At 50.6% G+C, this 224,422-nt stretch overlaps 10 protein-coding genes, 2 long non-coding RNA genes and 3 other non-coding genes across 33 annotated transcripts; 8 read left to right on the top strand and 7 right to left on the bottom strand.

Annotated features, from left to right (window-relative positions):
- Positions 1-15,489: 15,489 nt before the first annotated feature.
- On the bottom strand, positions 15,490-25,498 carry Cygb (cytoglobin). Of its 2 annotated transcripts, XM_021663793.2 has the most exons (4): positions 24,553-24,844; positions 19,600-19,831; positions 19,100-19,263; positions 15,490-16,884 (listed from the first exon to the last, which is right to left on the bottom strand). In XM_021663793.2, the coding sequence occupies exons 1-4, from the start codon at positions 24,693-24,695 to the stop codon at positions 16,851-16,853; spliced, it is 573 nt and encodes a 190-aa protein (XP_021519468.1). In that variant the 5' UTR covers positions 24,696-24,844; the 3' UTR covers positions 15,490-16,850. The 2 variants fall into 2 exon arrangements, with proteins under 2 accessions (XP_021519468.1, XP_060242322.1); XM_060386339.1 differs by lacking the exon at positions 15,490-16,884 and having other exon boundaries at positions 19,096-19,263; positions 24,553-25,498.
- On the top strand, positions 24,983-35,586 carry Prcd (photoreceptor disc component). Of its 2 annotated transcripts, XR_009592721.1 has the most exons (6): positions 24,983-25,096; positions 27,450-27,626; positions 27,888-27,956; positions 29,398-29,461; positions 29,792-29,884; positions 34,297-35,586. XR_009592721.1 is itself a non-coding variant. In XM_021663794.2 (5 exons), exons 2-4 carry the CDS (start codon positions 27,553-27,555, stop codon positions 29,417-29,419), a joined length of 165 nt encoding a protein of 54 aa, XP_021519469.2. In that variant the 5' UTR covers positions 24,983-25,096; positions 27,450-27,552; the 3' UTR covers positions 29,420-29,461; positions 34,297-35,586. The 2 variants fall into 2 exon arrangements, 1 of the variants encoding a protein (XP_021519469.2); XM_021663794.2 differs by lacking the exon at positions 29,792-29,884.
- A 5,822-nt stretch (positions 35,587-41,408) lies between these two features.
- Positions 41,409-46,078, top strand: LOC110566011 (uncharacterized). Of its 2 annotated transcripts, XR_002477429.2 has the most exons (7): positions 41,409-41,423; positions 41,503-42,221; positions 42,659-42,846; positions 43,128-43,202; positions 44,548-44,655; positions 44,828-44,925; positions 45,861-46,078. It is a non-coding gene; the product is annotated as an uncharacterized LOC110566011 (long non-coding RNA). The 2 variants fall into 2 exon arrangements; XR_002477428.2 differs by lacking the exon at positions 44,828-44,925.
- LOC132655632 (small nucleolar RNA R38) lies at positions 42,980-43,057 on the top strand. Its single transcript, XR_009593422.1, has one exon. It is a non-coding gene; the product is annotated as a small nucleolar RNA R38 (small nucleolar RNA).
- Positions 44,376-44,457, top strand: LOC132655633 (small nucleolar RNA R38). The gene has a single exon (XR_009593423.1). It is a non-coding gene; the product is annotated as a small nucleolar RNA R38 (small nucleolar RNA).
- LOC132655635 (small nucleolar RNA R38) lies at positions 44,908-44,985 on the top strand. Its single transcript, XR_009593424.1, has one exon. It is a non-coding gene; the product is annotated as a small nucleolar RNA R38 (small nucleolar RNA).
- Positions 46,079-46,879: 801 nt separating the features above from the next.
- Positions 46,880-65,000, bottom strand: St6galnac2 (ST6 N-acetylgalactosaminide alpha-2,6-sialyltransferase 2). The gene is made up of 9 exons (XM_021663797.2): positions 64,763-65,000; positions 60,349-60,409; positions 55,915-56,089; positions 55,188-55,356; positions 54,591-54,729; positions 52,229-52,332; positions 50,356-50,439; positions 48,709-48,808; positions 46,880-47,864 (listed from the first exon to the last, which is right to left on the bottom strand). Exons 1-9 carry the CDS (start codon positions 64,882-64,884, stop codon positions 47,697-47,699), a joined length of 1,122 nt encoding a protein of 373 aa, XP_021519472.1. The 5' UTR covers positions 64,885-65,000; the 3' UTR covers positions 46,880-47,696.
- Positions 50,440-52,222, bottom strand: LOC132655090 (putative uncharacterized protein DDB_G0290521). Its single transcript, XM_060386338.1, has one exon. It carries the CDS (start codon positions 51,301-51,303, stop codon positions 50,440-50,442), a length of 864 nt encoding a protein of 287 aa, XP_060242321.1. The 5' UTR covers positions 51,304-52,222.
- On the top strand, positions 64,996-71,884 carry LOC132655091 (uncharacterized). The gene is made up of 3 exons (XR_009592720.1): positions 64,996-66,417; positions 67,017-67,124; positions 70,433-71,884. It is a non-coding gene; the product is annotated as an uncharacterized LOC132655091 (long non-coding RNA).
- A 15,345-nt stretch (positions 71,885-87,229) lies between these two features.
- St6galnac1 (ST6 N-acetylgalactosaminide alpha-2,6-sialyltransferase 1) lies at positions 87,230-111,126 on the bottom strand. Its single transcript, XM_060386337.1, has 9 exons — positions 110,941-111,126; positions 95,227-95,785; positions 94,316-94,484; positions 94,050-94,221; positions 93,769-93,907; positions 93,419-93,522; positions 93,134-93,223; positions 92,810-92,909; positions 87,230-92,644 (listed from the first exon to the last, which is right to left on the bottom strand). Exons 1-9 carry the CDS (start codon positions 111,108-111,110, stop codon positions 92,453-92,455), a joined length of 1,695 nt encoding a protein of 564 aa, XP_060242320.1. The 5' UTR covers positions 111,111-111,126; the 3' UTR covers positions 87,230-92,452.
- Positions 111,127-130,315: 19,189 nt separating this feature from the next.
- Mxra7 (matrix remodeling associated 7) lies at positions 130,316-155,955 on the bottom strand. 3 transcript variants are annotated; one of them, XM_060386335.1, is made up of 5 exons: positions 155,624-155,955; positions 145,042-145,105; positions 141,347-141,440; positions 140,200-140,279; positions 135,954-137,212 (listed from the first exon to the last, which is right to left on the bottom strand). In XM_060386335.1, the coding sequence occupies exons 1-4, from the start codon at positions 155,885-155,887 to the stop codon at positions 140,246-140,248; spliced, it is 456 nt and encodes a 151-aa protein (XP_060242318.1). In that variant the 5' UTR covers positions 155,888-155,955; the 3' UTR covers positions 135,954-137,212; positions 140,200-140,245. The 3 variants fall into 3 exon arrangements, with proteins under 3 accessions (XP_060242317.1, XP_060242318.1, XP_060242319.1); XM_060386334.1 differs by lacking the exons at positions 135,954-137,212; positions 140,200-140,279 and adding an exon at positions 130,316-133,879; XM_060386336.1 differs by lacking the exon at positions 140,200-140,279 and having other exon boundaries at positions 155,624-155,952.
- A 7,582-nt stretch (positions 155,956-163,537) lies between these two features.
- On the bottom strand, positions 163,538-169,396 carry Jmjd6 (jumonji domain containing 6, arginine demethylase and lysine hydroxylase). Of its 5 annotated transcripts, none has more exons than XM_021627740.2 (7): positions 169,017-169,396; positions 168,244-168,632; positions 166,903-167,189; positions 166,261-166,358; positions 165,653-165,741; positions 164,783-164,921; positions 163,538-163,877 (listed from the first exon to the last, which is right to left on the bottom strand). In XM_021627740.2, the coding sequence occupies exons 1-7, from the start codon at positions 169,143-169,145 to the stop codon at positions 163,746-163,748; spliced, it is 1,263 nt and encodes a 420-aa protein (XP_021483415.1). In that variant the 5' UTR covers positions 169,146-169,396; the 3' UTR covers positions 163,538-163,745. The 5 variants fall into 5 exon arrangements, 4 of the variants coding, with proteins under 4 accessions (XP_021483415.1, XP_060242314.1, XP_021483416.1 ...); XM_060386331.1 differs by having other exon boundaries at positions 164,699-164,921; positions 169,017-169,294; XR_009592716.1 differs by having other exon boundaries at positions 163,831-163,877; positions 165,653-165,746; positions 166,223-166,358; positions 169,017-169,294.
- Positions 169,397-169,484: 88 nt separating this feature from the next.
- Mettl23 (methyltransferase 23, arginine) lies at positions 169,485-176,574 on the top strand. The gene is made up of 5 exons (XM_021627744.2): positions 169,485-169,732; positions 175,118-175,222; positions 175,762-175,999; positions 176,078-176,162; positions 176,245-176,574. The coding sequence occupies exons 1-5, from the start codon at positions 169,649-169,651 to the stop codon at positions 176,408-176,410; spliced, it is 678 nt and encodes a 225-aa protein (XP_021483419.1). The 5' UTR covers positions 169,485-169,648; the 3' UTR covers positions 176,411-176,574.
- Positions 176,575-176,771: 197 nt separating this feature from the next.
- On the bottom strand, positions 176,772-179,926 carry Srsf2 (serine and arginine rich splicing factor 2). Of its 5 annotated transcripts, XR_009592719.1 has the most exons (5): positions 179,360-179,926; positions 178,811-179,121; positions 178,436-178,539; positions 177,706-177,810; positions 176,772-177,204 (listed from the first exon to the last, which is right to left on the bottom strand). XR_009592719.1 is itself a non-coding variant. In XM_021627734.2 (3 exons), exons 1-2 carry the CDS (start codon positions 179,719-179,721, stop codon positions 178,818-178,820), a joined length of 666 nt encoding a protein of 221 aa, XP_021483409.1. In that variant the 5' UTR covers positions 179,722-179,926; the 3' UTR covers positions 176,772-178,539; positions 178,811-178,817. The 5 variants fall into 5 exon arrangements, 1 of the variants encoding a protein (XP_021483409.1); XR_009592718.1 differs by having other exon boundaries at positions 177,706-178,539; XR_009592717.1 differs by lacking the exon at positions 178,436-178,539 and having other exon boundaries at positions 179,360-179,925.
- A 162-nt stretch (positions 179,927-180,088) lies between these two features.
- On the top strand, positions 180,089-203,620 carry Mfsd11 (major facilitator superfamily domain containing 11). Of its 6 annotated transcripts, XM_060386325.1 has the most exons (14): positions 180,089-180,613; positions 180,859-181,035; positions 181,529-181,584; positions 185,388-185,495; positions 186,192-186,271; positions 186,380-186,476; positions 188,010-188,068; positions 188,567-188,711; positions 191,597-191,637; positions 193,264-193,329; positions 196,868-196,993; positions 200,092-200,266; positions 201,915-202,050; positions 202,361-203,620. In XM_060386325.1, exons 2-14 carry the CDS (start codon positions 180,940-180,942, stop codon positions 202,523-202,525), a joined length of 1,350 nt encoding a protein of 449 aa, XP_060242308.1. In that variant the 5' UTR covers positions 180,089-180,613; positions 180,859-180,939; the 3' UTR covers positions 202,526-203,620. The 6 variants fall into 6 exon arrangements, with proteins under 6 accessions (XP_060242308.1, XP_060242309.1, XP_060242312.1 ...); XM_060386329.1 differs by lacking the exons at positions 180,089-180,613; positions 180,859-181,035 and having other exon boundaries at positions 181,568-181,584; positions 186,217-186,271; XM_060386326.1 differs by lacking the exons at positions 180,089-180,613; positions 186,380-186,476; positions 188,010-188,068 and having other exon boundaries at positions 180,620-181,035.
- Positions 203,621-224,422: the final 20,802 nt, after the last annotated feature.

The following is a 224,422-nucleotide window of genomic DNA, read 5'->3' as shown; positions in this document are numbered from 1 at the left end:
GCCCCCAGGGGTTCTCTACCCCAGACACAGCTCCCTGTAGCATTCACATGCTTTCTTATCTGACACATCGCAGCCTAGACGGTAGGGTTTCTCCCGTGATCCAAGTCTATGCCATGTATAGCAGCTTTGTGCCAAGTACAAGAAATCTCAGGACTGTGATGATGGCTCCCTTCAGTGTCCCCACCACAGCCACGCCCAGGCTGAGTATGTCCACAGGTTACCATCAGAATCCTCACCTCATAATCCCCTACTGTACAGCTGGAGAAACTGAGGCAAGTCTACTTAAGCGACTCCCACCCTACTGAGCGCTCCCACAGACCCGAGTCTGCTGGCCTCAGGATTTTGCCTCCTGACCCTTGTGTTTGGAATCACCTGTCCTTCTGGTGAACCATAGTACCTACCATCTCACACCCTACCAGAACTCACTAGGCTTGAACCACTATGCGGGGGGGAGGGGGGAGGACGGGACAGGACAGCGAAGCTGAAACTGCCTTCCAGCAGCTTCTGAACCCCAAATGTTCGCATCTGGGTTCCTGAATAAATCTGGCGGTACCCAGCAACTCTTTGTAGCTCCCCGAAGATGAGGAGATAGGTCTCCCTTGTGCTTGTCTGCTGCCTGGGGAGGCCAGGGAGACTTTAGGGCAGTCCCGGAAAAGCCTTCATGCTTCCCATCAACAGAGCAGGCGTGGCTGGCTCCTCTTGTGAGGTTGCCTGTGTGCCAAGAGCTGCCTGGCCTGGCAGCGTCCCTGTCCCAGGGCCATGCTGGCCGCTGAGGTCAGCCAGCACTCGAGAGTGCTGAGTCCTGCCACTCCTCCCCTAGCCTGTCTGAGCTGGATAGGAAACTAGGAGCTGCTCCCAACTCTGCAGATGGTGAGGTCACTTTGGAAATCCCCTCGGGCAATGGGGTAATACCTAGGCAGGATCCCATGAGTTCCAAGGGACATGGGGAGTTGAGGTTGGGGTGAGCTGCTTCAAGAACACACAGCACCCATAGGCTGTGTGAGGGACCCAGGCCTAGAAGACATCACCAAGTCTCCTGAACACAAGCATGCACACTTGTGGCCCCTTGACTTCTTCCTGCTGTCATCTGGTACCTACATGAGACACAGCTTATACAAGTAATGTTGCTCGAGCGATGGCTGCTCTTCCAGAGGACACAGGCTGATTCCCAGCACCTATGTGGCAGCTCACAACCCTCTGTGACTCCAGGGGAGCCAATACCTTCAGCCAGCATCAAGCACACACATGCTGCACAGATGTACATGCAGGCAAAACACCCCAGACACAAACATGTAGGCACTGTCCAGACCTCGGGTCACAGGAAAAACATCTGTGCACCCAGAGCAGGGCTGAGACCCCAGTGGCCCTTCCGCACTTGTCTGCAGAACCACCTGTTCTTTCAGGAGTCTCCTCCTGGGCAGCAGAGTGTGTATACAAGGGGTAGGGGGCGGGTCGCTGACCAGAATGAGCAGCGAAGCCGGAGTCACAGGTTTGGGGTAGGTGGCTTCTGGGTGTTTATGCCTTCAGAGGCACCTGGGGAGGAACACCACAGTGTATATCCAGTTGAAAAGCTCTGGTCTCTGGTCGATTTTGGGGCCTCACACAGCCCAGACTGGCCTTGAACTTACTCTGTTGCCGAGGGTGACAAACTCCGGTTCTCCCGACACTACCTGCCAACTCTGGGATTTCAAAGCTCATACCACCAGTTCTGGCTGCATATCAGGCATTTATGGTAAAAAGACCAAAATCAACCAACCAGCTTGAGACACCACACACACACACACACACACACACACACACACCTCCCTTCTCACCTCACCAAGGATCCCAAGTAAGAAGTCCAAAACCAGACAGGACAGGGGGAGATGGAAATGTTAGTTGCTGGAAGAGTGGACCTGGTTGCCTCTTCTGGCCCTGCCCTACCCAGCCAGCAACACTCCCACCTCCATTCCCAGAGAGCCAGGAGTGTAGCCCAGGAGCCCAACTCAGCGGTTTGGTCAGGCCTTGGGGACTCTGTCGACGGAAGCCCCTTTAACAGCCATCATCCCTCACCATCACTCAGCAACACTACAAGAGAGCCTGGGCCCACCCTGGCCAGGATTCCCGCCACCACAGGGGCAGTCCACCCTGTTGGAAGGAAAGAGAGGGAAGCCGCGGGGAATCAGGAGACCCGTTATTCCCTGGATGTTATTTTCCCAGTGTAAATAACTCGAAGAGTTAGTTCTGTGTTCAGAAGGAAAATTCCAGTTGGTCACATGGCATTCCCCCATCCTTGAGGCCTCAGCTTGCCCAGCTTCGGGGAACTCTGTGGGAAGATCTTTGTCCTGCCCTTCCTCCACCCCAGGGCCAGGTGGGCTCTGGGTTACCCTGGCTCACCCTGCATTTGCCCTGTGTGTGAAGCCACCTTGGGCGAAGCACACAGGCCTGTGCTGCTGTGAGAGGCCCCTGTTCCCGGCATCTCTTCCACAGGGCCAGGGGCCAGCAGGTAAAAGATAGACTCAGGGCACCAACACAGGACACTTGCCTGGGCAAAACCTGCCCTCACACCTTAGCTCCCATCTTATTTAGATTCATCCTGGTTCTTCCCACAGGCCCTGGAGAAACTGAGGCATGGATAGGAACTCACAAGATGTACCGTAATGGGCGGGGTTACAGCATAGCTTCTCAGTATTGACTTTTGGGGGGTCCAGTTCTGTGCTGTGGAACTGACTAACAGTAGGGGCCTCCTCGGCCTCCTCCACAAACATGCTAGTAACAGACATCTGCTTCCTTCCCAGAGGGACAGCCAAAGGTCTCCAGGCATTGCCAACTACCCTGAGCACTGCTTCTCCCTGGCCCATAGCCACAACAGCACGACACAGATGCTGGGGACAGCATCCCACCAGCCGGAACCCCCAACCTAGCCGGTTGAGAAACCACAGCCACTCCACATGCGGGGCAATGACCCAGATCCACCTCACCTTTGCTCTCTAAGGTCCACCCCACAGATTGATTCCCTCGCTCCGTGTTTCCTGGAGCTGGTTCAAGGCATGGACCTAGGTTCCCTTCTGCCTGGGGTGGGGGTAGAGACCTGGGCCCTACAGGCCCTACAGCTTGCTAACCTCTAACCCAATGCAGAAACATCAGCTAGGGGCCCAACTCCCCAAGCCCCTCGGTCTGTAAGGCGGGACTCCTCACGATTTCTGAGCTCCGGTCCACTCTGGCGGTGTGAGCCTCCGCCAGGCCCCATCCCTGCACCTGTTCCCACCTCGGCGAGGCTCCACGCACAAACTCCAGCCCCGGCGCTCTGGGAGTTCACGCGGGAGAAGGGGGCTAGAGCCTTAAGAAAGTCTAAAAGGGATTTCTGGGTGGAAGGCAGAGCCGCACGCCCCAACGCTTGGCAGTGCCTTCTCTTCCTCCCTGGGCTTTTAAACTTCTACGTAGACCACGCGCCTAGACTCCTGGTGACCGTGTCCCGGGGAACCCCTTAGGCGTCCTGATCCCGGCAGAGGCCAAGGACCTCCGGGTGGGATCCAGCGGCCCCGCGGGAACAGTGTGAGTCCAGCCTCGGCCTCCAGGGCGCTCCCCGGGGCGCTCCGCTCCCCACCCTCCCCGCGGCCGTCCCGGGCGGCCCCGTGACTCCCTAGACACCCGCGGCCTAGCGGACCGGAGCTCTGCCGCGCCCAGCGCCCGGTGCTCACCTCTCGGAGGCCCCACGTCCCGGGAAGCTGCCGCGAGCGGAGCGGGCAGCGGCGGGGCGGTGGCTCCACCGAGGCTGGGTGCCCGCGCTCCGCCCCTTCCCTACCTGCGCGAGGGCGCAGGGGCAGGGCCTGGGGTGGGCGGGGCCTGGTAAAGGCGGGATTTCTTGCTTGTGGGCGGTACCTCAGAGGGGCGTGGTCGGCCCGCTGCTTCTGCCTCTCTCAGGCTCTGGCTGCTCCTCCACTCAGGGGTACACATAAGCACTTGTCTCCCACACAGATCTCGGGTTGGATCCCCAGCAACACATGCACACACGCACATACAGAGAACAACCCCACAAAACCCGCCCAGTCTCCCCTTCTCTTCCTCATGCAACCTCTGGCTCCTTCGACTCTTAAATTTCAGCTTGCTTCCTTTGCAGCTGCGCCTCCCTCCTCTGCGAAGCCTTGATCCTCTCTAGCGGCTGTCCTTCCTTTCTCCATTAGAATGACCTCTCCTCAGCCCTGGCGTGCCCTCTCGGCCAGACCGGATCTTGCTGGAAGCTGGGTCTTGTTCCCCTAAGCGCCCCAGCACAAAACACAGCAGAGCAGCCGCAAAGGGGACTGAGGTGGGCAGAGGAGTACTGTGCTTGGTGCCCCCGGCGGGCGGCTGGTTCTCAGGACTCCCCCTTAGGACAAAGTGGGCATTGCTCTGCAGCCAAAGGCACAGGCCTCCTGCTGGGGCTGAAAGCTGGTTCACACAGGAGCCTGCAGCAAACGAAGAGAAAGGCCCTCCGCGTCTCAGTTGGTGGTCAGCGGGTGGCCCAGGGTCAGGCCTTAGGCACTCCAGCCTAGTCATGACTGACCAAGTAGTAACACCTGCCAGGCCCTCTGGCTTCCTTTATTGACCGTTAACAAGACATAACCATAAACGATTCAAGCTAACAGGATATCCTCAGGAGCTGGGGGTTCAAATCCTGACCTGACATTGACTATCTCTGTGGCCTTGGACAAATCCCCAAGCCTCCTGGGCCTCAGCTTCCCCCTCTCTGAGTGGGGGCAGTAACAGGAAGCCCCTGTGGGACATGTGGCTCCACCTAGCAGCTGCTGTTATTTTTGCTATTATTAGTACTGTTGAGGGCAGGACCTCCGATTCTGAGCCGAAGGCTCTTGCCCGCAACCTACAGCTCTAGCCACGCTGGGCTCATGGGAGCTGGGCTGTGCTTTCTTGTCTCCCTCCTGGACCCAGAAGCCCCTCCCTTAACTCTGCCCTGGGAGGTGGCATCTTGCGTTGCTCTTACCCTCTTCCGGGTAGGGTACCACTCTTCACCTTCACACCCCTGGCCCCGTGCTAAGGTCAAGATTTATGACACCCCATCCAGCAACACTCCTACGCTCTCGCCTAGAAGCGTGCACGGGACCTGCCCAGCTCCTAAACAAGAGCGGCAGCAGGAGAAGGGCACGGGGTTTCCCTCAACAGGCTCCAGGGGCCTGGCTTGCCTCCCGTTCGGGATTTGATGTGGAAACTTGTGGCGGGAAGGGAATGGCATAGGGGCGTCTGGAGTCCCTGTCCTCAGCCCCAGCGCCAACGACCTCAGTTTTTCTCTCTGGAGGCCTGGCCGGAGAAGCAGGGTTTGGAGCGACTCACTCCAAACAGGAGGGCAGCGGTGCGGGTTTCAGAGTTGAGGCAGGGCTCTGGCCTCTCGCATTGCTCTTAACCACTTTAGTGTATGTCACAAACTTGGGTTCGGTAGAGACTGAAGAAACAGAAAGGGGAAGTCTGTCGTGGCAGAGTGAATCGACACCAGCGAGGCAGAGACAAGCGGATTTCTGGGAGTTTAAGGCCAGCCTGGTCTACACAGAGAAACCTGGTCTCAAACACCCCCAAACAAAAATACAAAGAAACCAAAAACCAAACAACCAAGTAAAACAGAACAAAACACCTCCAAACCCAAAACAATCAGGCAAAAACTAACAACAGCAGAAGAACAAGAAGAAGAAGAGGAGAAGGAGGAGAAAGAGAAAGGGCCTTCTTGACTCTGGGCTCTGGCTGACTGCTCTTTGGCTGCTCTGGGCTGTCATGTCAGCCTGGCCCAGGGGGTCACAGTGGCCTATGCCCAGATCTGCTCCAATCACCTGGGAACGCAGCTCATTGCTCTGGATATCACCGCTGGTCTCACTTCCTGCTCCCTGAGTTTCCTCCTGGCTGGATCCTGTCACAGCTGCAGAGTGTATGGAGCAGGAATGAAGGGAGACACATACACACACACACACACACACACACACACGCACGCACGCACGCACGCGCACGCACGCACACACACGCACGCACACACACATCCGTCCTGCGACCAGACCACTCTTGCCAGCCGCCTGTTTTGTTGTATTTGCTTCCTCGAATTTTAGAATTTGGAGCAGGAGGAATAAGTCAGTCAGAAGCATTTGCTGCTGTTGCAGAGACCTGGGCTCAGTCCCTAACACCCACATGGGGACTAGCAGGCACCTGAGACGCTAGTTCCCGGAGCTCTGATGCCCTTATCTCACCTCCACAAGCAGGCACACGATACGTGCATACATGCAGGCAAAATGCACACAAAAATAAATAAAACAAAACTGTGTGTTTATATGCACTTACCCAGGTTTATGTGCACCACACGCTTGGAAAAGAGCACCAGAGCCTTGGGAGCTTGGGTGACTTCCTATTAGCCAGGGTGGCAAATCTCTCCTCCCTGTACCCAGCCATGGAAAGGCATGGCTGCAGCAAAGGCAGAGAATAACCCCCAACCTGAGAGTTGTTTCTTCAAAGCAAATTCGGGGAGCATTTACTGGGCACTCAGCCCATCCTGGGGATCCATGCAGAGGACAGTGAAAGAGCCAGCCCTGGGGGGGTTAGGGGCATGTGAGTTCTGTGATGTGATGTGAGTACCGTTCTGTGTGTCCCATGCTGGGAAGGAGCATCAGGCAGAGGGAGGCACTGGTGGACGAGGGGACCATCAGCTGCCTCTTGATGCTGCTCCAGGGCTGAGCTGGGCCATGTCCTCACCACGGCTGGAAGCTAGGCCCCTGGCCTCACTACTGAATGGCCAAGGACAAGGATATGCGTGGCGATGCTTCACTGAGAATCCTGGCATGCTGCCCAGCCCTGGAGGTGCAGAGGGATCACGGACTCAGCTGCAGTAAGCCACCTGTCCTGCCTGGCGTGGGAGAGTGAGAAGCAGGTTGGGTGTAAGCTGTGCTACAGCTTACACAGTGCAGCTGTTAAAAGCAATGAGGCAACTCTGGGTGCCGATAAGCTATCTTCAAAATGTGCCAATTGGAGAAACAAAGAGCAGGGTACAGATGCTATGATCCATAACTTAAAAAAATAAAATAAAAAAAGACAAGACAAGACAAGACAAGAAAAGAAAAGAAAAGAAAAGAAAAGAAAAGAAAAGAAAAGAAAAGAAAAGAAAAAGAAATAAATAGTATCTTGCTCTGTAGAAGAGACTGGCCTCGAGTTTATTTGGTTCTTTTTCTTGTCTTTCAACAGTGTCTCATCATGAAGCCCTAGCTGGCCTGGAACTTGCTATGGAGACCAGTTTGGCCCCAAACTCACGGAGATTCACCTGCCTCAGCCTCCTGCGAGCTGGGATTAAAGGCTGTGTCACACGAACAGGCTTTTTAAAGGTTGCATTATTTTAATTTCGTATGTATGAGTGTTTTGCCTGAATGTATGCCTATCCACCACGTGCCTGCCGGGGCCTGCAGAGGCCGGAAGAGAGGGAGCATTGAAGTCCGTGCAACTGGACTTACAGACAGTTGGGAGCTGTCATGTGGGTGCTGGGACTAGAACCCAGGTCCTCTGAAAGAGCAGCCGGTGCTCTTCACTGCTGAGCCCTCTCTCTAGGCCCCTGGAAAGGGGTTTCTTGTACCTTCTACCTAAGCCTTCCAGGTGCGGGGTGACAGAGAGCCACCATGCCTGGCTAAAATCTATGTATCTTCGTTGGGGTGTGTTTTGTCTGATGTATGCATTTGTATGCATAGCCCCAACTCAACCCTCGGCAGAGACCTATGCCCTGCACACCTTCAGACTTCTCTCAAGACTTGCCTTGGAACTCTGAAATGGGCAAGAGCCCAAGCCATTGCTCATGCCTGTAATCCCAGCACTCAGAGAAGCAGAGGCAGACGGATCCCTGTGAGTTCAAGGCCAGCCTGGTCTACAGAGTGAGTTCCAGGACAGCCAGGACTCTACAGAGAAACCCTGTCTCGAAAGAATGAGAACAAACAAAAAGCAGCTCTGCAAAGATTTGGATGAAAGGATCTTGAAAGCAATTTGACAGCAACCCTTGACGGACGGCTCTGATTACTGTAAGCTGAGATGCTGTGCGTGTGAATGTATGTGTGCCTGCACGCTTGCGTGCATGGCTGTGAGTGTGTGCGTGCGTGTAAGCTGAGGACGATCTCGGCTGTTGTTTCTCAGGCTTTGCCCACTTACTTTGAGACACGGTCCCTCAGTGGCCTGGGACTCACCAGTTAGGCTAGGCTGGGTGGCCAGTGAGCCCCAGAGAGACACCTGTCTCCGCTTTCCCACTGCTGGGGTTACAAATGTGCGCTGTCATGACTGGCTTTTATTTATTTATTTTTATTTTTATTTTTTTAATGTGGTCCGTGTTTAGGTTGGGAGAGATTCAGGGTTGAGGAGCAGTCTGGGGGCAGGGTCCCGGGTCGGGGCCAGGTCCTTTCCGGTCATCGTGGTGAACAATTTTTGTGCTTCACAAGGTCCTTCTGGCAGAGCTCGGGACACACTGGTTTGTGTGAAGGTGGAGAACCATGGGAGGGTTCTAGGGTTCTAGACAAGAGTCTAGGGGGAGAGGAAGGACCCCAGCAGGATGCAAGAAGGATGGTAAAGATGTCCCCTCTCCTCATAGTGAGTGTGGCTGACACAGTCTCAGGTACACTCTGGAAAATCAGGCTGGAGTGGAACCCGGGGAAGTTAAACTCCAGAGGAAAGGGGAAAAAAAAAAAAAAGCAAGGTCTTTGGGCAACAGCAGGGGTATTAATAGTGCAGAGTCTCCACCTAGTGGCCATATCCAGTACTGCATGGAGGAATCCCCAGGTCCCCCTAGACAGAAAACCTCCCGCTGCCACCTCAAGGTTAAAGGTATAAAGAGGGCACGGGCTAACTCCTGAGAGGCTGGCTCAGTGAGATGAAAAACCTCTGTAACTCTGAACGTTTCCTTGAAAGAACAGTGGCTGGGAAGGGCGTCCCTGCCCCTGCGCGGACCTGCCTGCCGCTACGGGTGAGGGAAGAGGAACATCAGTCAGTAAGCTGACAGATGAGGCCAGGATCCTGGGATTCTGAGAAGCTTTTCATCTCCCGCTGCACGGCGCCTTCCTCCTTGAAAATGACTTTGTGCTCCGCCGTTGGTTCCCTCCCCGTAGCACGCTCCTTGCTTATGCTGTTGGCGCATAAGCAAGAAATCTCAGCTTACAGTAATCAGAGCAAAACGAGAGAGAGGAGAGATCCTCCTCCCAGCCAAGGCACAGTCTTCGAGAATGGTTACACTGTCAAGTCTCTCACCCCTCCCCTACACCCGCACCCCAGGCAACACGCTCCTTAGAGCCCCTTCCCACCTCCTTGGAGGCAGCAATCCCACCCCGGCCTGAGCGAACAGCTTTGCGGACACAAACGCTCAGGTGTACTCATCTCTCTCCACTGCCGGCTTGTAATATTCAGCAAATTACCTGGCCCTGGGGTGGTGAGCCTGCCTGAAAAGACACTTTACCCAGAAGCCATCAGCTATCAGGTGCAACAACTGAAAACCATCAAGCTATACGCCTTTAATCCCAGCACTCAGGAGGCAGGTGGATCTCTGTGAGTTCAAGGCCAGCCTGGTCTACAGATCAAGTTCCAAGACAGCCAGGGTTAGCTACACAGAGAAACCCTAAACTCTGCCTCCACACCCCCCTACACACACACTCACACACACACACACACACACACACAGAGTTTGTGGTCCAGTCCATTGCGGGAGCAGGAGCATGAGGCGTCCTCAGTCAGGAAGCGGAGGGCAGCGCTGGTGCTCAGCTCCCTCTCTCCTTTCTCTGAGGCTGAGGACCCCCAGCTGCTGACAGTGCCACCTGGGACAAAGCAAGCACCTGCCGGATGAGATTTCCTGCCTATAGCAGAAAGCTGACCAAGGGTGACTAAGATACGTTACAGTCATGAAATGCCACGCACACATGCAGGAGAAACTCAAGGTAGAGAGCCACGGACACAGCTTGAGACTTTACATTTTTTCTTTGATATTGTAATTACTGTGTGTGCCCCACAGGACACGGCTACACGGTGCCAAAGGACAACGTGTGAATGTCCATTCCTCTCTTCCATGGTGCGGGCCCCAGGAATGGAACTCGGCTCCTCTAAATCAGTGGTTACTGACCTGTGGGTCGTGATCCCTTTAGGGGTGGAGCAACCCTTTTCCAGGGGTCACATAACAGATTATTTACCTTACAGTTCACAGCAGCAGCAGCAGAATTACAGTTATGAGGTAGCAACAAAAATAATGTTATGGTTGGGGTCACCATGACACGAGGACCTGGAACTACACAGTGAGTTCAGCACAGGTCACAAACTGAAAAAACAGGGGTGGGGGAGAGATGGCTCAGTGGTTAAGAGGCTGGCTGCTATCCCAGAGGTGCTGAGTTCAATTCCCAGCACCCAGGTGGTGCCTCACAGCCATCTATAGTGAGATCTGGTGCCCTCTTCTGGCCTGCATACACGCAGATAGAGCACTCAGCCTTTAAATAAAACAAACGTGGCCCTGGGTTCCATCCCCAGCACTTCACGAGCAGAGTGTGGCGATGAGAAAAACAGTCTTTTCCATGGTTTGTCCCCAGCCGTTCTCGCGGGTGAAACGAGCCAGCTCAAGGCTTATTGGGGGCAGCTCTCAGGTGGGTTCACCAGTCCTAAGGAACAGGACCAGGAAAGTTGCCGTGCAGAGGGAGAGAGAAGGGGGAGGAGAGGGGGAGAGAGAGGAAGAGAGAGAGAGGAAGCAACCCAAAATGTCTGTATCATATAAAGAAGAGCCTCGGGGGCAAGGGAAGCCCAGGCCCTGGGCTGGGAAGTTCAGGTGGGGACTGAGGGATGCTGGGAGAACCTGAAGGCCAGGTGTGTTCCTCAGCTGCCTGTTCAGGGTCCGAATCCCAACAGTGTGAACGAGAAAGATGCCAGAGTCTTGGACATTGAAATACGTGGTGCCCTCGTGGTGGCACTGTTTTGGTGGATCTAGGAGGTGTGGCCTTGCTGGAGGGGTGTGTCACTGGGGGTGTACTTTGAAGTTTCAAAGCCTGGTGCAATTAAAGGCTAGTTTACTGTGTTTCTAAATTGTGGTTTAAGATATGAGCTCGAGCACGCCTGTAATCCCAGCACTAGGAGAAGCAGAGGCAGGAGGATCTCTGTGAGCCCCAGGCCAGCCTGGTCTAGAAAGCCAGTCTAGGACAGACAGCTAAGGCTACATAGAGAAACCCTGTCTCGAAAACAAACAAACAAAACCAACAACAAAAAGGAGGTTCTGTGAACCTCCCCCACCTCATGAAACTCTCGTGTACATGTCTGTGTGCCGGACCTCCACGTCAGGCATTCCTAAGACTCACCTTTTTCACGCCGTTCCCACCGTGCTGATAATTGACCAGCCAAGCAGCAGACTGTGAGACCAAGCGATGGCCTGTGGGGTGACACAGTCACTACCCTGCCTTAGGCAGGACCTTGACCTTGGGCCTCCCAGTATTTACATGCACCCAGTACTTGGTAACTTGTATCAATGGCCACGTGAGCAGGGTACCCAGTGTTGTTTCACTATGGACTTCCCTTGCCACCTGCCCCACTCTGTACCCCTCTCTGATCAGAGATGCCTTCTCATTGCTGCAGACTGTCTCCTGACCCTGTGCATTCCTGGGCTCATCTCTGCTGTGTGCTCTCTCTCCGGCACCCTTTCAAGCAGGCTCATCCTCCAAGCAGCCTGAGGACCTGCTCCACCTGCCGTCTGTCCCCAACGCAGCAGGCTCAATGCACTGACAGCTGGCCACGTCCTGCTGCTTCATGGCTTCTGTCCTCTCCCTGGTCCTCCTTTTCCCTCACGTACCCACACCTCTGACTGGGGGCTCTCCTGGTTGATCATATCCAGTCCCGAGCTGAGAGCCCACTCGTGGTGCCTCTGAGATGCTGGCAGTTGGCGTATCCTGGCTGCCGTGTGCTTAACTCACAACAGAACTCTTCTGGCCATTCCTCTCGGAGAACAGTGACTCTGCAATCACCTCTCCACCCCTCCACCCTCTCCACCCCCACCCCGTGCCTCATCCCATCAGGCAATCATGTTGGATCAGCTTTAAGTTCAATCTCACTGGCTGTGGTGGTGCACACCAGTAGGATTTGCTGAAGGAGGCGGAGGCAGGAGGGTCATGAGTTCGAGGCCAGCCTGGGTTACACAAGGAGAAAGAAAAGATAATCACTCTTGGATGTGCTATCTCTGTCTCTTGCCATCCCTATTGCTACCCTCTATCTAAACATTGAGCTTCTCTGCCGTGTATTTGGGAGCCTGATCATATGACCTCTTAGAAGCAAGCTCCCCTTGTGCCAAAACTGATGCATGGGATCAAGGGTTGTTGGTTTGCTTTTTGTGTTGGGTTTTTGTTTTGTTTTGTTTTGTTTTGTTTTGTTTTGTTTTGAGATAGGCTTTATCTGTGTAGCTGTGGCTGTCCTGGAACTCGTTCTGTAGACCAGGCTGGCCTCGAACTCATAGAGATCCTCCTGCATCTGCCTCCCAAGCGCTGGGATTACAGTCGTGAGCCACCGACACCTAAGCACCAAGGGTGCTGAGGGGTAGTTTCTCCCAAGATGTGGCCACCTCAGTATTCAGTTGGGCTTGTTCCTGCAACACCCAAAGAAGCACTTTCACAGAAAGGAGGTCAGGGAAGGTTCTGGGGAGGAGAGCAGAGCACCATTTCCCTTGCTGAGGAGATGGGGATTGTTGCCCTGTGGTGGGAGGACAGTCAGACAGAGGCTGGGGACAGCGGAACTGTGACGAACAGTGACCGCAGTAGGACGGGTCAGGTAGAGATCTCCATGGCTGAGGAGACCCTCCGTGGTTAGGCGCAATTGCCATTCTTGCAAAGAACCACAGTTTGGTTCCCAGCACTCGCATGGCGGGTGGCAACGGTCTGTAACTCCAGCTCCCGAGGTGCCCAGGTCAGGCTCTTCCGCCGTCCGAGGGCACTGCGTGGAACAATAGGAGCTGGCCGCCTGTCGCTATTGGCGTTAGTGACTTGGCAGGGCTATTGTTCTCCATAGGAGCGCAAGCGCTTGCCTCCCCTCCTCTTGTTTCTTTCGCTGCGTGTACATGAAGGTCAGAGGGTAACTCTGGCTGGCCTGGAACTCAAGGTTGGCTTTGAACTCAGGATTCTCCTGCCTCAGTTTCCCAAGTCTGCGGGGGTTATAGACGCTGATTATCTGATGCCAACACCTTCATTCGTTAACTTTTTTCCGTTTGGTAACTGCGGGGAAGATATTTCCTGTAGTCTAGGCAGGCAAGCTTGCGTTTGGCTCAGGTTTCCGCAAGGCTGCGAACCCTTGGCTGTGATGTGCCGCCGGGATGCTGGCGGGCTGGAGCCGGTTGCTTTCTTGGGCGAAGTTCCCGCTGCAGCCAGCAGGGGTCACTGTGCGGCTGTACTGCTGGCCTCTTTGTAAGGAAAGAGGCCTCGGTCGGTCTCCACGCAACGTACCCCCCTCCACTTGCCCACACCCCATGGCTCTCAGCTTGAGCTCACCAGGGGGAGCTGACCCAGTTGCTGCGCTTCTCACTGGGAAGGCTGCCTGCGCGCGGAGCACAGAACAAAAGCCCGGCTTTGCCCCTGCCCCTGGCCTAAAGCCCCCGGCCTAAAACCCGGAGTCACCAGCATTCTGCCTTTTCCTTCAGCAACCCCAGTGGGTTGGGGGGTGTGTGTGAGGGCAATGGCTCACATCCTTTCTAGAAGGTAGGTATTGGGGAGAGTCCTTCTCAATGGCTGGTTCCAGAATGGTTCCAGGCTTCACCTACCCTCTTCTCAAGACCGCTGTGAGGGAGGTTGTCTTCTCAGGAATGACCCCGCAACATGACCCTCCAACATGACCCACCAGCCACCAGCCACTCGCTGGACCAATCCCCGGGAGCAGGAGGCTCAGGGGATCCCTGCCTTTCCTTGTTGCCACGGTGTACCCTTCTTCCTGTCACCCCAACTTCTCTCGAGGGTTTCCCCGTTCAGCAGCTCAGTCTGTCCTCCCACTCCTGGTTCTGAGAGTCCAGCCAGCCAGCCAGCACCGTTCCCGCCATGCTCCTCCTCCCTGCCTTGCAAGACAGACTTTTGCTTAATGGGATTAATGCTTTTCTTTTTGAGACGGTGTCTTGCTGTGTGAGTTCAGGCTGGTCTCCAACTCTCCGTCCTCCTTCCTTAGCTTTGAGAGCACCCCCACAGCAGGGGTCTTATTTCATATCCAGGCTCTGAGGGCCTTCAGCATCCTGCCCAGAGTCACACAGCAGCACTGACTGAGGCCACCGGTCTGGCACACTCCCTCTCTGGAAAGGCCTGGCCTGCGCTGCCCTCTCCGGCACCCCGCATCCTCCTTCAGTGCTCAGCCAGCTCTTGGCCCGTGTACTTGTCTTGCTTTCGAAGACTGCTGTTTATTTATTCTTCAGATTTCCAGCGAGCGTTCTGCTGTGCCAGGCCCAGAAGGTGAAGGAAGGCGCGGCCTACATTCAAGGGCACAGGCTGGGAGACAATCCTCCCCCCACCCCGTGTCAGTGTCAGCTGAGTCCTCCCAGACAGCCTGAAGCCCTCCCAAGGGGCAGAAGCTGCTTCCTGTTTCTCCTGTACCCTCCTCCCTGTGGTGACCTCCTTGATCCCTCCTCAGGGACTTAATGCTGCTGCTGTGGCCATTGCCATGGGGGATGGACAGGCCTGCCTCAGCAGGGCTTGGGAAGAGGTTCTGGGGTGAGAGCTCAGGGTTGGAGGCTGATTCCTGCAGTCCCCAAGGGCTGGTCCCTGAAGCATCAGGACCTGCATTCAGCATCGCGCTCGTGGGATGTCCAGTGTGCAGGCCTAGGAGGTCGAGGTTTAGCTTCTGGCTGTGTGACTAGTGCAAACAGGCCATGGCAACTAGAAAAGACACACACACACACACACACTTTTTGAGGCAGGAGCTCACCATGTAACCCAGGCTGTCCTCCTGCCTCAGCCTGCTGCTTGCTGGGAAGAAAGATGTGTGCTCCCAAGCCCAGCTCTGACAGCGCTCCCTCCATTCTGCACAGACCCTGTCCTTGCCAGAACAAAATCCAAAAGCCACTGCCTCCCCTCCCCACGCCCCCCCCCCCCCCCCCCGTGGTGGTGCTGGAGATTAAACCTAGAGCCCAGTGACTGCCAGGCCAGCGCTCTCTCAGTGAGCAGAAGCCCCCAGCCTTCTTTGTTCATTATTTTGAGACAGGGTCTTGCTAAGTTGACCAGGCTGGTCCCCACCCCAACCCCCGTGTCTCAACCTCCTGAGATAGCGCTACCACCAGGTAGGTCCAGCTTCTCAGAATTTCTCAGACCCATTCCATGTTCGGACAAAGCCCAGCTCCTGGCTTCTTTCTTAGCTGGCTGAGCAATCTTCAGGTCCACCCCAGACAGTGCTCCAGGAGCAGCACGAGGGAAGGGTACCCTGGATAGAACTTTTTTTTTTTTTCCATGAAAATGCTCTTAACTAGAACTGCTGAGGGGAGGGAGAGGTGAAGGCAGGCCGTGGGGTGGGGGTGGGAGGTTGGAAGATGGAACAGACACCAGATACAGGAAGAACAGACCTTTTTAATGGCACAGCTGGGTCTGGTTACAAACATCAGAAACTACAAAAAGACAGGCGGTTACAGGAAGGCTGCGTGGGGATGGGACCGGAGGAGATGCAGGCTCAGTAGCCGCAGCAGCGAGACATCCTTCAGGACAGTACAAGGGGTACACACGGGGTCCCCAGCAATGTTAAAGAGACTAGGTGGAGAGGACTGGCCAGTGGCCAGGAGGAGGAGGGAGAGAGCCCTGGGTCTCCGCCCAGGGGTGTGAGGTGGCCCCTGGCCCTGGGGCCTGTCTGCTGCCTGAAGTGAGCAGGTGAGGCTGACATTCCAGGACTCTTCACTGAGGCTGCCCCTCACCCTCCCTAACCCACCAACCCACGAGTACACTGGCTGACACCCCACTGGGATCTTCTGAACTCTTGGTATGCCCTGGTCTTTGCCCTTCGTAGGGCAAGTCCGCTAAACCCTTGGGGAGAGAAGGGAAGGGAAGGGGAGGGCAAGGGAGGGCTGAGGAGCCAGATCTTCATGGGTTTTTGTTGTTGTTTGTTTGAGATAGGGTCTTCCTGTGTAGCCCCAGCTAGCCTGAAACTCACCTCCACAGAGACCAGGTGTAGACCACCTGACCTCACTCTCCTTCCTCCGCCTCCCACGCTCTGAGATCACAGGCATGCTCCAGTACATCTGGCAAACCAGCTTTTCTCTTTTTGGGGTTGGGGTGCATGAATACAGAGCACTGAGCTGCGGGGGCAAGCTGAGTCGCCCCAACTCTCCCAGCAGGCTCCGCCCTCTTGTGTTGTTCTGGGACTTCTCCCTGCTCCCTGTAGAGCAGCCCAGAAGCGCGACCAGGACCCTTCCTGGCCTCCCACAGCTGGGCCTGCAGGTACACGCGATAGATATGTACGTGTGTGTATATATATTTATATAGAGATCATATATAGAATATATCTGTGTATACGGTAGACCTGTGTGCGTGACACTCTAGAGATGGTAAGGAGAACCTGCATGCTGGCGGGCAGAACGATGCGGGCTGGTTCCTTTCCCAGGTGACCCATTGGCTGGCCCTTGCTTTCCACCGGCCACTTGCCGGGTCTCTCTCTAACAGTAAGTAGAAAAGCCAAGAAGAGTGTGCCCTCTGCTGTGGGGCAGAAGGATCCCCACGCTAAGTTCAGCATCCGGGTAGCCAGCCCCACCTCCCAGCAGCCTGGGGGACCACGGCCACGATGAAGGCCTCCTTTCGGGAAGTCGAGTCCGGGGATTCCTCCAGCTTCCTTGGCGCCCAGAAATGGAAGGTCAAGGAGTATCTTCAGAACTCAGCCTTCTGCCCAAAGTGCTGCCAGGGACGGGGGAGCTGGGAGGGGGCCTACGGCCCTGAAGAGGGGAGCGTGGTCGGTGGGCTGTGGATGAGAGAGGAGATGAAGGTAACAGGTGACGGGGGTCAGTGGTGGAGGGCAGATGGGGCGCCTGGGGTGCCGGGAGAGGGGAGTGGGGGGGTCACGAGCTGGGGGCACTGCCTGCCAAGATGGCCAACACTCTGCTAGACAGCCTCCCACAACCTCCATCCCTGCTGTGCTACCTCATGCCAGTCAGGTGGCCCACGAGGGCCCTGGACCTGTCCCTCCAAAACGCGGCTTACCCGCTGAGAACAGAAGCATTTTACACACTCCAAGACACCACACAAAAGTGAACTTGTTTCTCTTCATTTGGAAAATGAGATGTGCTGTTTGTCCTGGCAGGGCCAGGACTCGCTGGCTTCCATGAAGCCGGGAAAGTTCTTTGAGCTAACTCACTGGCTGCCACATCCCCCTGCCCCAGCGCCCCTCCACCCACGAAGAGTGACACACCCTGAGACAGAGACAGTTCAATAAACAGTGCTGTCTGGCTCACTGCGTCTCCCTGATAAGGGAAGCTGGACGGGCCCTTCTAGAAGTAGGCCCTGAGACACCACCCCACCCTGTGGGGCAAGGGGGGGGGTCCTGCCATAGGTTGGGTCCTTCAGACCCATGACCCCAGGATACCAGAGATGGGGACAGAGGCTGTCAGGGGATGAGGTGACAGTCCCACGGTGGGACAGCTGTGGAAGCCCACGGTGAGGGGCGGTGGCTCAGCCCTGGGATGTCTTGGTGCCTCATCACCCACCCCCATTCAGCCCACTAGGACCAAAGGAGGAACAGATGAAGTTTGGGGTTTGGCTAGCACTAAGTCCCTGGGGTCCCGCTGGGGCAGGAGCGGGAGGGCTCGGTCCATGTGTTTCTGATTCACTGGGCCTCGCTGGCCAGCTCTTCCCCCTAGGCCCAGTAAAAAGCTCTTTTCTCCAAAAGCAGGAAGTCTTGTGTCCGGGCTGTAAACAAACTCATCTTGGGCTGCAGAGCCTGCCTGGGGAGGGGAGCTGGGGGGAGGGTGAGCCCCTCCCAGGTTCCGCCCTGATCTCTCCCTGACAGCTGGAGGTGACCCCAGTTTTCCAGCCAGGCCAATGCCCTCCTCTGGCAGGTAAAACTCTCGGGTCTGAGGCAGTCCAGGTCCAGCTGTTCACATCTGGAGCTGACCTGGCTGCAGCTACCGATTCCTGAGAACTCTGTTCCGCTCTCCTGGGGAGCTGCTGATGGTGGGGGGTGGGGGACACACAACATGACTGGTTGGTCGGTGGCAGGAAGGGCAGGAGGCCCGGCCTCCCCTGGCCCTTAGGGACCTCCTCTGCAGAGCTGGGTGGAGAGGCCCATAAGCAGGAGGTGGCACGGGGGTGGGGGTGGGGGCTCCGAAGAGCCCGAGGAGACATTGCCTTTTCCATGGGAAACTGCTGGGAATGTTTCTCTACAACAAGCCGCTGGCTGACCCCTGGTTCCTGTTCCCGCCTCCGCTCCTCTTCTTCCTACTTCAGCCCTGCCTCTCCCCTTCCATTCAGCTCCCAGAGTTAGCTGCCTCTTGGGGGTCTCGGGGGGTCTGAGTGTTCCCAGCTGCCACATCCAAAGGCCAGCCCTTGCTGGTGCTCCCAGCCAGCAGGAGTCACCGAGTCTGGCCACCCTGTTGGAGCCTAGAAGTGGGAGCTGTCTTCTGGTCAGACTGGAAGTAAACATCCCTAGTTCTTGACCATGGGAGTGACACCCATGTAGGTCCCTTGTGGGCCTGGGCATGTGCGTGTGTCCTCGTGACCCCCCTGGCTCCAGCTCTGTTAGGGCAGAGGCTGGCTGGAAGCACTCGCTGGTCACTGTGAGATGAGGAACAGGCCTACAGGACTGGTACCGGGGAGGAAGGGTGGAGCTGGCCCACCCTGCTCTGAGCCGGAGGAGCCATCGCCTGCCAGGAGAGCATCATAGCCTTGGGTGATCCGAGCCCTCCCTGCTCCAGGCGAGGAGAAGCACTGCCCAGACAAAGCTACTTGGAGTCCACAGCTCTGTGCAGCCAAGGGCAGGGGCTGGACAGGAGCTGGCCTCAAGAGAGAAGGGTGCTGTCTCACAGGGGGCCTTTGTGTTGAGCCTCCTCTTAAATGTGTCTGACTCCCGTGTCTGCGTGTCTGAAGAGTTCCTGCCACGGCAGTCAGTCAGATGGAAAGCCTCGGGGACAAGAGAGGACACAGCAGGGAGGCTGCCCAGCCCACCCGCACCCCCTCCTCACGTGGTGGTGTTGGGGACCTGCTGTACCCAGCCCACTTCCTTGTAGGCAGCGGTCACATGGCTGTAGATGAGACCACGCAGCTTGGCCCAGGCTCTCTGCGTCTCAGGAGGGAAGTCATTGGCAAACTCCTCGGCGATCACCTCCAGAATGACCCCAGAGAGAATCTGGGGGCAAAGGAGGGAAGGAGGGTAAACGCCTGGGCACCCCTGCCTCCCACAGTCCCCAGGATCCCTGCTCCCCCGTACTGGCCTGTGCGGGCACACACTAATGGCCTGCTGTTGCTGGAGGCCACGCTCTCAGGACAAGGACTGCACTGCTCCCACCTTCCTCTCCTCCTGCCTTGCTGCCCTTCCTGCCACAGCCTCTCCAGGGGGAACCGGCTGGCAGCGTGGTGGCCAACTCTGCTACTCAGGGTGCCCTCTCAGAGCCACAGGCTGCAGGGAGCTGTGGCCCAGCGGCCTGCGGGCTCTGGCCAAGAGCAAACAGAAGGACATACACACCTTGAAGTACACGGGTTCCACTTTGTGCTTGAGGGCGTGGGCCTTGCCAACCAGGGCGAGCACTGAGGACACCTTGTCGGGGTCATGAAGGTTTTCCACGACAGTGTTGAGGGCTCCCATGACCCGACAGGCATGCTTCCGCAGCTGGGGGCTCCTCTCCATCTCCAAGGGATCCTCCATATGTCTAAACTGGCTGAAGTACTGCTTGGCTGAAGGGAAGTTCACAAAGAACCTGGGAGGAGGAAGGAGGTGGGCACTGAAGCAGGGGTCTGCCTCCAGGTCCCTCTGGAGTGGCCAAGATAGAGGAGGGGCTGGAGAGGTAGTCACATCGGTCATAGCTGAAAGCTCTCACACAGAGCGACTGTCCTTCAGCCACGAGCTCTCCCTCTAGCCAGGTCCTGCGGGGACTAACTGCTGAGCCTGTTCAGCCTGGCAGCCACTTGTGCCAGGCCGCCGTCTGCCTTGCCTCTCGTGTGCCTTCTGAGCCTACACCCCACTGAGGCCTGCTCTGCTCACCGAGAGGGAGAGGCTTCTAGAGGCCTGGGACAGCTGCTTTCGTTCTTAAAGACTCATCGTGTTGCCCACGATGGCCCTGAACGCCTGGGCTCAAGCCGCCCTGCCTCTGCCTCCCACGCTGCCCTCCCTCTCTTCTTCCTCTTCTTTTTTGAGACAAGCTCTTGCCAAGCCCAGCTGGCTGGCCTGGATCTCTGTGACGACCAGGCTCCTGCCTGAGCGCTGGGGTTACACACATGCCCTGCCTTGCCTATCCTGCCCCGTACACAGCTTCTTATTTAGCTGCTCTCTCGGTCCTGGGCTTTGAACCCAGGTCCTGATGGTTCCCATGCAAGCACCCATTCTTTATCTCCTCTAAGCCTCAGCTTCCTTATCCACAAAGTGGGCATCGGCCATCTTATCCCACAGGGGCTGGGGGTATAAGGAGAACCCGCATGCCACCAGCACGGTGTCCACAACACGTGTTGTTCATTCTTGGAAGAAAGTGAGAGCCCTCCTTGTGGATGGAGCCACCTGTCTGTGCGCACACAGCCAGGGACGAGATAAGCAAGAGAAACCCTTCTCTCCCCGCTCAGTCTCTTCCCTCCTTGATGCCCCTCAGCAAATACTGACCGGCTGTTCTGACTTAAACAACTGACTTCCCCGTTGTGGTACGCTTTGTAATTACTTATTGAGCTTGTACCGTCCTCTGCCTCTCAAAGGATGGGATTTAAGGCATGGCCCACCACACCCAAAAAGTCCCTTGCAGGGGAATTTGAACTTTTCTAACCGTGGCCCTTCCCTTCCCTAGTTTATCTAAGTTTGTTTAACTTCCCCAGCCTTCTTTCATTACATCATCCTCCTGCTCAAAAACAGCCATTGGCTCCGTAGCTTTGCACCCAAGTTAGATGCTCCAGACTTCTTATGAACTGTCCCCCTGCCCACTTCTCCAGCGCCATGTCTACACTGCCTCTTCCCAGAATCCTCTCTGTCCCAGCCCAACAGCCACACTTGGGCCAGTCTTCCATCCCATCGTGTGGGATGCCTGACACATTCCCGGAGTCAGACCTGCTGCTCCCTGGCCACCCAGGGTGACTGTCCCACTGGGCAGTTTTCTCTGCTACCCGTTCAGTCTCTTGGACTAGACCCCTGCATGGAGCAGGGGTCTCACAAATGCTCAGACCCATCACCCAGCCTAGCCCCCCACCAGCTAGAACTCAGTGAGAAACATTTCAATAATTTAGTGGTTCTTGAGAAAGTGTGTAAAGGGTCCTGACCTGTGTCCTTGTGTATCATTCTCCCCTGCGGCATCAGAGGAAGCTCACAGCTTGTGGCTCAGGCCTGAGAGCCTGATGTGAGGACAATGGACACAGAACATCCGGCTGGCCAGGCCTTCTGGGGACATAGCTGCTTCTGGCAGAAAGGTTCTGACAGTGGCCAGGGCACTGTCCATGACTGGGGACCCCCTTGGATGCTGAATGTGACCTTGGACACTTTAGGAGCCCTCCTCCTGTCTGTGAAGGTTTGACAGAAGCTTTGCCCCTGGCTTCTCCAGATGAGCGTGGGTGTAGACCAAGGTGGCAGTGAGCCTGAGAACACACAGGACTTCTCTGGAAGCTTTGTGATGAGGGACAAATGGGAAAAGATGCCTCAGGGACCGGGGAGACAAGCTAGTGGGTAAAATTGCTCAGAGTGCAAACCCGGCAACCAAGTTTGATCCCCAGATTACATTAAAAACAAAAACAAAAACAGGGTGCTATGGCACATCAGGAACCCCATCACTTCTAGGCAGCGAGAGAGGGTCCCCAGGAGACAGCGCAGTGGCAGAAACAAGAGGCTCTTCCTCCACAAGGGGAAAGGAGAGAGAGGACAGACTCAGGACAGTCATCCTTTGACTTCCACGAGAATCCTGTGACACACAAACATTCCCCAGCCCCTACACAAAGTAACAAGCACCCCAGGTTCTAAGGCTTCTATGATTGCAATAAAATAATCATTTTTTTTTGGGGGGGGATGGTATGTTGCCATTTGCAAGGGACCTCTTACGGTATTTAGCCGCCACAGTCTAGAAGCTCTCATGTCCTTTCCCCAAGGAGGGCACCCCAGGGAGCAGCCAGTGAGCATTCACTATCCAAGCATCACTTTGCTCCCTCCCCATCTTGAGGATCAGAAACTGGCTGGTCCCCAAGGCTGCCCAACAGGCAAGAACTGGTCCTGAGCACAGGTGACTCTCTGGCCCCAGCACAGTAGCACTGTGTGTATCCCTGAAGGAGGCCTTGAGCTCTGCTGTCATCCCTGCTTCTCCCCAACCTGGGTTTCCTCCCACCCCTCCCTGGCTGGCTTGAGCTGCCAGGGAGAAGCCTCAGCAGCCAGTCTCAGGGAGTTTCTCAGCTCCTAGAGGCATCCGGGCTTCCAAGAGCCTGAAATAGGCCTGTCTGCGTGTGAGGGGGAAGGTGTCAGCATTACAACCAGGCGGGAGGTGCTCCCTTCTCAGCTTTCTTCCTGACAGGAGTGGAGGCCTGGGGTCTGCCCCAGACCCTAAGGCAGCTAGCTCGGCTACCTCCTCCTTCACTGTGCCATGTATCTGCCAGGGACTGCTGCTGGTACCCAGCCTCCTCTTCGGCCCCTACCCTGCAGGCAGAGTGGGTGGTGGGGACTGAGAGGGTGGTCAGAGGACCTGGTCCTATGGACGACATGAGTTTTGTTACAGGGAAGCTGTGAGAAGCTAAGGGTCTTGGCCTTTCCCTTTTCCACTGGCCGGGCCTGGGGCAGGCAGGGGGCAGCAGAGGAGTCGGTCGTGCCACAGGGAGTGGCCGATAGAGTATGGGCCGAGGTTGGTCAAGTGGCTCCGTGGAGTCAGGTGAAGTGTGGTATTGGGCGGCTCAGCCAGGCAGATCTGATTGCTATATCGGGTCTTCTCAAGTTCACCACTGGCCTTTGAGCAGAGTCTATCAGTAAATATCTCAGCCAGCCGTGCCTGATCCCCTGGTGTCAGAGGTGTACGGAAGAAGAAAGGGCTCACAGGATACAGAGTGAGCCCTACTCTCAGCTCCTGTCCTTCCTCTGCCCCCCCCCCCATTCCTGGGGAAGCAACTCACTGATGAATAGCCAGGCCTACACAGCATCTCCAGGTCCTGCAGGCCTTGCCTTGTTCCCACATGTGCACTGTGGGCCCGGGGGGGGTATGGCACAGGGCTGAAAGCAGCCCTCTGGGGATGCAGACTGGCGCATCTGCGACTCTGTTCCCCACTGCGCGCTTGGGTGTGTGTGCCCACACTGCCAATCTGTGTCTCCAAGTGTCTGCAGCTTGAGCATCCCAGCGGCCCTGCTTGGTTCCCGCCACACCGGGCAGGGTGGCCCGGGACTAGCTGCCCCTTCCTCTTCCTCAGCAACCCTCCCCTAACTCCTTCAAACTGCTTCTGCTCTCTTCCCTCAAAACCTATTTCTGAGTTGGAATCCAGGCTTATCAGCAGGGAGCCGAGCAGGTCTCAGGCTTGCAGGAGGCAGAGGCAGAGAGGCCAGAGAAGGGATGGAGAACAGAAAACAGACACGCATGGGCGGTCCTGGCCCCCAGGTCTCACCCATCTTCACCCGCGCTGCCCTGCTCTGTCCTAGATTTGACAGGCCCCCTCCCCCACCCCTCTCTTCCAAGAACTGGGGCTGACGGTGAGTGTGGCGGTTCTGCCTGCCTGTACCCCTGGGTCCAATGGGTGTAGGAAGAGTCTAGATTTGATTTGTAGCTGGAGTCAGTCTCTGGCTTGCGGGGCTTGGAGACATCACCCGCACAGGTGTGTAACTACAGGTCACATAGGGTGGGAGGTCCTCAGAGACACTGCGCCAGACTCTCTACTTCTTACCGGACTGGAGGGTCCAGAGAGCAGCCCTGTCTCCTGAAAGCCACCCCCCCCCCAAAGAAAACAAACAAACCAAAAACTCGACCAGGATTTCCTCCCAGGAGCCTGCTGGCTCACCTGTATCACCTGCAGCTAGCACGTGCTGGCCTCACTTTTGAGGCGGAGAGGGGCAGCTGGGCAGCCAGCCCTCTTAACCTTTACCCCCTGCTCTCCGCTGTGTTCTTCCCAAGGGCCCAGCTGGACAGCGCGTGCTGTTTCCCTCTTTAAACCCCTTCCCGGCTGAACCTCGGTTTCTCTGCCTGTCTCTAACACGGGGAGACCCACCGGTCCCTTCTGAGGTCCGCTCAGATACCCCAGGATACAGCTGAGTTGGCTCACGACTGGGATTGGGCGAGTTCCTGGGCCAGGGAGACTAAGTGAGCCCCACTCCCCGAGCCAGGAATCAGCTAAGGTTTCCATCGCTCCAAAAAGCACCCCCGCCACCGTGACCCGTCCCCAATCGCTGGAGAGGTGGCGCCGGAGCTCTCAGCGGGCCGAGCCCGCCTCTCCCCGCAGCCGCTGTCACCCTCCCCGTCCTGGGCCCCGCCAAGCCGGGAGCGACACCTACCTCACCAGGATGGCCACCCCCACGTCCTCGCAGTTGGCATACAGCCGGGCCCACGTAGCCTGCACCGCCTTCCTCTCCGCCTCGGACAGCTCCTCGCTCCTCTCCCTGCGCTCTATCTCCATGTCGCCTGGCACTTTCTCCATGAGCAGCTCCGAGCCCGGCGCGGCTTCGCTGGGCGGCGGGCGCGGGGAGTCGAGGCCGGTGCGTGCGAGGCGAGCGGGCGGGCGCGGAGTAGAGCGCCGGAGGGAGGGAGCGTGTGTGTGTGTGTGTGTGTGTGTCTGTGCGCGCCGGGTGTGTATGCGCGCGTGTGTGCAGGGTATATGTGCAGGGGGCGGGGGACTGCGAGCTGGGGGCGGGGATGTGGTCTGCTGGGGGTGGGGGAGGGATGTTTGAAAAAAATGAATCCGCTCCAAAACCCCAGTCCTGTTTCGGGGAGGCAGTTCTGGCAAGGTGAAGGTTAGGCGGGATCGGGGCGTCAAGGCTGGCGTCTGCCCGCCTGACCACCCACCGGCTAGCGAGGCCACCGCGGTTCCCGCTGGGAGAGGTAGGTGTGGCCAATGTGCAGAAGGGGCTGGGAGGATCAGGGGGTCACGCGGCGCTGGGTAGCGCGGGCCGCACCGGAGTGCGCCCGGGTCGGTGGGAGCTAGGGGTGCCGGGTGCCAGCTCTCCGTGCGCAGTGCCTGGACCTGAGTGTGTGTGTGTGTGTGTACCCTCCACGCGGTGGGGAACTGACTCACAGTCAAACACACCCAGGGCATCGCCACTGGTCGCCTGCTGGGGAGGACGAACCTCCTAACAAATCTGGGCTTCCCCTGTAGAGCCGCCACTCCTGAGTCTGAAACTGGGCACAGGCACCAGTCTCAGACCCGGGAACCCCAAGTTCTGGCAGGTTTAGGGCTATGCGTAGTCTCTCTTCCCATCTGCCGTTCCTCCTGGCTCTCTCCGAACTTGAACACATGTCCAGTCTGGGGAGCCAGAGCCCCGTGCCCCCCTTTCCTCCTCACCAGTGCCACCCCATGCCGGCAAGCAGGAAGTAAGTCCTGAGAGGCGAATTAATGACAGGCAGGTAAGAAGCAGACGCTGTCCTGAGTTCTAGCCTTGGCCTTGGTGGAGTGATGTTTCATAGAGAGGCGGTTGGCAGTCAGGTGTGACAGGCAGGCTCTGGGAGCCAGAAGTCCAGAGTAAGGCACGGACAGTGGAGACAGCTGTCACCCTCAAGGATTCGATTTGAGAAGCAGAAGGCAAATCCTTCCTCTCCGTAGACTGCTCAGGGAGAGTTAGGACTGGGACAGAGGGGGAGCCTTGCAGTCTGGAGAGACCCAGAAACTCCATCCTGCCAGCAGTGGCTCAGGCCTGGCCATAGGCAGCAGGAACCCTGAGACCACAGAGGGCCTTAGGTCCTGACCCAGAAAGGTGAGGTGTCTCTGGTTCTCCCCTGCTGAAGATGGGGCCCTGACGCCTCCGGAGGTGTCTCTGAGGCTCCCTGTTCAGGATGGGGAGTGCTGTCGCCCAGGAGGAGCTTTGGTTCCTGCTCATTTATAATCTTTAAAGGTATTGCCCCCCTCCCCAAACCTTGATGAGCGGAGTTCTATCCCAGGGATGCACATGGTAGAAGGGAGGAACTGACCCCTGAAAGTTGTTCTTTGACCCCCCCACAAATAATAACAAAGATTAAAAAATCAAAATCTAACAGGTGAGATGAGACGTCACTGTTCAGTCACGGTAGGGCAACAAGGACCTTTCTGGGGCCAGCAGGGCCCTTCCTGGAGCTCAGTGTTGGGGCACCGAACGGGATTCCTGGGCAGGAGGCACTGCCTCCCATCTTGGTTAGGGAAGGAAAACGGTCTTGAAAAGGACAGTGGGGTTCAGGTCCCAGCATCACTCAGCTCTTGTCCCAGTCCTGCTCCACTCACTCCTGCTCTGCTCCCCGAGGCTCAGGCAGCTAACAGGAGGTCCAGCTGGGATGTACAAAGAATATTTCTATTCATCTTCCCCTCCAATTGTCATACCTCATAAGAATGTATTGGCACAGGAGGCTAGCACATAATTGATTAAGCTTATAATTTATATCTAAATTATATAAGAGAGTTATATAAGATAGAATTTATAGTTCCATCCGTGAGTGCACACCTCAATTCTGCCTTTTCCTGAAAAGGGGGTGTAAGGAGGAAAATTTAGAGGGAGCGCGGGAGCCAGTTCACAGACACACTCTCCGCTCCTGGTCTTTCTGGTTCCATCCTCTGTTCCCTTCTCTCTGCTGTGACAGTGCAGCTCCTCTGCCTCAGCCCGTCGCTGGAGAGTGTTGCATGCTTTCATGTCAGCAGCCCAGCAGAGCTGGCTGAGGGCCCATCCTTCTCCATTACCTCCTGGCTCACTCTTTCTCTCCTGTATGGGAGGCTGAACTCAGAGCCCTGGAGAGTGCTCTGCCCCTGAGCTATCTCTGCACACCCCTTTGAGGGACTCTCATTAGGTTTCCCCGGAGCTGGCCTCCTCCAGTTCTCTCTGTAGCTCAGCCAGGCTTTGAACTCGAGGTGACCCTCCCCTCCCCAGTGGCTTACAGGTCTTTGTCACTGGGCCAGGCCCCACAGATCCTCTTTGAAGCTATCCTTGATGCTTGCAATTCCCCAGGTGCTCAGCAGGTACCTTTCACACTGTATGGAAGTAAGTCACTTAACTTGATTGTGCTACCTGCCTTGAAGCCCAGGTAGTAGTGAATGTTCTGGCAGGACACTCTGGGCAGGTGCTCAGGGCCACTGTGCGTGTCCCTGAAGGAGGATGGCTTACTCTGCGATAGAGGGGAGATCTTGGGCCTGGTGAGTTTAATCTCTTTACAAGGTCAGGTCTGCTGACTCCACTAATCAGCTTGAACCTCCTAATCTGTCCCCGGGAACTTTCAGGAAACACGGCTGTGGCTTGTGAGAGGTGGCCGGGCAGTGCGGCCCCTCGCCTGCAGCCGCCTTCTGCAGAGTTGGTCTTCGGTGGGGATGGGGCAGCTGAGCCATGTGCACCACTCTCTTCCTGCTCAGCTTGGCCATGCTGTGGCGCCGCAGATTTACCAACAACCGGGTGGAACCGTGAGAGACTGATGGGCTGTGGACTGGGGGCTTCGGGTGGGAGGAGCGACCAGGGGGAGTTACAGCCGAGCTTAGGGTGAGCAGGCCTGATCTGGGAGGCCCTCAAAGGACACCCTGATGGGGTCACTCTCAGAGCAGGTGGTGCTGGGTTCGAGCAGCCAGCCCCATTACTCCTGTGCTGCTGAACCGTGGCAAGTGGGTGGGACGGATGCTGAGGCTGAGCCCTGCCTACAGGTTCTCTTGCCTGCTTTCCCCTCCCAGGGAGCCCAGCACAGTGGATGGGGCAGTTGTGGGGAGCAGCTCCGACACTGACTGTCAATCTTCTGGCAGGTGAGTCGAGAGGAAGTGTGAGTGTGTGTGAGTGTGTGTGTGTGTGTGTGTGTGTGTCTGTGTGGTGCGTGGGTCCAGTGTTCTAGCCTTCTCCATAGTCAGTCCTTGTGTGGTGGGCAGGTGAGGTTGCTTTGCTTCTGGGATGTGAGTGTGGGGCAGTCCGCAGGAGGACCTTCTGTTGAGGAAGCCGGGAGCAGAGGGAGGAGGCAGAGGCCACTCTGGGTCAATGCGCTGCTCTCCGTCCTTGGTCCTCCCTCCTCCTTCCTCTGCCACCGACGGGCTCTGCAGCTCCGTTGCCTGAGCCTCCAGCAGGATTCGCTGTCCAGTCCCCAATAGAAGGCTCAGGAGGAGCATGACATCATCAGCACTGAGCACCATTGGCTGGGCAGCCCCTGCGGGCAGGACGCTGTCTCCAGTGGCCAGAAAGTTAACTCTTCCCTGGGTTGAAGCCATGTGGCCTTTGGGGCGGTGAAGTTGTGCATTCTTCCAGATTTTTCCTTCCCTGGTTTATCAGTCTTTTTTTTTCTTCCTTTTTTTAAATAATAAGGGGCCTCCATGCCCTCAAAACACTAAAACAGTAAACCAACGGCTATTTAGTACCTTTGTATAAGACATTATGCCCATGCTCTCCCTAGCATGGGCAACATCTCAAGATAACTCTCACTCCTAGTGAAAACAAAGGGCAAAAAAGATCTCCTGGGATTCAGGGCCCACCGAGATCCGGGTCCTTACCAACTTGTGCTCAGTCAGTATGGAAGGGCAAACACATCCACCCTACAGGCGGAGTTGCTGAGAGAGGCTGCGAGGCTGCCAAAGGGCAGCGGAAGGTGACTGCTGGTCTGTCCAGCCGCACTCCTGGACGAGCAGCTGACGGGAGCCTGATGCCTCCCTAGGCCTTTCTCTCTTCTTTCTTTTTTGGTTGTTTGTTTTGAGACAAGGTTTCACCACGTTGCCCTAGTTGGCCTGGAGCTTGCTGTGTGAAACAGGCTGGCTTCAAACTCAGAGATCTGCCTGCGCCTGCCTCCTGAGTGCTGAGCTTAAAGACGGCTACCACTCCCAGCTCCCAGGCTTTTGTTATACAATAATTCTCGGTAACCATCCGTGTTATTTCCCGGACATGGCTGTGTATAATCACTTGGTAATGGCTGAGGAGACTGAGCAACAGGAAGATTTGAACGGGGAACCATCTGACTTCCAAGTAGCTATCTCATCTGGGCAGGCCCGGCATGGTGTGGCCTGGCCAGCAGGAAGCACTTACCTCTTAACTCCTTAGCACCCAGGTACCTGACAACAAGGAGCCAGTTACTGATGGAGGCTGCCACAGGGCTGGCTGGGGTGGCATGGGGTCAGTGGCTACGTGGGAGTAGGAAGAGGAGGAGAGCCCCAGACATGACAAGTTTAACCCTTCCAACTTCTGATTCCTGTGCTTCCTTCTGTTCAGAGAGAGAGGACCTGTGAAGTAGGCCTCCACTTCTTCAGGCAGCTCGGCTCTGTGACCCAGCCAGGTAAAGGCAGTACCAGGAGCCCTGGAGGGCAGGGGGCAGAGCAGCGGTCCAGCCACGTGGGACAAGGGAGTCAACCTTCAGCTCTCATGGTGGAGGTTGAGAGAGTCTGGGTTGATTTCAGGACACTGGGCAAGGGCCGGTTTGACAAGAATCCAGTGTGGCCCTGAGACTTTTCTGGGTTTGGGGGTGGGGCGGCAGCTGAGCTGTGTCCAAGGGGCAACGTCCAGGTTCTGAGGGAGAGGCTGCAGTCTGGGATGGGCCACCCTAAAGGACACATCCCACCTCTGGGCCTAGGAGAGGGCCCTGAACTGTTTTGGCTTTCTGTTCTACCTGGAGTCCTCGTTCAACCCCTATCCTGGGAGGATGCTGTGGGGGCTGGAAGCAATGGCAGGAGGGAGAATGGGAGAAGCAGCCACGGAGAAGGTAGGCTCTTCCCCCACAGCCCTAGGTCTTCTCCTAGACAGGCCAAGACTCTGGGGCTCCTGGGCAATGCTAGCACTGGCAGGAAGGACACGGGTGCTTGAGCTTTCCAGGTTCCCATTCCTAAGTTCCTGCTGAGGGCTGCCAAGCTGGAGAAGGCACAGAGAGAGAGAGACATTCCAGCCCCTCCCCCCAGGTTAACTGGAGGGAACCCCAGCATCCCAGGCAAGGGCCAGGTGCAAGCAGAGGAGCAGAACGAAGGATAAATGAGAGCTTGCACTCAGTCATCAAGGGTCCTGCCAGTCATTCTCTAATCCAATCCTTACCATAACCGGAAGACCATAGTCCTGGTATGCGTGGCACTCATGGAGAGAGGCCCATTACCACACTATCAGGTGGGGGGATCCAAGCTTACCCCCTAGTCGACTTTGCTGCTGCTCGGCCTGGCCATCTGTCAGCTCAGGCGCTAGTCTGTTAAACCCCTGTGGTCCAGGACTGGGCTGTGTCACTTTGCTGCAGTGATACTCATTCCTGGGGCATCTGCCTCTTCTCAGGCCCTAGAACTCACTCTGTCATTGGCTGCTCTTCTGAAATTATCAGTAAGGGAGGCCAGCTGCGTATGGGGCATGTCTGCCTGAAGCTGGATGGGAGCAGACACCAGCTTGAGCTCCGAATGTGCTTTGTGTCTGTGTGTGCGTGCATGCACGTGTGTGTGTGTGTGTGTGTGTGCGCACGCTCTAAATGGACACTGGCATGCGGGGAAAGCATGGCACCTGTTTTTGTCACTGTGCTGACTGCTCAGTAACTCGGCGGCCGCCTTCCTTGCCCCCAGCTGCTCTGCCATTTCTCTCTTTACTGTCCTGCCTGATCCAGAGCAGAGATAAAAAAGCACATTTCCGCTCCTACTCCCCCATCCAGGCTTAGCCTGCAGGCAGCTGCTCCCGACTGTCTGGGAGCCATTCATCTTCAAAAGTGCCCTCACCCATGCGCCTCCCTTCCCCATCCAGCTCCTCACTGCCAGCCCAGCAGTGATGCCTCTGTCTGGCCAGCCTCTGCCCTTGACTTTCAGGCGGCAGGAGACAAGTCCCCTAGACAGCAGGATCCCAGCGCTGCTCCGCTTCAGTGGAGGGAGAAAAGGGGGTCAGTGCAGCAGCTGAGGGACCCGGTGCTGGGGTGTTGGTGGGGGGGCTGCAGGGAACCTGCCTTGGGTACGCACACAGGCTGTTCTGTAGGAGATGCTAAAGTGGGGCAGGAGGTGTGCATGGGGGGGGGCACACACTAGGGGAAAGAACCTGCCAGAGTGCCCTGACTCAGGCCACGAGCCCATGGCCACCTGTCTCAGCTCCTGCCAGCCTGTCTTCCCCCTGGGAGGCAGGAGTTGTCCTACTGACAGGACTGTGAGGCTGGTGGCCAGAGGGCACTGTTCCTAGGAACTCCGTCTGTGTTCTCTGATCCCAGCTTTGCGTTCGTTCTCTAATCTAGTCACCGTGTTCCTGTCACTTCACCCTTGTCTCTGCTCGTTCTGCCGTCTCCAAGTTGCCTGCCTCCTTTCCAGTGATCCAAGAAATTGTCAGGCCAAGGTCACAGAGTGGTACCAGGGCTGGCTCCTGGCCCAGACCCGATTCTGACAGGGCAGCACCTTTCTGCAGCTCTGTTCCTTGAGCCTCCTCTAAGGATCCCTTCCAGATGAAGGGCAGACAGGGGATGGGGAGGGGCTTGCTGGCGGGGAGTGTGGGTGTGGGGTGGGGGCTGGGGGGGCGGGATGCAGGATGAGACTCCCTGGGACCCGGCAGCTGGGATGCCATGTGGGCTGGGAGGGAGGGCTCCTTTCCCTCTGGGGAGCAGGCTGGCTTTGGTGGGAGCAGACTGTGTTTACACCTTGCCCGTACACCCTGCCCACGCTCGGCTTATTCCCAGGGCCTCTCCCACCCCAGCCTCTCTGTGCAGTCTGCACATTTGCAGCTCTCTTTGCTGTAGAGTCCCTTCCCTCACAGGGGAGACTCCTACTGCCCATGCGCCCTCCCCTCGGCCTGGAACTCCTCTTCAGGAGGCTCCCAGCACCCAGGTGCCTTCCCTCAGCCCACTAGCTCCCATCACACAGGTCAAGGGAGGGGCTTTAAAGTATGAAGCGTTGTCAGTTAGTTCCTGGCCATGACCAGGTTCTCCCAGAGGCCAAATTCTTCCCTTTCCCATTTCCTTAGAAATAGCTGCAGTTTGGAAACAGGGACAGGGATATCCAGATGCTTGGTAGGCAGAAAGCTAAGTACAGTAGGAGAGACAGAGCCGAGATGAAGAGATGGTTTTGTTTCCTTGCCTACAAGACAGGTAGTTGTGCGAGGGTTAGATGATTCGTGCAGTGGCTAGCTCACTAGTGAGTGCTGCAGCGCTTCCAGCCTGTGGGTGTGAACTGTGTCCAGCTGTGACAGCTCTTTCCTCCTCACCCCAGGGCACTTCCTCTCCTCTCTCCACATACATCACAGGCTGTGATGGGCAAGTGAGAAGAGGCCAGAGGGCAGGGGAGGTGGAGAGGTGGCTGAGAGCACCCATCCAGGGCCTCTCTGTGTGCAGACAGCTGTCTCAGCCCGGACAGCTTCCTGTGACAGGCTTTGCTTTCCAAGCCAACCTCAGCTACCCAAGACAGGAGTCGGTTGCCCTGCTACCTTCCCTCCTGTGTCTGAATGCTAATCTCCCTACTGCTGACAGCCTGAGTGACAGGGAAAAGGCTGCTCTGAGCTACAGGGTGGCCAAGGGCAGCAGCCTGAGCAGGAAGTGCTGCTGTCTGCTGCTTCTGTGGCTGACACTCAGGACGGCTGCCAGTCTCTCCTGGAGTCTGGAACATGACCAGAGAACAAATGAGACGGTGTGGGGGAGCAAGGTAGTGGCTCTAGCCGCTTTAGCAGCTGTTGCTATACCATGCTAGCCTGTGCCACCTTAAAGCGAACCCACCCATCCCAAATGTGTAGCGTGTGCATGAATAAGGAGCAGTCCTGAGATGGGAATATGGCAGGCGCGCTGGCTGGTACTAGACTAAGTGGGACCTGGGACCAACTGAGGCAGGCGAGAGGAGAACTGAGTGGAGTACCTCACTCTCCTGGCCTGTTTTCGTGCTGTGCTCTTTGCAGGGTTTTGGGCTGTTCGGGAGCTGTGTCCTTGTGCTGGAGGAGAGTGCTATTTCTTTGTGAGCCAGAAAATAAGAATGTCAGGGTGGCCATTCGGCAGCTTACAGTAACAGAATGCTAATGACACTAATAATACTATTAATGATTGCTAATATGGATCAAACACTTATTATATGCTAGGCACTGAGCCCAGTGTCTTATTTATAAGCATGGTCTCATTGATGAGGCAGGGACTGCTGTTATCCTCATTACCCAATAAGGAAAGCGAAGTTCACAGAGTGTGTTCAAGGTCACAGCTGGCAGTCAAGCTAGAACCTGTGTCTGGGAATATGATGCCAAAGCTTATGATAGAGAGGTCCTGAAGCTGGAGATGGGGGCTTAAAAAAAAAAAAATCAGCGTGTGACCTACAAGGATACAGGGCCTGGCTGTGGACCTGCCGGCCACATCTGTCTATGCAGCTGCGTCAGGGCTGCCCAAGAGATCCCTGCTGCTTTCTCTTCAAGCACATGCCAATCAAAGGCAGGCCAGACCCTGGGATCTGAAAGGCTAGTCCTTGCTTGCCTGCTGGGGAGAGCAAGGAGAGTCTGCCTCCTTAGGATCCAGCAGTGCCCCTGAGACAGGAAGTGCTGGCCCCTGGCAGGGATGACAGACAGCAAGGCCATTGCTTATGATCACTGTCACTTGCCACTCTGTTGCCTCCTTCAACCAGGGTCAGGACTCTGGGGAAGGAGTGACAGTCAGCTGCCCAGTTGCAGAGGAGGAGGGCTGAGGAAGGTGAGAGCTTTAAAGGCTTGTTTGCCCGCCAGGAAAAGAGGGAGGGGTGTGGAGTGCAAGAAGGTAGCTTCAAGGACCCGCTAGTTAAATTGGGACCACAGACCCTTTCTGTGAAGGGTATCCTGTGCCCCTGGTAGGGAGTTAAGACCACGGTGTGGCTATGAAAATTCAAACAGAGAAAAAAAGATTTAATGATAGGCTGAGCTTACGAGCCAGAGTCAAAGTGCCATTTTCATTCCTATCTTAGCGCGCGCGCCCACACACACACACACACACACACACACACACACACAATCACGTGCACAGTGTGGGCAAAAACCACATGAAAACGTCAGCGTGTGTTCACCTGTTTATTTACAAGCGTGCGGTGGGTGCCAGGATACACAGATCACAAGTGTTGAGGGAGTGATATAGCAACGTCAGCCACCTTCCCTGCCCTGCTGCTTAAGGCCCTGGGAAGACGCTGGTGAGGAAAGATGCTAGCTCAGCTCTGCTGACTCAGATGGCTTTTTGTTCTCTAGACCTCAGTTTCCCCACTCAGTAAACATGGTGAATCTGCACGGCCTGGTGCTGAGATGTGAAGATCTCATGACCTCCCCAGGAAGGGAAGCAGCTGGAGGAGCTCCAGGGCGGCTTAGACTATCTCCACCGAGAGAGACTCCGATGGACTGCGGCCGAGGGTGCTGACAAAGATGTGCCCACGTGACAAACACTTATGGAGTGCCTGTGTGCCACAGTGCAAAACCAGATTCAGAGCACCTGTCAAATCCAACCAGAAACTGGACAAGACATAAGAAGCAGGCATGACAGTGGAGGGCACACAAGACGGTGACCCTGTGACTGTCTCAGCCTCTGCTCAGAATCAATCTCTCGTCAGGAAGGAAAACCAGAGCAGGTGAGGAGACAGTGTGACACTCATGGTGACATGCAGAAACAGAGGCAGCAATGGCAATTCAACAGGGGGCAGAACACACAGAAGGAAAACCAACTGCACTTGAACAAAAGTAAACGTACACACTTGTGAGGACTGGGTGGGAACACTGGCCAAACAAATGGCCTGGGTGTGGCTCCGGGGTCGAGTGCTGGACGGGCAGTACAAAACTCTAGGTTCAGTCCTCAGCCCCCACCCCAACCCCTGACAAACAAACACCCAAACAAGCTGGGTACTGTGGTGTACTTGCAAGGCAGAAGCAGGGGGATCCCTGTGAGTTTGAGGGTAGCCTGGTCTACATAGCAAGCTCCAGGCCAGCCAGGGCTACATAGTAGGAACCTGTCTCAAAAAACAAGACAAAACAAGCATCTAAGAAAGACCTCTATCTGGAATAGAGATGGCTCAGAGGTGAAGAGCATTTGCTGCTCTTGCAGAGGACCAGGGTTCGGGTCCCAGCACTTACATGGTGTCTCACAACAGTCTGTAACTCCAATTTCAAGGGATCTGACACCCTCTTCTGGACTTGGAAGGTTCCCACATGCATGTGGGCACAAAGCTCATACCCACACATAGAGAAATAAATCAATTTAAAGAGTAGAATGAAGAACTTTCACAATTCAGGGGCTGGACATCTGGCTCAACAGTTGAGCTGCTTTTCCAGGAGACTAGAATTCTGTTCCCAGTACCCCAAGGCAGCTTACAACTACCTGTAGCCAGTTTCAAGGATGTGACTTCCTCTTCTGGCCTCTAGGCACTGAACTAACAATGTGCATAACCAACCCCACATACACAAAGAAAATCTTTCTCTCTCTTTTTTAAAGACTCATTTATTTTATGTACATGAGTGCTCTATGCGCATGTGCGCCTGTGGGCCAGAAGAGAGCATCAGATCACATGATAGATGCGTGTGAGCCGCCGTGTAGTTGCTGGGAATTGAACTCAAGACCTCTAAAAGAAGAGCCCGTGTTCTTAACCACTGAGCCGTATCCCTAGCTCTAATAAAATATTTTAAGAACTTTCACAGATCCTGGTGAGGTGGCGGACACCTTCAATCCCAGCACTTGGGAGGCAGAGGCAGGTGGATCTCTCTGAGTTCCAGGCCAGTCTTGATCTACAAAGAGAGTCCAGGACAGCCAGGGCTCTGTTACAAAAAGAAACCCTGTCTCGAAAAAACAAAACAAAAAAGAAACTTTTACAGTTCAACAATTTACACAATTTGTAAAAGGGAAAGGGAAAGGTTTTAATAACCATTCTACCCCCAAAACTCTATGAGTATGGCCAATAAGCTCAAAACCAGCAGGTGAGCTGCACCACACGCCTGTCGCCAGGGGAACTTGAAATCTTGCACTGTAACCTCTTGGGAAGTTAGTGCAGTAGTGTCTTATAAAGTAACTCCAGAACAAGGAAAACTTACATCCCCAAAAAGGTTTTACAAAAGGGCTGACAGCGACTTTGCTAGTAACAGCTCCACACTGAAGATAACCCAGATATCTATCACAGTTGTCCGTGGGTAAACTGAGCTATGTTTGTACACTCAAAAACAAAGAGAAAATGAGGCATTTACCTAAAGGACAACATAGGACAATTAAGAAAGCAGACACAGGCGAGGATCCTGTCTGTGGTCACATTTATGAAATGCTAGGACTAGACTAATTGATAGTGACAGAGTGCAGAGCAGGACCAGTCTCAGGCCACGGCTGGACACGGGAACTGACTGTAAAAGATAAAGAGAGCCCTGTGGGTTCTCAGGGTAGCAAAAAAGGTTTTGAATCTCGATTGGGTTTGTGCTTCTGTGCATGTGTTTGCTTACTGGACTCTTAACGGTACATCTTGCATATTTTATTCTGTGTATTTTATACCTCAATAAAGATGACTTTCATAGTTAAAAGCGAAACAAGAACAAAGACCTAATCATTATTTTCTCACACTGCAGGAAAAAAAAAAAAACAAAAACAAATGTGGCAGCAGTCTCTAATCCAAGACACCAGAGGAGCTGATTGCAAATGCAAAGCCAGGGTGTGTGGCTTTAGTGAGATCCCGTCCCCTGCCCCCAAAAAGGGGAGGAGACATTTGCCTCGAATGCATGTCCTCTGGGTTCAGTGCCCAATAATGGAAGGGAAGGGAGAAAGGGAGAAAATGATACAAAGCGGAGTGGGGCTATGGAGATGGCTCAGCAGTCAGAAGGGCGTGTTGCTCTTGCAGAGGACCTAGGCTCAGTACCCCCACCCCGAGGCTCACATCCATCTGTAACTCCAGCTCTAGGGGATCTGACGCTCCTTGACCTCATAGGCACCTGCGCACACACACACATAAATAAAGTAAACATGAAAAAAAACAAGTGAGCACAGGTGGTGGTGGTGCGCGCCTTTAATCCCAGCACAGAGGCTGGATCTCTGTGAGTTTGAGGCTAGCCTGGTCTACAGAGAGAGTTCCAGGACAGCCAGGACTACACAGAGAAACCCTGTCTCAAAAAAACCAAACCAAACCAAATCAGTGGGAAAATGAGTGTGAGAAGAAATATGTGTCGAGGGCTCCCCTTTGCGGTGTACTTACTCTGCCTAGCACTGTGTCAATGTTTTCCATACGGTCTTAAAGCAATCCGTGAGATTTAAATTGTGGCCCTCCTCCCTCACTGTAAAGATGAGGGAGGCTATAGCGATGCACATCTTTGATCCCAGCACTTGGGGGCCGGGCAGAAGCAGGCAGAGCTCTGTGAGTTCTAGGCCAGCCTGGTCTACACTGTGAGTCCTGGGACAAGCAGAGCTATACGGTGAGACCCTGTCTCAAAAACAACAATCAGAGGTAGGACAGACAGGTGGAGCAGCCTATCCAAAGTTGTTCAGTCTAGGCTCAGGTGAGCTGGGGTTTCCCTCCAGCCTGGTCCAGGCACAGAGCACATGCCAAAACACCTGCCACAATAAAGGTGCCACGGAACCCTGGGGGCTGCAGCACAGCAGCCAAGGACACGCGGAGGAGGTGTTTAAGAGGAGCTGGAATCTGCCAGGCAAAGAAGAGGACGAGGGGAAGGGAGGTCAAAGCAAAGGGAACAAGACACCAAAAGCAGCTTACGCAACATTGAGAAGGCAGGGATTTCCGGGAATGGGAGACACGTCCAGGAAGCAGCAGATGAGGTCCAGACGATACCGCATATTCTTCAAACTTGTTTATTTTTAAAAATCCATTTTTAAGCGGCAATTTTATTAGAGGAAATGGTTTTGTAGATATGGTGGGTGAAGGCATGGCTTTTTTTCCTGTGTGTATGTTTTGTTTTTGTTTTTTGACACAGAATCTCACTGTATAGTTCTGGCTGGCCTAGAACTCACTATGTAGACCAGGCTGGCCCTGAACTCGGAGAGACCCACCTGCCTCTGCCTCTGCTTCTTGAGAAAGAGTAAACGTGAAAGTGTATCTCTAAAGCAACGAGAGATGAAAACAGAGGGTTTCGGGCCTGGCTATCTCAAGCAGTTCACTGGCAGCCTCAAGAACTCCTTCTTTCCAGTCTACCTTTGGAGGCATCGGCTCTTGCTTGGAAGGGAGCCTCACAGATTGCAGACAGCTGCAGCAAGCCCAAGCAGCACGTTTCTACAAAGACCCAGAGCCAGCAGAGAGGCTGTTGTTTTTAGATGCAAGAATTCCCAAACTTGGCTGGAATTGTATTGCAGACAAGATGGAGGTAGAGCAGCTTCCAAGGAGGCCACCAAACAAGCCTGCACACAGACACGCTTCCTGTGAGATCACTGGTGCAGCTGCTCCACCGTCCGCAGCCCGCTCCTTCCAGGCACCACCAACCCTCCTTCATGATCTTACCAATAAAACAAAGATCCCCTTGGGGATTAAGAAGGGAACTTTGATACTGCAAGTACTGCTTTCCTATGACGGCTTTCAGACCACATCTTTCAGCAACTGCCCCAGCACGGCAGGTCAACAGACTAAATGTTCCCTGTGCAGTCTTGAGGTTGGGCCTCTCACAGCACTGGGGGCGGGGGGTGGGGTGGAGTGGGGGTGCGGGTGATATTCAGCTGGTCCATTTCCCACACTTAGCACTGGACTGCGGTGCCTCACAGGATGACAGGAGACCCCACAGAATCCCACTGTGTGTAGGGCTCAGCCGCACTCAGCACTGTCAGCAGCAAGGAGTGCAAATGAGCTCACAGCCACATTAGCACTTCATTTGGAGCAGCTCTGTACTTGGCTGCTCACTCAGGAGTTCTCACACAGCCTTTGAAGCTTCTGCCTGCCTACACACTTGTCCTCACGTGTGTTCCGGGCACAAGGCCTCTGGAGTTTGCTCCAGCCTGTTGGCCAATGCCTGACTGCTGGTGGCACCCCCACTGATTGTGTGCCTCTGGCTCTTCCAGATGTACAGCTGAGCTGTGCGGGAGAAACTGTCACACAGAGACCTACAGGCAGCGCCACGAGCTAGGAATAGTGGTCCCTCTGCACAGTGGGTAGCAATTAGCCTGGGGCTCCGAGACAGCTAGATTCCCAAAGCCTTACAGTCTTGTAGGAAGTGGTTCCCTAACCCGCTCATTCTCACTCTGCCACCACGTGGCTCAACCAACAGAGCAGGTGCTCAGCATTCTTCCATCAACTTTTTTTTTTTTTTTTAATTAGTCTCCAACCACTTCTGTAAAGGCAGGAACACTGCAGCTGGGGAGATGGTTCAGCTGGCGAAGCTGCACAAACAGCACACATAAACTCAGATCCCCAGAACTCACATAAGCTAGGGGTAGGGGTGAGAGAAACGGCTCAGTGGTTGAGAGCATTTGTTCTTCTAGAGGACCCGGGTCCTATTCTCAGAAACCAAATGGCACCTTACAGCTGTAACTCCAGTTCTGGGGGTAATCTGATATCCTCTTTTGGCCTCTGTGGGCACCAGACACACACATGGTGCACAGACATGTATGCAGGCACCCCCCCAACACACACACACAACACACACAACACTCACACACACAGTAAGTAAATAAACAAAACAGAAGAAGAAGGTGGGCACAGTGGTTTGTGCCTGTAATCCCAGCTCTGGGAAAGTGGACACAGGGGGAATCCCAGGGGCTCACTGGCCAGTCAGTCTAGCTTGTGTATTACAAGCTCTAGACCTACTGAGAGACTCTGACTCAAAAAGTAAGGTGGAGGCTGGAGAGATGGCTCAGAGGTTAAGAGCACTGGCTGTTCTTCTAAAGGTCCTGACTTCAGTTCCCAGCAAACCACATGGTGGCTCATAACCGTCTATTGTGAGATCTGGTGCCCCTCTTCTGGTGCATAGGCAGAATGCTGTATAAAAAAATAAATCTTAAAAAAAAAAAAGGTGGAGCTTGAGAAAGGGACCCAAAAAGAGACCCAAAGTTGACCTCTGACCTCTGCATGTGCTTGCATACTCCATGTGTATCTGCATACATGTTCACACACATACATATGTTTTTTAAAGATACAAAAAGCTTCCTCTGTTTTTCATTTCCCCCGAAAAGTTGTTACATACTAGATCAACTCACTCACTGTATGTAGCAACTCAGTGATAAAAGTGTCAACTCCACAACCAAGTCTAACTTGACTTTAAACAGTACCTCATCTCTCAACATGCGTTTCTTCATCTCCCAAATGGGATAACCACAGGGCTTCATCGAGCATAGGATTAAAGGACCTGATATAGTGAACAGACACCTAGAGAACCCCATAAAGTATTAACTCTGTCATTATTCTGGCTGCAGAAGGTCACGTGGCCACAAGTTTCACAAACAGCTTTGGGCAAATTCTTCAGAATTCCCTCTGCAAGTCTCAAATGAAAGAACTTCTCGTGCTGGGAGAAAATGCATTCTTCCTTTGAGTGTTAAACAAAATAATCTGTCTTCAAGGGCAAGACAGAAAATTCAAGGACCTACGTTCTTGCTGAATAAATTAATGATTATTTCCTTGGAACATTCTGTGAAAAGAGACAGCCAAACACTAAACCCTGCACTGTGAGGAAATAAAGAAGAAAATATTAAGAGACATCCCCTTGCTCCCAAAGCAGTCACGATCAAATGAAAGAAGATGAATACACGCAAATGTGGTCATTAAGAATATGTATCAGCAGCAGATTTGCACATTAAAAAAATGATAACAGGCTAAATGGTGCAGGGTCCCATTCTAGCAGAATGCTGTGAGGGTTATAAATACGAGGCTCTTGGTCTTGCAAATTTAAATTCATTTCTAAAAAGGTGTTTAAATTCTGGCCCTGCCCTGCCATTTTCCCCTATTCAAAAATGAAGCCAAGATAGAAACGGAAAAACGGCACAGAAACGAGACAGGATAGAATGGCATGGGAAATCTTGGGAACAAGAGAAGGGAACGGAGTCTCTCATTAAGGAATATAGTCAAGCCTCTTGCCAACAGCGAAGCAAGGACTCTGCACTTAAGGCCCTTTCTTCCTTCCCAGATAGAAAACTACACTTTTCTGCGACTCTCACCAGAGACCAACCATATTTACCAGGGGAGGATACAAACTCCCCCCTCTCCCCTTCCCGCCCCATGCAGGCCCTACTGGCTTTTGGACGCCAAGTCTAGCCAGAGCTCTGGAACCACCACACTTCGCTCATTTACCAAGAAAGCAAGAAAGTGGGGAGGAGGCTGTCTCCCAGCAACCTCCGAGATGTAACTCAGGAGCTATTAAAACGGTGCGCATGGCTAAGGCAAAGGCAACTAATTGCAACTCTCACTCGAGCCCATTCCCACACTGAGGTATGTCGTTCTTTCTGAGTGCCTCTCTTTCTCCTAGTCCTCCCTCTGAATACCTCTATTAAAACTATTTTATCTCCAGCTTACACTGGCTAGTCCTGAAATTCTTCTCAGCACGGAAGCCCGGAACCTCGGTCGAGGTCCCTGAGGGATTGGGGTAACGCTTCGGGCTTCAGGAGGCTATAACGTGAAGCTGTGTCTCTGCTCGCTCACCGCGGTTTTCCCGACAACCCCAGGAGAAGAGTGCCCCCAGCACGCCTGGACCCCTGGGCCCCGACGGTCGCCTCTGCGGCCCTCGAGCGCCCCCTGCAGCCCGCACCCGCTCCCATCCTAAAAGCAGCGGACAATGCCTTGAGGACCTCCCTGGGCTCCACTCTCCACACCAGACAAAAGCTGCGGAGCATTCATAACAAGCCTCGGTTTCCTCATCAGTCCAGCACCCTCGAACATGCTCTGCCCCCCCAGCCTCAGCCAGGGACCGCCCATGTTCTTCACAGACCCAGCTTCCCACCAAGGACCCTCTGCTGCCCCCGCTGGCTGCCACTATCTTACCCCCTTCTCTTCACTCAGGCAAAGGAGACGACTGACGCTTGTCCACGGTGGTTTTAGAACTACATTTCCCATGAGGCCTCAAGACAGCGAGAGTTCCGGCGAGATGGGGGGGGGGGGTGGGAAACTGCGCGCAAGCGCAACCTCGTCCTTTCCGAGCTTGTGCCGCGTGTTATGGCTGCTTCGGTCTGTGGTGCACACTCACTGAAAAGCCTAGGGGTTTCGGTGTTGGTAAGCTGTGGAAAAGGGAAGGTGAGGTTCTACTTCTACCGTCGACATGGTCGCTCCGGAGGTGAAGTGGCGACCGTAAGCCCCTTTCCTTTGCTATTAAAGGCCTTAGGTCTGGTATAGGAAAATGCTTTCCAGACTGCGAGGGATTTTATGTGAAATCCCTCGGGGTTGAAGCCCGTTTTGGCTTCTAACGCCTATCTCTGTGGGGCCAGGGCTTTCAACCTGGGCAGCCGTCTGCCTCACAACCAGCCATGTGCGGAACACGCAGCCCAGCGGCTTTGGGGTGTCCATTGAGGGTGGTGGTCCCTATCCCAGAGCCTTCACCCGTGAGTACGTGTGTCCCCTAGTAGTGCCTTGACCTTGTGTAAGGACTGCAAGTTGGAACAAAGGGGATTTCAAAGTAAAAATCCATAGTTTTAACATGGCATGCTTTTTTTTTTTTTTTCCTTTCCCCGAAGGCATTACATTGGCACATGTGGGGACACGCTGCAGGTTCGTCCCGGAAGTAATGGCCGGATCCCCAGAGTAAACGGTCCTGGTGTGGTTCACCACGGGAGAAGGTATAGGTAGATGGTGGGCATCCCTCATGACACTTCATTCTGAAGTTCAGCTAGAAGAATGCGTGTTGAACCCTGAGCACATTTAGGTAAGAGTTCTACCCAGAGCCCAGAAGACCGGTCTGTGCCAGTGTAATTTGGGCCACCCATGTCATTCTCAAATGACCAGGGATGAAAGGAATCGGAGTTTGGGTTGGCTGGGATTTAGGAATTTGTGATTGGTTGAGCTGAGGATGATTTCAAGTTATCCCTGTCTGAAATGACATCTTTTGTGAAGAGTCGTGGTTTACTGAGGCTCAACTTTTAAGACCTATTTTGAGGTTAAACACGTTAAGGTTGCATCTGTTAAAATGAAGTGTGTTGTCTTTAGTCTTTTCAGAGTGGAGCTGTTGGCTCCTGGAGACGACCGTTGTGGCGCATGGAGCCTCCATGATGACTCTGCATGGTAAGAGCCTCTTCACAGAAATGCAGGGGCTGTGGGTGTTGCGGGCTTGACTGTCCAGATGAGGGGAAGTCTCTGCTCTCCCAGGCTGTATTTACCATGTGGGAATACAGAATCGTTCCTTGCTGTGCTGCCAAGTAAACTGAAGCTTAGGGGATTCTGCTCAAAGTTACATGAGCAACTGCTGCCTTCGAGGGGGCATCTATCCAATCGAGCTGGGTGAGTGTCCTTCAAGGCACAGGACGGCCATTCTAAGGACATGTTGCACCCAAAACATCAGAGGTAGAGCTGCATTTTATACAGTGTTTATTGTTGTTTGGGGCCCATTCTAGATTAAAGATGTGGGCCTACCACCTGATTGGCACAGAGCCTTGTGTCTTTCCTAAAGCAGAATTGGTGGTTTCCAAACCTGGATGTATCTCAGGACACTTAAAAAGCTAAAATTACCTATTTCCTGGGTCCACCTCTGCCGGTGGATGAGAACAGTTTGGGGTGGCAAGCAGAAACAGCTCACTGGGGGATCCGTTCTACTTTGAGCTTAGGGGTCCTCTTACAGCAAGGTTGGCTTTTGTTTTTGTCTCTTTTTTTGACATGGTGTGTGTGTGTGGTCCTACCCGCCCTAGACTTTGTAGACCAGACCTTGAACTCACAGCTATCTACCTGCCTATCCCTGAGTGCCGGGGTTAAAGGAGTGTCCCACACACCCAGCCAGCACCGCCTATTTTTTAAGTGGCTCTTGGGATAGATTTTTTTTTTTTTTAACAGAAAACGTGCTTGCTTTTGTACATGTAGGTGGGGGAAGGAGGAACTGCTTTGTGTAACATATGAGGTGTGATAGATGCAGTCCTTCAACTGGCTCACTGAAGTAGTGGGTGACATGCCATTTCAGGCATTCTGTTGAGTCTAGAAAGACTTGTCAGATACTCTGGCTATAAGATGCTGCTGGGTGTGACATTTTTCACCCCAGAGTCTTACCATGTAACCTAGGTTGTCCTTGAATCTGTTATGTAGCACAGGTTGGCTGCCTTGGCTTCCTGTAACTCCAGTTCTAGGGGATCCCACGCCTCTTCTGGTCTCTACAGGCACCAAACATGGTGCACCCATGTACATACAGTCAAAACAGACAGAAAAAGAACTTTAAATTTCTATGCACAAAGGCCGGCCATGTTGTGGGAGCTGAGTCCATGATGATGTAAAGTTATCCCTGTCTGAAGGCCAAGAGGCCTTTCTGTGTGGATTGTGGATGTCTGAAACTCAGTCTCCCCAGCTTGCCAGACAGGCCCCAGGAGTGACTTTTAAGTGAATTGGTTTGTTTAGAGTTAACCTTGTGTGTGTCCCTTATCACCAGGTACGGGCTGAGCCCCGGTTTCTGGGCCTGAGAAGGATGTTGTGGAAAACCACAGGACCCCAGAATGATACAAGCAAGCGAAAGAGCTTCCCACATAGCTGGTGCAAGGTGAGGTAGCTCCCTTGTGACAAATGAAGCAATTGCTCTCCTCTCTGTAAGCCTTGCTCCCTTTTCAATCTGAGATGAGTCTTAACTGTAGAGACCCAGCTCGCCTGTGACTTGCTGTGTAGACGTGCTTAACCACAAACGAGTTTGAGGTCAACCTGAATCTGCCTTCCAGGTGCGGAGATTAAAGGCATGCATCACCATTCGTGGCCCTTCATGATTTTTATGTTCCTGTTTTGTGTTCAAAAGAAGCTCGTAAGCCTATGATGGATGGTTAGTTATCCCTGTCTGAGATTTTCAACTGAGGGAAAATAACTCTGTTCTGAGGCTTAGGGGCGTGGCTCCATGTTCGGAGAAATTCAAGCTTTATAAGGGATCAAGTTGAATAGACTCCATAGAGAGTTGTGCCAGCCTTCCAAAGCTGGAGGTCTAGTTGCCCTGTTAATCCTCCCCCGCCTGGGGTGCTCTGGTGGCAGAGCCCCTGAGTAGGCTGAAATGGGAGTGAAAGGGTGCTTGTCGCATATTTCTAGAAAATTAATGCTCTTTTGAAGGAGACAGGAATGTAAGGCTTGTGCCAGCTTATGCCATGAGAAGGCTTAATGACTCTATCCTTGCTTCTGCAGCAGTCCTGATATTTAGGAAAGAAGGTGCCATGACCCTGGCAGCCTCCTCACTACAGCTTAGGTCCTGTCTGAATGTCATGGCTGCTTGGTAGGCACCAGAGAAGCCAGAGAGAAACAAGTGGGGGTGGGGTGGACTCGACTCTGTCTTCAATAATGCCTGTTTTGGGGTCTAGCTTAAAGTATGTCCGTTGTCCTTTTCTGGGGAAACGGAGGTGTGCACAAGGCTTACACTGAGGGGGAGTCACATTTTTGTCTCATCACTAAAGCAGCTGCATTTGGGGTGAGATCTACCGAGCACAAGCTGCCCACTCCTGAGTGGACTCCAAGGTTTAGGTCCTCAGAGAGTTGGTTGAATATAAATATTCCTGGTGCTTCATGAGAATCCTTTTCTGGCCATTTACCAGGAACTTCTCTTTCCTTAAAGTTCTCATCCTGCGTTGGAACTTTGATAGTGCCTGCCTGTGTGCAGTGCATATAATGCCCGGTAAATGACAGTGGTGGGAATTCTAACACTGAATCCTAAATAGTTCAGTTTTAAATCACTTAGCTGTCTGTTTCCTTCAAATTAATATTTTTTGTTTCCAGCCAGAGAGAACCTGCTGCCGCTCTCCCAGAGAGAGAGCAGGACAAAGTCAACTGTCTCCATTCACCTTGGGAGGCCTTTGGCAGCTGGTGAAGGCGCCCAGGCAGGAGGCACTGGGGAGGTGGTGCTCAGCCTGGAACACAGTTCCCAAAGTGGATTTCCTGGGAAGTTGATTGGCTTTGTGTTGTGAAGTACAAATAAAGTTTATAAACTTTCAGTACCTGTGGATGCAGAGAATCAGATGTTTTGTGTTGACTTTGCTGCTTACCACTGCCTGATACCTCACAAATGCAGGAGTGATGGGTTGGAGAGATGACTGTTGAGTATGGGGCTGCTCTTCTAGAACACCCAGGTTTAATTTCCAGTACCTACCCGGTGGCTCACAGCCACCTGTAACCCTAGTCCTAAGGAATCTGTACTCTTTCTGGCCATTATGGGTACCGGGCGTGTAAGTGATGCATAGGCCAATACAGGAAAACACCCGTTTTCTGCTAATGTGTGCACATGGATGGGGTCAGAGGGTGCAAGGGAGGTGTGGGAGTTTAGTACCCTCCTGTCAGCTGTGTGAGGTCCTGGAAGAACTGACAGGACTCAGTTTACCCTTGTTGTAACTCCTGCTTTTGGGGCAACAGGAAGAGGCTGTAGTTTCCATGGTAACTAAGCCCCAGGCTGGGTCTCAAACTATTAGCAGGCCTGTCTCAGCCTGGGATTAAGGTAGGAGCCACCATGGCCACTCTATTGGATTTGCTTGTTTTTTGAGACCAGCTCTGGGTGGCTGGCCATGCTGCTCTCCTCCCAAGTGCTGGGAATACCACCACTCCCAGCTGTCTTGAGGTTTCCTTTTAAGTTAAGGTTAGTAGCTATCCCTGTCATTTTTCCCAAACCACGGAACTAAAGGTCAGTCCTCAGCCTTGGGGTGTCTGGCCAGCAGTCCCTAGAGCTACCCATTCCCCAACCCCAGCCTTATGCGGTTTTAGGGACTGTATGATGGTTGGATGAGACTGGAAATGGCTCATGAAACTAAAGTGCCTCAGTTGGTGTTTATTGAAGCTATGATGTGAGGGTGAGGGTCCATCACTCAGTAATCCTGTTGGTGACGAGAAATACATCTCCAGTAGGACTTCTCTCAGTGGTGGTACCTCCCATGATTCGGTACTCGGCGCTTACAACCCGCGTCTCGGTGCATGTGCCTGCTAGGTAGTCTCTGTCCTGAGCGCCACCACACTCCTTCCCTCTAGACTAAGTCTTCTCCTTTATCAACACACAAAAGGCAAAATGGTCATCCATCACTTACCCTATTATCTAGCCTCAAATTACACTCTGCCTCTGGTTCTAGCCCTCTATCCCGAGGCAGAGGTGTTGTCAGAAAGCTTAAGGTGTCCTCACAGGTTGAATGGCTTGGCATGTGGGAACTGACATGCCACTGGTTTCAGCTGGGGGTGGGCCTCTGCTTCGTCTTGCTTACGGGATAGCCCTGAGTACTTGAATTAATGTCTAGTTGCTCAGGACCAGGTGCTGGCTTTCAAATACTTAGCTCTGAGACATACCTGCCTCTTTGCTAGTGAAGATCATTGTCTCATTTTGTGGGTGTTAAAAGTTCAATTTTAAAACAAATCCTGCAAAGCAGCCTGCCCTCCCTTGGCCAAGACCCAGAAGGCTTTTCTTGAGTCAAGACGGTCCCATGCATTGTGAACGGGCTCTGGTGATGTGATGGCCATGGGTCTTGGTCTCAGTGCCCACTGGTGGGAAGTAGAGGACCAAGGGGAGTGTTGCCTTTTCCAAAGGTTGAAAGGTCAGAAAAAGTGCTTTTGAAGCAAAGAACTCTGGTACTTTCGGTGTCAACGCTGGTACAGCCAAAGGATGCCGGCGTTGTGCAAATCCCGCCAGAGCGCGGCTTCCAGGGACAGATCGTGGTTTGCGTAGAATATCAGTGGTTTCTTTTCTCGGTCGAAATAGTGGTCTGAGTATTTCTGGTAGTTGCTTGTGATGAATCCATAGGCACTGACCTGGGCAAGGACAGTCACAGCGTTTGTTTACTTGAAATAGTGTGCCGTCCCCAAACAGGTTCCCTTGTAGAGATGGAGGAAGCAGATACACACTTCAACATGGGCACTGTGCCCTTTGAACACATTCTCGAAGATGAGCCTTAAGCCCATCCAACAGAAGGGGAGGTTAGTAATTACAGATGCCCCTGTTCGGGCGGTGGGGCAGAGGTGGGTTTGCACCTGAGTGTGACTCAGACATCATCAAGTTCAAGGCTGGAGGCAATCACCCAGGACTACAGTGACTGCGCTTGAGAAAGACCTGCATTGGACTGGTGAAGTATACAGGGCCAGGGTGGTGGCTAACTGCCATCCCTCAAGCCTTTAGAGGGAATCACAGCCTGATTAAGGACTGAACCTAGGGTCTCATGCTTCCTTCATCTGCATTCCATACCGTGCCCTTGAAAACTGGGCCTCCCTCCGCCCCCTTTCACATCACCAGGCAGACCCTACTTTAACCACAGTTTGTTTTGTTTTGTTTTGTTTTGGGGAGGGGGCTGGAAGGCTGACCCATGCCAGCTCTAGGATGTCCCCAGCCAGTTCTGAGATTTTTGCTTTCAGAAAGCTGTTTGGCCAATTGCACCTTAAATACCACATACAAAAAGGGAAGCAGGGCAGGAGGATGTGGGAGCTGAAGCAAGGCTGACCCAGAACCGACCCTCCTGGATAACAAACAGGCTCTCCTGCCCCTGAGGATCTGGGGCTGAGTTCCGCTTGTCACTGGGCGGCTAGCCTTGGGCCACACTGAGTTCTGCTGACAGCCACGCTCTGCGGCCCTGGCTCCTCTAGGAGAAGACCGATTACCTACCTGGTCACAGGTGTGCAAGGCTGTCAGCAGCATGAGCGCTCCTGTGCTAGGCATATACATGTCTCCAAAGCGTGTGTTAATCATCTTGGATTTCAGAAATCTGGAAAGATATCAGAAACCGTTGAAACCTGAGAAGGGGCTAGTGAGAGCTCAGTTTGTAAAGCCTCGTCACACAAGCCTTATGACCCAGTTTGGCTCCCATGGGGTCATAACCCATGGGGTGGGAGGCAGACAGCTGAACCCCAGGTGCTCAAAGGTCAGCTAGCCCAGCCAACAGAACAAGCAACAAGACAGAGACTATAGGGTGACACAGTGGCTGTGCCCTAATCTCCATGTGTTCCTGTTTGCATGCAAACAAAGTGTTTGTTTGTTTGTTTGGTTGGTTAGTTTTTGGACACTTGGTTTCTCTGTCGGCTGCCCTGGGCCCACCTGCCTCTGCCCCCTGGAGTGCTGGGATTAAAGGTGTGGGCCACCCACACCCAGCCCTCCCCACAAATATTTAAATAAAGACCTGAGAAAGTGTTGAATGCCTGTTTGATGGTTGCAACTTTACTCCTCCCCCTCCCCCAGACTGGCAAAGTTCAGAAACTGGCCCTTCTTCTACTCTTTAGGGAAAATGCAGGTGTGAGGATTTTGGGATGAAATGGACACCTTATAGGGGTTGAGGTGCTCCCCTTTCTCCCATCTACAACTGCCATCTTTCACCCTGAGATCTTCAATGCTTGGGTACATATTGTTTCCTCTTTATTTAACCTGAGAGAGAAGTTTCTCTCCCCCACACAACCTGACCAGCAGGAATCACAGATGAGCAGGGAGCTCACTCAGATCCCAGCTCTGGGTTCACTGTTGTGACAGTGTCTGCAGGTCCTGACCTCAGACCTGGATTCAGGTCTAAGCTTCCCTGGGCAGGTCACACAGGCTCACAGGACTTGCACTGCCTCCATCCACTCACCGCTTTAACCACGTTCTGTTGGGATGTTGGCCTTTGTGGTGTGCCATGGGTGTCTCAGCTATAGGGTGCCTAGCACTGGGCATCACCACGGGACCTGGGCACTGAAGGATGTTTGGCAGCTCCTTGCCCTCTACCTACTAATGTTATGCCCCCCATTACAACCAAAATATGTGCTTGCAGAGCCAAATACCCACCCTATAGTCCCTCATTATTGCAAACTACTAACAGGAGGAAAGGGTTGGGAGGAGGGAGCACTGAGGGATGGTCAGGCTGACCACTCCCCTTGGTTCTCAGTGGCTTTTGATGGGCTGGGTTTTAGAGCTCAAAATGATGACAGTAGACTTTTAGCCCCCAACACCACTGTGTGCCTTCTGGCTTTGTGAAGGTTCCTTGGGTTCCGTTTCTTATTGTGTTGAACCACCTCATCACCTCCATTAAGGTAGTAAGAACAGTAAGTAAAATCACAGAAGCATTTAGTACACTTGGACACACGGCACTCAGTAGGGTGCTGTCCCGGTGTATAGTGAAGGAGGCCCATCAGGAAGGTACTCTAACCCGGGGGCCAGGTCTTTTCACCCCTTGAGAAAAATCTACCTCTCATCCATCAGGGCTACCTGGGCCCCGAACCCCTGAAAAAAGGGAAAGGAGGGGATGTGGGTCCTCCCGTCTCCCACCCCACCCCCATTCCCCATTACCTCTCTGTCAGGTAGCGGATGAAGTCTGGATGCAGGAGTTTGAATTTCCTGGCAGAGGTTTCTGGTCCGAAATAGATGTGAGGCCTAGGTCCCACGATAGAAGTGGACAGAGCGTCCAGCACCATCGTATTGAAAGGAGAGCGAAGGGAGGGTTAAGCGCCTGTGGTAGCGGTAGGGCCGGGGCTGGGAGTAGAAGCGGGAGAACGGGGTATAGAAGGTGGCTGGCAGCACCGACGGCACCACGTGCGGCTTCCCCTTCAGCAGGACCTCCGTCGGTGGAGTGTAGGAGAGGGAGGACGGCGGGATGAACAGGGACGGAGGGGTGGGGAAGGAGCAGTGCACCTGGGGAACGTGAGGGGGCGGTGGCAGGAGGGGGAAGTAGATGGAGTCAGGGGGCGGGGGTGGGGGCTGCCTGGTTTCCTGGGCCTGGCATGGAAAGGGGCAGGGAAAGCACCGATTGTAAGGAAGAGGTGCTGTAGGGGGCTGGAAATAGGGGGTCTCTTTCATGAAACGTGGCACATAGGGGGCAATGTAGGAGGGGATGGCCCGGGGCCCGATGTAGGAGGCCGAGTTGACAGGGCTGTGGGAAGGGGACTTGGAGGGTGTCAGGGAAGGGTTTCGAGAGAGGGATTTTAATCCAGTCTGGGAGGGAGATTTGGAGGCTGGAGGAGTAGGGACTTGAGTAGACCCTCGCGGCACATGTTGAATATGAGGACTTGGAGATTGGGAGGAAGCCCGGGAGGACGGCTGAGAGGGCACTGGGGTGGGGTTATGAGATGTTTGGCGGGTGGGAGTCCCCCCTCGGGTGGGGGAAGGGGAGGGGGAGGGGGCGGCGCCTCCAGAGCTCGGGAGGGGCTGCTGGTTGTTTGAATTGTCAGCGTGGTTAGACCGGGACTGGGATGGGGACTGGGTTGGGGATGGATTAGGGGTGTGGGAGGGGGAGCTCATTGGTGTTAGGGAGGCTTATGTCCACCCAAAGCCTCTGAGGCAGTTCCCCCCAAGAGCCCATTCCCAGCATGTCACAGAACCCACCCTCTCGGCTCTCATGACGCCAGGGAGCAATTGTTAGGTAATCAGGGTGGGGGTGGGGCACCCAGCCCAGCCTGGTGTCTATCATTTCACCCATAAAGAGCCCCCTACCCCGTAGCTGCTCCAAAGAGGGGGTCACATGTCCCAAGAGCCATGAGAGGGGTTTGGTCTTCTGGCCACAGTAGTAGCCTAGGTGTCTAAGGCACAACACACTGAGAAAGCTCAGGCTAGGGCAGAGTCCTGGGAAGGTCTCCTACCTGCCAGGCTCAGTGACAGGGACACTAAACCCAGCTCTTCATTTCCAGAGTGGTGTAGAAAATGGGCCAGCTGCCCTCACTCTCACCCTCCCACCCCTGCCTGCCTGTCCTCTAGCAGGACAGTTGGGACAGCAGCTTAGAGTTGAGGGGGCCAGGTCTTTTCACCCCTTGAGAAAAATCTACCTCTCATCCATCAGGGCTACCTGGGCCCCGAACCCCTGAAAAAATGGGAGCCCTGACAAATCTGCCCTTAGCTTTAACTTCAGGCTTGGCTATCTGAGCTTGGCCTCATTCCCTCTCCATTCACTAGACAGTGTTCTGTGAGTCCTGTGGCCCAACCCACCCAAGGGTTCTCAGAAATGGCAGCCATTGTCAGCCAGGTTACAATCCCCAGGGCTAAATTATACTGAATATTTAGAGATTAATGAATTTTGGAGAGAGAGTTTTCCCTTCATACAACTCACGCCATAGCCAGGGCTAACGGACCCTAAGCCAGCTGCTCTATCTAACCATGGATCCTAGGAACAAGGGGAGAGGCTCACTGTGCTCCCAGCCCCCAGAGGCTTACACTCCAGTCAGCGGCTCACCTGTCCCCTTGATCGGGACCTTCTGGAACACTCACACCCAGAATGGCAGATCTCAGCATCAGGTATTCTCGGACGCTTGAGGGGACGAGGATGTAGCGCAGGTCCTGTCAGGGTGGCAGACAGGGCTGCCTTCAGCTCCCGAGGAAACGGTCCCTCCACCTTATCTCACCACCCACGCTTGCGAGGGTTTCCTTACTAGGCTGCATCCCCCCTGGGAGGAACCTGGGCGGTTTCAGTGTAGGCTCACAGACCTCTGATAGCCCTCCCTGTAAGAGGTGAATGGCATGATCGCCCTTCCCTTGAGGATTGGCTGGACTTTTGTGACTAGTGCATAGGAGCTTCTTTGTGTTTGTGTTTTCTTTTTAACACAGTTTCAGCTGGGCATGGTGGCACTTGCCTGTAATTCCAGCACTCAGGGAGGCAGAGGTAGGTGGATCTCTGTGGGTTCCAGGCAAGTCTGGTCTACAAAGCAAGTCCAGGACAGCCAAGGCTACACATAGAAACTCTGTCTCAACAGAACAAGACAAATGAAAAAGAGAATGTCATGTAGTTTAGTCTAGTCTCCAAACTCCCAAGACAGCCAAGGAACTTCTGGTACCTCTGCCTTCTGAGCCTCCTGCTAGACTCTAAAACTAGAAACTAGATGGACTGGAGAGATAGCCCAGTGGTAAAGAACACTTGCTCTTCTTCAAGAAACCTGGATTTGGTTCTCAGCACCCACATGGTGGCTCATAACCACCCATAACACCAACACCCTCTCTGGCCTCTGTGAGCACCAAGCATGGACATGGTGCACAGACATACATGCAGGCAAAACCCACACAAAATCTTGCAGACTGGGCCATAAAAGGTGTGTGGCTTCCCTGCTCTCCCTGGATTGCTCTGTCTGGGGAAAGTGAATGAACACGCCATGAGGACTCCTGAGGGATCGCCAGAAGGGCCCAAGTGAACAAGACCATGGCCATCCTGACCCCAGCCCTACTCCTGCCCTCAGAAGACAGCAGCCCACCGCCTGAGCGATAAGCACTTGCTAAGCCACTCCCAAATTCCTGACACACTGACTTGATGAGATTAGATAAAGGCTTGCCATTGCAAGTGGGGTGACGGACTGCCACAGAGGCTCTATGGCCACATCTTGTTCTCTCGAGAACTGACAGCTTCCACAGTGGAGACTCAGCGCCTAGACACTATGCCGAGGACACTCCTGAATGTCCTGATCAGAGGCAGAAGCTTCTTAAAACATGGCCCATCCCCTTCTAGACCCATAGAATCCCTCACCCTGCCTGTGAGATCAAGGCAGAACGTGAGTGTGGAGGGAAGGGCCAGGGGAGAGGACACCAAGGACGTCTTCTCACTAGCTGTGACCCAGGCATGAGACTCAGTCTCTCTGAACCTCAGTTCAAGAGGTCACACATTATTCTCTGGGTGAGTAGTGTGAGGAAATGGAAACTTCTCCAGGGGGCCTAGATTTGGGTAATTCTATCTTAATGTCTTGGACACTTTCCCAAACATCTTGGCATTCCCCCCATCCCCCATCTCCCAAGACAGTCTCACTGTATACCTCTGGCTGACCAGAGGTATACAGCGCTCTGTAGACCAGGCTGGCCTCAAAGATCGGCCTGCCCCTGTCTCCCAAATGCTGGGACCAAAGGTGGTGTGTACCACCACCATGCCTGGTAACCTCTCAGTAGCCCTTAGCTCTGGCACCTGAAAACAGATATGATGATCCCACACGGAGCAACTGTGACACTTGCCATGCCCTGTAGCACTCTGGGAACAGAGGAGGTACCCAATATGCCCTTGCACTGTGCACAGATAAGGGAACTGGGGTAAGCACTTGAGGTTTGAACCTGGGGCCTTCTGCTGACTTGCTGCATGGAAGGACACTGGGCTTCAGTCTCCTCCCCAGTGAAGTGGGGTTCACAGGGTGCCCATCTATATTCAGTAACTATTAACCCTTCCCCTTCCATGCTTGAGAGGCAGCCCTGAGCCAACAGAAAGAATGGGGCAATGTTCAGCAGATCTGTCTTTTGCTCTAATGTCTGCCTCAGCTGGCCAAAATCTTTCTGTTTTGTCTCACTGAGACAGGGCCACTCTATATGTAGCCCTGGCTATTCCTGGAACTCACCATGTAGATCAGGATGGCCTCGAACTCACAGAGATCTGCCTGCCTCTGCCTTGCGAGTGCTGGGATTGAACGAGGGTGCCTTTGGCCAACTGGAAGGTAGCCAAGACCCTAATACTACCTATCTGTCCACTAGACTGAGAGTCTGTGAACCCCAAGGCCTTCCCCATGGAAGGGAGCCCCTAAAAAGACAGCACCCACTGTCAACCATCATGGTTCACCCCCTGCTGGCCTCACCTGCCCTTGTGGTACAGAGGTGAACCCCAGGTTGGAGTAGGAGATGAGAGAATTCTTCATGGTGTTCACGGTGAACCCGTAGAAGGAGATCTTGGTGCCCACGTCGCGTTCAAAGCCTTTGATCACTGCTCCATTGAGCCTGGCGCCGGCAGGAGCCTCTTAGCGTCTCTGTGGCAGCACCAGGCTGTCTGGCTAACTTCCATCCCCATGGCTCTGCCTCACTTGTCCCCATCCTTCTCATCTGTATCCTTCCCCCACCCATGAGAATATCTGTTTGGGGTCTAGCCTGAGCCTCACTTCTTGGGTCCTCAAGGGATGCTCTCTGAAGGGGTAATCCAGGCCTAGGGACCCTCCCAGGCTCCTCATCACTGGGCAGCTGCACTCTGTATTTAGCGTTGGCCCAGTCTTGGTCTCAGGCAGTGGTTCTCAGCCTTACTAACACTTCGACCCTTTAATACAACGCCTCATGCTGTGATGACACCCCCAGCCATAAAATTATTTTCATTGCTACTTCATAACTGCAATTTTGTTGCCCTGGCCTCAGGGCTAGCAGAATGCCAGCTGCCCACCCAGTTCCCTGGCCCCTGTCCTCATTACCTGAACACATAGTCATGGGCATCGATTTTCTGACCCTGACGGGACCCGTTCAGAATGCCTCCATTACCCACCACAGCACAGCGAATGCAGCTCAGAGGTCGTTCCCTGGAGGCACCAAACAGCCCTGCGCTCTCCGGATTGCTCAGAAGTCTCAGGGTAGAGACAATGGCTGTGGGTGCGGACAAGGGGGAGCCATGAGGATCTGGCTGTTGTCAGGCATTCCCCAGACTGTCTAGCTTGGGACCTATGTTATGCAGGCCATCCTAGGGTGGGGGAGAATGGGAGTATCGGGGTGGAGAGAAAAGGATAGGGGGAACTTAGGTGGCCTGAATATCTAGAAGAAATTATTCTCTAAGACTGGGTACACTCCAGAAGAAAAGAATTCAAGGCATGGGGTGAGTCTGACTGAGGTGGTGTGTGCCACAAATAGCCACGCTGGTGGTGTGGAAGGCCCTTAAACTTGTGATGTCAGACCACCATTAAATACTGGACATCTGCCATGCCAGGGCGAACCCAAAACAGTGAGAGGCACCGAGCGAGGAAATCTCAGCTTTGTCCTGGGTGCTCGGATGAAGGGGGAGAGAGAGTCAGGAGTCACAGAAGAGCCCCTGAGGGTCTCCACAGATGCTGTGGAGGCAGCCAGGGCTGGTACACAGTAGGGCCAACAGGGGAGAGGAGGGGCCAGCCGAGGCAGAAGGCAGGAGAGAGGCAGCGGGTAGCAGGTTACTTTGGCGGGAGAGCCCCTGCCATCCGTAGGGGGCGTTGTGCTGGCTCAGATTGTTCCAGAGCCCTTGGGTGAAGAGGCCTTCCCACAGCAGCACTGGAGTGGAGAGATCAAACAGGCACCGGAAACGGTTGTTCTTCTGAATGGCCAGGGGAAGTGGGTGTTGGCAAAGGCGGCTCTGGGAATGAGAAGGGGAGAGGGCTAAGCCCACAAGGTGGGGGTGAGGGGTGTGTCTCCCCTGGAGCCTACAGACCCCACAGAATTCAGAAGACTGAGCTTCCCTTACTCCTCTGGAAGGGGGCATCCCTGGAACCTTTGGCTGAGCCAGCCTGTGCTCCAGCAGCCTCACAAGATCAGGGACATTTCTGGATTGAGCCTGTCCAGCCCTTCCTTGCCCAGAGGCCATATGTCCGTGTTTCAGTGGCTGTGGTTTCACCTCCCGCTTGGGAAAACTTTGGGTACTTTGTAAGCAGTGAGTGGGGCCTGTGTCTTCCGTGGATTCAAGCCCAGGACTTAGAGTCTGTCAGCCTGACCCAATCCTACCTCCCAGCATCGGTTTCCACTGAGAACCTTAAAATGACCCTGTGATGTTTTGGACCTGATGTGCCTTTCAGGTAGCTTTATCTCCAGCTCATGGAGAGCATTTGGATCACGAGAGCTCTTCCCTTTATCAGTTAACCCTTAGGATGGATTCATAATTTAATGGCGTCCCAGCATGGTGATGCACACCTTTAATTCTAGCATTCCCGAGGCAGAGATAGCACGATCTCTGTGAGTTCAAGGCCAGCCTGGCCCAAATACAGAGTTCTAGGACAGCCAGGGCTACACAAAGAGACTCAAAACACCAAAACTACTACTTGTCAGTTCACAAGCCAAGGTACTAGCCAGCTCCTGGGTTGCCTACAACCTGATGTCATCACCTGCTGCCTGCAGCCAGCTGTGTGCCACAGGAGCTTGAACTGAGCACCAGATGAAAAGGGCCAACCAGGCTGGAGGGATGGCGCAGTGGTTAAGAGTACTGTCTGCTCCTCCTAAAATGAACCCGGGTTCAAGTCCCAGCAACCACATGGCAGCTCATAACTGTCTGTAACTCCAGTTTCAAAGGATCCGACACTTTCACACTAATGCACATGAAACAAAGAAAAAATATTAAAAAAAGAACCAACTGGTTACTGCACCACACTCTCTCTGCCTCAGTTTCTCTCCCCTGTGCCTGAGGCACCTCCCTTCCCTGTCTCTCACTCTCTCTGTCACTCTACCTCTGTACAAATCTCTTCATACCAGTTCTGTTGTGTGTGGCATTTTAAAATATATTATCACACTACTGCTATTGCTACCAGTACAAATTTGATTGCATTGATTGATTGATTGATTGATTGATTGAAAGAGGGTAGAAATGGTGCAATGAGCCTCGCTGGAGGAAGTTGGTCATTGCAACATGTTTTGTTTGTTTTTTTTTTTGGTGGGGGGGGGCTATACCTTGTCCCAGGGTGCCCTTGTGTTTTCTCACGCTGCTTACAGGCTGCCAGGATGTAAATGACTCTGTTTTACCATCTGCTGTCTCCCATGATGCCATGAAACCATGAGCCAACATAACTTCTCTTCCTTTGAAATTGTTTTCTCATGTGTTTGTCACAAAGCATCGACCTTGCTTGGAAATAAGGTGTTTGTGAATATCATCAGAATGAGGTCTTATGGGCTTAGGCTACCTTTAAACACAGCTAGCCCTAAATACCAGCCTTCTGATAATGGGACAATGTGAAAAACAGAGGCCATGAAGTAGATAGATGTGGAGGATGGGGTGATACCAAGCCAAGCTGAAAACAGAAGATGAGGGGGCTTCCTAGAGCTTCGGGGTAAATATGGCCCCTGATATGATGCTGGTCCTTTAGCATTCAGAACCAGTGGAGAGTGCATGTCTGTGTTTATGCCTGAGAGAGCAGCTGTCTCACAGACAGCCAGAGGCGTCAGATCCCCCGAGAGCTGCGGCTCTAGGAGGTTATGAGTGAGCTGCCTGATATGGGAGCTGCAGACCAAACTTGGGACCTTCACAAAAGCAGACCACGCTCTTAGCCCCAACCTCTGTCGTTTCGAGTCACCTAGTCGGTGCCCTGAATTCTGGGGGCCTCAGGAACAGGACTGCACTTAGGGCCCTTCTAGGACAGTGAGGTTGTTAGCAGGCCCCATTCCAATCTATTGCTTTCCCACAGTGCTGAGTCTCACACAGCCTTGGTGTGGGGGTGGGGTGGGGCTCTGTTACTTCTGAATAAGCTTCTTTGTCAAGCCGTTGATCAAAGGACAGAGAAGGAAATGGCTGTACAGTGGTTTCTGCTATCACGCAACATATGAGCATCCCACACTATGCAAAAATGATGCAATCCAAACCACAGGGCATGTGGGGAGATGGAGTGAGTGGGATAACACTCAAGAACGTTGTTGATGGTTCATTAAATCAAAGACAGATGCGGATGACATGCAGTCAGACAGCCAAGAAAAAATTTGACTTTGGCCTAAACTATGGCACCTCTCCTTGGAAAGACCGGAGGTTTGCTGGTGGACAATGGTGTCTGAAGAGTTAGCAGTCAGTAAGGGACAGCAAAACGGCAGAAAGAGGTTGGCTGCAATCAGACAGGAAGCTGTAAGAGCAGGTGTGAGTGGGTGAGCCCATGGTACAGGTAGTATGGACGTTTCTGTAGAGTCCTGCATGGTTCAGTTCAGTTGGATGCACCTGACTCTTCAATATTTCCTTAAGATAAATGAGGCATGTTCCAGGTCGGATGACATCTCTTTTGTTCTAAGCCATAAGCAAATCCCTCTTTCTGGTCCAAAGTGTGGGAATCCAACGGGCCTTGCTGCTTGTAGGACCACACTTCCATCAGTTACTCCCACAATCAAAGACTCTGGGTCTGCCTGCCCTCCTTTCTCTGGTCTCTGGGTATCTAATATGTTAAGATGGGATTCCCCCCACTATGGAACACCTGGCTACACGTGTGCCCAAAAGTCAGAGCAATGCCTGTTTTAAACCAGCTGGGATGATGTGCCAACTAGCCCCAAGGAGAAAACCTGTTGGAAACTTAAAAATGGCCTGACCCAAGCTCTCAAGATGTTTATAGCTCCTCCAGCTGTTAATCATGTGGCCACGACCTGTTCCACACCTCATCACCTACCCAGAACCACTTGTTCCATCTCTGAGTGACTAGGCTATCACTAAATTCTTGAACACAGGGATATCTCCGCCCCCTCCCCCCGAGTCCCTAAAACCTCACGAAACATGTCCAAGTCTGGTCTCTTAGGTACCAAAGTCAATGCTGAAGCCTGTATTAATACACAAAAGACACAAACTGCCCAGTTCAACCAGTATGAGGAGCTGGGGTGGCAGGGAAAGCTGCATACCACCCAGCGTGTGTCCAGGGCCGGGGTCAGATCAGGGCTCCCAGCCCAGTGGCACCGATTACTGCCGAGCTGGCCTGGGCAAGGCACTCACTGCTCCGTGCCTCAGTTTGCCCCTCTGGAATAGCTCTCTTTACCATTTACTTAAAATTCAAAAGCAAAGTGCTATCTAAGATTATGGACCAGAGTCTTAAAGGTCTAAGGCCCTCGAGGCAAACACGGGGCATTCCCCAGAGCTTGTGATTTCAGTGAGTAGGTGAACTGAGACTTATCAGAACTAGATTTTGGAGGAATAGAGCAAAGAAGCCATTCAACACAAAGATACACTTTTAAGGGGCCGAAGAGATGGCTGGATGGTTAAGAGAGCATATTGCTCTGTAGAGGACCCGGGTTCCATTCCCTGTACCCACATTGGGTGGCCCATACCCGTCTGTAATTCCACTTCTGGAGGATCCTATGCTTTTTAGGTACCTGCGCACACATGGCGCAGTACATGCACACAAGCAAACACATACATACTACTAATAATAAATATTAAAACAAATTATATTAACTTTAAAAAAAGAGACAATTTAAAGGTGCTGGAAAGATGTCTCAGTGATGAGAAGCACATACTACTCTTGCAGAAGACCTGAGTTCAATTCCCAGAACCCACAACTGCCTGTAATTCCAGCTCTGGGGGGTTCTACTGCCTGTATCCTCTGTGGTACCGGTACTCAAACACACACACACACACACACACACACACACACAAACACATACACACACATTCAGACACACAGTTCAAATAAGGACACAATCTTGAGGCTCCCAAGAACTTTCCAGCTGGCTACACCCTGGAGGCATTTATCTATCTACCATTTTCTGCTGGGATACAGGAAACGCTAGTGGCCAGATCTAAGATTCCTGGAGAGGATGGATGTTTTACCTCGATGCTGGTGGAGGTCCAAACAGATTAGACCCAGAAGCCTCAAGAATGTTTCTGTTTTCTTCTCTCCTCCTAGCTAGACCATGCTCAAAGCGCCCCAGAGCGGTGGACCACTGTACCTTTCTGTTTTCGGAATTCGATGCCTTGGGTTCAAAGAATGTTCGAGGTGACGTGACGCTCCTGGTGGGAAAGGCAGACATAAAGGGGGGTCCTACTAGCACTCAGAAGCTTCCAGGCTGGCTTCCTCAGCTCCGAGGCTGACAAAATGCCAGGGCCCCAGACGTTTAGTCCTCTGATCCTGATTCTGCACCCTCTTTAGATGTACAGATTCAGCTAGCATCATTACTCAGTCTGTAGCATTATTAGATGTACCAGGACTCAGTCACCTTCTGCCCGAAACCATGTCGCGTCTCTCAGCAACGGGCAGAAATGCGGAGCTTATAGGGGTGGTTAAAATATGAAAATATAAAACAGGAAAGATGGACAGTCCCTGGAACTGTGACTGCCTGAGAGGTCTCCTGCCAAAGCCCTAAGAGTTCAAGGCCACCCTCTACTACATAGGTTTGAAGCCAGGCTGGGGATGGTGACACAGAAGCAAACAGCGACAGCAGAAGCCTGAGGCACAGGAGGGTTTACATGCGGCCGTCTCTCGTCAGCTGTCCACTGAGTCTCGGTTTCAGGCTCTGCCCAACAGTACTTGGATCACCTGATTTGTTGGAAGGAGCCCAAGAGAACAGCTAACTTAGCCCACAGGAAGAGACCTTCTAAATGTCAGCCATTGTCCCTCAGGGAAAAAAGGAAGGGAGCTGGTGCCTCTTTATCAGTCTCTTCTAAAGCGAGGTGAGAGGTGCTCACCATTCCCAGGCACTACAAGGCCCCAGGACAGGGGGAAAGGATGGAGAAGGCCCATTCCAAGGGTGGTGGCCATGTCCCAGCAGCATCGGGGAGGCCAGGGGTGCGGAGAGCCTGTAGTTCTGCCTGGGAGGTCCTGAGCTCACTGGGCCAGTTCTGAGTTTGTAATCTGTGCGGCCCTTTTCCCCAGCTTTCCAGTAAGAACCCGAAGGGATGATCGTTTCCCCTCCTCCACTAGCCAGATGTCCAGCCCTATAATCCTGTAGCTCCTCCCTCCTCTGAGGAGCTGAGACCCTATGTACTCAGCCGGGGCTACCTGGAAGGAGCCTGGCAAGCATCTACACCCAGCCCGTCCTGAGGTTCTGATAGCCCCCAATCTCCCCTCTCCACCCCATCTCAGCCGATCCTGAGGTTCTGATAGCCCCCAAGCTCCACTCTCTCCACCCCATCCCCACCCTCTGGTAACTGTCAGGCAGTGGGCCTTGTGAACTCAAAGAGGAACTGTGGGCCCACAGACTTGGGGCAGTGACTGGAACAGGGTGAGGATAGATAATGGGGACTCTCCTGAATTTTGGCCCTCACCCCAAGCCTAATGGGACTTCCTCCCAGCTTCCTTGGGTTTGGTGACTTCACTGGTCACCCTCTCAGGAATCCACGGAATCCACCTTCTTCCTGTTACCCAGGCCTCTCTTAAAGGGAGTTAAGCACCCATACCCCTCTGTGAAGACTCTGAAGCCTGAGAAACAAGCACAAAACGTACATTTTTGTAAAACTAAAGGCATTCTTCAGGTGTGGTGGCACCTGCTATAATTCTAGCACTCTAGAGGCAGAGGCAGGGGCAGGAGGATTATGAGTTCAAGGCCATCCTCAGCTATTTAGCGTGTTCGAAGCTAGTTTGAGTTTTATGAGCTACTATCTCAAAACAAAGCAACAAAGTAAATGTAGATATACTCAGCTTAATTAAAACAAAACAAGACTGTCTAATGTGTGTATGTGTGTTGTGAATGCGTTCCTTTATCTGTGTGAAAGGGCAGGGGCAGTGCGGAGCACTCGTGGAGGTCATAGGGGGCATTGCAGCATCCAGGGCGGATGTAAGAACCTGATGATGGGGGAGGGGTTGTGAAACACTGTCTTCAGGGCATGACATGGCCATTGCAATCATGAACTCAAAAGAGCTGCAGTTAGCTGCCTGCCTCCTCTGTCAGCAGTCCCTGGTAGGCAGGGGCAGAGCTCTTGGAACCCTCCTCTCCCTTCGGGAAGGATTACTGAACGGATGGATTCTGGGGATGGGAAGGCCGTGGCTATTGTCATCAGTTGTGTGCCCACTGGTGAGCCCACCAGGCTCCAAAGGACAGTTCCACACTCATGCTCACACAGACCCTGGGTTAAACTCAGGAGTTTATGAAACAAAGCAAAAAGGCAAGGGGCCTCACTAGAGGGTTCGGAGAAAGGGCTGCTGGTGGGACTGGGCCGGAGACAAGAGAGGGTGGAGGGTGGGGTGAAAGTCATTAGAATCTATCATATACAAGTATGGAATTTTCTGTCTTTCTTTCTTTTCTTCCCCCCTTGGTTATTCGAGACAGGGTTTCTCTGTGTAGCCCTGGCTGTCCTGGAACTCACTCTAGACAAAGCTGGCCTGGAACTCAGAGATCCCCTACCTCTGCCTCCAAAGAGCTGGGATTAAAGGCATGCACCACCACTGCCCAGATGACATACAGAATTTTCAAAGAATAAATTTAATTTAAAAATATTGGCTATAAAAAGTAACTTAAAAAAAAATTCGCAGGCAGGAGAATCTTTTGGAATCAGAGAGTCTTGTGGCGAGATGACCAGGTCCCCCTAAGGTGCAATAGGGACCCCCTGGGCTCTGCAGGCCCAACCACTCTCCCGCCTGGCTATCTCTTGGCGCCGGTCACAGGAAGGATGCTCAGCTTCCGGCTATTCTCAGAAAGCCACCTGCCCTGCTGGGCTACCTACCCACCTTCTACAGCCAGGCTAAGTTCTAACATACCTCTTCTCCCCCATGGTCTGGTTTGACTGCAGCAAATGCCAACAAAACAAGGAAAAGGACAGGCTCTTGGTTCATACCAGATTTTGTCAGGTTTTTGTTGTTGTTGTTTTACATTTAGTATTGGGGACGGAACCCCAAGACTTCACGCATGAAAGGCAAACACTCTACCAACCGAGCTACACGCCCAGCCAAGTGTCAGACTTTGTGAGGAAGAGAGGGTTCCTGAGAGAGGAAAAGCTTTGGCCACACTGCACTGGGGAGGGACCTCTAGGCCTTCGACCCTACACAGAGAGTTACCATCACCTAGGAACTGCTGAGAGCTGGAGAGTGGGTCCTCCACAGCAAAGAGCCCACCAACGGCTTATCCAAACCAAACGGCCAGCCCCAAAACATACATACAAGGAACATGATACAGACTGAGCAGGCTCTGTTTAGAAATGTAAATGTCTCTCTGTGTGTGTGTGTATATATATGTATATATAATGTAACAACAATTAAGAAAAAAGAGGTAGGTCAGCAATTTAAAAAAGCAAAGAGGAACATATGGAAGATTTTAGAGGGAGGAAAGGGAAGGAGAAATGATGTAATTATATTATGATCTCAAAAATAAAAGAAATAATAAAAATATTTTTTAAAAAGGAAGAGCTTAGTCGGGCACTTCAGATGCAGGTCTTTAATCCCAGCTCTCCGGAGGCAGAGGCAGGGGGATCTCTGTGAGTTTGAGGCCAGCCTGATTTACAAAGAGAGTTCCAGGACAGCCAGCTCTACACAGAGAAACCCTGTGGAGAGAGAGCGAGAGAGCAAGAGAGAGAGAGAGAGAGAGAGAGAGAGAGAGAGGGAGGGAGGGAGGAAGTGCTTTGTTGAGGTGTAATCTAGGTGAAGACATGTTAAACTCACTGCAGGCTGTTGCCAGCTAAGGGGACTGGACTCAATTGTTTGCAGGCAACTTTCATGTTACTTTTGCAAATGAGGTGTGTCCTTTAGCTAGACACTAGATACCCATTTTTTTTGCAGAAGCAAAAGCTAGCTAGGAGGAGAAAGGGTAGTTGCTGAGGTCTCTGAAAGTTGCTGTATGGGCTCTTCTGGCCCCCTCCAGGCCCAGATCTTGCTATAGCTTGGCTTACCTCCCTGAAACAAAGCTAAACCCTCTGGAGGCTCCTTCAGTAGGTGGAAGCCTCAAATAGGCCCTGAATTGGCGTCTGTGCAGGTGCACACAGAGCTCACCTTTCTCAAGAGCAGGCCCAGATGAAGCTTATCAAATTAACCACTTAAACAAATAATAGACCCAAATAAAAGGGAGCCAGATGTAGGTAGGCCTGAGTGCAGAGCCCAGAGTGAGCGGAGCAGAGGACTGGTCACCTCCTGCCTGAAGAGTAGAAGAAAGTTGAAAAGCAGGGAACTTGGGTCCCTACCCCAAAAGGAGATCCGGTAAAAGTGGCAACAGGGAGCTTCCAATTAGGCCTGGATAAAATTGATCAAAGACATCAGGGTCGCCAGTGTGCTCCAGGGACAGGGATGTGGCGTGGTGGTGGGACACGCAAATGCAGGTACTCGCGGCAGAATGAGATTAAAAAGTGCGTCCCTGCGACGCCAGGGCGTCCGCGGGCAGCGGGAGAGCTGCGTGCGTGCGCCCTCCCCGCGCCTTGGGCGCAGCACCCCGCAGCGCTTACCTGGCGGGGGCCCAGGTCTTCCGGGACCGCTGCCCCGCCGAGGAGTACAGCAGGAGGAGGATCCCGGAGCCGGTGGCAACCAACAGCAACATCCGGAAGAGCCAGCGGCGCGGGAGGTCCATGCGAGCCCGCCCGGGGTGCGCCCCGTCTGCCGCCCTGCACTCTGAGCTCCTGGGCGGAGAGGCCGGTCCCTCTGGGGCGCGCGCAGGCTGCCGCCCTGCCCTGCCCCGCCCTGCCCACCGCGAGCCGCCGCGGCGCCTCCGACTCCTGCAGCCGCCCCTGTGTCCCCGCCAGCTCCGAGGCCGCTGCAGCTCCAGAGACTGAGCGTCTGTCGGGCCGTCCCCCGAAAAGCCGATGTGCAGCTACTAATGGCTGCTGCCGCGGGCGCCGTTTCGGGGCTGTCCCCCCCCCGGGATCTTCGATGGCCGTCACACCGGACGCCGCTCTCCAGCGAGAGCCACACCCCGGACGCACCTATTCCGGAGTTGGACAGGGATGTTCAGTTCGCACCGTCCAGGGCTAGCATGTGCGGTGAAGGCCGGGAAGGGCGCTGAGAGACGAGGTCGCCTGCTGCGCTGGCTGAGTACTGTGCGCTTAGGGACGCCCACCCCAGGTTTCTGGAAGTCAGAAGCCGGTGGATGGCAGCTGGGAAGCAACCTGGCCGGCTCCCCTCACTAGGACCATGGGTTTGATGGGGCAGGCCTAGTTTCCTTCGGAAGGATTGAAGGAAGGCCCGTAGCTCAGATTTGGTGTTCGAGGTGGAGGGGTCAGGTAGGGGCCGGCTGCGGTGGGGTGCCCTGTGGAGCATAGGCTGTCCTCCCTTTATTTGGTGACTACCCGTTGAGATGGAGGGCGTCATGTAGGGAGCCCCGTCTTCTTCAACTTTCCACCCACAGTTCCTCCCTTCCTGGGGATGCTCTCCTCCTCTGTGGGAGACCTCCATTGGTGTTAATGGTCCAGGTCCACCATTTTCAGCATCCCACAGCGACTCTTCTCCAGACCAAAGTGTCCTGTCCATCCCCTAGGCGCCTTGCTCCCCCCACCAGTCTCTCCCAACACCTCAGGTTTCTCAGGAGCTTCCTTTACTCTCTAACTTGGGTCCTCGGGTCATAATCTGTGCTACTGTCTCTTCAGCTGCTGTTCTGCTGTCCAGTGGCCCTAGAACATCACACTAAGTCTTCTCTTTCTTCTGACAGTCTTTTGAGAAAGGAAGGTCACCAAGCGTGAGCGTCGGGCCTGGGGTTGTACTTCAAGTCCATGCTTGCTCAACATCTAAATGAAGCCCTGTGTAGTTCAGTCCCCAGCACTGCATAAATTAGCTGTGGGGATACACACCTTTACTCTTGGCGGGAAAGACTAGAGGATTAGAAATTCGATGTCCTTGCCTACTCAGAGAGTTCAAGGCCAGCCTGATGGCTACTGTTAGCTGTCAGCCGGATACAATGGGAAGAGAGTTGCAAGTGGAGATTGTCTAGTTCAGGTTGGCGTTTTCCTTTTCTTTTCTCAATTGGGGCAAAGCCTCCTCATAGAGCCCTGGCTTGCTTGTACTTGTGCAGGCCAGCCTGACCTTGATGAGGCGTGCCGCAGTTCAGGCTCTTCACTGTGCATATGACTACTGCCTTCAGGTTCCTCGGCTTCCCTGGATTGGAAGCAAGGTGAATGAACAGTTTCTTCCTTGACATTACTCTTGTCAGGGTACTTTATTATAGCAAAGACATGAAACTAAGATACCCTGTGTCAAAAACAAGCCAATAAAGACCAAAAAAGACTGATGTGGTGGTGCACACTTTTGATCTCAGTGCTGGAAGGCAGAGGCAGGCAGCTCTCTGTGAGTTTGAGGCCAGCTTGGTCTGTATAGGGAGTTCCAGGACAGCCAGGACTATTCAGATAGACCCTGTCTCAAAAACAAAATTACAAAACTGTTTGAACTTGCATGCCCCTAACTACTGTCAGAACTAGGAAGACCCTGAGGAGTTTCCCTCTTATCTGCTGACAGTTTAGCCTGGCACAGATTCAAGACTCTTGCCAGGAAGACACAAACTCCTGGGTCAGACAGTGTCATTTTGACCAAGTGAGCAACACTGGCCTCATGCTGGGCAGCTTCTCATCCGGCAAGCTCACAGGGATTAGGCAGAGATGTGAAGATGAGTGCAGGACAGCCAAAGCACTCTACAGAAGGAAGCAGACTGTTGAATTGATGGGACGGCTGCATTTGCCAGACAGACATCGCTTTATTATCTTCTCCTCTCAATAGGACAAGATGCGCCCCCTGCTTCAGAGGAAGGCCCCACCTTTATCTTCTGTGGTTGTTTACTTGACAAGACAGTTTGGAACAGAAGGGTGAACGCATCTGTCCTCAAAGGTGCTGACTAAGGGTTAACAATTGTCTTCCCACACGTTCCTGCCCACGCCTGTGGCCTGTGTTTCTCCAGGCTCTGAAATCCAGCCTCCTCCCTGCATGCTCTCCCACTATTCAGGCCTGTCTTTAGCACCCTATCCCAGTGGAGTCCTGATCCCCGTTTATAAGCACTGCCCACAGGCTGCTGCGGCGGCTCAGTGAGTAAAGGGGCGTGCTGCCAAGTTTCACAACCTCAGTTCCATACCTGTGGCCTGCAGAGAGGAAGGAGAGAAAGAGCACTCTAGTCACCGCACGCATGTAGACACACACACATGCACACGTGTGCACTCATACACTAAATGTGATGATAATGATAATAGTGACGATAATGATGACACTGTGTCCTAGGAGGTAAAAAGCCAAACAATGCGTGCTGTTGAGCTGGCTCTTGTTAGCGACCCCCTTTCAGTTTCATCCCAGTCTGTTCTGTGTCCTCCTGTCATGGAAGCTGTCTCCCGTGGCTGTAGTGCCACCCAGACTGTATCACTGTTCCTAGTGGGACACAAAATCTCTGGGTCCCATCCAGACACACCTGCTTCTGAATTTTAGCTCTGAGCCTCTCATAATATCTGCTTGGAATTTTTTTTTTCCCTTGTGATTTTAACAGCCAGCGCCTTGGTGGCCACTGAGGCTGTGTCCAGCCCTGTTCTGCCACTGCTCGGCTTCAAAGGAGGCACCTTGGGGACCCGAGGTCCTGCTGCTGCTGCTGCTTTGGTTTTTGAGGAGTTTCCCTGGGCAGCCCTGGGACAGCCTTGGCTGTTCTGGAACTCACTCTGTACTCCAGGTTAGCCTTGAACTCAGAGATCTGCCTGCCTTTACCTCCTAAGTGCTTGGATTAAAGGTGTGTGCCACCAGAACTCTTTATTATTATTATTATTATTATTATTATTATTATTATTATTTTGGTTTTTTGAGACAGGGTTTCTCTGTTTAGGCTTGGCTATCCTGGACTTGCTTTGTAGACCAGGCTGGCTTTGAACTCCGCCTGCCTCTGCCTCCCTGAGTGCTGGAATTACAGGTGTGCACCACTGCATCTGGTTGAGTTTTGGTTTTTCAAACCACAGCCAATTTACAATTTTTTTAAAAGGTATTTTGATTACAAATTTAAAAAGAATCAATTGAGAATCAATTGAAGTGATCAGTGAATGAAGGCAAATGGCACCATAGCCATAGAATGGAATATTATGCAGCCTTACAAGGAAAGTCTGGGGCTAGAGAGATGCTCAGAGGCTAGAGTATGCATTGCTTTTCCAGAAGACCTTAGTTCCCATCACCCACATGGGGCAGCTCAAAGGTGCCTGTTAATGCAGCTACAGAGCCCACATACTCGCATGCACATACCCACACACAGATGCCCATACTCAAACATAAATCTTTTTTTGTTTGTTTGTTTGTTTTTGTTTTTTCCAGCCTGGCCTTGAACTCAGAGATTGGTCTGCTTCTGTCTCCCTAGGGCTGGGATTAAAGGCATGTGCCACCTATGCCTGACTTAAAAAACACATCCTCAAGAATAAAACATGGGGTGCTGAAGAAATGGCTCAATACGTGCTGCTCTTGCAGAAGACTGAGGTTCTGTCCCCAGAACCCACACCAGGCAGCTCATAATATACTGTAGCTCCAGTTCCAGAGGCTCGGACACCTTCTTTTAGCCCCAGAGGGCACTGCATGAATGCAATGCCCATGCAACGAAGCAGACACATGCAACATACACATAAATAAAAACTGCACACACACACACCCGAGCACACGTGCTCAAGGAAAGCCTGACTCTACAATACGGATGACACTGGGTTAAGAGAAATAAGCCAGTCACAAAGAGCTCATCACTGTGTGGAAGATATACTAGATTTATGTTCTGTGTATTTTGCCACATTTTTTTTTTCAAATGTGTGCGAGTGGAGCTGGTGTGATGGCTTAGAGATTAAGAGCACTGGCTGCTCTTGCAGAGGATCTGAGTTTGATTCCCAGCACCCTCATGGCAGTTAATAATCCAGTTCCAGGGGACCCAGTGTGCTCTGCTGGCCTCTGGGCACTGCATGCATGTGGTGCACAGATCGGCGCAGTCAGTCAAAACACTGGTACACATACGGCAAAAAATAAAGCCTCAGAAATATAAAAATAAACAAAACGTGTTATGTGAAAAAAAGACAGAGAATTGATGTCCCCAGGGCTTCAGGCCTGTTTGTCCCAAGTATCAACCAGTTTCCAACAAGACAGTTTAAACGCTAAGGACTTGCCTTACAGGGTTTTGACTTCTTTAAATATTTATTATTTCGTGTATGTGAGCATTTTGCCTGCGTGTACATCCATGCAGCCTATGCATGCCTGGGGCTGATGAGGAGTGAGAAGGAGGGGTCAGACTGCCGGGAACTGTCCTGACTGCTGGCTGTGAGCCTCCGTGTGGGCACTGAACTCAGTTCCCTGCAGGAGCAACAGGTGCTCTTAACTAAGCCATCTCTCCTGCCCTCTTAAAGCATTTAAATCAAACTTCTGCTCACAAAAATTCTTAGGAAGAAGCTGCAGCTTTGAACGAAACTTCTGCAAGTCTAGTTAACTGACTGGATTTTGGAGATTTGGAATGTTACAGGATCAGAGCCAGACTATCTTGGGTAGAGGCACACCGACACTGAGATATGTCCAGCCATGTCCCGGCCTTACTGCCTAGCATAACTGCGGACATTTGTTTTTTAAGTCTCCGTTTCGATCATAAAGGTGATCAGGCAGGCAGAGCCTGAGAACTTGGATAGCCTTTACTTACAATTTGATACTTGTTGAATGTTCTGCTTGAACTAATGATATATATTCTACTTAAACAAAACCACAATACCCTGCTGTGTTTCTTTCTCCTGGGTCCGTGGGGACCAGGAAAGTCCCCAAGCTGCTTCCCTTCCCGTGTCCTAGCCAATCAGTTTAAAATGCTTTGCTGACTTCCCCTTGCTTCCTACACCTGGTTATCTGGTTATGGGTTTTCTTATAAAAAGCCTGCCTTAGAAACAGACCAGCGTTAGAGTTTGGTCAGTCTTTGTTCAGTGTTCAATAAGCTTTCATCATTCTGAGTCTGGTGTCCGAGTGGTCAGTGTGGGCTAGCCTTGATCCCCAACACTTGGACCAATTTTAGTTTTGTCCTGTCCCCCACCTTCACTGTCACCCCTAGCGCGCTCCTGAAACTGGCCTTCTGACTTAGAACTTCCCTATGTCTAACATAATGTCTTTGTGACCATTAAGTAAATCATTTGGAATGTATAAACAAAACCTCTGTCTCCCGTTTACAGCCGGCTAAGATAGTGTGTGAGTCCTCCGCTTTGCTGTGGCCGCCCGCTGATGACCTGATGTCTCCACCGATGCCTTTGAAAGCACCTTGATTGGGGACTTGCTTTGTTCTGTTACTACAAAAACTTCATGAAACTGCCTCCACGTTAAAACACCGATTTTGGGGTGCCAAATGTTCCTGGGCCAATGTCACTCATACTTGACTCCAAAACAAACTCTTTTATCCCCTTGAGACAGCTGCCTGGTCACGCGCAGCAGCGCTCCTAACTACGGTATGTGTGGTTAGCCCTCACCCGCTTTCCCCACGGGGACATCTTGAGAAACCACAACGTGTACTCCAAGAAGATAAAGACCGTTTCCTGGCTACCAGCACACCCCATGTTGCCCTTTTACAGCCACGCCCTCCTTCCTTTGTCCTGTCCCCACCTCCCACCTCCACTTCCAGCTACCACGAATCTTTGTTTCTATAATTCTGTCGTTTCAAGAATGCATCCATTCACCAGCTTTTAAAAACCTTGAGGAATCACTTTACTTATTTTGTGGAGGTCAGAGGACAACTTGGAGGAGCCCTTTTCTCTCCTTCCACCATGTGAGCCCCGAGGGTGGGACCAGGGGCCTTTCCTTGCTGAGCCATCTCATTGTCCTCTCATTCAATATTTGTGACCCTCCCTCCCTCCTTAGTATCGTTCTGTGGAGACTTGTTTAAGTTATATGCACCAACAGCACATTTTTATTGGGAAGTGTTTTTTCTTTGTTATTTTTAGTTGAGAGTTTTATTGTTGCTTCTGTAGGGACGGGGGCCTCAGAGTATTCAGGGATGACCTTGAACTTCTGGGCTAGTCTTGATCCCCAACACTTGGACCAATTTTAGTTTTGTCCTGTCCCCCACCTTCACTGTCACCCCTAGCGAGCTCCTGAAACTGGCCTTCTGACTTAGAACTTCCCTATGTCTAACATAATGTCTTTGTGACCATTAAGTAAATCATTTGGAATGTATAAACAAAACCTCTGTCTCCCATTTACAGCCGGCTAAGATAGTGTGTGAGGCCTCCGCTTTGCTGTGGACACAAAGCGCCCACACCTGGGTTCTGTGGTGCTGGGGACCCAGCCCTCCCTGCGTGCTGGGCAGCACTCTTCCGGCTGACTTGCATCCTTGGCCCTGCTGTGGCTTTTTCACGCCCTGTGATTCTTGCGAGTAGCTAATGGCACGGAACGGAACGCTGTTCCCTGTGTCTGCTTCCCATCTCTTTATCTTCCGTGGGGAACTACTTCTTGTGAAGGTTCTGAGGCCGTCTCTTTCTTCTTGTGTTGAGTTCTGCACGCATTCTGTACACCAGCAGTCTGATGAATTGTCAGATGTGTGGATGGCCATTATATTCTCCCTGTCTGTGACTTGACTTTCTGTTCTTCTAGCAAACCCTTTCCAGAATAAAATAAAATCCATGTTGCCAATTTTTCTTGTATAGATTTTATTTAGGGATCAAGTCTAAAACTCTCTGGTTAGTCTTGGGTCTCAGATAATTTCTACTTTTTTCCTTCTTGTTTTTTTTTTAATGTCATTTTATTACGTGTGAATGCAGTTGCGTGCACATGCCACAATGTGGCTATGGAAACCAGAGGACAACTTGCAGGGTCAGTGTTGGCCTCCCTGCTCAGATGGAAGCGTATCCTGGAGCCTGGAAGCCCAGGAACCACACAGCTCTGTGTGAGATGTATCCCAAGGGAAGGGTATTCTGAGAACACAGGAGACCAGGAACCACACAGCTCTGAGAGGAGGCCTCCTCAGCAGAGGTGTTGCAGCTTCCCAGGGAAGGTATACCCAGCTGAGCTGAGAAGCTCAGAAAGCCTCAACCCTGCTCCTTCTTCACGTCTTTTCTTCTTGTCTTCTTCTGATGAGAGAGTCACATCAGATAGCAAATCTCACAAAACAGATTTATTGGAGGGGTGAATTCAGGGGAGGAGAAATGGATGCATGAGCTGCCAACTTCGCTCTCCGGAGATGACAACAGGGAACTGAGCAGACACAGTCTTTATATAGGATTTCTTAGGGGGTGGAGCATTCTAGGGCAGAGGTTTCTAGGGTGAAGATTGGTGCAATTTCAAGTCCTGAGCCTGGGGGAGCTCAGGGATTGGTGGGTTTTCCTGCTCAGGGACTGGTGGGATCTTGTTCAGATTTTTCTTTTTTTTTTTACTTAAAATTAGCATAATCTGGAAGGGTGCTACTGATGGGCTGCAGATGACCTTTGTGACTGTAACAGAGTCTGGAAACCACATTAAGATAGGGAGGTCTGTGGGAGAGGCCTGGCTGCTGGAGCTCCTCAGGTCTCTGATGGGGTTGAAGACTACTTATATTCTCACAATTAAGCTTAAGTTGTTTAGGCTCTAAGAAAGTGTTTTAAGGCTTTATTTATAGGTTGATATATGGAACCTATAAATGATAATAAAAAAAACCTAGAAAATGATTTAAGGACAGAACTCTGAACTCACCAACACAGGATATACAGTAGAGTAATTTCTCAAAGGTTGCCAAATACAAATAGACTGAGCATTGTGAATGTAAGTCTCACAGTTATGATAGTTTTCAGAATTGCTGTTATTGTATATAGTTTATTATTGTAAGAGAAAGAGCCTTTATTGGACAAAAACGGGGAGATTTGGTGGGACAGTTTTGTGTAATGTGTATTCAAATGCTGATCTCTGTACCTGAAGATCTGTTTGCAGTCTGGATGTTGGTGTTAAAAATTAAAAATAGATGAGGCAGGGGGACAACCGATATTCTCTTCGAGAGGTTTATTAGGAGGGATATGGAGGATGTGGGTAGCGGGACATGGAGGGGGAAGAGAGGGGGAAAGGGAAAGGGAAAGGGGGAGGCGCCCCAGAGAGAGAGAGAGAAAGTGAGTAAGAGAGAGCAGGGGCAAGAGAGGGACCACGTGTCAGGGTGGGCCCTTTAAGTCGGAAGGTAACCACGCCCTCCAGGTGTGGTCACCTGGCTGGCTGACGACAAACGTCAGGTTGCTGGGCAACTCAGAAGCAGCTTGTGTTCCAAAATACTAACAGTTGGCACTGCCATTTCCATGAAACATCTCCTGCCTCAATGTTGTATAGGCCATGTCAGCATAGTTGGGTCAGAGCAAAACTTGAAACCATGAGCAACTGGAGAAAACCCAGGAAAACATCCCAGGACCCTGGGGTAAGAGGCGATTTTTTGCATCAGATGCCGAGACCGAGCAGCCCCCAAAGCAAAATAAAAACCAGGTCCAGCGGTGGAGCGGCTGTGATCTGAGAGTGAAGGGACATTGGTGGGACCCTGCAACACATCGCTCAACTCTCCATCCAACGAGGAGTTGGTACCTTGGGCATACAAGGAGCTCAGACAGCTTCACAGCAGTAAACTGCAACCAACTTCCCTAAGCGACCAACGACCACCCACCACGCCTCTCGGGGCAATTATGTACCCTCTGAAAAGCTCCCAGAATTCCAAATATCACACAGTCATAGAAATCATCTGCAGCCGGCAAAAGCATGCTTCCACTAGAGCACAAGGCAAGTCATAGTCAGCTGCTGTGGACAGTCGGAAGCAGCCTAAGATCCCCACACCTGGGGATTAAAGCAAAAGCACATTCTTAAATAGTTCTGTGTTTTTTAAAAGAAGCCAAAATCTCAGGATTCTCAAAAATGGCACCTCCTGATAGCATGCTGGGGACACAGGCCTCTGAGGCCCACATCCAAAGCACAGCCACAAGTCTAAGAAGCTGTTAGATAGTTTTAAGGGTAATAGTGTTGTGGTTTTTTGCGGTTTTATTTGTTTGGCTTTGAGAAGGGATTTCATGAGTTCAAGCTGACCTCAAATCCCGGATCCTCCTGCCTTTTCAAGTGCTGAGCATTGTGGCACCCGGCCTGGTCTCATGCAGCACTGTGGATGAACCCAGGGCTTCAGACACACAGACATGCTGGCAAGCACGCTCCCAGCCCAGCTGAGCTCCCAGGCTTCTTCTTCTTATCATTATTACTCAGAATAATAAGTGGATTATTTATGGGTAGTCAAACGAGCCTCAAATTTACAGCAATCCTCCTGCCTCAGCCTCCCAAATGCTGTGATCACAGACAGTGAGCCATGCTAAGCTGCACTGTGACTATTAAAGATTTTTCTAAATGTGTGTTGGTAACTACATTTATTTTAACTACATTTCGTTATTAAAAAGATATCACTGTAACACACTGAAGTCTTTACAGATGGAACAATATGGAAGTAGGATAATGATAAGTAATTTTGTCTCTTAGTGAGGGTTAAAGTGTCGGATAAAGATGAAGCAATGGAGCTATTGTTTGACTCGTTTAATGGCTGAAAGGCCCCTTGTGAAGTTCTCTCTGCTTTTTTTTTTTTTAATGTGCTTGAAGTTTTTCTTTTATCTGCATCTGAAATAACCTCACTAGATATTGTTAGGAATAAAAAGTAATAACTTGAGTTAAAAATATTTCAAAGTGTCTTGGGCCATGGTGGCCACACTTTTAACCCAGCTCTTGAGAGGCAGAGGCAGGCAGGTCTCTGAGTTCAAGGCTAGCCTGGTCTACAGAGCAAGTTCCAGGGCAGCCAGGGCTACACAGGGAAACTCTATCTTGAAAAAACTTTTTCTTTAAAGCATTTATGTAAGGCTGAGGATATGACCCAGCTGTCATGATGAGGCCATGGGTTTCGCCTGCAGTGTGGCATAAATCATGGCACTGCTAGAGCATACACAGGAGTCTGTAATCCTAGCACCTGAGAGGCAGATGCAGGATTAGAGGTTCCAGGCTCGGTGTGGTGGTGCTGGCCTTTGATTCCAGCGCTCCTGAGACTGAAGTGTGGAAGTCTGTGAGTTCAAGGCCAGCCTGGTTTACATGGAGAGTTCCCGGCCTGGCATGGCTACATAGTAAAACCTTGGCGATATTGGTCTAGAGAGTGAGTTTGAGGCAAGATTACAGGGATACTGAGAGTTAAATAAATAAACAGCATCTGTAAACATACAACTCAATTGAGATGGACCGTGGATTCATGGCTTTTTATAAACTGTGAGATCCCCAGCTCTTTGGAGGCAGAGGAAAGAGGACCTCTGTGAGTTCAAAGCCAGCCTGGTCTACACAGAGTTCCAGCTTCATCAGGGCTGCATATTGAGACCCTGTCTCACTGAAATATTTATTTTGTTTTGTCAATTCTAAATGCATAAGTTCATTAAGGTATATAGACTTTAGGTCTGGTTAACTTTAGGTCTGGTGGTGTTTTAATGTGCAAAATTTTCAAAACTAAAGTTTGTAAATTTTTAAATAAGTAAATTGAGACATAAAAAGTTCAGAACTCTAGCTCTGGAACAATCTGTATAAGCAGTTTGCAAAACCATGTTTTTACACAAAGCATTTTTTTGCTTCTCAGTATCTGAAGGGGGCTGAATCTCAGCCAAGTTCCCAATTCTAACTCCACACCAGAAAATGATTCTGTGATTTCCATCAAAGTCCATTTTAGATGATTAATGATTTTATGGGAAAGAAGAAATGATGGAGATGGTGCTGGCGCTGTGTCAGCAATGTCTCAAAAGGTAAATTTACGCCTGGAATTTCTGCTGAGTGGAAACTGCATTTGCAGAAGGAAAACACAGCTGATGGCTGCTCTTTGAATGCAAGCAGGGACATTCTGATCAGCCCGAAAATGGACCAGTGCTTGTGACCCACACATCCGAGCCTGATGCCTTTCGGAACTGGACAAGTATCTTCTTTGTATGTATTTAATTGATGCGTTAATAGGGAGACTTCTTTCAACTTCTTGAAAACAGGCCATTTTGTCAAAAAATAAGCAAGTAATTTTGACAATTGGTAATTTGCCCACTTGTACCACAGAGCAATTGACAACTTTTTGCACAGCTCCAGCAGGACCTGGTGACAAAAGGGAACGAAACTATCAAACTTTCCCACCATTGATCTCAATTCTGCCTCCATAATATTGCTTGTGTCAGAACTTAACTATTTCAAGACTAAATCACGGTGATTTAGCTTTCTTGTGGGCATCTTTTGGTTCTTTGTCCTGTTGTTGGGATGAAATACTGACAAAATCGCCCTAAGAAGGAAATGCTTGTTGCGGCTGCAGACTGAGGTGCCCATCGTGGAGCAGCGGTCATGCCAGCTGGTCACACGGCATCCACAGTCAGGAAGTAGAGAGGTGAATGCCGGTGCTCAGCTTGCTCTCTCCTTTGTTTAGTCTGAAACCCCAGCCCACAAGACTGGGCTGCCCAGTTTGGGATGGCATTTAATTTAACCTACAGGATCTCACACAGACGTGCCCAGAGATGTGTTCATAATTCTAAATTTACCACAGCTGTCTTAGCGACAGTGGCTTTGTTTGCTCACATTTTTTTGTTTTTGTTTTGTTTGTTTGTTTTAATTCACATTTTTTGTTTTTGTTTTTGTTTGTTTGTTTGTTTGTTTTAATTCAAAGGCACAGCCAGGTAAGTAGTTTTAAGACAGCATCTCACACATCCCTGGTTGACCTTGAACTCACTATGTAACTGAGAATGATTTTGAACTCCTGGTCCCCCTGCCTCCAAACTCCCATGTGCTGGAATCACAGTTGTATGTGTGGCTATAATGGTTTGGATTATTTGTTTGCTCTCTCTCTCTCTCTCTGTCTCTGTCGATGTCTCTCTGTGTATGTGTTTTAAGATCCACATTACGCCCATGTGCTGTGTTAGGGACATGGTAGCCAGTTTGAGTTAAATGGATTTAAAAACAAGCACACACCAAGCTAGGTGACTCATGTAACGTAGGTCGTTTAACTCATAGTGGTGGAGAGTCAAGAACCTGGTGATGGCATGCTCAGTTCCGGTAAGGGCCTCCTGGCAGCAGTACCACAGCGGTGGTGAGATGTGTGGGAGAGATGTGCGGGCAACCAGAAGTGCAGAGGGTACCTTGCTTTACTCAGTGCCCTTACTTAAGCTTGTCTGCCCCTGCAAGGCCTGTGTTGGCCTGCTCTCGAGTCTGTGGTAGGTGGATCAACAATTAGAAAAGCAGCATTCCAGGGACAGACATACGGTCCGTATCGTCGGTGATCTGAGAAACGGAGACACTGCAGGATGAATTTAGGCTTCCCAGGAGCAAGGCAGTCAGCCTCTCAAGGACTAAACTATGAACCCATTGCACAGAGCCTTTTCATTGTTACACAAAAGGCACCTTTAGCTAGTCAGTTTCCGAATACCAAAACCTCTCATCTGATCTAGGAGTGGTCTGAAAAGCCCATGACCTAAGCAAACTCTCAGCCCTAGAGACTTCCTGGTTTGCCAGGCTGGTCTTCCCAGAACTCAGTTATGCAAAGGCTCTGTGACTCACTCCTTCAGGAAGGCAGCTCCGTAAACCTCAGGTACCAGTCACTGACTACAAAAAGGCCGCTTCAGAGTCTGCGTGTCATCACTCCAGAATTCAAGCCAGATACAATGGCTCCGCTCAAATTCTGCTAAGCCATATGAAAAACATATTAAAGGGCTGGCACCAGCTCGACAATGCAGGTTCCACCCCCAGAGCTTGTTGTTGGAAGGAGAGAACCGGAGTCCCAGAGTCTCTGACCTTCACATCTTAAGTAAGCAGCTGGCGCTTGCTGGGGACAAGAGCCTCTTTGGGAGTTGCCTGTGAGCTATGCCAGGAGCTGTAAGGGTGCAGCTTCTGTGAGTCTTCACCTGTGCTGGGGCAGAGCTTCCCACTGACTCAGCTTTGACTCACACTCCTGGAATACTGAGGAAAACACAGGGAAATCCCACCCAGTGGAGCTCCATCCGGGGCTCTGGACCTTGGTGAGATCGGGACAAATGAGGTTTAGAAACCTGTATAGATGTCGCTGCGGTTGAATGGAGTCTGCAGGTGGTGGTAGCACTTGGTGCTGAATAAAGGTGTCATTTCAGACAACCCTGGTGACGAGGTGTGGACAGGGGACCGCTTTACTCAGACTGAGTGTTTGGGAGAGAGCTGTCTGGGAGTTGACTGACAAAGAGAACCTTTGGGAAAACCCACTCATGCTGAGCGCTCTCCCAGAATACAAGACCAGGCAAGCTCTTTTCTCTGCTGCTCCTTGCTAGGGACCATCCACAGCCTAAGCACCCAGACAAGTTCTATCTTGCTTTTTACCCAGGGAACCCGGATCTCAGCTGGTGCTGGCCAAGCCCAGCCCACTTGCCTGCCCTTCTGTGTGCTTTACTGTTCCCACAACTGTCACCCTACAATGCCTTAATTTAGCTTCCTTGGATTACAAAGGATGGAGGCACACGCTAGGAGGCTGATGTAGACCCACAGGGAAGGAGGGTGCTTCCTGGGTGGGTTCCGGCACTGGGAAGCTGGCTTAGTCAATAGAGGGTTTACAGTGCAAGCTTGAGGACCTAAGTCTGGTCCCCGTGGACCTAAGGCAGATCCACGGGGCCTGCTGAGCTAAACTGTTGAGCCTCGGGGCACTGTCTCAAAAAAAAAAAAAAACAAACAAAAAACCAAGATGGATGGTCTCCTAGGGAGAAGCAGGTACACCCTCTGACTTCCACATGCGCACACACGCAGAGAGGGCGGATTTCAAAGCCCAGTTCTCTCAGCATGGTACTGGGTCGGGTAACGCAAGCTGGGCTGACTTAACTTTACTCCCAGTTAATTCTCGAGAACGCAGAAGAGATGGCAGTGCTAGTGTTGTGACAACTGGCACGCGTAAAAACGCCTGTGATGGCTCTAGACCCACAGGAGGTACCGTCAGATCCAACACCAGATCTGGGGGAAGACTGGGCTCCTTGTGGTGAGGGACTCCTTCTGCCTCCTTTGCCAGGCACGGGGCAGGCGCCACCAGTTCTACACAGGCGCACCCAGTGTCCCCAGATGAATTGAGTTAGCGACAAAGATGGCTGCAGGCCTCCCATCCCGGAACAACCACTTCATTGTCCTGTGACTTTGGTTTCCCTCCCAATAAGGAGATATACTTCCTTACCCGCCCTTGACTCTTGAACTGGCTGTGTGATTTTTTTTTTTTTTTTTTGGCCAATAGAATATGCAGAAATGACGTCTTATGACTTCTTGGACCTGGCCGGAAATAGCCCTTCAGATTCTATTTTTCAATTCTTAGGACCCTCTTCCTCCCTGTCAATGGGTTCTGTCTAGCCTGATGAAGGATGGGAGAGGTGGAAGGCAGAAGGTGAGTCACCCAGCTAAGGGCTAGCCTGAGCAGCCAAGACCACTGTAGATTCATCCAGGTTCAGTCTAGCCACTGAAAGCCTGTCGGTACCCACGTCAGAGCAAGAGAAAGCAGATCCAGTGTAAACTGCTGATGTCTACAATTGTGAGCAAGTTTTCCATGTTAAGATTTTGGAAACCCTTCAGGCAGCTTGTTCTTGAGCTCTGTCTATACATGGCTGTTACTCGGATCCTATGGCAGTAGATCCTCTTTCATGGGCTTTGACAGAGTCTTAATATGTTGTATTTGTTATGTGTATGGGTGTCTGCGTGTGTGTCTGTCTCTGTGTGTGTGTCTGCGTGTGTTTACAAAAAGCGTCCTCCTCTATTGAGCTCAACTTTATTTTCTTGAGGCAGGGTCTCTCACTGAACCCAGGGATCCTCCTGAGGATCAGTCCTGAGAATCATAGGTACACCTAGGATCTCACCTGGGGCTGGATTCCAAAGCCAGGTCTCTATGTTTGCATGACAAACACTGACTGAATTACCCTGGAAGTTGTTTTTGTCACCTTCTGAGAATGCAGAGCTACCGGTTGATGCTGCCCCACTAAGGCAGGCAAACATCCAAGCAGAGGAAGGAAAAGCCAGCGGGACACCCAGAGCCCTCAGTCCCTGGTGCGGACTTAGGAGAGAACAGCGTTGACTAAGTAACAATGAATCCTTTCAAGAGAGGATATTAAAGTGTGAACTTCAGGGGCCAGCAAGGTGGCTCCGTGGGCAAAGGTGCTTGCCGCAGGAACCTGATGGGCTGAGTTGGACCCATGTAACTGTAGGAAAGCCCACTCCACAAAAATATTCTGTCTCTCCATGCACATCTGTGCACGAGAGAGCGCTCCCTGAACCAGACTCCTAACCGCAACAATAACATAACATACATTTACAGCATTTACCATTCTAGAACCCAAAATTTTAATCTCATGAATTTTTAACTTAAAAAAAAAAAATCTATCAGGTAATCCTAAGAAGAGTGTGTGATTTTATGAAAAAAATCCCAATATTGGGGTGGGGGCAGGGCGGAATGGAAAGACGTAAATTAGAAAGCAGACAGCATTGTCAGAGACGGGTTCCTAGATGTAGAGTGAGGCAGGAGATGGGGAAAACACATGGTAACTGATCAACGACAAAGGATTTTCACACGAGGCAGAGGCTGCGGATTAGAAGAAAACGCACCGACACCCGATTGTGAAGAAAGGTTGGACCCTATGCGCCGAAGTTTTCCAAAAGAAAATGGTGGCTGAACCTATCTATCGGTGTACACCGTGAGGGGTTGGGAATTACAGCCCTTCTCAGTCAGCAGTCACACCCGATGCTGACAGAGAGCTGCTCAGGAGGAAAGGGTGTCAGGGTCAGTGCCTGGGGGGCTGGGAGAAGGGTTGGGTACTGTATGCAGCTCAGCAGAGGTAAGCACCTCAAAGGTTCGCTTGGTTCTGGGGTCAGCGTGTCTGCAGGCGGGGCTGCTGCAGTCTGAGGTCTAATGATGACCTCTGGCCTCCCTGTTAAGTTCCCCAAACCAGCTCACTCGGTCTTGAGTTAATCATCTCTTGTTCGGCCTCTCTGTGCTGAGCGGATGTGGTGACCACTCTTCATTCCCAACATTCTGGATTTAGAATCACCAGGAGCTGGTCACGGTGGCATACGCCTGTGATCCCAGCACTCCAGGTGGCAGAGGCAGGCAGATCTCCATGAGTTCGAGGCCAGGCTGGTCTACAAAGAGAGTCCAGGACAGCCAGGGCTACACAAAGAAACCCAGTCTCAAAACCCAGCAACAACAACAAACCATAACGATAGAATCACCAGGAAACACACCTCTAGTTGTATCTGTACGGGAGTTTCCAGAAAGGATAGACTGAAGAGGGGAGACCCACTCAAGTGAGGGGCCCCAGGCTCAGTGAAACGAGTGGGGGAGGAGACAAATGTGCTCACCCCTTCTCTGCTTCCTGGTCTTAGGGATTTACAGATTTGTAAATATTCCTTCAGGGCTCAAACAGCGGCGTTTCCTTGGAACATAGATGCGCGTCTTCACATGGTTTGCTTAAAATGTATTTCTGTCACTGTGGTTGAATTCCACAGGGGCTCTGTGCAACTGCTGTAAGCCTTGGTGTGTGTGCCAAACTTGCCAAAATCAACTTCTAAAATTCTTTCCTTCTGGTCTAGGATTTACTTTCAGATCTCCAGAGGGGCATAGACTGTTCCCCAGCGTCCAGTAAAGACACGCACTGGACATACTTGTGTGGATGAGTGTATTAGCTGCTGGGCTCGTGGCTGTGTGGAAATGCCTGGCACACACAGCTAACGAGATGAAGTGCCAGGGCTGGACAAACAGCTCAGCAGCGAACAGCACATGCTGTCCTCTCCAGAGGATCTGAGTGAAGCTTCCACAATCACGTGGGGCTGCTCACATGGCCTGTAATGCCAGCTCCCTGGGATCCAAGGTCTCCTCTGGCCTCTGAGGGCACCACGTGCCGTACCCAGAAAACAAAACAAACAAGCCTGCAAAAGAAAGGTTGCAGGGGCCCGGGGGACGGCTTGGTGGGTAAAGGGATTTGCTCCGAAGCCTGACAGCCTGGGACCCAATCTGTGGGTCCCGCACAGTAGACGGACAGAACTGACTCACGTTGTCCTCTGACCCCCACACACGCAGCACGGCGTTCGCTCTTACCTACCAGAAACGTGCACAAACGCACCATGAGCACTCCATGCACACCCACACACATGCACTTGGCACACATCAATAGTAATAATAATAATGATGATGACTGTTTTAAAATTAAAACTCTACTGAAGATATGGATGTGTTCCTAAAATCTGCTAATCTGCTGTGTAATTTTCTCATCGCTGTGAACCAATGCCTGACAAGACTATTCCTTTCCTTCCTTCTTTTTCTTTCTTTCTTTCTTTCTTTCTTTCTTTCTTTCTTTCTTTCTTTCTTTCTCTCTCTCTCTCTCTCTCTCCCTCCCTCCCTCCTTCCTTCCTTCCTTCCTTCCTTCCTTCCCATGTCTCTACACCCAGCCTCGTGCTCTGAGCTCCGATTCTACTCTAGGTGTCTAAACAGTGTCTCTGTCAGAAGCCTCCAGTCCAGCCTGCCTCAGCAAGCCTTCCTCTTGGACCTGGGAAATCACTTGACAGGGTTCTGTCTGGCCCTTAAGTTCCAGGCACCAACACCCTCTGCAGTTGTCTGCAGCGACACCGACCCTCTGCCTCCGTGGGAGGTGAACTCAGGACTGGTGACCTGGCTTCATCCTTCATACTCCTATGCCTCTGAATGTGTGTGTGTGTGTGTGTGTGTGTGTGTGTATGTTATGTGTACAAAACAGGGCATGTGCGAACACATTCCCTCCTGCCCACGGACTCAGCAAATGGAGAAACTCAGAGTCATGTGTCCTGGATGTGCTGTTTCATGAAAGACCTTGAGGTAACTAATATGAAGGCAGAGACTGGGCAAAGGGCTGGGCTTTAGCCTCTGGGTTCTCAGCTCCCAGCACAACACCTGAGTTTGTGCGCAGCCAGACACCACCACGGACAGCCAGACAACACCACGGCACATTTAGTGTTCGTTATTTGGTTGGTTGGTTGGGCCAGTGTCGTTATGTAGCCCCAGCTGGCCTAGAGCTCACTAAGTAGACCAGGCTGGCCTCAGACTTGCAGTGACCCTACTGCCTGTGCCTCCTGAGTGTTGGAATTAGACCGTAAAGCAGGAAACTGTGTGTGTGTGTGTGTGTGTGTGTGTGTGTGTGTTTACACACGCCATCATGCATGTGTGCAGGTCAGAACATGACTTGTGGTAGTCTTTCCTCTCCTTCGACTATGTGAGCCCCAGAGATTAAACTCAAAGCTTCAGGCTTGGTGGCAAGTGCCTTTGCCCACTGTCTCCCTAGGCCACACGGCAGAAATAAGGAGAGCTGAAAAACGGTGTTTGCACCATTAATGTATTAAATGTAAGGAGCTATAAAAAATGATTATTTTTATAGTATATGACATTATCTCAACTAATCTCAACTATCAAAAAGGCAAAAAGAAAAGTAAAACACAATAATGAAAACTAATCGTGAAGGGCTGTGATCCTCACAGATGTGTGCTGTGCGTATAATGAGGTGGTTGTGTGTATATCGTTTCATTTATCATTTTATATCCAACGAGCAGTCTCGCACAGTCCCCAAGGAGCTGGTTGCTGTCACATCCCCACCGCTCTGTCGGGAAGCCGAGTACACACAGTGTAAGGAACTTGAACTTGTGAAGAAGCACCTGACGGGCGTGCAGACCCACGTGGATGCTGGCATCTCGGAGGATGGTTCTTGTATGTCTGTCATCATCATCACTAATACAACTTTCTCACTTTTAGCTATTTCATCTTGTGCAAAACAGCCTCGACGCCTGTGGAAACAGCTGGCTTTTGAGCACACTTGGAGGGGCTGGCAAACGGCCCAGGCAGTGGGGCATTTTAAGGCAAACCCAAGGACCTGAGTTCAGCCACCAACCAACACCCTCTGAGTGAAGCTGGCTGTGGTGACAAGCTCCTGTGATCCCCGTGGGCGGCGGAGACAGGTGACCCAGGGTTCTCAGGGTGGTGGGTCTGGCCTGATCAATGATTGCAGGCCCATGAGAGGAGCTGTCTCCAAAAGGAGAGTGTGAGTATGATGCCAAGGAGTGACGTCCAAAGACACCCTCTGGCCTCTGCTCTCACGTGTGCACTCAAATAACACGAATCAGACTGGGCTGTAGTGTGTAGGGATTTTGTTTAATTTCTTTCTCTTCCTTCTTTCCTTCCTTTCTTTCTTCCTTTCTCTCTTTCTTTCTTCGTAGGCCTGAATCTGGCTGTTTGTTTTTGTTTGTTTGATTGATTGTTTGGTTTTTATTATTATTTTATATATATGAGCATCTTGCCTATGTGCATGCCTGTGTATCATGTGTGTTCAGAGCCCACAGAGAAAGAGGGCGTCAGGTTCTCCGGAAATAGAGTTACAGACAGTTGTGAGCTGCCAGGTGGGTGCTCAGAATCAAATCTGGGTCCTCTTTACCATGGAACCATCTCTCCATCCTTTGTTTCCGTTTCCTTTTTTTTTTTGGGGTGGGGAGGAGTGTTGTGAGGAAGTTGTTTGGTTGGTTGTTTTTTGGGAGGCGGAGGCAAGAAGATCAGAAATTCAAGGTCATCCTTGGCTCCATAGGAAGTAAGAGGCCAGTTTGGGACACATGAGACCTTATCTCAAACCAAAAGGCTTATCAACATGTATGTTCCCTATGCCTGTGGCAGACACTCAGAGGATGTGTAGTTTCAAGTGTGTGACCCCCCGGGCCCAGTGTCCAAGGCTGCTGTCAGCTGTACCGCCGTCCTCCCCAGCAGAGGGAGCACAGGCTATCTTTTGTCTGTGCCTTACTTTTAGATAAACAGAAGGCAGCTCACAAGCCATCAGCTGAGCCTGGAGTGGGGCTAGCCTATCCTACCCGCCTGTCCCCCACTCCTGCTGGGATGCAGACACACGTGGTGGCGCACAGCCATCTGTAACTCCAGTTCCAGAGGGGTCACCACCCTCTTCCGGCCTGCTACAGGCACCGGGAGCACACATGGTCTACAGGCATACACACAGAAACCTCATACATGCAAAATAAAACAAACAAATCTAAAGAAAAATGTATGTTCAGGCGCCACCTGCTTATGGAGGGCAAACAGGGCCTCTGCTCTCCTGAGGCTGGAGACTCCATGAGGGCCTCTAAGAGCACCAGTGCTCCTTAGCTTCAAAAGGAACACACACACACACACACACACACACACACACATTTGGTTTTTCGAGACAGGGTTTCTCTGTGTAGCCTTGGCTGTCCTGGACTCTCTACTCTGTAGACCAGGCTGGCCTTGAACTCACAGAGATCCACCTGCCTTTGCCAGGATTACAGGCATGGGCCACTGCTGCTCCTGGCTTCAAAAGAAATCTTAAAAACAACAACAACAAAAAAGGTTAGAATTTGTTGCTCTTGTATATAGGTTTTAACCCAATTTTTGTTTTTTCCCCTCCCTTCCTAAAATATTAGTGTGTGTGTGTGTGTGTGTGTGTGTAAGCTCGGGACGATCCACCTTAGATGTTCTGCTATTGTTGTTTTAATATTTAAAAAATGGCCACTTTAAGCTTTCGAGTTCACTGCCCAGACACTTTAAAAAGATGGATTTGTTTGCATATTAGGAGTGCTTGCCTTCAGGTATGTGCACATGAGTGCCTGGTGCCCTCTGAGAGCAGAAGAAGGTGCCGGATCTGCCAGAGCCGGAGTTCTGGCTGGCACCACGTGTACCTGACACACTTAAACACACTCACTCACTCACCCACCCACCCACTCACTCACTCACTCACCAAACCAACGAAAGAAAGGAGGCTTTAGGAAGTAGTTAATAAATCCGGGGAGTAGCTTCTCCCAGAGATAATAGTGTGATCTACAGGACCTAAGAGAGGAGATGGCGCCTAGAGAGGAAGTCCTGGCCCTGGCCTCCCTTGGCTCAGCTATGTAAATGAGGGGCAGCAGAGATAGCAAATCTCAGTCCTGATTGGCTGGCTGCCGGGCCCTGCCCGTCGGGCCCTGATGGCCAAAGAGAACTTTCCGGAGCCTGTTTTCCTTGGCAGCTGAATCAGGAACGTGCCCAGGCGCCGTGCTTATTCCGGGAATACAGAGCAGAGGCAGGAACCCCGCGAGGCTCCGTTCTGAACCTTCGCCCAAGTCAGCCACTCGGGGACCTTCTTGGAAATTCAGCTTTTCTTTCTTCCCTTTTCAGCCTCTATTTATTATTATTTTTATTTATGTATGTGCACGCATGTCTGCCTGAGTATATGGTAAATGAGTCAGATGAGTGTGGGTGCCCGCAGAGGCCAGACCCCATGGAGCCGGGGTAACGGGCCCGTGAGCCCCTGTGGGTGCTGAGATCTGAGGCTGGATCCCTGGGCACGGTAGGCAGTGCTCTTACCCTCTCCGTGCCTCTGCGGCCCCGTGCTCGGCCTTCCTCCAAGCTGGCGGGCACGTTACAGGGGATTTTGGGTGAGATGTAGGTTAGGCAGTGTGGAGATTATGCAGCACGGAGATTACGCACTGTGCTTCTCTAGTGAGGATGTGTAAGTTATAGGTGTATAAGTTATAGGTGTGAAACGGGGACATCTGATTTCTAGGTCCCATCTGCAGGTATTTGTCGATAGTTTTCTTTTTGTGTTTTCGTGCTAGCATCCATTCCTGTGCGGTTTTGTTGAAATCCGCCTCTCGACACCAGTTACTCCAGGTCACGTGGTTGTTGGTGGCCGCGACTCCTTCAGAGTGGCTCCCGCACGGCTGCTGCGGTTTTCCTCTTCCCCTGCTGCTCCCTCTCCTCCTCCTCCCTCTCCCCCTCCCACTCCTATTCCTGACTTCTTGGCTTTGATTTCAAAAGGACTAAGTTGGCCATTGACGTGGCTCAGAGCGCTGAGGCTCTCACCTCCCTAGACCTACGTGGTACCGGGAGAAAGCTGGCTCCCCCAGGTTTTCCTCTCATCTCCACACAGGCACACGCGCACACACGTACATACATTGGGGAGGGCACCAAATAAAGCAACATTAAAAAAAAAAAACACCAATTATTTTATTTTATTTTTCGATTTTTCAAGATAGGGGTTCTCTGTGTGGCCCTGGCTGTCCTGGAAGTCAGAGCGATCCACCGGCCTCTGCCTCCACAGTGCTGGGACTAAAGGCGTGCGCCATCACCACCCAGCTCGCTGGTTTCTTTAAAGGACTAATCTTTACTGGCAAGTTTTGACATGGGTTTACGTTACCTCTTCAGACGGCTCAAACGTATTGAATTTAATCCTTGGAGAACAAAGTGGGAGGACAGGAACACACCCACCAGGACTTCACGTTCTGCTAGCACTGGAGCCTCAGAAACAGCTCAGAATTGGCACAGTCAGCTGAAAGAGCATGGCGGCTTCTTCCAGCCCCAGCCCTCAGGTGGGATTTTGTGCAGCACAGAATCTCAGACAGACTAAATAAATACTTCATGGTTTAAATAACTTCCAGGTACTGCAAGCTTGTCTGTGTTGAACTGACAGAGACACGGCTCACTCTGCCACCCTCAACAGCCTAAGGTCGCTTAGACCAGCGGTTCTCAGCCTGTGGGTCATGGCCCCCTGGCAAACCCCTCTCTCCAAAAATATTTACAATATGATTCATAACGGTAGCAAAATCACAGTCATGAAGTAGCAAGGAAAATGATTTTATGGTTGTGGGTCACCACAGCCATGAGGAACTGTATTAAACTGTATTAAAGGGTCATGGTAGTAGGAAGGTTGAGAACCATTGTCTCAGCCTTTTAAGGACCTTTACTCAGGCCAAACTGGGATTCATGGCTTCAACACTGAAAGGAATCTCTGGACTGCTAGTAGAAGAAATCAGAGTTAGACGTTTTATTAAAGATATTTCAGAGACTGGAGAGCTGGCTCAGTCTGCAGAAGGCCTGAGTTCTGCTCCCAGGGCAAGCATCAGGTGGCTCACAAACACGTGTAACTCCTGATCCAGGGGATCTGACGCCCTCTTCTGGTCGCCCCAGGCACTTGCACTCACACGTGCCCTCCACTTCATAAAAAATACCTATTTCAATATAGGCTTGAGCATGAGGGTAAGGAGAAAGACACAGCCAAGAGTGCGAATGGAGCTCCTTTTAAGGGTCCTGGCGGTGACCATCTCAGGATTCTGGAGGCTTTTTGGAATTTCATGGCTCAGTGGACACCTGGGAACCCCACTCTTCTACCTGTTTCCTTCTCTGATAGCTGAGATTACAGGCTTACCTTGAGAGGCTCTGCATGAATGTATAATCTGATAAACTAGCACTGGAAGCCACTAGGGTTATACAACAGCCTTACTATATGTGCGTTCCTGAGAATGGAGCTTCTGGTGAGATTCTCAGAACACTGTAGGATGGAAAGTTGGTAGTGAGGGAACAGCAGCTCCTAATTGTGCTAAAAACCCTTCTTCTATGCCTCAGTAGGATTCTAAGTGGGGGTCACTTTGTTTGTTTGTTTGTTTGAGACAGGACAGCCCTGGCTGTCCTGGAACTCACTCTGTAGACCCGGCTGGCCTCAAACTCACAGAGATCAGCTTGCCTCTGCTTCCCAAATGCTCGGGTTAATGGTGTCCTCCTCCACTGCCAGGCTAAAGGTCTCCTTTTCTCTTCTTACTCAGCCCAGTTTTTCTTCCTTTCCTTTCCTGCTTCAAGGTGATAGATCTAGATACACAAAACCATATGTCTGTAAATTCATGTGCATACATGAATATACACACATATGAATATACACATGAACACAATCATATGAATATACACACATGAAAATATACACACATATAAATACACACATCTAGAATTCTATCCGTCCTCTATCTAAAGCCATAGTTCATGTTGATGTCACCACTCAACACCATAGTTTTCCAGGGAACACAGGGTCCTTTTGCAGGTCCTTAGTCTCAGAGGTAAAAGAACTTAAAAACAGCCATCTGTTTTTAAGGCACACACCCTTAACCCAGCACTCCAGAGGCAGAGGCAGGTGGATCTCTGTGACTTTGAGGCCATCCTGGTCTACAGAGTGAGTTTCAGGAGATCCAGAGATATACAGAAAGACTCTGTCTCAAGGCAGAAAACAAAGGATTAAAAACTGGATTCAGAAGGAAACTGGAAGTACTTTTTACTTATTAGGGTTTAAGTCCTGCTATCTCCACTTTCTTCCCTTTTATATGGTATTTTAATTTATGTTTAAATGGATAGCTTTTTAATTTAAAAATTATTTACTTTTATTTGTGTGCCTGTTTGTATATGCAGCATGTGTGTTCTGCACTCTCAAAGGGCAAAAGAGGCCATTGGATCCCCAGGAGCTGCAGCTACAGGCAGGTGTGAACACCCAGCATGGTGCTAGGGCCTCTGCAAAAGCTGCAAGAGCTCTTAACGGAAGAGCCAGCTCTCCAACCCCGTGTGTAGCATTTTAGGTCTTAAATAGTCCAGCTGTCCAATGCTTCACTGCATGAATCTGTCTGTCTGTCGTCGGTCTATCCATCTATTTACAGATTGATTCACTGTGCAACATAGTTCTGCTCTGTAGCTCAGGCTGGTCTCAAACTCACAAACTCCTGTCTCAGCCTCCCAACTGTTGGGATTACAGACATGCCACATCAGTCCTTATGTTCACACTTTCTCCGTTTAACTTGGTTGTTTGAGACAAGGTCTCACTATGTAGCTCTGCTGGCCTGTAACTTGTTATGTAGACCAGGCTAGCCTCAAGCTTACAGATGCCTGCCTCTGCCTCAGCACCAAGTAAGCAGGATGAGTTCCCTGACTGCCTGGGATTGCCTGGCTACCCCTCTCTGGACTTTCTGTTTCCTGTCTTTCTGTCACTTCATGGCTCAGGACCGCACTGTTTGAATTAGAAAGTCTTCATGGTATGTATGTCTTAGTAGTGGGCAGATTTGGATTTATCTGATAGTTTTCTCTTTTCAGATTCCTGGCTGTTAGTACCTGTTTATTCGTCTATGGTCAATTTAGTGACAATTTGCAATCTAGGAAAAAAAAATAAAACCTATTTCACTGTTTTTACTAGACTTACACTCTGCATGTAAATTAGTGTGTGTGTGGGGGGAGGGGAGACAGACAGATTTATTGTATTGAGTCATCTTTTCCAGGAACAAAAGACAGTTCTTTACTTGATTGGAGGCTGGAGGTGGGAATTGCATCTCCTAGAACCAGAGTTATAGATGTCCGTAACTTCCAGGTGTGTGCTGAGAATCAAACCCAGGCCTTCTGGAAGAGCATCCAGTGCTCTTAAACACTGAGCCATCTCTCCAGGCCCTGGATAGCAGCCACCTTAGTCGGTGGCTACTATTGCATTGGTATTTAGCATGACCAAAGCAACTTGGGAAAGGAAGGGTTTATACTTGGCTTACACTTCCACACACTACTCATCACTGAAGAAGTCGGGACAGGAACTCAAGCAGGGCAGGAACCTGCAGGCAGGAGCTGATGCAGAGGTCATGGAGGGGTGCCGCTGACTGGCTTGCTCCACAGGACTTGCGCAGGCTGCTTTCTAACAGAACCCCAGAACCACCAGCTCAGGGGTAGCCCCACCCCCAATGGGCTGAGTCCTCCCGCATCAATCACTGATTAAGAAATGCCCTGTAGGCTTCCTTGCAGCCCGATCTTAGGGTTTCTTCAGCTGAGGCTCCCTCTTCTCAGATGACTCTAGCTTAGTCGAGCTGACATGAAGCACCAGCACATTACCAGTACCAAACCTATGAGACGTCCGACCACATCATCTTTGCATGCTGCTTTAAGGTTTTCTGATTCCGTTTGTTTGTTTGTGAGACAGGGCTCTCTGTGCAGCCTTGGCTGTCCTAGAACTTGCTCTGTGAGTAGGCTGACCTTGAACTCAGAGATCTGCCTGCCTCTGCCTCTTGAGCTCTGGGACCAAAGGCGTAAGCCACCACCACCTGGCTGGTTTGGGGATTCTTATGGTGCTAATAGCTCTACTTATTACATAAGGTTTATTTTTATGTTTAAGTTAGGTGTCTATGAGTGCCCCTGTGTGGGTATGTGCATGAGGGCACGTGCCGCCAAGTCCAGAAGAAGGCAATGGGGCCCCTGGGACTGGAGCTATAGGCAGTTGTGGGCTGCCTAACGTAAGTGCTGGGATCCAAACCCAGGTCTTCTGGTGGAGCAGTGTGCTCTTATCCCCTGAGCCATCTCAGTGGCGATGATGATGTTTAAGTTTTTTCCCTTTTAGTAATGGGCTGGAACCTGGGAGTTGTACCTATGGGGCAAGCTTGCACCACTAAACCTGTCTTTTCTAATTCTACGGCCTGCTTCCTCCAGAGGGGATCATGTTCTATGAGGTAGGCAGAGTGAAGCCACAAAACGAGGCTCAGCTAGGCAGAGCTGACTTGGGGCCAGCTTGGGATGTGGGCCCGACTTGGGCGAAGGACCTCCCTGCACCCGTGTTGCTTTCTCTCCTGCTCTGACTGAACGTGGACGCTGTGGTGATGGGCCGTGAAGGGCCGACGCAGCAGCTCGCTCTCCAGACCAGGAAGTGTCACCTTCCAGGGTGGTTGCTGCAGCACCCGGCACCAACACTGCCTGCTAGTCCCAGAGCTGTCCAGAACAGGACACAGGGAAAGGGCGCCTCCTGGGCCGGGCACCTTCAGTCAGCCTCCCTGGCCATCGCGGGGCATCCTGTGTGCCCTGCCTGGCCGCATTTCAGGCTGCCCTCACAGCTGCATCACTTTCGGGAACTTCATCCTGCTCAGGCCTCCACCAGCTTCTTGCTTCGGAGTGCTGGGACGGCCCGATTCTGCAGAAGCCCCGACCCTGCCAAGCACTGCAAAGCAGGAGCCGAGATTCCTCTTCCCATCTCCAAGCGGAGCCAATCCGCGCTCGGGCGCCCAGCTGCCGCCCCTGCCGGCGAAAGCCGCTACTGCAGTATCTGAGCAATTGTAGGCCCTTGGTACCTTTCTGGGCATTGTTTTCAACACTTAGTGTTTTGTTTGTTTGTTTGTTTGTTTTTCATCCCAAAGTCCAAAATCCTGAAGACAGAGTTTGAAAAGTTAAATAAGGTGAACTGAGGACGAAGCATGGGATTTGAGCAAGAAGTTACCGGAGCCCGTAGTGATTTTCCAAAGGACTCCAAACCCTGTCACGGCACAGCTGTTCCTTGAGACTGTCGAAGGGCTCGGAGCAGGTCTGCGTCCCGGGAGCTGGGTAGGGGCATTTGAGGAACCCTTACACCCCGGGCCGGGAGGGAGGGAGGGAGGGGCCCCTGAAGCCTGGCCTCTGGTCAGCTCTCCGCTTTGGTACTTTGTGGGCGCTGGTACAGCCAGATGATACCTTCGTCGTGCAGCTGCTTCCAGACCGTTCTCTCCAACTTGAAGTCATGGTTTATGTAAAAGATGAGCTTTTTCCACGTTTTGTCATAGTAGTGATCGGAGAAGCGCTCGTGGCCCTGGGTGATGAAGCCATAGGCACTCACCTGCGTAAAGATTGGAGCAGGAACTGGGCTGCAGTGGCTGTCTCCTGGGGCTTCCTCTCCTGGCAGTCCGTCCCTTTATCCCGGTCCTGTCCCTTGGAGTCTGGATGCAGGTCCCTTGGGAGCACACGCCCAGTCCCTGTCCCCAGCGGAGGTTTGCAGCCTTACCTTGTCACAGAGATGAAGGGCCGTAAGCAGCAGGAGGGCACCCGTGGTGGGGCGGTATATTCTCCAGTGCACAGTGTCCAGCGCCTTTGACCTCAGAAACCTGTCCGGAATACCCAGATCCCCCAACTGTCAGGAGCCAGGGAGGAGAAGGGCCCCGGCCCCTCTGTGGACTCTCCGGCCCCTCTGTGGACTCTCCGGCCCCTCTGTGGACTCTCCGGCCCCTCTGTGGACTCTCCGGCCCCTCTGTGGACTCTCCGGCCCCTCTGTGGACTCTCCGGCCCCTCTGTGGACTCTCCGGCCCCTCTGTGGACTCTCTACCCTCACCTGTTCTTCATGTAGCGGAGAAAGTCTGGGTGGAGCAGCAAGTATCTATTCAAGTCCAGGGCGTCCCGAAAGGCTTCCTGGGGCCTGTGCCTGTGGCCAGAGATGGATCCCTCAGGCCCCGTTTTCTTCCGGGGCCTTCTGGGGGCCACGTCAGGGTCATGGCATGACCGCTGTCCCTACTCCAGGCGGCACAGAGGCAGACCCACCTTTCTAACCCTCTTGAAATCAGCCACTCACTGCTCAGTCTGGCCTGGGCTTCGGGGGCAGGAGGAGGGAAGTGGGTACCTGAACCAGGAGAGTTTGGTTTTTGCCATGGTCTGATTCAGAAACATCGCTTCCAGCCACTCGTAGTCCCGCGTGCCTTCCAGGAAGTGCAGGTATCGGACGTCCTGCAGACAAGAACAGCAAGCGGTCCAGGAGTTCTGGCGAGGAGGCCGGGCTGGGAGACCGGCTCTGACGCCTGACTGCCCATTGGCGCTCCCGCGGCCTGGGGGGCTGTTCCCGCTGCTCTAGCCCCCCCAATGGACAGAGCTGGTGATGACCCAGGTTCCATCCACACAGACGGCGCTCACGTCTCTCCCCTGTGACTCCCGCTTCCAGAGGCTAAGTGGCCAGGCCTGGTCCTCTGGTCTCACCTTCCCCAGAGGCACGTGCTGGAAACCTTGACGACCCAATGTGAGGATAGACTGGACCAGGGAGAAGGCAGTGAAGCCGTAGAAGGATGTCCGGGTCCCCACATCCCGTTCATATCCTTTAGTAACCGCTCCGCTCAGTCTGTGTAGAAAGATCAAACTAGCTGTGGATGGAGGAAAACGTGTGGAAGCGGGTAGGAGAGGACAAAGCGGGAGGCGCAGGAGCTGTCGACACACCCCATCACCCACGCCTACGGGCGAGGGGCTGGAGAGGGAGAGCATACCGGAAAACGTAGTCGTGGCTGTCGATGTCCTGGCCCACGCGTGAGTCATTCAGGATGCCCCCGTTGCCCACCACGGCACAGGTTATGCACCTGGGCTTCCCGGGGTCGAGGCTGGCCAGGAGCAGCTGCTGATGGGGTACCCGCGGGAATCGGCTCACGACCTTCTGGACCACTGGAACAAAGCAGGGCTCCAGTCAGAGCCCCAGGAGGAGGCAAACTCAAGGCAGGAAGCCGGCGGCCGCCCTCCGCCCCAAGGGAGGACTCACAGGACTGGTTGAGCTCCATGAAGCCGAAGGGTGGCCCGAAGTGCTCTAGGCGGTCCCACTCACTCTGGCTGAAGTGTTCCGAGTCCAGGAAGAGAGTGATGTTGGGCAGAAAGATATTCTGTAGCCATGGTGACTTGGAGGCCCTGACTTTCAAAGAGTCAGGGCATGTCTGTGTGCAGGAGGACACAGGAAGTCAGGCAAGGGAATGGCCCAGCAGAGCCACCAGCCAGGGGCTGGGCTGGGCATTGCATTTTGAAAGCTCCTGCCCCTAATCTGTCTTTCACCCTGGGGCCCAGGGTCTAACTCTCCACTGCCTACCTCGGTCCCAGGAAACGGGCCCCCTCAGCTCCCTAGGCACAGGTGGTGTGTCTGCTGGACTGTTGGGACTAGGATCCTGTTTTTTAATACTGCCCTCCCAGCAGGGGTGAGAAAGATTAGGAGGCAGCATGGGGTCGAGTGCTTGCAGATTTGCCTGAGCCCGGAAGAGAGTGAAGGTTCTAGTGTGGGCTTCCCAAGGACGGCAGTGTCCCTGGGAGTCGGCGGCTGAGCACAAGGTTGTGTCTTCTTGCCTGTTAGTCCCACAACCACAGAATAAAGATTCATGTCCCACACCCAGAGCCAGTCACTCCTCTCTCTCCACAGATTGCCGATCCCCCCACCCCCAGGCTGTCTTCAGGGTTCCCAGGCAAACCCTTTCTCACCCACACCCTTCTGACTTGTCCAGACCTTGATTCTGGACCTGTTTTCTCCTCCCCGACTTTGCTGTCATAGGAAGGAAGAATGGGCCAATAGCAGCGTCAGGCTGAGCACAGAGTGGAGCAAGGTAGAGACTGAAAGCAGAGCCTGGAGGGAGGGGCTGCTTGGGGCTCGGGTGGGGTGTGGAATCATGAGGAAGTGAGGTCCACACTCACCGTCTGCAGGTCTCCCCCATCCGAGCTATATTCTTCCTCAAAATCCCACCGAGGCTCAGACTTGAAGTCAGAGGCCTTCAGCCTTTGGCTTCTTTTTGTGGTGGGGTGTGGAAAAGAAGCACGGGAAGGGGGGGCCTGGGCCGCCTTCTCCCTGGCTGGGACAGCTCCTGTGGCCGGTAAAGAAGCACGGGAAGGGGGGGCCTGGGCCACCTTCTCCCTGGCTGGGACAGCTCCTGTGGCTGGTGGTCTCTTTCTCAGCCCTGTTGGCAGCGCTCCTGTAACTGTCGCTCTTTTGCTGCTCCGTTCTGGAGCAAGCATCTTTGCTGTAGGCTCCGACTTGCTCTGATGCTCCCTTGATGCTGTCCTCATGGTCTCCCTCTTTGCCTCTCCCGATCTGGCTGCCTCTCTGTCCTGACTCTGCAGGCCCAGCCCCTCTCTCCTGACCGAGGTAGTCCCCTTCTCTTGAATGCCGGGTAGTAGTGCCATGATGGGTTGGTGGTGTGCGGCCTTTGGTACCATCTCCTGGGAACGTTTTTCGTTGATCTTTATAGACTGATACCTGAAGACAGAGAACTCTTGATGAAGGCTGGACGGTTTACAAACCGGCCAGATTTGTCACCAGTGGGCTGGGGAGATGGCTCCGTGGATGATAGCGCTTACTCTGCAAACGTGAGCACCTCACGTTTGACTCCTAAGCACGCATGTTAGAGAAACAAAAACACAGCAACACATACAGGCAGACGCACCTGCGGCCCCACCGCTGCCAACCTTTAGCTTCTTTTTCGCTCTCTGCCTCACTTTTTGAGACAGAGTTTCTTACTGAAGCTGAGGCTCACTGACTTGGCGAGACTGTGCGGCCAACCAAGCCCCAGGGATCCTCTGCCTCTCAGCTTCGGGTTACAGGCTGGTGCCTGTGGGTGCTGGGACCTGAATTCACGTCCTCATGTTTGCGCAGCAGTCACTTTACCAACTGAGCCATCTCCCCAGCCTGTTTTTCTACTTTTATGTGAGTCTGTTGAAGGCATCTATGATGGTTTGAATGAGAATGGCCCTTCTAGGCTCGGTCCCTATTTGGTGGAACTGTTTGGGAAGGATTAGGAGGTGTGGCCTTCTAGGAGGTTTGTCCCTGGGGGTGGGTCTTGAGATTTCAAAAGCCCAAGGCTGTCTCTCTGCCTGTAGATCAGGCTCTCCCCACCACATCTGCCTGCCTGCCACCATGCTCCCTGCCATGATGGTAACTGACTAGCCCTCTGAAGCTATAAGCAAACCCCAATTCAATGTTTGCTTCTATAACTGGTCTGGGTCATGGTGTCTCTTCACAGCAATAGAAGACAAATCAAAATTGCACCCTTCCATTATGTAGCTGCTATCGGGCATCCTGTGAGACCTGTTCCCTGACTAGGCTTCTCTAGTCCTGTCTGTTCCCTCCGTTGTTTCCCTCAGCTATGTTCAAGAGACTTGCCGAGGCTGCATGAAGGAAAAAAGGAAGGACATGAAGTGGACAGACAGATCTGGACGTCTGAGCACTTCCCCTCATCTGCTCATGGGACCGGAGGCTCCTTAACCTGTCTGACTCCTGGTTTATCTTACTTATGAGGTGGCCTGCTGCTTTCAATGTCTGAGCAAAGGCCCCCTGGAATTATTCCCCAATGCTGTGCAGAGCATGGGTGCAGACCACAAACTTGGGCTTCAGGAGGTGAAGGCACTGACTGTCAAGCCGACGATCTGAGTTGACTCTCCAGGACCCCTGGGTGGGAGAAGAGAACCAACCAAGCTGCACTCTGACTTCCACATACGCCATTACATTTGTGCCCCTTCTCCCAAAAGAAATCAGTAAACTGGCCAAGAGTGGGGATGCACAACGTTTTAACCCCAGTACACAGCGTTAACCCCAGTACTCAGGAGGCAGACACAGTTGGATCTCCATGACTTCTAGCCTATCCTAGTCCGCAGAGTGAGTTCCAGGACATAGCAAGGCTACACAGAGAAGCCCTTCCTCAAAGTCAATACATGAAAGCTAGATCGCCCTCCCAGCAGTTGAAAGCTCTTGCAGAGAACCCGGGCTCCGTTCCAGCTCTCATATAACCAGCCACAAACAGCAACTGTTCCAGGGCATCCAACACCCTTTTCTGGCTTCAACAGCAGTAGGCACACAGGTGGTACACTTATATACCGGCAGGCAATACAGTCATACTCATAAAAAAATCAAATATATGTAAGTAAAAAATAAATAAGTAAAATGAATGTAATAAAATTTTGGAATTAATTTTTAACAAGTCTTAGTTCTCTTCCCTCTCCCACTCATGCTGTTTTGTTTTGTTTGAGACAGGAAGCCATGCAACCCAGGCTGGCCTCTAACTCCCTCTGCGGCAGAGGGGTCTCCTTCAGGTCCTCATTTTCCTGCCTCCACCTCTCGAGTTCTGGGATTACAGGCCATGCCACTAGATCCAGCCAGGAAGCGGACTTGACCAAAAGTGATTGAGCTATGTACAGAGGACGCAGTCAGCTCGAAGGCATCAACGGGTCCCCGGGGTCACCTGCCATGCACTGGGGACCCACCTGGGGAAGAACTCAGAGCACATTGTCTTCCTGGTGGAACTTAACCAAGCTTTGCATGCTCTGCTCCACTCTCCCTGTGTCTTCTGTCCTCTGTCTCCTGGACTGTTCTGTGAGTGACTGCGTGTGTCCGTCCCTAACAAAGGGCTTCGTCTGTCTTTATTGAACAGCACAGAAAGCGTCACACAGGGAAGAAACGGGATACCTTACAGAAACCTTTAACAGAGTCTTACAAGGGACATCTATAACTCTGGTTCCAGGAGATGCAATTCCCACCTCCAGCCTCCAATCAAGTAAAGAACTGTCTTTTGTTCCTGGAAAAGATGACTCAATACAATAAATCTGTCTGTCTCCCCTCCCCGCCCCACACACACTAATTTACATGCAGAGTGTAAGTCTAGTAAAAACAGTGAAATAGGTTTTTTTTTTTCCTAGATTGCAAATTGTCACTAAATTGACCATAGACGAATAAACAGGTACTAACAGCCAGGAATCTGAAAAAAGAAAACTATCAGATAAATCCAAATCTGCCCACTACTAAGACATACATACCATGAAGACTTTCTAATTCAAACAGTGCGGTCCTGAGCCATGAAGTGACAGAAAGACAGGAAACAGAAAGTCCAGAGAGAGGTAGCCAGGTAATCCCAGGCAGCCAGGGAACTCACCCTGCTTACTTGGTGCTGAGGCAGAGGCAGGCATAGTGAGACCTTGTCTCAAACAACCAAGTTAAACGGAGAAAGTGTGAACATAAGGACTGATGTGGCATGTCTGTAATCCCAACAGTTGGGAGGCTGAGGCAGGAGTTTGTGAGTTTGAGACCAGCCTGAGCTACAGAGCAGAACTATGTTGCACAGTGAATCAATCTGTAAATAGATAGATGGATAGACCGACGACAGACAGACAGATTCATGCAGTGAAGCATTGGACAGCTGGACTATTTAAGACCTAAAATGCTACACACGGGGTTGGAGAGCTGGCTCTTCCGTTAAGAGCTCTTGCAGCTTTTGCAGAGGCCCTAGCACCATGCTGGGTGTTCACACCTGCCTGTAGCTGCAGCTCCTGGGGATCCAATGGCCTCTTTTGCCCTTTGAGAGTGCAGAACACACATGCTGCATATACAAACAGGCACACAAATATACACACAAATAAAAGTAAATAATTTTTAAATTTAAAAACTATCCATTTAAAAATAAAGTAAAATGAAAGGGAAGAAGGCAGAAATAGCAGGACTTAAACCCTAATAAGTAAAATGTTTCTCTAGTTTCCTTCTGAATCTAATTAAAAAATATATATATATATTTATATGAGAGCTTTATCTGCATGTACACATGTACAACAGAACAGAGCATCAGATCCCATTATAGATGGTTGTGAGCTGCCATGTGGTTGCTAGGAATTGAACTCAGGTCCTCTGGAAGAACAGCCAGTGCTCTTAACCGCTGAGCCATCTTTCCAGCCCTTGAATCTAGTTTTAAATTCATTGGGGTTTTTTTGTTTTTTTGTTTGTTTTGTTTTTGTTTTTGTTTTTTGCTTCCTAGACACAGAGTCTGTATATCTCTGGATCTCCTGAAACTCCCTCTGTAGACCAGAATGGCCTCAAAGTCACAGAGATCCACCTGCCTCTGCCTCTGGAGTGCTGGGTTAAGGGTGTGTGCCTTAAAAACAGATGGCTGTTTTTAAGTTCTTTTACCTCTGAGACTAAGAACCTGCAAAAGAGACCCTGCCTGCATCAGACCCAACCTCCAGTATTACAAGTGTCATTCTTTTTTTTTTTTTCAGATTTATTTATTATGTATATACCGTTCTGCCTGCATGTACACCTGCACGCCAGAAGAGGGCACTAGACCTCACTATAGATGGTTGTGAGCCACCTTGTGGTTGCTGGGAATTGAACTCAGGACCTCTGGAAAGAGCAGTCAGTGCTCTTAACCTCTGAGCCATCTCCCCAGCCCACAAGTGTCATTCTTTATCAAGCAATATCCAAGTGTTGTGTTCAACGTTTATGACACACATTCATTTTGTGAGATTGCTTCCAACCTCTGCTTTTATTGCTTTCAGCCAATGATGCATACGTGTTGTTCCCTGGGCCAGGGGCTCCGATGAAGCACATCATTTAGGATTAGAGTTACACAGTAACTCAGGTTGTAAAAGTTGGTTGTATGGGAAACTGTCACAGTGCTCTAGTAAAGGCAGGCTAAACAGGCTGGGTACGCAGCAGGATAACAGTTTGAAGTCTCACCTGATCTCAAGGCGTATGGTTAACTCTGGCTCTGAGTTCTGGGGGAAGTTCCAGTCTCTTAGATGTAAGAGACATTTCCGTAATATTGCCACAAGAGAAAGGTGTCGCTCGCTCAGCGTTCACTAAATGTTGGTTCCATGTGGCGTGTGTGTTCTAAGCACTGCCAGTTTGTTTTCATTTAATCATGGGGGAAAACAATCCTGGGGTCCCAGGCCCCAGGGTTGCCGGGGTCTCCCCAACAGCTGAACAGTTGTAATGAGAGGGTTGTCTGGGTCCAGACACCTCAGGGACAACTTCTCCACCTTGCTGGCGGGATTAAACTAAGTTCACGTTCCCAGGCCCAGGAACCAGCTCCTATCCTGATTGGTGGAAATAACCTGGCACAGATGTTTACGGCTTCATCCTTTAAATGGACTGTACAACGTCCCTTTCGGGTCGCAGGTCAGCTCCTGAGTCTGTTCTTCCGACCTGATGGATCATCTGCATTGCTCTGGGGTTTGAGTTATGCCGCATCCAAGCGGAGCCCTAACATGCGCTGTGGGTGTCAAGAATCCAGATTTTAATAAACTCAGAAACTGGACCTGCACAGTTGGGGGTCTTCGCTGTTAGAGGCAGAAGAAATGCAGGCTGTGAAGCGGGCAGAGAATCTCTGTTAACCTTTCCTCCGGGTCGGCCTTCCCCAGTGCGGGAGGGAGGCCAGCTTTTGGTTACATTGTATGTCCTGCTTCCTAAACTAGGGTTTGGGGAGGCGATTTGTTCTGGTTTTCCAGGGAGGGTATTGTTTGTTCTGACCTTAAAACAGAATAAAGACCTAACTTGTCTTAAGGTTTCTAAGCAGATGGCCTGATAGGAGTGGGGACCCTCGCTGCTTTTCCTGGGTCCTTCTTAATGCATTTGTGTGTGTGTGTGTGTGTATGACTGTTTTAGATTTATTTTTAAATTATGTAATGTCAGTATGTGTATATGTGCACATGAATTCAGGTTCTCACAGAAGTTAAAGCCCCATGTGAGCACCAGAAATCAAACCCAGATCCACTTCGAGACCAACATTCATTCTTAACTGATGAGTCATCTCCCTAGTACGCATATTCATAAGGAGACATACATAAGTATATATTTGTAGATATACATATGCATGCTTTTAAAAAAATGAGGACAGGCTGGCCTCAGACTCACTGTGTAGCCCAGGATGACTCTGAACTCTGATCATCCCGCCTCCATCTCCCAAAAGCTGGGGTGACACGCCCGCACCACTAGGCACAATTTGTGGGGTGCTGGGAATCAGACCCGGGGCTTCACAAATGCTAGGCAAGCACCCTGCCAACTGAGCGACATTGCCCAGCCAGAGGGAGTGGGTCTCCTAGGTCAGAGAGCACACAGTGTGGACATAAGGAGCCCCTCTCTGGAACCTGCCTGCAGACAAGGGCAGCTCAGCGACGCTCGGCAGTCCCCCAGTTACTTGGTGACTCCTTCAAACGCTGTAGGAAGCAATGACCCAGGCTCTGACAAAGTTATTCCCTCTAAGTAAATATACCTATAATTACTAGCTGTGTGTGTGGGTGTATATATGGGTGTTTCCTTATTCTCACGCACAGAATTCAAAGGAGGTTTATTTTAGCAAGTTTTCAGATGCTGGCTGCTCTGCATGTTTAGAGTTCAAGGGGCACTGGCCTTGCACGTGGGCAGGGCTGGCCTTGAGCAGAGGATTTTTCTATAAAGCGAGGATTTTTCTATAAAGCTTCTAGCTCAGAGGGACAGAGCAAAGTCCGTACAGAGAATCCCCTGGCAAAAGCCACAATTTAATTACATGATTCTGGTCGATATGGGGGATGAAGATCCAAGATATTGTGCTCCAAAATAAAGGTTGGGAGTGGGAAGATGGCTCAGTTGGTAATGCTTGCTGCTTAAGCATGAGGACGTGGGTTCAAGCCTCAGCAACTGCAAGAAAGCTTGTTATCCTGAGAGGCAGAGGCTGCAGGATCCCTGCATCACTGGTGCCTCATGCTTCCTTCCTTGGGACACACACCCACTGACTGGCCTTATATAGAAAATGCTGATAGGGGTAGGGGTGGGGAATCCTCATTAACATGGACTCCATGTTCTTTTTAATAAAAGTAATGATTAGAGTTGGAGAGATGGCTCAGCAGGTAAGAATACTGGCTGCTCCTCCGGAGGTCCAGAGTTCAAGTCCCAGCACTCACATGGCCATTCACAACTGTCTGTAACAGCAATTCCAGGGGACCTGGTACCCTCACACAGACATACATGCAGGCAAAACACCAATGCACATAAAATAAGTAAACCTTTGAAAAAATAAAAGTAGAGTCAGGCGTGGTGGAGCAGACCTGTAGTCCCAGCACTCAGGAGGCAGAGGCAGGTGGATCTCTAGGAGTTCCAGGCCAGCCTGGTCTACAAAGTGAGTCCAGGACACCCAGGGCTACACAGAGAAACCCTGTCTCATAAAACAACAAATAAATAAAAATAATAATTATGTCACAACTACCCCTTCTTTATTCTTAACCACACATCACCAAGTAGAACCTAGAGGCAAAGAAAGGATTAAAAAAAAAATAAGAGTAAATAGAAAGGATAAAAAATAGATCCAGTGCCACTTGCCAACAAAGCCACTGGGAGAGATGGTTGTTCTGTTAAAGGTAAGAACTCAGGGCTCCCGTGGTTCCCGCACAGAGTATAAAGGCCCACGGGAACGTCACCTTCTGTGTCTACAGTGAGCGGCCAGCGGCACAGCCCAGCCTCTCCTGGAGCCCTGACTGCCCTCACCATCACCCCGGCCTCTCCTGGGGTGTGTCTGGCCAAGGTCTGTGTGTCGTGGCCCAGCTGGACGCCCCAGTTGTCTTGTGCACTGCTGCGACCCCTCCTCGCCCTCAGCGCTCCTCACCCTTGGCCCCTCTTGTGTCTTTCCTCATCTTCCTGACTTATCCTTGACTTTGAGTATTTCTTGCCTCCGGCACCTACATCATCAGCCTGTAGCATCCAAATCCCTTGTGACCTGCGTGTCCAGAGTCCCTGGCTGTTCAGTGGGTTCCCTCAGACTTCCTCAGGATCGGATGTTCAGGCTCCAGAGCTGTTTTCCTTGGGAGATCCTGGCAGTGTTTGGGTGACTTTATCTGTGATGATTCAATGACTTAACTAACTCTGTCTATCTATCTATTTATCTGGGTTTTTTTCTTTCTTTTTTTTTTTTTTTTTAAGATTTATTTATTATGTATACAGTGTTCTGCCTGCATCTACACCTGCATGCCAGCAGAGGCCACCAGATCCCAGTATAGATGGTTGTGAGCCACCATATGGTTGCTGGGAATTGAACTCAGGACCTTTGGAAGAGCAGCCAGTGCTCTTAACCCCCTGAGCCATCTCTCCAGCCCTCATCTGTTTATTTCTTTACTCACTTATTTATTTCACAAGCTGTTCAACAAATGGTGCTAAAGGCAGGGAAAGGGTGCTAAAGCCAGCCCTCCACAAGCTAGGTAAGAGGACTGGGAGTCTGAGGCTAGCGTGGGCGACAGAGTGGGACTCTGTCTCAAACAAGTCACTAGTGCTGAGAGAACTGGACATTTGTAGGCAGAAGAATAAAAGTTGGTCCCCTATCTCTCCCCATATACAAAAGTCAACCCCAAATGGAACAAAGATCCAATAGCAAAACTTGAAACCATGAGCAACTGGAGAAAACCCAGGAAAACATCCCGGGACCCTGGGGTGAAAGGCGATTTTTTGCATCAGATGCCGAGACCAAGCAGCCCCCAAAGCAAAATAAAAACCAGGTCCAGCGGTGGACTGCTGTGATCTGAGAGTGAAGGGACATTGGTGGGAGCCTGCAACACATCGCTCAACTCTCCACCCAACGAGGAGTTGGTACCCTGGGCATACAAGGAGCTCAGACAGCTTCACAGCAGTAAACCAAACAATCACATTTTAAAGTGGCCTGTGTGGTCTTGCCATACAAGCCTGACAATCTGAATCCTCTCCTCAGACACCAGATGGTGAAAGACAGAGAGCCTGTCCCTGCAAGATGTCCCCTGACGTCCACAGATTTCCCTGCTCTCTCACGCAAAATAAATTAAAAAATTAATGTATATATATAATAAATATATATATAATATATATTTAAATTTTATGTGTATGAGTGTTTACACTGCATGTGTGTGCACCGTTGTGAGCCTGATGCTCAAGGAGGTCAGAAGAGGGCGCCAGATCTGCTCACACTGGAGTGAGAGGTGGTTGTGAGCCAGCATGTGGGTGCTGGGACCCCCACAAGGGTCCTCTAGAAGAACAAGTGCTCTTAACCACTGAGCCAGCCCTCTGGCCCCAGGAAAAAACACAGGCACAGGCAGAGAGAATGGTTTAAAGTAAAATCGAGAGTCGGGACTAGCCACATTGATTGAATCTTTTTCTGCTTTTTCACCGTCACTTTTTTGTTTTATTTCCTTTTGGTTTGATTTGTTTTTTGTTTGTTTTGTTTTGAGACAGGGTCTCACTATGTTGCTCTGGCTCTCCCGGCGCTCACTCTGTGGACCAGGCTGGCCTAAACTCAGAGACCCGAGGGCTGGGATTACAGGCGTGCACCACCTTACCAGGCTCACTATTGTTTTTGAATTGGTCTGTTGAGAACAGGTAGGTGGTGGCTTTTAGGGCTGCCAGGCCTGGCTCTGTCCCTAGCTCTGGTCCCATTGTCTCCTACTCACAGCTATTTTCAACTTGTTTGACTGGTTAATCTCGAATCTGAGAAAACCCTGGGTAAGTGGACCTCGGAGCTCCCTGGGATAGAAAGCCCTATGGAGTCTGGCTCAACCCTGCCCCCGCCCGGGTCTCACGTCAGTCCCAACCGTCGGAAGCTCCAGCTCATGTGTTAATGCCGGCCTCACCCATTCCAGACCTCAGCACTGAGGAAGCTAAGTCAGGAAGATGAGGAGTTCCAGGCCAGCCTGGACTACACAATGAGTTCCAGGCCATCCTGGGCTATGTTCAGATCTGCTTTCAAACAAACAAACAGCACATTGAAGCCATTCCACCCTAATGTACTAATTTGGGCTGGCTCGGCCAGTAAAGGCGCTGACCACCCAAACTGACAAGCTGAGTTTGCTCCCTGGGACCCACAGCATAGGAGAGAACCAAGCCCTTCAAGATGTCCCCTGACCTCTGACCTCTGACCTCCCCATATGCACCATGTGTGCATCCGCCACCCAAGTGAGGTGGGTCTGAACAGGCCATGGCACAGGCACAACGGTAGTCTCTATAGAACCTTCAAAGTCAGTGGCTTAACACCAGCTGCCCCTTCCTTGATGCGGCACTGCCTCAGCCATGGAACCCCTGACAGCATCCCGGGGTGGAGCAGAGGTAGGAGGCTCTCCGGGATTAAATTCTGCAGCCTGCTGGATCAGCAGCCCAAGCTCTGAAATCAGAGGGTTGGAGAAAATCTGCTGGTGTCTTGGCTGGAGAAAAGGCTCAGCAGTGAGGAGCACATTCTGGAAAAGCAGAAGACTGGCACCAGCTTCCCCGGAAGCCGATTGAATCAGAGGTGGTTGTCAGCCACCGTGTGGGCACTGGGAATTGAACCTGGGTCCTCTGGAAGAGTGGCCAGTGCTCTTAAACACGGACCCGTCCCTCCAGCCCCAAAGATCTTGGTCCAGGTTCGCTCAGTCTCCCAAGGGTCTCTGAGAGGACGCTGGCTTGTTGCTTCCTTAGACTGCAATGTCCCCAGTCAACACGCAAACCCTGTTGTCTCCGTGATGTCCCAGCACTCCTCCTACTCGCTGGAACTACCCCACTTTCTTCTGCGATGACCAACCAGCTTGACCTCATCACTAATAATAGCAAATTACTAATAAACACACGAATATTTCCCATTTTTTTTAGCTCTCTTCTGTTAGACTCTACAGCTCTCGAGCGCTCACCAAAGGAGGGAGACTAAGAACGGCACCCGAGGCCCAAATCCCGTTTGTTTAGCAGCGTCCAGGTTGGGCAGGGCCAGCTTTGACCTTTACAGATATCACATCCGTCTTCGTTGGAAAAGGTATGCAAACATCAGTCTTGCACTGTCGTAAAGGTCAAAGTCGCACACAGTTCCGAGTGATGTGTCATCAAAGAGGACATCACCACCTTCACGGTGACCTCCTAAAGCAACGTAAACCCTTCGCAGCTCTCTTTCATCGTTTTACCACTTGTTAAACTATGTGTGTGTGTGTCAGGTAGGTGCATGTGTGGAGACCAGAGGTCAGCCTCTGGTATCTCGCTTAGAAACCTTCTTCTTTGCTTTTTGAGACAGGGTCTCTCATTGGCTTACAGCTTCCTAAGTGGGCTTGGCTGGCCCTTGGCCTGCAGGCATCCCTCTGCCTCTGCCTCCCCAGCACTGGGATGGTGAGCTCTCACCACTGCACCTGGGTTTCACGCTGGGAATCACACTCAGCTCCTCACACGTGCGAGGCATGACTGAGCCTTCTCCCCAGTCCCTTATATGGTTTTCTTTTCTACGATGCGGTGACAGCTGGCCTTGAACCTCCCTGGTGCTTGAGGTCATAGGTGTGCTGCAAGCCACTTGCCTGCTGCTACCTGGTTTTTTGTCGTCTTGTTTTGTTTTACTGATTTTTTTTATTATTTTAATATTAATTACAGTTTATTTATTTTGTATCCTAGCTGTAGTCCCCTCCTTCTTTCCCTCCCAATTCCACCCTCCCTCCCTCATCTCCTCCCTGTCCCTCTCTAAGTCCTCCTCCCTTTCCATCTGGCCTTAGCTTATCAGGTCTCTTCAGGACTGGTTGCAATGTCCTCCTCTGTGGCCTAGCCAGGCTGCGCCTCCCTTGGCAGGGGGTGGGGGGAAAGGAGGTCAAAGAGCCAGCCACTGAGCTCATGTCAGAGACAGTCCCTATTTTACTGATTTTTGCTGCTGCCCTTCTTCTGCCCCTCAGCCTCTGCGGTTAGGAAACCCTCAGGGAATCCTCCTCAAGTTCCTGCCTCCCACTGCTTCTGGCAACATCAGTGTCCACAGTCACTTTCCTGGGACTGTGTGTTCCTCTTCTTGACCCTGATGAGGGAGGTGGGAAATTCCTGTTCCACAGCTGCCTGGGCCATGAAGACCTGGGACAGGACAGAGTGGCCCTGTTGTCTTCCCAGTGTGCTACACAATGAGCGGCTCGTTGACATGAGTCTCTAGACCAGCAATGGGCACCAGTCTAGTCACCACTCTCAGGAGCATGTGGCCTCGGCTGGGTATGGTGGCCTGGAGCCATTCTCCAGCAGGCCCCACCTACCAGAGCTCCTCCAGCAGCCCTGGAGCCCTCCCTCCTCCTCATGTTCTGGGGATGACTCCCACACTGTGACAGCCATTGTGTCTACAGGATGCATACTTGAGAACTGATCAATCAAATGACGTAATAAATAAATCAATTAATTGATCAATCACAAAGGGCTAAAAAATAGCTGTATGAGCCTCTAAGCTCTAATCCTGGTTCTTTGGAAGCAGAGGCAGGCAGTTCTCTGTGAGTCTGAGGCTAGTCTGGTCTACATAGCAAGTTCCAGGACAGCCAGGGTTACACAGACAGACTTTGTCTCAAACAAAGAGTCCCAGCAGCCACAGACACGTCTTCATACTTTAAGAAGGAACCCCATTTGGAATAGGGGTTAAACAAGGGTTAAGTTCCCAAGACTTCCCTAGGTAACATCCTGCTTGGCAAGGTGAGACATGAAGCCCAGGCCAGTCACCCCACCACAGTTACATAACCAGGATAAGTGTACCACAAAGACTGGTCTCTGTCATATTTGTTTTCATTGACACAGAGGCCATTTAGATTATAATTTATCCTTCTCGGGTCTCTGATCACATTGACAGCTAAGCTAACTATAGCTCTGTCAGTTAGGCAACGGCAGGCCTATTATTTCATTAATTAGTTTATTCATTAATTAATGCTACTGGGTCTCTTGTTAAGAAAAGGCAAACAGGTTTACCTTTCTCACAGGCTTCATGTTAAAGGATAAGCTGGTTTCAGATGTAACTTTACTAAAAGAACATACTTTATGAGGACCATTCTCATTAATAACCACTTATGTCTCTGATAACCAATTTTAAAAAATGGTTCAAAGTCCATGCAAGGTCTAAGGATATAAAAACTTAACTAAGTTCTAAGAATCTAAAAAATAATTTAAAATCTATAGGAATAGGAATATTTCAGAGTTCTTTCCCCTTCTGCGCTGTTATTTCCCTGAGATTTTGGGAGTTCAAGATCTGATGGAAAACTGACAGCTAATTATTAGTCACAAGCCCAGGATGTTGGGGTTTCTTTGGTTGTCTTCTAGATGTGACTTGAAGATGCATCTCATCAGGCTTTTCATCTCTGTCCAATCTATATACCTTGCTCTCTGGAAAAAAAAAAAATGCCTTTTTATAGCTTTTGTTTGGGACTCGAAGGCATGAATTTATTCCTGTTGCTTTACAGACACCTGCTAACTCCTTTTCTACAGTTTGAATTTCAATACAATGGTAATGCTTATATAGCTCCTGTGTAAACTACAAGTTTGTTTAAGCTTTAGGGCATCAAAGAGGTCATAAGACTTGGATCCCCCTGTCACAGATCAAATATTATAGATCAGATAAGCACAACTGAGAATAGACTTTCCCCGTTTTAAAGATTCATCCCTTTTCTCCAGTTACCAAGAAATTTAAACTTCTGTCCCTAGTCTACATTTGTCTCAGTAGCACTTGGCTGGCAAACATCACTCAGGGAGCACTGTGGACTGCAACCTGCTGAAAGCTGACAGAGACCAGTCCAGCAGATGTGATTGATCTCTGTCCCTTCAGCTGGGTCAGCCGATCAGATGCTTCTGGGGAAAAAAAAAAAAAAAAAAAGCCCCATCACCCAGCCTGTGGCAAATGTTTTCAGCTTCCTGGGACCCCTGACAGCCGATGTCCCAGTTTTATTTAGAAGTAGTTAGAGGAATACGTCATCCCTGCCCCCTTGACAGGCTGAAATGCTAAGTCAAAAGTAAATTCCCTTTGGATAAAACTTGTTTTTATGCTTCTGAGACATCTTAGCAAAAATAAAAACAAAACCTATTAGATAGAAAGGAACAAAGGAGGCAGGCCAGAATCTCTTTGCTTGGTCCGCTGCGACCCATCTTGCTCACGGCTTTAGCAAGACCACTGGCCCTCCTTTGCCTCATGCTCCTCGTAGGGCCTTGCATTCTCAATGCTTTAGTTAAATGTATTCAGTCAAGAGTTAACCCGGTTGAGTTCATGGTCCTAAGAACCCAGTACAGTACCCTTTCCTCTGAAGCAGATAATCAAGGATTTGAAAAATGTACAAAGACAAGTGGGGAACGTAAGAAGGAACCAAACTGAAGCCATTTTGAACCAAACTCAATTTTGAATAGGATCAAATGAAGTTTAAGTAGCTGACGTCCTGGTTGGCAGAAAGAGACATGCAAGTCTCACCCCACCCCACCCCACCCACACACACAGCTGAATAACCCAACCAATGGAAACAGGATAAGTGTACCACAAAGACGTGCTTCTAAGGAAGCCTCCTATCCCTAAATCATGATTGGTGGGATAACTTGGTACAGATGTTTGTGATATTGGAGCTTAAAAACTAAAATTCTAGCTTATGGGTCACAGTTCAGCTCTAGAGCCTGTTCTGCAGCCCTGAACATCAGTAGCGGCCTGAGCACAACTGATTTTTATCATCTGCTTAAATAACTTACTAAGATGAATGTCTGAAGATGCAGTCAGCTCGTGAGTCTGTGTTGTCCCTGACTGGTCAGTTTTCACTGCCTAATTCTAATAAAGATCTTGCTTTGCTGGACTCCTGTGGCTACTTGGGTTGTTTTGGATTTTCAGATCCTACTAACACCACAAGCAAAAATAAGTATCTTCTAAATGAACTCTCGAAGCTTAGTGAACAAGAGGATGGAGACATGCAGAAGATGTTTTGCATATTTGGGGGGAATGTTGAACCAACTTTTCTTTCCCCCAAGACACAATCTAATGACCACAAAGGAAAGGCAGACAGCTAAAAAGTGTTCCTAAGCCAACATGTGGACCATACTTGTAATCCCAGAACTTGGGAGGTAGAGGCAGGAGGATCAGAAATTCAAAGTCCTCCTCAGCTACATAACCTACAGGCACCCAGCTCTGGTTACGGGATGGAAATGCCTGGGTTTGAATCCCAGCCCTGTGACAGCGCATTGAGTCACTCAGTTTAGCCATCTGTCTTCCTCCTGCTGAGCAGTGAGAAACTGCCCTGAAGGATCAGAACGGAGCCCGGAGCCCAGAGCCCGCCGCATAGAGACGCCGCAGAAGGGCCAGCTGCTGTGACTATGTGAAGGCTGTGCCCAAGTAGTCACCTCTCTGCCCTTTTTCCCCATCTCTCTGAGAGAATGAGTGTATTATTTTCAAATGCTAAGAGTAGTGTGAAACAAACAAAAACAAAAAGCTTTTTCATCAGTCTGGAGAGAGGGTCTCACTGCTGGAAATGTGCTAAGTATTCTGGGAGGACTCACTTGGGGTACAGATTTCCCAGTTCGCCCCGTTCAGGGCGAGAATGTCTCTGAGGTGCAGGAAACACACAGGCTAAGTCTTTGCTTTGGGTCAGTGAGAATACATGTCAGAGCAAGCCACTGCAGCTGCCCTGTCAGCACCAGCCCGTGGGGCTAACTGTGCTGTGTCTGCCCTCTGCAGACTCAGGCCACGAGTTCCCAGCTCCTGCCTGCCTTTCCTCACAAGACTCCTGGTAACCCAGGCACCTTGAATCACATCTCCATCTCTTCAGAGTTCCGCCACTGGCCTTCCTTCTGGGGGTGGGGATACTCTGTAAGACTCCTGGCCTGAGCACCCCATGGGAACTCAGAGGTGGCTCAGAGCTCCCGGGGCCTCCACTCTTCGAGTGACAGACTTGGCATCTTCTTACCTGGAGGGCTTTGTGCTTGGCTCCTTAATAAAAGAGGACAGAAGGAAGAGCATGGTCAACACAGTCAGAAACAGGACAATTTGACACCGGGGATGCAACGGGCCACAGCAGGTCTTCATGGTGACGGGCTGGTCTCTAAAAGCATGTATGGTAAGAGCCAGTCTCTTCATGTAGCAGACACATAGCTTCCTCGGCCAGGTATGAGAGCCAGGGAGCACTGCCCTGTAGCACTACACTTAAGGAAGGGTGGAGCTGGCATGAATTGAAGGAAGAGAAACTCCTATTCAAACAAGGTTTTGTTTTTTTTTTTTTTTTCCTTCAAGTCTGTGAAGCTGTATTCTAAAGAAGTGTATGAGAACACGTGTCCATCATAAACAGCCTAGGCTTTATCTGGCCACTCCTCCCAGCCTCATCCATGGGAGAAGCGGAGGCATCCACCACACTTGGTGCTCACAGGAGGGACCACACACACAGAAACCATCGATCATCAACTTCCTCAGCAACCCTGAAGTTGTGATGGGAACCTCACCAGCAAACAGCACACCCAAGACTTGCTGTCATCCAGGGACCATCGAAGGAGTCACAAAAAAGTGCCCTATAGAGGGTCAGGGAGAAGGCTCAGGGGTTGAGACACACGCTAGCAGAGGACCCAGGTTCAGCTCCCAGCAGCCATATAGTGGCTCACAGCCGTCCGTAACTCCAGCTCCAGGGGATCTGCTGTCCTCTTATGACCTCCATGCCATCCTGCACGCTCTCAAGCTGACACACTCTCAGGTGCACACGCATAACATATGCATATTACATATATAATGTGTGTATACATACATGTATTTAAAGGTGCTTATGGAACCTGCCCCCACAGGATCTGTAAACAATGGAGGAGACAGCCTCTGTGTCCCTGACTGCTGATGAGGGGTCCAGATCAGTCTGGCCCAGAGGTTGTCTTCTCAGCCTCTGCACAGAACGCTCCCAAAAACCATTCATTCTGTTTGATTTTAAAGAAAGAAAGAGGCAGGAGAGCTAGGGAGATGGTTCAGTGAGCAAAACACTTTCCACACAACTGTGAGGACCTGTGTTTGGGATTCCCAGCACCTGTGCAAAGCCAGTCATGGTAGACCTGTCTGCAAACCCAGGGACTCTGTGGCAGAATGGGAGGTGGAGACAGAAGCTCAGAACCTCACAGGCCAGTCAGCCTGGAATGCACTGGGGAGTGGCCTGTTGCAGACAAGGTGGGAGATGCTAACCAATACGGGAGACTGTCTTCAATCTCTCTTTCTCTCTCTCTCTCTCACACAAACAAACATACACACAGCATATACATACACAGCATAGCACAAACACAAACACACACACGAAATGTAACTTTTGGGTAAAACAGAAGTGACACAGAGAGATAAAATCAGATTTTCAGAAAACAGGAGTATTGTGGGTTGTTGATTAAACAATCTTGCCGACCAGTACAAGCACTTGAGATGCCAAAGCTGTCACTTGGAGGGCAGGTTCTGAGGTTTGAAGGGCACATCGCTCACTCCTCACAGCGTCTGTTTCTCCCTAAAGCCCTTGGCCACAGCACGCACCAATGTGTGCCTCAGTGGCCCTCCGCCCTCCCCGGGATGAGAGAGTGCGAGCAGGCGCCTGAGAGGCTGGGGCCTGTAAGACAGCTGCTAGGTTTAAATCCTACCGTGCATGCCCTCGGCTCCTGGCACCAGAACAGGGAAACCCGTCCCTTCCCAGAATTCTCGTGTTGTCTTCTGTTTGTCTCAGTGTGAGCACTTTTAGAAGTACTTTCTAAAATTGCACTTGGAGCTGGGGTGATGCAAGGTTGTAAAGTGTTTGTTCTGCAAGGGTGAAGACCGAGTTAGCTCAATCCTCAAAAGTCACAAGAGGGGAAAAAAAGATGTGGGGGAGTGCCGGGTGCTGGCAAGATGGCTCAGTACTTGCTGTTCAGCCCTGGTGGCCTGAATTTGATCCCCAGGATCCATGTGAAGCTGTCCTCTGCCATGAGCGTCACAGCCCCAATCATAATAGAGTAAATTTAAAGCCAACAAGCAGGGCACGGGGGCACGTGCTTATAATTCTAGCAAAAGGGAGTCAGAGACAGGCAGCTCTCCCGGTACACTGGCCAGCATAGGCCTACTTGGTGGTGTGAGAGCAAAACAGGAATATACCTTGCAAGTTAATGGGAGATCAAAGCAGGAAAAATATAGCTTTCGGGTTAAGGGTTCTGTTTTCCGTTAAGACAGTTAAAAAGTTTCTGCTCTTAGATCTGATTTGTAAAAACTGCTTGTGACCCCATTCACATGGTGTAATCCTTGCCCTGTTCTACTTTACCTTTCTAACAAGTAACAGCTGATTCCCCCATCGAACACCTTATCTCTCCTATAAAAAGAAACTTCAAGAGGCCAGAAGGAGCTGCTCTTACAAATCCTGACTTAGGGTGAGACAGCTGGCTGGCCAGTCCTGGGTGTACCCCAAAATACAGCCTGCTTTAATTGGACAATCGTGGATTTGGTCTGGTAGATTTGGTCTTTCCTCTGAGAGGACAACATAAACTCCATTTTGTCTCCGTTTTAGGACCAGGCCTGACTTAAAAAAAAAAGGAAAGAAAAGAAACTAGGCCATTAGTCACCAACTCCAGACACAAGACCATAAAATCCCTATCCAAGCAACAGCCTGGAGATTACCACAAGAATGAGAAGATTCCTTATCTCAGGATGAAGCATCTGTCCCAAGCAGCCTTATCTTACCTTGTAAACATTCGTGGCACAGGAATGCAGTCCACTGACCACCTGGACACAGCCAGTCAGAAATTGACCCTTGTAGCTTCCCTAGCACCCACCAAGGAGGTTTTAGATTACCTCCCCTAGTTTCCTACAAAAAGGCCTGCGAGCCTTTGTCTGGGTTGCCACTTTTTTTTTAAATAAGTGGCTGACTCCTGCATGCAGGCTTCTTGCTTTCTTTCTTGCCAATTGCATACATGAGTGGTGGTGCCCATGCAGAGCTTTCGGACTTAACACAACAAGAAAATGTGCTTGAAAGTGTGTCACTCTTGGGGCTGGCTCAGCACTTCAGAGCACTTGTTACTCTTGCAGAGGACCAAGGTTTGGGTTTCAGCAGCCATATGCTGGCTCACAACAGTCTGTAACTCCAATTCCAGGGGACCCAGCACCATTTTCTGGCCGGTGAGGGCACCAGGCACATATGTGGTACACACACATACAGGCAAAACACTCATACACATAAAATAATTTAAATTATGTGTCACACTTATGTTGTGAGACATGAAAGTAAGAGTTCATTCTGCTCCAGACTACGCACAGAAAGCAGCCAGTTCAAGAGAGGTGGGCAGAAACTCAAATTAATTCAGAATGGAGAGGCAAAATGATTTTACGAGTTGGGGCAAAACTTTTTTTTTTTTTTCCAAAGAAGGAGGGAAATCAGAGAAGGGAGAATTTTTGTTTGGTCTGTATACACTACCCACTATTTTGATTATAAAATTCCTCACAGGGTAAGGTAAAACCAGCCAACCAGGAGGGCTGTCCTCTACCAGCCTGCCTTTCCACATAGCTATCTAGAGTAAGCAAGCTCGGAGGTCAGCTAATGTCAGGTGTCTCCCTTGATTGTTCTCTACCTTTTACAGTGTTGTTGGTAAACCAGGAGCGATGACACACACCTTTAATCCCAGCCCTCGGGAGGCAGAGGCAGGCGGATCTCTGAGTTCAAGGCCAGTCTGGTCTACAGAGTGAGTTTCAAGACAGGGAAGGCTACACAGAGAAACCCTGTTTCCAAAAACAAACAAACAAACAAACAATTTACTGGTGTGTGATATGTGAATGTGTGTGTTGGTGTGTCCACGTGGGTGTCGGTATGGGCATGCATGTGGATGTCACAGGACATTCCTTGGGTGTCAGCCTTTGCCTTCTGCTCTGGGTCAGGGTCTCTTCGCCACTGGGTAAGCCAGACTCGCTGGCCCACGCTATCTGGAGTCTCCCCTGTCTCTCTCTCCTATCTTCCCATACGGGTGTCCTGGAATACCCTGTCCAACGTTTACATGGGTCCTACGGTCCAAAGTCAGGTTGGCGGGTTCGCACGGCAAGCACGTTACCCTCTAAGCCATCTCCCCAGCTCACCTCCTTCCTTTTTTCGACAGCCTCTCCCGCTGCACCTAGAGCTCACAGGTCAGGCTAGGCTGGCTGGCCAGAGAGCCGCAGGCATCCCCACACACGCACTGGAATTACAAGCTTGCACTATTAGGCCCACCAGACGAGAATAAGTCCACTATCACAATTTTTGAGCCAAAAGCGAAGCAAGCTTTATTAAATACTGACCAGTACGACGGACATTGGTGCCAGGTCTGTACCCGGGAGTCTCAGAGTATGGCACCAAATTACATTAGCCGGGGGCAAACCCCACAAGGTTGTGTACTTTCTGCCTTCACCCATTCTAAGCAGGCATATATCCCGACCTACTTCCTGCCTGCGTATCCCACCTGTGTGAGATCAAGCACATCCTGCGCAGTGGGGGCAATCAGCCTCCTGTACAGAAGAGAAAACACTCGGCATGTTTATCGTACATGAAAAGCCCCAGCATTCCAGGAAATTATCCGTCCTCGGGAAAGAGAACTTACACGTTAGTGTTGTGGATGTAAATATGTTTCTGTTTTGGACCCAGGTGTAGGATGTGGGACTGATTCAGATGGTCCACAGCAGCAGACTATTTGCCTCGTGCAGGCTCTGAGAGGAGCTCTTTGCCAGCTGCAGATAGTTTAAATCTGAGGACTCTGGAGAGAGAACAAATGACAGGGCCCACGGAGGTCACTTCCATTCTGTTTCCCAAAATAAACAGTTCAAATTTATCTTTATGTCAAGATCTTAGGCAGTGGGTTCTTCCAGTCCTCTAGATAGGGAGGCTGTGTTCTGTGGCAGGGCCGGGCCTCAAACTCACAGAGACCCACCGGCCTCTGCCTCCTACGCGAGGGAACTAAAGGTGTGCGCCACGCGCTCAGGGTTGTACTCCCCAGTTATCTCTGATTGGTTAATAAAGAAGCGGAAGAGCCAATAACTGAGCAGAAGAGACCAGCAGGCGGGACTTCCGTTCCTAGTCATGGGGCTCTCAGGTAAAGATGGGGAGGAGAGAGAGAGGAAGAGGGAAGGTACCGAGAGTTCGCCGTGAGGACAGAGATAGTGCAGAAGGCCGAGGCAAGATTCAAATGGCAAATAAAAGGGCACGTGGCTGGGAGGTAGCCAGACCAGCGTAATGGGTTAGACTAGAATATCTGGCCAGTCATAGTGCTTTAACGCTTATTGAATAAACCTAATAGGTCTCTGTGCCAATTGTTTGGGGGCTAGGGCGGGTACTAGAAAGGCCCCTATTAACACCATATTTCAGCGCTGGATATCAAGTCCAGGACCTTGAGCACGCCAGGCAAGTGCTGTGCCCCAGAACTGCCCTCCCCCATCCTCTGTGATTCCGTTCTGCAGGACAGCCACTCCTGACGTTACTGTAACTCGCTGTTGGAGATACCATCTTTTGAACTCTACAGTTTGTTCAATTGAGGTTTTCAACCCAGTGAATTTTTAGCGTGCTTACACAGTTGTGTAATCTTCATCACGTCTACATTTAAAACCCTTTCCAGAAAGACCATTGCGCAGGTGCTGCCTGACTTCCAGTGGGATTATAGCCCAATAAACTGACGGCAAGTTGAAAATACCAGTTCAGAATGCATCTGAGGGGTTGGAGGTGTGGCTCGGTAAAGCGGTTAATGAGCACACAGAGCTCTTCAGCCTCAGCACTGAATAAACTGTGTGAGGGTCCACACCTGTAGTCCCGGTGCTGGGAGAGTTTGAGGTGGCCATCCTAGGCCACATGAGGCTCATGAGACCCTGTCTCACACAACAATTTAACAAACCACTCCTGTGTGATGTATATAGCATCCATTACAATAAAGCAGAATATTCTAAGCCCAGTCATTTTAAGTCGGAGATGGCCTGGGCCTGTTTGTAGATATCTCCTCACAACTGCTTGTAGCTCCAGCTCTGGGGGATCTGGGGGCTTCTTAGGTAAGGTATCCCAGGAAAGGGCTCTTCTCCTTCAAGGGTCAAGGGGACACTGTCCACTGTACTTTTGAGCCTGCCTTAGTCTCTTTTCCTGTTGCTGTGAGAGAACACCAAAGCAATTTAAGTGAGAAAGGTTTCATTACGGCAGGGTCAAGATGGCAGGACCTTGAAGCAACTGGTAGGGTTCCCTCCAGAGTCAAGAGCCGAGAGCCATGAGTGAATTAATACAGGCAGTGCTCAGCTTGCTCTCTTTTTCCTTTGATCCAGAGTCCAACTCACGAAACACATTCAGCACGGGTCTTCTCAGCTCGGTCACTGTAATGGTGTAAGTTTATTATAATCTTGAAAAGAAAAAGAAACAATGTCAAGAAAAAAGGAAAAAAAGATTCATTTATTTTATGTGTGTAAATGTTCTGTTGTGTATCTGTCTGGGCTCCACGTGAGGCAGACAGGGGAGGGGAGGGCACTGTAACTCAGAGTCTCATCCTGACCCAGAAAGCCTCACCACAGAGAAGGAAGGGAAAGAACAACAATTTGCTTAGTGAACCAGCGTGTGCCTCTAGGGAGATGGCAGAGACAGAAGGAAATCTCACCCTTCCAGACAGCCAGGGAGGCACGGCTCATCACAGAGTGCTCACAAAGTGAGCGGCCAGGCCCTTGCCCTAGCAGGATGGACGTCTCTGGAAGGGAGGAGATGAGATCTGGCATGGTGGCTTCTGCCTGTAATCCCAGCACTCAGGTGACAGAGGGATGGACCAGCCAGGCTCCATTCTAGGATTTAAAGCCACCTTGTTGCAAGGTCAAAGTAAGTTCATTCCTGTTTTCTGTAAAATTTGCATTTCACGAGGTCTTGACCTATTTTCTGGGATCTGACAAGTTCCACACCCCATACCCTGATCTCCACCCTGATAATATGCTCTGACAAATAATTTTGAAACATTCTGCCAAAAACATAACCAAAAACCCTTGGGAATCCCCTAGCCTTGCAATTCTGGGGGCTGTATAAGCCCCACTTTTTTATTTTTTAAGTTCAAGGCTACTTTCTCAAACCCTGCTTTTGGGAGAGAGCCCTGTCTGGCAGAAAATAAAGCCTTCTTAATTTGACCAGAGAATCTGGGTAATGGTCTGGTTTGGTGGGATTGACAAGACATGGGAGGATTATCAAGAGTTCATGACCAAGGGTCTTAAGAGATGGCTCAGCCTGTGATGACACTTGTTGCTCTCAGAGAGGACCTGAGATCAGTTCCCTGAGCTCACAGCCATCTGCAATTCAAGTGCTAGGGGATCCGATGCCCTCTTCTTTGTGGCACCAGACATGCACAGCACACATGCGTACAAATGGAGGGGAAAAAAAAAACCCTCATACGCCAAATAAATAAGTCTAAATAAAAAATTAGTAAGGATGCTGATAAGAGAAGCCAAGGGGTGTGAATGTCTCCTGTGTTCTCGCCATGCATGGGCAGGGCAAGCAGAGGTCTAAGAGGGCAGTCCCTATGGCTCAGTGGCAGTTCGTGGTGCCCCATTATCTTCTCTGTGTGAGCACAAAGTTCTACTCTGAAGTCTTTGCTGTGAGACTCATGAATACACACACACATTCACACAAAAAGACACATACACAGAGACATACATGCATGGTCATACACACACATTCCCACACTCTCCCACTCACAGGCATACACACACACACACGCACACACACACACACACACACACACACTCACTCACTCACTCACAGGAGAGACTACATGCATGCAGCGCCATGGCCAGCTCACTCTATGAACTTCTGCTGTGTCTTGCCTGTGATCGCTCTTCTCACCCAGAGTGTCGGGGGACTGCTTAGTGAGACACAGAAAACCAAATTCTGTGGCTTTGTGGGAGGTGCTGCCTTTTTGGTAATCTCTCCCTAGTCCTGGGAAGTAACTTTACTGATTTTATTCACTTTAAGGAAAGCATTACTTTAAATTCAATTTTTTTTTCTTTTTCATTTTTTTTCCCATTATTTTGGTTTTTCAAGACAGGGTTTGTCTGTGTAGCCTTGACGTCCTGGGCTTACTTTGTAGACCAGGCTGGCCTTGAACTCAGAGATCTGCCTGCCTCTGCCTCTTGAGGGCTGAAATTAAAGGCTTGTGCCATCACACTTGGCTTTTTATTGTTTTTGTTTGTTTGTTTTTGAGACAAGTTTCCCTGTGTAGCTATGGCAGTTCTGGAACTCACTTTGTAGACCAGGCTGGCCTGGAACACACAAAGGTGTGCCTGCCTCAGCCTCCCAAGTGCTGGGATAAAGCCTGTGGCCATCACCGCCCAGGTCAATTTACCTTTTTCAACATTATTTTTTAGAACCCAGGATAGAGGCATAGGCTTATAATCCCAGCACAGGTGACCCAGGGAGATCCGAAGTTCAAGCCAGCCTGGGCTACATAGTGAGATCCTGTCTCTAAACTATTGGGGGGGGGGGAGCAGAGGGAGCTAGTGGAAAGAGGAGGAGAAGGGAGGAGGATGAGAAACAATAATCTGGCCTCTAATATGGCCTGCGTTCTATATTCAACAGAGGCGCACACAGTCCTCTGCTGGAGCGGACAGTTGTCACGTCCACCTGCGGAGGGCTGGGGAACGGGCTCAGCTGGTAGGATGCTTGCATGTGAGTGTGATCCCCAGTGCTCATGTGAAGAGTGGGGGACATGGTGGGTGTGTTTGTAATCCCCAGCAGTAGAGGGTAAAGACAGGAGGATCTCTGGGGTTTGCCAGCCAGCCCAGCCTTATCAAGAAACTCTGGGTCCCAGTGAGGAACTTTGCCTCAAAAAACAAGCTTGAGGTTGACCATTGGCCTCTATACAGGGGAGTGTGTACTGGTATACATGCACACACACACTCAAAGGATCTCACTAGGATCCGAGGAGACTCAGAAAAGGGGTAGCCATCTCCCAGTGAGACCTCCTTTCTTCTCTGGCTGCTGCAGACAGGAGGATGCTCTGTATGCCTCTGTGACTGAACAGGAGAGCAATGCAGGACAGCAAAGTGAAAGCAGGGAAGCTGCCTGTCCCATGATGGTTAGTTTGGTGAGTTGGTTAGCATGATAGATTTGGAAACTTGTTGATGCTCACCTCTGCCTCCCTACTGTTGAGACTCAAGGCCACAGTCATCCAGTGCAAAGGAATTGTTTTTACCCAAATCAGAATGACAGGCAGGGCGTAGTGGCTCATGCCTTAATCCCAGCCCTCGGGAGGCAGAGGCAGGTGGATCTCTGTGAGTTCCAGACCAACCTGGTCTACAAAAAGGGACGAGTCCAGGACAGCCAGGACTGTTACACAGAGAAACCCTGTCTTGGAAAAAAAAAAAAAAAAATCAGAACAACAAAGAGTTTTGTTCTGCTTTGTGTTGGCTTCTGTTTCAGGTTTTTCAGCTGGACACTGTGTGCAATGTGTCCTACTTTCATTTCTGCTGCTCTTGTAAAACTCCCTGAAGAAAAGCTCCTTAGAGGAGGCTAGAGAGGCAGCTCAGAGGTTAAGAGCACCGTCGCAGAGGACCTAGACTTGGTTCCCAGAACCCACATGGTGGTTCACAACCACGCATAACTCACATTCCAGAGGGTCTCATGCCCTCTTTTGACTGCCAAGAGTATCAGCTATGCATGTGGTGCACATATTCTCAGGCAAAACACTCCTACACATAAAATAAGACAAACGGATCTAAAACAACAACAACAACAAAAAATGTTTATTTTAGTTCAAACTTCTAGGTTTCAGTACATCGTGGCAGAAAATTCAAGGCAGGATCCTGAGGTCGTGTCTACAGTCAAGAGCAGGGAGAGGATGAATGCATGCTTACTTGCGTTAAGCCTTCTCTCATACTTACACAGCCCAGGATCCCTGGCTAGGGAATGGTGCCGCCCACAGTGGGTGGCATTCAGCGGTCATAGACCATCCTTCATTGAGACTCTCTAGGTGATTTGAGGCCGGGTCACATCGACAGTTAACATTACTTTCTCTCTTTTGCCGCTATAGAAAACCCCATTTGAGTAAACAGGTCTAGGAAAGAAGCAAAGAGACCACACAGTTCCTTTTAGGCTTATTATTTGGAACCATAAACAGTGTGACAGACAGCAGTTGTTACTGCTGTAGCCGCTCAGACTAACAGGGTTTGAAAACAGTGGGAATCAGCACTGCTCTCTATAGTCTTCCATGATCCTTGGGGTGTGGTGGCAGAGTTGGGGAAGCCTGGAAATGCCCTGAGATTGCATAGGGAGAAACACAAAGGGCAGGTCCTGCAGGCCAGCCCAGTGGCTCTGGGCCCTAGTGACAATCACTCTCCAGTGATTGGGAGGTGGACTGTCCGTGGGATCAGGGAAGACAAGGCTGTCCTCTTTGAGTGGGGTTCACAGCCAAGAGGACGCCATATACCTTAGACAGCGGCCACCCTACGATCTTAAATAATTGACAGCCCTTCCTGATGTTACAGAAGCAGCAAGCAATTGCTGAGATGAGACTATGGTAGAGACGCCTGAGTCACGAACATTCCTGTGAGTACAACCCCAACCCATGGCCTATGACCAGCCATCACCTATGCCCTGTAAGTCACTCAGTAAATTCACTGGAATGCTTCCCAGCTCTGTCATCAGTGAATACACGTTCATTGACGTCTCTCTGGGCAAAGACGCACAACAGAGACCAACAGCAACAGACAGAACTTAACCCAGGCCTTGCAAGAGAAAGGAAAGTGCCTTAGACCTAGACCACGCCATCCCACTGTCACCCCTTTACTCAGCAGCCAGAGTGCGTGCCAGCGTGAGCTCTGGGAAGGAGGTAAAGGTGACCCATTCAGATACGGTAGTGGGTTTGAAGCCAAGGTGGACCTGACGCTTCCCAGCCTAAAGGAAGGAGTTTGCCTAAGATACTGTCGAGGGAATGAGGGAATGAGGGGATTGCTTTGGAAAGATGTGAAGCAGCAGCTTGAGAACAGGAGATGCTCCCAGCTGTAAGGGGGAAGGGGCCCAGGAGCACAGACACACCCAGACACCAAGTTGTTGGGGGTTAGTTGCTATGTATCCTGAATACTAATCATTGGCTGCTCAAACAAGAAGACACCTACCCCAAAATGATATTTGCAACTTGGCCTTAAAACGTATTCTTTTTTGACCAGTAAAAAGCCGACACACCTGGACAAAACAAATGGGGTAGGCACGGCTAAGGTTCAAGGGCTTTGGGGTTCAAGAAGGTTCTTGGAAAGAGAGAGAGAGGAAGAGAAGGAGGAAGGAGGAAGACATGATGGGTTAGCCAGAAAGGAACAGTGTGGGCCGGGAGAAAGGGTTCCAAGTGAAAGGGTTAGACTAACTTTGTAACCTGTATTTCTTCTAAAACCTATAGTTTTGAGTTTTAGGTTCAGGTTAAGCTAAAGCCTCTTAGTACCTTTCCAGAGAATGGAGAAATGTGACCCTATCTGTGAGGACAGATTAAAAAAAAAAAAAAAAAAGCGAGCAAGCAATGACCTTCACTCAGCGAAAAGAAGGACCAGACCCTTATCTTCGAGATAGTGTTTCTTAGCAACCAACCAAGATAGCCTCAATCCTTCTTCTGAGTAGCTCCTGACCTCCAGCCAAAAGTCCACAGCCCCAATCTTCAAGGATGGCTAACCACCCCCACCTTCAATGCAGCTGCATCCACACTTGGCAGGATTGGCCAAGCTTGAGCACCTAAGATTAACCAGTTATCTTACTTTATAGCTTCCTCATCCAATCCTAAATTGCCAAAACTGCAACTTCAAATTTCCCGCAATTTTTCTTTTAAAAACCTAAAGCCTTTGTCTCCCGGTGCCACTCTTTGCTGACCGGCAGGGGTGACCCCATTTCGCAATGGTTAAATTAAACCTCTTGCTTTTGCAAAGAGTCATGTGGTCTGTGGGAATTTCTGGGAAGAGCGCGATCTTGAACTCCTGAGCTGTGAGACCCCAGGTCTTATACAAGAATGTTGTGGAAAAGGTTGGCCTGGATGAAGAACATTAGCAAGTTCTCGGGTTTATGAATGGGAGGCAGCCCAATTAGAAATGATTAAGGCAGGTGGAATGAGATGGGGGCTGGGAGATAAAAGATGGCATAGGTGGAATTATGTGCCCAGCCCAAGGTGATATAAGGCAGTTATAAAATCTAACAGGTGCCTGTGTCTTTATTGAATATGAAAGCAGGTTAGATAATACTGCCCAGATAGGTATAGGCTCATAATAAACATTATCAGACCTTACCATTAACAGCTACACCAAGTTCTCAGCACGAAGGAGATCTATTATCCCAGACAGACACAATGCCAGATGGGTCTGCCTCTGGACAGGATAAAGGCAGGTGTTTCTGCAGGACTGCGTTTTTAAGGAGAAAAAAGGCGAATCTGTATTAGAATGGGCTGGTAAGTCCTGATTGGGCTTGGAGGCCAGTGTAGTCAAAATAGGAGTTTTGATTGCTGGACCTCGGAAGTTCAGTCAGGCCCAACCAGGTGGCCAAATAAGGGAACAGACCTTGGGGATAGCTTCAGAAACGTAATCTAACTGTTTAGCAAAGGAGAGGTCAAGGGGAAGGGCAAAACCTGTCCGTGCCTTATTAGCCATGCTTGGGCTCCTTCCCCAGTGAGCTGAGCCATCTCAAACAAAACACTTCAGGCCCAGAGAGATGGCTCACCGGTAAAGACACCTTCTGCCAAGCTTGAACACTCGAATTTGATCCCCAGGACCTTCATGGTAGAGAACTGACTCCTGAAAGGTTGTTTTGTTTTGTTTTGTTTTGTTTTTCTGACTTGCACACACACAAATGATAAAATTAATTAAAACAACTGGAGTGACAGAAAAAACCCAAACCCCCACAGTAACACAAAGCCAACAGAAACAACAAAATAAGTACAGTTAGATTCTTGTTGACTCAATTCTATTGCTCTCCTTCCTTGTTCCTTGTCCCCAGTCATCTTCCTCTCTGACACTGGCTTTATTCTGTAACCTTTGCCTCAGGCAGCCCTGCAGATTACCCCACTACCCACCTGCTGGGTAACAGAAGCCAAGCTGAGGATTGCAGTCAGTCAGTCAGTAGGATACTTGCCCAGCACACATTTGAGGGCTGTTTCCTTTCACCATGTAAATCAAGCATGGCGGTAGCTGCCTGTATGCAGCGCTTCAGAGCTGGAAGCACGAAGATCAGAAGTTCAAGGTCACCAGCAGCTATATAGTGAGTTCGAGGTCATCGTGGACTTAATGAAACTCTATCTTTTTTAATTTTAACTAAAAAAAGCTGGGCAGTGATGGCACACTCCTTTAATCCCAGCACTTGGGGAACAGAGGCAGGAGGATCTCTGAGTTAGAGGCTAGCCTGGTCTACAGAGTGAGTTCCAGGACAGCCAGGGCTGCACAGAGAAACCCTGTCTCGAAAACCAAAAGAAAAAACTCAGAAGGCAAGTGTCCCTGAACACCACAGAGGGGGGGGGGGGACACTTCTTTATCTCTGTCCCAGGCCCTCGGGGGCTGTGACCTCAGAGATGATACAATAGCAGGAATCCAACTCCCGAGTGCTCATCTCTAAGGACCTTGGTTCTATTAAAAATTCACAGAAATAAGAGGAAGGGTCACAAATAGAGAAAGCCACCATTCCTGTGGCCACTGACCCTCTGATCATCCTTCATCCATGCAGCAAGCATGTGTCTGAGAACAGTGACTTCCAGAGCTGAGCAGGCTGGCTGGGCTGCCTGCACAGAAGGAGGCTTTGTGGTTATGTATTTATTGCATAATTGTAAATCAGGTGTTTACCCAGTCACCTCCTGCTTCTAGACACACTTAATACTTCCTGGACATCTTCCTGATGCCGTAACTCTATGCCAGAATTGCCAGTGTTGACAGTAAGTCAAGATGTTAATAAGAAAAAACAAATAGATTTAACACCTAAAGTAAAAGAGAAGTTGTGATTTTAAAGCATGGGTTTGGGCTGGGGAGATGGCTCTGGCAGTAAAGTGCTCCTGGCACGAACAAGAGGTCATGAGTTTGATTTCCGGCACTGAGGCAAAACAAAACAAAACAAAACAAAACAAAACAAAACAAAACAAAAAACCCAGAAAAGAACAGTGTATGCTGTGTGTCTGTGATTACACATTGGGGTGCTGAGATGGGGTTATGCCCAAGCTTGCTGCCCAGCTAGCCTAGCCATACAGACAAGCTCCAGGGTTAGCAAGAGGCCCTGCCTCAAATGATGATGGTGACGATGATGATGATGTGAATGTTAATGGGGGCCAAAGAGAGGGCTCAGTGATGAAAGATGTTTTCTGCTCTTCCACAGGACATGAGTGTCATTCTTAGCACCCACACTGGGCAACTCACAACCATCTCTAACTCTGGCTCCAGGGGCTGATGTCTTCTGGCCTCTGAGGGCATGTGTTTGTGCACACACAAGGGCACACACACAAACACACCACACATATACATAAAAACATGGGTAAAAAAGAAAATTATGTTATATTATTGAGTGAGCCACATCCAGACACATTCAAGTGTATTGGACCCACAGGCTCCCTGGGTTCGCCTTTGTGTTAACATTATAAAGACTGACCCACAAGGAGCAACCTGTACTGGGCCCAGGGCGTCAGTGGCCAGCAGCATGGTTTCGAGGGGTCAGCTCTCACCTCTGAGCACCTTGTCCAGCATTTCCAATGTTAAGAGTCAGGAAAGCCGAGCCCTTTGGAGAAATGGCTCCTGGAAATCTAAAATGGAACACACAGCTGACCACAGGACACTGTTACACCAGAGAGCAAGAAAGCTTTTAAAGATGACACAATTCACAGTCTCACCTCAGCCAGTCTGCTACTCTTTAGGAATGTCATGGTTTCAAAGACAGAGATACTCAATCACTCTAGATTGATATTTTTGTACAAGATTTCTCTGTGCAGCCCTGGCTGTCCTGGAACTAGCTCTGTAGACCAGGCTGGCCTCAAACTGAAAGATCCACCTTCCTGAGTACTGGGATTAAACAGATAATTCAGTGTTTAATCCTGAATTCAGACCCTAAAACAGATTTTGTTTTGTTTTTGTTTTTGTTTTTTCAAGACGGTTTCTCTGTTTAACCTTGGCTGTCCTGGACTTGCTTTGTAGAGAGGGCTGGCCTCGGGTTCACACAGATCCACCTGCCTTTGCCTCCCTGAGTGCTGGGATGACAGGTGTGTGCCACTATGCCAAGTTTAAACAGATTGTTTTTAAATAAAGGACAAATGGCAGCCAATGTATTGTCGTTGATTAAATGATAGAACTGTGTTGTGGAATGACTATTAGTCTCTAGAGAGCTTCTGTACCTCACCTACTAATAATAATCAAGGCAGAGACCTCTTGGATTTACAAAAGCTTTAAAGCACAGTAACTGGGTAGGTATCAGCCCTCTAAGCTACTTTGCTATTTCCCAGCTACATACCACATGTCACTTGCCTTAACTGTTCTTGTCTGGGCTGCTTCTGTTCTGTTAGACCAGCTCTCATGACCACATGCTCATGGTCCCTACTGCCCCATGGCAACTTCCATCTCTCCTCCTGCTAAATCTTCTCCCCCCACCCTCCATGGTCCCTCTGAAACCCCAAGCCCAGGAACCTAAGCTCCACCTACCTCTCTTCTGTCCAGTCACAGGCTTCAGCAACTTTACTAACCAATCAACTTTAAATTAGGTAAAGCAAGGTTTGCACAACAAAGACTGGTGTACATGAGGATGTAGTGGCCGCAACCAGATCTTGGGGACCAGTAATTAGCAGTATACATGGCACCATACCAAACCCCAGTAGAACTGTGTGATATTTGGGGGGTCCAGTGTCTGTTTCCGTGTATTTTGCCATGCATTGGAGCTCCAAGCATAATATTTTAAATTATTTAATATTAGCCGGGTGTGGTGGTGCATGCCTTTAAAAATCTCAGCGGAGGCAGAGGCAGACAGACCTTCATAAATTCGAGGCCAGCCTCATCTACAAAGCCAGGGCTATTATACAGAGAAATCCTGTCTTGAAAAGCTAAAATAATAATAATAATAATAATATTTATAGCAATAAAGACATAAGAGGCGTAAACTAAGGTTTGAAAAAACTGCTAGCAAACTTTATTTTCTGTTTCATGTGAGAGGGTGTCCTTTATTGTTATCATTGGGGCTTTTTTCCCCCTGAGACAGGCTTTCTCTGTGTAGTCCTGGCTGTCCTGGACTCACTCTGTAGACCAGGCTGGCCTCGAACTCACAGAGATCCACCTGCCTCTGCCTCCCCAAGTGCTGGGATTACAGTTCTTCACTGACAATTATTTCAGAGTATTTGTTCTGTTCTGGTGACCCACACAACAAACTACTCACTGGTAAAGTTCTATGTTTGTACCTTCAATCTCTTTTGTGTTGCTATAACAAAGCGCCCAGACTGGAGAGTTTACACACAATAGAAGTTTATTTGGAAGTTCAAGTGTGAGTGTAGATCTAACGCAGATCACTTTGCTGTGTCGTTAATATGGCCAAACACTTAGATGCATGGACGGGAGAGAGAACAGGACCTGCCTTGTCAGGAGTCAGCTCTGGTGATGGCTAACCTATGACCATTGTGTTAACCCGTTACAGAGGCCATGCCCTATGACCTGAACACCTCTCACTGGTTCCACCTCTCAGCCTGTGGCATTGACGTTAAGTGGGTTTTTTTCCTTTCTTCTTCTTCTCTCCCTTCCTGTTTTCTCCTTCTATTTCCCACCTTCTTCATCCTCTTCTTCTGCCTCCCTTCCTCTCTCTGTCTGAGACAGGTCTCATGTAGTCCATGAGGGACCGTACCCCAGGCTGCATTCAGGATGTGGTGAAGGGTGCCCTACTTCCTGATCCTCCTCCTACCCCTCAGCACTGCTGTCATGTGTGTCCACCACTTCACCCAGGAGTGCTGGGCTTGGTGCATGCTGGGAAGCACTCTACCAACTGAGCTACAGCCCAGCACTGTCGAATATTTATAAAGTGTGTGTGTGTGTGAAAAAGAGAGAAAGGAGAGAGAGAGAGAGAGAAAATAAATATGATACAATGCCAAGTACTGAGGTTCTTGGGAATCCTGGGCACTGTTTTTGTAACTTTTCTATGAGTCTAACATTATTTCCAATTTTTGAAACGCTATCAAAGCTATGAGAAATCCACAGAAGCCAGTATAGAAGTAAAAGATCTCCTTTCTTATACAAACTATGGCTTTTTTTTTTTTTTTTTTTTTTTTTTTTGCAAAACCACATAGATAATAAGAGAAAATTATTTACAGAACTTTGGTTAAGATCCCAGCATGCTGACACAGGAAGATGCAGAGGCAGACAGATCTCTGTGAGTTTGAGGATAGCCTGGTCTACGTAGTGAGTTCCAGGCCAGCCAGAGATACACAGTGAGTTTGTCTCAAAACAAACAAAAAGAATTCTGGCTAAGAGCACACTTGGGTAAATCTACTCTTTAGTCCTAAGTGTGTAAAAAATATAGAGAATAGAAGAGGAAGAAAAAGGCATGTCATCAGCCAGATCTTGTTTCTTGGGAGTGGAGAGATGGCTCAGCAGTTAAGAGCACTGGCGGCTCTTAAGAGGACCAGGGTCTATGCCCAACATCCAGCTGCCTGCAACTTCGGCCTCAGGAAATCTGACACCTTCTTCTGGCCTCTGAGGACACTTGCTTGGGCTCTGCCTTTAGCACAGACTCCAAGCTTAGGGGACCCTTGATTCACCTTGCCGAGAGGGTCCAAACCCCGTCTAGAGGTTCTGCGTTACATCACCAGTGTGCATGCAGACAGTATCAATTTACGTCTGAAAGCGTGATTTGTACTCCCGAGTATTCAAAGTTGAGTCCTCTGTGCCCAGCCCGCTTCAATTTCTCTCATCACATCTCTTCTTCCTAGAACAATTTTCTTAATGCTGCCCCTCCTTGTCAGCTGCTTCCTCTCCTGAAACAGAACTGAGAGAGAGCCAGCAGCCGTCTTGCAGGTGACTAGGATCAGTTATTAAAGGGGCTAGATGCCTGAAAGCCTGACACGCCCAAGGCACCATTTCAGAGAGCTCAGCACAAAGCCATGAAAGAACTTAAAAGGATGGAGAAAAACTACTTTTCAAAATCCTTGATTGCCGACCCTGGATGTACTCAGTGCTGCTTTGATAAACCAGGGCGGAAGGGCCAGGGCATAGCGCCAGAGGGCAGGCACAGATGCCGATGAAAAGGTGGGGCATCTGGCCTGGCATCTCGTGAGGGCATGGCTATGCACAGCACTAGCTGGATTTCACAGGCTGGGGGTAATGGGAATGTATGTTGCATTTGGCTGCAGGATCAAGGTCCTGTTTACTTTGGGGAGAACGCTAGTGACGGATGTGCTGTGTAGAGAATGGCTCCAATATCCTGGCATTGGTGTGCATTAAGGCAGTATGGTTTTAAGGGTTTAGAAACTGGTCTTGTGGACACCCCATGGGGTGGGAGGGGTGTCAGACTCTTTCCACCCCAGAGCCACTGGGTGCCGCCCCAACCTTCAGTGCTTCCCTAGTCTCAGTGAATGGATGGGGAAAGCTCCAGCCTCCTGTAGGCAGGAGGGACAGGCTGGAGAGGATGCTGTCAATCAGTGGGACACTTGACCTTGGGCATGGCAGCTTCGGGACTCTCCACTAAGCACACAGAACTGGGATGGTGATGGAGGGCTCAAAGATTGGTGGAAAGCAAGTGGCAGGGTGCGTTTCTCCCGATGTACAAAACGGAGATCAAAGCATAACTGAGATGCATAAATGTCTTTCTTCTTCTTCTTTTTTTTTTTTTCCTTTGGTGGAGGTGCTCACTATATTGCTCTGGCTAGCCTAGAACTAGTTATGTAGATCCGGCTGGCCTCGAACACACAGAGATCCTCCTCCTTCTGCCTCTTGGATGCTGGGATTACAGGTGCGAACTACTAAACGAGTTAAAAATAATATTTAAGGGGCTGGAGAGTCGGCTCAGCAGTTAGGAGAAGGGGGCCTGGGTTTGGTTTCCAGCCCTCACACGGGGGCTCACAGTTCCAGGGAATCTGAGGCCCATGCCCAGTCTCTGTGTACCAGGCAAACACAGGACACACACACACAGGCAAAGCACTCACACACATGAAAGTAAGAGTGAAAAAAAGTTCTTTTTGAAAGATCACATGGAGGGCCATGCAGTGGTGACACACACCCTTAATCTCAGCACTCAGGACACAGAGGCAGGTGAATCTCTGCGTTTGAGGACCCAAGTGCCCTTCTCCACACCCGCACTGGCTGTCACACAGTTGCCCATAACTTCAAGGGACCTGAAGCCTTCGGGCCTCCACAGCCTCCTGCACTCATGTAAACATACGTAATTCAAAACAATAATACTATTTTTATTTATAATTACATTGGGGGGAAAAGCCCGAAGCAATTCATCCTTAATGAAAGTTCGGAGGCTAGGTCTGGTGCGACACATCTTTCCTCCCAGCCCAGGGGCCTGGACTCTCAGCACAGGAAGCCTGGAGCCAGCTAATTCTGCCCAGATGTGAAGGTACACAGCGACTTTAAGGAAAGAAGAGCCTGGAACCGTCCTTCCAAACGAGGGCTTGATAACCAGACATCGGTGCCTTGGACATGGAATTGAACCAATACAAACGTGTCAGTAGTGACAAGCCACTGCTGTTTGTGTGTGTGGGCGCCTAGCCAGGAGCCGGGTTCCAGAGCGAAGAGGCAGACCAGTTCAGTGTGAGTGGCCAAAGGCGTTGAGGCTGATTCCCATGGTTGGACAGAAGCCCAGAGTCCCAGGAGGTTCTCTCAATCGGAAGGACATTCCATTGGGGTTGTTTTCTTCAACCTCTGTGGCTCTGGCCCAGGAACTAGAATTCCTGATGAATGTTCCGTGTGGCCTGCCAAGCGAGCGTCCTCTTTGTTTGCTATCTCCTTCCTGTCCTGGGTTTCTTCATCTTTTTTTTTTTTTTTTAAGATTTATTTATGTGTGTGTGCCACGTGTGCAGGTGCCCACAGAGAACAGACAAAGGCTCCAGACTCCATGCAGAAGGAGTTATAGGCAGTTTTGAGCCACCCAACACGCGTGCTGGCAAGCCAGTTTGGGTCCACTGGACCGGCAGTGTGTGCTCTTAACTACTGAGTCGCCTCTCCCGCCTCATTTTTTTTAAAAATTGCGTTCATTTATTTATTTATTTGGAAATTGTGTGTGTGCATTTGGGGAAGGCACACTCAGCAGTCATGCGGGGGTCAGAGGACAATAGAAAACCATCAGTTCTCTCCTTCCAATGTGTAGGCTGAGCTCAGGTCACCAAGTTTGGAGGCTCATCATCATCATCATCATCATCATCATCATCATCATCATTACTATTTTGGTTTTCTGAGACAAGGTTTCTTTGTGTAGCTCTGGCTGTCCTAGAATTCACTATGTAGACCAGGCTGGCCTCCATCTCTGCCTCCCACAAGCTGGAATTAAAGGTGTATGCCACCATGAATGGCCTCCTTTCTTTTTTTTTTTCTTTTTTAAAAAGTTTTGTTTTCTTTTTCTGTGTGTGCATGTGTAAGCATGAGTATGTATGTGTAAGAGTGTGTGTGCATGCCTTCCTGTTCAAATGGAGTCCCAAAGGGAGCATCTAGTGTCGCCTTGTCATTTTCCCTTATTCCTTTGAGGCAAGGTCTCTCTCTCTGAACCAAGACCCTGCACCTTCTCAGGCAAGCGGGAAGACAGCAAGCCCCAGCAAGCCTGCAGCCTCCACCCCCATCAGAACTGAGGTTACAGTCACAGGCATTTGTAGGACACCCAGCTTGTGACACAGTCGCCGGGATCCAGAGTTCTAGCCTCACAATTGTGAAGCAAGTTGCTCTGTCTGTTACCCTTTTTCCTCTGATGTGTCAGTTATATTCCTCATCCATGTGTCCAAGCAGATGACAAGATGGAAGTCAAGGGAGGAAGGTTTATTCTGCCCACAGTTCAGGGGATCTGTCGGTTACGGTGAGGTCACAGCGGAGGGTGCTGCTGACCAGGCACCATGTCTGCTGCCAGGAAGCGGGGTGGGGGGTGGGGTGGGGGCCGTGTTCAGCGCACTTTGTTGTCCAGCGGGGACTCCAGCCCATGGACCGGTTCCGCCCACATTCAGCGTGGGCCTTCCCTTTTTGGTTAAACCTCTCCGGAAGCAGCCTCCCAGAGGCACCAGGGCTGTGTCTCCTGGGTGACTCCGGGTCTTGCCAAGTTGATGCTCAGCGTGAACCATCACACCTGCCTTATTGCTTGTAAGGGCCCGATGGTAACGGTTTTTCTTCCTCTCAACATTGGTGAGAAGACAGGCCTTTCCTTGTGGTCTGAGCTCTCGGGGTGGAGTGAACGTTCAGTGTTAAAGCTTGCCAGTGACGCCAGGAATGGCTTCATTTCCTCCTTCACCTGAGAATGGCTTCCGAGGCTGCAGATACACTTCTATGAAAGTGGTGCTCACGGAGGCAAGTGGAGAAGGGTCTTGTGCAGGAGCTGGAGTGCCAGGAGGCTGTGAGCGGCCTGACATGGGTGCTGGGAACTGAATGGAGGCCCCGTGGAAGAGCAGCAAGCGCTGCTAACTGCTGAGCCATCTCTCCAGGCGCCTGCACTCACACACACAATCCATACACACACAATTAAAAAATGGCTAAGAAGTTAACTCTGCTCCCCACAGCTTGAGGTGTGTCTCTATGTCAATGTAGTCTTTATTTTAGCAAATAAAAAATAGGTCTTAGGAACTTTCCTACTTACTAGCCAGGTGGTGGCGGTGGCACGTGCCTGGGATCCCTGGAGGCAGAGGCAGGTGGGTCTCTGTCGGTTGGAGGCCAGCCTGGTCTACAGAGTGAGTTCTGGGACCGCCGGGGCTGCACAGAGAAACCCTGTCTGGAAAACCAAACCAAACAAAAACAACAACAAAAAGCACTTCCTGGCAAGTGGGGTGACACTAAGTAGGACTGGGGGCACGAAGGAGCTGCTGTGGTCCCCACCCCCGTCATCGCTGACCTGCCCACCCTGGAACCCCAGGCATTATTCCAGAGGACCTGGGCATTTTCTCGAATGCTTTCTAGTAGTTCTCCTTCTCTAAAGGGGGCTAGCCTCACCAAAGGTATGGATCACATTTTTTTGGGTGGGGCCGGGGAGGGGAGGGCGTCTGGTGCTGGGGATGGACCTCAGGGACCTTGAACTTAGGACACACATGGCTCCACCCCAGGATCCTGCTGTGCGTTTTATTTCTTCTGTCTACAGTGCCCAGCATTGTTCTCCGTGTGTAAACATGCTCACGGCATGGCTGCAATGAGGGTAGGCGTCAGCAATGGCAGCAACTCTACTGAGCCCACTGCTCCGCCTTCGGGTGAGCCCTTCCGTCGGGCTTTGGCCAAACTATTGCTCCCCTACTGCTTGCTTCAGCTGCCGCCCTGTGCTTGCAGAAATACCCCGTGGGCATAATGAAGATTTCGGTGTTACTCAGTAATGTCTATCTCCCCATGTCCTGTTTACACAGCGTGCTTAGGGTGCAAGCTTAGAGTGATGGAACGCCCTCATCGGCTCTCCTGGACCGCCTGCCCCAGCTCTATAGCACAGCTGGACCATCGCCAGCAAGCTGAAGCCAGAGGGGTCAGGGCTTTCCTCCTCTGACCTGATATATACATTGCAGGGACCAAGCCAATCCTTACACAGCACACATTTTGTTTGTTTGTTTGTTTGTTTGTTTCAGAGCCCCTCAGAAGTCCGGGAATCACAACCGCCTGCAGCAGGCCTCTCAGGGTTGTCTGGGCATCCTGGGTCACATCTTGCTGGGCAACAGGCCTACATGTCATAGAGCCGGAGCTGCTCCTGCATGTCGCCCTCGGAGATCTCACCAAACGTCTCCTTGTTGTCCTTCATGAGCTTGAAGATGGCGGCCAGCTGTTCTTTCTGGACTCTGTCGAGAGAGAGGGTGAGAGGAAGAGGGTGCTCCCGGCCCAGCTGGGGGCAATGGGGGCTGGGCAGCCTCCCCGGTGGAGACTCTCCTCTTTGCTAACTGCTTTTGCCTTTCAGCGCAAGACTGTTACAATGCAGATGGTGGTCTGCACTAACACACTCGACCCGGAAACCCAGGTCTCGGGGTTACTGTGCCTCGCTTTCCTGATGGGCCTACAGCTTCCTAATGGGCCTGTAGTTGATCTGCAACTCACTGTGAGGTGCGGAGGAAGAGAGCCCTGTTTCATTAAGTGGTTTGAGGTACTGAGAGGAAAAAAAAAAGGTTAGGAGCAACCTTGGTTTCAAAGGATGAGCCAGAAGCGAAGGAAATGGGGGCACACAGATGCGCAGGCAAGAGTGATGGAACGGGCAGGCTGGAATCGAGCCCCCTGGGTTCTGCCGCCTAGAGGAAGGGGCCCCTCTTCCTCATGTGCACAGGGTGGGTGCGGCCGCAGACGGGCCTCAGTGTTGACATGGTTTCTGCGGCAGCCTTGTGGTTTATGAGGCTCCGGCACACCATCTGACCAAACACAGGGTGACTCCCATAGCAAACATCAAGGGCGGGGCTGAACAGCTGAAGCCAGAACAGTGTGTGGTCCTGTTTGTTCCGCTGCAGCGCCCTGTCAGCACGGCTGGCCGCTGGATCCTGGCTCCGTTCTTGACTCTGAGTTCCTGTCCTTCCATGACACACTACTGCTTTGGGCCTGGAGAGAACTGGAACCACAGTGCAGACTCAGATCTCAGCCAGCGCCCACCCCACCCCCACCCCCGCCCAGGTCATGTCTGCTGCAGCTGTGCTGTAGGTCCATCGTAACCACGCAGCCTTCAGCAAAGCTGCTGGCCACTGGATTGCCTGGAGGATGGTACTGGTGTGCCAGGATCTTAGCCACAGTTTTCATTTTGTAGCCCTGCACTGCCTGGAACTCACTCTGTAGAGCAGGCCGGCCTCGAATTCAGAGATCCACCTCCGCTGCTTCCCAAGTGCTGGGGTTACAGGCGTGCGCCACTGCCCCAGGTTAGGGCTTCTGCTCTTTAAAGGTTTGTTTATGTCTGACTTATACAGCATTCTGCCTGCATTTACGCCGGATCTCACTAGAGATGGCTGTGAGCCACCGTGCGGTTGCTGGGACTGAACTCAGGACCTCAGGAAGAGCAGCCAGTGTTCTTAACCTCTGAGCCATCTCTCCAGCCCAGGTCTTATGTTTTTGACATTCCTTCTAACAGTCTGTAAGTTCTATGCTTCCAACCAGCCCCACATCCTCCATTCAACACACGGTTTTCTGTCTCCAGTGGCATCCAGAAGTTGGAGTACTGACGTCCTAATTCCTACCCTCCTTGGTCTGGGCAAACTAGATCTACAGTCAGCTCTGTAAGGGGACTAGGGGGCAAAGGGGGTGCATTCCATACCCTACTGTGTGTAGAAGGGGTGCGGCGAACAGAGAGGGTGCAGAGAGCTGTGGATGAAACCGCTGTACGATGCACGTTAAACACTGTTCCTTAGTGGACTGTCCATTAAGGGGGCTGTGAGGGCTGTGTGTTTATTGTTATTATTCTGGGGTTTTTCTTTTGGGGGAGGTGTTGAGACAGGGTCTCACTTTGTAGACTCTGCCAGGCTGAAGTTCAGTACGTAAAACCTGCCTCTATGTACTGGGCTCACGGCTGCGTGCTGCCACCACCACCCCATACCCACGGGGCTGTGTCATTTATTTATTTCATCATTTATTTATATTTACACAAATATAAATAAATTCTATGGGAGTTTCACCCACATGTATGTATGTGTACCATGTGTTTGCCTGGTGTCCTCAAGAGGTCAGAGGAGGGAACTGGACCCCCGGAACTAGAGTTATGGGTGGTTGGGAACCACCATTTGGCTGCCAGGCTTGTCCTCCACAAGAGCAAATATTCTTAGCTAAAGAGCCTTCTCTCCAGCCCCAGGCTGTGCATTTTTAATCAGAGTGCGCATGTACTCTGCTGGCACATTAAAGGCGTCAAAATGGGAGTAGGCTTCACAAAGCAAACGGAAGACACGCACAGTAACCAAGGTCCTCGACCTGACGTTTATTGGCTTGAACACGGAGAGCCAAGCCGCCAGCAGTGTGAGGGGCTTGCTGCCCACAAGCCATGCTCAAGCCTCCACACAAGCCTAGCCAGTGATAGCCAGCGGAAGTCACAACTCCTCGGAGGAAATCCCAGCTAGACAGGGACTTCAGTTGCTACTTAGGAAGAAGTGAGTGTGACTGTTGGTCACGTGGCTCTGCGTCAAAGGCCGTGAGTGCTTGCCGGCTGCCGCTTTGCCGCCTGGTCAGCCCTGAGCCCCGGACCCAAATCATTAGGCAGGAGAGAAGGCCGCCAGGAACACACGGTTGAGGAGTCGATGCTGGACACTGTCCAGTTTTCTATTAAATGGAAAGTCTTCTAAAAACTTAGTGCTTTACAAAAAGAAAAAAAAATGTTTTTGCCAACAAGTCTAGGACTTCAGAGTTGTTTGGTAGAAATACTGTCAAATATAAAATTCTGAAAAACTAGCCAGGGACTGGTAGGTGATTATCTGGTGAGGTCCTAAGTCATCTAGAAAAAAACCCTACAAAATGCTCAATCCAGTAGTCTACCGGAAGCTTCTATTGTTATTGCTTCTGCAAGCAGAAGTGGGGACTAGGCGGAGCTGGTAGGAACACTAGTGAAAAGGCCTCTTAGTACCAAGACAGTTGGACCCGAGACTCCTGGGGCGTGGGTGTGGGCAAAAAGGGAGGCCATGTTAAAGCTAGTACCTGGCATGGGTGATTCCTGCCAGAGAGAAAGTGCCCCGCCCCCGTGTGTGTATGGGGGGGGTGGCCCTCTGGAGGCGACATCCCTGACCGCATCAATGGGCTTCACTTCATTTGTCTGTTACTTCTCAAATCTGGAGGTCTGGCTTCAGTGAGAACAAGAGCACAGAGGGATTGTGGGAACGGGCTGGGCATGAAGGAGGGGTGGGGAGCAATCATGACTGGTAAGAAAACCTCAGGGCCTGAGCGGTGCTCTTGGCAGGCTCCCATCCTAGCATAAACACCTCCAAGCGAGACAGAGACAAAGCCAGCCTAGGGGAGCCCCGGGTTGGGGGGGGGGGGAGGGCGAGTCAACAGGTCAGCAGATTTGCAGGCCAACTCTCCCCAGTCCCAAGCTTGCATGGGCTCCTCTGGGGAGAGGGGTCCTTTTTTCTTTTTCTTTTTTGTAATCTCTCAAGCTTTTAGGATGTCAAAAGGAAAGAAAGCCTTCATGAGGAGGCTAAGGACACCTTCATTAGTCTTCAGTTCTGTAAAGAGAAATAGGGAGAAAAAGGTCATGTATCTCGCTCAGTTTACTTTAGAAGCAGCACAAGACAGGAGGGCGGGCACAGGGACGCGAAGGGGGGTGTTTGGAGTTGCAGAGCCCGCGCTAGACCCTGCTGCTTTCTCAGACCAGCAGTTTGCTCCTCATACTTTGCTGTGACAGCCCCCCTGAGTCCCCCAACACACACACACAGCCAGGTGGCTGCCTGCCCCGTCCAGCTCCTGAGAAACAGAGCCGACAGCAATGATTGTGTCAATTCTTGGCTGTGTGGATACACTGATGACATTCCTACTGCCTAAATAATTTTTGCTTCCTTCTGCCTGGGTCTCTGCCTTCCATGAGGGCCCTGCACCTCACCCTGCAAGGTTCCCCAGAAGGGCCGAACCCTGGACACCCTCAGGCAAACGATCTGATTTTGTGACTTTGGCGCCCTCTCCTGGAAGTTTGAGTCAATGCCTACTTTCAGCCATTATTCCTTCAGGAAGGTCCTAACTGCCCTAACATGCCCTAAAAAAACCCTCCTCTTGGGTCCTGTTCATTTCCGTGAGTTAAAGGTTGACAGTCCTTCAGCTGGTCAGCCACAGCACTGAGGGGCCTGGCCTGACTGTCAGCAGAAGCTGGGTTCCACCTTTCCTCTTAAACCAGCAGGTGGGATGTCCTGCCAAGCTGCCAAGCCAGCCAGGGGTCTTGCTCAGGGGGGACTGTCAAAAGTCCGCTAGCCAGTGATCCCAGCCACACTGAGAGGTGGCACCCCCAAGAGATGCTTCAGAGAGAGGCAGGGACAAGCCAATGTGGGGAGCAGGGGGGAGGCGTGCCTCCTAGAGGGACCTCAAAAACGTTAGTGAGCATGGCAGCCGGGACTTAAGCTTCCTTCCCACTTCCCAGGCCCGGGACAGGAGTTTTGTCTGAGCCGATCCAGGAGCAGGAATTCTCAATCGAGATCAGACAACCCACGGGGACATCCAGCTTCCTAACCCCCACTCCCTACGGACCTGTGATCAAGCCTGGGAAAACAGAACAGGGAGCCCCTGCAGAACTGGGTCCTAGGTGCAGCTCTGGTGTCCCAGCTAATCATTCAAGGTGAGGAGGCCACAGCGCAACACTTGCCAGTGAGCAAGGTACAGCAAGAGGCAGTCTGGTAGAGACAGAGCGGACAGGCACCCTGGCGGCCTGAGAGCAGTTTCGTTAGTGTGATGGTAATGTGAATGGGTTTACTATTATTATTATTATTATTATTATTATTACATTCTTATTTGTTTTGCACAGACGTGTGAGCATGTGTTTTGGGGATGTGTGCATGGGGAAGTCAGCGGACAGTTCACACGGGTTGGTTCTCCCCTTCCCTCACATTGGTCTCGGGGCTCAAACTTTAGGTCGTCAGGCTTGGCAGCAGACACCTGCACTGGCCGGCCCTACATTGGTGTTCTTTTTTTAGAGGACAGTTCTAGGGCCATTCCCCAAATTCTGTTGGGTCCAGATCTGTCCCGCAGCTATCTTCTCTCCAAAACCCAGAGACAGACGGGTGAAGCCAAACTGAGCAGCCTCTGCAACCCCAAGCATCGCAGGAGGCGTGGCCGGGGGCGCCCCGCAGGCAGCTCTGGCTGGGGCCACATGCAGGGACCAGGAGGGAGCAAGCAGGCGTCAGGCAGGGCAGGCATGTGAGAGCCACAGGGAGCATGCTGGGTAGGGAAATGGAATGAACGTGAACTCAGGCCCTGCTGGGACCTCCACGGGCCCTCCCTGCACACAGCGAGGACCTCCCTGTACAGGGGAGAAGTCAGGGACTCCCCCTGCCTCACCCCCGGAGCAGTTCCTCGGCACAATCTCCAGCAAGCCAAGGGTCAACATCTGATCGGCCTGGAGACCCCCAGAGACTGGGAGGCGAAGGCCCTCAGGCAGTGGGGAGTCTTTGAAAATGACACAGAAGCAACTCTGCCTTTCCATTTGCTGGCCTCAGCTCCGAACACACGGGACAGTGACAGACCCCAGACTTGGTGCCTAACTGCTCTACTATGGCAGCTCTTCAAGGCCACAATGCATCGACCTAAGTGGATGGAACGAGGTCACAGGGCTGCCAAGGCCCCATCGCCAGGGATGTGCCGCCTTCTCCCTCTCCGGCCAGTGCTGTGGCAGGAGCTGTGGTAACTTCTTAGCTCTGGAGCTGAAGTTCTAAGACAGCCTTGGTCTGCAGCCCAGCTCTGAAGACCAGCATCCCGCCTGCCTGGAGGGCATACAGATGCCCTCAGGGTTTCTGTCCTGCGCTGTACAACCAGCTGCCTCTCCTTGGGGTGAGACAAAGCCACATCAGCCACCTCAGAAGATGTACATACATTCCAGTAGCACTCCAGGCCTCAGAGATGATGGTCCCTGCTTAAGTACACTAGCACCTGGGCTGGAGAGATGGCTCAGAGGTTAAGAGCATTGGCTGCTCTTCCAGAGGTCCCGAGTTCAATTTCCAGCAACCACCTATAATGGCTCACAACCATCTACAACGAGATTTGGTGCCCTCTTCTGGTGCACAAGCATACATGCAGGCAGAACACTGTACACATAATAAGTAAATAAAACTTAAAAAAAAAAAAGCCTGGCGTGGTGGCGCATGCCTGTAATCCCAGCACTCAGGGAAGCAGAGGCAGGCAGAGCTCTGTAAGTTCGAGGCCAGTCTGGTCTACAAAGCAAGCCTAAGATAGCCAGGGTTACACAGAGAAACCCTGGGGGCTGGGGAGGTATAACAGCACCCAAACCAGTTGGCCCCTTAGGTCCTCCAGGGACTTGACTGGCCTCTGGGAACCTTTCCCCTGGGGAAGTTCTTTTTGTGGCTGGAAGTCCTCGTGCACGGGAAGGACAGGCAGGTTCAGATGGGACGAAATGCATTAATTGGTTATGGAGGCGGTGGGGTGGGGGTCGAGACCACTTCATTGGCGCTGGGGACACATTAGCACTGCTAGTCTACGAAACCAACCTCCTTACCACAAGGGTTTGCGAGAACATTTGTGGCCCAGGACTAGGGGGCTTGCTACAGGGAGGTGAGGTCAGAGGTCAGCTCAATCCTGAAATATAAAGGCGGCGAATGTGGTCACCTCGAGGGGCAGTGTCCTCATCCTGGGAGTCGGGGACTTCTTCCCGCCTGTGCCAACACCGGCATCCCCCTGCCCCCAGGGTGAGGAGGCGGCAGCAGCGTCCCGGCAGGAAGACAGGATGTTGCAAGCAGGGCGGCTGTGATGCTAGAGGAATGCGGGTGTCCCTCGAGCAGCCTGGTGAGGTTGGGTGAGCCGTGCCTCCCACGTCAGCCATCTACTCCTTGCTTACGCTGGCGAATTGGGGCTACCCCCCCCCCCCCCGCCCACAGCACCTCTGGGTGCCAGGACTGGGAAAATGGTGCCGTTCTCCATGAGACTTCACTATAATAATGCAAAGGCTCCGCTTACACACTGCTGGGGGCGGGGGTCGCAGGGGCCCACAGTGGGGGCACAGCTGGGCTGGTGCAAACCTCCCCCCCCCGCCTCGTTGTGACCACCTTGGCCATTCCACTGCTTCCAAGCACCACCCACCCACCCACGCAGTCCGGATAAAATGTTGAGGGGAGCCTGGAGACACGCTGGGGCTCCGGTGGGTGAGGGAAGAGCGGCCTGATTCCAGATTCCAGGAAACAGAAGCTGTCCACCTGCCTCAAGCTGTGCGGGGCGGAGCAGACAGAGAATGACACGCACGGAGGGTGTGGGCCCGGGGAGGGAGGCTGAGCCAGATGGATGAGCACCAAGAATCCTGCTCTGTCCTCAAGTGACAAATTGGTTCTGTCGGGGCATGCTACGCATAAGCGAACAGTGAGGCTGCTCCAGGCCATTTTCTAGCGCCTCATTCTTTTTTTTTTTTTCTCCCTCCCTTTTCCCCCCACGTTGGGGAGGCTCCAGGCAGAATACAAGAAATACACTCCCTGGTATGCCCTCTCCTCTGGGCCGCCTGTCCCAGGGGATCTTCTTCCTTTGATTGATGCTGGCTGGATACTACCCAGAAAAAGAAAGACACCCCCCCCCCAACAATAAACCAAGGAAAGAGGGTGGGGCCCGCGCGCAGGAGGCTCGCTCCGCTTGGTCCTTATGCTGGGGTTCCAGCGTACCTCTGTTCTTCCTCCAGCTCTTCTTTGGTCATCATCTTCTTGTACTGGCTTCCCCTCAGCTGCCCAGGGCTGTACTTAAAGGAAAAGGCGGCTCCTGTGGGGACAGTGGATAAGTTGACCGATGACGCAGGAAGCTCAGCAGTATCCCCTTTCCTTGCTTAGTTTTCGTTTGTGTGCGAGTGCGCAGCGTGTGTGTGTGTGTGTGTGTGTGTGTCAGGCAGATCTCTGAGTTTGAGGCCAGCCTGGTCTACAAAGAGAGTTCCAGGACAGCCAGGACTACACAAAAAGAAAAGAATAGAAAGAGAGGCCAACAAGCTACACGCATAGTCCTTGTATCAGCCTGGGTGCGGCCCCAGCTTCAGAGGGGCCACATACACAGCGACACCATCTCGTCACCCCAGACCCACCCTATACTTTCTGTGACCTCCGATGGCTTCTTACATGGGAGACACAGATGGAACAGACATCCAGAGAGAAACCAGGCCCTGTGCTGCTCCATCTTCCAAATGGCATTCTCTCCGCAGGCCAGGCTCAGCCAGCCAAGAGCTGCCTGTGGGTCTTGGAGTCAACAGCAGCAGCTGTTTGCCTGCGAGGCTTCCTCCAGCCACCAAGGCCTCCTCCAACCCCAGCTACGCTGATCAGACCTATAGCAAACACCATTCACATCTCAGGAAGCACATGCCTGCCCGCACTGGGCCCCAGGGACTCAGACCTTCCTTTTCCTCTGCTTGGGACAGACGGGCCCAGTCTATCCATTCCCCTCCCCCAGCTTATCAGCAGTTGAAGGCATACAGCAGGCCCATGGCGGGATGCACAAATGAACAGGCTTGGCGGACTGCCAGTGCCCAAGAGCAGCCTTCCAGTGCCTGCTGACTAGGAGGAGGGCAGATCTGCAGGTCTGACGGGGGAGGGGGAGCAGAGGAGGGCCAGGACATGTGACCCACTGCCCTGGCAGAGGGAGGCAAGAGCTGCAGAGCAACATGGAAAAGCCAAGTATCCCTTAATCCAGCCAGCCTCCCAGGAGACCAAGGATGGCGGGCTGGCTTCTTTCTAACGCCTGTTAAGATACAAAGGCTGCAGTGGCGACAGCCAACCCTGGGATCTCCTCTTCCAGCTGCTGTTCTGGAACTTCCCACTGCCTCTCCGAGAGTCTGAGATACCACCACATCCTCCCACAGCCGGGCAGGCTCCCCACTCACGTCATCAGATACACGGATGCTACCAAGAAGAAAGAAAAGGCTGCTGTGATTAGGATCCTCTCCTGGCTGGAGGAAGAAGGCTCCAGAGATGAACTCAGAACCCAAATATTCTGCACAGGCTGTGCAGCCCCCTCCTCAATCCTCACTTAGGACTGGGATCCTCACCTAGCCAGCTGTCCAAGGCCCCAGGCCTTCCTCCGGAAGCAATCTCTACTCTCTACAAGGATTGCCTTGCTCCCCAAATCGTCCCACAAGCTTTTAGAGGTGCTGTAGTGACCAGAGGACAAACACACAGTAGTGAAGACCCAAGTCAGCAGCTGGTCCTACACAAGGCTGGCTGAGGTGGGAGGGGACTGCCCAGAGGGCCGTTGATGGAGGCACCCGGGAGTTGAGAGGAGGCAGGTCTCTGTGAGTTCCAGGCCAGCCTGGTCCACATCAAATTCCAGGCCAACTGTACTGAGGGGACAGGACGGCAAGGTGACTCTGAGTGAAGGTATAGAGGCTTATGGGTCATCTGGGGTTCACTCTTGAGGTGGTGGTCCTGGGGGGTCTGAAGTAGAGCTGGGCTGTCCTCTGCCTTCTCAGAAACTCTCCGCTCTCCTCTGCAGCCTTCCCCCAACCCCATGACCCCAACCAGGCTAAGCTCTGCCCAGCTCAGCTCATAAGCACAGGAAATTCCACTCTGTCTGGTTTGGGTCATAGGAACCGAGAGTTTTACATGTCCAGGGTGTGGACTGATGAGGCCAGAGATGGAGGAGCTTCCCTGAGCAGCTCCAGTGTGATGCCCAGAGCTGCAGCACTCATGCTGAGGAGGCTTTTGTTCATCCCAAATCCCTGACTATCCTGCATGCCAGGGACCACAGCTGCGGCTCCAGCTTGCAAGCAACCGTCAGGACGGAGCCAGAAGAAGAAATGACAAAACCAATGAACCTCAACATCTGGGTCGCTGTGCTACTGGTTTAGAAAAATAAATGTAAAAAGCTCTGCCAGCCTGGTGCACGTCTGGATTCTGGTTTGTGGGACAGGTCTGATTAGCCTGATGCTTTTCCAGCCCTCCAAGACAGCTGACTGATGCAGGCTTTAACTTAATCACACACGGTGGGCCCAATCCAATTTTGTCAGAGCAGGAGGGCTGGGTGTGAGAGCCCCCGGGAGTGCGTACAGGGTGGGGGATCCTCTTCCAGGCATCACGAATCTTGGGGCAGTCATTTTAGCGACACTAATCAATTAGCCTGGGAGGCTGGGCTGCTTATGCAGGCGGGCTGGCGGGGCTGGGGAGGGTGGGGGGATGGGGGCAGTCTTGCTTCCAGCTGAGACCATTGGCCTTTCTCCCTCTGCCTGGTTATGGGCGGCAGGCCGTGAGTGTTGCGGGCTGTCCAGGGACAGCGGCTCAGAATAGAAGGGGGAACTCAGGAGTAGGCATGGGGTTGGGTGCAAGGCTTGGAATGATGGCCGATGGGTGCTCTCACTTTGTTTGCACCCAGTTTCCACCTCCCTTCTGCACGCTCAAGTCACCAATAGGACCTTGGTATCCATGGCCCAGACTGACTCCCGGGCCACGGTTACTGTTAACCCCTTCCTTGGTGATCTAGGAGTGGACAGCATGGGCCTGAGCAGCCAGGGGCTGACATCCCCACCTGCCACCCCTGCGCCTCGGCAGCTGCAGATGCTGGGCTGACAGAAACCACAGCTCTGCTCACTCTCTGGAGGGCCTAGGGGCTTCTGTGGGCTCCATCACTGCAGGTATCCACAGGAGCCTCAGTTACCCCATTCCTGAACCCCTTGCTTCCCATCACTCCTGCAGTTGGTTTAAAGCTACAGCTGGTCTTGCTTTAAAAAAAATGAAAGAAAGAAAGAAAGGAAGAAAGAAAGAAAGAAAGAAAGAAAGAAAGAAAGAAAGAAAGAAGGAAAAGAAAAAAAGGAAATATCTTTGTGCACTCACTGTACTGATCTAACAAATATTAACATTTTACTGCTTTTTTTTTTTTGTTTTTGTTTTTTGCTCCAGTTTCTTTTTGAAGGATATAAAATGTAACAGATCAGCCATCCATCCATCCATCCATCCAGCCAGCCAGCCAGCCAGCCAGTCTGTCTGTCTGTCTAGAACACATGGGGGCCTCTTGGTTTCATTGGTTCCTGTGGCTCCTTCTCTCCTGTCTGAGCCACCCAGGGCTAAGGAGAGGCAGCCTCCCTCTCCTGCAAGGGCCCCCAACAAAATGTAGCAGAGAGAGCCAACAGAAAGACAGTCATGGCCAGGAGAGGGGAGAAGAGACCCAGCAGCCAGGGAAAGCCAGGGAGCTTTTACCCCTAAGGGGGCCCTGTCCATCCAAAGATACTGATTTTGCAGACAGGAAATGGAGACAAAGGTGGTGTGCAGGAAGGTGAGGGTGAGCACAGCCTTGGTCCGATCATCCCATGGCCCCTCTCACCCGCTTGGTCCCCCAATTCTTAGATCCCGTCTCCCCTACAGTAGCTCGGGGTGGGGGTTCCGCTTACCATCTTCTTCCTCAGGTTCTTCAGTGGGGGGCCCTGTCTCACTGTCTGAGTCTTGCTCTTCATCCTGAGAGACAATGGGAGGGGGCAGGGGTCAGTGCGGCTTAGCTAGCCAAAACATCTCTGAGGTCCAATGTGAGCATGCCTGGCAACCATGGTGAAACCTGGACTCAGGGGTGAGGAGGAGGAGGTGATGGAGGACTCTGCGTACCACAAACCCTCAAGTTTGGCCATTCCCAGGTAATGCCTGTCCAGGCATTTGGGTACCATTTTAAAAAATGATTTATTTATTTATTTTTATTTTATATGCACTGGTGTTTTCCTGCATATGTGTCTGTGAGTGAGGGGGTGTCAGATTCCCCTGGAACTGGAGTTATAGACAGTTGGGGGCCACTATGTGAATGCTGGGAATTGAACCTGGGTTCTCTGGAAGAGCAGCCAGTGCTCTTAACCACTGCGCCATCTCTCCAGCCCCTGGTTACCCTTTTGATAAGTGGTGGAATTCCCACCCTCACCTTAGTAGGCAAAGCCAGGTCCTGAGAAAGCTAGCTGCACTGCGCAGGGCCAAGGCCAGCTCAATGCCTAATTCTTCCGAGTTAGCAGCCTTCCTCGCTCCTTCCAGTGTCATTTTCTGTCTCCAGTCAGCTCAGTGACCATTTACCCAAAATTGGAACTCCATCCCCTTATCCTGGTCTCTCCCACACATGGATTCAATAAACAGATGGCTGGGGAGAGACATCCCGTCCTGGGATGGCCTTGGTGGTGAAAGGGTGACTTCAACCTCAGGAATGTTTGAGGATGAGCGAGACATGTGACCGGCCAGCTATGCTGGACTGGAGGGTGTGGGCAGGGGCCGAGAGGCCCAAGGAAGCCTAGGAGGCCAGTGTGGAAACTTCAGCTTGGAGGGGGAGGGTGTGGGCAGAAATTCGCAGCAGGGGGTGGAGGCAAAGGCTGACACAGGTGTGGGGAGCCCCAAATACCCCAAGAAGCATCCGGCCTCTGCAAGATGAGGCCCCACAACAGAGCAGCACCCACCACTGAGCAGCTTGTAGGTGCAGGCTGTGTAGAGGCCACATTTCCGAGCCCTGGCAAGACTGTGTGCTAGGCAACCAGGCACCTCCCCAGTTTTTTGCACAGCAAAGTATCTTTGCAGTGAAGGGAGGTGAGTGGGTCGAAAAAGGAGACATCCCTTTTGACAGGGGACTCACTCCAAAGGCTCTGTTGTTTAGACTTGGGGACATCTGTCTATCTGGGACTTTTATACAACACTGGAAACTGGGAGAGAGTTAAGTATGTCTTTGCTAAATTCAGTTGGCTAGCACAGCCTCCAGAATGTCCACCAGTCCCAAGTTGCCATGCACGGATACCACACCGGGAATGCAGAGCTGCCTGCACACTCCCACTGTGAAAAGCGTCAGGAGGAATTAAAAGGGAGCTGGGGAGATGGACAAAGCACACAGACCTGAAGAACTGCATTCGGATCCCCAGCAGCCATGAAGAAGAAGGACTTGCTGGTAGTGCTGGGGTTGGGGGGGTAAGGACAGAGCCTTTGACCATCTAGCCAGCCTCGGCAACTCGTGAACTCTGGATTCAGTGAGAGGGCCCCGTCTCAAGAGAGACAGCGGGAGCTGGGCATGGCGTCATGGCCTTGAGTGCCAGTATTCAACAATCAGAAGCAGGAGGATCTCTGTGAGTTCTTGAGCAGCCTGATCTATATAATGAGTTCCAGGTCAGCCAGAGCTACACAGCAAAACTCCATGTTAAAATAAAATAATATAAAATAAAATACAATAAAATAGCCTTCAGGATAGAGTCCTGTGTGTGCGTGTGTGCACATGTGTGTTTCTATGCTCATGTCGGATGTTGTGCTGTCTCACTCTCTGCCTTGTTCCCTTCAGGTAGGGATCTCACCAAACCTGGATCTAGGTTGGCAGACAAAACGCAGCACTGATCCTCCTGTCTCTGACCCCCTCAGGTTGGAGTTATAGGTGCATGCACGCATGTTGCTTTTAAATGGGTGCTGGGGATTCAAACTCACGTCCTCACGCATGCACAGCAAGGGTTCTTATCCACCGAGCTACCTCCCCAGTTCCTAGAATGGGTCACAGTCCTAGGTCTGGTATCCTTATCAGAGAAAACCCAGACGCACACAAGAGGTCACACGCACGCCAAGGAGAGACGCTCCAGGAAAAATGCGCCCTGCCAACACTTTGGTTCTGGACTTCTGACCTCAGAGCTACAAGAAAATAAACTGCTGTCATTTCGGCCCCGGCGCATAGCATTTTACTACAGCGGCCCTGGCAAGCCCATACGTCAGGCTTCCGGTGACAGAAAACCAACCTGGTGAAAACAAAACGCTGTAACACAGGCTGATGTCATCCTGGCTGGTCCCCCAGCAGGCCTGGCTACAGCTCCAAGCCAATCACCTCACAGGCAGTTCCTCTGTTGCTGCCCTCTGCAGTGTACTAAATAAATCTGCTTGCTTTCTAACCAAAACAAAGCTACAGCTAATCACCCCCATTGAGTCTCGGCTCGGGATAACTGAACAGACACTGTTTTAACCGCCTGTATTCGGAGATAATCTTCCCTGGGTAGTTTCTTCCAGGGACAGTGAGAGACAGACAGTCTCCACCTAGCAACGGCACGGACCCAGGCAGACAGCACTGCAGAGGCAGGGTCAGGCAGGCTTCTGGATGATTAGAGCAATGCACTGTGTGTGTGTGTGTGTGTGTTCCATCTTCCACCCCAGGAGATGGATCCTACCCATCTAGATCCATCTAGACAAGATCACAAGATCAGCAGGAACCCCGTGGCTAGCCACCAGAGGTAACCCAGGGTGTTCCGGCTTTACATGGTGACAGCCCCACCAGGCAGGTGGAGCTTAGTCTGGTTCCAACTCCTTTTGTTTTGTTTTGGTTTTTTGAGACAGGGTCTCTCTGTGTAGCCTTGGCTGTCCTGGAACTCTCTCTGTAGACCAGGCTGGCCTGGAACTCAAAGAGATCCTTCTGCCTCTGCCTCTCAAGTGCTGGCATTAAAGGTGTGCATCATCATGCCTGGCTGTCTGGTCCGACCTCTTCAGAGGGTACCCCCTGGAGAAAAAGGCAGAGCAGGTAGGGATGGAGGAGGCTGCCCGCAGGTCTCTCCCCGCTACCAGAATGTTTAGTTTTCATCTTTGCATGATAGGGGGATTGACAGTATGGTGGGAAAGCAGAGCTTGCTTGTGCCAGCCAGTTCAAACCTGGAACCCTTCTCCCCAGAAGGTCCTGAGCACTTAGGTCACTGCCCCGTCTCCAAACAAGGCTTCTGGGAGGACGCCTGGACCCATTCACTACCTCTACACTTGCCGCTGATGAGAAGGCATGCCTCTTAGGGCAAGGAACTGTTCAGAACTGAACCATCCATCTGTCCCAAGCTGGTCCTCACAACCCATCCAGCATTTCTGGGTAACAGCCTGACATTCGTTGCATCACAACCTCAGACAAGACCCCACTTTCCCCCTCACTCCCTGAGAGTTCTCCATTTCCTGCTGGCCCACTCAGGCCTCCCTGAGGCCCAGGGCCCACTCTCCTCTAATCTTGCCTATTTTGGGAGCACTTTAGGCAATCCTTTGAACCACAGTCTCTACTCTTTGTCTGATGTGCGTGATGTCTTGCCTGTGTGTATGTCTGGTCCCATGTGCCTGTCCGGTGCCACAGAGGTCAGAAGAAAACATCGGATCTCCCTGGAACTGAAGTTACAGACAGTTGTGAGTGCCATGTAGATGCTGAGAATCGAACCCAAGTCCTCTAGAAGAGCAGCCAGTGCTCTTAACTAAGGAGCCATCTTAAATTTTTTCTTTGTTTGTTTTTGAGACAGAGTCTCCTGTAGCCCAGGCTAGCCTCCAACTTGGTATGCAGCTGAGGATGACATTAAATTTCCAATACTGCTTTCACCTCCCAAGTGTTTGGATTACAGGCGTGTGGCACCAGTTAGGTATAGCAGTCTTTACAGCCACTCATGGGTCCCTTGACTTCCTCTGTCTGGCCAGAGGACCCCCAGATTACAGGGTCTGACAGCTCTGAGCCATGTTGGACCCTGTATCTATAGGACGGTGAGAGAGCCAAGGCTTCCCTATAAGGAGCAGCTCTCTTTGGCTTCATGCACTGAGCTCCTTGTCAGGCCAAAAGTACTTAGCACTTTGACAGACACCAGAACCCACAGATCAGATGGACAGAACCCAGTGTAAAACATCTGCCAGTTTTGCCAGGTGTGGTGGTGCACACCTTTGATCTTAGCACTCAGGAGGCAGAGGCAGGTGGATCACTGTGAGTTCGAGGCCAGCCTGGTCTACAAAGTGAGATCCAGGACAGCCAGGGCTCTTGTTACACAGAGAAACCCTCTCTGGAAAAACCAAAAAGGTTCCAGTTTCTGCTTGAACACTTGTCACACTAGGAAGCTCACTCCTTTACAGAGCAGTCTAACTCCGGGGGTGGGGCTGGGGCTGGGGCTGGGGCTGCCAGCTAGACCAGGAGCAGGGAGGGAAGATTGCTTACCTCCCACTGAGGTTAGAGACAAGGAGATTGAACCTGCCTTTGGGGAAGAACTAGCAGCAAGTTTTTGTTCTGATTTTTGTGGGTTTTGCACGTTCTTTATTGAAAAAGGCCTCGCAGGTGCCTGCTGTATGATGGACCCATCATAGGAATGGGGAAGGGGTGGTGAGCCTTGTGGGCAAAGGCCTTTTCTCATTCTTGTGTGCAGACATTCCTCTGCACAGACAATGTGCTCAAAAATAAAAGGTGACCTCATGCTGGTTAAGTGCTCTGAGGGGAGCCAAATAGGATGATGCATGGGGAGGGAGGGAGGGAGAGAGAGTGGGAGGAAGGGAGGGAGGAAGGGAGGGAGAGATTTACATCTGCTAACGTGGTCAAGGGCATGGAGGCAGGCTGTGAGCAGGGCCTGTATAGATGCAGAAGCTGGGCACTCCACGCCAGTCAGTCAACACCTAGTCTAGATAAGGGCTTGAGCACCGGGAGGACACCAGTGGCCTCAGTGGGGGCAGGAAGAACTGTGATCAAGGCCCATTAGCCTTAAAGGCTGGAGTCTACCCTGCTGCGCAGGCTTCAAGCAGGAAAGCTGGGATGTAGCTTCCGGGTTATAAAAGTGAAAGGCAGCCTGGGAGGAGCTGGGCAGCCTAGGGCAGCAGGAGCCTGGGAAAAGGTTATCAGGCAGCCTGCAAGAGCACAGCGTGGAAGAGCAGCCAGCAAGACTACAGAGAGCTGCTCCCTCGGGAGTAGGCCCTGGGAGACAGGCAAGAAAACTTGGGGGACAGAGAGAAGAGGGGAGCAAGACAGGCCCGGATTTCAGTAGGGAGCAGTGAGGAGAGGAAAAGTATGGGGAACAGGGAAAACAATGACAGATGACAGACACCTGAGGAAAATGGGTGCCCACAGGAGAGAGGAGAGGGCTTCGTGAATGCATTTGGGTGTCCTTCACTCTCATCAGGGCAATGGAGGCTGCAGTGCTCTGGAAGACAGCAGTGGTGGAGAAGGCCCTACAGCCCTTCGGTTGGTATTACAGACAAGAACCTTTCCAACAGGGAGAGGGACGGGGGAAGGCGAGACCCCAAGCCGGGGAGCATGCTTATCCACATGGCTTGTACGCATTGGGTAAAAGGTTAGCTTATAGTGCAGGGAAGGTGGGGTATGGAGGTGAAGAGAGATGTGTGTATGTGGGGAGCAGACTGAGACAGAGAGATGGACCGACTCGTTGTTCTTCTGGCTTGCACCCACAGCCCTGACCTTTACCCCGTCCAGACATCTAGTCTAAAAAACACCATCCCAGGCCCTAAGCACACAGCCCAGCCAAGGGCACATGTACCAGCTTCGAGCAAACCCACTCACAAGAGAACAGGCAGGACAGGCTCAATCTCACAGATTTGGGCAAAATAAAAGTTAAATAATAATAACAACAGTTTTGGGCAATGCTCCCAGAAGAGGGTTTAAAGACCATCAGGAGCTTCATAAAGCCAGAATGAAGCAAACACACAAAAGGCTGTAAATGTTAGGCTGAGGTCCAGCCGTCTTACTTCAGAATAAACAGAGCTGAGACAGAGACAAAAATCAAGAAGGGACTGATGAAGTCAGACGTGAGAGAGCTGGAGAATGCAGTCCCTCATTTGGGAAGACCAGGCGGGATGGCTTTGAAAAACTGAATGTGACAGAAGGTTGGGCTGTCACTCACTGGCACAGGGCACTTGCCAACCATGTTCTAAGTCCCATCCCGAACACACACACACCAACAACAGGTGGGCTGCTTCTAAAACCTCTTGAGGGCTTTGACCAGAGGATAGGCCAGTTTTGGAATTCCTCAGAGTGGGAGGTGTGAGCGGTTTAGCCCAGAGCGGAGGCTTGCTGGGGGGGGGGGGGGAGGTACTCTCATATTTTGAGATTTATCTCCAGACTCTGAGTACTCAAAAAATAAGAATCTTCCCAGGAAGAAAAACTATTCCAGGAATTCCCCCTATCCATGGTTTGGTGTTCTGCAGTCTCTGGCTTTTTTTTTTTTTTTTTCACCAATTAAGAAACCTTTAGAGGCTGGAGAGATGACTCAGAGGTGAAGAGCACTGGCTGCTCTTAGGGACCAGGGTTCAGTTTTCAGCACCTACGTGGTGTCTCATAACCTATCCTTAACTCTAGTTCTCGGGATCCAATGCCCTCTTCTGACCTCCGAGGGCACTCGGCACACAGATGTGCCCAGACATACATGCAGGCAAAAACATACATTTAAAATAAAAATTTCAAATGTAAAAGGTGCCTTTAATTATTGTTGTTTGTCGGGGCTAGGCACCAGGGTCAGAGGATAACTTGTGGGAATTGGTTTTCTCTTTCCACCTTATAAACCCTAGGTTGTCGGGCCTGGTGGCACACACCTTATAAACCCTAGGTTGTCGGGCCTGGTGGCACACACCTTATAAACCCTAGGTTGTCGGGCCTGGTGGCACACACCTTATAAACCCTAGGTTGTCGGGCCTGGTGGCACACACCTTATAAACCCTAGGTTGTCGGGCCTGGTGGCACACACCTTATAAACCCTAGGTTGTCGGGCCTGGTGGCACACACCTTATAAACCCAGGTTCAATTCTCAGTACCCATGTGGCAGCTCAAAACCCTCTGTAACTCCAGCTCCCCTCTTTTGACCTCTGTAGGCCCCTTTCATGCATATGGCGCATACACACACACACAAAATCACCTTTAGGAAATGGATCTCTAGGGCTGAAGAGACAGGTCAGTGGCGAAAAGCACTGGCTACTTTGTAGAGAATCCAGGGTGGGTTTTTCCAGCGCCCACATGGTGGCTCACAACCCTCAGAAACTCCCATTCTAGGGGTGGGGGGTATCTGCTGCCTTCTCTGGCTTCTGTGCTGTACATACATACAGCCAAAACACTCACACATATAAAAGATTTTCTAAAAACACACTATTTGGTATAGCCTGTAATCTCAACACGTGGGAGGGAGAAGTAGAAGGATCAAGAGTTGAAGACCACATGCCAGGCTGTGGTGGCACATGTCTTTAATCCCAGGACTCAGAAGGCAGAGGCAGGTGGATCTTTGTGAGACCAGCCAGTTTATAGACTGCCAAGGGCTACATGGAGAAGCCCTGTTTAAAAATAAATAAAATAAAATAAATTCTGCCTCCTGGCTTTAAGGAACAGCTTTTGTCTGGACACTGTTGCCTCACAGCTCTCTGTGGGAGCGAGGTGTGCGCATCATGCTTCCTACTGCTGGCCCTGAGTACTCTCCACGGGAGAATGTTATTATTCTAATAAAATACTGCTTTGCTCTCTCAGAGTCTCTGGCTGGAAACTTCTGGGGAGTGGGGAGGAAGATGGAGCAACCTGCTTGACCTCAGGTTGCTCCATTTCACCCCCATTCCCCCGGCCTCTACCCCCATTTCCCCGGTCTGCACCCAGGGCCTCAGTCTATAACTGCCTCTTCCCACCACCTGGTCTCCAGCCTTGAGGGCACCCAGCCTGCATGAGGGAGTGCTGTCCAAATGATCTACAGCAGCAGCTGAAGGCTGCCTCCCTCCCTGGGCTCCAGAGCCTTCTCAATAATCAGCTTTGTGAGTCAGAGGCTGCAGCTGCCCCAGGCTGCCCAGGCTTTACTGGGAAAGAAGCAGACTGGATTAGGAAGGAAGTAGTTAATGGAAAATGAAGAGGGGATTGGGGTGGGGGGGGAGCTGAGTTAAGCCTCCCAAGGGCAGTGGCTTCCATGCTAACAGCAGGTAGGGGGTGGTCCCTGAGCCCGGCTGCAGCCTTTCACTTAGAGACCATGAAAGAGGCCTCCACAGAGGGACCATCCAGCTGCAGCTTCCCATCCCGACCTGAGCTATCTTCCCTGGGGGCATTCTTCCAGCCCCTCCCCAGGCAGCGCGAAGTGCAGGTCACACCAGAGGAAAGCGCTGGGAACACTTGGAAAAGCCTGAGTCTGTTTCTAGACAGTTTCTAAGAAGCTATTTCTAGCACTAAAGCCCACACACTACTGGGAGGCGTGGAGGGGACACAAAGATACCTGTATCTCCCAGAGGGCGCTGCCCACTCGACTTTCAGGGCAGGAGCAGGGGGAACTGGTTAGTGCCACCCATACTCACGGGAGATGCGCCTGACCTCCACATGATGAAACTGCCTTCCTGCGGGGTGGATTCTCTCAGGAAAGCTCAGCTGCCATCTTGAACTCCCTGCATGGTACCTTGTCCTGCAAGGCATCCTGTAATCCTAGGATTCCCCCACCCTCTTTGGGGGATGGTGTCTCATTCTGTAGACCAGCTTGAACTCACAGAAATCTGCCTCCCCTTACTCCCCCTCCCATCTCCCAAGTGCTTAGAACAAAGACTCAGTCACCAGGCTACTCAGCTTAAACCATTGGTTTTGGGAAGCTGAGGGGGGAGGACTGTGAGTTTGACTTGACTACACAGACTTGAGCTCCAGGTCAGCCCACGCTACATGCCAAGAATCTGTCTCAACTAATCAAACCATCCAACCCAGAACCGGAAAAAAAAATCCAAAGTGCCTACCTGGGTAAATTATGTGAAGGGCCCCGTTTCAATACTACCTCTGACCCCATTACAGGACAAGTGCCAAGAAAAGCCTTCTTAAGAAATTGCCCAGCAGGGTGTAATCCCAGCTCTAGGGAGGCAGAGGCAGGAGGATCGTTGTGAGTTCAAGGCCAGCCTGGTCTACAAAGAAAGTCCAGGACAGCCAGGGCTACACAGAGAAACCCTGTCTCAAAAAACCAAAAAGAAATTGCCGTACTCCAAAGGATCAAGATATCCCCCCCCACACACACACACACAAGCAAAAGAAATCTTGGAGTTTTGCATAGAATCTGCTACTGGGCAATAGAAGAACAACCTGAAACAGAGCCAATAGAGACAGCCAATGGCGGCCTGAGAGGAATCCCAAACCCACCTGCCACTCACCGGAGGCCGAAGACCTCCACTCTCCCTGGCTCGAACACAATAGTTCTCCTCACAGCCTTGTTGAGGGCTAGTTAGAAGCCATTCTAATGACACAATTAGTCACCCACTTGTCAAGCAAAGAGCCTGCTAGTAGGGGGTCTGGCAGAGTCAGCACAGAGAAAGGCTGAACCCAGGCTCACTGCCCCTCTCCTGTCCTAGGAGCTGCACTCCTGTGTAAACCACTGTACCCAGCAAGGGACAGAGGAGGCACCGGAGAAAAGCTGACCAGACAGCAGAGCAGCGAGCCCACAGCCTCCACCGTATGGTCCATCCTGCCCTCCCAGCAACGCTAAGGAGAAGAACAAAGTGTGAGAAGCTGACCAGAGCGGGTGGCCTGGCCTGGCGCTGTGAAATCCCAGTCTGCAGAGATGCATCTGAGAGAGAGAGAGAGAGAGAGAGAGAGAGAGAGAGAGAGAGAGAGAGAGAGAGAGAGAGAGAGGTGCCCGGAAGACTGGTCAGTAAATGGCTGGCTCCCAGGAGGTGCGGAAGGTGGTTTTGGGGTATCAGCTGCGATGCAAGAGGGCCACTTCTTGCACCTTTTGTTCCATACAGGCCAGGCTCCCCCGCAACCCAGGGGGTGAGGACTGGGGGTGTCAACCCCTAAGAGCAGTTTGGAAACGACAATAACAAGGTCTCAGTGAGTGCCTTTCCTTTCAGTTCGGTCCTCCCAGCCTCACACAACGCCCACATTGACTCTGGAATCTGGATTTCAAGTTGACCTAAAAGACAGGCAACTTCTCTTCTTCTTCTTGTACACCCCACCCCAAAGTACTGTGTTGTCAAGAGTAAGCTAACTCCAATCCAGACCCTGGAGTAGGCGTGTGTCCGTGGATAATAAGCTCGGGTGGGCAAAAGCGGAGCAAGACGAGGGTGAAGAGCTGAGTGTTAAGAACCGTGGGAGGCCCGGGAGGGCCAGGGCGGGGAAAGAGGGAGCCAGCTCCAGAGCACAGTGCTCGGAGGCACTTTGGGGGAGGATGGAGCGTCCCAGCCGCAGGAACCTTCCTTTCCTGCCGGCCGCTGGCTCGGCCCTTCCTGGGGAGGTCCGGCTAGCAAGATTCTCGGGGACCCCACGGCGACCTTGGTGCATACCTGCCTCCCCTCGGCCGCTGGCTCCTCGGCCTCGGGCTCCCCCGGCTCCGCCACGCGCTCGGGCTGGCACGGCTCTGCGGGTGCGGGCTCCGGGGCGCAGGGCTCGGGAGGCTCAGGCGGCGCGGGAGCCCCGGGGGCCTCAGCCGGGGACGCTCTCTCCTGGGCCGGGGCCGCCCCACGCCGCAGCAGCAGCCAGGCGAGCAGCAGTGCCAGCGCCGTGGCCAGCGCGGGCAGCGCGGCCAGCAGTTCGGCCGGCGCCTCCATCGCGCCGCGGCCGCCGAGTGCCCGCCCGCCGGGACCCCGAGGGAGCCCGCCGCGCCCCGCCACCACACCACGCCCAGGGGCGGAGTCCCGCTCAAGCCACGCCCCTCACACCCTTAAGGTGACTTGGAGTCAGTACCTTGGGAGGCGCTGAAAAGCCCACCCCTCGCTGGCTGACGCCACGGAGCACCATCTCGGCTCAGGCTTGCGGGGTGCGGTAAAGGCTCATTGTTCAGTGTCTTCAGATTGGCTCTATTTCACTCCTGTGCAGAAGTTCATCTTAGAGAGGGTGGTGCAAACCTGTCAATCCAGCATTTGAAAGGCGGATGGGTGCAGGACCACACACACCACATACAAAAATGATCATCTTGGAGTATTGGCGATCCGGGCACTTACGGGGTCGTGTGGCAAGTTTTAGGAGGTTCATGGAAATTGAATACTAATTCTCTCAAAAGAAAATTGAGGAGCCTGGCGTGGTGGCGCACGCCTGTAATCCCAGCACTCAGGGAGGCAGAGCCAGGCCGATCTCCGTGAGTTTGAGGCCAGTCTGGTCCACAAAGTGAGTTCAAGACAGCGAAAGCTACACAGAGAAAGCCTGTCTCAAAAAAAAAAAAAAAAGGAAAAAAAAAAGAAAGAGAGAGAGAAAGAAAAAATGAAAAAAGAAAGAAAGAAAGAAAGGGAAAGGAAAATTAAAGTGGGACATAATGGTCTCACCTTTGACCCCAGATCCCGGCACTCCAGAGGCAGACAGGTCTCTGTGAGTGCATATACAGCCTGGTTTACATAGCAGATTCCAGGCAGTGAAGGCTGCATAGGAGATCATCTCCAAAAGAGACAAGAAAAATCTCTGGTTAAGTGGACTATTGGCAGCTGTGGCCCATAGCTGTGGCTTCACCAGTTTTTGCCAGGAGGTTTTTCATCCTGGCTTCAGCAAGAGGATGGAATGAGGTGAAAAGAAGGGTGTTTTTGTTTTTCCGTATCTTTTCCAGGACTCTGTTGACTAAAGTGTAAAGCACACTGTGATTAACTGTGTATTTTCCCTAACACTCCCTACCCACCTTTCAGTTACTTGGAATAAACACAGGGCAAAGGGTCAGAAACAAAGGACAAAAAAGAAAAAAGAAAAAAAAAAAGTCAGCTGGACTCATTATAACCCCAGCATTCAGAAGACGGAGGCAGAATTAGTTCAAAGCCAGCCTGGGTCACACAGTGAGTTTGGGTCCAGCCTGAGCCTCATGACAGCCTGTCTCAAACAGAAGGAGTTGAGCTTTCCAGCCTGGGGTGGTGGTGCACACCTGTACCGCCATCTCTTTGGAGCGCTCAGTAGGCCAACCTGAGCAATGTCAGCTCACGCACCAATAAAGTGGGGCTCCTACTTTGGCTAGATGCTAGAGCAGATTCTTTTGTTGCTCCTCTGTGGTGCCGGGGAAGGGATCCAAGCACCCTAGCATATCTACATATGCTACTGGACAGAGCAGTTATTTCGCTTGGAAGACACAGCACCATCACAGCTTGTGGGTTCCAGCTGCGACAGGAAGCTCCCTGGCAATAGGAAGGGCTCAGCCCTACAAACACAGTCTCTGGGTTTTAAGAGGGATGTAGATCCTCTTAATGGTAGTCGATGAAAAAAGCTTAACTACAAAGGATTTGTCTCTAGGCTCCTGGCTTTCCTACAGGATGTGTGCAGCCAAATATATATGAGCCTTAATTTAGCCTAACCACTCCTCATACACACACACACACACACACACACACACACACACTCCCATCACAGCATCACAGCCCTGTTTTTACTAACAAGGTTTCATTCAATAGCCCAGGCTGGCTTTGAACTTGTATTGATCCTGTCCAGCGCTGGGACTACAGGATGTATGCTACAAAACCCTCCGAACCCCGATTTCTGTTTCTTAAATTTATTTGAGTGTTTTGCTTTCATGTATGTCTATGCACCACATGCAAGCCTGATACCTGTGGAGGCCAGAAGAGGGTGCTGGATTCCCTAGAATTGGAGTTGAGCCACCATACGGGCACTGGGACCCAAACCCCAGTCCTCTGCAAGAGCAGCAAGTGCTCTTAACCAATGAGCCATGTCTCCAGTTCCCTAGCCCCATTTATTTTTAGCCCAGCATAATTCTAGCATCCAGGAGGCAGAAGTAGGAGGGTCCAAAGTTGAAGGCCATCCTGTCTCAAACAAACAAAAGTATAAAATGTATTTTAGTTTTTTTTTTTTTTTTTTTTTTGAGATAGGGTCTCTGTAGTCCTGGCTGTCAAAATACAATTTATTGTATTTTGAAGAGGTCTGTTCTGGAGCCCTGCATGGCGCCACAGGTTTTTAATCCCAGCACTTGGGAGGCAGAAAAACAGGTAGATCTCTGTGAGTTCGAAGTCAGCCATGGTCTACCTAGCAGGTTTTAGGACAGTCCACAGCTACACAAAAAGACCTTGTGTCAAACAAAACAAAATGTCCATCCTGCTAACTGAGCACATCCTAATGACCTTGATCTTTAAATAAGAAAGGATGAGAAGACACAAGCAGAAAACACTGCAAATCTCAAATCCACTTGCTTTATTCAAAACGATGAACAAGGTTCTTGCAAGAGTTAAAACACCAGGGCAGAGCCACAAGTACTTCAGGGCAGGACACAGACCCCCGGTTTCTTGGTATTCTGATAACAAGAGACTATGGTGCTCAGGGCAGCCTGGTTGCTCTGAGGCATCCAGTTACCATGGAGACAGCAGGCTTGGGCAGGTTCTCCCTGGGGAGATTCCTGGGGGATAAGTGGTTCAAGTTCTTAAACTAAACAATGAGACACAGTTGAGAGTCCCCAAAGAGAGACCCCACATTTGTGATGGAGACAGTGTGAAATGAAATCGGCGTAAGGTCTTGCCAAGGGCACGGGGGTATTAAGAGAAGCCAGGCCCTACCTTGAATTCATCAAAATGCACACGCCCCAGCCCAAACATTTCTGTGGCAAGGTCACGCACACAAGCTAAGGGATCCACAGCTGCCCCTCACGCCTGCCTCCTTCACAGCACCGGTCTACACTGCTACATTCCCTTCCCACCCCTTCTCCTGCCTAAAGCTCAAGGCCTCTACGTATGTGGTGCACGGGCTCAGGCAACTGCTTCAGCGACTCTCCACACACCACTGGGGCGCTCGCTGCTCTTGCTGTCTTTAGGTGTAATGCATTTGGTGGGAGCTGAACTTGATCTCGTCCGAGCTTCCTACCCCACTAGCTTCCCTCGAACAGCAGCAGCCACTGCCCACTGAGCCCCATGGGCAGGCCCCAGGGCTGTCCCTGAGGTGCCTGCAGGCACTAGACATTCTGCTCAGGGCCTGAGTGACTAGGAATCGGGGATTTGCAATCACAGCCAGATAGACAGGTGCTCCCGCTTGCTGGCTTTCTCTGCCAGGGTGAGACCCTAAGCCCACAGGACTGAGACTGCAGAGGCACCTGTGCGGTAGACTGACGGTGAACTGTGAGCGGAGACTTGGGGTTTTCCACTCTGCTCTTTCTCAACGCCTTTGCCCAGAGCCCAGCTCTGGTTTAGGAAGACCAACTTGGCTCAGCTAACAGTCCAGTGTTGCTGAACTCTCTGCTGTTACCATTCTAGCTCATGTCCAGAGAAAGGGAACCTAGTGGGGTGGGAGGGGTTTCTACCTCCTTGTCCTGAGCACTTGGCCACTCCTCTACTCCTCAGCCCCTCTACCTTACCTTTTTTGTATTTGATGTGCCCATAGGACAGTAGCAAGGACAGGGGTGCAGAAGCTCTGGCCCGGCTAGACTAAACCATGCACTTATTTGTAGGGTGGCCAGCTTCCCCTCTGGCCGCTAGGGGAAAACTAGGGGATCTGATTTTCCCATCTGAGATTTCTACACTTCCCAGGCCACTGTCATTTTACTTCATCCTGACCCCTGGTGGCAAAGAGTTCTTCTTTGGTTGCTTGTTTTATTTTATTTCAATTTTTTGAAATTGATCTCATTCAGCCCAGGCTGGGCCTGAACTTGCTATGCAGCTTAGGCTAGCCCTGAACTCCTAATCCCCCTGCTCTGTGGGCCAGGCCACTCTTGAACTGATCCTCCCATTTCAGTTTGGCAATGGCTGCTGTACCGCTGGTACCTTACTCAGTTTTCTGTGTAGCCTTGGCTGTTCTGGACTCGCTTTATAGACCAGGCCAACCTCAAACTCATAGACATCCACCTGCCTCTGCCTCCCGAATGCTAGGATTACACGTGTGAGCCACCACACTGGGCTTCAGCTACTCTAAGATTTATTTTTGCTGGGCAGTGGTGGCAAAGGTCTTTAATCTCAGCACTTGGGAGACAGAGGAAGAGGTAGGCAGTTCTCTGTAAGTTTGAGGCTAGCCTAGTCTACGAGTGAGTTCCAGGACAGCAAGGGCTGGAGAAACTGTCTTGTGTGTGGTGGGGGGGTCTATTTTTATTTTATGTGCATCACTGCTTTACCTGCATGTGTATGTGCACAATGTGTATGCTTGGTGCTTGCAGAGGTCAGAGGCAGGTACTGGATCTCCTAGAGGGTTATGAGCCACCACCCGGATGCTAGGAACCAGATCCCAGTCCTCTGTAAGAGCACGTGCTCTTAACTGCCGAGTGACCCCTCCAGCGCCTGTGTGTGTGTGTGTGTCAGAAGACAACTTAAGGAAATGGGCTCTCTCATTCTACCAGGTTATTAGTCTTGGTGACACCTGTTCTCTCCTGCAGAGACGTCTCAGTGGCCACTTCTTGCTTTAAGCAGGTTGGGAGAGGAGCAGTTGTAAAGGGTGAATGAGGCGTTCCAGTAGCAACACAAGGAGAGGTTTCCTGAAGATGGTGAGAGTGCTCTGCAACACGTAACATAACCTGCACATCATGAGAGATTTAAATTCAGGGTCTCCTCAACCCTCTGGACCAGGAGGCAAGGCTGTTCTAGGACAGTACTCAGCCAAACCAGACGCCACCTCTGCAGAAGGCATCTCAGCCTCCACCAGCCTTGTAGCTGCATTAAGGTCCATATACAGAAGCCTGAGCTAGAAAACCAAGGCTGGCCTCCTGGAGGAAGGCCACACCCTAACTGAACCCTTGGCAGAGACCTGGAGTCCCTTTGTGACCCACATCTTGCGGTCTTCTGACAGGCCCTGCCACAGTTCCAGTGCATCCACAGGGGCTCCCTAGGTCACAGCCAGTCTGACCTGAACCCACAGACCCTAAAAACTGCCAGTTCCATTGCAGAATTTCTTTCCTGCATACATGAGCTGTCCTTGATACACACTGGCCAGATGCATGGAGGACACTGGTCATCAAGTTCCCTACTCATTCATCACATGTAGGAACTGACCTATTAGAACCCGGTCTATTTGCAACTCAAATGTTTTCTGAGATGAAAACACCAGGAACACCTTCCCTGAGGCCCAATCCTATCTTCTACTGTTCCCCCAAAATTTACCCACAGAATTCACAGCCTTCCCTGTGCAGAATGATCCTACCATGGCACCAAGTCGTCAGCAACCGTACAGGGCATGCAGCTCAGACGGGAAAGCAGAACCAGCTTACCCATCATTAGTGCCCGTGTGGGCCAGAGAAAGAAAACCCACCATAGTCAAAGCCAGAGGGTAAGGCAGGAGCAGAAGACTGAGCTGAGGTGGGTAGCAAGCATCAGGTTACACAGGAACCACCCTGGGAGTCTATTCGCTCAGGGATGAGCACAGCCTCCAAAGGGTTCCTAAGCCAGCCAAGGAAAGCACTAGTGTAGTGAGAATTCTAGAATTTTGGTTTCTTAAAAGAACATTAGAAATATTCTGTGAGCTCATGGCCAGCCTGCTCTAAAGCAAGTCCAGGACAGCCAAGGCTACACAGAGAAACCCTATCTCAAAAAACCTAAAAAACAACAAAAATATTATGAATGTGTTTTCATTTTAATCCCAGGTGTGGGGATATGGGGCTGCTTCACAGCACCTGACTGTGATTTGCCTCGTGCTCTGGTGGAGTAAACTGTCTGGTGCAGAAAGTTTCTGCAATTGTGTGACATCTAGAATTCTGGGGACTTTTCAGAAGGTATATAAATGCTAGGGACCCAAGAGGTGGGGTGGGTTGTTGGTTATTTGTTGTTGGTCACAGTTTGTTAAGTAGTTGCGCAGAGAAATAAAAACAAGAAAAAATTAGATGTCCTGACATCAAAGGTCAAACTTGCCCCAAGGAACGTGATGTCCCTAATCAGCAGGAAGTAGTCTAAGGATAATTTCATCCCTTTTCTGACTTGACTTTACTCAGGGATCTCTTTCCTTTCCTCTCTTAGCATGGTGGCAGAGGCCTTTAGTCCCAGCACTTGGGAGGCAGAGGCAGGCAGATCTATGTGAGTTCAGGTCAGCCTGGTCTACAAAGGAGTTCTAGGACATCCAGTGCTTTTTACATAGAGAGACCCTGTGTAAAAACAAAACAGCAAACAATACCCTGTCTCGAAAAACAAACAAACAAACAAACAAACAAAAAAACCGGACAGGGTGGGCATGCTCAGTGGTGCATGGTCTAGTACTTAGGAGGTTGAAGTAGGAGGATCCTGAGTTCAAAGCCAGCATGACTACTTAGTCAGATACTGTCCCAACTGTCCCTACCCCAAACAGGCAACTTCAGACCTTACATTACAGCTTACTATCACTTCCCAAGGATAAATGGGAGGGCACGAAATGACTCACAGAGAGCACATCAAGGTGCAGCTGTGAAAAAGGACAACCAGGGTAGAGAAATGCACACTAGGCCCACAGATCCAACTGAGGAAGACAATGTGATTCTCCCCCACTGAATTCCAGTCACACCAAAGAGGATGTAGAAAAGGAAAAGCCAGAATCCTGGGCTTTTATTATGCAGTCAATGCGTAACTATCATCGTGGTGAGATCAGTGATTAGGGACAAAGGAAGGCAATAGAACTGTCATCTGTACCAGTGAAGCACCAGAATGTCACTCACCATCTCCTACATCCTAAGTTAGAACACTTCTCAGGTACATACAAGAAAGGTAAACACTGGGCCTATCACTCCACACAGGGCAGGTAGGTGCCAGCAGATTTTTTATTTTGGGGTTTAACTTACTGAGATCCAATTTTCTGTCTCTTTGTCTTTATCTCTCTCTCTTTGAGACAGAGTTTCTCTGTGTAGCCCTGGCTGTCCCAGAACTCTGTGTACCAGACTGGCCTTGAACTCCCAAGTATTGGGATTAAAGGTGTGCACCACCCTTATTTGACTTACTTAGATTCAATCTAGTTTAAGAAGAGAAACAAAGGCCAGAATGGTGGCACATGCCTTTAATCCCAGCACTCAGGAGACAGAGGCAGCTCGTTCTCTTGTGAGTTCAAGGTCTACAGAGAGAATTCCAGGACAGCCAGAGCTGTTACAGAGAAACCCTGCTCAAAAAACAAAAATAAAATAAAATAAAAATGAGAAACAGAAAAACAAGTCTGGACAGATGAGTAAGATATTATACAGCAAGTCTGTTCAGCCTTCAGAGTAATTCAGTAATTCCCCTACTGTTCTCTCTTCGCCTCCCAACAGGAGACACACTAGTGAGGCAGCCTCCCCCCAGTAGCCCCCCTCCCCCGCATACCACAGGAAAGGAACACAGGGCAACTCTAGTGTGCCCGAAGGAAAACTGTCCAGGATATAAAATGGAGTCATTTTATTAAATAGGTAAAGGGCTTCATTGGCACCATCCACACAACTTTGCCCTTACAATAAAAGACATGACCATGGAGAAAAAGCCACTGTACCAAATGCTACCAATTCCCATTCTGAATGTCCTTGTTCTGCAGGTTCCAACGGACTGGCCCCAGGGCTGCGAGCACATCCTGACACGCAGCTGCCACCCGAGGTCACCTGGAGGAGCTGCGCTCTTTGCTCACGCAGTCGTCCTGTGAGGTAGTGTCCCCGTTCCCCACCACGCTGCACGTTCTCCTCTTCTTCCGGCGGTGTGTTGTCCCATCACCTTCAGACCCGGATTCACACTGGACAGAGAGGAGAGACACTTCAGGCCGGTGAGACGGCTCACTGGCTGGGTAAGGGCATCTGGGCTCTTGACACTAAGCTTCATAACCTGGCCTCAATCCCTGGGGCTCACATGGAAAGAGAAACGACTCCCTCAAGTCTTTCTCGGCCGTCCACATATGCTACGGTTAACGCTGTGTGCACAGGCACACACATAGTAAGCCAAGGCAAGAGCAGACTCTGTGGGCACTGGAGAGGCAGCACAACTGGCCAAGAGCATTTTTCTGCTCTTCTAAAGGACAAAATTTACTGTGAAATTTGTTACAGAACAATGTTCTTTATAGAGAGATATTTCAGGCCAGAATATTAAAATAGAAAAGACTAAGAAGGTGTGATGGTGCATGCCTCGATTTGGGAGCTAAGGCAGGTGGATTTCTGTGGATGCAAGGCTGAACAGGCTTCCTGCATAACTACAGACTGAGTTCCAGGGAAGCCACAGTCAGAGTGAGACACTCAAAAATACAGAACAAAAAACTTTTAATCCCAGCACTAGGGAGGCAGAGGCAGGCAGATCTCTGTGAGTCTGAGGCTGGCCTGTCACCTTTGAACTAGTGTGAACTAAAGTAGGCCACTGGGTCCATGTTGCCAACCAGGGGGAAATTTTCTAACAAGGGTTGTGGTCAGAACAAAGACTCTAAACCCTGACACTGCTGTGTGCTGGCTATGATCACAAGGCCATTGTGATCACCCGACTCCAGACACCCCAGGCACCTCTGCAACAGGTCAGCTTATACAAATGTGTGCAGCTGTGAAATGGGTGCAGTTATGGAAACAAGCAAACCTGTGGCCCTTGGAGAACGTGAGCGAGGCACCTGCGCTGCACTCCCCGTGGACTGACGGGGCCCCGGGCAGGCACGCGCCTCACCTCTGAGTCTGTGTCTGAGGAGCTTGAGCTGGAGGAGCTGGAAGAGTCACTGGAGCTGTCAGAAGCGATGCCGGTAGATTCCTGGAGGTCAACAGCATCAGCCAGGACAGCCAGCTCAGGGTGCTCCTGCTTCAGGATCCTGAAGGACAAGAGGAACTGTTCTCAGGGAGGCAACAGCTGGTGGCAACACCCAGTCAGAACGACAGACTCAACGTGGAAGCCTCCATTGTTTACGGCACCTGGATGTGCCCAATGTCTTGGCTGGAGGGGCTCCAGGAGACACAACTGGGCAAGGACAGACCACACAGGCCGCCCACGTTCGCTGAAGAAAAACAACACCCTAGTGCCAGAGGCCTGCATGAGCACCAGCCACACATCTCTGCAGGGGGTGGTCCTTGAATTTTTCCCTTGGGAGAAACAGCTTCTTTTCCTACTTTTCTCCCTAAACCTTTTCTGACTGACTTTTTTTTCCTTTTCCTTTTATTTTTTTTTAAAGCCTTTCCTTCCCTCAGCACAGAGCTAGTGAAGGGGGTGGGAGCTGGTTAGATTATACTAGAAAGAGCAGAAATAATTAGGTTTATAAGAAATAAGATGTCACACGAGAGACCACCCCCTCACCTGGAGAGAGAAACCAAGCTGACTAAAAGCAGCAGCCCTCCCCTGCAGCAACCTAACCTGATGTCCACTGTGACCAGCGACAAAGGACCTGCTGTTGCAAAGGCCTCAGAGTGGCCTCTCTGCAGCACACAGCGGCCTATAGGGCAGAGTGAGTAGGCCTCTTGCCCTTGAGTCCAGGGGAACAGAAGCCACCACCCTTGCTGGCCTCTCAGCAGAGGCAGAGCACTGAGCAAGCCAGAATCCCTCTCTTACCCCGAGAGCTGGTCCCTCCAGGTCAGGGTTGGGACACAGTGGCACGGGGTGGCTGGGGGTGGCTTGCACTGCCGCTGCCCGTGCTGTATCTGTTCTGTGGATAAACAGAGGAGCTAAGTCTCCAGGGCAGTTGCCTCACAAGAACTGAAGGTAGTAAGTGCAAATGAATAATGTTTCCGGGTAAAATAAAAACCTCAATGATGGTTTTTGTTGTTGTTGTTGTTGTTTTTTTTTTTTTTTTTTGCTAGTACTATATCTTTAAAAAATAACAAACCAAAAAAAAAAAAAAAATTAAAAAAGTAAGGAAAAGGGAGAAACAGCGTGAAAACAAAATGAGAAACGATCCCAACTGTGACCATGTTTTGACTGATTTTGACCAACATGCAGAGCTGCACCCTGCCACCTGGAGGCTAGCAGACACCCTGACAACTAGCCCTGACCTTGAGCCCTCTCTATCCAGGTTTACAGGCCCCAGCCGGCACCAAACACTTTATTGCAGCAGAGAACTCTCCCCTGTTCATCTCTGGGGAAGGAACTGGAACAGAGCAGAAGAGAAAAAAAGCTTCTCACCTATACCACTTCCTTGATAACTTTGGTCTCCCTCTTACCGTCTTGTGCCACACAACAGGGAAGTTGGTACTACTGGCAAAGTTCTGGGTGATGGCAATGGTGGTGTCAAGATTGAGGACAACATGCCACCATCCCCCTGAAAGCCAACAAATAAAGAATTCAGTAATGATCAGCCCCGCAGACACCTGGTGTCTAACTCAGCAGAGGCAAGCCCTTACTTTTTCCAGTTTATGGCCCCTAAACGGCAGAGCTAAGTGTGTTGACTCCTGTTGACCCAAAGTTGTGACTAATATTGTAAAGCAAAAGTTCTAGGAGGACCCCCAGCCCTTAAACACTCAGTTCTGCAAACTTCATGTGTCCAAGTGTAGCTCTGTCTGCCTGAGATTTTCCAAGTCAGCCCAGCCAGTTCTGCCCTCTAGCAAAAAGCCACAGAAAGCAGGCAGACCCTGGACTACCACTCAGACACAGGCACGTGGGACATGGAGACGCACTCCCTTTGGGCTTAAGACCCTAACCCCACCATCACAGGGTGTGTGTATGTGTGTATGGGCGCGCACACACATGCCCAGCAGACTGAGAGGGACTTTTTGTCTCATCCTATGATTCTACTCCGAAATGACAATTCAGTGCAGTTATGGAATACAGCGAGAGCTGGCAAGTTTCTTCCAGCTCATCTATACCTGGTACAAAGACAGTTTCTCCTGGTTTCTGTAATATCTCCAGGGGCTTGAATTCAGGTGGCCAGGTGGGAAGCTGTGTCCGGGGATAAATAACATTAAACCAGGTAATTGCTTCATCTTGTTGGCTCCCGCCTTCCTCTCGGGTCACCTTGATGAGCTCTCGGGGCGCGCTCGTTGGGAACAGGCACCAGCGCTTGTGGCCCTGAACTAAGGCATTCCAGGCGCTGGTTCCCAGGGGGTCAATGTGAATCCCAGTGCCAGAGCGTGGCGGCCCCATCACAAACCACCTATAGATGTAAACATGAAAACATGAAGTGTAATCTGAAATGTACATGACATAAAAGTCCCCATAATACACTAGCATACACTATACTGTCTTCAGAGACTGTACAACTGCTGGATTACATTAACTGAATTTATATGTGGACTGATTTCTACCCGGAAAAAAAAAAAACAAACCCAGATTTTTAAATTGTTGCTGGACTTTATAAGCTGGACATGGTGGCCCAAGCTTTTAATTCCAGCACCCTAGAGGCAGAAGCTGGTGGATCTGTCCGTACAGGCCAGCCAGAGCTACACAGAAAGACCCCTTCTCAAAAAACCAAAACCAAGCTGGGCATAATTTCAGATATCTTTAATCCTGGCACTTGGAGGCAGGGGTAGGCTGATCTCTGTGAGTTTGAGGCCAGCCTGGCCTACATAATGAGTTACAGGCCAGCCAGGGCTATATACTGAGACTGTCTTAAAAAAGAAAAAAGATAACACACTTGTAAAAATATAAATAAGACTTCCTTTATAAAGCAGTGGTTCCACATTCATGCACATTTGAATGCCCTGGGCTGGGCTGAAGAAATGGCTCCTTTTCGGAACACTGAATCCTCCAGAGATCCAAGGTTCAATTCTCAACACCCACATGGGGATGATGGCTCACAACTATCCATCATTCCAGTTCCCGAGGACCTGATGCCCTCTTCTGACCTCCTCGAACACCAGGCTCAAACTGGCACACATGTATGCAGTTAAAGTGCAGGGAAGATCCCCTCTCTGCTTTCACAAGGTTAGACTGAGTTCTGCTAAAAGGTTTTTGGGACTTTTATTGCTGTTGGTTTGTTTGTTCTTTTTTTTGGGGGGGGGGGGAATTGTGTTTGTGTGTGGTTTTTCCCAGGCAGGGTTTCTTTGTGTAGCCTTGGCTGTTCTGGAACTCCCTCTGTAGAGGAGGATGGCCAGGAACTCACAGAGATCCACCTGCCTCTGCCTCCGGAGGGCTGGGATTAGAGGCGTGCACCACCACGACCCCTGCACTGTTGAAGAATTTTGAACACTTGCTGTTGTATACTTTACCTGTAAGGGGGTCTGCGCTTCTCCCCCGCGTATTGGAAAAGATCATCCGTGAAAAACTTGGGCACCTTGTAGTCTTCCAAAAGTTTCCTTCTTTTGGGGTGTTCACCATAGCTACTATCAAAGATGTAAAGGGGACTGTCATCACGGGTGCTCTCCATGTACTCGATGTAGTATTTCATCTTCATCTTCACTGAGTAGCCGTCATTATCCTCACCACACTTGAACTTCTGGTTCCGGTATTTCCTTTTGAGGCGCTCCAGAGTCCATTTCTCCTGTGCGGACCAGCCCTCTTGAGCATTCAACAGAACCACGGGCTTGTAAGGCCTTTCGTACCGCTCTACAAATTCTTCCACCGACAGCTGTAACGCATCTGCTCTCTCCACGTTATCCTGGGGAGAGGAACAACAAAAAGACCCGTCCCGTTAAAACACAGGAAGAAGTCCGGTGGCGGCTAAAGGTGTCCCACGGGGCCAATTAGCAACGACACACATTAGCAGTGAGCCAGCCTCTGGCTCCTCCAAGGGGGAGGGATGGAGGGAGGGAGGCCCACGTGCGTGAGAGTGAGCACGTCGCACCCACAGACACCCCTTCGAGGGAGGGAGGGGCTCGAAGCTCCCATTAACGAGCGAGCTTTGACAGCCCGGCGGCGGGGCCGTCGACCCAAGGGGTCCAGGGACAAGCGGCCCTCGGGTAGCCGGCACCGGAGGTGGACAGCCGCTGCGTGGGAGGCCCCGCCCGGGGGCCGCGCACTGGGTGTCCCGCGCCCCGCTCACCGGCACGGCCGCCGGGCTCAGCGGGTAGCTCTCGTAGTAGTTGTGCCGCGTCCAGTCAAGCGAGTCCTTGAGCTCGGGCCGCGCACTCCGCTTGGCCTCACGGATGCGTTTCTTGCTCTTGTGGTTCATCCTGAGGGGGTCACCGTCTGGTTCCGCCACGACCTCGACGCGGCTCGCTTCCTGCCACCAAATGCGTCTTCTCCGGCTGGCGCGGCACCGAAACGCCCTTCGCTCCGGCCCGGCGCCTTTAAAGTCGCCTTCCAGAAAATTCACTCCCCAGCGGCCAGCGGAGCTTCGGGTTGGGCGAGCAGCGGCCGTCCTCCCCGCCCCACCGCCTCTTGCGGTCCGCCATTGGCCTCAGCGACGTGCGAGATCCGCCTTCACGCGCGCCGATTGGGCGCCATGTTGAGAAGGTCGCGTCGCTGCCGCCCTGCCCCTCCCTGCGGCGTCCTGCGCAGCACTTCCGGCTGTGCGTCGCTTCCTTGCCGTCCGCTTCCGGCCAGGCCCGCCGCGGCTGCCGCCTGCTTCGGTGTTTCCTTCGGAGAACGTCCCGGCCGGCTGCCCTTCCCGTGTATCTCCCACCGCCCCCTGACCCGGGGTCCCCCGACACCCTTCCGGGCGAGCGCGGCCTTATGTCCGGGGCCCAGCGCTTTCGGTTCCGGGATGAGTCTGGCCCCGGAGCTGACAGGGACGTGCTGGAGGTCCGCGTCCCGCAGGTGCGTGCGGCGGCACACCCACGTGGAAGCACCCTCTGATTGGAGCATAGGGAATGGGGAACCCTCGGTTCTCGGCCTCGTTCGGGAGCATCAGGTTTAGTATGAAGCCCGGTGATGGCTTAAACGTGCTCCAGTGAGACATTTAGGGGACCGTTCCAGGAAAGTGGCTGTCTTGTCTTATGCTAACTTTGAACTTTGAAGCACTTATCAATATATCTTAAACCCCTGCTCACTCACACACACACATCTCTGGCTGTCTGAAGCAGTGCTGGGGTTCGAACCCAAGATCTCATACATATTAGGCAAAAGTTGCGCCACTGAGTCATACTCAACCCCGTAATTCTCACTTGGTGTAAGTTTTGGGACCAGGGATTCCCGTCTCCTAACACCCCAATAAAGTTTTCTGCATTTTCCCAGGCTTGCTCCCCTGAGTCCGTAGCTACCGTAAGCCTTCAATAGTAACTGTTCCAGTAAGGTTTTACAAAGGATTTTCATGTTGTCATGTTAACAGCTGGCCCAGTAGGTTGGGGTTCCTGGCAGTAGCAGTGGGAGCACAAGGTACAACCCTGTAGCAGCCCGCGTTTCTTTCCAGAGACTTCTACCCAAGCGAAGTAGAGATTTTTATCTTGTTTGTTTGAGACAGGGTTTCTCTGTTAACCTGGCCTGTTCTGGAACTCACGCTGTAGACCAGTCTGGCCTCGAACTCAGGGATCAGCGTGCCTCTGCCTCCCTAGTGCTGGGACTAAAGACATCACCCTTTCTACACCCCCAGCCGCCTCTAACACCCATCGGAGCAGAGATTCTTGACTACATACTAGAGAAAAACTTTTCAGGGCAAATCAGTATGAAGCAGACTTGGAGGGTATTAACATTATAACCTGGATTTAAGTTTGGGAGTTAACAGAGACTTAGGAAAAGGACACAAAAGGCATGGGAACAGTCCTTGCAAGTCAGAAAACTTTGAAGTGTTTTAATTGCCATATGCATGAATTTGGCAGCTTCTGCAGTTAAACCATGTAAGGGATTTCTTAAAATCCTTTTAGTTACTAAGACAATAGAGGTGCGTTGCACGGGAGGGATTACAGTGATGGATGCCAAAACCTTATTTCTACAAGAAACTTTAAGGATACTAGGTCCTAAGGGTGTTGACATGTTTATAATCTTGGGAGATTCTCAGAAATTTCCATGTTACAGCTGGAAAAGATGTGAGGTTACATTTAAAGGTCAGACACACTTTGGCCATATGAAGCTTCGGTTTTTGTTTTTGTTGTTTGTTTTTGAGACAGCCTCACTGTGGCTGTGGCTGTCCGGAACTTGATCTGTAGACCAGGCTGGTCTTGAACCCACAGAGACGCATCTATGCTCCTTCCTATGTGCTGGGATTAAGGGTGTGCCACCATGCCTGACTGATTCTTCAATATTTTAACATTCTGGTTTGAAATATCTCTCTATAAGGAATATTGCTCCTCTGTAGACAAACTTCACGTTGAATTTTCTTAGTTGTACTGAAATTTGACCCTTTACCTGATGAGACTTTAGCCAGATTCCAGGATGAGAGCTTTCCCATGTGGTCCTTATTTTTCCTGTCTGTCCTGCCTCAGAAGCTCAGTAAAAGCTTTTGGCCTCAGTTAAAGAGAAAGACAGCATAAGAGGCAGGCCAAAACTCAACTTGTTTCCTGTAGCCTCCAAATGTCTTCATGTCAAAAACTCTAGAATTGCCTTCTAAATTTAGGGAGTAGATACTCTCTATGAATAGATAGTTTTTTTATACAAAAATCTGCGGTTATTGTACTCAGGGTAAAAGTCTCCCGGGCTAGGCCTTTACTCAGGCTGTCCTCAACACTCAGTACATTGTATGGTTGTATGTTATCAGCATGTGTATATATAATATTATGAGTCAGAATATCATGTTTAGGCACTGATACTTATTTTTTGATATGGGATTTCATTATTTAGTGAGTTTCCTAGAACTACCAGAGACCTGCCTACTTTTGTCTTTCTTTCTTTTTTTTTTAACAAGATGGCAATCTTTATTTTAAAGATTTATTTATTTATACATATGAACACTATAATTGCATCAGATCCCATTATAGGTGCTTGTCAGCCACCATGTGGTTGCTGGGAGTTGAACTCAGGACCTCTGGAAGAGCAGACAGTGCTCTTAAGCACTGAGCCATCTCTCCAGCTCCCCTACTTCTGTCTTTCAAATGGATTAAAGCCTGGCACCACCATACCCTGCTCTTTTCTTTTTCTTTTTCTTTTTTTCCAGGTGGCCCGTGCCCTTAATCCCTCCTTTAATCCTTATCGTTCATGAGGCAGAGGCAAGAGGATCACTGGGAATTTGAGGCCAGCATAGCCAGTTCCAGGACACCCCGGGCTGCATACCTACTTTGTCTCAAAAATGAAAAGCTGAAAGCACTTTGAACTGTTGATTCATCTTTCTAGTCCCCTGTAACTTCATTTAAACTATATATGTATACATACTTTTTTTCCCTTCTTTGTAGCCTTGGTTGTCCTGGACTTGCTTTATAGACCAGGCTGGCCTCAAACTCACAGGATCTGCCTCCCTCTGCCGCCCTGAGTGCTGGGATCACAGACGTGCCACTACATATTTGTATGTTAAGTAAAAATAAAACAGTGTTTCTCGGTGGCTTTTCCAGTCCGTTCATTTTCCAGTGTTCTTCATACTTCTTCCCTTCTCCACTCTCAGGATTAACTTCCCTTCATGCTCTCCAAATAAAGTTTGTTTTTATGTTGATTATTCTTTTTTGAGACAAAGTCTACGCAGCTTTGGCTGGCTTTGAACTCAGAGATGGGCCTGCCTCAGCCTCCCAAGTTTTAAGACTAAATGGTTGTGTCACTACATCAGGCTATATTTATATTTTATGATTAAGGGTGTTTTGCCTGCATGTATGTCTCTGTCTTCATATGAACCAAAAGGGGGTGTTAGGTCACTTGGAACTGAAGATACAGCAAACAGTTTACTAGTTGCCATATAGGTGCTGGGAATTGAACCCTGGTCCTCTGGAAAAGCAGAGGACCCCCCCTTTTTTGTTTTGGTTTTTCGAGACAGGGTTTCTCTATGTAGCCTTGGCTGTCCGGGACTCACTCTGTAGACTTGTCTCGAGCTCACAGAGATCTGCCTGCCTCTACCTCCCAGAATGCTGGGATTACAGGTGTGTTCCACTGCGCCTGGCTCTTTATTATTCTTTTTAAATAGGGCTTTGATATTTAGGTCTGACTGGCCCTGAGGTTGGGCCCTCTTGTCTCAGTCCCCCTCCTCTGCAGTGCTGGAGTGGCCAGTTTACCACCATACCCACCCATTCCCTGTTTGTCAGAGGACTGGATGAGGAAGTTAGATTCAGCTGATTCCTCTACAGCTTTGATACCCTTTTTTGCTCTTTTTTTTTGCCACCCTGTCAGGGGCACACTTTCCTGCAGAAAACAAGGTGGCAGTTTAGATTTCTGTTGCTAATATGTAGTGCTCTGTGCCTGGCATTTACCCTGTGGATAAGTATCTGCAGCTGAGAGACTGAATCCCTGACAAGTATGTCCTGTGAAATCACACAGCTGGATCTGGAGTTTGAGCCAGGGGACGCTCACTCCAAAAACACCTTTCTCCCCTTCTAAATGTTCCCCAGATTCCAATTGTTTGCTTTTGGATTTTTTTTTTTTTTTTTTTTCCACACAGGATCTAGAAGTCTAGCCCTGGTTGGCCTTTGATTTGCTATATATTTGAACCTTCCTCCTGTGTGATAGAATCACAAGTGGGAACCACACTCTGAATGACTAGTTCTTTCCAAAGGCTTGATTTTATACTTTAGGATTCAGCTCCACGCATGCCTCCTCCTGTGGGATGTCTTTCTAGGACAGGCAGGGCATACCACATCTAAATTGTGCTTGAGTTGAAAATCTTCCGGTACAGGGCTGAAAGAGGCGTGGCTCGGTTGTTACAGTGGATATCTAGCATGCAAGAAAGTCTGGGTTTGGTTCCCAGCAGCTTATGAAATTAGGTGTGCTGGCACATAGCTGCAATCCTAGTACTTAGCAGGTAGAGTCAGGAAGATGAGAAGCTCACAGTCATCCTAGGCTACATAGTGAGTTGGAAACCAGCTCTTGAGCTACAAGAGACACTGCCTAAAAGAGGGTTTGGGGTGGAGGGAGCTGAGCAGTGGTGGCACACACCTTTGGTCCCAATAAAGGCAGGATATCTTGAGAGTTCGGGGCCAGCCTGCTTTACAGAGTGAGTTCCAGGTCAACACAGAGAAACCCTGTCTTGAAAAAACAAACCCCCCAAAATAAGTAAGGCTGAAGAGGTGGCTTAGGTAAAGGTTCGGTTGAATCTGAATTCTATTCCTATATCCCACATGGTTTTGGAAGGAGACAGCTTTCACAAGTTGTCCTCAGACCTCAACATGCCCCTTCCTCCAACAAAGTAAACATAAACTTTGAAAGATAGCTATGTTTGTTTTTTTTTGTTTGTTTTTTTAAAAGAAAATTTCCAGTATCTTCTTGTACTTAGAAGTAATTCTAAGCTTCTGTGGCCAGTAAGATGCACAGGTCAATAAACCTTCAATCTTTTAGTTATGCTGGTGGGCTGTGGTCAGACTGAGGCACTTGCTTGGTCAGACCACAGGCACTTGCCTGTGGTCTGCTACGTATCATCCTGTTTTACTGCTGTAGCATTTATTATTTTTTAAGATTATTTACGTACAAGCACTCTACATGTACACCTGCATGCCATAAGAGGTCATCAGGTTGTTATAGATGCTTGTGAGCCACCATGTTGTTGTGGGGAATTGAACTCAGGACCTCTGGAAGAGCAGACAGTGCTCCTAACTGCTGAACCATCTCTCTAGCCCTGTTATAGCATTTATTACCAACCCAAAGTGCTGATCATTGTCGAGTATGTAATATGTACAGTGTACAGTCTAGTCCACAAAGTTGCAACTGTCCCTGATTCTCAATTTAAATGCTTATGGAGGGGCTGTCTCTATGGCTTAGTGGTTAAGGACACTTTCTGTTTTTGCAAAGGACCTGGGCTAGTTTTAGGGAATACAACACCTTCTAGTTTCAGAGGCACCAGTCATGCAAGTAGTACATATACATACACATGTAGACAAAACACCCATAAACATAAAAGTAAAATGCTTTTGGAGAGGTTAGGGCTGTCATCCATTAAGTCCTGGGTTCAATCCAGGTGTGCTGTGGTACATTCCTGTAATCCCAGCACCACTCAGGAGGAGGCTGAGGCAGGATTGAGGGCAGCCTGGGCTACATAGGAATAAAAGTACTATGGTTTCAGACCTGTAGGTTGCAGACTGGAGAGCAGTATTGTCATGGTAATAACTGATGCTAGTACTCTCACAAAAATTTTCTTTGCAGGTTCTGCATGTCCAGTATGGAATGTATGTTTGGCCCTGTGCAGTAGTCTTGGCCCAATACCTGTGGTTCCACAGAAGATCTCTGCCAGGCAAAGCTGTCTTAGAGGTAACTGGAGTTTTTAGAATGTTGGGTCATGTTCTCAAGTCTTCATGCTAACTAGCCTCTGAAGTATTTTTAAACTGGGTTGTTTGGCCAGCCTTGGAATTCTGAACTGGGAAGTTTTCACATTTTTAAATTACTAAAGAAATATGTGACTTGAGGATCTGGAGATGTTAGCCTGTAAAAAGCAATACCAGCTAGTGGGAAATCTGGCTATGCAATTCACATTTTCTGGAACTATATGTAGTTTAAGGCTTCTACTCCAGATCATACTACTGGAAACTATAGTTAGTGGCACAAAAATACCTGCATTGTAAACTAAACTGCCTTAATATGGAAGCAAAACCTAATATTGAAGCAGGCCCGTACTGCTACTCTTCAGCAAATCAGCCAAAATCAACTAAGCTCAGATTTCAGACCACTTGCTGCTAGCAGTGTTGTATGCCTTAGTCACAGTCCTCAGGTGGATCAGAGTTCAAAGCCAGCCCAGAATATGGAGACTCTCATTTGGGGTAGCAGAATTCTTAAATGCCATCTTCATTTAGATTGGAGCTGGAGTGAGCCTTCCAGGGATTTTGGCTGCAAAATGTGGTGCTGAAGTGATACTGTCTGACAGCCCTGAGTTTCCTCACTGTCTGGATATGTGTTGGCAAAGTTGCCAGATGAATAACCTGCCACAGGTGCAAGTTGTAGGCCTTACCTGGGGCCACATATCAAAGGACCTGCTGTCTCTGCCACCACAAGACATCATTCTTGCATCTGATGTCTTCTTTGAACCAGAAGGTAAGCTTAACCTATGGCAAACTTAGCTAGAGAGCCATCTTACAAAACTCACTAAAAGGACCCCAATTCCTCCCCCAGATTTTGAAAACATTTTAGCCACAGTATATTTTCTGATGCAGAAGAACCCCAAAGTTCAATTTTGGTCTTCCTACCAAGTCAGAAGGTGAGTATGTTTGTTTACTTAGTTTACAATGATAAAGAAAAAAAAAGGCATAAAATCATTAAAACAATCTATTTCTCCTAAGTGCTGACTGGTCACTTGAAGGCTTGCTCTACAAGTGGGATATGAAATGTGTCCATGTTCCTCTGGAGTCTTTTGATGCAGACAAGGAAGACATAGCAGAATCTACTCTTCCAGGAAGACATACTGTTGAAATGCTGGTGATCTCCTTTGCAAAGGACTGTTTCTGAATATATTGTATGTACCTCAAGCTGTTCTGGGGAAGTGTCAAGACTGAGTAACCTGCCATTAAGATGACTTGTCTTGAGTAAATAAATGCAGGCCTTAAGACTGATATGCCTAGCACTAACATGGACAGCATAAACAACTTAACAAAATTAAAACTTGAAAATCACTTGGACTACTCCCAATCATTAAAGTAGGACATATTCTTAGGTTGAGAAATGAGACACTGGAGACAAAAGCTTTGCATTTAGGTTCAGCTGACATTCTCCTAGTGAGGAAAATCTTGCTCAGTATGTTACCTTTAACATTCAAAGCAATTAATTACATAGATCTTTAGAGGAAAAAGACCAAGACATTCTCAAAAGCTTACATCAAGAAAACACTTTAATCAAACTACAGAAACAATGGTTATAGTACAGAATATTCATAAGCAAAAGATACACCATGTTTTAAGTACTTACAAAGTTACAAACCATTTGCTTCCTTAACATTTTCTGATTTTAAAGTTCATACATGAGGATGATCAGATTTACCATATTTTTTTTTGAGGGAAAGGGGGGTGTATTTATCATCAGCTAGATGTGCTCACTGTATGCTCCATTATTTATATGCAAGGCCCGGGTGACTGGAAGTGCAGTTGTCAGGCATTTTAATAAACTGGACAGCCATTTGTTTCTGCACGACAAGGCATCTTTACACAGGAGCAATCAGAAGAAAACAGGAAACAGCCAAGCACTCTGCACTGCAACACGCCACCTTAACAGCTAACCAGCATTACTCAACTGCTACACAACTGCGCCTAGTGCACAAAAATACATAAGAGAAGAGATTAGAATTGTGTTGGGTAAACAATCCTTTAAAAAAAAAATAAGTCTTTTCACCTGAAAAGTCTTTATACAAATTTGGGTTCAGATTATCATTTTAGACCTGAAGGTAAATAACATATATAAACAAATTACACCAACTTTCGTAGGTTTTTAATTTTAAGGAGTGAAGGCAATGTCGAGTCAATCTGCTGACAGCTTTAGGCTGTGTAAATGGCTGTACACGTTTTCTTATTAAGTCAGGAGGCCACAAATTAGGTTACCAATCTGTTTAATTTCAAACAAAAAAAGTCAGCACTATAAACAAAAATAAAATTTTACCTCAAATATCCAATCCAATAATGAAATCTGAAGTCGCTCACCTCACTAAATTACAAGAAATTTGAATAACAGCAACAAAATGGCACATAAAATGAAGCTTGCCACCTGAGGCAGATTAAAACAAGTAAAAAGTTAGACAAATGTTACAAAATAACCTTTTTAATAGCCAGTTGCTTGTTCCAAGGACTCTTCCACGGACCCGATGGACTGAGTTTGTGGTCCTTTCTCCTAAAGTCCTGTTAAGCTGCTTGCCGATCCATCTAGGTTTGAAAAGAAAAAGGTTCAGCTTACCTTCCACCACTACAAATGTACCAAAGTGCACATGGCTTCAGTATCAGGCACGTACTTACTAAGGCTCTGGTGAAACAAGTAGGTTACAGAAGGTTCCACCCGGCCATTTTCATTTTTTAAAGGCCCAAACGGGAATTTCCCCCAAAGGCTACCACCAGCACATGTTCCAATGATTCTTGGCCAACTAACCAAGGCAGAAAAAAAAATGGCAAGGGGAGAAAAAGAAAAAACGGGAGGGCAGGGTGGGGCTGTATCCAAACAAAAACTTGCTATCAGAAATTAGTCTACACTTTAAGATGTTTGAAAATGAAACTATTTGGCAGTTGAGGATGTTCTTAAATCAGCTACTGAGAGGGCCCTTTCCTTTAAAAAAAAACAGGACCAAACAATTTTAGAGTTAAAGACACACTATCCTTTCCCCACCCAGTGCAATACCTGTAACTTTCTTTTGGGGTTCCAAAAAAGTTCACTGCTTCTCAATTGCAATTCCTTTGCCACATCCATTAGAGTAAGAAGTCCCAGTCAGTACAACAACAGTTGAACTGATTGTTTGTCTCTATGAGGATAGTGCATCTTTAACATTTAAAGACAAACCTGCTCCAATACACGCCCACAGAAACTGGTCCCTGGAGGATCAGCCAAATCAGTTAAAATCTGCAATACTGGCCAATATTCTTTTATCAAACAGGAGACCGCAGCTTTAAAGGGGGAAAATGCAGACGTTGGATAAAAACAGCAAGAAATAGTCATTTTCATTAATAGGTCTCAAACAGTATGAAACAGCCATTACTACTAAAGCTTTACACAATCCTCTCTGCAGACCCCTCTTCAGCATTACTCCCAAAGCCGAGTAACTTCAGAGTAGTAGTACTCTTTAAACAGGAGTCACTTTTATGCTAACACGGCTCAAAAAACCTACTCCATACCCCAAGGGATTCAGGGTGTGTCTCGGATCCCCGCAGACATTACCATTTTCTTAAGAGGAAACAGCTCCTTCTTCTTCTGGAGACTTGGGGGGGCTCTTGGACCGCGACCTAGACTTGGATTCTCTCTTGGACACGGGGGGAGGACTTCTGGATCTCGACCTGGACCTGGACCTCGAGCGAGACCTGGAGACCGACGAGGACTTCGACTTGGATCTCCGCGCAGATCTGGACTTGGAGGTGGACCGCGAGCGCGACCGAGTGCGGGACCGAGACTTGGAGCGGCTGTAGCGAGAGCGGCTTCGGGACCTGGAACGGCTCCGGCTTCGGGACCGGCTGCGGCGGCGGCGCCGAGGGCTGCGGGCGGGACGCGAGCGCCGCGGCGGAGTGAGCGGCAGGTCGCCGGCCCCGCCCGCCCTCCCCGCCCCGCCGCCATTATCTGGCTGCCAGGCGCCATTTCCCTCGCCGCGAGGCGGGGTCTCGCTCGCCGCGGCCGGGCCCCGCCGCCGCCCAGGCCGCGAGGGAGGAGCCGCTCCACGTGCTCCGCGCACCTTTGTGCCCGCCGGCCTCCCGCTCCGCCCTCGGGCCCGCTCACCTGCGGCTCCGCCGTCCGTAGCCGCCGCCGCCGTACCGACGGGGTGGCGGGCCCCGGCGGCTGTGGTGCGAGTCGGGCGGGCGGCCGTAGCGCGCCATCTGCACCCGCAACTCGCGGCCATCCAGCACGGCCCCGTCCATGGCGTCCATGGCGTCCTCGGCGTCACGCTTGTCGTGGAAGCGGACGAAGGCGAAGCCGCGGGACTCCTTGGTGTAGCGGTCTCGCGGGATGTACACGTCGCCGACGCGCCCGTACTTCTCGAAGACGCGCCTCAGCGTGTCGGGCGAGGTGCGGTAGGTCAGGTTGTCCACCTTGAGGGAGGTCATGCCCTCCACATCGGGAGGCGGGCGGCCGTAGCTCATGGCTGCGAGGCGGCCCTGGGCCCTGCAAACTGGCGCCGGGACACTAACGCCCTAGGCAGGGCCTCGCTCTCGGCAGCAAGCGCGGCTCCCCGAGGCTGCGGCGGCGACGAGCCGCGCCTCCCTCGGCAGTCGCGGTCCGCGTGGATAAGCCGGGAGCCGCAAGGCCGGCGCACGACAGCCGCGCAGTCCGCACTCCTAAGCAGCAACTGAACGGGCGGGCGGGCCCCAGCGCCTATTTATATCCACCCTCACAAAATGGCGCCCGCGCCACCCGGAAATGAATCTCCTGATTGGTTCGTCCCGCCGCGTTCCGTAACGTCGCTACCGCGCGCCTCGCCCCGCCCGGGTGCGCCTGCGCAGAGCGCGGCGGGCGGGCGGAAAGCGCGCAGTCACTGCCGTGGGGAGGGGGAGCGGCCCGGGAAGGCAGTTAGAAAGCCCGCCAAATGCTCTTTCCGCCGCCGAGGCCCGCGAAGGCGGGGGGGAGGGGGAACAGCTAGGCTCTGTGCAGGGAGAAAGAGGAAGCGCTCCGCACCAGCGCCCCTCCTGCCTCCCCACGCCAATACCCGGGCTCCACGCACCGTCCTGCCCAGCCTTCAGCCCCGCCCGCTAGAGGGATCCTCCTGCTCCCATTTGCGTCCGTGTGTCACTGGCCTCCTCAGATTCCTCCCTCCCGCCGCTCCTGACTTCAGCTCGCTGCGCTCGGGCTATCTGGTTTCACTTTTCTGGGCCTTTCCACTCCCGGAAGGGACGGGTAGCGGGGGCACTGAGGGCACGCGCTAGCCGCAGTCTGTAGGATTACTTGGCCCCGGCCCGGGCCATGGCGCCCAGGACTACATTTCCCGGCGTGCGCTGCGCCCGCGCTGCGGTCAGCTGACCGGTCTCGTGAAGTGCTGTGAGTCAGGCCGGGAGGGCGGGGCCCAGCGGCGGCCGCTGCTGCCTGTCCTTGCCTCTAATCCCCTCGCCCGCGCCTGGGGTTGCTGCGAGGGGCGTCCCCGGGTTTCCTCCCCTTTCGCCTAAGTCCCTGCAGAGTCCTAACTGCCGGCAGGAAGAAGTTTCCGTTGAGCTCGCCGCTCCCTTCCGAGGACTGGAGATCGGCATTCTGGCTGCGTGGCTCTCTCATCTGGTTTCCTCTCTCAGGACTGTCAAGGGGTTCGACCGACTGGCGGAGGAGAGGTGACTGCCCCGGGCCGCTGCTGACCTCCGACAAGCGGAGCCAAAATGTCCCCGGAATCTAAAAAGCTTTTCAACATCGTTATTCTAGGAGTTGCCTTTATGTTTATGTTCACCGCCTTTCAGACTTGTGGAAATGTGGCGGTGAGTCGGAATTTGTGCTCCCTCCTTCGAAATGGCTAGAATGCTCTCCAGCTGTGACAATAAACGTTGCCGGCCACCGCACTCCAGGATTGTAACTCCTGTTTTCAACCTCCCCTTCCCTGTTTTCTATGATTTAGTTTGGTTTCGTGTGTCAGACACTTCTCGTATAAGGGTGTTAAACACTGGCGTTTACTGCTCAGCTGCGGCTTCGAATTTGAGTATTGACCATAGTTCCTTTAATTCTTGTCCGTGTTAAACTATGTTTAGTGCTTGGGTGGTTGAAGTACTAACCCAGCGTAGGCGCAGCGGATTGCCCGTTGCCCGTCTCGGGCATGTCTTCCATAATTGAGTTCTTTTTGTCCTCTCCTAGTGGGGTTGGGTGATAGCCCTACGGAACCATAACATTTTTCTGATTATTTAGGCTTTCCAAGGGTGTGTGTGGGGAGGGAGAATGTCAAGACGTTTTCGTTGATTAGTTTTATTTTCCACACAGCAAACTGTCATCAGGAGCTTAAATAGCACAGATTTTCATGGCAGTGGATATACCAGGTATTGTACTGTGTGCATGATTTTACTTTGCATGTTACAGTTCCATACATCTCTTTAGGAAAACCAGCAATAAAGTGCTGCAACTGAAAAATTGTAATTCCTTTTGTACTTACATTTGATTTTACCCAATTACTGTGTCCTGTCTGTTTTCTGATTTTAGGGCCAGCCAGGTAGCTCAGTAGGTAAAGACCCCTGCCCCCAAGGCTATTTGAGTTAATCCTCAGAACCTACCGGGTGGAAAGAGAGAACCAACTCCTGCAGGTTGTCATGGCTTCCACACAGGAATACCATACACACATAAATTTAAAATTTGTAATTATAGGTCAGGCATGGTGGTGCATGCCTTCAATCCCAAAATAAATGCGATGGTAAAATGTTAAGATGATAACTTAAGGTTTTCTGAAGAATTCGACTTGGGGATAGAATGCCTGGCTTCAGAACCTGAGTGCTAGACTACTGTCGGCAAGTTATTTCAGTGAGCGCAGGTTCTTCACTAAGATCATGGCTATAAAGACAGCCTAGTGCCTTCCTATTCAGTATTCGTGCAAGTCATGTCAAAATCACATCCTAATCCTAAACAATGCTGTGATTCTTCATGGCTCTGTAATTTATAATCATTGTAATTTCATTCTCTGCTTATAATTTCATCAGAAGCTTTAAGATTTTGTGCTGCTGAGGCCCAGTTTTATGAGCAGAGAAATACTTTGGGTTTGAAGCTGAAAATGTGCTAAATACATGCATATATACATCCTCGTCCTCCCTCTGCCTCTTCTCAAATACCCTTGACCCCAGTCTGGCCTTGAGCTCACAGGATAACCTTGAATTTCTGATCTCTCACCTCTATTTCCCTAGAGATTAGAAACCTGTAGCACCAGGCCTGGCTTCAGAGTTTGCTTTTTCCTCTTTCTGCCCTCCTTTTCAATACTATATCAAAGAATCCAGCATCTTCCAACCCAAGGCTACTGAGCTCCTCTCTAGCCCTCACCCCATGTTGTCAGAAGGTGACAATGAGGCCTCTGTCAACTTGGCTTTACTCACTGCTGAGATACCAGACAAATTGGTCACAGGCAGTTGCTTTGTGGTTAGCTGGGTGCAGAGGCCTTGCCGGGTAGCCTCCGCCTTGTGTATTTATCTCTAAGAATGTTCCAAGTTTGTCTTGCTGGTTCTTTCAAAATAAGTAGGACAAGCTTTTTCGGGTTTTTGTTTGTTTTCTGTTTATTTTTTGTGAGGCAAGGCAATCTCACTATGTAACCCTGGCTCATCTTATTTATTATTTATGTATGTATTTATTTAGATGTTTTGTTTTGGTTTTTTTGTGTTTGTTTGTTTGTTTGTTTGTTTGTTTTAGGCAAGGTTTTTTCATGTAGCCCTGACTATTCTGGAACTCACACTATAGACCAGGCTGGTCTCAAAATAGCTGGTCTTTTTTTTTTAGGCAGGGTTTCCTTGGCTGTCCTGAATGCACTTTGCAGATCAGGCTAGCTTTGAACTCACAGAGATATGCCTCCCTGACTGAAAATGACTGGTCTTAAATTCACAGAGATCCTCTTGCTTCAGCTTCCGGAGTGCTTGGATTAACTGAATGCACCACCTCATCCGGCTCTGGATTCTCTTTAAAACAAAAACAAAAAAAAAAGTGAAACTTTTAATTGACAAGAATTATACATGTTTATTTTTAGTATACACACACTCTTTGAATTTATTTGATAGATTAAAAAAAATCTCAAATGAGATTTTACCCTGTAACTCATACTGGCCTGGCAATGGTTCATGCCCAGCCTCCTGCATGCCTGTGTATTACTATGCCTGGCTGCTTTTTCCTAATTTCTCTATTCTTACAGGTTTGTTGCATCCCCCAATCCAATTACAAGACTTACAGCTTGGTAGCTCCGTGTCTTCTGTGGATTTGTTTGTTTGTTTGTTTGGGTTGGTTTTTGTTTTTTTTTTTTTTTCAAGACAGGGTTTCTCTGTGCAGCCCTGGTTGTCCTAGAACTCTCTTTGTAGACCAGGCTGGCCTCAAAATTTAAAATTTACAGAGATCAGCCTGCCTCTGCTGAGAGTCACCCTGACTCTCCTGAGTGCTGGGATTAAATGTTACCAATATGCCCGGCAACATTTAATATTTGAGTGGCTTAAGGAAGCCAAAGAAGTATGAATTTCCATATTTTTAACACTGCTAATAATTGAAATCAGGATCCTCAAAATGGCTGTGGTTCCACTTTGTTCAAGATGTATGTAATAAGATGGGTGATGTGTTATAGCCTTTAATCCCAGCACTTGGGAGGCAGAGGCATGGGGAGCTCTGTGAGTTCAAGGCCAGCTGCTCTGCAGAGAGAGTTGCAGTATAGCCAGAACTATGTAGAGAGACCCTATCTCAAAAGGGGGGAGTGAGAAAGAAGAAAAAGATAAATGTAGTAAGGAAAAGAAGATAGATATATGCAGTAGGGCCAGGCATGCTGTGTATGCCTGTAATCCAGAACATGGGAGGCTTATGCAGGAGAATTGTGGGCTCAAGGCCAGCCCTGGCTATCTAGTGATGTCCTGTCTCAAAAACATACAGATAACATATTCATACAGATAACATATATTTATATGACCTATACATATAACTGAAGTGAGTATATGTAATAGGGTTGAAAAGTAAGTGAACAATGTTCAGATGAGGTAAATAAGTCCCAGTGTAAGTAAGTTATAAGTCTGCTTGTTATTTATAGCAAAGAAATAGCATCTAGCTACCAGAAAGCTGTAGTGGAATGGCCTGCTTCACCTGGGCCCCTGGAGCAAGTCTCCTGGCTGGATCCTGACTCACCATTCCCTAATGACTGCCTGAACACGAGGCAGCTCATTCACAGCAATTCTGTTTTCCATAAAGTGAGGCTGGGTAGTGATGCCATAGCATCTAGGCTTAAAAGAGGAAATACTTGGTTTTTTGAAACAGGATTTCTCTGTGTAGCCTTGGCTGTCCTGGACTCACTTTGTATACCAGGCTGGCCTCAAACTCAGATCCCCTGCCTCTGCCTCCTGAGCGCTGGGATCAAAGGTGTGCGTCACCATGCCTGGCCCTGTACGATACTTTTTAACACTCACTTTTATGTCACAAGCAAGCCAGCTAAAAGAAACATGATTCAAATACTTAATACATGCCAGATGCGGTGGTGCATGCCTGTAATTCCAACACTCTCCTGGGACAGACAGACAGGAACATTGCTGCAGGTTTGAGACCAGCCAGGGTTAGGTTTAGAGGCCCTGTCATAACAAACAAAAACAGCAAATGTTAAATTGCACGCCTGTAATCTAGCACTTGGGATGCTGAGGCAGGGTTACCAAGAGTTCAAACTCAGCCTGAGCTACACAGTGATTCACTATTTCAAACCAGCCAGGGCTACATAATAGGATCCTGTCTCAACAAAACCTTTATCCACCTGTTAGCCACTAATATGTTTATAAAGTAAATACATATTTTTGTCTGCTACATAAACTTTATTTTTTTCTAAGGATATAAATTCTGACTAAAGTCTATGAAAGATTTTTTGGTAAAATTATGAAATTTCCATATTATGAATAGAAGTTTACCTTATCTTTCTTCTGCACATATGTATTAATGCCCACATATCATGTATGAGGTCAAAGGACAACTTAGGAGTTTGCGCTCTTCTTCCACATTGTGGGTTTGTCGGATGGAGCGTGCTTGTCAGGTTTGCCCAGGTGCCATCACCCACTACCTAGGCAGAATTTTAGAAGTGACTTTTTGAGATGTTACCTAAGGTTTTTGTTCTTTTCCCCCCTGTGCATTGTGTGAGCAGCTTGGCAATTATTTACGGTGTGTTCTCTGCTTCCAATTTGATCACTCCATCCGTGGTTGCCATCGTCGGACCTCAGCTCTCCATGTTTGTCAGTGGTTTGTTTTACAGGTGAGTGGTTCTTCTCCCCTTCACTTGCTTGATTTAGGATACTTTCGATCCTCATGCAAGAACAGTAGAAAGGAGTTATTTCAAGGCTTAGTTCTCTGCTTGTTGCTCAAGAACATGGTGGTTCTAACCAGTGAGTGTGTCAAGTTGGTTTTTGTGTGTGAGACAGGGTCTCACTATAGCCCAGACCCAGGCTGGCCCCAAACTGGAGATCCTTCTGGCTCAGCCTTCAGAGTTTGAGATTATCATCAGGTTCCACCGTGTCTGGCAGATCCAGCTTTTGTTATACTTTTAAGAAGTACAAGCTAGGGCTGAACAGAACCTTCCATGAAGTAAGTTTCCTTTCAGTTAGGTTGGTGAGCAGATTTATGTGAAATTGGGAAATGTTTCTGAGCTCAAGTGCCATCCTGCACTGAGCTCATGGCAGAAGTTGTTGCAAACCTGTGAAGTCTCCGTCAGCAGCTTGAGATGGTCAGCAGCAACAGGGGTCTGGCCTTGATCTCTTTCTGGGGCAAAAAAAAAAAAAAAAAAAAGCCAAAACCAGCTCACATCTATCCCTTTTCAAAAAGGCAGAACTAAGAAAGTGCTTTCCAGGTTGAAGTTAGGCATGAGAACTTCTGTGCTGGCCCCAGGGCAGCATGCTTAGTGTTCCGTTTCACGTGCTGTTTGACTGTAATGCACTGACCTGTTGTATTTTAGCATGTACATTGCCGTTTTTATCCAGCCTTTCCCATGGTCCTTCTACACGGCTTCTGTCTTCATTGGAATTGCAGCTGCTGGTGAGCATCTCTTAAACCTGCCTTCCCGGGGTGTGGGTGCTGTTTACATGGTAGGTTGGGAAGCTGCCTGATGTCCCTCCTCTGATGAACCGTTGGTTTGAATTTTAGTACTTTGGACAGCACAAGGAAATTGCCTGACGATAAATTCCGATGAACACACAATCGGGAGAAACAGCGGCATTTTCTGGGCACTCTTGCAGTCTAGGTAATCTCTTTGGGGCTCAGTCTATCCCTGGGTTTCTTCTTGACTAGATCTTGATTGTGTGGTCCAGATCCATACTTTATGAACTATGTAAAGTGCATGGAACTGTCTTACTACAATCTAAAATTGCAAACAGAAAATATTAACCTCCATGTATTGAGCATCCTCTGTGTTTAGGCCTTTTGGGTTATTTAATTTCATATTACCTTCACACAAACCCAGAAGATGGAAGGCATTATCTGTATCCTACACATGAGAAGACAGAGGCTAAGCGTTAACTTGGTTAAACACGGTTATCTGGAATCAGGAGCCACATCCTTCCCACCAAGCTGCACTGCCTGATAGCTGTGGGTGAATACACCAAATTCAGAAGGGTACCAAGTCGCTGGTGCCATATCCATTGGTACCAAGTCTGAACCATACACAGTAGGTATTTCTGAGAAGAGGAGCAACAGCAGGCATTGTAGTTAGGACCGTTGGATCTCAGTAGTGTGTCCTAGGAGTGTGGTGTGATGGCGTACACCTGCAAGGCCAGCACTCAGGAGGTAGGAGCCGGACGACTGTAGTGAGTTCAAGGCCAGCCTGGAGCCACTAAGATAGCTCAGTGGATAAAAGCACTTGCCACCAGATCTAATGATGACCCACGCGGTAGCAGGAGAGAACAGCTCAGCAGGTTGTCCTCTGACTTCCGGTTGTATACTGTAAAAATGCACACCTCCCATACGCAAGCAACTGAATGTAATTTAAAAACATTTTAAAGAACTTCGGTTTTTCACAAGACTTAATTTTGAATGTTTAGTTGATGGTAGTGGTAGGGGTTTTTGTTTTGTTTGGTTGAGACTGGTTGGGAGTCACACAAGGCTGGCCTTAAACTCTTGGACTCAGTGTGATTATTTTCCTACAAGCCTCCCAAGTAGCTGAGACTATAAGTGTACCCCACCATGCCTGGTGCCAAAGTTTAGTTTTAAGGCCTTAGAGATTTAAGAAACAGGAGAGCCAGTGAGTGGCCATTCTTAGGAAAGTATGCCAAACGGTTGGAGGTGTGGATGCTTAAATCACATGGCTTTTTCACAGACTCCTTAAATTTTAGGATTTAGAAGTAGCATAAGTTTGTTTCCAACTTATTCCGAGAGTCCCAGTAAGTCACGTGTGTCAAAGTGAGTCAGTCCCGCCAGGCGCTGCCGAGTCAGGTTGCTGTCACATGCATCTGGTCAGTTGACTTTCTCAGAAAGCCAGGTAGATTTGATACTGGAACCTAGGGCAGGTAGGTCCTTTACAAAGTCACCTCCCCCTTTTCTCCCCTGCCTCTTTTCCTTCTTCAAATAATGGGGAGCGGATTTTTAAAGCCCTAAGTACGTGCTGGGCACAGTGGCCCAGGCCTTTAATACCACCCAGCACACAGGAGGCAGAGGGAGGTGGATCTTGAGTTCCAGGCCAGCTAGGGGTACATAGTGATACACTGTTTAAGGAAATAAGTAAACATAACCCCAAGGATTCCAGTGATTCCCCAGCATCTTCTCCCTTTCTCCCCCACAGCTTGTTCTTTGGAAATCTCTACATATATTTTGCCTGGCAAGGGAAAACTCAAATTTCAGGTTGGTCTTATTCACATTGCTTTATTCAGATGTTTTGAAAGCAGAACCACAGTTCCACAGAAATGCCCATCACTGCTGTCCTTTCAGTGAACTTTGGCACCCTGAGGGTTCTTGTGATACTTGCTTTTTTAGAAGCTTTTGCCTTAGATTCGTTAAGTGAAGGTTAGAGTTCATGGCTGTGCTTTGCAGGGCACCTCCAAGTAAGCCAGGTCATGCCAAGTGTGTACGTGCTAGCCAGGCTCCCGAGTGCTACGAGTGTTCAGGTGTTGGATCTGTGCCCTCCTTCAGTTAGAAGGAAGGAGAAGTTGTGTTCTTGTCTGCTGTTTCTTTAGCTCGTTAGCTAAAAGAACAGTGGAAGTGGCTGTCCCTCCTTTTAGGTTTTTCCTCATGCTTTATAATGTGATAAGGAAATGTTTCCCGCCCATCGACAGCCAGTGGGCATGACACTTAACTGGCATGGGTTCACTAGTGTTGTACACTCTGTCTTTTTGTCTCTAGAGAATGACCGAAGGACAGTGTTCATTGCCCTCACAGTGATAAGCCTCGTGGGGACAGTTCTATTCTTTCTCATTCGGAAACCAGATCCTGAGAATGTCCCTGGAGAAGAAGAGTCTTGTGATGACCAGGACATGGAAGCCACTGAGTAAGATGCCAGAACATTCTTCTTGTTAGGGTAGATTTTGAGGAATTATGGTCTGGGGATTAATGGACTGTTTTACCACGGCTACTCTCTGACAGACAGGCATGGGGAGACATTTCAAGCAAAGGTGAAGGAGAGCCATGGAAGTGGCTTCACTTCAGAGAAGTGAAGGACTAACTGTGGAAGGGAGGCCTTGAACGGTTCCTCAGGTACTTCCACAGCTGTTGGGTGGCCCTCAGAGTAGCAAAAACCCTACCATGTCCCTAGGCCTCAATTTCCTGCTCTGCCTAGCAGGCCCCTGCTTTCCCATGGGAGGCTGGGCTGATAGGTGAGCGAGATAGGCGCTCTGCCTTCAGTCCTGTGCCTGTGGGTCAGCTCTCAAGCTTCCCAGCACCGATGCTGTGGTGTGGGTGAGTGGCAGAGCGCTGCAGTTCTTGAGGAGCTGCCTCTTGGCTGATGGTTTCCAGCTCCTGTGGTGACCTGCACAGGAGGTTTCCAATCCTGTAATTACCTGAGCACATTTCTTTCTGGTTTTGAGATGGGATCTCACTATGTATCTTAGGCTAGCCTCTAGAATTGCTAGTGAGTGCCAGCACACCCAGTTACCTGAGCATGTGTCAAGAGTGACATTATTTCAGATGTATAGATCCACCGAACAAAGCGGCACAGGTCTGTAGTCCAAGTACATGGGAGATGGAGGCAGGAGGATTAGGAATTGAAGGTCATCCTCTACTGCATAAAAAGGTCAAGGCCAGCCTAGGCTACATAAGACTTGTTTCAAAATCATACAAACAAAAATTATAGGTGGTTTGTCTGCAGTATCATTTAGATCAGGGGCAGAGTTTTATTTTGGTTTTGTCAAATTATGATTTTTTTTCTTACAAATTTTCTTCCATTGTTAAAACTTTTGTATTGAGCATTCTATTGCCATTTATTTGTTTGGTGTTTTTTTTTTTTTTTTTTTTTTTTTGAGACGGGGGTCTCACTGTGTAGACTAGACTGGCATCAAACTCACAGAGATTTGCCTATCTCTGCCTCCTGAGTTCTGGGATTAAGGGCATGTGCCACTATGCCTAGGCTTCTGTGTTGCCTTTTTAATTGACAAAGAACTCAAAAAGTCCAGTTGAAATTTTTCACTTAGTATTTAAAATGGAGGGGAGCTGGTCTTTGGTTGAGCATGTGTTACATACAAGTCATGTATCACATGAAGGCTTTCTGTTAGTGGCAGACTGCTGTGATAGTAACCCATAAGACTGTGTCACCTAGCAAGGCTCAGCATACAATGTGTGAGTGTGCTCTGGGATTTGTTCAGCAGAACCGTTAAGGATTTGTTTCTCAGTGCTGTGACGACAGCATTAGTCAGCAGGAATTGGAAAAGGGTATAGTGTATCTAAGCATAGTTCCAGTCAGGCTCAGTGCACACGCCTGTAATCCCAGCACTCTGGGGGGCAGAGGCAGGCAAATCTCTGTAAGTTCAAAGCCAGCCTAGACTACAAATTTTGTCCAGGACAGCCACAGCTACACAGAGAAACCTTGCCTTGCAACGCCCCCTCTCTGCAAAAAAAAATTATAGTTCTTGGGAATGCTGCTCAGCCTGTTTAACATTCTCTTATCCTGAACTGTCTCCTACATGTGAAACTTCCAAGTCTTCGTTTTGCAAATAATCCCAATGTGTGCCAGCCCTGGCCCAGCCCCTGTTCTTCATGGACCTAAAGGAATGTTAGAGGCAGCAGAAGCGATACACCTGTAAGGGAATCCAGAGTGCCCTTAGCATAGCCCAAATGCTCTTGTTTTAATGTCAGAAGATTTATTCTTTTACAGTTTTAAAAGAAATTGTTGTATTTCATGTGTATGGTCGTGTTTGCCTGCGTGTGTATCTGCACCACATGTGTGCCTGGTGCCATTAGAGAACAGAGGAGGGCATCAATCTCCTGGCATTAGAGTTCCAGTTGTGGGTCACCATGTGGATGGGAGGAACAGAGCCAGGGTCTCAGGAAGAGCAGACTGCTTTTAGCCTTGAAGCCATCTCTCTAGCCTCTTTCAGTTTTTATCACGTGTATCTACTTGTGTGTATGTGTATCTGTGCAGGCAGTCCTGTGCTGTGGCGAACACATGGAGGTCAGAGGATACTTCTGGGGGTCAGCTCTTTTCACCATTGTGGGTCACCAGACTTGTTATCAGGTGCTGACACCATCTTGCCAGCCCCAGATAGTTAGGGTTTTAAAGAATTTGGATGCTGGGAGGTTTCCTGTTTATATGAGAAGAATAGTGGAACATAGGGCCCTCAGATTCTGACAGGTTGAAAACGGCAAGGTTAGGAATGTGTATCTGAGCTGGGGTAGAGGTTGGCATATATGTGCAAAGTCTGGATTTGATTCTTGTGCTGAGTGTGAGCTTTCTGGGGTAAACAACACTTTTGTAAACAGCAATACCAAAGTATTTGTGCCTTCCTCTAAGTGTCATTTTCAGAAAGGAGTCAGATGAGTTAGCGTGTGCAGAAGGCCGCCGTAAGGAGAGGGTCCTCCACTGCTCAGAATGGGGAGCTTCTGGGAAGCACAATAAGCCCTCTGAAGACCAGGACCAAGGCGGTCCCTCAGAACAAAGAGCACTGAGACTCATTGGATGGACTTGGCAGGCATCATGGAGCCAGAGCTTTGGTTTGGTTTGAGAGAGGGTCTCACTTTGTAACTCTGGCTGGCTCAGAACTCCCTGAGATCCCCCTGCCTGTGCCTCTGATGTAGTGAAATTAAAGGAGTGTGCCATCATGCCTAGCCAGGTCCAGGGATTTTGCAAACCTCAGTGAAAGGGGGGATGATCATTGGCCATGTGCTACTTTTGATCTCTTTGTAGTTTCCAAGGGTCAAAACAGCCTTATTTTATTTTCCCAGGTCTGCCCAGAACAATGTGACAAAGGCAGTAGATGCATTTAGTAAGTATTTTCTGTGCCTGAAACACACTTCAAACACACTTCAGCATTTGCCTTCCCCCTTTCCCTGGTAACTGTGGATTGATGATCCCCAGTGTTTTCAGACTTCCAGGTATACGCCTCTAAAATAATCTTCCCACTTCCCGCCAGTGTCTCTCTAACGTGGGGGCATGAGGGATGAATGATAATGCTGCCCACCTGAGGAGGGGTCTGAGCGGTGGGATGAAGCCTCAGGTGTGGGGACTCTGTGTTGATGTGGGGAGGTGAGAGCAATCCTTGGAGCAGAGCCATGGCCACAGTGAGCCAAGACATGGTAAGAGCAGCCGCACTCATTCAGTGGGTGTTGTTTTTTGTTTTGTTTTGTTTTTCCTGGCCACAGATGCTGGTAAAGTTTTTGTGTCATATGCACAGTGCTTCTAAGGATTCTGTACACACAGGCAGTTACTCTCCATGGAGCTGACTGCTGCAGGCCTTCAGCGCTCAGGACTTGAAGTGCCTGTGGCCCTTGGGGAGATGAACAGTTGTCAGGTCCCTTTTGCCTGAGTAGAACTTCTTGACCTCATCAGCTGATGCCTGGCTCAGATGGCTTGAGGCCTGTTTTTAGAAAGGACCTAGGATGTGAGGCGTGGATACTCTGTCATTAGAGCTGTTTAATCTGGCTTTTATGCACTTCCTGTGTTTGAAGGATGCGTTCGTAATTATAAATTGGGGCTTCGTGTATAAGCAGATAGGGTATACCAAAATGAGACCAAAATGAGAATTCACCAGAGGTTTGGCTCTCCGTTTTGTAGTCTAGGAACTTGTCTACCAGAAGATCTGCCCACGGTCAGGGAGTCAGAGGACCCAAATTAAACTCACAGAAACTCCAATGTAGCAACTTTTTAGACTGATTTGCGCAGTGTAGCCCAGGCTTGTCTGAAACCTATTGATCCTTCCGTTTCAGCTGTGTGATTCCAATACTTGATGGGCAAGAAAATCAGTCATCATCCTTAGCTATTGAGGAGTTCAAGGCTAGCCCAGGACACAGGAGATTCTGTCTCAGTGTCTGTAATCCTTACACTTGGAACACTGTCAGGAAGATTGGCTTGTTCCAGACCATCTTGGACCACGTAGTAAGTTTCAGTATAGCCTGAGCCAGAGGGAGGCCCTGTCCTCAGTGTGTGTGGGCACCACTTTTAGAAATGTGTTCTCCTGTAGATCCACACTGCTCAGTGCAGAGGCGGAGGTTGAGGGTCTGCGAAACACCAGGCCTGGAGGCCACAGCCCAGGGCTGTAGTCAGTCTCAGCCCAGGACTCTGCCGACCCACTCCCTGCGCAGCCTCCCAGTGTCTGCCCAGCTTGTCATTGTCTTGTGTAATTCTGGTTTCTTTCCCTTCCCCTCAGGTTGTTATTAAGAGCTGAAAACACATTGAGGACAGTGTGCCTCCAAAATGTATTTGAACACTTGAAACAAGCATTCTATTTACAGGGCAGACTTCATTCATGTCTCAAGCCTTTTAGTCTGAAAATTTAGGTTCTTTGTCTTCTGGCCTCAGTGGTGAGAGGAATGTTCTGGCTGAAGTAAATGATTTGAGAACTTTGGTTGCCAACTAAAACTTAGCTAAGTCTATCTAATTTTTCTCTTTATAGAAAAGTCTCTGAAGTTGTGTGTCACCAAGGAGATGCTGCTCCTGAGTGTTACAACTGCCTACACAGGTATAGCTGCTGTCATCACACTGTCGATGTGTGATGACGTGATGATGGTGAGGCTAACACTAGTAGCTTGCAGTGCTTTTCATGCTCTACTCTGACTGCCCAATGCCATTCTGTGTCACCTCCCAACGCTGCTTTCAGAGGGCAGCTACAGCCAGAGCCACCAAGACAGTTTTGTTTATGTGTTCACACCTTCCTGGTGTCTGATGGAAGCCTGAATCATAGTTTGCCAGTCAGTCTTCCTTGTCATGTTGTGTTGGGGCTCTGCCCCTCTGTCTGTGTAAACTCCTCCCTCTATGAAGTCTTCATGTGATTGACAGGAGAGCCAGACATCACAGTGGCTAAAGGCACCAAAAAGACAGCAGGAAAAGCTGACCAGCCTTTCCTAAAGGTCTTTCCTGGACCTAGCCTTGTGTCATTTCTATTGCTGTTGGTGACAGCCAGTCACAGAGCCAGCCCCAAATTCAGTGTGGGAGGATTCTAACCAGAGCAGGAACAAGACCTGGGTAGCCTGGACCAGTGAGGTGAGAGCATAAGGGAGCAGTGCAGGGCATAACCAGGAAGGGGCCCCTGTAACTCTAGCATCACCTTGGGGAGGTAGAGGCAGCGTGAGAAGGGGATGTGAAGATGGCTGCAGCACTTGGTCTTAAGAATGAGGGAGTGCCAGCCCATAAACCCAGCACTGGGAGGCCGAGACAGGAGGATTGCCTCAAATTCAAGGCTAGCCTGAGCTACCGTGGGAGATCCTGTCTCAGAAACAAGATGAGTAAGGTGACCTGAGTTGGTTGCTGGAACTCGCATGGCAGAAAGAGGGAACTGACTCCCTGTGTTGGCCTCTCACCTCACACACAAACACACTTAAAGTGTTGTGACGGCCCAGGCACTTGGCTTTTGCCTCTTTTTAGGAAAGCAGCTAAATATATATATTTTAAAAGTTTTGTAGGCATAAGGAGCAGAGGATTTACTGACTTATCCTAATTTGTTACTTAATTTTATCTCATTTTTTATGTATGGGTGTTTTGTCTGCATGTATGTCTGTGTCTGTGTGTTGCTGCTGGTGGAGGCCAGAGCAGGGTGTCAGATCCCCTGGGACTTCAGTTACAGGCGGTTGTAAACTGCCATGTGGGTACTGGGAACTGAACCTAGGTTCTATGGAAAGGCAGGCACTTCCTTTACCCACTGAGCCCTGGCTGCAGCCCCACCCATGTTTACTCTGACTTCAGGAACTTCCTTTGCCTGTTGGACAGAGTCTGTGAAGTATTGCTGATGATGTCCCTGGCTCTCCAGGGCAGCTTGCTTACCAGGGCGATGAGCCCTTTGGTCTGTGCTGTTTCTGTCTGATTGCATCCTTGCCATCTCCTGCATGCGAGCAAGCTGTACAGAAGGATGCCTGTTTGAGTTGTGTTTTTATCAAAGCCGTGGGAACTGCCCTTTTGTGGTTTCTTCTTTGAGCCTCTGGAAAACTTACCACAGAGTAGGTGGTTTAAATCAGGGGCTTTTAGAACTTTTTATACTCTGGATCTTCACCCTAGAAATTTCTGTGTAATTCTACGTAGGCATACAGAGCTGGAGAGGTGGTGCACACGTTTAATCTCGGCACTCAGGAGGCAGAGGCAGGCCAATTTCTGAATTTGAGGCCATCCTAGTCTACACAGAGGAACCCTGTTTCGAAAAACCAAAAGAAAGGAAGGAAGGTGTACAAATCATTTATTGATAATCATAAAGAAATATATTTTAAAACAATATTTAGCATATTTATAATTTTACTGTTTATTAAAAATGAAAGCAGATTAGCATACTCATGAGATAGGGTGTGCTTTTGTGTTCTAGAGAGGGTGGTACAGTGGTCAGCACAGCTGATCTTCCAAGAGTTAATCTTGCTTGAGAGTTTAATGGTGCAGAGCAGGTAGGATCTTTTAAAAGAGTTAGTGTTTGACTGAGGTGCACGTGTATATACTCATGCATGTGGCTTTGAACCCCTGGAGCTGCAGTTGTGGGCAGTTCTGAGCCAGCCAACATGATGCTGGGAGCTCTGAGCCTATGTCAGAGCAGCACAGTTTTCATTGCTGAGACATGTGCAGACTGCATCCTTGAAGTTTTTAAGTTGGTGAATGTTTTGATTTTGTAGTTGTCAGTGTGGAGACTCTGCTTTCGTAAATACCTAGAACAAAATGATAGAAGTATATTTAGGATCATTTCAGAAATTGTTGGATATTCTGTCCTAACCCCGAAACAAATATATATACATGTATATATATTGTCGTTCTTGTTTGCTGCTTGCTTTTATTTTTGAGACAGGATCTCCTACAGAGCCCAGGGTTGCCTAGAACTTAGTGTGAAGCTGAAGTGACCTTGAACTCTTGATCCTTCCTACTTTCTCCACCTCAAAAGTTCTAGGATTACCATTTAATGATATATTTTAATACAACTTAAACTGCAATGTTTAAAATCACGCCTATGATCCCAGTGTGAGTTTCAGATGTGAGCATGACATGAGACCTTGTATCAGAAAAAAAACCAAAACAAAACCTGTGGCTGAACTGGTAATGCAATTGCGTAACTGAGTGGCACAGCATTTGCCCAGCAAGTGAGGGCTGTGGGTTCAGTCTCTAACGTTGGGGTGGGAGTGGGGAGCAACTCAGAAAACAGATTGGAGAGATGGCTGAGATGGCTCAGCAGTTAAGAGCACTTGTTACTCTTCTAGAGGGCTCAGCTTTGGCTTTCAGCACTCACATGGTGGCTCATAGGTAACTCTACTTCCAGGATCCAATACCCTCTTCTGGCCACTGTGGGCACTGCACCCATATTGTGTGTAGACATACCTGCAGGCAAAACACCATACACATTAAAATAAATCAGCCCGCCCAAGTGGTAGCATGCCTTTAACCCCAGCACTTGGGAGGCATAGGCAGGTAGATCTCTTGAGAGTCTCAAGCCAACAAAGTCTGCAGAACAAGTTCCAGTACAGCCAAGGCAACACAGAGAAAGCTTGTCATAAACAAACAAACAAGCTTTTTTTAAAAAAAGCAAAAATCAAAACCAGTCTGAGCCTGATGTAGTGGCACATACCAGCAGAAAGATGCAAGTTCAAGGCCAACCTTAGCTTCATAGTGAGACCTTGTCTCAAAGAAACATTAGCAGCTGCAAACCATGCTGATTTCTCACAATTCTGGAGGCTAAGATATCAACCTGTGTCAGCATGGTCAGGCTCTCTCCTAGCTGTCATCTTGCTGTGGTCACAGGGCTGGCAGAAAGAGCAGGAAGCAAGCCGCCTGGGTATCTGTAAGCGTGCTGGTCCCGTCATGAGGCACCCATCATGTTATCTGTGCCTGCAGAGGCGCCACGTCAGGGAGTTCAGTTTCGTGTTGCCTTTGGGAGACATGCGCAGCATAAAGCTGCCCGCTTGGGAAGCATTTCAGTCTCTGCATTTTGGTTTATGTGTTCTTGCCAAGTGTGTCCAGCTCAGCTGCTGCTAGAAACAAAGCAGTAGCGGGAAAAGGAGACTGCTGTACAGTTAAGTCAACCCTGATTTCCCCCTTAGGTCTGGAGCTGACATTTTTCTCTGGGGTGTACGGAACCTGTATTGGAGCTGTAAACAAATTTGGGAAAGAAGAGAAAAGCCTCATTGGACTCTCTGGAATTTTCATCGGCATTGGAGAAATTTTAGGTAGGTTGGTTGGATCTGTTTGTTTGTTCTGTTGTTTTTCGAGACAGCGTTTCTCTGTGTAGCCCAGGCTGTCCTGGACTTGCTTTTTAGACCAGGCTGGCTGCAAACTCACAGCAGTCTGCCTGCTTCCCTCCCTGAGCGCTGGAATTAAAGGTGTGGGCCAACATGCTCAGCTAGATTTTGTTTTTAAAAGCTTAAAAACCTTTAATTCAGAATCAAGCTGGAAAGCTGGTTCTGTAGTAGTGCAGGGCTAGCCTGGGCAATAAAAGGAGACCCAGTTTCAATTTTAAAAAGGAAGAAAAGCCAGGCATCACGGCTAGCAAATTCATTCTTGAGTCTTGAGAGGTAGAAGCAGGATGATGGAGGAATTCAGGGTCATCCTTGTCTGTATAGTGAGTTTGGGGTCAGCCTGGACTACTTAAGACCTTATCTCAAAAAAAAAAAAAATTGTTAGAATAAAAATAGAAACCTTAAGTCTTCTTCACCTCTCTGTTGTTGAGTTTTTAATTTTTCATACTTAATTTTATTCAAATGGGTATATTTTATTTTTCTGTCATAACTTTTTTTATGATTTTTTTTAAATTTTATTTTATTAATTACACTTTATTCACTTTGTATCCCCCCATAAATCCCTCCCTCCTCCCCTCCCGATCCCACCCTCCCACCCCCTTCTTCACGAATGTCCCTTCCCAAGTCCACTGATAGGGGAGGTCCTCCTTTCCTTCCTTCTGATCGTAGTCTATCAGATCTCATCAGAAGTGGCTGCATTGTCATCTTCTGTGGCCTGGTAAGGCTGTTCCCCCCTCAGGGGGAGGTGATCAAAGAGCAGGCCAATCAGATTATGTCAGAGGCAGACCCTCTTCCCATTACTATGTAACCCACTTGGACACTAAACTCCCATGGGCTACATCTGTGCAGGGGTTCTAGGTTATCTCCATGCATGGTACTTGGTTGGAGTATGAGTCTCTGGGAAGTCCCCTGTGTTCAAATTTCTGGTTCTGTTGCTCTCCTTGTGGAATAACTTTTTTTTTTTTTTTTAATTTTTGCTTCTTTGTGTGTGTATTTGGGTGTGAACACACAGGCCAGTAGGAACCTCTAGAGTCCTTGATCACTCTCCATCTGTTTCTTTGAGACAGGTCTCTCCCTAACCTTAGAGTTCATAGTTTCTTGAGTAGGCTGGAAGCCTTTGAGACCCAGCAGTCTTCCCTGCCATCTTTGGAGCGGAGCTTGTTACTTGGGTGCTGGGATTAGAACCCTGGTCACGGTGATGGGTCCTGGGCAGGTGTGCAGTTAGGCAGGCTCAGCTACACTGTGGGCAGGAGGCGTGTGATTAGCAGGATTGGTTACACTGGTCAGCTGTCAATACTGGTTTTGCAAGGTGGTTCAGATAACTCCTTGTTGCTTGAGGGAACAGTCTGGTTCTCATGGATGAATGTTCCTGCTTACGGTGCTGTCATCACAGGGTGAACTGTCTGTCAGGCTTTGTTTGTTTCTACAGTTCACATGGATGGCTAGAGACCTGCTGTACCTTTGTGGGGGACTGGAATAGGAGACTGTAAAAACTGACAGTAAGGTACCCCAAGACTCTTAGCTGTGTGCTTTCAGCCTCAAAGCAGGATGAGATGGGTTGGATACCATCAGTTATCACAGACTCATAGTGACTAATGTGTGTGCAGAGCTAAAGAGAGTGGCCGGGAGAGCAGACAGCAGATAGAAAGGGAAGGCGAGGCCAGACTTCCTCCTGTCCTCAGTTTCCTTATGAGCACAGGTAAGTCAGCGCTATCGGTGAAGGCAGTTCCTGAGTGCCTGTGACAGTCCTGCAGATCACCCTCACTTCACACTAATCACAGCTCGGGAGTCCCCAAGCCAACCCTGTCTCACTTGACCCCAAATTAAGGATTTCTCACAAATTCCTCTTCAGGGTTAGACAGACCTGACAGAATTCAGGAAAATTCTGTATGTACTCTGTTGTTCATTAAGAAGAATGCAGGTTAACAGGGTGCTAGGCACTCCAAGAGTTGTTTTCCAGAGGGAATGGACTTGGCACAGGTGGCCAGGGTACAGTGTGGGATCTCATTGTATACCGACCAGATTCCAAGTCAGGGTAACGGGCGTATCAGCCACCTCAAGTGTTTATCACTTCCTCATGTTATGGACACAAACTTTCCACATCATCTCTACTAGCTACTTTGCAACCTACAGCTAATTGTCATTAGCCATAAGTACCCCACTGTGCTATAGAGCATTGCTTTTTGTTTTTTTCCTGATGTCTTGCTATGTAGCTCTTGGATGACCTGGAATTCACTATATAGAATAGGCTAGCCTCAAACTTGTTTCATGTGTGTACCACAAGCCCTGTTCACATTAGAAGTTTTTTAACTACTAACTTTTTTTTTTGTGTGTGTGTGTGCCAGGAATTGCCTGGAGCTTATATATACTAGACCAAACACTCTACCACTGAGCCAGCTGCTTAGTCCCCCCCAACCCCCTTTTTGAAACTCTGAGACAGAATCTCACAAAGTGGCCCAGCCTGGCTTTGAACTCACTGCTCTTCGGGCAGGCTTTGAATTTTTGCTCCTTCCCCTGAGCCTTCTCAGTCACTAGATCTATAGGACATGCCACAGGCCTTGGTGCTAAGCTGTTATGATGGGTGAACCTTCCTGAAAGCCTTTGTCACCACCTGCATTTTCACAGTGGTTGCTTCCAGTCATGGTGTCTGTTAGGATTGTAACAGAGGCATGGGGTGGGTGACACGTGTCTAATCCCACCACTGGGGAGGTGGAGGCAGGATCAGCCTCAGAATAACAGTAGTAGTTTATGTGTTACATCCTTCCATTTCACTAATTAGCTAGAAAGCAAAGATGCTCATTTTAGGTGTATTAACTCACAGAATAGCAAGAACATTGCTGGCTAGAAGTGCAGCTGGTATTGATGCTGTAGTTGCGAGTTCTGTGGTCATCCTTGCCATTTCACTGTGATGGCCTGCTTGGGGGCAGGTAGCTGACGTCTGACAGTTCATTCTGTGACTCTGCATTATAACCTGTGGCTGGTTCTGTGGAAATGGAAACCTCTGAAGTGTCCTGTGTCTTAATCCACAGGTGGAAGCCTCTTCGGCCTGCTGAGCAAGAACAATCGCTTCGGCAGAAACCCAGTCGTGCTGCTGGGCACCCTAGTGCACTTTTTAGCCTTTTACTTGATCTTTCTCAATATGCCCGGAGATGCACCCATTGCCCCTGTGGAGGGAACTAACAGCAGTGCATACATCAGGCCCAGGTACGGTGACTGCCCTTTTCTGAGTGGTTTGAGGGTGGGCAGGAGGAGCCAGTGGCTGGAAGTTTGAAGTGGAGCACTTAGTTCCCCTTAGAGCCTGTCAGCTTTGCGGGTCATTTGTCAAGTGTTGAGAGAGCTGGGAGGAGTGGAAGTAGACACTCAGAGAGCCCGAAGGTCATTCTGCAGTGGTTGCTTTTAACCTGTCTCCTCCTGGGTCCTCCGTTGACCTAAGCAGGAGTACAGAAGGGTCTGATGGGAATTTTACCCTCTTGCCTTTTGAGCAGCGAGCTATCCCAGGGTTAGAGGAGGGAACGAGGCGAGGCAGAGTCTGTCAGCTGGGCGGGCTGCTCAGTCCTTCATGGCCTAGGCATGTTGGTTGGTTGTATTCGACTCCATAATTCAATATATAGATGGTGTCTTTGGATAAACCCACAAATCCAAGGGAGCCTAGCCCAAAAGACAGTAGGCCAAAGACCAGAGTTGGCTAGAATGTTAGGTCTGTGCATTTAAGCATAGTTTCTTACTGTCCCGATAGACTCTAGTAGGCAGGCTGGAGTTGTAACACTGAGTGTAAAATGTTTGTTTGCTTGGAGCAGGGCATGTTGGCACACGCCTGTAGTCCCAGCTCTCGGCAGGCAGAGGCAGGCAGATCTACCTAAGTTTGAGGCCAACGTGGTTCTACAAAGAGAATCCCGGGACAGACAACCAGAGCTACACGGAGAAACCCTGTCTCAAAAAAAAAAAGTTTGCCTCAAATTTGGCAGGCCCTGGGCTTAATCCCCAATACCACAGAAAAGGCCTCACAGTGTTAATATTCATTCTTTTGCACACTTGTGACCTTAGCTCTGAGGAAGCTGAGGTTAGAGATTCACAAGTTCCAGGCCAGCCTGGGTTCTGCATTGGGGCTGAGACCTACAGCAGCGGGGAGTTGCTGGGCTCCATCCCCAGCAGCCCTCCTCCAAAAAAAAAAAACAAAAAAACACAAAACAAGAGCTGGAGAGATGACTCAGAGGTTAAGGGCACTGGCTGCTTTTCCAGAGGTCATGAGTTCAATTCCTAGCAACCACATCGTGGCTCATAATCATCTATAGTGAGATCTGGTGCCTTCTGGCATGTAGGCGTGTGTGCACGCAGGTAGAACATTGTATGTATAGTAAATAAATCTTTAAAAAAAAACAAAACAAGTATAAACCACTTTTGTTAGCATTGTTTTTGTATTTGGTGATATAAAATATTGGTGCTATGCATTAATTTTTTTTAAACATTCATTTTTATCTTATTTTTGAGACACAGTTTTTCTACAAAGCCCTAGAATTCACTGTGTAGACCAGGGTGGCCTCAGACTCAGAAGTCCATTTGACTCTGCATTCCAAGTGCTGGGATAAAAAGTGGGTACCGCCACCATCGGCGTGTTTTTTTTTTAAATTACGTGTATATGTGTGTATTGTGTATATGTGTGTATGGGGAGGGTACATATTTGAGTTCAGGTGCCTGTGGAATCCAGAAGAGGGTATCCCCTGATTCTGGAGTCACTAGTGCCTGTGAACCGTAGGAAGTAGGTTCTGGGAATCAAACTCAGGCCCTCTGCAGCAGGAGCAGGTGCCTCTAACCCCTGAGCCATCTTTCCAATCCTGTGTGTATTTTTCTTCAGCAAAGAGGTTGCCATTCTCTGCAGTTTTCTGCTGGGGCTAGGAGACAGCTGCTTCAACACCCAGCTGCTTAGCATTCTGGGTTTTCTCTACGCAGAGGACAGCGCGCCAGCCTTCGCAGTCTTTAAGTTTGTCCAGGTACAGTCCGTGTCCTTCTGTTCTCCTTGGTCACTCCTTCCGTTGGGCATGCTGTAGAGAGGTTGTGAGTAGGACCCGGGCGCAGTGGGCATGGTTGGGTGAGAGATTTTCGTTCTCGCTCTGCATTTATCATATTACTGTAGTGCCCACAGCTTACTTGATTGTTGCTGCTGAGCAAGCTTGGGGTACAGTCGTGAGCTGGTGACCATTGAGGTCTGTCTGCTGGGCGCCGTCAGCCACAGGTGTCCTTTGCTGGCTGCAAACCAGCCGAGCCTGGGGTTCACTTGGTGATTTCTCTTGTTCTTTCTAGTCCATCTGCGCAGCCATGGCCTTTTTCTACAGCAACTACCTCCTTCTTCACTGGCAACTCCTGGTCATGGTGATATTTGCGTTCTTTGGAACCATTTCTTTCTTCGCTGTGGAGTGGGACGCTGCTGCCATTGTGGCCCGAGGCTCTGACTACCGAAGTATTTGATGAGGCATTCGTCTCCAGGACACACAGCTGGTCACATCACACTGCTGGTTAAAGTGGCCACCTGTCAGTCTCACAACAGCTTGGTGGTGTGGAGTGTGGGAAGAGAGAGAACCCAGACTGTTAAGTCAGGTGGAGTTGCTATTAAAGGTTACAGATCCTGGCAGTTTAAAGCTAGTGGGAAATCCTGCCCGTCAGTGACAGCTGGTCCGAGATGTTTGTCCTCCCCCTTCCTCGGCTCCTTACAATCATGTCTCCCTCATCCTCACGGAGAAGTCCTGCCTGGATTGCCATGTGTCATGGGGATTCTTGCTGGCTATGGAGTATGTTTCAATATTTAGGAATAGGAAGCAGATGCCACTCCATGTGTGGATCTGGAAGTGACTTTCAAATAGATAGCAAGGATGCTGAGATGCAGTTGTTTTTGAGATAGGGTCTCACTGCGTAGCCCAGGCTGGCCTTGGGCTTGCAGCCCTCCCCCTGCCTCAGGTATTGGGGTTATAGTGTGTGCCCAACACAGGATTTAAAGTGCTCCAGTCTTTTTGCGTTAGGATCTTGGCTGGCCTGGACTTTGCACACCAGGCAGTACTCCTGCCGTGGTCTCCAGAGTATTGGGGTGGCCCGAGTATGCCACTCCAGCGCTAGGCATGAGACCTTAACCTCTTTAAATGCCTTGTGGTTCCTAGCAAGAGGGGGCCAGTCACGTGTCATGAGGTCAAGATTGGGTCATGTGACAATAAAAGCATATTTAGAGAAGTAAAGAGTATTTCCTGGTGGAGGACTTCTGCTGTGGTTTCCCTGACAGTTACAATAAAGAAAACTCCATCCTCCTAGCGGGCCCTGTGCAGCCATCTGGGAGATGTCTGGGAGAATGTTTAAGGACCATCGACTGTCTTCTGCAAGAGCTGACGCTTCTGCGACGGAGTTATTAAATAACCTAAGCAATATCAGGTCTTCTCTGCACTCCAGGTTGGCCTCCAACTCTTGCTTCTCCAGCCTCAACATCTGCCTCAAATTCAACATAATATGTGTGTGTGGTGGGTGTACAGAAAGTTATATAACCATCATTTTATCTAATAACAATATTTTATTTTTAAATTCTTTTGTCCGCCTGTCTGTATGTGCACCGTGTGCTTGTCTGCCTGCAGAATATGTGGTGTACTTTTTAAAAAAAAAACTTTTATTTACACTTCTTATATCTCTTCTCCCTACTCCACCCCAATCCCTTCCAACTCCAATTAGGAGAGAGAGAGAGAGGCTTAGTGGGAGAGGGGGCGCAGTTCTCTTAGCTGCTTCCTGCTGGTCCAGGGTCGTTGGGTTCCTTGGAGCCAGTCCAGTCCTTGTTTCAGATCTCCAACTTCTTGTCTCACAACATCAACCAGGAGTGGCCTGTTCCTTCTCTGAGCTCCATACTCTCTGGACTCTGGCCTTTATTCCCTCCCCAGAGTCCTCAGATTTAAACTATCTGCAGCTGGCAAAGAAGCTCCTCTCAGAGCTGCCATGAGGCAAACAGCCTGCTGCTGTGGACCATCTGAGTCAGTCCCGCACCCCACACCTGGGACCAAAACAGCATGTGCATATCCACAACAGGATTCTTTGGGAAGATATAAATCTCAGTCATCAGGATATCCAGCAGAACCAGCAGCCTTCTTTCTCCATCCGTCTCCTGGAAGCATCCTTCCTTTCTCTGGGCTCTTGGTCTTTCTACCCTCAGAGTCCTCAGAGTTAAACTAACTGCTGCTGGCAAAAACCACAGCTCTCTTCAAGCCCCATGAGGCTGTTAATCTGCTGTGGACATATCCCACACTTGGGATTTAAAAAAAAACAAAAAAAAACTGTTTACCTAACAACTGAGTTTTTAAAAAAAACAAAATTTCCCCTACACCCTCCCTTTAAATGTGTCTGTCAACAGTACAGTAAATCGAGCCCAGAGAAAAATTACATCTTGGTTTTCACGACTTCTGGTTTTTCTGTTTTTGGAGGCGTTTGGTATGTGTTTTCTGTCTCTCCCTCCTTTCTCTCCAGAGTGGTCTGGAACTCACAGAGAACTGCCTGCCCTCTTGAATGCTGGGGTTAAAGGTTTGGCCATCACACCCAGCCCTGTGACTTTGTTTGAAACAGGCCATAAACTTACAAGTTTTACAGTTGGTTGGGTAATTGGGAGGGTGGGATTTATTCTTACTGATTGTACATGTTTTATGCCTGTGTCAGAGGCAGAGGCGTTGGATCCCTGGAGTTAGAGTAGCTGTGAGCCACGTAATACAGGTTGCTGAGAACTGACCAAAATCAAGTCCTCTGCAAGAGCAGTACACACTCTTCACCCATAAGCCATATCTAGCTCCATGTTTCAGCGTTTGAGACAGGGACTTGTGTAGCCCAGGGTGTCCTTAGTCTTGCTATGTAGCATAGGCTGGCCTCACATTCCTGCTCCTTTTCCCACCTCCTGAACGCTGGGATTACAGGTAATCCCAGGTGTGCACTGTTTTTGAGTATTTGATGGTAGGTCAGGGACCCACAGAGCCCTGCGGTCAGCTACCATCCTTACAGAAGACCCCGGTGTGGAACGCTGGAATCCGCCCTGGTTGTCAGCTTCTGGTTTTTTGTTTTGTTTTGTTTTTGTAAAACGGTTTCATGTAAGCAAGACTAGCTTCAAATTTGTTTTGTAGTTGAGTTTGGCCTTGAGCCCTGGTCCCCAGCTTCTGTGTCCCAAATGCTAGATTTCAGGAAGGTCTGGCTTGCTTTCTTGAAGTTGAGATAACCCCAGCAGCTCAGTTGACCTTGCTGTCTCAGTCTTAACACAGAGGGTCTGTTAGCTCTAATCATGTTGTTAATTACACAGGTCTCTCTCTCTAAAAAGTAGCTCTCAGGCAGCAGTTCTCAACCTGTGGATCGTGACCCCATGTAGTCTGAGGTTCCCAGGGTAAAAAGTCTTGGCACAGCCACCTAGATTCTTGGCTCATCCTTCAGGGCTGCAGAACTGGTCCGGGGCTGGCTCGCTATACTCCTATCACAGACGCTGTGTTCACCAAAGCAAGCAAGAAAAGCCACAGGCAGAGCAAACGCCAAGACAGAAGCCCTGCGCCTTCCTAACTCTTGAAAATGCCATCCTGCCACTCACTTCTGCCTTCTGCTGGGGTGCCCCTCACTGCTTCCAGCATGATGAGGGGACAGGATCACACAGACCACCAGCACCACTGCTGATGGTTGACTGACTGTCACACCAACGTTTCCACTGAGGAGAAACCAGTCGTGCATTCCTCAGCTTGAGTTCTCCCAGGCCCTTGCCAGGGATGGGCTGCTGAGCTGTGCAGGCAGAAGGTGGCCGAGCAGCCTCTTCCTAACACTTGGTGTCTCCAGACAAGGAAGCCATATCTTCTCTGTTCAGAGGATGCCTGGTGATTACTGTCAATAGGGAAAGGACGTGTTGAAGTTTGGGAACCCAACTTATAGTCTGGTACCCAACTGCTATGCCATGTTTCTCATTTTAAGCTCTGTGTGAATTCAAAGCCCATGTAGGGAGTTCTGGACCATTCAAAGCAATACTGTGAGACTATGTCTCAAAAACAAAACCCGCAACCAAAAAACCCAAAACCACAGCAAACAAACATGAAATGTGTGATTTGTGGTTTATGCAAAAGTGGACAAGTACTCACTTTTTAAAAGGGAGTCGTGACACAGGATGCAACATGGGTAAACCTAGAGGATACTGTGTTAAATGAAATAAGCCAGCCAGCAAAAATGTAGGTACTCCATGGCTCTTCGTATATGAGGTGCCAACCAGTCAGAGCTCATAGACAGTAGAACGGTGGGCAGCAGGAGACAGAGCAGTGGCGTCTGTTAATGAGCAGAGTTTCAGCGTCACAAAGCAAGAGGTGTACAGACGGGGGTCACACAGCATGGTGGGTACTATTAACACTTCTGGACATGCACCTCAAAAGACATTGAGGTAAAGTTTGGGAGGTCTCATAAAACATGTTTTGACAAACTGGAGACCTGCAGCAGGGTAGGCTCCTGAGAGGATTTGGGGGTGACTCTAGCTGAGACTCCTAACTGAGGGGCACATGGAGACTGAAGTGACCACCTTCTAGCCAGGCAGGACTTCCAGGAGAGGAAGTCAGCCCACCCACAAAACATTCCACCCCAAATTTACCATTTACCCTGCCTACAAGAAGTGCAGGGATAAAGATGGAGCAGAGATAGAGGGAATGTCCAACCAATGACTGGCCCAACCTGAGACCCACCTCATGGGAGAGAGCCAACCCATGACACTATTAATGATACTCTGCTATGCTGGCAGACAGGAGCCTATCGTAACTGTCCTCTGAGGGCTCCACCCAGCAGAGGGTCAAAACATGCTGAGGCTCAAACCCAAACATTAGCTCTGGTAGTATTGTGGAAGAGTTCGGGGGAAGGATAGAAGGACCCGGGGGCAACAACAACTCCACAAGAAAAGATCAGCAGAGTTGGGGCTGGAACGAGAGCTCAGTGCTTAAGAGTGCTGGCTGCCTCTCCAGAGAACCTGGGTTCTATTCCCAGCACCCCATGGCAGTTCACAACTCTCTGTAGCTCCAGTTCTAGGGAATTTAACACCATCAGGCATACATGTAGGCCAATGCACATAAAATAAAAACAAATCATCTTATAAGAAGACCAACAGAGTCAACTAACCTAGGCCCATGGGGGCTTACAGAGACTGAAGCACCAAACAGCGTGCATGGTCTGGGGCAAGTAATGGGCAGCTTGGCTTTCATGAGGGTCCCCTAGCAATTAGAGGTGGGGGCCGTCTCTGACATGGACTCTCTTGCCTGCTTTTCTTTTTCTTTTTTTCTTTCTGGTATGAAAGATATTGGATGGAGATGGAAAGAGAGAGGAAAGGAGAGAGAAAGACAGGTGGCAGAGAAAGGGGAGAGAACAGAGAGGGAGAGAGAAGTAAGAGGCAAGCCCTTTTTATCCTGAGCCCTCAGCAGCTATTGCCTGCCTTTTGATCACTTCCCTCTGGCAGGGCTGCCTTGCCTGGCCTCGGTGGAAGAGGATGTACTCAGTCCTGATGCTACTTGATGTGCTGGTGTGGGCTGATATGGGTCAGGGACCTCCCCTTTTCTGAGAAGGGTAGGGGGTTAAGGGTGAAAAGGTGGGGCTGGGAGGAGGGGGGGAGGGCTGCATTTGGATGTAAAGTGAGTAAATAAATAAACTTATATAAAAAAAGACAAGGTGTGCAGACTAGAATCACCTTCAGTGTTCTTCGGCTATAAAACCTGGTTGAGAAGAAGAAGAAGGAAGAAGACGAAGAAGAAGGAAAGTCTTGAGCTGAACATGAACGGCACACACCTTTGATCCCAGGAGGCGGACCTCTGAGATCAGGGCCTGGTCTACATAGTAAGTTCCAGGTCAGCCAGAGCTGTATAGTGACACCCTGTCTCAAAAAAACAAGAGTCTTGAAAAAGTAGTGTTGGGGTAGGGCTAGGAATACAGCTTTGTGGCAGAGTCCTTAGTACATGAGATCTTAGGTTCTGTCCCTGGTGGTGAGGGGACAGTAGGCAGCAATGGGGCTCTCATCCCAGCTAGCTATTTAGGAGGCGCAAATAGAAAGTCTGAAAAAATTCCAACACCTGTTGAGCCAACAGTTCAAGACTAATTTGAGGGCTGGAGAGATGGCTCAGAGATTAAGAGCACTGACTAACCTTCCAGAGGTCTTGAGTTCAATTCCCAGCAACCACATGTTGGCTCACAAACATCTGTAGTGAGACCTAATGCCTTCTTCCGGAGTGCAGGTGTACAGGCAGACAAAACATTGTATGCATAATAAAGAAGTAATTCTTAAAAAAAAAAAAAAAAAAAAGACTAATTTGATCAATTCAGCGAGACCCTGCATCAAACAGTAAAACAGGCTAGGTGTGGTGGCACATGCATAATCTCAGCGCTCAGGGAGGCAGAGGCAGGCAGATTTTTGTGAGTTCGAGGCCAGCCTCGTCTACAAAGCTAGTTTGTAGGACAGCTAAGGTTTCACAGAATAACTTTGGGAAAAAAAAAGAAAAAGAACAGGGCATTGGGGAGTCAGAGGCAGGTAAATTTCTTTCATTCCTCACTCCCCTACTCAGGAAGTGTTGGACTCTGCCAGCAGACTCGGCAACCAAGGGGAATGCCTACTAGGCCAGACCTTGGACAAAAGCATTTCACTGGGGTCTGATGATACTGTCTCAAGCTTGCTCCTGGCCACCTGCCAAACTCCCAGAAGGAAGGCAGGTGTGTGTCTAGTATAAACAATGTTGTTTGCTCTACCAGCTTTCAGCTGTGGAGATAGAAGACTTGGTTGTGAGATGAGCACCTGTGACTGCAGAGAGTCAGAGTGTTGCGGGTCCAGAGCCTAATCATCTCAGGCTACCTGTAGCCCTCTTATTTACTTATTTATTATGTATACAGTATTCTGTCTGCATGTGTGCCTGCATGCCAGAAGAGGGCACCAGATCTCATAGACGGTTATGAGCCACCATGTGTTTGTTGGGAACTGAACTCAGGACCCCTGGAAGAACAGCCAGTGCTCTCAACCTCTGAGCCATCTCTCCAGCCCCCAACCTTTAGCCCTCTTAACAGCCATTTTTTTGCTGCCCTCTGTATGTCAGCCAACCTCTTTGTGACCATGACCACTAAGCAAATCCTTTGGTATGTACAGAGGTCTGTCCCCTGTTAGCCAGAAGTTTCACAGCTTCTGAGGCTTATAACGGTGATTTCTTGGCTCTGCTTTAACCCATCCATCTCATGTTTCCACCTGTGTACTTGAAAAGTGTCTCAGCTGGGTATGGTGGCACATGCCTCTAATCCCAGCCCTCAGGAAGCAGAGGCAGGTGGATCTCTGAGTTGGAGGCCAGTCTGGTCTACATAGTGAGTTCCAAGACAGCCAGAGCTATACATAGTTAGACCCTGTCTCCAAAACAAAAACAAACAAAAGCCTTCATCTGACTGTCACCATGTTGAAACATGAAATTCGGGGTCATTTGTGGACTGAACCCTCTTACCCTCCTTGAGGTTGAGGTTGTGGTTTTGGTTGACACCAGCGAAAAGCCAAGCTCACAAGCACATAGCAATGCTGAAGCCGGTTGAGGGTAGAGAATGTTTCCCCACCACCGTGGAGGGAAAAGCCTTCACACGAACTGGCCCTGGCCCTGGCTTTGTTTTTACCAAGCATTTCTTTTAGGGAGATGCTCCTTAGGATTTTGTTTGCTCTTGTTCTCCAGCTCCATCTTGGTTTCAGGGGACAAGAAATTCCCCCTAAGAGCCTATGGAGGCCATTCTCATTCAGACCACCACACCCGTACGCACTCATGTAACGTAAAATAAATAAAACTTAAATCCTCAGAAAGTACTAAGTTAAATCATTTGCTTACTTGTGTGTGTGGAAGGTACATGCCACGGTACACGTCCAGAGGTCAGAGGGCAACCTGTAGGAATTGGGTCTCCTGCTCTATGGGCCCTAGGTCCTCCAGCTTGGCAGCACCTTTCCTTACTGAGCTGTCACACTGACCCCAAATTCTAGTTTGTGTACATGAATGAGTGAAGTCAGGAGGTAGCATAAGACCCTCTATAACTGGAGTGTGACCTGGCCACACAGGGGATCGAACCCAGGTCCTATTGGAAGAACAGCAAGTGCTCTTAACCACTGAGCCATCTCTCCACCTTCCCTGCCCCTGGCCCTTAGTAAGGGGTTTGTGAGTCCACTAGCTCAGGCCTGTGGGGGCTTATAGAGATGGAAACACCAACCAAAGAGCAGGCATGGACTGGACCTAGGCCCCCTGCACATACGTACGTGATGGGCAGCTCCGTCTTCATGCGGGCTTCCTAGTAAGTTGAGCAGGTGCTGTCTATGACATGGACCCCAGCTGCCTGCTTTCTGATCACTTCCCACTAGTGGGGCTGCCTTGTCTGGCCTCAGCGGATGTGGTGGATGTGGATGAGCTCAGTCCTGTTGTGACTTGACGTGTTGGCTGAGGTTGGTGGGGAGGGGCTCCCCTTTTCTGAGGAGAAGGGGGAGGGATAGAGGGAAGAGGGCAGGAGGGTGGGACTGGGAGGAGAGGAAGGAGGGGGCTACAATCGTGATGTAAAGTGAATATGTAAATTAAAAAAATTTCAAAAGGGGGCTGGAGAGATGGCTCAGGCATGTGGCTGCTCTTACAAAGGTCCTGAGTTCAATTTCCAACAAACACATGGTGGCTCACAATCATCCATAGTGAGATCTGGTGCCCTCTTCTGGCCTGCAGGCTCACATGCTGGCAGAATGCTGTATGAATAATCAATCAATCAATCAATAATTTTTAAAAATAAATTCAAAAGGAAGAAGTAAAAATAAAAACAAAACAAAAAGGAAGGAGGAGGAGCAGCAGCAGCAGCTCTGGCCGCTGGCCCACTTGGCATTCTCTTCAGCCACGGTGCAGGTGGTGTGAAGAGGCTGGAACCTCGCTGTGCATCTGGTGGTGCCTGGTTTCCCTGTGCTGGTTTTAGGTCTGAAAGGTGTGATGCTCCTGGCAGAAGGAGTTCTGCCCTAGTTCTGTGCAAACCGAGCCAGGGCATTTAAGAGCTGATGGCAATCTAGAAGACCCACGCTGACGGGACGCCTCTGTGCCTCTCCGGGTTAGCTTTTACTGTGTTTCCACTCGGAGGTCCTTCTTCCTCCTGAGAGTGACCTCAGCTCCCCCTCCCCCTTCAGTCCTTTTCTGTTTACATTCTGAGCCTGATTGCCTTTTCCTCTTTTATTGGATTACTTCTCAGGCTTTTGCATTTGAAAGAGCTCCTCTGGAACGGTTGTTGCAGCGCCTGAAAGCCAAGTCTCCGTGACTCAGCGTAGCCGGGGTGGGAGTGTATAGAGTTAAAACAGGACACCCCCGCATGTGTGTATGAAATACACGCAGCAAGTGTTTTCACTCGGTTTCTTGTTTCTGTGACCAAATAACTCAAAAGCAAGTCAAGGCAGCAAGGATTCATTCTTTGGCTCATGGTTTTAGGTTTTAGGGGACAGCCCTTCCTCATGTCTTTGGGAGGCACTCGTGCTGTGGTGACCAGAGCATGAACCTGCCTCTGCGTCCCAGTGCTGGATCAAAGGTGTGTGCCACCACCGTGCTTGGATGAAGGAAGGCTTCTGAAAGCCGGTGGCAGACATCGCCCTGGAGCCAGCTCGCTGGCTCAGAGGATGAAGGTGCCTGTGGCACAAGCTGACGACCTGGGTTTGATCCCCCAAACTCACAGACCGAGAGCCAACTCCACACACATGTGACTCACACCCCTATGCCATGGCACAGACACCCAATAATACTTTTTTCTGTTTTTATCTTATGTGTGCTTTATCTCCATGCTCCACATGTGTGTCTGGTTCCTGAAAAGGATGGAAGAGGTCCTCGGATACCCCAGAACTGGAGCCACAGAGGGTTGTCAAAGACCAAGAGGGTACAGGGAATCAAAGCCTGGTCCTCTGGAAGAGCAGCCACACGCTCTCAATCACTGAGCCATCTCTCCAGCCCATAAATAAACACGTAAAAGAGAAGACCTGTTCACGGCAGGCCAGAACTATGGTGGCCAAGACAAGACGCCCCATGTCTCGTATCCTGAAATGTAGTGGGCCTGCCCTACAGGCAAGATCACACACTTTGAGAGGGGGGAAGTGCCCTCTTTTCTGGACAGACCCTTGCAAGCCAATGGGCCTATATACCCAAGATAATCTTGAACCTGGGTACCCAAGATAGTCTTGAACTATAGAGTGCTTGCCTGGTCTGCTCCAAGTCCTGGTTTCCATCCCCAGTGCTGTAGAAACAGGGCATGGTGGGACATGATTGCAGTCCAGCACTCAGGAGTCAGAGGCAGGATGATCAGGAGTCCAAGCTCAGCTTTGGCTGTTTGAGGCCTGCCTGGGCTACAGAGTCTAAATCAAATTGGATTTATTCCAGATGTCTGGGGAAAAGTGTCAGTCAAGGCCCTCCAGCTCTGGAATGAGGATCTTTCCATGTGCCCTCGGCCTGCAGAAACCAGTTCTGGGTACAGAGGCTGGGTGCATATCCTTCCCAGCAGAGGGCAGCCGACTCTTGTGATCTGGTTTTGCAGGGTTGGTCCCGGGCTGAGGCTAAACTCAACGTCTGGGAAGGAAATAGGAATATAAACCCGAACTCGAGGGAAGCCTCTGCTGTTTCGTCCTCCCACTCTTGGGTCTCCGTGGCGTCGCCTGCCCTGATGTGAATCCCTGAGTTGATAGGTCGTTTTTAGGAAGGGCCAGTTGAATGGCTGGAGGAGGCTTGTCCTGAAGCTCTGCGGGAGAGGAAAATGTAGTGTGTGTTGTGCTGGGGCGGGGTACCGAGGGTGCAGGGGCGCAGGGGGCATCCTTGGCATCATCTGGCTCCCTGAGCTCTGTGGGTGGACAGCGATCGCGAAGCCTCTCTAGTGTGGGGGAGGGCAGGTGACTGGATCCTCTGGAAAGGGGATACAGAAGACCTCGGCTGGCCTCCGCTGGTGTTGCTGTTGCTAGGGAACAGGAGGCCTCAGGGGTGCCCTGCAGGTGAGTGGGATCCCTTGCCAGCTGTCTGGCTCTGCAGTTTCTGTTCACCTTGGAGCACACGCTGCGAGGTGTAGGTGAGGGTAGGTGGCTACCCAGATCTACCCAGTTCTCTAACAAACTAAGCACCCGCCCCAGGCTGGCAAGAGCCCAGGTGGGAGGGGAGCTGACTGCAGCTCCAGTTCTTGCAAAGTCCGAGAATCATTATTATTATTACTATGATTATTATTTATTGCTGGGTGTAGTGGCACACAACTTTAATTCCAGTATTTGGGAGGCAGAGAGTGACAGAGTTCAAGGTCAGCCTGGTCTGCATAGCAAATTTCAAGCCAGCCAGCAGGAATGCATAGTAAGACCCTTCCTCAAAAAAAAAAAAAAAAAAAACCCAAAACTATTCTTTGACAGTTTCCTGTGTGTATATAATGTATTTCAGTCACCCTCCCACATTACCCTCTCATCCCTCTCCCACTTACTGAACTACATCTTCCCCCCAAATCCCGTTAGCTTCCCCTGTGTGCATGAGTCAGGAGCCATTTAGTGGAGCCTGGGCAACTTTCCAGTGGCTACACCATTGAAGAAACGAACTTCTCCTCCTCCAGCAGCTGCAAAGTGCCAACAGCTCCTTTGGAAGGATGGAGCGAGCGCATGAGGCTCTCCACCCATAGTGGGATAGTGACACCCAGCTGGTGCAGGTGACCAGAGCTGCTCTGTGTTCACGTGCGCATCACCCCGACATCCTGTCCAGAAGGCAGAACCTCACAGCACTCCCCAGCCGTGAACTCTCAGATCCTCTTCTGTGGTGTTCCTGGGGGCAGGGTCTCGACATAAACAGCCATTAGGAGCCAAAAAGGAGGGAGACAGCCCTCTGGGTCAGTGCTCTCTCTCCCTCTGAAGCAGTTTGAAACCGTTCTCTCTCTTAACCCTCAGGTGCCCTGACCAGGCGCTCACCACTCCTGGGCGGCTGCTGCTGTTGGGAGCCAGGGTTCTGAGCCCTTGTCAGAAGCAAAGTCCGGCACGCACTCAGAACGGCAGACACAATGACGATGCTCTTCTGGTCACTGTGGTGGGAGACAGGACTTGGGGAACAGACAAACTCAGGTTCAAGTTACAACCTGTCACTGGTCAGATGTACTTCTGGATGAGAGTTCTGTCCTGGGACTCACTTTTCATCAAGCTAGAACCAGGGAGAAATGGCTGGGTGACAGGGTCCTCAGAGCATCACGGGGGTACCAAAGAGAGGAGCACAGAGGAAACTGTCCATGTGCACAGTGAGGGGACACTTCATCTCATCTCCCGGGAGGAGGATGGTATGGAGCAGTGCCCACCAGATGGGAGTGCTGTGCATCTCTTCACAGTGGGTCTCAGGAGCCTGCTGGGGAGAGCTGGGTCAAGGCAGGGACAGCAAGAGGGCATGTCAGCTGGTCTGACCTCTGCTCCAAACCTCCGTCCCACACACCCTGATCAGCAGAACACTTCTGCAGTGTCCAACCAAGCGACATGACGGACTCATCTGGTTCGTGTCCTGCTCCCACAGGTCCAGGCTCCTGCCAGGGCTTTAGACAGAGCTCTGAGGCGGGGGGGGGGGGGGGAAGCGGGAGCCATAGCCTTGCTTGGGGAAGGGGGGTGCTAGGTGTCAGAATGAGGCAAAAGGTGGAGGGAGTGGGGGGGTCAGGAAGCTCACGTGAAGACGTGAAGACGTGAAGGCCTTCCTGGGACACGTGCATCTCTGGTTTCATGACCTTAAGCCCCACTTTCCCCCAGTGGTGTCCAGGGCAAAGAAGAGTGAAGCAGGAAGGAGTGAGGGACCAGGCTTGTCTGAGGGGAACCTGGTCTTCTGTCAGGTTCAGATCCAAACCTCCATGTCATTCATGTTGCTTGGACAGAGTGGATTCTTACTGTTCGTGGATAACAGACGTGAAGAAAATTCTCAATCTTCAGAACCCCTCTGCAAGGAAACGTTATGAGTGTGCCAAATGCCACCGAACTTCAGGAATGGTCATGGGGACATTTGGGAGTGTGTGGATCAGCTCACTGTCTCGTTCTTGCCTAACTCAGGCTCGCCTATGCCTCCATCTGCGTTTTCCTCCCCTCCCCATGCTCCCTGCACCCTTGAGCGGCCTGCCGCCTGTGTAGCCCAGCTGCTCTGTCCTAGGTCCACTAGGCTCTGGCTTCACACAGCCTCAAGATCTGTGTGTGTACCTCTCTCTGAAGGGTACACAGAGACCCCTCTTCCTGCCACCTGTCCTCAGCCATGGTTAGAAGAGTCAGTCTGGTTTTTCTTTCCTTTTTTTTTTTTTTTTTTTTTTTGTTTTGTTTTTCAAGACAGGGTTTCCCTGTGTAGCCTTGGCTGTCCTGGACTCACTTTGGAGACCAGGCTGGTCTCAAACTCCCAGAGATCCGCCTGCCTCTGCCTCTGCCTCCTAGAGTGTTGGCATTAAAGGGGTGAGCCACCGCACTCAGCTCAGGCTGGTTTGATAACGTTTTCTTTTTTTGTCAGGGAGGGGAGCAGGAAGAGAGCAGGCATGTACTGGGGTGCAGCCTGTTTTTCTTAGCTGTGTCCACTTGTGGGCCCCTTTGTCCTTCTTGTGTCTGTCTGCCTGTGTATATGAGTCTCTCTGCAGGGATGTGCTGCGTGTGTGTGTGTGTGTGTTACTGGAGATGGAACACAGATGGAACACACATGTCAGGCAAGGAATCTGTTGTGTGTGTGATGGGGTGGTTCCCCAGCACATGTGTGAGAGGGGAGAGGACAACTTTGCAGAGCTGGTTTTCTCCTCTCAGTTTTAGGTAGGTTTGGACCCATCTGGAGCCATTTGCTGGACCCTTACCTGGCTTTAAGTTTTGAGACAAGTTTTCCCTAAGTTGCCTAGGCGGGCATTGGACTCTCCATCCTCCTGTCTCAGCCCTCCAGTGTGGATGGTCACGTGGGCCTGTGCCACGGGGGACATCTCTAAACCATGTACTGTGTGTCCTCCCCTGGCCTCAGCCCTCCGCACAGCTGTACTGTCCCCTTCCAGGAGACGGAAGGCCCTTCCTAGAACTCCCCCTGCCCATCCTCCTTAGCTCCCGTACTGCCCAGGAGAGCCGGAGCATCCCTTGATTCACCACCCCGAGGTTCCTCCTGTACTCTGGCGCCTGAGCCAGTGGCTGAGCACGTCTTGGTAAAGATGGCTCAGTCATTTGGGTGCTACGTTATCCCTCACCGAATCCCATGTGATGGGCAGTCTTTCTCATCTGGAACACACAGGCGTCTCATGGGATCTCAGCTCTGCCCGGGCTGGGTGGTGATGGAGCCAGATTCCCCTTTTCTGGGTCCTGCTGCACTTTGACAGCATCATAGGACCAAGGGGGAAGGTTGTGGGGACAGACATCCATTGGAGCTTAGTTGCAGGGTGGGGCTGGCCATTTCTTCCTCCCTAGCCAGGCTTCAAGTACATGCTTGTGTGGCTGGGTATTTGTTTGATTTTTTTTTTTCGCTATAAATTTGGGCCTGCATGTCTGTCTGTGCACCATGTATGCACTAGCTTCCCACAGAAGCCAGAAGAGGGCATCAGATTCCCTGAATCTGGTGTTACAGACGGTTGTGAGCCTCCATGTGGGTGCTGGGAATTGAACCTGGGTCCTCTGGAAGAGCAGCCAGTGCTCTTAACTGCCGAGCAGTTGTGTGGCTTTCTCTGGTACATGGTGAACTGCACCATCTTTCACCAAGCAAGGCATTCCTTCTCTCTATGCTCTGCTCCAAGAGGGCAGAGGTGGAGCAGGGCCTGAGGTCTGAGCCTTTGTCAGCTGTGGTCTGCTTGCTCAATGCAGGCCTTCTGATTTTTAGGATTCTGGCCTCTTCCTCTGAAATCTCTATTAGCAGGCAGTTCGCGCCGGGCTGTGAGACACTGGCTAACGAGGTGCTCGTACCTGCTGAGGCCTGGCTGGAGAGAACGCACATCTCTGCCTCCGGAATTCTATGTGGATTAATTAAAACAGCGGAGAGCATTTCTCCTGAATTATTTACAGCTTCAAGGAGCCCAAACAACCACCGTGGAGCCTAGTTACAAATGCATGCACCTCTCCTTGGTGGGGGTGTGAGGCGGGCGCCAAGGCTAAGGCTGGGGAAGGGAGGGGAGCCTTCCTTCCAGGGCTTTGAATGGCTTCATTTCAGGAAGCCACAGGAACCAGTGAGGCCCATCATGCGGGAAGCCAGCTGCAGAACCCATCAGAAAGTCTACCCACAGAGAAGCCCGACTACATCATCTTTAATTTTTCTTTCCCTTTCATCCCAGAAATAGGGTCCCATGTCTTCAGGGAGGTCCCAGGAGATTCGTTTTCCACCCCAGCCTTGCTCCAGGCCTTGGCATGCCTGGGCCCTGTTGTGGCAGATCTGGGGCATGCATTGTTGCCTGAGTGTCTCTGGGGGTACTTGTGGTGCTTTCCGGCTGCAAATTAGGGAGCTGCCGTTAGGACAGGATTGGAGTGTCTCTGGGTACGGTGCCCGTCACGAAAGCAGTGGGCGAGGATGCTGATCTGAATTCTCAGGATAGTCTGCAGTCTCCTTGCTGGTTCCCTGGACAAGTGCCCCCCCCCCCGACACACACACATAGGTAGTCCTGGGTTCTACTCTCTCGTACCACCTTGATTTGGACAAAGACCCCTCGTTTTCCCTCTCAGAGCTCACTGTCTCCTATCCCTGAGCATAAAGTCCAAAGCCACATGTGTCTATATCACACCCTCTTCATTCTTCTTTTCAATGATAACATCATTGCAGCCCAGGCCGCCCTTGAACTTGCAATGAAGCCAAGGATGACCTTGGACTTCTGACCTTGCTGCTTTCACAGGCACGCACCACCACCCTCTGTTTATGCAGGGCTGAGCTTTGTATTTGCTGGATAAGCACTCCACCATCTCAGCTACATTCCTGGTGGGTGTCCTTTTTACTCTCTCTCTCTCTCTCTCTCTCTCTCTCTAATGATTTATTTATTTTCTGGGTATTTTGCCTGCATGCATGTACCTATGTACCATGTGCGTGCCTGGTGCCACGGATCCCCTGGCCCTGGAGTTACAGACAGTTGTGAGCTGCCGTGTGGATGCTCAGAGTCAAACCTGGGTCCTCTAGAGGAGCACGCAGTGCTCCTAACCACAGAGCCATTTCTCCAGCCTTGCTCTTTTTAGTCTTCTCTATCACAGGTCAAGTCAACTCCTAAGCTGTCTCTGAGCCTCAAGCCAAAGTGATGGTGTCACTGGCAGGCTCTCCCTAGGGTGCTGGTGCTCTTCCTAAGGTAGACTCTGGCCTTCCCATTCTTTTTGTTTTGTTTTGTTTTGTTTTTCAAGACAGGGTTTCACCTTAGCTGACCTGGACTCACTTTGTAGAGCAGGCTGGCCTCGAACTCACAGCCGATCCACCTGCCTCTGCCTCCCCGAGTGCTGGGGTTACAGGCATGCACCACCCTACTCTGCTTGGCCTCCCCATTCTTAAAACAAAAATTAATCCCTTCTTTGTAGGCTAGGGACCTGTCAAATGGCAGGGTCATTTGGTGGGTATGGTGGCCGTGACTTTCATCTCAGCACCCAGGAGACAGAGGCGGGAGGATCTCAGCAAGACCAGGATCTCTGGTCTACAGAGTCGGCTCCTTCAGGTGTCTGGCGGACAACTCATCTGTGACAAGGAGGCAGTGTTGCAGGACCAGGCTCCGTCAGCCACTGTTTTTATGCAGGAGCCATATCTTCATCCCAGTTTTGCCAAAGAGAGAGTAAGTACACTTGGTTTGCTGGCTGACTTCAGTTTTCCTCATTGTCTGGACAGCGGCACCATAGCTGGGGCAGGGGGTGAGGGGTGGACCACATTTACTGACACTGCAACCTTCTTGGTGCATTTGGTCACGTTGCTAACTTAGACTGGGTCAGAGGTCATCCTTCCTTTTTCCAAAGCACTTTCAGGGTAATAAATATTCATTCGTATCCTGTAGAGAGAGGAGCAGTCAGCAGTCCTCACCCCAGGGAGGGGTTGGTTCTTAGGACCAGCAGCAATCACTTCCCTCCTGGGGAAGAGCAAATGTGGCCAGGTTCCCCTGTTGACTCTTGTGCCCTGAGACCAAGAGAAAGCAGGCTGCATGCTGGGTAAGGTGGCTGGGAGCTGAGCTTAGTGAAACACACTGTGTTGTGGGTCGATTCTTTGCATGCATTTGAGACATTCAAATTAAATGATTAATTGTATATTTTGTTTTATCTTTTGACAGGGTCTCACTGTATCCCTGGCTGGCCTGGAACTCACAGAGATCTGCTTGCCTCTGCTTCCCAAGTGCTAGGATTAAAGGTGTGCACCCCAAAGCCCTGCTAAAATGATTCTTCAGAAGGGGGCTTAGATGTAGCTCAGTTAGTATATGCTTGCCTAACGTGCACGAAGCCTCACTCTGATCCCATCCTGAATAAACAAGGTGTGCCGATGCATCCAGAATCCCAGCACCCTAAGGGGAAGGTAGAAGAAGGATTAGACATTTTTCAAACCCCTCTGGAAAAAAAAGTAAATAAAAGAAAACAAACCAACACATTTTTTTCCAACTTACATGAGCACTCTATCTGCATGTACACCTGCATGCCAGAAGAGGGCACCAGAGCACAGTATAAATGGTTATGAGCCACCATGTGGTTGCTGGGAATTGAACTCAGGACCTCTGGAAGAGCAGACAGTGCTCTCAACCGCTGAGCCATCTCCCCAGACCCCAAACCAAGTTTCTTATAAGCTTGACTTAGAAACAATAGATTCAGGCATGGTGGCACATACCTGCTAGGGTTGCACTTGGGAGGTAGAGGTAGGAAAGTCATCCTTGGCTACATAGTTCAACACAACTCTTTGTGAATGAGCTGGATGCCCAGCAGGATGGGTTAGTGGGTAAGGAAAACCCAAGTGTGATTCCTCGGGATACCCATAACAGAAGAAACAAACTGACTCCCACAAGTTGTCCCTTGATCAACATTCGTGCTCACACACTAAATAAATGTAAATCAATCAATCAACCCAACTGGGGCTGCACACCTTCAGCTCAACCAAACCAACACCGTAGATAGAAAAATAGCCTCCTCCATAAGGAAGCTGGTACTCTGTCCAGTTGTCACCTAATGTTTTTCCAGACATGCCATTTTCATAGAAGAGGGAGTGTTTCATAGGCAAAGATTCCATTTCACCACTAGTGCTCAGAGGCTGTGTCCAGTCTCCTTTCTGTGGGCACCAGGCCGGCTAACCCTGGCCTCCCAGTCACTGGGATTGTGGGTGTGAGCCACCAGGCCCAGCTTCCCCACGGTTTTTAAGAAGCTTAGTTCTGTGGGCGAGCACTCTCCACTCCTGTAGTCTACTGCTCGAAGTAAAACTCTAAGTGCAACCACACCGGGGGAGGGAGGCCATCCTACAGGGGGGTGGGCACCGGAAGGGACTCACTTTGGATCCTCTCGGAGGCTGCCTGCTGCCCCTGTCCGTGCACGTATGTGTGTGTACTTTGGGATTGTGGGAGATTTATGCGTCAGGCGCATTCTCCTTTTGGCTATCTGGAAGGGAGAGCCCCCTTTAATGGTCCATTAATTTTCTTGACTTGAACATTTTGCAAACACTTGCTTTTGCCTCTGATGGAGCATCCTGTTGAAATCCACAAATTACAGGTTCCTGTAACAGCAGGCGGCGGCCTACATATGAAAATGCCAGCTATAAAATGCCAGCGTGTGAAGATGTTTTGCCAACGGCTGTGAGATTGCAGATGGGGACTCTGCCTTAAAGGTGGGTGAGCCTCTGTCATCCCGGCAGCTGGGCAAGATTCGCACCAAGGAATGTATGAATTCCTGCTTAGGTGGAGGGGGGTGGGGCACTCCTGTGTGTGAAAATGACATGGCAGGCTGGAATTCTGGCTGCAGTGACAACCCATGGGGCGGAGCACAAGTAGAGGGTGAGCAGGGACCAGGTCACTGTCCTCTCCTGAACAAGATCATGTCAGGTAGGATGACTCACCTCTGTAATGTTTACACTGGGGGGAGGGGGGAGGGGGGAGAGTGGGGGTGATGCAGGAAGGTTGAGGTCAAGGCCAGACAGGACCACAGAGTGAGAGCCTGTTTAAAAGAAAACAAAATTGGGGTAGGACTGAGGAGGTAGCCCAGCTTAATTAACATACATGAGGGTCTGTGTTCTTTCATTGCAGGAACCATGGGATTGGTGCACACACACACACACACACACACACACACACCTGTGACCCAGCCCCGCACTTGGGAGCTTGGAGGGAAGAGACCAGAAGGCCAAAGTTATTTTCAGCTACATAGTGAGCCTGAGGCTAGCCTGGACTGCAGGAGACCCTTTCTCAAATGAGCAAGCAAGGACAGTGATGAATTCAAATGACGCTTTGAGCCTGGGGTACCGAGCCCCAGCATCCCCACGGTGTGCTTTGGCATGCCATCCCACCTGTCTGTGGGCATCTTCTGAGTAGTCGCTTCGGGATCTATCATCAGTCTGCTACTTTTAAGTTTCTGCTCCTTGGGGGAAGCCCCATTCAACCCGGAAGACCCCAGCACCTCTGAGAGTGTAACGAGAGTGTAACGTGGCCAAAAGCACATGGCTGTGGGACGGGATGGCAGTTTAGGCTATGCCTCCCAGCCCTGAGCCCTCAGTTTCCCCTTCTGTCAACTGGGGATTGTGCTGCCTGCTCAGCGGGATTGTGGGAGGTTAGACAGCCCACACAGAGCCTCGAATTATTACAGACAGGGCCCAGTGACCTTCCTCCCTCCTCAGACCCAAACCTGACTTTCCTTTTTCATGAAGCCAGTCATCCATATGGGTGCTGCTTCCTAAGTGTGTGAAAAGGGAAGAGCATGTGAGTCAATGAGTTGAGGCTCAGGGGACAGCAGAGTGGCCTGAGGACCTGGCTCTGCTTGACTCTTCATGCTGGGAACAGCAACAATGGCCCTATCGACTGGCAGGGCGTTCTGCTGCAGGAGAAGCTGCTCCATTGATCCAGCCCTGCCCTGGCGACAGCCCCAATCCATTCCTCTGCAGGGAGCTTCTTGGCCCAGTGGCTTCCTTTGTTCGTGTGTGTGTGTGTGTGTGTGTGTGTGTGTGTGTGTGCTCGAGCATGCATGTGCATGGTGTGTCTGTGTTATAGAGCAGAGCCTTGACTGTGTCTCTTTCAAATGCATCTACAGAAGCCCAACTGCAGAGACTGGGGAGAGAGGCTGTAAAGGGCTGCCGGGCAAACAGGAAGAGGTGAGTCTACAGCCCAGACCCGTGTACAAGGTGAGGTCTGGTGGTGTACACCTGTAATCCCAGCACTGGGAGGCAGAGACACTGACTCACCGGCCAGCCGGTCTGGCCAGTTGGTGAGCAACAAGTTCAGTGAGAGATCATGTCTCAAAACAGTAAGGCAGAGGGACTGATGAGATGGCTCAGTGTGTAAAGGCTGCCAGGCCTGATGACATGGCTTCATTCCTGGGACTCCCATGGTAGCAGGAGAGAAGCAACACCCGAGCTTTGTCCTTTGACCTCCACACATCACTGTACCCATGTGCCCGCACACACTCACACGCACTACAGTATGATCGTATTAAGAGACAGGCCTTCGGGAGGCAGTTAGGATTAAAGGTTGAACCTCGTTCTGGGATTGGCGGCTTTGCTGTCACTCGGCCTGCCACGTGAGCACACAGCAGCCACGTGGCCATCTGCAAACCATGAAGCCTCACCAAGAAGCCTTGATCCTGGACTCCCCCGGACAGTTTCCTGAACTGTCAGTGCAGACAGCCCCCTGTTGAGCCCCAGGCTGTGGCATTCTGTGACAGCAGCTGGAGCCCGCTCGCTCGGACAGCCTGCCCATTTTCGGCTCCGTCTTCCCCACAGCACCTGCTGCCCACTGTCTGCTGGGAGTTCAGCCGCCTCTCATGGGAGGGGGATGCCACTGTCCTTGCCCATGGTCCCTGAGGCTCTGGCAAGGCCCCTGGAGAGCTGGGCTTCCTCCTGCACCGCAGGGTAGGGTCTGTGACCCCTCTCCTGCTACCCAGGAGCACTGTGGCTCACAGCGGCCCACAGCTGCCCAGACAGGGGCTAAGCATGCCCACAGGCTGGGCTCTTGGGTACATTCCCACAAGATGTTCTCTTTGTCAAAGTCCTTTTTCTCTTGTGTGTGCACTGAATTAGGCTTATTTACATCTATTGCCTGCTCAGGGGAGGAGGAGAGAGCCGGGGTGGAGGGATGATTTTCTCTCATTGTATCTACAAAGCACACGTTTTCTTTGTGTGGCAGAAACCCACCTAAGCTTTGAAGGTGCGCCTAACTGTCTGGTCTCAGTCCTGCCTTGGCGCCCCACATCTGGCTCTTCAGGATTTGAATGGGGGGGGACTTCGAGGAGAGTCTTCCCTAACTTAGGGATATTTTTGGCAAGCCATAGTTTGCTTTTTTGGGTCAAGTCTGTTTTCTGTAGCTACTGCTATCTGCTGCCTCAGATCTCGAAGCCTTTGTCTCTGGCTTTGGCAGGAGACCTGGGCCTGGCTGCAGAGACACCTCGAGGAAGGGCCACCACGGCCTCGCTGTCATGCCCAGGCCAGGGCACCCCACCAGCCCTGCTCACAGGCAGAGGGAAGGGCTTCCGCTGGGGCCCCACACCCACAGAGCCCTAAAGTGATGGGGGCTGGGGTGGGTGGTATTCACCCCACTGATTTCATAAACTCCCCATCACTCTGGCTAATCTTCCTAGGATTACAGGTGAGCTGTTCCATGTCTGTCTCTGCAGGAGCTGCTTAGGCACACCGAGGGGCCGGGGTGTGGCTCAGGTGGGTGAGCACATGCCTAGCATCCAGAAAGCCCTGGGTTTGCTCCCCAGCACCTCCCAAATCAGACATGGTGATGCATGCTTATAGGCTCAGGATTTGGGAGGAGGCAGGGGCCTCCCAGATGCTCATTTCAAGCTTGCTAGGTAGACTAGGCTAGCCCTGAGCTCACCGAGCTCACTGGCCTCTGCCTCCTGAGTACTGGCATCACCACACCTGGCTTCTCAAGCTGCTTCTTGACAGCTGGATGTCCAAGCAGAGGTCCAAGCCTCTCACTCCCCGACACTCCGCCTGCAGCTGGAGCAAATCTCAGGCCCGTGCAGCTGCAATGGATTTTGGCCAAGGGAGATTTACCAACCCTTTTTGTTAATGATTTATTTTGGTCAGGTGTGGGCTGCACTCTTTCAATCCCAGCTCTCAGGAGGCAGAGGCAAGCAGATCTCTGCGAGTTCAAGGCCAGCCTGGTCTACTCTACGTAGTGAGTTCCAAGTAGCCCAGGGTTACACAGTAAGACTTTATCTCAGGCAAATAAAACAACCCTGAGACTTATTTTATTTTTAACTTGTGTGTGTAGGTGCCCCCAGGGGCCGGA

The sequence above is a fragment of the Meriones unguiculatus genome, chromosome 7, assembly GCF_030254825.1.
Source record: "Meriones unguiculatus strain TT.TT164.6M chromosome 7, Bangor_MerUng_6.1, whole genome shotgun sequence".
Lineage (NCBI taxonomy): Eukaryota > Metazoa > Chordata > Mammalia > Rodentia > Muridae > Meriones > Meriones unguiculatus.
The sequence above is the reverse complement of the archived record's forward strand: the minus strand, read 5'-3'. Positions and strand labels throughout refer to the sequence as shown.

What these genes read in the sequence shown, in the direction of transcription:
- Cygb (XM_060386339.1), bottom strand. Translation starts at nt 25,310, where the DNA reads ATGCCCTGGGTGTGTTTGACTGTGAGTCAGTTCCCCACCGCGTGGAGG. An exon ending in GGGGTGGCCATCCTGGTGAG is followed by an intron (nt 19,832 to 24,552) that starts GTAGGTGTCGCT and finishes TCCTCCTCCCAG; the next exon opens with GTTCTTTGTGAACTTCCCTT. An exon ending in TGGAACCCGTGTACTTCAAG is followed by an intron (nt 19,264 to 19,599) that starts GTGTGTATGTCC and finishes CTTTGCCCCCAG; the next exon opens with ATTCTCTCTGGGGTCATTCT.
- Mettl23 (XM_021627744.2), top strand. Translation starts at nt 169,649, where the DNA reads ATGTCCGGGGCCCAGCGCTTTCGGTTCCGGGATGAGTCTGGCCCCGGA. An exon ending in TGGAGGTCCGCGTCCCGCAG is followed by an intron (nt 169,733 to 175,117) that starts GTGCGTGCGGCG and finishes TTTTCTTTGCAG; the next exon opens with GTTCTGCATGTCCAGTATGG. An exon ending in TGTCTTCTTTGAACCAGAAG is followed by an intron (nt 176,000 to 176,077) that starts GTAAGCTTAACC and finishes TTCCTCCCCCAG; the next exon opens with ATTTTGAAAACATTTTAGCC.
- Srsf2 (XM_021627734.2), bottom strand. Translation starts at nt 179,721, where the DNA reads ATGAGCTACGGCCGCCCGCCTCCCGATGTGGAGGGCATGACCTCCCTC. An exon ending in TACGGACGGCGGAGCCGCAG is followed by an intron (nt 179,122 to 179,359) that starts GTGAGCGGGCCC and finishes TCCCGCCCGCAG; the next exon opens with CCCTCGGCGCCGCCGCCGCA.
- Prcd (XM_021663794.2), top strand. Translation starts at nt 27,553, where the DNA reads ATGTGCACCACTCTCTTCCTGCTCAGCTTGGCCATGCTGTGGCGCCGC. An exon ending in ACCAACAACCGGGTGGAACC is followed by an intron (nt 27,627 to 27,887) that starts GTGAGAGACTGA and finishes TTCCCCTCCCAG; the next exon opens with GGAGCCCAGCACAGTGGATG. An exon ending in GACTGTCAATCTTCTGGCAG is followed by an intron (nt 27,957 to 29,397) that starts GTGAGTCGAGAG and finishes CCTTCTGTTCAG; the next exon opens with AGAGAGAGGACCTGTGAAGT.
- St6galnac1 (XM_060386337.1), bottom strand. Translation starts at nt 111,110, where the DNA reads ATGAAGAGACTGGCTCTTACCATACATGCTTTTAGAGACCAGCCCGTC. An exon ending in AGCCACGACTACGTTTTCCG is followed by an intron (nt 93,908 to 94,049) that starts GTATGCTCTCCC and finishes CTTTCTACACAG; the next exon opens with ACTGAGCGGAGCGGTTACTA. An exon ending in CTCCGCTACATGAAGAACAG is followed by an intron (nt 92,910 to 93,133) that starts GTGAGGGTAGAG and finishes TATTCCGGACAG; the next exon opens with GTTTCTGAGGTCAAAGGCGC.
- LOC132655090 (XM_060386338.1), bottom strand. Translation starts at nt 51,303, where the DNA reads ATGAGCTCCCCCTCCCACACCCCTAATCCATCCCCAACCCAGTCCCCA.
- Mfsd11 (XM_060386325.1), top strand. Translation starts at nt 180,940, where the DNA reads ATGTCCCCGGAATCTAAAAAGCTTTTCAACATCGTTATTCTAGGAGTT. An exon ending in AGGGAAAACTCAAATTTCAG is followed by an intron (nt 188,069 to 188,566) that starts GTTGGTCTTATT and finishes TTTTGTCTCTAG; the next exon opens with AGAATGACCGAAGGACAGTG. An exon ending in AGTGCATACATCAGGCCCAG is followed by an intron (nt 200,267 to 201,914) that starts GTACGGTGACTG and finishes ATTTTTCTTCAG; the next exon opens with CAAAGAGGTTGCCATTCTCT.
- Mxra7 (XM_060386334.1), bottom strand. Translation starts at nt 155,887, where the DNA reads ATGGAGGCGCCGGCCGAACTGCTGGCCGCGCTGCCCGCGCTGGCCACG. An exon ending in AGAACCTGAGGAAGAAGATG is followed by an intron (nt 141,441 to 145,041) that starts GTAAGCGGAACC and finishes CTGTCCCCACAG; the next exon opens with GAGCCGCCTTTTCCTTTAAG. An exon ending in GAGCTGGAGGAAGAACAGAG is followed by an intron (nt 133,880 to 141,346) that starts GTACGCTGGAAC and finishes CTCTCTCGACAG; the next exon opens with AGTCCAGAAAGAACAGCTGG.
- Jmjd6 (XM_060386331.1), bottom strand. Translation starts at nt 169,145, where the DNA reads ATGAACCACAAGAGCAAGAAACGCATCCGTGAGGCCAAGCGGAGTGCG. An exon ending in AAGCGCAGACCCCCTTACAG is followed by an intron (nt 167,190 to 168,243) that starts GTAAAGTATACA and finishes TTACATCTATAG; the next exon opens with GTGGTTTGTGATGGGGCCGC. An exon ending in AGAAACTGTCTTTGTACCAG is followed by an intron (nt 166,359 to 166,902) that starts GTATAGATGAGC and finishes GTTGGCTTTCAG; the next exon opens with GGGGATGGTGGCATGTTGTC.
- St6galnac2 (XM_021663797.2), bottom strand. Translation starts at nt 64,884, where the DNA reads ATGGACCTCCCGCGCCGCTGGCTCTTCCGGATGTTGCTGTTGGTTGCC. An exon ending in AAGACCTGGGCCCCCGCCAG is followed by an intron (nt 60,410 to 64,762) that starts GTAAGCGCTGCG and finishes CTTTCCCACCAG; the next exon opens with GAGCGTCACGTCACCTCGAA. An exon ending in GCCCATGACTATGTGTTCAG is followed by an intron (nt 54,730 to 55,187) that starts GTAATGAGGACA and finishes TGCCGGCGCCAG; the next exon opens with GCTCAATGGAGCAGTGATCA.